The sequence below is a fragment of the Pseudophryne corroboree genome, chromosome 4 (genome assembly GCF_028390025.1).
Source record: "Pseudophryne corroboree isolate aPseCor3 chromosome 4, aPseCor3.hap2, whole genome shotgun sequence".
Taxonomy (NCBI): Eukaryota; Metazoa; Chordata; class Amphibia; order Anura; family Myobatrachidae; genus Pseudophryne; species Pseudophryne corroboree.
The window spans coordinates 6,768,715-7,053,718 of NC_086447.1; the positions used below are offsets into that span (position 1 = coordinate 6,768,715).

General features: G+C 48.4%; 1 protein-coding gene across 2 annotated transcripts; it reads right to left on the reverse strand.

Moving 5' to 3' along the window:
• Window positions 1-60,269: 60,269 nt before the first annotated feature.
• GCKR (glucokinase regulator) lies at window positions 60,270-186,201 on the reverse strand. 2 transcript variants are annotated; one of them, XM_063914927.1, is made up of 20 exons: window positions 185,664-186,201; window positions 183,336-183,496; window positions 183,018-183,173; window positions 181,167-181,235; window positions 180,694-180,762; window positions 173,097-173,170; window positions 172,944-173,010; window positions 134,102-134,155; window positions 125,012-125,106; window positions 124,834-124,939; window positions 123,382-123,497; window positions 122,623-122,721; window positions 121,567-121,664; window positions 109,501-109,577; window positions 99,535-99,631; window positions 98,699-98,796; window positions 96,242-96,325; window positions 94,947-95,096; window positions 94,735-94,869; window positions 60,270-60,625 (listed from the first exon to the last, which is right to left on the reverse strand). In XM_063914927.1, the coding sequence occupies exons 2-20, from the start codon at window positions 183,393-183,395 to the stop codon at window positions 60,458-60,460; spliced, it is 1,872 nt and encodes a 623-aa protein (XP_063770997.1). In that variant the 5' UTR covers window positions 183,396-183,496; window positions 185,664-186,201; the 3' UTR covers window positions 60,270-60,457. The 2 variants fall into 2 exon arrangements, with proteins under 2 accessions (XP_063770997.1, XP_063770998.1); XM_063914928.1 differs by lacking the exon at window positions 185,664-186,201 and adding an exon at window positions 185,522-185,613.
• Between the last annotated feature and the right edge of the window lie 98,803 nt (window positions 186,202-285,004).

The following is a 285,004-nucleotide window of genomic DNA, read 5'->3' on the forward strand; positions in this document are numbered from 1 at the left end:
CATGGTCACACCTTCGGGTAATCCTTCTACACTTACATGTCCAGGGGTCTGATTAAACCTCCCAAGTTTAATTTCATTTCACTCCCTACAACTGAGGCTTCCTCCTGTCAGCCTAAACCCTCAGTTGTGACACATATCATACAACCTGATACGTGTACTAGTCAGATGAGAGAGTTAGGGATAGGATTTTTCACCTGGAAGGTTTGTAATATGGTGATGTCATATTCTGTCCCATATGTCCTCCCCGATTATGCATATTTCATATGTGGGAGGAGGGCGTATAAGTGGCTTGCCCCAAACTCAGAGGGATTGTGTTACATTGGAAGAGTGTTACCGGAAGTAATGACCATTACCCATGATAGAATGAAAGACGTTCACCGCAATGCTCAAGCTCCTTACACTCACACCCATTACGAACACATTGTAAAGAGACACCTTATAGATAGAGAAATTGGGTATCTGCACCCTCACAATATATTGTTTATTGTATTTTTTGTGAGTGTATGTGGTTCATCACCATACATTCACTTGGCAAAACCCCTTATATTATATCACAAGTATTATTCAATATACTCAGGGGGTGCTGTCAACTACAGTGTATTGGAACAGGAATGTGAAAGGAAAAAACAGAAGGAAGTCCGTATTGTTGACGCACTGAGAAAATATGAATTTATAGATAGGACAGAGCATGGAGCCTCTGATTTGATCCACGAATCCACCGGGATTCAACTCCTACTCGCGCTAGATATCACCCGTACCGCCAGAGGAGTTATACATTTTAGGTATATTACCGCGCTAGCGAACCTGATAGACAATATAACCGAGATGTATGATGACACCTTTAGGTATACTGGGAGAGAATTGCAAGCTTACAAAACGGAACTGATCCAGCACAGGATGGTTCTCAATTACTTCACAGCAGAGACAGGCGGGTATTGTGTCACCCTAGCAACTCAGTATGGTGTGAAGTGTTGTACGTATATCACAAACAGCACTGAGGACCCAACCGAGGTCATAGATCAAAAGATGGACGATATCTTGCAATTGAAGTGGGAGTTCCGAAGGAGACACAACCTTACCCTTGCTTCTGTGGGTAATGAACTGACCGGCTGGGTATCATGGTTGAACCCACGCAATTGGTTCTCAGGTTTAGGAGAATGGGCTCAAAATGTTATCGTTGCTGTAGGGAAATTCCTCTTATGTATCCTAGGAGTTGTCATAATGATTGGTTTGATATTCAGATGTGTTCTAATTTTAATGAATTGCAAGCGAAGTACCAAATTGATGAGTTTGAGGAGCGAGGGCATTGTAACAACAACTAGTTTCATTTATGACCCGTCAAGCGAGACAATGTTGTGATAAGACGTGATTCCACGGTCCGTTTCTTTTACCCGTTTCTCCTTTGTTTTTCTCCAAGGTAAAAAAACAAAAACAAAACACAGACTCGGATGAAGATTTTGATGATCCATTATACAGACTAGAGATGAGCGCCGGAAATTTTTCGGGTTTTGTGTTTTGGTTTTGGGTTCGGTTCCGCGGCCGTGTTTTGGGTTCGACCGCGTTTTGGCAAAACCTCACCGAATTTTTTTGTCGGATTCGGGTGTGTTTTGGATTCGGGTGTTTTTTTCAAAAAACCCTAAAAAACAGCTTAAATCATAGAATTTGGGGGTCATTTTGATCCCAAAGTATTATTAACCTCAAAAACCATAATTTCCACTCATTTTCAGTCTATTCTGAATACCTCACACCTCACAATATTATTTTTAGTCCTAAAATTTGCACCGAGGTCGCTGTGTGAGTAAGATAAGCGACCCTAGTGGCCGACACAAACACCGGGCCCATCTAGGAGTGGCACTGCAGTGTCACGCAGGATGTCCCTTCCAAAAAACCCTCCCCAAACAGCACATGACGCAAAGAAAAAAAGAGGCGCAATGAGGTAGCTGTGTGAGTAAGATAAGCGACCCTAGTGGCCGACACAAACACCGGGCCCATCTAGGAGTGGCACTGCAGTGTCACGCAGGATGTCCCTTCCAAAAAACCCTCCCCAAACAGCACATGACGCAAAGAAAAAAAGAGGCGCAATGAGGTAGCTGACTGTGTGAGTAAGATAAGCGACCCTAGTGGCCGACACAAACACCGGGCCCATCTAGGAGTGGCACTGCAGTGTCACGCAGGATGGCCCTTCCAAAAAACACTCCCCAAACAGCACATGACGCAAAGAAAAAAAGAGGCGCAATGAGGTAGCTGACTGTGTGAGTAAGATAAGCGACCCTAGTGGCCGACACAAACACCGGGCCCATCTAGGAGTGGCACTGCAGTGTCACGCAGGATGGCCCTTCCAAAAAACCCTCCCCAAACAGCACATGACGCAAAGAAAAAAAGAGGCGCAATGAGGTAGCTGACTGTGCGAGTAAGATAAGCGACCCTAGTGGCCGACACAAACACCGGGCCCATCTAGGAGTGGCACTGCAGTGTCACGCAGGATGGCCCTTCCAAAAAACCCTCCCCAAACAGCACATGACGCAAAGAAAAATAAAAGAAAAAAGAGGTGCAAGATGGAATTGTCCTTGGGACCTCCCACCCACCCTTATGTTGTATAAACAGGACATGCACACTTTAACCAACCCATCATTTCAGTGACAGGGTCTGCCACACGACTGTGACTGATATGACGGGTTGGTTTGGACCCCCCCCCAAAAAAGAAGCAATTAATCTCTCCTTGCACAAACTGGCTCTACAGAGGCAAGATGTCCACCTCATCATCATCCTCCTATCACCGTGTACATCCCCCTCCTCACAGATTATCAATTCGTCCCCACTGGAATCCACCATCTCAGCTCCCTGTGTACTTTGTGGAGGCAATTGCTGCTGGTCAATGTCTCCGCGGAGGAATTGATTATAATTCATTTTAATGAACATCATCTTCTCCACATTTTCTGGATGTAACCTCGTACGCCGATTGCTGACAAGGTGAGCGGCGGCACTAAACACTCTTTCGGAGTACACACTTGTGGGAGGGCAACTTAGGTAGAATAAAGCCAGTTTGTGCAAGGGCCTCCAAATTGCCTCTTTTTCCTGCCAGTATAAGTACGGACTGTGTGACGTGCCTACTTGGATGCGGTCACTCATATAATCCTCCACCATTCTTTCAATGTTGAGAGAATCATATGCAGTGACAGTAGACGACATGTCCGTAATCGTTGTCAGGTCCTTCAGTCCGGACCAGATGTCAGCATCAGCAGTCGCTCCAGACTGCCCTGCATCACCGCCAGCGGGTGGGCTCGGAATTCTGAGCCTTTTCCTCGCACCCCCAGTTGCGGGAGAATGTGAAGGAGGAGATGTTGACAGGTCGCGTTCCGCTTGACTTGACAATTTTGTCACCAGCAGGTCTTTGCACCCCAGCAGACTTGTGTCTGCCGGAAAGAGAGATCCAAGGTAGGTTTTAAATCTAGGATCGAGCACGGTGGCCAAAATGTAGTGCTCTGATTTCAACAGATTGACCACCCGTGAATCCTTGTTAAGCGAATTAAGGGCTGCATCCACAAGTCCCACATGCCTAGCGGAATCGCTCCCTTTTAGCTCCTTCTTCAATGCCACCAGCTTCTTCTGCAAAAGCCTGATGAGGGGAATGACCTGACTCAGGCTGGCAGTGTCTGAACTGACTTCACGTGTGGCAAGTTCAAAGGGCATCAGAACCTTGCACAACGTTGAAATCATTCTCCACTGCACTTGAGACAGGTGCATTCCACCTCCTATATCGTGCTCAATTGTATAGGCTTGAATGGCCTTTTGCTGCTCCTCCAACCTCTGAAGCATATAGAGGGTTGAATTCCACCTCGTTACCACTTCTTGCTTCAGATGATGGCAGGGCAGGTTCAGTAGTTTTTGGTGGTGCTCCAGTCTTCTGTACGTGGTGCCTGTACGCCGAAAGTGTCCCGCAATTCTTCTGGCAACCGACAGCATCTCTTGCACGCCCCTGTCGTTTTTTAAAAAATTCTGCACCACCAAATTCAAGGTATGTGCAAAACATGGGACGTGCTGGAATTTGCCCATATTTAATGCACACACAATATTGCTGGCGTTGTCCGATGCCACAAATCCACAGGAGAGTCCAATTGGGGTAAGCCATTCTGCGATGATCTTCCTCAGTTGCCGTAAGAGGTTTTTAGCTGTGTGCGTATTCTGAAAAGCGGTGATACAAAGCGTAGCCTGCCTAGGAAAGAGTTGGCGTTTGCGAGATGCTGCTACTGGTGCCGCCGCTGCTGTTCTTGCGGCGGGAGTCCATACATCTACCCAGTGGGCTGTCACAGTCATATAGTCCTGACCCTGCCCTGCTCCACTTGTCCACATGTCCGTGGTTAAGTGGACATTGGGTACAACTGCATTTTTTAGGACACTGGTGAGTCTTTTTCTGACGTCCGTGTACATTCTCGGTATCGCCTGCCTAGAGAAGTGGAACCTAGATGGTATTTGGTAACGGGGGCACACTGCCTCAATAAATTGTCTAGTTCCCTGTGAACTAACGGCGGATACCGGACGCACGTCTAACACCAACATAGTTGTCAAGGCCTCAGTTATCCGCTTTGCAGCAGGATGACTGCTGTGATATTTCATCTTCCTCGCAAAGGACTGTTGGACAGTCAATTGCTTACTGGAAGTAGTACAAGTGGGCTTACGACTTCCCCTCTGGGATGACCATCGACTCCCAGCAGCAACAACAGCAGCGCCAGCAGCAGTAGGCGTTACACGCAAGGATGCATCGGAGGAATCCCAGGCAGGAGAGGACTCGTCAGAATTGCCAGTGACATGGCCTGCAGGACTATTGGCATTCCTGGGGAAGGAGGAAATTGACACTGAGGGAGTTGGTGGGGTGGTTTGCGTGAGCTTGGTTACAAGAGGAAGGGATTTACTGGTCAGTGGACTGCTTCCGCTGTCGCCCAAAGTTTTTGAACTTGTCACTGACTTATTATGAATGCGCTGCAGGTGACGTATAAGGGAGGATGTTCCGAGGTGGTTAACGTCCTTACCCCTACTTATTACAGCTTGACAAAGGGAACACACGGCTTGACAAATGTTGTCCGCATTTCTGGTGAAATACTTCCACACCGAAGAGCTGATTTTTTTGGTATTTTCACCAGGCATGTCAACGGCCATATTCCTCCCACGGACAACAGGTGTCTCCCCGGGTGCCTGACTTAAACAAACCACCTCACCATCAGAATCCTCCTGGTCAATTTCCTCCCCAGCGCCAGCAACACCCATATCCTCCTCATCCTGGTGTACTTCAACACTGACATCTTCAATCTGACTATCAGGAACTGGACTGCGGGTGCTCCTTCCAGCACTTGCAGGGGGCGTGCAAATGGTGGAAGGCGCATGCTCTTCACGTCCAGTGTTGGGAAGGTCAGGCATCGCAACCGACACAATTGGACTCTCCTTGTGGATTTGGGATTTCGAAGAACGCACAGTTCTTTGCGGTGCTTTTGCCAGCTTGAGTCTTTTCAGTTTTCTAGCGAGAGGCTGAGTGCTTCCATCCTCATGTGAAGCTGAACCACTAGCCATGAACATAGGCCAGGGCCTCAGCCGTTCCTTGCCACTCCGTGTGGTAAATGGCATATTGGCAAGTTTACGCTTCTCCTCCGACAATTTTATTTTAGGTTTTGGAGTCCTTTTTTTACTGATATTTGGTGTTTTGGATTTGACATGCTCTGTACTATGACATTGGGCATCGGCCTTGGCAGACGACGTTGCTGGCATTTCATCGTCTCGGCCATGACTAGTGGCAGCAGCTTCAGCACGAGGTGGAAGTGGATCTTGATCTTTCCCTAATTTTGGAACCTCAACATTTTTGTTCTCCATATTTTAATAGGCACAACTAAAAGGCACCTCAGGTAAACAATGGAGATGGATGGATACTAGTATACAATTATGGATGGACTGCCGAGTGCCGACACAGAGGTAGCTACAGCCGTGGACTATTGTACTGTACTGTGTCTGCTGCTAATATAGACTGGATGATAATGAGATGTAGTATGTATGTATAAAGAAGAAAGAAAAAAAAAAACACGGGTAGGTGGTATACAATTATGGATGGACTGCCGAGTGCCGACACAGAGGTAGCTACAGCCGTGGACTACCGTACTGTACTGTGTCTGCTGCTAATATAGACTGGATGATAATGAGATGTAGTATGTATAAAGAAGAAAGAAAAAAAAACCACGGGTAGGTGGTATACAATTATGGACGGACTGCCGAGTGCCGACACAGAGGTAGCTACAGCCGTGGACTACCGTACTGTACTGTGTCTGCTGCTTATATAGACTGGATGATAATGAGATGTAGTATGTATAAAGAAGAAAGAAAAAAAAACCACGGGTAGGTGGTATACAATTATGGATGGACTGCCGAGTGCCGACACAGAGGTAGCTACAGCCGTGGACTACCGTACTGTACTGTGTCTGCTGCTAATATAGACTGGATGATAATGAGATGTAGTATGTATAAAGAAGAAAGAAAAAAAAACCACGGGTAGGTGGTATACAATTATGGATGGACTGCCGAGTGCCGACACAGAGGTAGCTACAGCCGTGGACTACCGTACTGTACTGTATTTGGAAATAAATGAGAGCGCAATTGCAATTAAAAATATAGTAAATACTTTAATACATGCACAACATATATTAGACAAAATTAAAAACAAAGTTATTCTAAAAGGTTATTCTAAAAAGTCAAATAAATTATTGGTGCTTGACACACCCCCAGAGGGTTCCACAACCTGTAACTGATCCGGTAATTGTCTGTAAATCAATCACTGTCTCAAATGTTGGTAGCTTTTTCTACTATGTTTGAATAAAGTTCCACAGAATGATGGTTTTTTAGAAGTAAATCTGATGCTCACCGCTGCTGGAGTTCAATAGCAATAAACTTCCCATTATCTGATGCAGCGGAGGGAGAAGGAGCATACACCTCTCTGGATCCAAATGCCGTATGAAGAGGGGAAGGAGTGGCTGTCAGCAGCGCCGCTCACAGTGTCCCTGTCAGCCCGTGCTCCGTACTCCACAATTAGGGGCGAGCTTGATGAGATGTTTCTCAGGATACACGTGGAAAGGAGCGCGGCTGTAGACTGGCAGTGGAACAGTGGAGACAGAGCCCGGCAGTGTTGTGGTCCTCACGGGGGTAGCCTTTACGCGTTTCTCCGCTGTCAACGTATAGCGGTTTCCTCAGAAGGTATAATTAGGTGTCAAGCTGATCCGATATTTATTGTGCAGTTGGCCAATCCACAGAGGCCATTTAACAACAAACAGGTGTACTTAATAGTCTAAAACAAGTGTTCAATATTAGTAGAGTTAATCTCTAACTCCACTTTTTAAAAATAATATCATAAAACATCAACAATATTTATTAATATATACACAGGCTTTCAATATTTTTATATATATAAAACGTTTTTTTACAAAAACAATTGATGTTTTGTTTGTTATAAGAAGGCATCACCGCAATTCATGTTCCAAGGAATAGATTTCAACTAATAGAAAACAACCAATATAAATACCAAAAAGGTCAGTGGCACAGCAGACTAATGCAGGAGTCACGTATGCCACTAGACCTGTTAAATGGCCTCTGTGGATTGGCAAACTGCACAATAAATATCGGATCAGCTTGACACCTAATTATACCTTCTGAGGAAACCGCTATACGTTGACAGCGGAGAAACGCGTAAAGGCTACCCCCGTGAGGACCACAACACTGCCGGGCTCTGTCTCCACTGTTCCACTGCCAGTCTACAGCCGCGCTCCTTTCCACGTGTACCCTGAGAAACATCTCATCAAGCTCGCCCCTAATTGTGGAGTACGGAGCACGGGCTGACAGGGACACTGTGAGCGGCGCTGCTGACAGCCACTCCTTCCTCTCTTCATACGGCATTTGGATCCAGAGAGGTGTATGCTCCTTCTCCCTCCGCTGCATCAGATAATGGGAAGTTTATTGCTATTGAACTCCAGCAGCGGTGAGCATCAGATTTACTTCTAAAAAACCATCATTCTGTGGAACTTTATTCAAACATAGTAGAAAAAGCTACCAACATTTGAGACAGTGATTGATTTACAGACAATTACCGGATCAGTTACAGGTTGTGGAACCCTCTGGGGGTGTGTCAAGCACCAATAATTTATTTGACTTTTTAGAATAACCTTTTAGAATAACTTTGTTTTTAATTTTGTCTAATATATGTTGTGCATGTATTAAAGTATTTACTATATTTTTAATTGCAATTGCGCTCTCATTTATTTCCAAATATTGTCTTTAATTAGGTGATAATCCAAATCACCTGTTGGGAGCAGCAACTACAATTATTTATTTACAAGTGTTCAATTAGACTTAAGGGAAACTTGCGCCTGATAAACAAGTGTTATTGTTTATTATTGTTTTTTATCACGTACTGTACTGTGTCTGCTGCTAATATAGACTGGATGATAATGAGATGTAGTATGTATAAAGAAGAAAGAAAAAAAAAACCACGGGTAGGTGGTATACAATTATGGATGGACTGCCGAGTGCCGACACAGAGGTAGCTACAGCCGTGAACTACCGTACTGTGTCTGCTGCGACTGGATGATAAATAATGATATAAAAAATATATATATATCACTACTGCAGCCGGACAGGTATATATTATATAATGACGGACCTGCTGGACACTGTCTGTCAGCAGAATGAGTTTTTTATTTTATAGAATAAAAAAACACCACACAAGTCACACGACGTGTGTTTAACTTTTACAGGCAGACATTCACAATACAATATAGTATACTATATACTGGTGGTCAGGTCACTGGTCAGTCACACTGGCAGTGGCACTCCTGCAGAAAAAAAGTGTGCACTGTTTAATTTTAATATGTACTCCTGGCTCCTGCTATAACCTAACTGCTCCCCAGTCTCCCCCACAATTAAGCTGTGTGAGCAGTCAGATATTATACATAGATGATGCAGCACACTGGGCTGAGCACAGATATGGTATGTGACTGAGTCACTGTGTATCGTTTTTTCAGGCAGAGAACGGATTATATTAAATAATATAAAACTGCACTGGTGGTCACTGGTCAGTCACTAGTATAACTAACTAATACTATCAGCAAAATTCTGCACTCTCTGTCTGAGTACTCCTCCTAAGCTCCAGTAAATGAAGTGTCACTGTCTCACTCTCACTCTCCTATCTATTTCTTCTCTAAATGGAGAGGACGCCAGCCACGTCCTCTCCCTATGAATCTCAATGCACGTGTAAAATGGCGGCGACGCGCGGCTCCTTATATAGAATCCGAGTCTCGCGATAGAATCCGAGCCTCGCGAGAATCCGACAGCGTCATGATGACGTTCGGGCGCGCTCGGGTTAACCGAGCAAGGCGGGAAGATCCGAGTCGCTCGGATCCGTGTAAAAAAAGCTGAAGTTCGGGCGGGTTCGGATTCCGAGGAACCGAACCCGCTCATCTCTAATACAGACCATTGATGAACTGTTCCACGACAACTGATGAACCCTTACAGACTGTAATTTTTATGGACACTTGAAGAGCTTTGCTTGCCACACAGCAAAGATACAGCAATCTGGACAAGACTTCAACAAGACATCAACAAGACTCCAACAGACGCCCAAGGACGACCATATATATATAATCATACGAATGCATTTATAACGCATGTTTCTTATCTTCATCTCTTCTATCTTCAGGTAGTGGCACACATAGTCGACAGGTGATATAGACACATATATTAGCACTCACATATTTTCCCCCTTCATGTATCATCAACTAATGTGCACCCCATTTGTTGGAACTAAAAGCCGAAAAGAGCTCGGTAGAGTTTGTTAGCCCACTTACAGACCCTTAATACGGGATAAGAAGGATTCAATGTATACTTCGCAATACCTCGAAGCTTATTTTTAGAACATGTACGGCACGATGATACATGACCCCTCAGACATGGATATCATACATACATGCTTTTTACTATCTCACTAGGTCATACATTTCCCACCTTCTCCTCTCCTCCCTACTCCCAATCATAATAAGGTATTTCATGGTAATATATATTTTTCTGCTTAATTGTTTAGATAGTGGCAGTTATTGTTGACTGCCAAAGGGTGGACTGTCAAAGTCGAAAAATATCATGATGCATATGCCTTGTACTAACCCCACATGCAGACGCGCGCTGCTCGTGCACCCACTCCCCCGTACGTGCACATACCCGCAAGTTGCGTAAGGGACGCAACAGCGTCTCGTGCGCATGAGATGTGTATTTACGGCGGAGTTTGTAAGCGTGTAGCGTGCGACTTGATCGTAGCATATTTAACTCATATAGTGTGTTTTGTAGTAAATATTCCCCTAGACAATGTCAGCAAGTATGTTTAGTTTAAACTGTTCCTGGACAGAGAAATTCCTCTTTGCATGATAGGAAGGGTCAGATAAAGGTAGAACGGTGGTGTCTAGTATCCAGCTGTAGAGTATTTTAATAGTAACATTTCGGTGTTGGTTAGGAAGAGATTGCTCGCTCCTGCGTATAGTTATGTACAAAAGTAGTTTATAGACATTTACTGTATTTGCTGTTCATTATCCATGCGGCGGGAATCCTGAGGATACCTCCCACCAGAGCTGTTGGAGAAAGGCACAGCCCACCTGTTCGAACCCACCTATGACCTTTTGTTATAATGCAGAGACACATTCCTGTGTCCAATGAACCATGAGATTATAGGGACCATTGTATTGTTACTGTATGTTGTGTATATAAAGACCACCATTGCCTGTCCAGTCACTCACTCTCTCTGCAAGGTTTTCACATTGAAGGCTGAGGGCTGGATCCAGGACGCGCTTGCGAATCATTCCCACGTGTGTAAGTTCTCTGTAGCCATTTTGTTATCCTCTGTGTTTGCCATTTGTTCTCATTGTGTACTCATTCTGTTTGCTTGTGTTTGCGATCGTTCGCTATTGTTCATATTATTCCTCGTTATTCTGTTTAGATTTTGATATTAGTTTTGTAGTGTATAAGCTGTACTGTTTTCCCCTTTTTACTCTAAATGAATCACCCACGAAGGTGTTAGAGCCTGAGTGGTTTTTAAATCCAAACCAGGTCTTGTGTTTTCACTAGTTACTGTAAAGGGTTTTCTTAGCGTCTCAATCGCTCAAACAGCTTTCATATTATCAAGGTTAATAAGCGTTACATCATTGTAGTATTACATTGCTAAGGTTTTGAGTATAAGCATACCCTTACTGTGTGTTGTTAACAAGGTTTACTGTGTGTCATTCTGTGAGCGTCTGCGCCGCTCGTGTCTCACTCGAACGGCGCAGCGTCCGCTACGCCAATAGCGTAGCAGTACAGTACTCGGTACGCCTATAGCGTGTTCGATACTAAGCGTGAGTCTGTGAGCGTACCCTTACGGTACTCTGCGCGCCAATAGCGTACTTAGTCCGTAAATAGTATATAGCTTATGTTTAAAGTTAATATTTGACATTATCACATCTCTCAGCTCCCATGTCTCTCTCCAGTCCCATATCTTAGCTCCCATGCCACTCTCCTGTCCCATCTCTCAGCTCCCATGCCTCTCTCCCGTCCCATCTCTCAGCTCCCATGCCTCTCTCCTGTCCCATCTCTCAGCTCCCATGTCTCTCTCCAGTCCCATCTCTCAGCTCCTATGTCTCTCTCCCGTCCCATCTCTCAGCTCCCATGTCTCTCTCCCCCGTCCCATCTCTCAGCTCCCATGTCTCTCTCCAGTCCCATATCTCAGCTCCCATGCCTCTCTCCTGTCCCATCTCTCAGCTCCTATGCCTCTCTCCCGTCCCATCTCTCAGCTCCCATGCCTCTCTCCAGTCCCATCTCTCAGCTCCCATGTCTCTCTCCCGTCCCATCTCTCAGCTCCCATGTCTCTCTCCCGTCCCATCTCTCAGCTCCCATGCCTCTCTCCCATCCCATCTCTCAGCTCCCATGCCTCTCTCCAGTCCCATCTCACAGCTCCCATGCCTCTCTCCCCCGTCCAATCTCTCAGCTCCCATGCCTCTCTCCCGTCCCATCTCTCAGCTCCCATGCCTTTATCCCCCGTCCCATCCCTCAGCTCCCATGTCTCTCTCCCGTCCCATCTCTCAGCTCCCATGTCTCTCTCCCATCCCATCTCTCAGATCCAATGCCTCTCTCCTGTTCCATCTCTCAGCTCCCATGTCTCTCCCGTCCCATCTCTCAGCTGCCATGTCTCTCTCCAGTCCCATCTCTCAGCTCCCATGCCTCTCTCCTGTCCCATCTCTCAGCTCCCATGTCTCTCTCCTGTCCCATGTCTTTCCCATCCCATCTCTCAGCTCCCATGCCTCTCTCCTGTCCCATCTCTCAGCTCCCATGTGTCTCTACCATCCCATCTCTCAGCTCCCATGTGTCTCTCCCATCCCATCTCTCAGCTCCCATGCCTCTCTCCCATCCCATCTCTCAGCTCCCATGTCTCTCTTCCATCCCATCTCTCAGCTCCCATGCCTCTCTCCTGTCCCATCTCACAGCTCCCACGTATCTCTCCCATCCCATCTCTCAGGCCCCATGCCTCTCTCCCATCCCATCTCTCAGCTCCCATGTCTCTCTCCCGTCCCATTTCTCAGCTCCCATGTCTCTCTCCCATCCCATTTCTCAGCTCCCATGCCTCTCTCCCCCGTCCAATCTCTCAGCTCCCATGTCTCTCTCCCCCGTCCCATCTCTCAGCTCCCATGCCTCTCTCCCGTCCCATCTCTCAGCTCCCATGTCTCTCTCCCGTCCTTTCTCTCAGCTCCCATGCCTCTCTCCCGTCCCATCTCTCTGCTCCCATGCCTCTCTCCCCATCCCATCTCTCAGCTCCCATGCCTCTCTACCATCCCATCTCTCAGTCCCCATGTCTCTCTCCCGTCCCATCTCTCAGCTCCCATGTCCCTCTCCCGTCCCATCTCTCAGCTGCCATGCCTCTCTCCAGTCCCATCTCTCAGCTCCCATGCCTCTCTCCTGTCCCATCTCTCAGCTGCCATGCCTCTCTCCCATCCCATCTCTCAGCTTCCATGCCTCTCTCCCGTCTCATCTCTCAGCTCCCATGTCTCTCTCCCCCGTCCCATCTCTCAGCTTCCATGTCTCTATCCCCCGTCCCATCTCTCAGCTCCCATGTCTTTCTCCCGTCCCATCTCTCAGCTCCCATGTCTCTCTCCCCGTCCCATCTCTCAGCTCCCATGCCTATCTCCCGTCCCATCTCTCAGCTCCCATGTCTCTCTCCCGTCCCATATCTCAGCTCCCATGCCTCTCTCCCGTCCCATCTCTCAGCTCCCATGTCTCTCTCCAGTCCCATCTCTCAGCTGCCATGCCTCTCTCCAGTCCCATCTCTCAGCTCCCATGCCTCTCTCCTGTCCCATCTCTCAGCTGCCATGCCTCTCTCCCGTCCCATCTCTCAGCTTCCATGCCTCTCTCCCGTCTCATCTCTCAGCTCCCATGTCTCTCTCCCCCGTCCCATCTCTCAGCTTCCATGTCTCCCTCCCCCGTCCCATCTCTCAGCTCCCATGTATTTCTCCCGTCCCATCTCTCAGCTCCCATGTCTCTCTCCCCGTCACATCTCTCAGTTCCCATGCCTCTCTCCCGTCCCATCTCTCAGCTCCCATGCCTCTCTCCCGTCCCATCTCTCAGCTCCCATGCCTCTCCCCCGTCCCATCTCTCAGCTCCCATGACTCTTTCTCCAGTCCCATCTCTCAGCTCCCATGTCTCTCTCCAGTCCCATATCTCAGCTCCCATGCCTCTCCCCGTCCCATCTCTCAGCTCCCATAACTCTCTCCCCCGTCACATCTCTCAGCTCCCATGTCTCTCTCCAGTCCCATCTCTCAGCTCCCATGTCTCTCTCCCCGTCACATCTATCAGTTCCCATGCCTCTCTCCCATCCCATCTCTCAGCTCCCATGCCTCTCTCCCGTCCCATCTCTCAGCTCCCATGCCTCTCCCCCGTCCCATCTCTCAGCTCCCATGACTCTCTCCCCCGTCCCATCTCTCAACTCCCATGTCTCTCTCCAGTCCCATATCTCAGCTCCCATGCCTCTCCCCCGTCCCATCTCTCAGCTCCCATGACTCTCTCCCCCGTCACATCTCTCAGCTCCCATGTCTCTCTCCAGTCCCATCTCTCAGCTCCCATGCCTCTCTCCCATCCCATCTCTCAGCTCCCATGCCGCCCTCCCATCCCATCTCTCAGCTCCAATGTCTCTCTCCCCCGTCCCATCTCTCAGCTCCCATGCCTCTCTCCAGTCCCATCTCTCAGCTCCCATGTCCCTCTCCCGTCCCATCTCTCAGCTCCCATGTCTCTCTACCCCGTCCCATCTCTCAGCTCCCATGTCTCTCTCCCGTCCCATATCTCAGCTCCCATGCCTCTCTCCCGTCCAGTCTCTCAGCTCCCATGTCTCTCTCCAGTCCCATCTCTCAGCTGCCATGCCTCTCTCCAGTCCCATCTCTCAGCTCCCATGCCTCTCTCCCGTCTCATCTCTCAGCTCCCATGTCTCTCTCCCCCGTCCCATCTCTCAGCTCCCATGTCTCTCTCCAGTCCCATCTCTCAGCTGCCATGCCTCTCTTCTGTCCCATCTCTCAGCTCCCATGCCTCTCTCCTGTCTCATCTCTCAGCTCCCATGTCTCTCTCCCCCGTCCCATCTCTCAGCTTCCATGTCTCTCTCCCCCGTCCCATCTCTCAGCTCCCATGTCTTTCTCCCGTCCCATCTCTCCGCTCCCATGTCTCTCTCCCCCGTCCCATCTCTCAGTTCCCATGCCTCTCTCCCGTCCCATCTCTCAGCTCCCATGCCTCTCTCCAGTCCCATATCTCAGCTCCCATGCCTCTCCCCCGTCCCATCTCTCAGCTCCCATGACTCTCTCCCCCGTCCCATCTCTCAGCTCCCATGTCTCTCTCCAGTCCCATCTCTCAGCTCCCATGACTCTCTCCCGTCCCATCTCTCAGCTCCCATGTCTCTCTCCCATCCCATCTCTCAGCTCCCATGCCGCCCTCCCGTCCCATCTCTCAGCTCCCATGTCTCTCTCCCCCGTCCCATCTCTCAGCTCCCATGCCTCTCTCCCGTCCCATCTCTCAGCTCCCATGCCGCCCTCCCGTCCCATCTCTCAGCTCCCATGTCTCTCTCCCCCGTCCCATCTCTCTGCTCCCATGCCTCTCTCCCGTCCCATCTCTCAGCTCCCATGTCTCTCTCCAGTCCCATATCTCAGCTCCCATGCCTCTCTCCTGTCCCATCTCCCAGCTCCCATGTCTCTCTCCAGTCCCATCTCTCAGCTCCCATGTCTCTCTCCCGTCCCATCTCTCAGCTCCCATGTCTCTCTCCCCCGTCCCATCTCTCACCTCCCATGTCTCTCTCCCATCCCATCTCTCAGCTCCCATGCCTCTCTCCCGTCCCATCTCTCAGCTCCCATGCCTCTATCCCCCGTCCCATCTCTCAGCTCCCATGTCTCTCTCCTGTCCCATCTCTCAGCTCCCATGTCTCTCCCATCCCATCTCTCAGCTCCCATGTCTCTCTCCCATCCCATCTCTCAGCTCCCATGTCTCTCTCCTGTCCCATCTCTCAGCTCCCATGTCTCTCCCGTCCCATCTCTCAGCTCCCATGTCTCTGTCCCATCCCATCTCTCAGTTCCCATGCCTCTCTCCCATCCCATCTCTCAGCTCCCATGTCTCTCTCCCATCCCATCTCTCAGCTCCCATGCCTCTCTCCTGTCCCATCTCACAGCTCCCACGTCTCTCTCCCATCCCATCTCTCAGCCCCCATGCCTCTCTCCCGTCCCATCTCTCAGCTCCCATGTCTCTCTCCCGTCCCATCTCTCAGCTCCCATGCCTCTCTCCCCCGTCCAATCTCTCAGCTCCCATGTCTCTCTCCCCTTCCCATCTCTCAGCTCCCATGCCTCTCTCCCGTCCCATCTCTCAGCTCCCATGTCTCTCTCCCGTCCCATCTTTCAGCTCCCATGCCTCTCTCCCATCCCATCTCTCAGCTCCCATGCCTCTCTCCCCATCACATCTCTCAGCTCCCATGCCTCTCTACCATCCCATCTCTCAGCCCCCATGTCTCTCTCCAGTCCCATCTCTCAGCTCCCATGTCCCTCTCCCGTCCCATCTCTCAGCTCCCATGCCTCTCTCCCGTCCCATCTCTCAGCTCCCATGTCTCTTTCCCGTCCCATATCTCAGCTCCCATGCCTCTCTTCCGTCCCATCTCTCAGCTCCCATATCTCTCTCCAGTCCCATCTCTCAGCTGCCATGCCTCTCTCCAGTCCCATCTCTCAGCTCCCATGCCTCTTTCCTGTCCCATCTCTCAGCTGCCATGCCTCTCTCCCGTCCCATCTCTCAGCTCCCATGCCTCTCTCCTGTCCCATCTCTCAGCTCCCATGTCTCTCTCCCCCGTCCCATCTCTCAGCTTCCATGTCTCTCTCTTCCGTCCCATCTCTCAGCTCCCATGTCTTTCTCCCATCCCATCTCTCAGCTCCTATGTCTCTCTCCCCCGTCCCATCTCTCAGTTCCCATGCCTCTCTCCCGTCCCATCTCTCAGCTCCCATGCCTCTCTCCCGTCCCATCTCTCAGCTCCCATGCCTCTCCCCCATCCCATCTCTCAGCTCCCATGACTCTCTCCCCTGTCCCATCTCTCAGCTCCCTTGACTCTCTCCCCAGTCCCATCTCTCAGCTCCCATGACTCTCTCCCGTCCCATCTCTCAGCTCCCATGCCTCTCTCCCATCCCATCTCTCAGCTCCCATACCGCCCTCCCGTCCCATCTCTTAGCTCCCATGTCTCTCTCCCCCGTCCCATCTCTCAGCTCCCATGCCTTTCTCCTGTCCCATCTCTCAGCTCCCATGTCTCTCTCCCAATCCCATCTCTCAGCTCCCATGCCTCTCTCCCGTCCCATCTCTCAGCTCCCATGCCTCTCTCCCCATCTCATCTCTCAGCTCCCATGCCTCTCTCCCCATCCCATCTCTCAGCTCCCATGTCTCTCTCCAGTCCCATCTCTCAGCTCCCATGCCTCTCTCCCGTCCCATCTCTCAGCTCTCATGCCTCTCTCCCCATCCCATCTCTCAGCTCCCATGCCTCTCTCCCCATCCCATCTCTCAGCTCCCATGCCTCTCTCCAGTCCCATCTCTCAGCTCCCATGTCTCTCTCCAGTCCCATCTCTCAGCTCCCATGCCTCTCTCCCGTCCCATCTCTCAGCTCCCATGTCTCTCTCCAGTCCCATCTCTCAGCTGCCATGCCTCTCTCCAGTCCCATCTCTCAGCTCCCATGCCTCTCTCCTGTCCCATCTCTCAGCTGCCATGCTTCTCTCCCGTCCCATCTCTCAGCTTCCATGCCTCTCTCCCGTCTCATCTCTCAGCTCCCATGTCTCTCTCCCCCGTCCCATCTCTCAGCTTCCATGTCTCTCTCCCCCGTCCCATCTCTCAGCTCCCATGTCTTTCTCCCGTCCCATCTCTCAGCTCCCATGTCTCTCCCCCGTCCCATCTCTCAGTTCCCATGCCTCTCTCCCGTCCCATCTCTCAGCTCCCATGCCTCTCTCCCCCGTCAAATCTCTCAGCTCCCATGCCTCTCTCCCGTCCCATCTCTCAGCTCCCATGCCTCTATCCCCCGTCCCATCTCTCAGCTCCCATGTCTCTCTCCTGTCCCATCTCTCAGCTCCCATGTCTCTCCCATCCCATCTCTCAGCTCCCATGTCTCTCTCCCATCCCATCTCTCAGCTCCCATGTCTCTCTCCTGTCCCATCTCTCAGCTCCCATGTCTCTCCCGTCCCATCTCTCAGCTCCCATGTCTCTGTCCCATCCCATCTCTCAGTTCCCATGCCTCTCTCCCATCCCATCTCTCAGCTCCCATGTCTCTCTCCCATCCCATCTCTCAGCTCCCATGCCTCTCTCCTGTCCCATCTCACAGCTCCCACGTCTCTCTCCCATCCCATCTCTCAGCCCCCATGCCTCTCTCCCGTCCCATCTCTCAGCTCCCATGTCTCTCTCCCGTCCCATCTCTCAGCTCCCATGCCTCTCTCCCCCGTCCAATCTCTCAGCTCCCATGTCTCTCTCCCCCGTCCCATCTCTCAGCTCCCATGCCTCTCTCCCGTCCCATCTCTCAGCTCCCATGTCTCTCTCCCGTCCCATCTTTCAGCTCCCATGCCTCTCTCCCATCCCATCTCTCAGCTCCCATGCCTCTCTCCCCATCACATCTCTCAGCTCCCATGCCTCTCTACCATCCCATCTCTCAGCCCCCATGTCTCTCTCCAGTCCCATCTCTCAGCTCCCATGTCCCTCTCCCGTCCCATCTCTCAGCTCCCATGCCTCTCTCCCGTCCCATCTCTCAGCTCCCATGTCTCTCTCCCGTCCCATATCTCAGCTCCCATGCCTCTCTCCCGTCCCATCTCTCAGCTCCCATATCTCTCTCCAGTCCCATCTCTCAGCTGCCATGCCTCTCTCCAGTCCCATCTCTCAGCTCCCATGCCTCTTTCCTGTCCCATCTCTCAGCTGCCATGCCTCTCTCCCGTCCCATCTCTCAGCTCCCATGCCTCTCTCCTGTCCCATCTCTCAGCTCCGATGTCTCTCTCCCCCGTCCCATCTCTCAGCTTCCATGTCTCTCTCTTCCGTCCCATCTCTCAGCTCCCATGTCTTTCTCCCATCCCATCTCTCAGCTCCTATGTCTCTCTCCCCCGTCCCTTCTCTCAGTTCCCATGCCTCTCTCCCGTCCCATCTCTCAGCTCCCATGCCTCTCTCCCGTCCCATCTCTCAGCTCCCATGCCTCTCCCCCATCCCATCTCTCAGCTCCCCTGACTCTCTCCCCTGTCCCATCTCTCAGCTCCCATGACTCTCTCCCCAGTCCCATCTCTCAGCTCCCATGACTCTCTCCCGTCCCATCTCTCAGCTCCCATGCCTCTCTCCCATCCCATCTCTCAGCTCCCATACCGCCCTCCCGTCCCATCTCTTAGCTCCCATGTCTCTCTCCCCCGTCCCATCTCTCAGCTCCCATGCCTTTCTCCTGTCCCATCTCTCAGCTCCCATGTCTCTCTCCCAATCCCATCTCTCAGCTCCCATGCCTCTCTCCCGTCCCATCTCTCAGCTCCCATGCCTCTCTCCCCATCTCATCTCTCAGCTCCCATGCCTCTCTCCCCATCCCATCTCTCAGCTCCCATGTCTCTCTCCAGTCCCATCTCTCAGCTCCCATGCCTCTCTCCCGTCCCATCTCTCAGCTCTCATGCCTCTCTCCCCATCCCATCTCTCAGCTCCCATGCCTCTCTCCCCATCCCATCTCTCAGCTCCCATGCCTCTCTCCAGTCCCATCTCTCAGCTCCCATGTCTCTCTCCAGTCCCATCTCTCAGCTCCCATGCCTCTCTCCCGTCCCATCTCTCAGCTCCCATGTCTCTCTCCAGTCCCATCTCTCAGCTGCCATGCCTCTCTCCAGTCCCATCTCTCAGCTCCCATGCCTCTCTCCTGTCCCATCTCTCAGCTGCCATGCTTCTCTCACGTCCCATCTCTCAGCTTCCATGCCTCTCTCCCGTCTCATCTCTCAGCTCCCATGTCTCTCTCCCCCGTCCCATCTCTCAGCTTCCATGTCTCTCTCCCCCGTCCCATCTCTCAGCTCCCATGTCTTTCTCCCGTCCCATCTCTCAGCTCCCATGTCTCTCCCCCCGTCCCATCTCTCAGTTCCCATGCCTCTCTCCCGTCCCATCTCTCAGCTCCCATGCCTCTCTCCCGTCCCATCTCTCAGCTCCCATGCCTCTCCCCCGTCCCATCTCTCAGCTCCCTTGACTCTCTCCCCCGTCCCATCTCTCAGCTCCCATGTCTCTCTCCAGTCCCATATCTCAGCTCCCATGCCTCTCCCCCGTCCCATTTCTCAGCTCCCATGACTCTCTCCCCCGTCCCATCTCTCAGCTCCCATGTCTCTCTCCAGTCCCATCTCTTAGCTCCCATGACTCTCTCCCATCCCATCTCTCAGCTCCCATGCCTCTCTCCCATCCCATCTCTCAGCTCCCATGCCGCCCTCCCATCCCATCTCTCAGCTCCCATGTCTCTCTCCCCCGTCCCATCTCTCAGCTCCCATGCCTCTCTCCCGTCCCATCTCTCAGCTCCCATGTGCCTCTCCCGTCCCATCTCTCAGCTCCCATGTCTCTCTCCCCCGTCCCATCTCTCAGCTCCCATGTCTCTCTCCCGTCCCATCACTCAGCTCCCATGTCTCTCTCCAGTCCCATCTCTCAGCTGCCATGCCTCTCTCCAGTCCCATCTCTCAGCTCCCATGCCTCTCTCCCGTCTCATCTCTCAGCTCCCATGTCTCTCTCCCCCGTCCCATCTCTCAGCTCCCATGTCTCTCTCCAGTCCCATCTCTCAGCTGTCATGCCTCTCTCCCATCCCATCTCTCAGCTCCCATGCCTCTCTCCCGTCTCATCTCTCAGCTCCCATGTCTCTCTCCCCCGTCCCATCTCTCAGCTTCCATGTCTCTCTCCCCTGTCCCATCTCTCATCTCCCATGTCTTTCTCCCGTCCCATCTCTCCGCTCCCATGTCTCTCTCCCCCGTCCCATCTCTCAGTTCCCATGCCTCTCTCCCATCCCATCTCTCAGCTCCTATGCCTCTCCCCCGTCCCATCTCTCAGCTCCCATGACTCTCTCCCCCATCCCATCTCTCAGCTCCCATGTCTATCTCCAGTCCCATATCTCAGCTCCCATGCCTCTCCCCCGTCCCATCTCTCAGCTCCCATGACTCTCTCCCCCGTCCCTTCTCTCAGCTCCCATGTCTCTCTCCAGTCCCATCTCTCAGCTCCCATGACTCTCTCCCGTCCCATCTCTCAGCTCCCATGCCTCTCTCCCATACCATCTCTCAGCTCCCATGCCGCCCTCCCGTCCCATCTCTCAGCTCCTATGTCTTTCTCCCCCGTCCCATCTCTCAGCTCCCATGCCTCTCTCCCGTCCCATCTCTCAGCTCCCATGCCGCCCTCCCGTCCCATCTCTCAGCTCCCATGTCTCTCTCCCCCGTCCCATCTCTCAGCTCCCATGCCGCCCTCCCATCCCATCTCTCAGCTCCCATGTCTCTCTCCCCCGTCCCATCTCTCAGCTCCCATGCCTCTCTCCCGTCCCATCTCTCAGCTCCCATGTCCCTCTCCCGTCCCATCTCTCAGCTCCCATGTCTCTCTCCCCCGTCCCATCTCTCAGCTCCCATGTCTCTCTCTCCGTCCCATCTCTCAGCTCCCATGTCTCTCTCCAGTCCCATCTCACAGCTGTCATGCCTCTCTCCCATCCCATCTCTCAGCTCCCATGCCTCTCTCCCATCTCATCTCTCAGCTCCCATGTCTCTCTCCCCCTTCCCATCTCTCAGCTTCCATGTCTCTCTCCCCTGTCCCATCTCTCAGCTCCCATGTCTTTCTCCCGTCCCATCTCTCCGCTCCCATGTCTCTCTCCCCCGTCCCATCTCTCAGTTCCCATGCCTCTCTCCCGTCCCATCTCTCAGCTCCTATGCCTCTCCCCCGTCCCATCTCTCAGCTCCCATGACTCTCTCCCCCGTCCCATCTCTCAGCTCCCATGTCTATCTCCAGTCCCATATCTCAGCTCCCATGCCTCTCCCCCGTCCCATCTCTCAGCTCCCATGACTCTCTCCCCCGTCCCATCTCTCAGCTCCCATGTCTCTCTCCAGTCCCATCTCTCAGCTCCCATGACTCTCTCCCGTCCCATCTCTCAGCTCCCATGCCTCTCTCCCATCCCATCTCTCAGCTCCCATGCCGCCCTCCCGTCCCATCTCTCAGCTCCCATGTCTTTCTCCCCCGTCCCATCTCTCAGCTCCCATGCCTCTCTCCCGTCCCATCTCTCAGCTCCCATGCCGCCCTCCCGTCCCATCTCTCAGCTCCCATGTCTCTCTCCCCCGTCCCATCTCTCAGCTCCCATGCCTCTCTCCCGTCCCATCTCTCAGCTCCCATGTCTCTCTCCAGTCCCATATCTCAGCTCCATGCCTCTCTCCCATCCCATCTCCCAGCTCCCATGACTCTCTCCAGTCCCATCTCTTAGCTCCCATGTCTCTCTCCCGTCCCATCTCTCAGCTCCCATGTCTCTCTCCCCCGTCCCATCTCTCACCTCCCATGTCTCTCTCCCATCCCATCTCTCAGCTCACATGTCTCTCTCCCGTCCCATCTGTCAGCTCCCATGCCTCTCTCCCGTCCCATCTCTCAGCTCCCATGCCTCTCTCCCATCCCATCTCTCAGCTCCCATGCCTCTCTCCCGTCCCATCTCTCAGCTCCCATGCCTCTATCCCCCGTCCCATCTCTCAGCTCCCATGTCTCTCTCCCGTCCCATCTCTCAGCTCCCATGTCTCTCTCCCATCCCATCTCTCAGCTCCCATGTATCTCTCCTGTCCCATCTCTCAGCTCCCATGTCTCTCCAGTCCCATCTCTCAGCTCCCATGTATATCTCCCATCCCATCTCTCAGCTCCCATGTCTCTCTCCTGTCCCATCTTTCAGCTCCCATGTCTCTCCCGTCCCATCTCTCAGCTCCCATGTCTCTGTCCCATCCCATCTCTCAGCTCCCATGCCTCTCTCCCATCCCATCTCTCAGCTCCCATGTCTCTCTCCCATCCGATCTCTCAGCTCCCATGCCTCTCTCCTGTCCCATCTCACAGTTCCCACGTCTCTCTCCCATCCCATCTCTCAGCCCCCATGCCTCTCTCCCGTCCCATCTCTCAGCTCCCATGTCTCTCTCCCGTCCCATCTCTCAGCTTCTATGCCTCTCTCCCCCGTCCAATCTCTCAGCTCCCATGTCTCTCTCCCCCGTCCCATCTCTCAGCTCCCATGCCTCTCTCCAGTCCCATCTCTCAGCTCCCATGTCTCTCTCCCGTCCCATCTTTTAGCTCCCATGCCTCTCTCCCGTCCCATCTCTCAGCTCCCATGCCTCTCTCCCGTCCCATCTCTCAGCTTTCATATCTCTCTCCAGTCCCATCTCTCAGCTCCCATGCCTCTCTCCTGTCCCATCTCTCAGCTGCCATGCCTCTCTCCCGTCCCATCTCTCAGCTCCCATGCCTCTCTCCTGTCCCATCTCTCAGCTCCCATGTCTCTCTCCACCGTCCCATCTCTCAGCTTCCATGTCTCTCTCCCCCGTCCCATCTCTCAGCTCCCATGTCTTTCTCCCATCCCATCTCTCAGCTCCCATGTCTCTCTCCCCCGTCCCATCTCTCAGTTCCCATGCCTCTCTCCCGTCCCATCTCTCAGCTCCCATGCCTCTCTCCCGTCCCATCTCTCAGCTCCCATGCCTCTCCCCCATCCCATCTCTCAGCTCCCATGACTCTCTCCCCCGTCCCATCTCTCAGCTCCCATGACTCTCTCCCCCGTCCCATCTCTCAGCTCCCATGACTCTCTCCCATCCCATCTCTCAGCTCCCATGCCTCTCTCCCGTCCCATCTCTTAGCTCCCATGTCTCTCTCCCCCGTCCCATCTCTCAGCTCCCATGCCTCTCTCCTGTCCCATCTCTCAGCTCCCATGTCTCTCTCCCAATCCCATCTCTCAGCTCCCATGCCTCTCTCCCGTGCCATCTCTCAGCTCCCATGCCTCTCTCCCCGTCTCATCTCTCAGCTCCCATGCCTCTCTCCCCATCCCATCTCTCAGCTCCCATGTCTCTCTCCAGTCCCATCTCTCAGCTCCCATGCCTTTCTCCCGTCCCATCTCTCAGCTCCCATGCATCTCTCCCCATCCCATCTCTCAGCTCCCATGCCTCTCTCCCCATCCCATCTCTCAGCTCCCATGCCTCTCTCCCCCGTCCCATCTCTCAGCTCCCATGTCTTTCTCCCGTCCCATCTCTCAGCTCCCATGTCTCTTTCCCCCGTCCCATCTCTCAGCTCCCATGATTCTCTCCCGTCCCATCTCTCAGCTCCCATTCCATCTCTCAGCTCTCATGCCTCTCCCCCGTCCCATCTCTCAGCTCCCATGCCTCTCTCCCCATTCCCATCTCTCAGCTCCCATCTCTCTCTCCCCGTCCCTTCTCTCAGCTCCCATGACTCTCTCCCCCGTCCCATGTCTCAGCTTCCATGACTCTCTCCCGTCCCATCTCTCAGCTCCCATGACTTTCTCCCGTCCCATCTCTCAGCTCCCATGTCTCTCTCCCGTCCCATATCTCAGCTCCCATGTCTCTATTCAGTCCCATCTCTCAGCTGCCATGCCTCTCTCCAGTCCCATCTCTCAGCTCCCATGCCTCTCTCCTGTCCCATCTCTCAGCTGCCATGCCTCTCTCCCGTCCCATCTCTCAGCTTCCATGCCTCTCTCCCGTCTCATCTCTCAGCTCCCATGTCTCTCCCCCCCGTCCCATCTCTCAGCTTCCATGTCTCTCTCCCCCGTCCCATCTCTCAGCTCCCATGTCTTTCTCCCGTCCCATCTCTCAGCTCCCATGTCTCTCTCAACGTCACATCTCTCAGTTCCCATGCCTCTCTCCCGTCCCATCTCTCAGCTCCCATGCCTCTCTCCCGTCCCATCTCTCAGCTCCCATGCCTCTCCCCCGTCCCATCTCTCAGCTCCCATGACTCTCTCCCCCGTCCCAACTCTCAGCTCCCATGTCTCTCTCCAGTCCCATATCTCAGCTCCCATGCCTCTCCCCCGTCCCATCTCTCAGCTCCCATGACTCTCTCCCCCGTCCCATCTCTCAGCTCCCATGTCTCTCTCCAGTCCCATCTCTCAGCTCCCATGACTCTCTCCCGTCCCATCTCTCAGCTCCCATGCCTCTCTCCCATCCCATCTCTCAGCTCCCATGCCGCCCTCTCATCCCATCTCTCAGCTCCCATGTCTCTCTCCCCCGTCCCATCTCTCAGCTCCCATGCCTCTCTCCCGTCCCATCTCTCAGCTCCCATGTCCCTCTCCCGTCCCATCTCTCAGCTCCCATGTCTCTCTACCCCGTCCCATCTCTCAGCTCCCATGTCTCTCTCCCGTACCATATCTCAGCTCCCATGCCTCTCTCCCGTCCCATCTCTCAGCTCCCATGTCTCTCTCCAGTCCCATCTCTCAGCTGCCATGCCTCTCTCCAGTCCCATCTCTCAGCTCCCATGCCTCTCTCCCGTCTCATCTCTCAGCTCCCATGTCTCTCTCCCCCGTCCCATCTCTCAGCTCCCATGTCTCTCTCCAGTCCCATCTCTCAGCTGCCATGCCTCTCTCCCGTCCCATCTCTCAGCTCCCATGCCTCTCTCCCGTCTCATCTCTCAGCTCCCATGTCTCTCTCCTCCGTCCCATCTCTCAGCTTCCATGTCTCTCTCCCCCGTCCCATCTCTCAGCTCCCATGTCTTTCTCCCGTCCCATCTCTCCGCTCCCATGTCTCTCTCCCCCGTCCCATCTCTCAGTTCCCATGCCTCTCTCCCGTCCCATTTCTCAGCTCCCATGCCTCTCTCCCGTCCCATCTCTCAGCTCCTATGCCTCTCCCCCGTCCCATCTCTCAGCTCCCATGACTCTCTCCCCCGTCCCATCTCTCAGCTCCCATGTCTATCTCCAGTCCCATATCTCAGCTCCCATGCCTCTCCCCCGTCCCATCTCTCAGCTCCCATGACTCTCTCCCCCGTCCCATCTCTCAGCTCCCATGTCTCTCTCCAGTCCCATCTCTCAGCTCCCATGACTCTCTCCCGTCCCATCTCTCAGCTCCAATCCCATCTCTCAGCTCCCATGCCGCCCTCCCGTCCCATCTCTCAGCTCCCATGTCTCTCTCCCCCGTCCCATCTCTCAGCTCCCATGCCTCTCTCCCGTCCCATCTCTCAGCTCCCATGCCGCCCTCCCGTCCCATCTCTCAGCTCCCATGTCTCTCTCCCCCGTCCCATCTCTCAGCTCCCATGCCTCTCTCCCGTCCCATCTCTCAGCTCCCATGTCTCTCTCCAGTCCCATATCTCAGCTCCCATGCCTCTCTCCTGTCCCATCTCCCAGCTCCCATGTCTCTCTCCAGTCCCATCTCTCAGCTCCCATGTCTCTCTCCCGTCCCATCTCTCAGCTCCCATGTCTCTCTCCCCCGTCCCATCTCTCACCTCCCATGTCTCTCTCCCATCCCATCTCTCAGCTCCCATGTCTCTCTCCCGTCCCATCTGTCAGCTCCCATGCCTCTCTCCCGTCCCATCTCTCAGCTCCCATGTCCCTCTCCCGTCCCATCTCTCAGCTCCCATGTCTCTCTACCCCGTCCCATCTCTCAGCTCCCATGTCTCTCTCCCGTACCATATCTCAGCTCCCATGCCTCTCTCCCGTCCCATCTCTCAGCTCCCATGTCTCTCTCCAGTCCCATCTCTCAGCTGCCATGCCTCTCTCCCGTCCCATCTCTCAGCTCCCATGCCTCTCTCCCGTCTCATCTCTCAGCTCCCATGTCTCTCTCCTCCGTCCCATCTCTCAGCTTCCATGTCTCTCTCCCCCGTCCCATCTCTCAGCTCCCATGTCTTTCTCCCGTCCCATCTCTCCGCTCCCATGTCTCTCTCCCCCGTCCCATCTCTCAGTTCCCATGCCTCTCTCCCGTCCCATCTCTCAGCTCCCATGCCTCTCTCCCGTCCCATCTCTCAGCTCCTATGCCTCTCCCCCGTCCCATCTCTCAGCTCCCATGACTCTCTCCCCCGTCCCATCTCTCAGCTCCCATGTCTATCTCCAGTCCCATATCTCAGCTCCCATGCCTCTCCCCCGTCCCATCTCTCAGCTCCCATGACTCTCTCCCCCGTCCCATCTCTCAGCTCCCATGTCTCTCTCCAGTCCCATCTCTCAGCTCCCATGCCTCTCTCCCGTCCCATCTCTCAGCTCCCATGTCTCTCTCCAGTCCCATATCTCAGCTCCCATGCCTCTCTCCTGTCCCATCTCCCAGCTCCCATGTCTCTCTCCAGTCCCATCTCTCAGCTCCCATGTCTCTCTCCCGTCCCATCTCTCAGCTCCCATGTCTCTCTCCCCCGTCCCATCTCTCACCTCCCATGTCTCTCTCCCATCCCATCTCTCAGCTCCCATGTCTCTCTCCCGTCCCATCTGTCAGCTCCCATGCCTCTCTCCCGTCCCATCTCTCAGCTCCCATGTCTCTCCCATCCCATCTCTCAGCTCCCATGTCTCTCTCCCATCCCATCTCTCAGCTCCCATGTCTCTCTTCTGTCCCATCTCTCAGCTCCCATGTCTCTCCCGTCCCATCTCTCAGCTCCCATGTCTCTGTCCCATCCCATCTCTCAGCTCCCATGCCTCTCTCCCATCCCATCTCTCAGCTCCCATGTCTCTCCAGTCCCATCTCTCAGCTCCCATGTCTCTGTCCCATCCCATCTCTCAGCTCCCATGCCTCTCTCCCATCCCATCTCTCAGCTCCCATGTCTCTCTCCCATCCCATCTCTCAGCTCCCATGCCTCTTTCCTGTCCCATCTCACAGTTCCCACGTCTCTCTCCCATCCCATCTCTCAGCCCCCATGCCTCTCTCCCGTCCCATCTCTCAGCTCCCATGTCTCTCTCCCGTCCCATCTCTCAGCTTCCATGCCTCTCTCCCCCGTCCAATCTCTCAGCTCCCATGTCTCTCTCCCCCGTCCCATCTCTCAGCTCCCATGCCTCTCTCCCGTCCCATCTCTCAGCTCCCATGTCTCTCTCCCGTCCCATCTTTTAGCTCCCATGCCTCTCTCCCGTCCCATCTCTCAGCTCCCATGCCTCTCTCCCGTCCCATCTCTCAGCTTTCATATCTCTCTCCAGTCCCATCTCTCAGCTCCCATGCCTCTCTCCTGTCCCATCTCTCAGCTGCCATGCCTCTCTCCCGTCCCATCTCTCAGCTCCCATGCCTCTCTCCTGTCCCATCTCTCAGCTCCCATGTCTCTCTCCACCGTCCCATCTCTCAGCTTCCATGTCTCTCTCCCCCGTCCCATCTCTCAGCTCCCATGTCTTTCTCCCATCCCATCTCTCAGCTCCCATGTCTCTCTCCCCCGTCCCATCTCTCAGTTCCCATGCCTCTCTCCCGTCCCATCTCTCAGCTCCCATGCCTCTCTCCCGTCCCATCTCTCAGCTCCCATGCCTCTCCCCCATCCCATCTCTCAGCTCCCATGACTCTCTCCCCCGTCCCATCTCTCAGCTCCCATGACTCTCTCCCCCGTCCCATCTCTCAGCTCCCATGACTCTCTCCCATCCCATCTCTCAGCTCCCATGCCTCTCTCCCGTCCCATCTCTTAGCTCCCATGTCTCTCTCCCCCGTCCCATCTCTCAGCTCCCATGCCTCTCTCCTGTCCCATCTCTCAGCTCCCATGTCTCTCTCCCAATCCCATCTCTCAGCTCCCATGCCTCTCTCCCGTGCCATCTCTCAGCTCCCATGCCTCTCTCCCCGTCTCATCTCTCAGCTCCCATGCCTCTCTCCCCATCCCATCTCTCAGCTCCCATGTCTCTCTCCAGTCCCATCTCTCAGCTCCCATGCCTTTCTCCCGTCCCATCTCTCAGCTCCCATGCATCTCTCCCCATCCCATCTCTCAGCTCCCATGCCTCTCTCCCCATCCCATCTCTCAGCTCCCATGCCTCTCTCCCCCGTCCCATCTCTCAGCTCCCATGTCTTTCTCACGTCCCATCTCTCAGCTCCCATGTCTCTTTCCCCCGTCCCATCTCTCAGCTCCCATGATTCTCTCCCGTCCCATCTCTCAGCTCCCATTCCATCTCTCAGCTCTCATGCCTCTCCCCCGTCCCATCTCTCAGCTCCCATGCCTCTCTCCCCATTCCCATCTCTCAGCTCCCATGTCTCTCTCCCCGTCCCTTCTCTCAGCTCCCATGACTCTCTCCCCCGTCCCATGTCTCAGCTTCCATGACTCTCTCCCGTCCCATCTCTCAGCTCCCATGACTTTCTCCCGTCCCATCTCTCAGCTCCCATGTCTCTCTCCCGTCCCATATCTCAGCTCCCATGTCTCTATTCAGTCCCATCTTTCAGCTGCCATGCCTCTCTCCAGTCCCATCTCTCAGCTCCCATGCCTCTCTCCTGTCCCATCTCTCAGCTGCCATGCCTCTCTCCCGTCCCATCTCTCAGCTTCCATGCCTCTCTCCCGTCTCATCTCTCAGCTCCCATGTCTCTCCCCCCGTCCCATCTCTCAGCTTCCATGTCTCTCTCCCCCGTCCCATCTCTCAGCTCCCATGTCTTTCTCCCGTCCCATCTCTCAGCTCCCATGTCTCTCTCCCCGTCACATCTCTCAGTTCCCATGCCTCTCTCCCGTCCCATCTCTCAGCTCCCATGCCTCTCTCCCGTCCCATCTCTCAGCTCCCATGCCTCTCCCCCATCCCATCTCTCAGCTCCCATGACTCTCTCCCCCGTCCCAACTCTCAGCTCCCATATCTCTCTCCAGTCCCATATCTCAGCTCCCATGCCTCTCCCCCGTCCCATCTCTCAGCTCCCATGACTCTCTCCCCCGTCCCATCTCTCAGCTCCCATGTCTCTCTCCAGTCCCATCTCTCAGCTCCCATGACTCTCTCCCGTCCCATCTCTCAGCTCCCATGCCTCTCTCCCATCCCATCTCTCAGCTCCCATGCCGCCCTCCCATCCCATCTCTCAGCTCCCATGTCTCTCTCCCCCGTCCCATCTCTCAGCTCCCATGCCTCTCTCCCGTCCCATCTCTCAGCTCCCATGTCCCTCTCCCGTCCCATCTCTCAGCTCCCATGTCTCTCTACCCCGTCCCATCTCTCAGCTCCCATGTCTCTCTCCCGTACCATATCTCAGCTCCCATGCCTCTCTCCCGTCCCATCTCTCAGCTCCCATGTCTCTCTCCAGTCCCATCTCTCAGCTGCCATGCCTCTCTCCAGTCCCATCTCTCAGCTCCCATGCCTCTCTCCCGTCTCATCTCTCAGCTCCCATGTCTCTCTCCCCCGTCCCATCTCTCAGCTCCCATGTCTCTCTCCAGTCCCATCTCTCAGCTGCCATGCCTCTCTCCCGTCCCATCTCTCAGCTCCCATGCCTCTCTCCCGTCTCATCTCTCAGCTCCCATGTCTCTCTCCTCCGTCCCATCTCTCAGCTTCCATGTCTCTCTCCCCCGTCCCATCTCTCAGCTCCCATGTCTTTCTCCCGTCCCATCTCTCCGCTCCCATGTCTCTCTCCCCCGTCCCATCTCTCAGTTCCCATGCCTCTCTCCCGTCCCATCTCTCAGCTCCCATGCCTCTCTCCCGTCCCATCTCTCAGCTCCTATGCCTCTCCCCCGTCCCATCTCTCAGCTCCCATGACTCTCTCCCCCGTCCCATCTCTCAGCTCCCATGTCTATCTCCAGTCCCATATCTCAGCTCCCATGCCTCTCCCCCGTCCCATCTCTCAGCTCCCATGACTCTCTCCCCCGTCCCATCTCTCAGCTCCCATGTCTCTCTCCAGTCCCATCTCTCAGCTCCCATGACTCTCTCCCGTCCCATCTCTCAGCTCCAATCCCATCTCTCAGCTCCCATGCCGCCCTCCCGTCCCATCTCTCAGCTCCCATGTCTCTCTCCCCCGTCCCATCTCTCAGCTCCCATGCCTCTCTCCCGTCCCATCTCTCAGCTCCCATGCCGCCCTCCCGTCCCATCTCTCAGCTCCCATGTCTCTCTCCCCCGTCCCATCTCTCAGCTCCCATGCCTCTCTCCCGTCCCATCTCTCAGCTCCCATGTCTCTCTCCAGTCCCATATCTCAGCTCCCATGCCTCTCTCCTGTCCCATCTCCCAGCTCCCATGTCTCTCTCCAGTCCCATCTCTCAGCTCCCATGTCTCTCTCCCGTCCCATCTCTCAGCTCCCATGTCTCTCTCCCCCGTCCCATCTCTCACCTCCCATGTCTCTCTCCCATCCCATCTCTCAGCTCCCATGTCTCTCTCCCGTCCCATCTGTCAGCTCCCATGCCTCTCTCCCGTCCCATCTCTCAGCTCCCATGTCCCTCTCCCGTCCCATCTCTCAGCTCCCATGTCTCTCTACCCCGTCCCATCTCTCAGCTCCCATGTCTCTCTCCCGTACCATATCTCAGCTCCCATGCCTCTCTCCCGTCCCATCTCTCAGCTCCCATGTCTCTCTCCAGTCCCATCTCTCAGCTGCCATGCCTCTCTCCCGTCCCATCTCTCAGCTCCCATGCCTCTCTCCCGTCTCATCTCTCAGCTCCCATGTCTCTCTCCTCCGTCCCATCTCTCAGCTTCCATGTCTCTCTCCCCCGTCCCATCTCTCAGCTCCCATGTCTTTCTCCCGTCCCATCTCTCCGCTCCCATGTCTCTCTCCCCCGTCCCATCTCTCAGTTCCCATGCCTCTCTCCCGTCCCATCTCTCAGCTCCCATGCCTCTCTCCCGTCCCATCTCTCAGCTCCTATGCCTCTCCCCCGTCCCATCTCTCAGCTCCCATGACTCTCTCCCCCGTCCCATCTCTCAGTTCCCATGTCTATCTCCAGCTCCATATCTCAGCTCCCATGCCTCTCCCCCGTCCCATCTCTCAGCTCCCATGACTCTCTCCCCCGTCCCATCTCTCAGCTCCCATGTCTCTCTCCAGTCCCATCTCTCAGCTCCCATGCCTCTCTCCCGTCCCATCTCTCAGCTCCCATGTCTCTCTCCAGTCCCATATCTCAGCTCCCATGCCTCTCTCCTGTCCCATCTCCCAGCTCCCATGTCTCTCTCCAGTCCCATCTCTCAGCTCCCATGTCTCTCTCCCGTCCCATCTCTCACCTCCCATGTCTCTCTCCCATCCCATCTCTCAGCTCCCATGTCTCTCTCCCGTCCCATCTGTCAGCTCCCATGCCTCTCTCCCGTCCCATCTCTCAGCTCCCATGTCTCTCCCATCCCATCTCTCAGCTCCCATGTCTCTCTCCCATCCCATCTCTCAGCTCCCATGTCTCTCTCCTGTCCCATCTCTCAGCTCCCATGTCTCTCCCGTCCCATCTCTCAGCTCCCATGTCTCTGTCCCATCCCATCTCTCAGCTCCCATGCCTCTCTCCCATCCCATCTCTCAGCTCCCATGTCTCTCCCGTCCCATCTCTCAGCTCCCATGTCTCTGTCCCATCCCATCTCTCAGCTCCCATGCCTCTCTCCCATCCCATCTCTCAGCTCCCATGTCTCTCTCCCATCCCATCTCTCAGCTCCCATGCCTCTTTCCTGTCCCATCTCACAGTTCCCACATCTCTCTCCCATCCCATCTCTCAGCCCCCATGCCTCTCTCCCGTCCCATCTCTCAGCTCCCATGTCTCTCTCCCGTCCCATCTCTCAGCTTCCATGCCTCTCTCCCCCGTCCAATCTCTCAGCTCCCATGTCTCTCTCCCCCGTCCCATCTCTCAGCTCCCATGCCTCTCTCCCGTCCCATCTCTCAGCTCCCATGTCTCTCTCCCGTCCCATCTTTTAGCTCCCATGCCTCTCTCCCGTCCCATCTCTCAGCTCCCATGCCTCTCTCCCGTCCCATCTCTCAGCTTTCATATCTCTCTCCAGTCCCATCTCTCAGCTCCCATGCCTCTCTCCTGTCCCATCTCTCAGCTGCCATGCCTCTCTCCCGTCCCATCTCTCAGCTCCCATGCCTCTCTCCTGTCCCATCTCTCAGCTCCCATGTCTCTCTCCACCGTCCCATCTCTCAGCTTCCATGTCTCTCTCCCCCGTCCCATCTCTCAGCTCCCATGTCTTTCTCCCATCCCATCTCTCAGCTCCCATGTCTCTCTCCCCCGTCCCTTCTCTCAGTTCCCATGCCTCTCTCCCGTCCCATCTCTCAGCTCCCGTCCCATCTCTCAGCTCCCATGCCTCTCCCCCATCCCATCTCTCAGCTCCCATGACTCTCTCCCCCGTCCCATCTCTCAGCTCCCATGACTCTCTCCCCCGTCCCATCTCTCAGCTCCCATGACTCTCTCCCATCCCATCTCTCAGCTCCCATGCCTCTCTCCCGTCCCATCTCTTAGCTCCCATGTCTCTCTCCCCCGTCCCATCTCTCAGCTCCCATGCCTCTCTCCTGTCCCATCTCTCAGCTCCCATGTCTCTCTCCCAATCCCATCTCTCAGCTCCCATGCCTCTCTCCCGTGCCATCTCTCAGCTCCCATGCCTCTCTCCCCGTCTCATCTCTCAGCTCCCATGCCTCTCTCCCCATCCCATCTCTCAGCTCCCATGTCTCTCTCCAGTCCCATCTCTCAGCTCCCATGCCTTTCTCCCGTCCCATCTCTCAGCTCCCATGCATCTCTCCCCATCCCATCTCTCAGCTCCCATGCCTCTCTCCCCATCCCATCTCTCAGCTCCCATGCCTCTCTCCCCCGTCCCATCTCTCAGCTCCCATGTCTTTCTCACGTCCCATCTCTCAGCTCCCATGTCTCTTTCCCCCGTCCCATCTCTCAGCTCCCATGATTCTCTCCCGTCCCATCTCTCAGCTCCCATTCCATCTCTCAGCTCTCATGCCTCTCCCCCATCCCATCTCTCAGCTCCCATGCCTCTCTCCCCATTCCCATCTCTCAGCTCCCATGTCTCTCTCCCCGTCCCTTCTCTCAGCTCCCATGACTCTCTCCCCCGTCCCATGTCTCAGCTTCCATGACTCTCTCCCGTCCCATCTCTCAGCTCCCATGACTTTCTCCCGTCCCATCTCTCAGCTCCCATGTCTCTATTCAGTCCCATCTCTCAGCTGCCATGCCTCTCTCCAGTCCCATCTCTCAGCTCCCATGCCTCTCTCCTGTCCCATCTCTCAGCTGCCATGCCTCTCTCCCGTCCCATCTCTCAGCTTCCATGCCTCTCTCCCGTCTCATCTCTCAGCTCCCATGTCTCTCCCCCCGTCCCATCTCTCAGCTTCCATGTCTCTCTCCCCCGTCCCATCTCTCAGCTCCCATGTCTTTCTCCCGTCCCATCTCTCAGCTCCCATGTCTCTCTCCCCGTCACATCTCTCAGTTCCCATGCCTCTCTCCCGTCCCATCTCTCAGCTCCCATGCCTCTCTCCCGTCCCATCTCTCAGCTCCCATGCCTCTCCCCCGTCCCATCTCTCAGCTCCCATGACTCTCTCCCCCGTCCCAACTCTCAGCTCCCATGTCTCTCTCCAGTCCCATATCTCAGCTCCCATGCCTCTCCCCCGTCCCATCTCTCAGCTCCCATGACTCTCTCCCCCGTCCCATCTCTCAGCTCCCATGTCTCTCTCCAGTCCCATCTCTCAGCTCCCATGACTCTCTCCCGTCCCATCTCTCAGCTCCCATGCCTCTCTCCCATCCCATCTCTCAGCTCCCATGCCGCCCTCCCATCCCATCTCTCAGCTCCCATGTCTCTCTCCCCCGTCCCATCTCTCAGCTCCCATGCCTCTCTCCCGTCCCATCTCTCAGCTCCCATGTCCCTCTCCCGTCCCATCTCTCAGCTCCCATGTCTCTCTACCCCGTCCCATCTCTCAGCTCCCATGTCTCTCTCCCGTACCATATCTCAGCTCCCATGCCTCTCTCCCGTCCCATCTCTCAGCTCCCATGTCTCTCTCCAGTCCCATCTCTCAGCTGCCATGCCTCTCTCCAGTCCCATCTCTCAGCTCCCATGCCTCTCTCCCGTCTCATCTCTCAGCTCCCATGTCTCTCTCCCCCGTCCCATCTCTCAGCTCCCATGTCTCTCTCCAGTCCCATCTCTCAGCTGCCATGCCTCTCTCCCGTCCCATCTCTCAGCTCCCATGCCTCTCTCCCGTCTCATCTCTCAGCTCCCATGTCTCTCTCCTCCGTCCCATCTCTCAGCTTCCATGTCTCTCTCCCCCGTCCCATCTCTCAGCTCCCATGTCTTTCTCCCGTCCCATCTCTCCGCTCCCATGTCTCTCTCCCCCGTCCCATCTCTCAGTTCCCATGCCTCTCTCCCGTCCCATCTCTCAGCTCCCATGCCTCTCTCCCGTCCCATCTCTCAGCTCCTATGCCTCTCCCCCGTCCCATCTCTCAGCTCCCATGACTCTCTCCCCCGTCCCATCTCTCAGCTCCCATGTCTATCTCCAGTCCCATATCTCAGCTCCCATGCCTCTCCCCCTTCCCATCTCTCAGCTCCCATGACTCTCTCCCCCGTCCCATCTCTCAGCTCCCATGTCTCTCTCCAGTCCCATCTCTCAGCTCCCATGACTCTCTCCCGTCCCATCTCTCAGCTCCAATCCCATCTCTCAGCTCCCATGCCGCCCTCCCGTCCCATCTCTCAGCTCCCATGTCTCTCTCCCCCGTCCCATCTCTCAGCTCCCATGCCTCTCTCACGTCCCATCTCTCAGCTCCCATGCCGCCCTCCCGTCCCATCTCTCAGCTCCCATGTCTCTCTCCCCCGTCCCATCTCTCAGCTCCCATGCCTCTCTCCCGTCCCATCTCTCAGCTCCCATGTCTCTCTCCAGTCCCATATCTCAGCTCCCATGCCTCTCTCCTGTCCCATCTCCCAGCTCCTATGTCTTTCTCCAGTCCCATCTCTCAGCTCCCATGTCTCTCTCCCGTCCCATCTCTCAGCTCCCATGTCTCTCTCCCCCGTCCCATCTCTCACCTCCCATGTCTCTCTCCCATCCCATCTCTCAGCTCCCATGTCTCTCTCCCGTCCCATCTGTCAGCTCCCATGCCTCTCTCCCGTCCCATCTCTCAGCTCCCATGTCCCTCTCCCGTCCCATCTCTCAGCTCCCATGTCTCTCTACCCCGTCCCATCTCTCAGCTCCCATGTCTCTCTCCCGTACCATATCTCAGCTCCCATGCCTCTCTCCCGTCCCATCTCTCAGCTCCCATGTCTCTCTCCAGTCCCATCTCTCAGCTGCCATGCCTCTCTCCCGTCCCATCTCTCAGCTCCCATGCCTCTCTCCCGTCTTATCTCTCAGCTCCCATGTCTCTCTCCTCCGTCCCATCTCTCAGCTTCCATGTCTCTCTCCCCCGTCCCATCTCTCAGCTCCCATGTCTTTCTCCCGTCCCATCTCTCCGCTCCCATGTCTCTCTCCCCCGTCCCATCTCTCAGTTCCCATGCCTCTCTCCCGTCCCATCTCTCAGCTCCCATGCCTCTCTCCCGTCCCATCTCTCAGCTCCTATGCCTCTCCCCCGTCCCATCTCTCAGCTCCCATGACTCTCTCCCCCGTCCCATCTCTCAGCTCCCATGTCTATCTCCAGTCCCATATCTCAGCTCCCATGCCTCTCCCCCGTCCCATCTCTCAGCTCCCATGACTCTCTCCCCCGTCCCATCTCTCAGCTCCCATGTCTCTCTCCAGTCCCATCTCTCAGCTCCCATGACTCTCTCCCGTCCCATCTCTCAGCTCCCATCCCATCTCTCAGCTCCCATGCCGCCCTCCCGTCCCATCTCTCAGCTCCCATGTCTCTCTCCCCCGTCCCATCTCTCAGCTCCCATGCCTCTCTCCCGTCCCATTTCTCAGCTCCCATGCCGCCCTCCCGTCCCATCTCTCAGCTCCCATGTCTCTCTCCCCCGTCCCATCTCTCAGCTCCCATGCCTCTCTCCCGTCCCATCTCTCAGCTCCCATGTCTCTCTCCAGTCCCATATCTCAGCTCCCATGCCTCTCTCCTGTCCCATCTCCCAGCTCCCATGTCTCTCTCCAGTCCCATCTCTCAGCTCCCATGTCTCTCTCCCGTCCCATCTCTCAGCTCCCATGTCTCTCTCCCCCGTCCCATCTCTCACCTCCCATGTCTCTCTCCCATCCCATCTCTCAGCTCCCATGTCTCTCTCCCGTCCCATCTGTCAGCTCCCATGCCTCTCTCCCGTCCCATCTCTCAGCTCCCATGTCTCTCCCATCCCATCTCTCAGCTCCCATGTCTCTCTCCCATCCCATCTCTCAGCTCCCATGTCTCTCTCCTGTCCCATCTCTCAGCTCCCATGTCTCTCCCGTCCCATCTCTCAGCTCCCATGTCTCTGTCCCATCCCATCTCTCAGCTCCCATGCCTCTCTCCCATCCCATCTCTCAGCTCCCATGTCTCTCCCGTCCCATCTCTCAGCTCCCATGTCTCTGTCCCATCCCATCTCTCAGCTCCCATGCCTCTCTCCCATCCCATCTCTCAGCTCCCATGTCTCTCTCCCATCCCATCTCTCAGCTCCCATGCCTCTTTCCTGTCCCATCTCACAGCTCCCACGTCTCTCTCCCATCCCATCTCTCAGCCCCCATGCCTCTCTCCCGTCCCATCTCTCAGCTCCCATGTCTCTCTCCCGTCCCATCTCTCAGCTCCCATGCCTCTCTCCCCCGTCCAATCTCTCAGCTCCCATGTCTTGACAATGCTAAATTCCCTTGTCGTATAAACAACCCTTTATGAAGTCTAAGAACACTGTACGCTGTTTACTTAAGAAGTACCGTAATGGTACGCTAGTTGCGTAACGATCGCTCAGCCGTAGGCGAGACGCTCAAGCGTCACGTTCGCTCACGGCCCAGTGATCACAGGACAACACGTTATTGGTTATGACTAGAGTAATGATTCGCTATGGCGTAGCATACGCTCGAGACCACGAGGAGGTCACCAGCGGCGCAGACGCTCACAATGCTATACCTTTATGTCTAAACCTTATACCAATGAGATACACAGAATACCTTAATGTGAATACAGGGTGTAAGTGCAACCTTGTGTAACCTGACTAACTACAAAGCTGCTTGAGCGTCACCGACGCTCAAGTGAACACTTAACACTATAGAAAATACACAGATACTGGTTTAGGGTCCAAAGCCTATTAACTGTATTATATCTAACATACTCGTAAAAGGGGATAACAGTACAAATGATACACTACAATATAACAGAGACTTCCTAACCAAAATACAATACTATCTAATACAATGTAATACTAGTCTAGGGGAGATGTGAGAGAAAAGAGAATGGAGAGAGAGAGAGAGAAGTGGAGAGAGATGAGAGAAATTGGCTCACAGTAAGACAATGATTACGGAGAGAAACTTACGCACAAGGGTAAACGATCGCATGCGCCTGGACATCCAGCACCCGATTTTCAGCAATGAGAACCGTTGAAGAGTGAGCTGGATGTGGTCGGCCTGCCTATTTATGCCCCACACACAATGCAATCCTACAGTCCCTACAATCCCATTGTCCATTGGACGTCGGAATTCGGCCCTGCATCATAACAAAAGGTCATAGGTTGATTCATACAGGTGGGCTGTGACGATTTCAAACAGCTCAGGTGGGTGGGGAACTAGGTTTCCCGCCGCATACCTGAGTATGAGTAAATAGTAGAAATGGACATAAACTTCTTATGTCCATAACTATTCGCACGAGCGATTAATACGCTCTAAACCAACACCGGAATATTGCTAATTAAATACTCTTCCGATGGGTACCAAACACTGCTGTATGACTCTTGTTAGACCCTTCGTATAACACAAAGAGGGATTCCTCAGCTCAGGGACATTCTATATTAACCAAACTTTCAGAATCTATCAAAGGGACCATGATCTACAAACTACATTAATTATGAAAATATGTAACGAATGAGTCGCACGCTACGACTACATAAACTCTACCGTAAATACGCATACCGTGCGCCCGCGGGTGCACGCTATTGCGGGTATGCGCCTTCACGGGAGAGCGTACGCACGCGCAGCACGGACCAGTGTGCGGTGCAAATATGGCAACGTGCATAGGGATATTTTTCTGACTTTGACAGTCCACCCTTTGGCAGTCAATAATAACTGCCACCTTCTAAAACATTTCAAAAGGAGAAAAATGTAAGTCAGGGGTTAATTGATTTCCATGGTGGGGTAAGGAAGAAGAGAGGAGTAGGTGTGAAAAGGGTATGACCTAGTGAGAAAGTAGAAGCATGTGTGTATGAGTCCATGTTTGGAGGGTCATGTATCATCGTGCCGTACGTGTTGTAAATCAAGCTTCGAGGTATTGCGAAGTATACATTTGAATTCCTTCTTATCCTGTGGTACAGGTCTGTGGATGGGCTGTCAAACTTTACCGAGCTCTTTTCGGATTTTGAACAAAATGGGGAGCACATTTTAGTTGATGGTACATGAATGGGGGAGGTATGTGGTTGCTGATATCTGTGCCTGTATTCCCTATCGTCTATGTGTGTCATTACCTGAGGGTTGTAGAGATGAAGATAAAGAACACTTATGGAATATGCAATGATATTCTATGTCAGGGAAATGTACATCTGTCGTCGAAGTTGTGTTCGGTATCTGTTGAGAGTCGTCTTCTTTGCGCTGTATTGCTCCTTGGGCATGAGCAAATAGCTTTGTCAGAGCCATCGGATTTACAAAAAAATGTTGGGCTAGCGTGAGTTTAAAAATACTAGGGAAACTGGGGATCCATGGCAAAGTTCATCAAGTGTCCATATCATAGGTTGTCAAAACTTCATCTTTGGTGCTTGTCTGTTGTCTGTATAGCGTCTCGTCAACTTCCTCGTCCAAGGGGTCTTTGTATCTTGGAGAAAAGCAGAAAAACAGGTGAAAGAAACGGACCGTATAATCGCATTTTCATCACATCCTGGTTTCTATCATTGGGGTATATTTACTAAGATTCGTAATTTCCGAAAATAGGTCAAAGTTCAATCACGAATGACATCGGCAGTGTAAAACTGCAACTTTTTGAATTGATTACGACTAATTTACTAAGCTGTCGTATTCGTATTTTTCTTTGCTTCCGATGTCGATGTCATTCGTGTTTTTTTACCTAATTTGACGGCAGTGATTAGCAAAACACTGCCGTTTTTTTTTACAATCAATCTCGGCCGGATCTGTGTGATCCGTGCTGGGGTTCGTATTTTTTTTTTTTTTAAATTAAACAAAGTAAAATCCTACAAAAAATTGCGTGGGGTCCCCCCTCCTAAGCATAACCAGCCTCGGGCTCTTTGAGCCGATCCTGGTTGCAGAAATATGGGGAAAAAAATGACAGGGGTTCCCCCATATTTAAGCAACCAGCATCGGGCTCTGCGCCTGGTCCTGGTCCCAAAAATACGGGGGACAAAAAGAGTAGGGGTCCCCCGTATTTTTAAAACCAGCACCGGGCTCCACTAGCTGGACAGATAATGCCACAGCCGGGGGTCACTTTTATATAGCGCCCTGCGGCCGTGGCATCAAAAATCCAACTAGTCACCCCTGGCCGGGGTACCCTGGGGGAGTGGGGACCCCTTCAATCAAGGGGTCCCCCCCCCCAGCCACCCAAGGGCCAGGGGTGAAGCCCGAGGCTGTCCCCCCCCATCCAATGGGCTGCGGATGGGAGGGCTGATAGCCTTTGTTGTAAAATAAAAGATATTGTTTTTAGTAGCAGTACTACAAGTCCCAGCAAGCCTCCCCCGCATGCTTGTACTTGGAGAACCACAAGTACCAGCATGCGGTGGAAAAACGGGCCCGCTGGTACCTGTAGTACTACCACTAAAAAAATACCCAAAAAAACACAAGACACACACACCGTGAAAGTATAATTTTATTACATACATACACACATACATACATACTTACCTTATGTTCCCACGCAGGTCGGTCCTCTTCTCCAGTAGAATCCAAGGGGTACCTGTTGAAGAAATTCTACTCACCAGATCCAGTGGTCCAGGCTCCTCGGCAAATCCAGGGATAATCCACGTACTTGAATAAAACAAAAAAACGGTTGCCCGACCACGAACTGAAAGGTGACCCATGTTTGCACATGGGTCACCTTTCCACGAATGCCAGAAACCCACTTTGCCTTCTGGCTAAGTGGGTTTCTTCAGCCAATCAGGGAGTGCCACGTTGTAGCACTCTCCTGATCAGCTGTGTGCTGCTGTCCTCACTGACAGGCAGCACGCGGCAGTGTTACAATGTAGCGCCTATGCGCTACATTGTAACCAATGATGGGAACTTTCTGCTCAGCGGTTGACCTAAAGTGACGTCACCGCTGAGCAGAAAGTTCCCATCATTGGTTACAATGTAGCGCATAGGCGCTACATTGTAACACTGCCGTGTGCTGCCTGTCAGTGAGGACAGCAGCACACAGCTGATCAGGAGAGTGCTACAACGTGGCACTCCCTGATTGGCTGAAGAAACCCACTTAGCCAGAAGGCAAAGTGGGTTTCTGGCATTCGTGGAAAGGTGACCCATGTGCAAACATGGGTCACCTTTCAGTTCGTGGTCGGGCAACCGTTTTTTTGTTTTATTCAAGTACGTGGATTATCCCTGGATTTGCCGAGGAGCCTGGACCACTGGATCTGGTGAGTAGAATTTCTTCAACAGGTACCCCTTGGATTCTACTGGAGAAGAGGACCGACCTGCGTGGGAACATAAGGTAAGTATGTATGTATGTGTGTATGTATGTAATAAAATTATACTTTCACGGTGTGTGTGTCTTGTGTTTTTTTGGGTATTTTTTTAGTGGTAGTACTACAGGTACCAGCGGGCCCGTTTTTCCGCCGCATGCTGGTACTTGTGGTTCTCCAAGTACAAGCATGCGGGGGAGGCTTGCTGGGACTTGTAGTACTGCTACTAAAAACAATATCTTTTATTTTACAACAAAGGCTATCAGCCCTCCCATCCGCAGCCCATTGGATGGGGGGGGACAGCCTCGGGCTTCACCCCTGGCCCTTGGGTGGCTGGGGGGGGGACCCCTTGATTGAAGGGGTCCCCACTCCCCCAGGGTACCCCGGCCAGGGGTGACTAGTTGGATTTTTGATGCCACGGCCGCAGGGCGCTGTATAAAAGTGACCCCCGGCTGTGGCATTATCTGTCCAGCTAGTGGAGCCCGGTGCTGGTTTTAAAAATACGGGGGACCCCTACTCTTTTTGTCCCCCGTATTTTTGGGACCAGGACCAGGCGCAGAGCCCGATGCTGGTTGCTTAAATATGGGGGAACCCCTGTCATTTTTTCCCCCATATTTCTGCAACCAGGATCGGCTCAAAGAGCTCGAGGCTGGTTATGCTTAGGAGGGGGGACCCAACGCAATTTTTTTTGGCAAAAAAAAGCACTTTCCAACCCCTTCCCACTGATATACATGCACGGATCTCATGGATCCCTGCATGCATCTCAAATCACGAATAAAAAAAGCAGGTCTGTTTTTTTTTAGGACTTTTTTACGAATTGTAATTTTTCACGGCAGTGTTTTGGGTTTTTTTGCTTTGCACTTCTTAGTAAATGACCGAGATTCATACTTAAACAGGCGTAATTTGACCGATGGTGTATTCATTCGTAATTTTTTACCTGAACTAGAAAAAAATTACGAATGCCCTCATCACTGCCGTGATTAGTGTTTAGTAAATGACCGAGATTGACCGAGATGACACTTTGATGAAAAAACGGCATCTCGGTCAAAATCGGGAGCTTAGTAAATATACCCCATTGGGTCATAAATCAAATCCAGGTTAATTACAGTTTCCTCACTCCTCAAGCTCATCACTTTTGTACTTTGTTTGCACCTCATTAAAGCCTGCCCGCATCTAAATATCAATCCAATCGATATAACGACACCCAAGATACATAGTAGAAACTTTCCAACATCCATTATGACTCCTTGAGCCCAGTCTCCCAAACCGGAGAACCAATTTCGCGGGTTCAACCATGACACCCAACCAGTCAGCTCATTACCTACAGCAGCAAGAGTGAGATTGTGTTTTCGGCGAAATTCCCACTTCAATTGGAGAATGTCGTCCATCTTTTGGTCTATGACCTCTACCGGATCCTCGGTGCTATTTGTGATATACGTGCAACACTTTATGCCATACTGTGTTGCCAATGTAACACAATATCCGCCTGTTACTGCTGTAAGATAATTAAGAACCATCCTATGCTGAACTAGTTCCGTTTTGTAAGCTTGAAGTTCTCTTCCAGTGTATCTAAACGTGTCATCATACATTTCAGTGATATTATCTAACAAATTGGCGAGTGCGGAAATGTATCTATAATTCATCACTCCCCGAGCGGTACGAGTGAAATCTAACGCTACCAGAACCTGAATCCCGGTGGATTCATGGATAAGATCAGAGGCCGGATGCTCTAACCTTTCTGACAGTTGTCTTTTAACTCGGTGCTCGTAATGAGTGTGAGTATAAGGAGCTTGGGCACCACGGTGTATGTCCTTCATTTTGTCATGTGTAACAGTCATCACTTCAGGCAATACCTTTCCAATATAACACAATCCTTCAGAGTTTGGGGCAAGCCACTTGTACGCCTTTCTCCCGCATATGAAATATGCGTCATCGGGGAGAACATATGGGACGGAGAAGGACATGACCATGTTACAGACCTTCCAGGTGAAATCTCCTGACCCTAATTCTTCCATCTGTTTAAGGCACGTATCAGTTTGTACGATATGTGCACAGTATCCTGGTGATACCTCTCCAACTCTAGTAATCCTATTTCCTAAGGTATATCGATACCGGAAAGATTTTCCTCTACTGGCTATGTGGCGTACAAGCTCTGTATCTGTAGGCATTCTATCTGCTCTGTGTGAGAAGGTCATGGTAAGGTTGCTCCATGACACTTCCCAATTTCCCGGCTTACGGGGATTGGAGATATTAAAACATAAGAGGGACCTATCCACATGGTATTGGTGGAGCTTCAAACTAGGAGGGCTGGAGATGTTAAATCTCCGGTCCACCGGTCTCCCACCACTTAGCTCAAGTACCTCCCCTAACGTTAAAGGAAATGGTACTAGCCCTGATTTGCTATGACCCTGAGGTACTTGAGAGCATACCCAACAATCTGTTTGGTTTAACACGTTACCCACTAAGGAGTGATAGTCACTCAATGGATGCCGGTCCATATGGATATTAAAACTGGATTGGCATTTCTTTATGCATCCATCTTCAACCAGATTATCACAGAGCCTACAGATACAATTTTCTTCAGCTAACAATCCATCACAATTTCTTCTATCGGATCGTTTTCTGATACTCGCCTTTGCTTGTTGGTTTGGTTGATCTTGGAAAACTACGCCTCCATCATCATAATCGGAACCCATTCCAGAACCTCTCTCGACCTCTATGGTACTCTCGCCGGAACAGACTGCTCTGGTCAACATCATGGTTAACATCAAAATCCGGATCACAGTCTCTTGGGGCAAGTCCATCTTTGAGGAGGAAATGGAGAAGAATGAGAAGGGGGAAAAAGAAATTTTAAGGGAGAGGGGATGGGAAGTGGAGAAAAACAATAAAAGGGAGAGGGGAGTCGACAGCTGCTTTCGATCTTCAAGGCTCAGGTGCCGCCTCAGTCCTCCTGGAACAGACACTCCAGTGATACAACTTCTACCGTCTGTTCCTTATCACGGGACTTCTCTGGATCAGCAACCTTTTTGCAGTGGGATGAATGGACCCAAGTCTCTCTCTCAGCAACCTTCAATGCTGTGGTGCTAGTCAATAAGACCTGGTATGGTCCTTCCCATCTATCAATAAGACAACCTGAGCGTAGAAAATTTCGTATCATTACATAATCCCCAGGTTCAATGTCATGACAATTACTATCTGGTAAATCAGGAATCACCAACTTCAGATTATCATTTTGATTCCTCAACTGTTTACTCATGTTAATCAAGTACTTTACAGTTACTTCATTGTTACATTTCAAATCATCCTGAGGGTTAATCATGACATGCGGTTGTCGACCAAACAGAATTTCAAAAGGGGACAGATTAAGAGGGGACCTGGGAGTGGTTCTGATGCTATACAAAACAATGGGTAAAGCTTCTGGCCACGTCAATCCTGTCTCTGCCATTACTTTACTCAATTTATTTTTAATAGTGCTGTTCACTCTTTCGACCTTCGCGCTCGCCTGTGGACGGTACGGAGTGTGCAGCTTGCTATCAATTCCCATCAACTTACACATTCCTTGAAAGACATCACCTGTAAAATGGGTACCCCTATCACTTTCAATGATTCTAGGGATACCATATCTACATACAAATTCCTGCACAATTTTCTTAGCTGTAAACATAGCGGTATTTGTAGCTGCTGGAAAAGCTTCGACCCAATTCGAGAAAACATCTATACAGACAAGTACATATTTCAAATTTCGACATGGGGGTAATTGAATGAAGTCGATTTGTATTACCTGGAAAGGGCCGCCGGCAGGTGGGATATGGGATGGTTCTGTAGGTATTGCCTTTCCAATATTCTTTCTCAGACAGGTAAGGCATGACATTGCTCTTTTACTCGCATGAGAGGAGAATCCTGGGGCGCACCAGTATGCTCTTACCAATTTTCACATCCCCTCCTTGCCTAGATGAGTCAGCCCATGAGCTGCTTCAGCCAGACATGGAAGGTATGCCCTGGGGGCCACTGGTTTACCATGTCCATCCGTCCAGAGCCCTGAGGACTCCTGGCCATATCCCTTTGCCTTCCAGACTGCTCTTTCCTGTGTGGAACACAAATTCTGCATCTCACACAACTTCTGTGTGTTGATGGTATTAAATACCATCAGTTCTGTGGTGTCTGTCTGTATGGGAGTAGCAGCTGCAAGCTTTGCGGCTTCGTCTGCTCGGCTGTTACCAAGGGATACTGGGTCTTGGCTATATGTATGTGCTTTACATTTGATAACAGCCACTCTGTTGGGTTCCTGTATCGCTGTTAGAAGCCTTTTTATATATGCTGCATGCGCTATCGGTGTACCAGCCGCCGTCATGAAATTTCTGAGGCGCCATAAGGCTCCGAAATCATGTACTACCCCGAAGGCGTATCTAGAATCGGTGTAGATATTGGCTGACTTACCCTTAGCCAATTCACATGCTCTGGTTAGGGCGACCAGTTCTGCAACCTGGGCTGAGTGAGGTGGGCCTAGCGGTTCCGCTTCTATGGTGTCTTGGTCATCTACGACTGCGTATCCAGTACACAAGTCTCCCGAGTCTGACTGTCTATGACAACTACCGTCAGTGTAGAACGTGAGTTCTGCATCTTCCAGTGGATTGTCACTGATGTCAGGCCTTGCGGTAAAATTTTGGGTCAAATATTCCATACAATCATGTGTATCTTCCTTTGCATTAAATCCTCCTTCCCCATCACTCTCACCTTCCACCCTTTGTGTCTGACCAGGCACACCTGGTAGAAATGTTGCAGGATTTAATGCGCTGCATCTCCTTATGGTGATGTTTACTGGGGCCATTAATGCCAATTCCCATCTTGTAAACCTTGCTGATGAGACGTGTCTGGTTTGGGCAGAATTCAATAAGGCAGATACCGCATGCGGTGTATGGATTGTGAGGTTGTGGCCTAGCACGACATCTTCGCTTTTCGTCACTAGCAATGCTATCGCCGCAACGCTACGCAAGCATGTGGGGAGGGATCGCGCTACCGTGTCTAGCTGGGCGCTGTAGTATGCGACTGGCCTGCTGGCGTCACCGTGTTTTTGGGTTAGTACACCTGCTGCGCACCCAGCACTTTCTGTTCCGTATAGTTCAAAGGGTTTCCCATAGTCTGGCATACCTAGTGCTGGTGCCTGCGTTAGACACTGTTTGAGTCTCTCAAATGCTGTTTCAGATTCGTCTGTATGCGAAATCCGATCAGGTTTGTTTGAGGAGACCATTTCCTGCAAAGGTAGCGCCAATATGGAAAACCCTGGGATCCAATTACGGCAATACCCACACATTCCTAAAAACGTCCTGATCTGTTGCTGGGTTTGTGGCAGTGTCATGTCTCTAATGGCTTGGATTCTATCAGCGGTCAGGTGTCTCAGTCCTTGTGTTAGACAGTGTCCCAAATATTTTACCTTAGTCTGGCATAATTGTAACTTGTCTTTGGAAACCTTGTGACCTGTGTCTGAAAGATGAAACAGGAGCTGTTTCGTATCCTTCAGGGAAGCTTCCAGTGAATCTGAACACAGTAATAAATCGTCCACATACTGTATCAATACTGATCCACTGTCTGGTTGGAAAGACTGTAAACAATCATGCAAAGCCTGAGAAAATATACTTGGACTATCTATGAAACCTTGGGGTAACCGAGTCCACGTGTATTGGACTCCTCTGTATGTGAATGCAAACAAATATTGGCTGTCAGGGTGCAGAGGTACCGAAAAGAAAGCGGAGCAGAGGTCAATAACAGTGAAAAATTTGGCAGTGGGAGGAATTTGCATTAGGATGACAGCTGGATTAGGCACTACGGGGAACTGACTCTCAACTATTTTGTTAATCCCCCTTAGATCCTGCACTAGCCTGTAACCCCTCCCCCCACTCTTTTTAACAGGGAAGATGGGACTATTTGCTGTGCTGGACGTTCTTACTAGAATGCCCTGTTGTAGCAAGCGCTCTATTACGGGAAAAACTCCTAACTCCACCTCTGGCTTCAGAGGATACTGTGGGATTTTTGGAGCTATCCTACCATCTTTTACTTGTACAATTACTGGAGCTACGTTTGCCATTAATCCAGTGTCCTGTCCATCTTTTGTCCAAAGTGACTCTGGTATCTGAGATGTCATCTCTTCTACTTGGGATGGATTCCTATTTGTCATAATGGAATGTGACATTAATTTTGATGGGGAGTCTAACATGTCTCGTACCTCCTGAGCGTGATTCTCAGGTATGTCCAAGAATACACCTTCAGGAGTACAATAAATGACGCAACCCATTTTACATAGTAAGTCTCTACCCAGGAGATTAGTTGGTGCCGATGCAGCCAGCAAAAAGGAATGCTTGGTATGCAAAGGCCCTATTGTAATCTCGGCTGGTTTGCTAACAGGGTAGTGCTGGACTACTCCTGTTACTCCCATGGCTGGAATTGTCCTACCAGTGGTTCTCATGCCCACTGTCGAATTTATCACTGACTTGGCCGCCCCTGTGTCTACAAGAAAGTTTAAAGTTTTACCAGCTACATTGATTGCAATCTCTGGTTCGCTTCCAAGACTAGCAATCAACTTAACTGGGTGCAGATTACAGGTATGGCCACACCCCTATTGGGTATGTTGACCTCCCTGAATCCCGCTGGCAGCGACTACTTGTGAGGGGGTTAGCTGGGAACTACCAGAGGCATGCCAATCTCTGTTCGGGGGATATCTTTTTGTTTCCCCTGTATGTGGCTCGAAACTCCGCCTCTGTGGACCCTGCTCCCAATGTCGTGTGTCGTGTCGTTGTCTAGGGGGTTGAAAAGATCTTTGTACACTCTTTGTTCTACATTCTCGTGCATAGTGTCCCGGTCTGTTACAAGAAAAACATGTTATTACACTTGCCTTACCCACAGGATTCGGTGGTACATACGCAGGCTGCCTTGTGGTCAGCGCCTGTATACTTACGGACATCAACTTATCACTTTGCGACTCCCTGTGCCTAGTGATGTTTCTGTCGTGATCAATAGCAGCCTCTCTCAATGTGGACACTGACAGACCTCGCCAACATGGTTGTGTGGTCTGTACCCTAGCTTTTAATGTTTCTTTCAAACCATCCATTAGTACAGATACTGCTACTTCTCGATGGTTTGGGTTGGTCTTAATGTCTTCTATACCAGTGTACTTTGCCATTTCTAATAGTGCCCGGTGAAAATATTCTGTTGCCGTTTCGGACTCCTTTTGCTTAATGGAGAATATCTTGTTCCATTTAACAACGGCTGGGAAATACTCCTTTAGCTGTAAATTTATCCTTTTTACATTATCCTTGTTGTACACGTCTGTAAGCGGTACATCTTTATCCAATGCGCAGTCAACTAAGAATTGAGTTGCGTCGACATTGGAAGGTAAACAAGCTCTTAGCAGTATCTGCCAATCCTTGTTGTTGGGTTCTACAGTGTTGCCTAGATCCCTGATGTATTTTTGGCTAGCAACTAAGTCCTTCCTGGGGTCAGGAAATTCGGACACTATTGTTCTTAATTCCATTCGGGAAAATGGAGTGTACATGGCAATGTTCCTTATGGGAGTGGCTCCAGACACATCTGTTTTTCCATTGGGAACTGCTATTACCCTTACAGGAGCAATTCTAACAGCCTCATTCTGCGTAGATTCTACAACTTGTGGTACAATTGTTTCAGTGTAGTGCATGGTGCCGTACTTACCCGTTGACACGACCTCACCTATCCCTCCGCTAGGGGCTTTCACTAATCTCGTGGGTGTCGCCGTGCCTACTGTGGTCTCTGCTATGGTGGCCGCAAGAGAGAGAGCTGAAATTGTTGCCGAATCTTCTTCTTGATCACACTCCTGAGGAAGGTTCAAAACAGGGTACAACTTGCACGGGTTAATAATTGCATGAGTTACTTGGTTAACATCATTTACATTTACAGGGTTACTAAGTGTTTGTGTTTTACAACCCAGTGCGTTTCTCTCCGCAATCAACTTCTCTCCTGCAATGTATGGTGGAGGAGGAGCTGTGGCTATCAGCTTCCTGACTGCCCCAGATCCTGCCGCCAGAGCCAAACCTCTCTGTATCTCACCTTCCTGGTGCCATAACTGTAAATAATCATGATGTTGAATTCGTCTCTTTGTTGATTTTACGAGACATATCCTCCTCCTTAAATTTTGTAACACGTCTGGACTGAAGCTACCTATTCTTGGGAATTTGTCCCTGTCTTGTACAGTCATTCTCTCCCATTCATCACATAAAACCTCTGTGTGACTTCCGTATTTTTCACACATGATGTATCTTGCCGACCCGACTGGTCGGTTCTCTGAATCAACCCGAACCGAGGTTGATCGCCCCCTACCTGAACAACTGGCCCCCATAATCTGCAGGTGTTGCTTATTCCTCCTTGGATCTTTATATCAAGGTTTTCAGCGAACCCTTACAGCAAACCAAATTATTCACAATAGGCCGGCGGTGGCGGTTTACCGAGTACCCCACTCACTCGCCCACCTCGACCAATACGACCTGATCACACCGACGTGGTGCTGGCGTACTCGATACAGGGCCCTACCAAAAGAACCTTCGGTTTACTGGAACATATGAGGGTTACCCGCAGGACACTTACTCTTTCCAGTAAAGGTGGGGTTGTTAGATAGTTCCTGAGTGACCAGCGAACTTCCCTTTAAAAATAAAAAATTACACAAATCACGTCAGAATGTACAAATAGCGTTTGTGACCACTTTACTCTAATGGTATTAGGTCAGATTACTAACTACTGCACACAATTACGTGCGGTCCAATCGTTCAGTACATAAGCACTACCTGTTATGTACTGAGAGATTTAATGGAATCGATGTTTCCGGCCGCGATTCCTTCAGCAAGAGCTTATGGCCTATATGGGTTCTGCACCAACACCCCAGGCGTTGTGCCTCTTGTACCTTTATAGCGGACCTCTTTGTCTATTTTACCTGTTACCTTATGACCTCCTGGTCTGTTACCGTCTGTTAATGACCTCCTGGTCTGTTACCTTATGACCTCCTGGTCTGTTGCCTTATGGTCCGCTATACTCTAATGCTCAAATATTATTTAACCAGGGATGCCTCCCTAGCCACCGTATATGTCACTTACACGTGTGTCCCTTGACGAGTACCCGACTTTCCTTTTGGTTCAACCTCTAAGTTATATAAACTTATGTGATAAAAACACACTCACTCAACACATGTACACTTTGTTTCTATATCTATTTCTGCGCAGAAATTGTCTTCAGTCCAACAGTGTTACCAATTAGGAGCAGGATCTGTTAAACTAAATTTCAGATTTTTTTCAAAAAAAAAATAGATTTGCGTTATTTACCGCTGTGCGTTATTTACCGCTGTGCGTTACTTATCGCCTTTGCGCTAATTATCGCTTTGCGCTAATTCAACTTTTCGTGACTTGAGCTACGTGGGCGTAACCAGACGCTACGTTGCGTAATGTACGCTGCGTGCGTCTGCCGTTTGGATTGCGTACGCAAGTCTTTTGTTAGGGACACGTGTACGCAAAACAAAGATCCACCGTAACACAATTTCTACCTTTATCAATGTAGATGATCCCTGATCATCTACCGCACACCACACTGACTGCCTTATCTCCCAGACAAGCCGTGTGTTGGTCTATACTTTAACTATTACCTCTACTATGAAATAACAGCAAATCTCTTTTAGCACTTTCTATCAACTATAAAACTTGGCAAACAGGAATAGTGATATACGAAATTGAAAAAGAAATGCAGATATATGTATGTGTGCGTGTATACGCAAGACAGAAGAGAAACAGTTTTAAAAGACACAAGCGTTTTGTTCTTACTTCCGGTTCCCGGATTCCTTCAGCACTCTTTATCTAAGCGAAGCAGACGCTTATCCCGTCAGCACTGCGAGACAACCTCCCACCCTTTGCTGGGGGGATAATGTCTGCTGATCTACCTAGTGCAGATATGAGAAGGATAGGACGAGTCCCCAATTGACAATGCTAAATTCCCTTGTCGTATAAACAACCCTTTATGAAGTCTAAGAACACTGTACGCTGTTTACTTAAGAAGTACCGTAATGGTACGCTAGTTGCGTAACGATCGCTCAGCCGTAGGCGAGACGCTCAAGCGTCACGTTCGCTCACGGCCCAGTGATCACAGGACAACACGTTATTGGTTATGACTAGAGTAATGATTCGCTATGGCGTAGCATACGCTCGAGACCACGAGGAGGTCACCAGCGGCGCAGACGCTCACAATGCTATACCTTTATGTCTAAACCTTATACCAATGAGATACACAGAATACCTTAATGTGAATACAGGGTGTAAGTGCAACCTTGTGTAACCTGACTAACTACAAAGCTGCTTGAGCGTCACCGACGCTCAAGTGAACACTTAACACTATAGAAAATACACAGATACTGGTTTAGGGTCCAAAGCCTATTAACTGTATTATATCTAACATACTCGTAAAAGGGGATAACAGTACAAATGATACACTACAATATAACAGAGACTTCCTAACCAAAATACAATACTATCTAATACAATGTAATACTAGTCTAGGGGAGATGTGAGAGAAAAGAGAATGGAGAGAGAGAGAGAGAAGTGGAGAGAGATGAGAGAAATTGGCTCACAGTAAGACAATGATTACGGAGAGAAACTTACGCACAAGGGTAAACGATCGCATGCGCCTGGACATCCAGCACCCGATTTTCAGCAATGAGAACCGTTGAAGAGTGAGCTGGATGTGGTCGGCCTGCCTATTTATGCCCCACACACAATGCAATCCTACAGTCCCTACAATCCCATTGTCCATTGGACGTCGGAATTCGGCCCTGCATCATAACAAAAGGTCATAGGTTGATTCATACAGGTGGGCTGTGACGATTTCAAACAGCTCAGGTGGGTGGGGAACTAGGTTTCCCGCCGCATACCTGAGTATGAGTAAATAGTAGAAATGGACATAAACTTCTTATGTCCATAACTATTCGCACGAGCGATTAATACGCTCTAAACCAACACCGGAATATTGCTAATTAAATACTCTTCCGATGGGTACCAAACACTGCTGTATGACTCTTGTTAGACCCTTCGTATAACACAAAGAGGGATTCCTCAGCTCAGGGACATTCTATATTAACCAAACTTTCAGAATCTATCAAAGGGACCATGATCTACAAACTACATTAATTATGAAAATATGTAACGAATGAGTCGCACGCTACGACTACATAAACTCTACCGTAAATACGCATACCGTGCGCCCGCGGGTGCACGCTATTGCGGGTATGCGCCTTCACGGGAGAGCGTACGCACTCGCAGCACGGACCAGTGTGCGGTGCAAATATGGCAACGTGCATAGGGATATTTTTCTGACTTTGACAGTCTCTCTCCCCCGTCCCATCTCTCAGCTCCCATGCCTCTCTCCCGTCCCATCTCTCAGCTCCCTTGTCTCTCTCCCGTCCCATCTTTCAGCTCCCATGCCTCTCTCCCATCCCATCTCTCAGCTCCCATTCCTCTCTCCCCATCACATCTCTCAGCTCCCATGCCTCTCTACCATCCCATCTCTCAGCCCCCATGTCTCTCTCCAGTCCCATCTCTCAGCTCCCATGTCCCTCTCCCGTCCCATCTCTCAGCTCCCATGCCTCTCTCCCGTCCCGTCTCTCAGCTCCCATGTCTCTCTCCCGTCCCATATCTCAGCTCCCATGCCTCTCTCCCGTCCCATCTCTCAGCTCCCATATCTCTCTCCAGTCCCATCTCTCAGCTGCCATGCCTCTCTCCAGTCCCATCTCTCAGCTCCCATGCCTCTTTCCTGTCCCATCTCTCAGCTGCCATGCCTCTCTCCCGTCCCATCTCTCAGCTCCCATGCCTCTCTCCTGTCCCATCTCTCAGCTCCCATGTCTCTCTCCCCCGTCCCATCTCTCAGCTTCCATGTCTCTCTCCCCCGTCCCATCTCTCAGCTCCCATGTCTTTCTCCCATCCCATCTCTCAGCTCCTATGTCTCTCTCCCCCGTCCCATCTCTCAGTTCCCATGCCTCTCTCCCGTCCCATCTCTCAGCTCCCATGCCTCTCTCCCGTCCCATCTCTCAGCTCCCATGCCTCTCCCCCATCCCATCTCTCAGCTCCCATGACTCTCTCCCCCATCCCATCTCTCAGCTCCCATGACTCTCTCCCCAGTCCCATCTCTCAGCTCCCATGACTCTCTCCCGTCCCATCTCTCAGCTCCCATGCCTCTCTCCCATCCCATCTCTCAGCTCCCATACCGCCCTCCCGTCCCATCTCTTAGCTCCCATGTCTCTCTCCCCGTCCCATCTCTCAGCTCCCATGCCTTTCTCCTGTCCCATCTCTCAGCTCCCATGTCTCTCTCCCAATCCCATCTCTCAGCTACCATGCCTCTCTCCCGTCCCATCTCTCAGCTCCCATGCCTCTCTCCCCATCTCATCTCTCAGCTCCCATGCCTCTCTCCCCATCCCATCTCTCAGCTCCCATGTCTCTCTCCAGTCCCATCTCTCAGCTCCCATGCCGCTCTCCCGTCCCATCTCTCAGCTCCAATGCCTCTCTCCCCATCCCATCTCTCAGCACCCATGCCTCTCTCCCCATCCCATCTCTCAGCTCCCATGCCTCTCTCCAGTCCCATCTCTCAGCTCCCATGTCTCTCTCCAGTACCATCTCTCAGCTCCCATGCCTCTCTCCCGTCCCATCTCTCAGCTCCCATGTCTCTCTCCAGTCCCATCTCTCAGCTGCCATGCCTCTCTCCAGTCCCATCTCTCAGCTCCCATGCCTCTCTCCTGTCCCATCTCTCAGCTCCCATGTCTCTCTCCCGTCCCATATCTCAGCTCCCATGCCTCTCTCCCGTCCCATCTCTCAGCTCCCATGTCTCTCTCCAGTCCCATCTCTCAGCTGCCATGCCTCTCTCCAGTCCCATCTCTCAGCTCCCATGCCTCTCTCCTGTCCCATCTCTCAGCTGCCATGCCTCTCTCCCGTCCCATCTCTCAGCTTCCAAATCTCTCTCCCGTCTCATCTCTCAGCTCCCATGTCTCTCTCCCCCGTCCCATCTCTCAGCTTCCATGTCTCTCTCCCCCGTCCCATCTCTCAGCTCCCATGTCTTTCTCCCGTCCCATCTATCAGCTCCCATGTCTCTCCCCCCGTCCCATCTCTCAGTTCCCATGCCTCTCTCCCGTCCCATCTCTCAGCTCCCATGCCTCTCTCCCGTCCCATCTCTCAGCTCCAATGCCTCTCCCCCGTCCCATCTCTCAGCTCCCTTGACTCTCTCCCCCGTCCCATCTCTCAGCTCCCATGTCTCCAGTCCCATATCTCAGCTCCCATGCCTCTCCCCCGTCCCATCTCTCAGCTCCCATGACTCTCTCCCCGTCCCATCTCTCAGCTCCCATGTCTCTCTCCAGTCCCATCTCTCAGCTCCCATGACTCTCTCCCATCCCATCTCTCAGCTCCCATGCCTCTCTCCAGTCCCATCTCTCAGCTGTCATGCCTCTCTCCCATCCCATCTCTCAGCTCCCATGCCTCTCTCCAGTCCCATCTCTCAGCTGTCATGCCTCTCTCCCATCCCATCTCTCAGCTCCCATGCCTCTCTCCCGTCTCATCTCTCAGCTCCCATGTCTCTCTCCCCCGTCCCATCTCTCAGCTTCCATGTCTCTCTCCCCTGTCCCATCTCTCAGCTCCCATGTCTTTCTCCCGTCCCATCTCTCCGCTCCCATGTCTCTCTCCCCCGTCCCATCTCTCAGTTCCCATGCCTCTCTCCCGTCCCATCTCTCAGCTCCCATGCCTCTCTCCCGTCCCATCTCTCAGCTCCTATGCCTCTCCCCCGTCCCATCTCTCAGCTCCCATGACTCTCTCCCCCGTCCCATCTCTCAGCTCCCATGTCTATCTCCAGTCCCATATCTCAGCTCCCATGCCTCTCCCCCGTCCCATCTCTCAGCTCCCATGACTCTCTCCCCCGTCCCATCTCTCAGCTCCCATGTCTCTCTCCAGTCCCATCTCTCAGCTCCCATGACTCTCCCGTCCCATCTCTCAGCTCCCATGCCTCTCTCCCATCCCATCTCTCAGCTCCCATGCCGCCCTCCCGTCCCATCTCTCAGCTCCCATGTCTTTCTCCCCAGTCCCATCTCTCAGCTCCCATGCCTCTCTCCCGTCCCATCTCTCAGCTCCCATGCCGCCCTCCCGTCCCATCTCTCAGCTCCCATGTCTCTCTCCCCCGTCCCATCTCTCAGCTCCCATGCCTCTCTCCCGTCCCATCTCTCAGCTCCCATGTCTCTCTCCAGTACCATATCTCAGCTCCCATGCCTCTCTCCCATCCCATCTCCCAGCTCCCATGTCTCTCTCCAGTCCCATCTCTTAGCTCCCATGTCTCTCTCCCGTCCCATCTCTCAGCTCCCATGTCTCTCTCCCCCGTCCCATCTCTCACCTCCCATGTCTCTCTCCCATCCCATCTCTCAGCTCACATGTATCTCTCCCGTCCCATCTGTCAGCTCCCATGCCTCTCTCCCGTCCCATCTCTCAGCTCCCATGCCTCTCTCCCATTTCATCTCTCAGCTCTCATGCCTCTCTCCCGTCCCATCTCTCAGCTCCCATGCCTCTATCCCCCGTCCCATCTCTCAGCTCCCATGTCTCTCTCCCGTCCCATCTCTCAGCTCCCATGTCTCTCTCCCATCCCATCTCTCAGCTCCCATGTCTCTCTCCTGTCCCATCTCTCAGCTCCCATGTCTCTCCCGTCCCATCTCTCAGCTCCCATGTCTATCTCCCATCCCATCTCTCAGCTCCCATGTCTCTCTCCTGTCCCATCTCTCAGCTCCCATGTCTCTCCCATCCCATCTCTCAGCTCCCATGTCTCTCTCCCATCCCATCTCTCAGCTCCCATGCCTCTCTCCCATCCCATCTCTCAGCTCCCATGTCTCTCTCCCATCCCATCTCTCAGCTCCCATGCCTCTCTCCTGTCCCATCTCACAGTTCCCACGTCTCTCTCCCATCCCATCTCTCAGCCCCCATGCCTCTCTCCCGTCCCATCTCTCAGCTCCCATGTCTCTCTACCGTCCCATCTCTCAGCTCCCATGCCTCTCTCCCCCGTCCAATCTCTCAGCTCCCATGTCTCTCTCCCCCGTCCCATCTCTCAGCTCCCATGCCTCTCTCCCGTCCCATCTCTCAGCTCCCATGTCTCTCTCCCGTCCCATCTTTCAGCTCCCATGCCTCTCTCCCGTCCCATCTCTCAGCTCCCATGCCTCTCTCCCGTCCCATCTCTCAGCTCCCATATCTCTCTCCAGTCCCATCTCTCAGCTGCAATGCCTCTCTCCAGTCCCATCTCTCAGCTCCCATGCCTCTCTCCTGTCCCATCTCTCAGCTGCCATGCCTCTCTCCCGTCCCATCTCTCAGCTCCCATGCCTCTCTCCTGTCCCATCTCTCAGCTCCCATGTCTCTCTCCACCGTCCCATCTCTCAGCTTCCATGTCTCTCTCCCCCGTCCCATCTCTCAGCTCCCATGTCTTTCTCCCATCCCATCTCTCAGCTCCTATGTCTCTCTCCCCCGTCCCATCTCTCAGTTCCCATGCCTCTCTCCCGTCCCATCTCTCAGCTCCCTTGCATCTCTCCCGTCCCATCTCTCAGCTCCCATGCCTCTCCCCCATCCCATCTCTCAGCTCCCATGCCTCTCCCCCATCCCATCTCTCAGCTCCCATGACTCTCTCCCCCATCCCATCTCTCAGCTCCTATGTCTCTCTCCCCCGTCCCATCTCTCAGTTCCCATGCCTCTCTCCCGTCCCATCTCTCAGCTCCCTTGCATCTCTCCCGTCCCATCTCTCAGCTCCCATGCCTCTCCCCCATCCCATCTCTCAGCTCCCATGACTCTCTCCCCCGTCCCATCTCTCAGCTCCCATGACTCTCTCCCCCGTCCCATCTCTCAGCTCCCATGACTCTCTCCCGTCCCATCTCTCAGCTCCCATGCCTCTCTCCCGTCCCATCTCTTAGCTCCCATGTCTCTCTCCCCCGTCCCATCTCTCAGCTCCCATGCCTCTCTCCTGTCCCATCTCTCAGCTCCCATGTCTCTCTCCCAATCCCATCTCTCAGCTCCCATGCCTCTCTCCCGTCCCATCTCTCAGCTCCCATGCCTCTCTCCCCGTCTCATCTCTCAGCTCCCATGCCTCTCTCCCCATCCCATCTCTCAGCTCCCATGCCTCTCTCCCCCGTCCCATCTCTCAGCTCCCATGTCTTTCTCCCGTCCCATCTCTCAGCTCCCATGTCTCTTTCCCCCGTCCCATCTCTCAGCTCCCATGATTCTCTCCCGTCCCATCTCTCAGCTCCCATTCCATCTCTCAGCTCTCATGCCTCTCCCCCGTCCCATCTCTCAGCTCCCATGCCTCTCTCCCACGTCCCATCTCTCAGCTCCCATGTCTTTCTCCCGTCCCATCTTTCAGCTCCCATGCCTCTCTCCCGTCCCATCTCTCAGCTCCCATGCCTCTCCCCCGTCCCATCTCTCAGCTCCCATGTCTCTCTCCCCGTCCGATCTCTCAGCTCCCATGACTCTCTCCCCCGTCCCATCTCTCAGCTTCCATGACTCTCTCCCGTCCCATCTCTCAGCTCCCATGACTCTCTCCCGTCCCATCTCTCAGCTCCCATGCCGCCCTCCCATCCCATCTCTTAGCTCCCATGTCTCTCTCCCGTCCCATCTCTCAGCTCCCATGACTCTCTCTCGTCCCATCTCTCAGCTCCTATGACTCTCTCTCGTCCCATCTCTCAGCTCCAATGCCTCTCTCCCATCCCATCTCTCAGCTCCCATGCCTCTCCCATCCCATCTCTCAGCTCCCATGACTCTCTCCCCCTGTCCCATCTCTCAGCTCCCATGACTCTCTACCCCGTCCCATCTCTCAGCTCCCATGACTCTCTACCCCTGTCCCATCTCTCAGCTCCCATGACTCTCTACCGTCCCATCTCTCAGCTCCCATGCCTCTCTCCCGTCCCATCTCTCAGCTCCCATGCCTCTCTCCCGTCCCATCTCTCAGCTTCCATGTCTCTCTCCCATCCCATCTCTCAGCTCCCATGACTCTCTCCCACCCCATCTCTCAGCTCCCATGACTCTCTCCCGTCCCATCTCTCAGCCCCCATGCCTCTCTCCCCCGTCCCATCTCTCAGCTTCCATGTCTCTCCCATCTCATCTCTCAGCTCCCATGACTCTCTCCCGTCCCATCTCTCTGCTCCCATGCCTCTCTCCCATCCCATCTCTCAGCTTCCATGTCTCTGTCCCGTCCCATCTCTCAGCTCCCATGACTCTCTCCCATCCCATCTCTCAGCTCCCATGCCTCTCTCCCGTCCCATCTCTCAGCTTCCATGTCTCTCTCCAATCTCATCTCTCAGCTCCCATGATTCTCTCCCGTCCCATCTCTCAGCTCCCATGCCTCTCTCCCGTCCCATCTCTCAGCTCCCATGACTCTCTCCTGTCCCATCTTTCAGCTCCCATGACTCTCTCCCGTCCCCTGTCCCATCTCTCAGCTCCCATGCCTCTCTCCCCCCTGTCCCATCTCTCAGCTCCCATGCCTCTCTCCCCCCTGTCCCATCTCTCAGCTCCCATGCCTCTCTCCCATCCCATTTCTCAGCTCCCATGCCTCTCTCCCGTCCCATCTCTCAGCTCCTATGCCTCTCTCCCCCGTCCCATGCCTCTCTCCCCCCTGTCCCATCTCTCAGCTCCCATGTCTCTCTCACATCCCATCTCTCAGCTCCCATGACTTTCTATCGTCCCATCTCTCAGCTCCCATGCCTCTCTCCCATCCCATCTCTCAGCTCCGACGCCTTTCCCCCCCATCCCATCTCTCAGCCCCCATGCCGCTCTCCCGTCCCATCTCTCAGCCTCCATAACTCTCTCCCGTCCCATCTCTCAGCTCCCATGCCTCTCTCCTGTCCCATCTCTCAGCTCCCATTTCTCTCCAAGCTACTTGAGAGACGTGCCTACTCTTGCCTCACACACTTTATCTCACACAGCTTACTGGACCCACTTCAGTCAGGCTTTCACTCCAACACTCCACAGAGACAGCACTGACTAAAGTAGTGAATGATCTGGTCACTGCTAGATATAAAGACCATTACTCACTACTTATTCTCCTTGATCTATCTGCTGCCTGTGACACTGTGACCACTCTCTTCTCATACAAACTCTACAATCCCTAGGTCTTCAGGACACAGTCCTCTCTTGGCTCCTATACTAACTATCTAATCGCACCTTTAGTGTTTGTGTTTCTGAATCCACCTCCTCTTTGCTACCTCTCTCAGCTGGAGTACCGCAAGGCTCAGTCTTAGATCCTCTGCTTTTCTCTATCTATACCACATCTCTTGGGAAACTAATCAGCTCTTTTGGATTTCAGTATCATCTGTATGTGGATGATACTCAAATCTACCTATCCTCCCCTGACTTGTCCCTATCTGTACTGGGCCGTGTCACTGATGCCTTTCTGCCATTTCATCTTGGATGACATCTCATCACCTCATACTTAATATTTCCAAAACAGAATGAATTATATTTCCACCGGCCAATAGTAGTTACCTACCTGATATCTCTATCACTGTTGATAACTCAGCAATCATCCCTACCCCACAAGCTCGCTGCCTAGGTGTCATCCCCGACCCTGATCTGTCCTTTATCCCCACATTCATTCTGTCTCACAGTCATGTTACATACATCTAAGAAACATATCCAAAATATGACCATATCTTACACAAGACACAGCAAACACTCTAATCCACGCTCTCATTATCTCCCGCACTCATTATTGTAATAGTCTCCTGACCGGTCTTCCCAAACATAGGCTCTCACCACTACAATCCATTCTGACTGCAGCTGCGAGGCTAATCTTCCTCTCTAGACGTTCTTCGTCTGCTGATCCACTCTGTCAGCCTCTCCATTGGTTACCGGTGTTCTACCGCATTCAATATAAAATACTTTTACTGACACACGAGGCCATTACCCAAACTACACCAACATACATCTCTTCTCTCATCTCATAATATCTCCCAACCTGACCTCTCCGCTCTGCACAAGACCTGCGTCTCTCATCCACACTCATTACTCACTCCCATGCAGGATTACAGGACTTTCTTCAGGCTACGCCCACTCTGTGGAATGCCCTCCCACACACAATAAGACTCTCCTCTAGTCTCCAAACCTTCAACCGTTCCCTGAAAACTCACCTCTTCAGGCAGCTTCTCACATTTCAGACCCATCCACATAACTTTCATAAACCTTCCTATCCAATTACATTCCCATTGTACAGTCCGCACATATCCTCCACATATATTGTCTTTATTCACTTTCACATGCAATAGATAGCATCTGTCATTGTTAGGGATTCCCGGGATACGTTTGCTTCCTGTGCTTTTCCAGCAAACAAACTCTATATTATCGGTAAACGTTTTAAACAAAAAAAATAAAGAAGGAGAATACAATAATCAGGAAGCGGATCCCCAGCCGCCTATCGGCTGCGTCCTGCTGTCTCTGCGCTCTCAGCCCCCCTTTTCCTTCCCGGTACACTGAGGGATGCCTCGATGGCTGCCCTGATGGTGGTGGAGGAGTCTAAGCGGGTCCTGGATTCCTGCACCGAGCAGTTCCTCAGCAAACTCACAATGGCCACAGGAAGGACCTGTGTGGGAGAGGAAGGATTAGTAACGCTGGGTCATGTGTGTCAAAGTCGGAAAATATTGCAGAACACACATCACGTACAAACTACACACACATGCTCACTGCGCGTGCACTTGTTCTGCCGTGCGTGCACATATCCGCAATTTGCGTATGGTCGCTCCCGCGGTACTGCGCATCGGCGCGTGGTATGGGTATTTACGGCAGAGTTTGTGAACGCATGGAGAGCCATCAGAACACATTACATATTTAATCCGAATAGTGCACAATGTACACATAGCCGCCCTGCACCACATCAGAAAGTAATAGCTGTTTAAAATGGTTACAGAACAAAGGGATTCACCTTTACAGGATAAGAGGGGACAGACTAAGGTTATAAGGTGGTGTCTGGTATCCAGCTGTAGGGTATTTTAAGGGTAACATTCCGGTGTTGGTTGGAGGAAGATCGCATGTTCCTGCGGATAGTTATGTGCAGAAGCAGAATATAGATATAAACTGTATTTACTGTATATTATGTATGCGGCGGGAATCCAGAGGAGACCACCCACAAGAGCAGTTGAGAAAGACATCGTCCACCTTTTCAAATCGACCTATGACCTCTCCTGTACTGTAAAAGTGCATTCCTGTGTCCAATGGACAAAGGGATTACAGTATCCATTGTATTGCTTTTGGAAGAATTGTATAAATTAAGCCTGCTGCAGCCTGGCCTGGCCGAAGACTCACAAAGTTATCTATCAGATGACCGGGGACCGGCCGGGTTGCGCAAGCGATTCCAATCACGTATGTACATTGACTGTAGCCCTTATTCTGTTATATTGTCTTGTATTGTAGTGCATGATTTGTATTGTAAACCCCCTTTCAGCAATAATCCACTGTGGTGTCGGAACCCAGCGGTAAAATCACAGTTGGTGTCGTGTCCTCATTGCCCTGCTAAGGTTTAAAGTGTTTTATCATTGCATTACATTACTGCTAAGGTTTAAAGTGTTTTATCATTGCATTGCATTACTGCTAAGGTTTAAAGTGTTTTATCATTGCATTGCATTACTGTAAAGGGTTAAATTGTTTTATCATTGCATTACATTACTGCTAAGGTTTAAAGTGTTTTATCATTGCATTACATAACTGCTAAGGTTTAAAGTGTTTTATCATTGCATTACATAACTGCTAAGGTTTAAAGTGTTTTATCATTGCATTACATTACTGCTAAGGTTTAAAGTGTTTTATCATTGCATTACATAACTGCTAAGGTTTAAAGTGTTTTATCATTGCATTGCATTACTGCTAAGGTTTAAAGTGTTTTATCATTGCATTGCATTACTGTAAAGGGTTAAAGTGTTTTATCATTGCATTACATTACTGCTAAGGTTTAAAGTGTTTTATCATTGCATTACATAACTGCTAAGGTTTAAAGTGTTTTATCATTGCATTACATTACTGCTAAGGTTTAAAGTGTTTTATCATTACATTGCATTACTGTAAAGGGTTAAAGTGTATCGCTGGGTGTGCGCGCGCTGTGTGTACATTGTACCCCCAGCGCAGCGTTTGTACACTAAGTCCGTACAGTGATACGGGACTCCGTACGCAAACAGTGTATAAAGTACGTAGCGTGTGTACCAAGTTTAGCGGCCGCAGCGGCTTCATGGTTAAGTGTATTCCAAGTGTGTGTAAGGTATAGTTTTTTGTTCCTGTAAGATAACCGGCATTAACAATTGGGGGCCGTCCGGTCTGCCACATTCTTACTGCCTAACAGGTCACAGCAACCTTAATCTATCAGCATAAGGGCATAAGGGTGGACAGGTATCCTACGTATCCTTTTCTTGGTCGGTGGATGAACTGAAAACCCTACTTAATTGCTGATTAGATGGTGTCTGCTCTGTATGGTTTGTAGAGATGCTGGTAGAACTCGTAAGATAAACAGGAAAAAAAGCTATTTAAAATCTGTGAAAGTTTTTTTTGGCGCCAAAACCGTACACAGCCCCTATACTCTTTGCAACCCTCTCACATTGTTGCAAAACAAAGTTCAAATAAGTCGTTTTGTGTTTGATTCAGATTGGATTGTTTATCTGTTAAGTAGGTTTAAAAAAAATAATTGCTGCATAGCCTTGGTATAGTTTTTTTTTTTTAACTCAGGCCTAAAATAACTTCAGGTGCTTGTATAATGTTTGATTTCTTTGTGACTAAGGAAGCCGCATGGTCTGTCCTCCATTTTGGACTAACCACATGGCCTGTCCACCATTTTGTGTAACCCTCATGGATGTGGAAGGGGGAGGAGCAGCGGCCATTTTGGGAAGGTCATTTTTCTAAATAGCTGATTTTCACTGCACAGAATAATCAGCTTTCCTTGGTCACATGAAACACGATTTATGAGTTACCAATGCATTTATTTAACCCATGCCATAGTCAATTACAAATAGTTTCAATGGGGCCTAGTGAAAGTTAATAGTGAGATGAATACTTGATGTAAGAACTACACACAGATAAAAACAAAGTTTTTTTTTTCCTTCTACCTCTAGGATTCAGTTAACTCTGCTTGCTAGTTTAGGATAGCCATTGAAATGCAAATTAACCTGTGTAACTGCTTTTTCTTAGCAGTGGAAAAAAAACCCACTTTTACAGACAGACAAAAGCACATAGCTTTGATATGCAAATTAGAAGCACTGAATGGGTTAATGAGTCTCATAGGAGACCAGTGAATGGTACATATATAATATTATTATAATTATGTGTATATTTATATCAGTGTATGTTCTGCAAGATATCTATCCAATCTGAATCATACCATTTGAGTTATTGATTATTGCTAGATTCATTTAGAACTATGTGAAAACCGGAGATATTTGGTGCTATATAGTTAAAAATAAAATAAATATTTAAGGAAGTAAGTGTAAGACACACACGCAGCCTGGCCTAGTTGTAAAGGCTTATACAGAAGAAACTGTGTGTTGTGTTAAGTGAGCGTTTATAGTTAATATTGCTCACATTGATAGAATTGTGTGATTTGTGCTATTGTGGACGTATGGTTTTTGTACATGTGTCTCGGACAAAGTACAAGACTGCGTACGCAGCGTAAGAGACACGCACGATCGCGTGTTTACGCAAATTGTGTAAGAAGTACGCTCGCTAAGTACAAATTACACGATAGTTTGTTTAGTTTAAAGGTGGGACAGTAGCCACGCTACAATAGCACCAAACTACCCGGTTTCTAAAGAAATTTAGTATAAAAACAAAATTTAGTATAAATAATTTTTTTTTTAAATTGTCTCTGGGGGTAAAGCTGCCAACTTGATTGAATCCTAATTTTCTGTACAGAAAAGAAAAATAACGTGTATTTGAGTGAGCGAATGCAGGACTGAGTGGATACTGAACCCAATAACTAGGTGGTCTAGGTGGACGAAGCTAGGTGTCTAGGTGGACGAAGCTAGGTGGTCTAGGTGGACACACTGGGTTAGTAGAGGCCCGGTGGCATAAGGTTCGCAACCCTGCGTTAAAAAAAAACTAGGTGGTCTTGGTGGACTGAGTGGTATCCCATACAACTCTAGGTGGTCTGCTAGGTGGTCTACAGCAATCGTAGGGCATATAGATAGCTAGTATCTATAGGCTGTGCTATTGCATCACATGTCCGTTTGTTCTGCACAGAGCAACGTGATATTATCGTGTCATATGCGCTGTGAAAGAGCATACGCAGACGTGATTGTATAGACAAAGGGGTTTTTCTTTGATGACTTCAGGAAATCTCCCTGGTGGGCTTCACTGGAAAGGGTGAAAGATAGTTATCTAATTTCTCTGTTTTTCACCCTACAAACAACTCCTGTTGAAAGATACCGAAAAGGAAATTTTCACTGCCTCTCTCAGGAAAATATTCCAAACAGAACTTCCACCGAAAGAAATTACGGTGTTGTAAGGTCTGATAGGAGCCCTAAGTTGGGTACATTGCCTTCGCTATCAACAGTGTATGGTAGTACTGACCAGCTTGGGCGCGAGCGAGTGGAAGGCGCTCAGGTATACTTCCACCGTCTACTTATATTGAGTATTTTGGTGTTTGTGGGAATTTTTTTGAAGATGTTGGAAGAGACCCACAAATATGGGAGCCAGTTGCTCAAGTAAGAGATGTTTAGACAGGGTTCAGGCAGAATTGTGGCCAAAAGGCTCAGCAAGGTTTATCATGTGTGAAAAATATGGTTCACACACCGAAGTCTTATGCAATGAGTTGATATGTATGACTAACAATGATAGGGAACCATTCCCTAGGGTGGGCAGCTTTGAACCAGAGGTACTGCACAATGTAAGCAGTAAAATATGTCTTCTTAAATCCAAGAAACAAAGGATTAAACATAATGATTGTTTAAAATTATGGCAACAGGAGGGGGATATGCAAAGAGAACAAATTCGCAAAACAGGTTCAAAACCTAGCGGGAATGGGAACACAAACACACCATTGTCGACACAGGTCGAAGGGGAAGAGATGGCTACAGTCAATGGTATATCCGTAAATGATAGTAGTATGCAAAAACAATGTATTAACCCTAATTTTTGCAAGATGTATCCTGTTTTGAAGTCTTTTCAAGGTTATAGGTCACAAGAAGATGAAGGATCCAGCCAAATTCCAGCTCTCCTCCAAGCAGTCACTTTGCAGGAAACTCAGGTGGGGCCTGTCCAACCAGGTAGAGCAGTAACAGTATTCCCCAATGAAAGAACTGGGGAGGTCACAGCTACCGGTAAGTGTGAGACAGTTCATTGCACAGAGACAACAACACCTCACAGTAAACAGATAAGGAACGGAACGGTAGGATTACACCCTGTCTTGGAAATAGTAACTCCCAATGGGGGAACCGATAGTCAGGGAGTAATCCTCATCAGGAATAATGCAATATATTCTCCGTGGCCCAGAGATGAGCTGCGATCAATCATTTCAGAATTCCCTGACCCTCGGAAGCATTTAGCCAGATGTCAGAAATTTATCAGAGATCTGGGTAATGCGTATGAACCGACAAACAAACATTGGCGGATATTTTTGAAAGCGTGCTTACCCGCTAATATTGACACCCAAAAATGTATCACTGATTGTAGGCTAGAGTTGGATAGTCTTATGACTGACAGAAACAACCAGGAAAATATAGAACGAATGAATAGGCAGCTAGAGTTGTGTTTCCCCAATGAGTGGAGAAGAATTTTCTCCATAAAACAGAGGGAAAATGAAATGACATCTGAATATTTCCATCAGGCCCTGCAAATAATGGATAGATACATGGGGGTATCAGATACAGGGAACGATGCGAATTATAGGGAAGTGGCTGTCTCTGTGCTAATGGACGGACTCAATAAGACAGTAAGGGACAGGGTACAAACATCTTTGCCTAATTGGAAAGGGGTCACAGTAGCTTGTCTTAGAGAGTGCGCAATTGAACACCATAAGAATATTGCTAGGCGTAGAGAACTGCAAGAGGAGAGGCTGAGGATTGAAAGAATACAGGCTCTTACACCAAAGTCTCATCAACCTAAACCCCAAAACACGGATAGTAAGAAAGGACCTAGGATATGCTACACTTGTAGGAAGGAAGGGCATTTTGCCAGAGATTGTAGGTATAGTAGAACACATAGCCAATATAGACCCCTAGACAGAGAAAACAAGCCACGTTATTAAACACATAGACGGGATCAAGGGACATATAGAAAGGAATCACGAGCCATATAGAGAACACAGATTCGGTTACTGGGAAGAACAGAATAAATGCAACTTTACCCTTTTGACAGAACTTGCTGGGGTTAGGAGGAGGCCTCTAAACTTCTGCTTCTCTCTCTAGCAGAAGTGACCTCTAAGTAACTTAACAGAGGTTTTGTTAGAGATGGTATACATATAGAGTGCTCCCACCCAGGAAGCACAAAGTATGTTAGATACCCACGAAGACTAATGTTGCATTTCACTGTTCTAGATGCATGTCCATCACAGGTAGAGGAAATTATCTCAAAGATACCGGGTTCCCTATGAACTTAGAATGGACAAGAGACTGGATTGATGGCTGGGATAGTCCCAGTAGTGATATAACACACATAGAATTTTTTTTAGGGGAACAGACCGATTAGGGAATCATTCCCCGTAGTGCCCAATCCAGATGTCAAACTTTGTAAAATCTTCTTTGCCTCTACAAACTTATCTGTTACTATACTCTGTGATTTGTCTTCAAAGTTTCCTCTTCATCCTTTTACGTTCACCGACAGGATTACAGTTCAAACGTCACATGCCTACTCGGTCTTTTCAGAGTTCTGCCCAAACCCAATATATCTCACCAGCATAGGGACACCAGTATCAGTGTGCCTGGTCATGCACAAAGGATGGAGAATGGGAATACTGGTGAAGGGAGACTGTGCATAGATACCGATATACATGATGGTGTGACAGCCTGATGGTGAACGCAAATCTGACAAATTTTCTTTTTATTATTTCCCCTCGCTTTTCACTTTCCACAGATGGTTTAAATGCAAGATTTATGTTTCCTACAGAAAGGTGGCTGACCCGGAGAGAACCCGTGACAAAGAGCAGAGTGTAGAGAACATCGTATCACTGGAGTGTCTGTTCCGGGAAAGGTTGAGAGGCAGGACTGTTGAGACGGCACCTGAGCGCGGAGAACAACAAGACCAGAGGCGGTTGTCGCCCCAGTTTTTTTATTTTTCTCCATCTCCCACTACCCTCCTTCTCTTTCTCTCCCTTCTTGTTTCCCTTCTCTTCCCTTAACAAGATGGACTTACCCCAAGAGACTGCGTTCCGGGTTTTCCTGTTAATCCTGTTGTTGACCAGGACAGTCTGTTTCGGTGAGGGTCCCAGAGAGGTCGAGAAAGGATCTGGAATGGGTTCTGATGGCGAGGATGGATTTGTAGAATCTCAAGAGCAACACATCACTCGAGCAAAGGCGGGTATCAGAAAGCGCTCTGGTAGTCAGGGAGCTCGGAGGCACTGTGAAGGGTTATTGTCTGAGGAAAATTGCATTTGTAGGAATTGTGAGAACATAGTCGAGGATGGGTGCATCCAGAGATGTCAGTCCAACCTTAATATCGACATGGACCGTCATCCGTTGAGTGATTACCACTCACTAGTGGGTAAGGTCTTAAACCAGACAGAATACTGGGTGTGCTCACAGGTACCTCAAGGTCAGAGCAAGTCAGGATTAGTACCGTACCCTTTAGCAATAGATGAGGTACTCGAATTACGGGGTGGGAGACCAATGGACAAGAAATTCAATATTTCTAGGCCCCCTAGCTTGAAGCTCCACCAGTATCATGTAGATAGATCCTTATTATGTTTCAATATTTCCAATTACAGAAAACCGGGAAATTGGGAAGTGACGTGGAATAACCAGACAATGACCTTTTCGCACAGAGCTGATAGGATAGCCATAGACTCTGAACTTGTACGCCAAATAGCCAACAGTGGGAGGTATTTCCGGTATAGGTATACTCGAGGAAGCAAGACCATGTGGGTTGGAAAAGTATCACCAGGGTACTGTGCTCATATCATCCAGCCCGATACTTGTACTGAGCAGATGGGAGAACTAGGGATTGGGTTTTTCACTTGGAAAGTTTGTAATATGGTAATGTCATATTCTGTCCCCTATGTTCTCCCCGATGATGCCTATTTCATATGTTGGAGGAAGGCGTACAAGTGGCTTGCCCCGAGCTCAGAGGGATTGTGTTATATTGGAAGAGTGTTGCCAGAGGTCATGACCATAACCCATGATAAGATGAAAGATGTTCACCGCAGTGCTCAGGCTCCTTACACTCATACTCACTATGAACACATCGTCAAGAGACACCTCATAGAGAGGACAGAGCACGTAGCCTCTGATTTGATCCACGAATCCACCGGGATTCAATTCCTTCTCGCATTAGACATCACCCGTACTGCCAGAGGAATTATAAATTATAGGTATATCCATGCGCTAGCGAACTTGATAGATAATATCACTGAGATGTATGATGACACCTTCAGGTATATGGGAAGGGAGTTAAAGCCTTACAAGAAGGAACTGATTCAGCACAGGATGGTCCTAAATTATATCACAGCCGTGACGGGTGGGTACTGTGTTACTCTGGCAACTCAATATGGTGTGAAGTGCTGTACATATATCACGAACAGCACTGACGACCCCACAGAGATCATCGATCAAAAGATGGACAATATCTTGCAGTTGAAGTGGGAGTTCAGGAGGAAACACAGCCTTACCTTGGCGACTGTGAGTAATGAACTGACCGGCTGGGTCTCATGGTTGAACCCACGAAATTGGTTCTCAGGTTTAGGAGAGTGGGCTCAAAATGTTATTATGAGTGTAGGGAAGTTTCTCCTTTGTATCCTGGGAGTCATCATAATTATTGGTTTGATATTTAGGTGTGTTCGAATTCTAACGCGGCGCAAGCACGGCACAAATTTGATGAGTTTACGGAGCGAGGGCATTGTTATAGCAGCAGATTTAATTTACGACCCATCCATAGAGACAGTGTTATGATAAGGATTGCAAATGAATTCCATGGCCTGTTTCTTTCACCCGTTTTTCTTTTGTCTCCCCCTCTGCCCAGATCCACCCATCCGGAAAAGACATCAGCCCTACCCAAGAATGATTATGAAAATGTTATGTGAATGTATTTTAGATATGTGTCTTATCTTCATCTGTACAACCTTCAGTTAATGGCACACATAGTCGACAGGTGATATCCACATATACTAGCACTCACATATGTTCCCCCTCCATGTATCATCAACTAAATGTGCACCCCATTTGTTGGAACAAGAAGCCGAAAAGAGCTCGGTAGTTTTTGTTGGCCCACTTACAGACCCTTAATACGGAATGAGAAGGATTTAATGTATACTTCGCAATACCTCGAAGCTTATTTAGAACATATACGGCACGATGATACATGCCCCTCAGACATGGAATCATACATACATGCTTTTTACTATCCCACTAGGTCATACATTTCCTACCTACCACTCTCTCCCGACCATCCAAAACTTCTGTAGATATTGTGTAGATATTTTTCTGTTTAGTGATTAGATAGTGGCAGTTATTGGTGACTGCCAAAGGGTGGACTGTCAAAGTCGGAAAATATTGCAGAACACACATCACGTACAAACTACACACACATGCCCACTGCGCGTGCACTTGTTCTGCCGTGCGTGCACATATCCGCAATTTGCGTATGGTCGCTCCCGCGGTCCTGCGCATCGGCGCGTGGTATGGGTATTTACGGCAGAGTTTGTGAACGCATGGAGATCCATCAAAACACATTACATATTTAATCCAAATAGTGCACAATGTACACATAGCCGCCCTGCACATCAGAAAGTAATAGCTGTTTAAAATAGTTACAGAACAAAGGGATTCACCTTTACAGGATAAGAGGGGACAGAACAAGGTTATAAGGTGGTGTCTGGTATCCAGCTGTAGGGTAATTTAAGGGTAACATTCCGGTGTTGGTTGGAGGAAGATCGCATGTTCCTGCGGATAGTTATGTGCAGAAGCAGAATATAGATATAAACTGTATTTACTGTATATTATGTATGCGGCGGGAATCCAGAGGAGACCACCCACAAGAGCAGCTGAGAAAGACATCGCCTACCTTTTCAAATCGACCTATGACCTCTCCTGTACTGTAAAAGTGCATTCCTGTGTCCAATGGACAAAGGGATTACAGTATCCATTGTATTGCTTTTGGAAGAAGTGTATAAATAAAGCCTGCTGCAGCCTGGCCTGGCACAAGACTCACAAAGTTATCTATCAGATGACCGTGGACCGGCCGGGTTGCGCAAGCGATTCCAATCACGTATGTACATTGACTGTAGCCATTATTCTGTTATATTGTCTTGTATTGTAGTGCATGATTTGTATTGTAAACCCCCTTTCAGCAATAATCCACTGTGGTGTCGGAACCCAGCGGTAAAATCACAATTGGTGTCGTGTCATCATTGCCCTGCTAAGGTTTAAAGTGTTTTATCATTGCATTACATTACTGCTAAGGTTTAAAGTGTTTTATCATTGCATTACATTACTGCTAAGGTTTAAAGTGTTTTATCATTACATTGCATTACTGTAAAGAGTTAAAGTGTATCGCTGGGTATGCGCGCGCTGTGTGTACATTGTACCCCCAGCGCGGCGTTTGTACGCTAAGTCCGTACAGTGATACGGGACTCCGTACGCAAACAGTGTATAAAGTACGTAGCGTGTGTACCAAGTTTAGCGGCCGCAGCGGCTCCATGGTAAAGTGTATTCCAAGTGTGTGTAAGGTATAGCTTTTTGTTCCTGTAAGATAACCGGCATTATCATGTGTGTGTCATGTTCTACCTGAGAGAGCTTCCTGTGTGTCTGTATCAGTGTTGTACCCTGCTACAACCCATGATACCACTCGTACCTCCCTGCCAATGGTATTCCTGAGGATGGGAGTACAGTGTCTCACCCACAATAGGCCACATCACCTTAGACCTGGGTCCCAACATACCACCTCAGAGAATGACTAAGCAGCAATATCAGCACAACAAGTTGACATAAAGAAAAGAGGTGGTCCTGAATACTGATTTACAGGAGTTCCTGTAGGGATAGTCATTTAGCATTGTGTAAATTTCTATGTTAGTATCTGTCTATGAATCTTCCTATGTGTACAGTACCTGGCCTCACATCTCCTACTCAGGGGCATAGGGAGGACGGTTCCGGTAGAGCTCGAGCTTCAGGCACTCAAGACAGTACAGGGCGCCACAGCTTGACTCCGCCGGAACCTCCGCCTGGCCGCAAGCAGCTCATAGCCGCAGCTGTCAGTCACTGACAGCTGGAAGCCCGAGCTGTATCACATCTCTCCCTCCCCTCCGCTCCCCTCTGGTCCGTGACTCGCATGTAACGTTACGCATCACACGCACTGACGGGCAGAGACTCGGCCAGCAGCAGTCGGGAAGCAGGTGAGTATTTTCTTTTTTCTTTTTTTTTTCTTTTGTGTTTCGGCGCTACCAGGGGACACAGCTACAGGGGGCAAAATTACTCTGGGCACATCTACAAGGGCCACACCTACTGGAGGCACAACTTATCCAGGCACACCTACAGGGGGCACATCTATTGGGGGCAAATCTATTGGGGGCACAACTACTGGGTTCAAATCTACAGGGGCACAAACCAGGGTGCACAATTACTCTGGGCACAGCTACAGGAGGCACACCTACTGGGGGCACAGCTACTCCAGGCACAGCTGCTGGGGGCACATCTAGTGGGGGCAAATCTACAGGGGGCACAACTACTGTGGGCAAATCTACAGGGGGCACAACTACTGGGTCCATAACTACAGGGGGCATAACTGTGGCCACGCCCCTTCCCTATGAAGCCACACTCCTATTTTTTTGACGCGTGCCTTCGGCGCGCTCGATATTTAGCCTGTGGGTGTGTGTGGGAGGGGGGTGTCAAAGGAAAACTTTCGCCCTGGATGCCATAAGGTCTAAACCGGCCCTGGTGGCCACGCCCCCAATTCAGTACAGGGGAGGGGGCGCCAAAACATACCTTACTCCAGGCACAATAACACCTTGCTACACTTCTGCTCCTACTGGAGCCCTGTGTGTACTGTACCTGAACTACATCTCCAACTGGAGCCCTGTGTGTACAGTTCCTGGCCTCACATCTCCACCTGGAGCCCTGTGTGTACAGTTCCTGGCCTCACATCTCCTACTGGAGCCCCGTGTGTACAGTACCTGCCTCACATCTCCACCTGGAGCCCTGTGTGTACAGTTCCTGGCCTCACATCTCCAACTGGAGCCCCGTGTGTACAGTTCCTGCCTCACATCTCCAACTGGAGCCCCGTGTGTACAGTACCTGAACTACATCTCCAACTGGAACCCTGTGTGTACAGTACCTGGCCTCACATCTCCTACTGGAGCCCTGTGTGTACAGTACCTGACCTACATCTCCAACTGGAGCCCTGTGTGTACAGTACCTGGCCTACATCTCCAACTGGAGCCCTGTGTGTACAGTACCTGAACTACATCTCCAACTGGAGCCCCATGTGTACAGTTCCTGCCTCACATCTCCAACTGGAGCCCCGTGTGTACAGTACCTGACCTACATCTCCAACTGGAACCCTGTGTGTACAGTACCTGACCTCACATCTCCAACTGGAGCCCTGTGTGTACAGTACCTGGCCTACATCTCCAACTGGAGCCCTGTGTGTACAGTACCTGAACTACATCTCCAACTGGAGCCCCATGTGTACAGTTCCTGCCTCACATCTCCAACTGGAGCCCCGTGTGTACAGTACCTGACCTACATCTCCAACTGGAACCCTGTGTGTACAGTACCTGGCCTCACATCTCCAACTGGAGCCCTGTGTGTACAGTACCTGGCCTACATCTCCAACTGGAGCCCTGTGTGTACAGTACCTGACCTACATCTCCAACTGGAGCCCCGTGTGTACAGTACCTGACCTCACACCTCCAACTGGAGCCCTGTGTGTACAGTACCCAGGGCCGGCGCCACCATTAGGCAGCTTTAGGCAGCTGCCTATGGGCGCTGGCCACTAGAGGGCGGCGCTGCTCGGCAGCACACTGCGGATGAATGATTTATTTATTATTCTTTTAGCTGTGCTGTCTGTTCCTCCTCTTCCTTAATCAACAAGTAGCAGGGATGCCGCGGCCGCCCAACAGTCAGCCGGCACTGACAGCATGAGTGGCAGTGTGCTTGTTGGTGATAAGCTGGCTCTCGCTATGTATAGTACTTGCTATGTATAGCACAACAATCCACCCCGGGTTGCCCCCCTGCCGCCTGCGATAACACCTGACATATTTCTGGCCGCACCACAACAGCACCCTTGTGTAGTCAGCCTTTTTATCCCCGACCACGATTTTATCTCACATATTACAATCCCGCGTGCGCGAATACACCCCTCACCCAGCGGTTGCATCCCCCCACTATATTTCATGTTCGCCGCCGCCGCCGCCCCCCCCCCCCCCCCCCCCCCGCGCCGCAGATCTGATCCGCCGTACACTCAGTGCTTACGGCTCCCGCTGGCCATAAGATTGGCTGCTACTGCCGAGCAACTGACCATCCTGTCCAATAGTAACAAGCTGCCTCCAGCCGCGGCTTTCTGATTGGCTGGGGCGCAAGATGCAGGGAGGAGGTGGGATCCCTGTTATTGCCTTGAGGTAGTGTATTCAGAGGAGAGTGATCTAGAAAGTAAAGTTTAGGATCTCTCCTGTTGTGTGCATGTCTCATCACAGCCTGTGTTTGCCATCAGCAAAAGTAAGTAAGACAGGCTGTAATATTATTATTTTTTCTGTAACCAATTAAATTTGGAGTTTATGCTCTGGGTTTTTATAGTCATATAATTCATGTATATATGCATATGTGTATTTATAAAATATATATACAAATTTGCAAAGGTAATGGTGGCATTCGCAGGTCTTGCAGCGTAAAACTTTGATTACAGAAGTCAGGCGACTTCAAGACTAGCTTGAAGTCGCCTGATTGCTGTAATCAAAGTTTTACGCTGCAAGACCCGCGAGTGCCACCATTACCTTTGCAAATTTGTGTGCACAACCCACTGGAAGGCACCGGGGCAATTATTTTCACAAAGTAAGGAGTGCTGGTCATTGCTGGTTTCTATAGGACACACACCCTGAAGACGGGCCCCGAAACGTTGATAATAAATAGCACAGCTTTCTTCACCTACTCTACAGTATCCTGAGTGCCGCCTTCTGTGGATTTCTGTGTATGTACAGGCTGCCTAGGCCTGTCAGGAAGGCACCAGAGCACATTTTTGTGATGCAATTTGCATAGGAGTGTTGGACCCATACTGCGTATATATATATATATATATATATATATATATATATATATATTAGAGATGAGCGGGTTCGGTTCCTCGGAATCCGAACCCCCCCGAACTTCACGCTTTTTACACGGGTCCGAGGCAGACTCGGATCTTCCCGCCTTGCTCGGCTAACCCGAGCGCGCCCGAACGTCATCATCCCGCTGTCGGATTCTCGCGAGGCTCGTATTCTATCGCGAGACTCGGATTCTATATAAGGAGACGCGCGTCGCCGCCATTTTCACACGTGCATTGAGATTGATAGGGAGAGGACGTGGCTGGCGTCCTCTCCGTTCAGATAGAGAGTGAGACACTTGATTTACTGGAGCATTAGGAGTACTCAGAGAGTGCAGAGTTTTGCTGATAGTTATACTAGTGACCACCAGTTTTATTTATTATTTAATATAATCCGTTCTCTGCCTGAAAAAAAACGATACACAGTCACATACCATATCTGTGCTCAGCCTCAGTGTGCTGCATGATAATATCATCTATGTATATCTGACTGTGCTGAGTAGTGCTCACTGCTCACACAGCTTAATTGTGGGGGAGACTGGGGAGCAGTTATAGCAGGAGTACATATTTAACAGTGCACACTTTTGCTGCCAGAGTGCCAGTGTGACTGACCAGCAGTGACCACCAGTATATTGTCTGCCTGAAAAAGTTAAACACTCGTGTGGTGTTTTTTTTTTTCATTCTATAAACGCATTCTGCTGACAGTGTCCAGCAGGTCCGTCATTCATTATATTTCTATCTTCTTCATACTAGTAGTTTAGGAGTCTGCAGTGCTGACAGTGTCCAGCAGGTCCGTCATTATACAATATATACCTGTCCTGCAGTAGTGATATATATATATTTTTTATATCATTATCATCCAGTCTATACTAGCAGATGCGCAGTACGGTAGTCCACGGCTGTAGCTACCTCTGTGTCGGCAGTCGCTCGTCCATAATTGTATACCTACCTGTGGTGGTTTTTTTTTTTCTATCTTCTTGATACTAGTAGTTGAGGAGTCTGCAGTGCTGACAGTGTCCAGCAGGTCTGTCATTATACAATATATACCTGTCCTGCAGTAGTGATATATATATATTTTTTATATCATTATCATCCAGTCTATACTAGCAGACGCGCAGTACGGTAGTCCACGGCTGTAGCTACCTCTGTGTCGGCAGTCGCTCGTCCATAATTGTATACCTACCTGTGGTGTGTTTTTTTTTTCTATCTTCTTGATACTAGTAGTTTAGGAGTCTGCAGTGCTGACAGTGTCCAGCAGGTCCGTCATTATACAATATATACCTGTCCTGCAGTAGTGATATATATATATTTTTTATATAATTATCATCCAGTCTATACTAGCAGACGCGCAGTACGGTAGTCCACGGCTGTAGCTATCTCTGTGTCGGCAGTCGCTCGTCCATAATTGTATACCTACCTGTGGTGGTTTTTTTTTTTTCTATCTTCTTCATACTAGTAGTTTAGGAGTCTGCAGTGCTGACAGTGTCCAACAGGTCCGTCATTATACAATATATACCTGTCCTGCAGTAGTGATATATATATATTTTTTATATCATTATCATCCAGTCTATACTAGCAGACGCGCAGTACGGTAGTCCACGGCTGTAGCTACCTCTGTGTCGGCAGTCGCTCGTCCATAATTGTATACCTACCTGTGGTGGTTTTTTTTTTTTCTATCTTCTTCATACTAGTAGTTTAGGAGTCTGCAGTGCTGACAGTGTCCAGCAGGTCCGTCATTATACAATATATACCTGTCCTGCAGTAGTGATATATATATATTTTTTATATCATTATCATCCAGTCTATACTAGCAGACGCAGTACAGTAGTCCACGGCTGTAGCTACCTCTGTGTCGGCAGTCGCTCGTCATCCATAAGTATACTAGTATCCATCCATCTCCATTGTTTACCTGAGGTGCCTTTTAGTTGTGCCTATTAAAATATGGAGGACAAAAATGTTGAGGTTCCAAAAATAGGGAAAGATCAAGATCCACTTCCACCTCGTGCTGAAGCTGCTGCCACTAGTCATGGCCGAGACGATTAAATGCCATCAACGTCGTCTGCCAAGGGCGATGCCCAATGTCATAGTACAGAGCATGTAAAATCCAAAACACAAAATATCAGTAAAAAAAGGACTCAAAAATCTAAAATAAAATCGTCGGAGGAGAAGTGTAAACTTGCCAATATGCCATTTACCACACGGAGTGGCAAGGAACGGCTGAGGCCCTAGCCTATGTTCATGGCTAGTGGTTCAGCTTCACATGAGGATGGAAGCACTCAGCCTCTCGCTAGAAAAATGAAAAGACTTAAGCTGGCAAAAGCACAGCAAAGAACTGTGCGTTCTTCGAAATCCCAAATCCACAAGGAGAGTCCAATTGTGTCGGTTGCGATGCCTGACCTTCCCAACACTGGACGTGAAGAGCATGCGCCTTCCACCATTTGCACGCCCCCTGCAAGTGCTGGAAGGAGCACCCGCAGTCCAGTTCCTGATAGTCAGATTGAAGATGTCAGTGTTGAAGTACACCAGGATGAGGAGGATATGGGTGTTGCTGGCGCTGGGGAGGAAATTGACCAGGAGGATTCTGATGGTGAGGTGGTTTGTTTAAGTCAGGCACCCGGGGAGACACCTGTTGTCCGTGGGAGGAATATGGATATTGACTTGCCTGGTGAAAATACCAAAAAAATCAGCTCTTCGGTGTGGAAGTATTTCAACAGAAATGCGGACAACATTTGTCAAGCCGTGTGTTGCCTTTGTCAAGCTGTAATAAGTAGGGGTAAGGACGTTAACCACCTCGGAACATCCTCCCTTATACGTCACCTGCAGCGCATTCATCATAAGTCAGTGACAAGTTCAAAAACTTTGGGCAACAGCGGAAGCAGTCCACTGACCAGTAAATCCCTTCCTCTTGTAACCAAGCTCATGCAAACCACCCCACCAACTCCCTCAGTGTCAATTTCCTCCTTCCCCAGGAATGCCAATAGTCCTGCAGGCCATGTCACTGGCAATTCTGACGATTCCTCTCCTGCCTGGGATTCCTCCGATGCATCCTTGCATGTAACGCCTACTGCTGCTGGCGCTGCTGTTGTTGCTGCTGGGAGTCGATGGTCATCCCAGAGGGGAAGTCGTAAGACCACTTTTACTACTTCCACCAAGCAATTGACTGTCCAACAGTCCTTTGCGAGGAAGATGAAATATCACAGCAGTCATCCTGCTGCAAAGCGGATAACTGAGGCCTTGGCATCCTGGGTGGTTGACTAACGTGGTTCCGGTATCCATCATTACTGCAGAGGCAACTAGAGACTTGTTGGAGGTACTGTGTCCCCGGTACCAAATACCATCTAGGTTCCATTTCTCTAGGCAGGCGATACCGAAAATGTACACAGACCTCAGAAAAAGACTCACCAGTGTCCTAAAAAATGCAGTTGTACCCAATGTCCACTTAACCACGGACATGTGGACAAGTGGAGCAGGGCAGACTCAGGACTATATGACTGTGACAGCCCTCTGGGTAGATGTATGGACTCCCGCCGCAAGAACAGCAGCGGCGGCACCAGTAGCAGCATCTCGCAAACGCCAACTCTTTCCTAGGCAGGCTACGCTTTGTATCACCGCTTTCCAGAATACGCACACAGCTAAAAACCTCTTACGGCAACTGAGGAAGATCATCGCAGAATGGCTTACCCCAATTGCACTCTCCTGTGGATTTGTGGCATCGGACAACGCCAGCAATATTGTGTGTGCATTAAATATGGGCAAATTCCAGCACGTCCCATGTTTTGCACATACCTTGAATTTGGTGGTGCAGAATTATTTAAAAAACGAGAGGGGCGTGCAAGAGATGTTGTCGGTGGCCAGAAGAATTGCGGGACACTTTCGGCGTACAGGCACCACGTACAGAAGACTGGAGCAACACCAAAAACGCCTGAACCTGCCCTGCCATCATCTGAAGCAAGAAGTGGTAACGAGGTGGAATTCAACCCTCTATATGCTTCAGAGGTTGGAGGAGCAGCAAAAGGCCATTCAAGCCTATACAACTGAGCACGATATAGGAGGTGGAATGCACCTGTCTCAAGCGCAGTGGAAAATTATTTCAACGTTGTGCAAGGTTCTGCAACCTTTTGAACTTGCCACACGTGAAGTCAGTTCAGACACTGCCAGCCTGAGTCAGGTCATTCCCCTCATCAGGCTTTTGCAGAAGAAGCTGGAGACATTGAAGGAGGAGCTAACACAGAGTGATTCCGCTAGGCATGTGGGACTTGTGGATGGATCCCTTAATTCGCTTAACAAGGATTCACGGGTGGTCAATCTGTTGAAATCAGAGCACTACATTTTGGCCACCGTGCTCGATCCTAGATTTAAAACCTACCTTGGATCTCTCTTTCCGGCAGACACAAGTCTGCAGGGGTTCAAAGAACTGCTGGTGAGAAAATTGTCAAGTCAAGCGGAACGCGACCTGTCAACATCTCCTCCTTCACATTCTCCCGCAACTGGGGGTGCGAGGAAAAGGCTCAGAATTCCGAGCCCACCCGCTGGCGGTGATGCAGGGCAGTCTGGAGCGACTGCTGATGCTGACATCTGGTCCGGACTGAAGGACCTGCCAACGATTACGGACATGTCGTCTACTGTCACTGCATATGATTCTCTCCCCATTGAAAGAATGGTGGAGGATTATATGAGTGACCGCATCCAAGTAGGCACGTCAGACAGTCCGTACGTATACTGGCAGGAAAAAGAGGCAATTTGGAGGCCCTTGCACAAACTGGCTTTATTCTACCTAAGTTGCCCTCCCACAAGTGTGTACTCCGAAAGAGTGTTTAGTTCCGCCGCTCACCTTGTCAGCAATCGGCGTACGAGGTTACTTCCAGAAAATGTGGAGAAGATGATGTTCATTAAAATGAATTATAATCAATTCCTCCATGGAGACATTCACCAACAGCAATTGCCTCCACAAAGTACACAGGGAGCTGTGATGGTGGATTCCAGTGGGGACGAATTGATAATCTGTGAGGAGGGGGATGTACACGGTGATGAATCGGAGGATGATGATGATGTGGACATCTTGCCTCTGTAGAGCCAGTTTGTGCAAGGAGAGATTAATTGCTTCTTTTTTGGTGGGGGTCCAAACCAACCCGTCATTTCAGTCACAGTCGTGTGGCAGACCCTGTCACTGAAATGATGGGTTGGTTAAAGTGTGCATGTCCTGTTTATACAACATAAGGGTGGGTGGGAGTGCCCAAGGACAATTCCATCTTGCACCTCTTTTTTCTTTCATTTTTCTTTGCGTCATGTGCTGTTTGGGGGAGTGTTTTTTGGAAGGGCCAGCCTGCCTGACACTGCAGTGCCACTCCTAGATGGGCCAGGTGTTTGTGTCGGCCACTTGGGTCGCTGAGCTTAGTCACACAGCTACCTCATTGTGCCTCTTTTTTTCTTTGCGTCATGTGCTGTTTGGGGAGTATTTTTTGGAAGGGCCATCCTGCCTGACACTGCAGTGCCACTCCTAGATGGGCCAGGTGTTTGTGTCGGCCACTTGGGTCGCTGAGCTTAGTCACACAGCTCCCTCATTGCGCCTCTTTTTTTTCTTCTTTGCGTCATGTGCTGTTTGGGGAGTGTTTTTTGGAAGGGCCATCCTGCGTGACACTGCAGTGCCACTCCTAGATGGGCCCGGTGTTTGTGTCGGCCACTTGGGTCGCTGAACTTAGTCACACAGCTACGTCATTGCGCCTCTTTTTTTCTTTGCGTCATGTGCTGTTTGGGGAGTATTTTTTGGAAGGGCCATCCTGCCTGACACTGCAGTGCCACTCCTAGATGGGCCAGGTGTTTGTGTCGGCCATTTGGGTCGCTGAGCTTAGTCACACAGCTCCCTTATTGCGCCTCTTTTTTTTCTTCTTTGCGTCATGTGCTGTTTGGGGAGTGTTTTTTGGAAGGGCCATCCTGCGTGACACTGCAGTGCCACTCCTAGATGGGCCAGGTGTTTGTGTCGGCCACTAGGGTCGCTTAGCTTACTCACACAGCTACCTCATTGCGCCTCTTTTTTTTCTTCTTTGCGTCATGTGCTGTTTGGGGAGTATTTTTTGGAAGGGCCATCCTGCCTGACACTGCAGTGACACTCCTAGATGAGCCCGGTGTTTGTGTCGGCCACTAGGGTCGCTTATCTTACTCACACAGCTACCTCATTGCGCCTCTTTTTTTCTTTGCGTCATGTGCTGTTTGGGGAGGGTTTTTTGGAAGGGACATCCTGCGTGACACTGCAGTGACACTCCTAGATGGGCCCGGTGTTTGTGTCGGCCACTAGGGTCGCTTATCTTACTCACACAGCTACCTCATTGCGCCTCTTTTTTTCTTTGCATCATGTGCTGTTTGGGGAGGGTTTTTTGGAAGGGACATCCTGCGTGACACTGCAGTGACACTCCTAGATGGGCCCGGTGTTTGTGTCGGCCACTAGGGTCGCTTATCTTACTCACACAGCTACCTCATTGCGCCTCTTTTTTTCTTTGCGTCATGTGCTGTTTGGGGAGGGTTTTTTGGAAGGGACATCCTGCGTGACACTGCAGTGACACTCCTAGATGGGCCCGGTGTTTGTGTCGGCCACTAGGGTCGCTTATCTTACTCACACAGCTACCTCATTGCGCCTCTTTTTTTCTTTGCGTCATGTGCTGTTTGGGGAGGGTTTTTTGGAAGGGACATCCTGCGTGACACTGCAGTGACACTCCTAGATGGGCCCGGTGTTTGTGTCGGCCACTAGGGTCGCTTAGCTTAGTCATCCAGCGACCTAGGTGCAAATTTTAGGACTAAAAATAGTATTGTGAGGTGTGAGGTATTCAGAATAGACTGAAAATGAGTGTAAATTATGGTTTTTGAGGTTAATAATACTTTGGGATCAAAATGACCCCCAAATTCTATGATTTAAGCTGTATTTTAGTGTTTTTTGAAAAAAACACCCGAATCCAAAACACACCCGAATCCGACAAAAAAAATTCGGTGAGGTTTTGCCAAAACGCGGTCGAACCCAAAACACGGCCGCGGAACCGAACCCAAAACCAAAACACAAAACCCGAAAAATTTCCGGCGCTCATCTCTAGTATTTAGGGCAGTAGCGCAGGCTCCACACCTATACGGCTCCAGACAATCAGGGGCACAATTGTGTACAGTGCAGCAGTTACCCTGTAATGATAATAAGAGTAATATCGATGACGGGGGGCCACCCTCCCCCGCAGTTACCCTGTAATGATAATAAGAGTAATATCGGTGACGGGGGGGCCGCCCTCCCCTGCAGTTACCCTGTAATGATAATAAGAGTAATATCGGTGACGGGGAGCCGCCCTCCCCTGCAGTTACCCTGTAATGATAATAAGAGTAATATCGGTGACGGGGGGCCGCCCTCCCCCGCAGTTACCCTGTAATGATAATAAGAGTAATATCGGTGACGGGGGGGCCGCCCTCCCCTGCAGTTACCCTGTAATGATAATAAGAGTAATATCGGTGACGGGGGGGCCGCCCTCCCCTGCAGTTACCCTGTAATGATAATAAGAGTAATATCGGTGACGGGGGGGCCGCCCTCCCCTGCAGTTACCCTGTAATGATAATAAGAGTAATATCGGTCACGGGGGGGCCGCCCTCCCCTGCAGTTACCCTGTAATAATAATAAGAGTAATATCGGTGACGGGGGAGCGCCCTCCCCTGCAGTTACCCTGTAATGATAATAAGAGTAATATCGGTGACGGGGGGGCCGCCCTCCCCTGCAGTTACCCTGTAATGATAATAAGAGTAATATCGGTGACGGGGGAGCGCCCTCCCCTGCAGTTACCCTGTAATGATAATAAGAGTAATATCGGTGACGGGGGGGCCGCCCTCCCCCGCAGTTACCCTATAATGATAATAAGAGTGATATCGGTGACGGGGGGGCCGCCCTCCCCCCTGCAGTTACCCTGTAATGATAATAAGAGTAATATCGGTGACGGGGGGGCCGCCCTCCCCTGCAGTTACCCTGTAATGATAATAAGAGTAATATCGGTGACGGGGGGCCGCCCTTCCCTGCAGTTACCCTGTAATGATAATAAGAGTAATATCGGTGACGGGGGGCCGCCCTTCCCCGCAGTTACCCTGTAATGATAATAAGAGTAATATCGGTGACGGGGGGGCCGCCCTTCCCCGCAGTTACCCTGTAATGATAATAAGAGTAATATCGGTGACGGGGGGCCGCCCTCCCCTGCAGTTACCCTGTAATGATAATAAGAGTAATATCGGTGACGGGGGGGCCGCCCTCCCCTGCAGTTACCCTGTAATGATAATAAGAGTAATATAGGTGATGGGGGGCCGCCCTTCCCCGCAGTTACCCTGTAATGATAATAAGAGTAATATCGGTGACGGGGGGGCCGCCCTCCCCTGCAGTTACCCTGTAATGATAATAAGAGTAATATCGGTGACGGGGGGGCCGCCCTCCCCTGCAGTTACCCTGTAATGATAATAAGAGTAATATCGGTGACGGGGGGGCCGCCCTCCCCTGCAGTTACCCTGTAATGATAATAAGAGTAATATCGGTGACGGGGGGGCCGCCCTCCCCTGCAGTTACCCTGTAATGATAATAAGAGTAATATCGGTGACGGGGGGGCCGCCCTCCCCTGCAGTTACCCTGTAATGATAATAAGAGTAATATCGGTGACGGGGGGGCCGCCCTCCCCGCAGTTACCCTGTAATGATAATAAGAGTATGATACTGGTCTGAGGAATTCCTGGTGTGGATCAGCAAGTCCTGGAGTCGCTCTTATGCTCCCTGCGGTCGGCGACCGTCTCATGGTATAATGCCTGTTATTGCAGGGGTCAGAGTTCGGCGTCTCTCATGAAGACTTTGTGAGGAGCGTCCTGCCATCGCTCTCAGAGACGGACACCGTCCTCTTCATGTTTACCCTGGATGGTGAGTGACCGTCTGACGTTCCATCACATGACCTGACACAGCAGCCAATCACACTTAGGCGGTCACATCTTGTAGGTGGTTGCTGGGCGTTGTCGCCAGAGATAGGACATTTTATCGCTTTGACTGATACACTAATGGCGGTGTCATCAGTGTGATGTAACTGAGGGTTTTCTAGCCCTGCGGTAAGTGGCCACACAAAGTACTTTCTCATCTATATGCTCCTCACTGAGGGTTATATATCCTCCTGCTACCCGGTGGCAAGGAACCCCTCTGTCGGCCCAGTTCCCACTATGAAGCTCCTACTAAGCACTTACCTGTGTAACTGGGGGAACTACAGTCACAGGTTGCGGTCAGGTGTCTGAAAATGGCGTCTTAGTAGCTCTGTAATTGCCCCATAGTAAGTATGTATGTCATGTAACGCGCCTTTATGCTCAGAGTAGCAGCGGGTAGGTGCACCAACTACACTAGGGCCAGGGAGCACCAAGCACTGACCATGGGATTACATCTGTACTCGTATGATGTAATAACCCACCGTAGGGATCAGTTCTGTAGTCATGTGATGTCATGTCACACTATAGGGATCAGGGATGTAGTCATGTGACCACACACTATAGGGATCAGGGCTGTAGTCATGTGACCACACACTATAGGGATCAGGGCTGTAGTCATGTGACCACACACTATAGGGATCAGGGCTGTAGTCATGTGACCACACACTATAGGGATCAGCAAAGTCTGTATTACATATAACTTGGTGCCTCCTTCCATTCTCAGATGACCTCGGTGAGGTGGAGAAGCTGATGGAACTAGTGAAAGAGAAGACCACTAACATCCATGCCATCTCCCACGCCACAGCGGGACAATACCTGCCGGTGAGACGCCTCTTACTGTGGGTCAGAGTGTTTGATGCCACTTGTTGATGATTGCCACTTAGGTCAGAGGTCATAGAGGGTGACTTAGTTGGTCTAGGTTACATGAATATTTATATATAGTATACGTGTACCCTATGGCAGCACATAGAGCACTAAGGTCTACGTACTGCCCATCCCTCCGCCTGAGACTAGACCACCCCATTACTGAGAAGGACATTGTGTGATGACGTCACAGGGGTGAGATACGGATATATATGTCACCTGTCCTGTATAATCCTCCTCCTGAGACTAGGCTGCCCCATTACTGAGAAGGACATTGTGTGATGACATCACAGGGGTGAGATACGGATATATATGTCACCTGTCCTGTATAACCCTCCGCCTGAAACTAGGCTGCCCCATTACTGAGAAGGACATTGTGTGATGACGTCACAGGGGCGAGATAATGATATTTATGTCACCTGTCCTGTATAATCCTCCGCCTAAAACTAGGCCATTATTGAGAAGGACATTGTGTGATGACGTCACAGGGGTGAGATACGGATATATATGTCACCTGTCCTGTATAACCCTCCGCCTGAAACTAGGCCATTATTGAGAAGGACATTGTGTGATGACGTCACAGGGGTGAGATACGGATATATATGTCACCTGTCCTGTATAACCCTCCGCCTGAAACTAGGCCATTATTGAGAAAGACATTGTGTGATGACGTCACAGGGGTGATGTACGGATATATATGTCACCTGTCCTGTATAACCCTCCGCCTGAGACTAGGCTGCCCCATTACTGAGAAGGACATTGTGTGATGACGTCACAGGGGTGAGATACGGATATATATGTCACCTGTCCTGTATAATCCTCCTCCTGAGACTGGGCCACCCCATTACTGAGAAGGACATTGTGTGATGACGTCACAGGGGTGAGATATGGATGATGACGTCACAGGGGTGAGATATGGATATATATGTCACCTGTCCTGTATAATCCTCCTCCTGAGACTTGGCCACCCCATTACTGAGAAGGACATTGTGTGATGACGTCACAGGGGTGAGATACGGATATATATGTCACCTGTCCTGTATAATCCTCCGCCTGAGACTGGACCACCCCATTACTGAGAAGGACATTGTGTGATGACGTCACAGGGGTGAGATAATGATATATATGTCACCTGTCCTGAGAAAAAGACTCACCAGTGTCCTAAAAAATGCAGTTGTACCCAATGTCCACTTAACCACGGACATGTGGACAAGTGGAGCAGGGCAGACTCAGGACTATATGACTGTGACAGCCCTCTGGGTAGATGTATGGACTCCCGCCGCAAGAACAGCAGCGGCGGCACCAGTAGCAGCATCTCGCAAACGCCAACTCTTTCCTAGGCAGGCTACGCTTTGTATCACCGCTTTCCAGAATACGCACACAGCTAAAAACCTCTTACGGCAACTGAGGAAGATCATCGCAGAATGGCTTACCCCAATTGCACTCTCCTGTGGATTTGTGGCATCGGACAACGCCAGCAATATTGTGTGTGCATTAAATATGGGCAAATTCCAGCACGTCCCATGTTTTGCACATACCTTGAATTTGGTGGTGCAGAATTATTTAAAAAACGAGAGGGGCGTGCAAGAGATGTTGTCGGTGGCCAGAAGAATTGCGGGACACTTTCGGCGTACAGGCACCACGTACAGAAGACTGGAGCAACACCAAAAACGCCTGAACCTGCCCTGCCATCATCTGAAGCAAGAAGTGGTAACGAGGTGGAATTCAACCCTCTATATGCTTCAGAGGTTGGAGGAGCAGCAAAAGGCCATTCAAGCCTATACAACTGAGCACGATATAGGAGGTGGAATGCACCTGTCTCAAGCGCAGTGGAAAATTATTTCAACGTTGTGCAAGGTTCTGCAACCTTTTGAACTTGCCACACGTGAAGTCAGTTCAGACACTGCCAGCCTGAGTCAGGTCATTCCCCTCATCAGGCTTTTGCAGAAGAAGCTGGAGACATTGAAGGAGGAGCTAACACAGAGTGATTCCGCTAGGCATGTGGGACTTGTGGATGGATCCCTTAATTCGCTTAACAAGGATTCACGGGTGGTCAATCTGTTGAAATCAGAGCACTACATTTTGGCCACCGTGCTCGATCCTAGATTTAAAACCTACCTTGGATCTCTCTTTCCGGCAGACACAAGTCTGCAGGGGTTCAAAGAACTGCTGGTGAGAAAATTGTCAAGTCAAGCGGAACGCGACCTGTCAACATCTCCTCCTTCACATTCTCCCGCAACTGGGGGTGCGAGGAAAAGGCTCAGAATTCCGAGCCCACCCGCTGGCGGTGATGCAGGGCAGTCTGGAGCGACTGCTGATGCTGACATCTGGTCCGGACTGAAGGACCTGCCAACGATTACGGACATGTCGTCTACTGTCACTGCATATGATTCTCTCCCCATTGAAAGAATGGTGGAGGATTATATGAGTGACCGCATCCAAGTAGGCACGTCAGACAGTCCGTACGTATACTGGCAGGAAAAAGAGGCAATTTGGAGGCCCTTGCACAAACTGGCTTTATTCTACCTAAGTTGCCCTCCCACAAGTGTGTACTCCGAAAGAGTGTTTAGTTCCGCCGCTCACCTTGTCAGCAATCGGCGTACGAGGTTACTTCCAGAAAATGTGGAGAAGATGATGTTCATTAAAATGAATTATAATCAATTCCTCCATGGAGACATTCACCAACAGCAATTGCCTCCACAAAGTACACAGGGAGCTGTGATGGTGGATTCCAGTGGGGACGAATTGATAATCTGTGAGGAGGGGGATGTACACGGTGATGAATCGGAGGATGATGATGATGTGGACATCTTGCCTCTGTAGAGCCAGTTTGTGCAAGGAGAGATTAATTGCTTCTTTTTTGGTGGGGGTCCAAACCAACCCGTCATTTCAGTCACAGTCGTGTGGCAGACCCTGTCACTGAAATGATGGGTTGGTTAAAGTGTGCATGTCCTGTTTATACAACATAAGGGTGGGTGGGAGTGCCCAAGGACAATTCCATCTTGCACCTCTTTTTTCTTTCATTTTTCTTTGCGTCATGTGCTGTTTGGGGGAGTGTTTTTTGGAAGGGCCAGCCTGCCTGACACTGCAGTGCCACTCCTAGATGGGCCAGGTGTTTGTGTCGGCCACTTGGGTCGCTGAGCTTAGTCACACAGCTACCTCATTGTGCCTCTTTTTTTCTTTGCGTCATGTGCTGTTTGGGGAGTATTTTTTGGAAGGGCCATCCTGCCTGACACTGCAGTGCCACTCCTAGATGGGCCAGGTGTTTGTGTCGGCCACTTGGGTCGCTGAGCTTAGTCACACAGCTCCCTCATTGCGCCTCTTTTTTTTCTTCTTTGCGTCATGTGCTGTTTGGGGAGTGTTTTTTGGAAGGGCCATCCTGCGTGACACTGCAGTGCCACTCCTAGATGGGCCCGGTGTTTGTGTCGGCCACTTGGGTCGCTGAACTTAGTCACACAGCTACGTCATTGCGCCTCTTTTTTTCTTTGCGTCATGTGCTGTTTGGGGAGTATTTTTTGGAAGGGCCATCCTGCCTGACACTGCAGTGCCACTCCTAGATGGGCCAGGTGTTTGTGTCGGCCATTTGGGTCGCTGAGCTTAGTCACACAGCTCCCTTATTGCGCCTCTTTTTTTTCTTCTTTGCGTCATGTGCTGTTTGGGGAGTGTTTTTTGGAAGGGCCATCCTGCGTGACACTGCAGTGCCACTCCTAGATGGGCCAGGTGTTTGTGTCGGCCACTAGGGTCGCTTAGCTTACTCACACAGCTACCTCATTGCGCCTCTTTTTTTTCTTCTTTGCGTCATGTGCTGTTTGGGGAGTATTTTTTGGAAGGGCCATCCTGCCTGACACTGCAGTGACACTCCTAGATGAGCCAGGTGTTTGTGTCGGCCACTTGGGTCGCTGAGCTTAGTCACACAGCTACCTCATTGCGCCTCTTTTTTTCTTTGCGTCATGTGCTGTTTGGGGAGTGTTTTTTGGAAGGGCCATCCTGCGTGACACTGCAGTGCCACTCCTAGATGGGCCAGGTGTTTGTGTCGGCCACTTGGGTCGCTGAGCTTAGTCATCCAGCGACCTCGGTGCAAATTTTATGACTAAAAATAATATTGTGAGGTGTGAGGTGTTCAGAATAGACTGAAAATGAGTGGAAATTATGGTTATTGAGGTTAATAATACTTTGGTATCAAAATGACCCCCAAATTCTATGATTTAGGCTGTTTTTTAGGGTTTTTTGAAAAAAACACCTGAATCCAAAACACACCCGAATCCGACAAAAAAAATTCGGTGAGGTTTTGCCAAAACGCGTTCGAACCCAAAACACGGCCGCGGAACCGAACCCAAAACCAAAACACAAAATCCGAAAAATTTCCGGTGCACATCTCTAATATATATATGAGCAGTATAATCATCTCCAACTCCTGCACCTGTGTGTATATACCCACTGCCCTGCTTGTTCCCCTCCTTCGGCAGGACCAGTGATGGCGCTGCGCTACTGCACTGGGGTATGAGACGTCATAACATCTCATCCCACAAGAAGGAGACGGGGTGCGAGACTTGAGAGACTGGAGTTGGATTCTGAATCTGCCTGACCGTGTTGGGACCCGCAAGCCAGCTCAGAGATCAGAATAGGGGGAGAAAATCATTCAATATTTGTTATAGTGTGGGGGTGAGAGCTTCATTTAATATACTGCATAAAGGGTGGGGGTGAGAGAGAAATATTTAAAGGATGTGGGGGATCATTAAGTCTGCACATCACATCAGGGCCGATTCAATTGTTTTTCCTTATGGCTTTCACTGGGGGGGAGAGGGGGGGGGGGCTGGGGTGGCATAACGGAGCAATTTAATTGTTGCTCCATTTAGGCGCACTGTAGCCGCGGTTCTGACATTTTTTTCTCGCTGCCTCCTGAGGTGCGAGAAAAAATTTATGTCAAGACAGCACTTTGGACGCCCAAAGCAGGGAGTTTAGATGCGTTTAGGTGTCTAAACCCGGTCTATTTGGCGCAACATGTGCGAAGTGCATGGGTGTCCAAACACAACTGAATAGTGACAACTGTTTGGACGTCTAAAGAGTCCCATTTAAATGGGATTTTTAGATGCCCAAAACAATTGACTCGGCCTCTAAGAGTCTGCACACGGGCCCTCATTCGGAATTGTTCGCTCGTTCTTTTTCTTCGCATCGGTGCAATAAGTCGCAAACTGCGCATGCGCAATGTTCGCAGTGCGTCTGCACCAAGTAAATTAGCAAAAAAGTTTGGTATTTTACTCACGGCGTAACGAAGAATTTTCATCGTTCTGGTGATCGTAGTGTGATTGACAGGAAGTGGGTGTTTCTGGGCGGAAACTGACCGTTTTATGGGTGTGTGTGAAAAAACGCTGCCGTTTCTGGAAAAAATGCGGGAGTGGCTGGAGAAACGTGGGAGTGTCTGGGCGAACGCTGGGTGTGTTTGTGACGTCAAACCAGGAACGAAACTGACTGAACTGATCGCAGTGACAGAGTAAGTCTCAAGCTACTCGGAAACTACAAAGAAATTTCTAATCGCTATTCTATTCGCAATTCTGCTAATCTTTCGTTCGCAATTCTGCAAAGCTAAGATTCACTCCCAGTAGGCGGCGGCTTAGCGTGTGCAATGCTGCTAAAAGCAGCTAGCGAGCGAACAACTCGGAATGAGGGCCACTAACTTTTGTGAGATGAATTATTGCAAGAGAGATAAGTGTTTATGAGGCCCAAGTAGTAGTAACCAGTGGCCAACTAATCTATGTCATCATCATGTTATATATTTAGGATCACTAATGACATATAGGGCATTACCTCTCCTGTCACAATCCAGGGATGTTTTATAGATTGCCCCTCACTCTGAGAATTATGTCCATTTTTATATATTCAGTATTGTGGGGCAGTCACTAAAATGCGGTCTTTATTGTATGTCGGTCACAGTAATGCTCTCTGTATTGTCTGGTGTTTACTTATCTGCTCTTCGGATTGTCTGGCGTCACTACAATGCTCGTCGTATGGTCTGGCAGCCATTAAAAATGGTCTTTGTATTGTCTGTCAGTAACTAAAATGCTCTGCGTATTGTTTGATGGTCACCAAAATGCTCTCTGTATTGTCTGGCGGTCATTAAAATGCTCTTAGTATTATATGGTGGTCCTGCAGACAGTGTTATTGTTATTACTTTTTATAGTGTTTTTATTTTTAGATTTATTTTGTTCGTAAATCTAAAAATGAATATAAAATTTAAAGAAGTCAATTATGTATGTAAGTGGCGGGACAGAGGGTATTGGGGGGAGTAGGGGCGGTATTGTGTAGCTTTGCCTAGGGTGTCTTGAAACCTTGCACCGGCCCTGACAGTACCTGGCCTCACATCTCTTACTGGAGCCCTGTGTGTACAGTACCTGGCCTCACATCTCCTACTGGAGCCCCGTGTGTACAGTACCTGACCTCACATCTCCAACTGGGGCCCTGTGTGTACAGTACCTGGCCTCACATCTCCTACTGGAGCCCCGTGTGTACAGTACCTGGCCTCACATCTCCAACTGGGGCCCCGTGTGTACAGTACCTGGCCTCACATCTCCAACTGGGGCCCCGTGTGTACAGTACCTGGCCTCACATCTCCTACTGGAGCCCCGTGTGTACAGTACCTGACCTCACATCTCCAACTGGGGCCCTGTGTGTACAGTACCTGGCCTCACATCTCCTACTGGAGCCCCGTGTGTACAGTACCTGGCCTCACATCTCCAACTGGGGCCCCGTGTGTACAGTACCTGGCCTCACATCTCCAACTGGAGCCCCGTGTGTACAGTACCTGACCTCACATCTCCAACTGGAGCCCCGTGTGTACAGTACCTGGCCTCACATCTCCAACTGGGGCCCTGTGTGTACAGTACCTGAACTACATCTCCAGCTGGAGCCCCGTGTGTACAGTACCTGGCCTCACATCTCCTACTGGGGCCCTGTGTGTACAGTACCTGGCCTCACATCTCCAACTGGGGCCCTGTGTGTACAGTACCTGGCCTCACATCTCCAACTGGGGCCCCGTGTGTACAGTACCTGGCCTCACATCTCCAACTGGAGCCCCGTGTGTACAGTACCTGGCCTCACATCTCCAACTGGGGCCCTGTGTGTACAGTACCTGAACTACATCTCCAACTGGAGCCCCGTGTGTACAGTACCTGGCCTCACATCTCCAACTGGAGCCCTGTGTGTACAGTACCTGGCCTCACATCTCCTACTGGGGCCCTGTGTGTACAGTACCTGGCCTCACATCTCCAACTGGGGCCCTGTGTGTACAGTACCTGGCCTCACATCTCCAACTGGGGCCCCGTGTGTACAGTACCTGGCCTCACATCTCCAACTGGGGCCCTGTGTGTACAGTACCTGAACTACATCTCCAACTGGAGCCCCATGTGTACCGTACCTGACCTCACATCTCCAACTGGAGCCCTGTGTGTACAGTACCTGGCCTCACATCTCCTACTGGAGCCCCGTGTGTACAGTACCTGACCTCACACCTCCAACTGGAGCCCTGTGTGTACAGTACCTGGCCTCACATCTCCTAATGGAGCCCCATGTGTACAGTACCTGGCCTCACATCTCCTACTGGAGCCCCGTGTGTACAGTACCTGGCCTCACATCTCCTACTGGAGCCCCGTGTGTACAGTACCTGGCCTCACATCTCCAACTGGAGCCCCATGTGTACAGTACCTGACCTCACATCTCCAACTGGAGCCCCGTGTGTACAGTACCCGGCCTCACATCTCCTACTGGAGCCCTGTGTGTACAGTACCTGGCCTCACGTCTCCAACTGGGGCCCTGTGTGTACAGTACCTGGCCTCACATCTCCAACTGGAGCCCCGTGTGTACAGTACCTGACCTCACATCTCCAACTGGAGCCCCGTGTGTACAGTACCTGACCTCACATCTCCAACTGGAGCCCCGTGTGTACAGTACCTGACCTCACATCTCCAACTGGAGCCCCGTGTGTACAGTACCTGACCTCAAAACTCCAGCTGGAGCCCTGGCAGACAAGGGCAGCTCTGGGAGGCTTGAATACTCTTTTGGGAGGCCAGAATCACCTCCGGCCATTCCAGGGAGTAGGCAGGTCTGCCACAACACAATGATTTTGATGCTGGGCCTAGGGGACCTTCATGCACCCCTACTCCTGTGTCACTCACTGCTCACAAGTGGGTTCCTCCAGTGATTGAGTGATAGTTTCCTGCTGACTGTCTCTACAATCGTAGGTGTATAATGGAGGCTGTGAGTAGTGGAGCCAGACATACTGACAGTAGGGTCATATGTGTCATCAGCCGCATTTCCGAAAATTCTCTACTCTGGCAAATTGCTAGAAGTGAGGCCAATTCAATTGTTTGTGGGCACCCACCGGGGCTATTCAATTATTGCCCCCTTTGGGCGTGGATGCCCTGTATGCACACCAATTAGTACCTCGTTTACCTGCGCAAAGTGGATAAAACCATTTAAAGTACATGGTAACAGCACTCAAACTCCTGTTTGCGCATATTTTAGCTCACACCTCAGGAGGCTGTGAAATGTGTCTCCCCCAACTGCATGCACGCCTGAACGGAGAAACAATTGAATTGCTCCATTGGGCGCCATCTAGTGGCAGCTGAGGAGACCAACAATTGAATCGGCCCCAGTGAGTGTACTATATAGGTATATGTATACGCTTGCGCAATCGTCAATGGGGACAGATGGAAAGGTATCCTCCAGACACAGGACTTGAGACATAGCTGTAGCCATGAATATGATAAGAAGGTGGATGCTAAAGCCAAGTGGGCTAAGGGACCTCTGATGTCACAATCATGTGACTCGCGACGGCAAGCGGAGGAGCAAGGTTGGTGGGGTAGCAGTTTCACTATCCATGTAAACATATATTCCCGTTAGTTACCTGATGGTGAGTGTAGCAGCCCTGTAAGGGTACATTTTGGGTCCCATCTTCTGATCTTGCCCCCCCCCACCCCCCCTGTTGTGCCAGGTCATGTGGTTGTGATGTCAGAGGTCCTTTAGCCTGGATGAATTTGGTCTCTACCACGATAAAAAGCCAGATGGAGATCGCGGAATATCATTGCTGGAGGCGGACTGGAAGGGTAGCGGCGGCCATCTTGGTAGTGGAAGGCGGAATGGATAAAGTTACCACTGTTCACGTCTATTGATCAGGATTGACCAGAAGCTCCATCTTGGCCATCACAAAGGAGGAAATTAATGGGGACATCCCTTAACGGCCAGGGATCGGCATTACGAAACTTTTATTTAATTGAACATTTGGAAATCGTTAGTGGGGACATTAATGAGATGTCATTGTCGTTGGCTCACGTCATAAGTGGGGTAAGGCACCACACATGGACTCCTCCTACACCTTGACAAAGATACTTCAAGGATCAAAAGGCCTATATGAGGGAGTCCACTGGTTACCTGGAGGTGACACTATTGGAGGGGGGTAATGGACTACAAGTCCACCTCTCTTATGAGTCCCTCCATTTCATATGGACTAACAATGCTGCTTCATATGTCCTTGGTATAAAATAAGGTTTTTCTTTGCTGTACATATCTCCTCTGCCATGGGTTACCAGAGGAAAGAAAGTGGGAGAGGTTCTCTGCACCAGGAGGACAATGACCCACCTGATGTGCCTGGTTACTATATACATCTATCACACAAAGATCTCACTGCGTTCCCTCCATATCTCCATCGCTGGATGAGAGGAAGAAGGAGGATACATTGGAAAGAAAAGACCTACGGGAGGTGTTGCTAAGGGCAACTTCAAGCTTCTGTGTTTGCTACAGAAACTGTTTTTAAATTGATGTTTTTGAGGAAATCGGGTGTGAGCACTTTTCTTGTGCAATTACCGGCTGCTGAAGTGGGCGCACGGAGATTATACCACTGTTTCTTAGTTTCTTTGCTTTTGTCTTGTTTTAAGTGGTTTCTGTTGCTGAATTTAACGGGGCAATAATATTAAAAACCTTGGGCTGGATGTTATAAAGTCCGAGTTGGCCGCAGATGCGGGTTCCTGGCTGAACTTGGACATTTTTATTAAAGCGCCAATCCTGTACAAGGCTTAAGTATACTTTGTAGATGATTGCCGCTGTGAAAAAACATCCGAGTTTGGCCGGGAACCCGCACCTGCCGCTGCTTCAGACTTCAGTACATCCGGCCCCTGGACCATAATGCAATGAAATTGAAAAGGACTGTATTATGTGCATAAAATATAATGTTACTGTCAGGGTGTGAAGAAATATCAGCTCTGCTTTACATATATTGATATTTTGTTCCTTATACGTATGAACGTGTATATAGAATTGTGGCTTTTTCAGCTGCAAGTTGCATTATGTGTGCACTATGGTGTGTATGTGAGGGGTTGGGGCGGGGAGTATTGGGGGGCAGCAGGGGCAGTATTGTGTAGCTTTGCCTGGGGAACCTAGAAACCGTGCCCCCGCCCGCACTTACTTTGTCCTTACAGGAAGCCACCTGCACGTGCTTTGAAACCTCTGCGTTCTTTGTCTGCTCCGTCAGGACCGGTTCCCCATGAATGGATTGGAGGAGCACTTCTGTGCACCGGGCCGGGGGGTGCCCTGTCAGCCGCTGTGTGACAGGGATACATACGTGTTAGTGGGATGAGAGACAACACACGTGTGCGTGCCGCCACCCCGCAGCCTCACCTGCAGCACAGACACCGCTCTCTGGAAGTGCTTGGAATTGCTGACTCTGAAGTCCACCATAAAATTGCGGTAAATCTGCCCCTTGAGGACATAGGAGCCGCTGGTCACTGTGTTCAGGATCCACTTGCAGCTCAGCTCCCTCTGGAACTTCTGCCAGGGGGTAATATACGCGTTAGATACCCGGAGTGGTGGAATATTCTATAACAGGGACATTAATAGACACACTGGGGGGTATTCAATTGTTTGAAAAGTCAGTTGGGTGTCTATTTTTTTCCTATATAATAGACAGGAAAAAACAGACACCGAACCAACTTTTCAAACAATTGAATTCCCCCCATTGTCTCTCCATCACAAAGTTCACATATCACAGCCGGACAGTACAACACTCCTACCTCTATACTAGTATTTCCTGGTATCCCCCTATCGCATGGCAGTATGCGGTCACCCATCGTCCGGGGAGCGTTAGTGAGAGCAGGACCCTCCCATGTACTGGCAGGAACATGCTCAGTGCTCTCCTGAGAAGCTTCAGGTGCCCTCACGAGAGGGGGCGCAATGTCTGCTGTTTCTAGTGATTGCAACGTGACTTAGGCGTTGTAGCACTTACTGTAATAATGTTACATAATAAACTGCTTGCTACACCCACTCATTGTGTACAGCCAAGGAACATGTCTCTTCTCTAGGCGGCCTGTAAGCCTCCTCCCTACTATCCACAGAAACGCCAATAACCTTCCAGTCCTCCGCCGCCTGCATGACATCATTCCGAGCAGATGTTGCATCATGTACCACGGTATTACCACTAATGGATGCCCTGTACTTACGTTGTATCTGTGTTTATCCTGGCCCAGCACAGCACACAGCATGAGATCAGGTGGCACAGTGGGCACAGGTGCCACATTTGATCATTGCCGTTTTGCACAGGATAAACCACGTTGCTATTTAGAGGGAGCGGGTGCATGTACAGTATATTTTATATTCAGTCCTCTCACCAAGCCTAGGACTGCACCAACCCAGCACTGGGCAGCCCGGAGGCTGTCTATGACTAGGACAGGAGAATCCCACGTGTTGGGCCTCATGTCTTCTGGGCTGCCATAGGTCTGGTTACTGCTCGTGTTTCCGCGCGCTCGCCGTCACCCTCCTTGTCTGGTACCTGCTGCTGCCACTTGCTACCTATGGGGCTGCTACAAGAAGCCGTCTTCATCCGCTGTGTCTCTACATGGACTGGATCCCCGGGGACCAGCGACAGCTCCGTTATAATGCAGTGACACCACTAGCAAAGGACAGACAAAGAAATGCACCTGGATGAAGGCTCCCTCGTACTCCAGGAATAGGATTGGCCAGGTGATGCCCATGATGTTTGGGATGAGGTTTTTGGTTGAGTTCTACAAGAAAGAAAACTGGATTTAAATAATGAATGTACAGTACAGACAAGGTCCTTCTCAGTAATGGGGTGGCCTAGTCTCAGGAGGAGGATTATACAGGACAGGTGACATATATATCCATACATCACCCCTGTGATGTCATCACACAATGTCCTTCTCAGTAATGGGGTGGCCTAGTCTCAGGAGGAGGATTATACAGGACAGGTGACATAAATATCATTATCTCACCCCTGTGACGTCATCACTCAATGTCCTTCTCAGTAATGGGGTGGCCTAGTCTCAGGAGGAGGATTATACAGGACAGGTGACATAAATATCATTATCTCACCCATGTGACGTCATCACACAATGTCCTTCTCAGTAATGGGGTGGCCTAGTCTCAGGAGGAGGATTATACAGGACAGGTGACATATATATCCGTATCTCACCCCTGTGACTTCATCACACAATGTCCTTCTCAGTAATGGCCTAGTTTCAGGCGGAGGATTATACAGGACAAGTGACATATATATCCGTACATCACCCCTGTGATGTCATCACACAATGTCCTTCTCAGTAATGGGGTGGCCTAGTCTCAGGAGGAGGATTATACAGGACAGGTGACAGAAATATCATTATCTCACCCCTGTGACGTCATCACACAAGGTCCTTCTCAGTAATGGGGCAGCCTAGTCTCAGGAGGAGGATTATACAGGACAGGTGACATAAATATCATTATTTCACCCCTGTGACGTCATCACACAATGTCCTTCTCAGTAATGGAGTGGCCTAGTCTCAGGCGGAGGATTATACAGGACAGGTGACATAAATATCATTATCTCACCCCTGTGACGTCATCACACAATGTCCTTCTCAGTAATGGGTCATCCTAGTCTCAGGCGGAGGATTATACAGGACAGGTGACATAAATATCCGTGCATCACCCCTGTGACGTCATCACACAATGTCTTTCTCAGTAATGGGTCATCCTAGTCTCAGGCGGAGGATTATACAGGACAGGTGACATAAATATCATTATATCACCCCGGTGACGTCATCACACAATGTCCTTCTCAGTAATGGGGTGGCCCAGTCTCAGGAGGAGGATTATACAGGACAGGTGACATAAATATCATTATATCACCCCTGTGACGTCATCACACAATGTCCTTCTCAGTAATGGGGCATCCTAGTCTCAGGAGGAGGATTATACAGGACAGGTGACATATATATCATTATCTCACCCCTGTGACGTCATCACACAATGTCCTTCTCAGTAATGGGGTGGTCCAGTCTCAGGCGGAGGATTATACAGGACAGGTGACATATATATCCGTATCTCACCCCTGTGACGTCATCACACAATGTCCTTCTCAGTAATGGGGTGGCCAAGTCTCAGGAGGAGGATTATACAGGACAGGTGACATATATATCCATATCTCACCCCTGTGACGTCATCATCCATATCTCACCCCTGTGACGTCATCACACAATGTCCTTCTCAGTAATGGGGTGGCCCAGTCTCAGGAGGAGGATTATACAGGACAGGTGACATATATATCCGTATCTCACCCCTGTGACGTCATCACACAATGTCCTTCTCAGTAATGGGGCAGCCTAGTCTCAGGCGGAGGGTTATACAGGACAGGTGACATATATATCCGTACATCACCCCTGTGACGTCATCACACAATGTCTTTCTCAATAATGGCCTAGTTTCAGGCGGAGGGTTATACAGGACAGGTGACATATATATCCGTATCTCACCCCTGTGACGTCATCACACAATGTCCTTCTCAATAATGGCCTAGTTTCAGGCGGAGGGTTATACAGGACAGGTGACATATATATCCGTATCTCACCCCTGTGACGTCATCACACAATGTCCTTCTCAATAATGGCCTAGTTTTAGGCGGAGGATTATACAGGACAGGTGACATAAATATCATTATCTCGCCCCTGTGACGTCATCACACAATGTCCTTCTCAGTAATGGGGCAGCCTAGTTTCAGGCGGAGGGTTATACAGGACAGGTGACATATATATCCGTATCTCACCCCTGTGATGTCATCACACAATGTCCTTCTCAGTAATGGGGCAGCCTAGTCTCAGGAGGAGGATTATACAGGACAGGTGACATATATATCCGTATCTCACCCCTGTGACGTCATCACACAATGTCCTTCTCAGTAATGGGGTGGTCTAGTCTCAGGCGGAGGGATGGGCAGTACGTAGACCTTAGTGCTCTATGTGCTGCCATAGGGTACACGTATACTATATATAAATATTCATGTAACCTAGACCAACTAAGTCACCCTCTATGACCTCTGACCTAAGTGGCAATCATCAACAAGTGGCATCAAACACTCTGACCCACAGTAAGAGGCGTCTCACCGGCAGGTATTGTCCCGCTGTGGCGTGGGAGATGGCATGGATGTTAGTGGTCTTCTCTTTCACTAGTTCCATCAGCTTCTCCACCTCACCGAGGTCATCTGAGAATGGAAGGAGGCACCAAGTTATATGTAATACAGACTTTGCTGATCCCTATAGTGTGTGGTCACATGACTACAGCCCTGATCCCTATAGTGTGTGGTCACATGACTACAGCCCTGATCCCTATAGTGTGTGGTCACATGACTACATCCCTGATCCCTATAGTGTGACATGACATCACATGACTACAGAACTGATCCCTACGGTGGGTTATTACATCATACGAGTACAGATGTAATCCCATGGTCAGTGCTTGGTGCTCCCTGGCCCTAGTGTAGTTGGTGCACCTACCCGCTGCTACTCTGAGCATAAAGGCGCGTTACATGACATACATACTTACTATGGGGCAATTACAGAGCTACTAAGACGCCATTTTCAGACACCTGACCGCAACCTGTGACTGTAGTTCCCCCAGTTACACAGGTAAGTGCTTAGTAGGAGCTTCATAGTGGGAACTGGGCCGACAGAGAAGTTCCTTGCCACCGGGTAGCAGGAGGATATATAACCCTCAGTGAGGAGCATATAGATGAGAAAGTACTTTGTGTGGCCACTTACCGCAGGGCTAGAAAACCCTCAGTTACATCACACTGATGACACCGCCATTAGTGTATCAGTCAAAGCGATAAAATGTCCTATCTCTGGCGACAACGCCCAGCAACCACCTACAAGATGTGACCGCCTAAGTGTGATTGGCTGCTGTGTCAGGTCATGTGATGGAACGTCAGACGGTCACTCACCATCCAGGGTAAACATGAAGAGGACGGTGTCCGTCTCTGAGAGCGATGGCAGGACGCTCCTCACAAAGTCTTCATGAGAGACGCCGAACTCTGACCCCTGCAATAACAGGCATTATACCATGAGACGGTCGCCGACCGCAGGGAGCATAAGAGCGACTCCAGGACTTGCTGATCCACACCAGGAATTCCTCAGACCAGTATCATACTCTTATTATCATTACAGGGTAACTGCGGGGAGGGCGCCCCCCCCGTCACCGATATTACTCTTATTATCATTACAGGGTAACTGCAGGGGAGGGCGGCCCCCCCGTCACCGATATTACTCTTATTATCATTACAGGGTAACTGCAGGGGAGGGCGGCCCCCCCGTCACCGATATTACTCTTATTATCATTACAGGGTAACTGCAGGGGAGGGCGGCCCCCCCGTCACCGATATTACTCTTATTATCATTACAGGGTAACTGCAGGGGAGGGCGGCCCCCCCGTCACCGATATTACTCTTATTATCATTACAGGGTAACTGCAGGGGAGGGCGGCCCCCCCGTCACCGATATTACTCTTATTATCATTACAGGGTAACTGCGGGGAAGGGCGGCCCCCCATCACCTATATTACTCTTATTATCATTACAGGGTAACTGCAGGGGAGGGCGGCCCCCCCGTCACCGATATTACTCTTATTATCATTACAGGGTAACTGCAGGGGAGGGCGGCCCCCCGTCACCGATATTACTCTTATTATCATTACAGGGTAACTGCGGGGAAGGGCGGCCCCCCCGTCACCGATATTACTCTTATTATCATTACAGGGTAACTGCGGGGAAGGGCGGCCCCCCGTCACCGATATTACTCTTATTATCATTACAGGGTAACTGCAGGGAAGGGCGGCCCCCCGTCACCGATATTACTCTTATTATCATTACAGGGTAACTGCAGGGGAGGGCGGCCCCCCCGTCACCGATATTACTCTTATTATCATTACAGGGTAACTGCAGGGGGGAGGGCGGCCCCCCCGTCACCGATATCACTCTTATTATCATTATAGGGTAACTGCGGGGGAGGGCGGCCCCCCCGTCACCGATATTACTCTTATTATCATTACAGGGTAACTGCAGGGGAGGGCGCTCCCCCGTCACCGATATTACTCTTATTATCATTACAGGGTAACTGCAGGGGAGGGCGGCCCCCCCGTCACCGATATTACTCTTATTATCATTACAGGGTAACTGCAGGGGAGGGCGCTCCCCCGTCACCGATATTACTCTTATTATCATTACAGGGTAACTGCAGGGGAGGGCGGCCCCCCCGTGACCGATATTACTCTTATTATCATTACAGGGTAACTGCAGGGGAGGGCGGCCCCCCCGTCACCGATATTACTCTTATTATCATTACAGGGTAACTGCAGGGGAGGGCGGCCCCCCCGTCACCGATATTACTCTTATTATCATTACAGGGTAACTGCAGGGGAGGGCGGCCCCCCCGTCACCGATATTACTCTTATTATCATTACAGGGTAACTGCGGGGGAGGGCGGCCCCCCGTCACCGATATTACTCTTATTATCATTACAGGGTAACTGCAGGGGAGGGCGGCTCCCCGTCACCGATATTACTCTTATTATCATTACAGGGTAACTGCAGGGGAGGGCGGCCCCCCCGTCACCGATATTACTCTTATTATCATTACAGGGTAACTGCGGGGGAGGGTGGCCCCCCGTCATCGATATTACTCTTATTATCATTACAGGGTAACTGCAGGGGAGGGCGGCTCCCCGTCACCGATATTACTCTTATTATCATTACAGGGTAACTGCAGGGGAGGGCGGCCCCCCCGTCACCGATATTACTCTTATTATCATTACAGGGTAACTGCGGGGGAGGGTGGCCCCCCGTCATCGATATTACTCTTATTATCATTACAGGGTAACTGCTGCACTGTACACAATTGTGCCCCTGATTGTCTGGAGCCGTATAGGTGTGGAGCCTGCGCTACTGCCCTAAATACTAGAGATGAGCGCCGGAAATTTTTCGGGTTTTGTGTTTTGGTTTTGGGTTCGGTTCCGCGGCCGTGTTTTGGGTTCGACCGCGTTTTGGCAAAACCTCACCGAATTTTTTTTGTCGGATTCGGGTGTGTTTTGGATTCGGGTGTTTTTTTCAAAAAACACTAAAATACAGCTTAAATCATAGAATTTGGGGGTCATTTTGATCCCAAAGTATTATTAACCTCAAAAACCATAATTTACACTCATTTTCAGTCTATTCTGAATACCTCACACCTCACAATATTATTTTTAGTCCTAAAATTTGCACCTAGGTCGCTGGATGACTAAGCTAAGCGACCCTAGTGGCCGACACAAACACCGGGCCCATCTAGGAGTGTCACTGCAGTGTCACGCAGGATGTCCCTTCCAAAAAACCCTCCCCAAACAGCACATGACGCAAAGAAAAAAAGAGGCGCAATGAGGTAGCTGTGTGAGTAAGATAAGCGACCCTAGTGGCCGACACAAACACCGGGCCCATCTAGGAGTGTCACTGCAGTGTCACGCAGGATGTCCCTTCCAAAAAACCCTCCCCAAACAGCACATGACGCAAAGAAAAAAAGAGGCGCAATGAGGTAGCTGTGTGAGTAAGATAAGCGACCCTAGTGGCCGACACAAACACCGGGCCCATCTAGGAGTGTCACTGCAGTGTCACGCAGGATGTCCCTTCCAAAAAACCCTCCCCAAACAGCACATGACGCAAAGAAAAAAAGAGGCGCAATGAGGTAGCTGTGTGAGTAAGATAAGCGACCCTAGTGGCCGACACAAACACCGGGCCCATCTAGGAGTGTCACTGCAGTGTCACGCAGGATGTCCCTTCCAAAAAACCCTCCCCAAACAGCACATGACGCAAAGAAAAAAAGAGGCGCAATGAGGTAGCTGTGTGAGTAAGATAAGCGACCCTAGTGGCCGACACAAACACCGGGCCCATCTAGGAGTGTCACTGCAGTGTCACGCAGGATGTCCCTTCCAAAAAACCCTCCCCAAACAGCACATGACGCAAAGAAAAAAAGAGGCGCAATGAGGTAGCTGTGTGAGTAAGATAAGCGACCCTAGTGGCCGACACAAACACCGGGCCCATCTAGGAGTGTCACTGTAGTGTCACGCAGGATGTCCCTTCCAAAAAACCCTCCCCAAACAGCACATGACGCAAAGAAAAAAAGAGGCGCAATGAGGTAGCTGTGTGAGTAAGATAAGCGACCCTAGTGGCCGACACAAACACCGGGCCCATCTAGGAGTGTCACTGCAGTGTCACGCAGGATGTCCCTTCCAAAAAACCCTCCCCAAACAGCACATGACGCAAAGAAAAAAAGAGGCGCAATGAGGTAGCTGTGTGAGTAAGATAAGCGACCCTAGTGGCCGACACAAACACCGGGCCCATCTAGGAGTGGCACTGCAGTGTCACGCAGGATGTCCCTTCCAAAAAACCCTCCCCAAACAGCACATGACGCAAAGAAAAATTAAAGAAAAAAGAGGTGCAAGATGGAATTGTCCTTGGGCCCTCCCACCCACCCTTATGTTGTATAAACAGGACATGCACACTTTAACCAACCCATCATTTCAATGACAGGGTCTGCCACACGACTGTGACTGAAATGACGGGTTGGTTTGGACCCCCACCAAAAAAGAAGCAATTAATCTCTCCTTGCACAAACTGGCTCTACAGAGGCAAGATGTCCACCTCATCATCATCCTCCGATATATCACCGTGTACATCCCCCTCCTCACAGATTATCAATTCGTCCCCACTGGAATCCACCATCTCAGCTCCCTGTGTACTTTGTGGAGGCAATTGCTGCTGGTCAATGTCTCCACGGAGGAATTGATTATAATTCATTTTAATGAACATCATCTTCTCCACATTTTCTGGATGTAACCTCGTACGCCGATTGCTGACAAGGTGAGCGGCGGCACTAAACACTCTTTCGGAGTACACACTTGTGGGAGGGCAACTTAGGTAGAATAAAGCCAGTTTGTGCAAGGGCCTCCGAATTGCCTCTTTTTCCTGCCAGTATAAGTACGGACTGTGTGACGTGCCTACTTGGATGCGGTCACTCATATAATCCTCCACCATTCTTTCAATGGTGAGAGAATCATATGCAGTGACAGTAGACGACATGTCCGTAATCGTTGTCAGGTCCTTCAGTCCGGACCAGATGTCAGCATCAGCAGTCGCTCCAGACTGCCCTGCATCACCGCCAGCGGGTGGGCTCGGAATTCTGAGCCTTTTCCTCGCACCCCCAGTTGCGGGAGAATGTGAAGGAGGAGATGTTGACAGGTCGCGTTCCGCTTGACTTGACAATTTTCTCACCAGCATGTCTTTCAACCCCAGCAGACTTGTGTCTGCCGGAAAGAGAGATCCAAGGTAGGCTTTAAATCTAGGATCGAGCACGGTGGCCAAAATGTAGTGCTCTGATTTCAACAGATTGACCACCCGTGAATCCTTGTTAAGCGAATTAAGGGCTCCATCCACAAGCCCCACATGCCTAGCGGAATCGCTCCGTGTTAGCTCCTCCTTCAATGTCTCCAGCTTCTTCTGCAAAAGCCTGATGAGGGGAATGACCTGACTCAGGCTGGCAGTGTCTGAACTGACTTCACGTGTGGCAAGTTCAAAGGGCATCAGAACCTTGCACAACGTTGAAATCATTCTCCACTGCGCTTGAGACAGGTGCATTCAACCTCCTATATCGTGCTCAATTGTATAGGCTTGAATGGCCTTTTGCTGCTCCTCCAACCTCTGAAGCATATAGAGGGTTGAATTCCACCTCGTTACCACTTCTTGCTTCAGATGATGGCAGGGCAGGTTCAGTAGTTTTTGGTGGTGCTCCAGTCTTCTGTACGTGGTGCCTGTACGCCGAAAGTGTCCCGCAATTCTTCTGGCCACCGACAGCATCTCTTGCACGCCCCTGTCGTTTTTTAAAAAATTCTGCACCACCAAATTCAAGGTATGTGCAAAACATGGGACGTGCTGGAATTTGCCCATATTTAATGCACACACAATATTGCTGGCGTTGTCCGATGCCACAAATCCACAGGAGAGTCCAATTGGGGTAAGCCATTCCGCGATGATCTTCCTCAGTTGCCGTAAGAGGTTTTCAGCTGTGTGCGTATTCTGGAAAGCGGTGATACAAAGCGTAGCCTGCCTAGGAAAGAGTTGGCGTTTGCGAGATGCTGCTACTGGTGCCGCCGCTGCTGTTCTTGCGGCGGGAGTCCATACATCTACCCAGTGGGCTGTCACAGTCATATAGTCCTGACCCTGCCCTGCTCCACTTGTCCACATGTCCGTGGTTAAGTGGACATTGGGTACAGCTGCATTTTTTAGGACACTGGTGAGTCTTTTTCTGAGGTCTGTGTACATTTTCGGTATCGCCTGCCTAGAGAAGTGGAACCTAGATGGTATTTGGTAACGGGGGCACACTACCTCAAGAAATTGTGTAGTTCCCTGTGAACTAACGGCGGATACCGGACGCACGTCTAACACCAACATAGTTGTCAAGGCCTCAGTTATCCGCTTTGCAGCAGGATGACTGCTGTGATATTTCATCTTCCTCGCAAAGGACTGTTGGACAGTCAATTGCTTACTGGAAGTAGTACAAGTGGTCTTCCGACTTCCCCTCTGGGATGACCATCGACTCCCAGCAGCAACAACAGCAGCGCCAGCAGCAGTAGGCGTTACACGCAAGGATGCATCGGAGGAATCCCAGGCAGGAGAGGAATCGTCAGAATTGCCAGTGACATGGCCTGCAGGACTATTGGCATTCCTGGGGAAGGAGGAAATTGACACTGAGGGAGTTGGTGGGGTGGTTTGCGTGAGCTTGGTTACAAGAGGAAGGGATTTACTGGTCAGTGGACTGCTTCCGCTGTCACCCAAAGTTTTTGAACTTGTCACTGACTTATTATGAATGCGCTGCAGGTGACGTATAAGGGAGGATGTTCCGAGGTGGTTAACATCCTTACCCCTACTTATTACAGCTTGACAAAGGCAACACACGGCTTGACACCTGTTGTCCGCTTTTCTGTTGAAATACCTCCACACTGAAGAGCTGATTTTTTTGGTATTTTCACCAGGCATGTCAACGGCCATATTCCTCCCACGGACAACAGGTGTCTCCCCGGGTGCCTGACTTAAACAAACCACCTCACCATCAGAATCCTCCTTGTCAATTTCCTCCCCAGCGCCAGCAACACCCATATCCTCCTCATCCTGGTGTACTTCAACACTGACATCTTCAATCTGACTATCAGGAACTGGACTGCGGGTGCTCCTTCCAGCACTTGCAGGGGGCGTGCAAATGGTGGAAGGCGCATGCTCTTCACGTCCAGTGTTGGGAAGGTCAGGCATCGCAACCGACACAATTGGACTCTCCTTGTGGATTTGGGATTTCGAAGAACGCACAGTTCTTTGCTGTGCTTTTGCCAGCTTGAGTCTTTTCAGTTTTCTAGCGAGAGGCTGAGTGCTTCCATCCTCATGTGATGCTGAACCACTAGCCATGAACATAGGCCAGGGCCTCAGCCGTTCCTTGCCACTCCGTGTGGTAAATGGCATATTGGCAAGTTTACGCTTCTCCTCCGACAATTTTATTTTAGGTTTTGGAGTCCTTTTTTTACTGATATTTGGTGTTTTGGATTTGACATGCTCTGTACTATGACATTGGGCATCGGCCTTGGCAGACGACGTTGCTGGCATTTCATCGTCTCGGCCATGACTAGTGGCAGCAGCTTCAGCACGAGGTGGAAGTGGATCTTGATCTTTCCCTAATTTTGGAACCTCAACATTTTTGTTCTCCATATTTGAATAGGCACAACTAAAAGGCACCTCAGGTAAACAATGGAGATGGATGGATACTAGTATACTTATGGATGGACTGCCGAGTGCCGACACAGAGGTAGCTACAGCCGTGGACTACCGTACTGTGTCTGCTGCTAATATAGACTGGATGATAATGAGATGAAATCAATATATATATATGTATGTATATATAATATCACTAGTACTGCAGCCGGACAGGTAGATAATATATTTATTAGGTAATGATGACTGATGACGGACCTGCTGGACACTGTCAGCTCAGCAGCACCGCAGACTGCTACAGTAAGCTACTATACTCTATAGTAGTATGTACAAAGAAGAAAAAAAAAAAACCACGGGTAGGTGGTATACAATTATGGATGGACTGCCGAGTGCCGACACAGAGGTAGCTACAGCCGTGGACCAACGTACTGTGTCTGCTGCTAATATAGACTGGATGATTGATAATGAGATGAAATCAATATATATATGTATGTATATATAATATCACTAGTACTGCAGCCGGACAGGTAGATAATATATTTATTAGGTAATGATGACTGATGACGGACCTGCTGGACACTGTCAGCTCAGCAGCACCGCAGACTGCTACAGTAAGCTACTATACTATAGTAGTATGTACAAAGAAGAAAAAAAAAAAAAAAAACACGGGTAGGTGGTATACAATTATGGATGGACTGCCGAGTGCCGACACAGAGGTAGCTACAGCCGTGGACTAACGTACTGTGTCTGCTGCTAATATAGACTGGATGATTGATAATGAGATGAAATCAATATATATATGTATGTATATATAATATCACTAGTACTGCAGCCGGACAGGTAGATAATATATTTATTAGGTAATGATGACTGATGACGGACCTGCTGGACACTGTCAGCTCAGCAGCACCGCAGACTGCTACAGTAAGCTACTATACTCTATAGTAGTATGTACAAAGAAGAAAGAAAAAAACAAAACCACGGGTAGGTGGTATACAATTATGGATGGACTGCCGAGTGCCGACACAGAGGTAGCTACAGCCGTGGACTAACGTACTGTGTCTGCTGCTAATATAGACTGGATGATTGATAATGAGATGAAATCAATATATATATGTATGTATATATAATATCACTAGTACTGCAGCCGGACAGGTAGATAATATATTTATTAGGTAATGATGACTGATGACGGACCTGCTGGACACTGTCAGCTCAGCAGCACCGCAGACTGCTACAGTAAGCTACTATACTCTATAGTAGTATGTACAAAGAAGAAAGAAAAAAAAAAACCACGGGTAGGTGGTATACAATTATGGATGGACTGCCGAGTGCCAACACAGAGGTAGCTACAGCCGTGGACTAACGTACTGTGTCTGCTGCTAATATAGAGTCTAGACTGGATGATAAATTATTGATAATGAGATGAAATCAATATAATATCACTAGTACTGCAGCCGGACAGGTACTATATATATTTATTATGTAATGACTGATGACGGACCTGCTGGACACTGTCAGGTCAGCACAGCACCGCAGACTGCTACAGTAAGCTACTATAGTAGTATGTATAAAGAAGAATGAAAAAAAAAAACCACGGGTAGGTGGTATACAATATTATATATATATATATATATATATATATTATATACAATTATATATATATATATATATATATATATATATTAAACTGGTGGTGATTGATTATTAAACTGGTGGTCAGGTCACGTTGCAACTTGCAACTAGTACTCCGAGTCCTAAGCAGACAATCACAAAATATATTATTATACTGGTGGTCAGTGTGGTCACAACAATGGCAGTGTGGCACTGACTCTGGCAGCAAAAGTGTGCACTGTACGTTATATGTACTCCTGAGTCCTGCTCTCAGACTCTAACTGCTCCCCACTGTCAGTGTCTCCCCCACAAGTCAGATAATACACTTACAGTCACACTATCTAATCTATAAATATCACTTCAGCAAGTAGTATAGTAGTATACAGTATAGTAGTACTCCTCCTAATAATGCTCCCCAAAATACTGTGTCTCTCTCTTCTCTAAACGGAGAGGACGCCAGCCACGTCCTCTCCCTATGACTCTCAATGCACGTGTGAAAATGGCGGCGACGCGCGGCTCCTTATATAGAATCCGAGTCTCGCGATAGAATCCGAGCCTCGCGAGAATCCGACAGCGTGATGATGACGTTCGGGCGCGCTCGGGTTAGCAGAGCAAGGCGGGAAGATTCGAGCCTGCTCGGACCCGTGTAAAAAACCTGAAGTTCGGGCGGGTTCGGATTCAGAGGAACCGAACCCGCTCATCTCTACTAAATACCCTAGTTATAATCTGTCACTGCCAGGCGGAACCAGCTGAGCGGACGCATTGTGCGTCTTCCCAAACATTGGGGTCATTTCGAGTTGATCGCTAGCTGCCGTTGTTCGCAGCGATCAGGCTAAAAATCTGCATTTCTGCGCATGCACCGCAATGTGCACGCGCGACGTACGGGTACAAAGGCCATTGTGGTTTTGCACAGGTTCTAGCGACGTTTGTATTCGCACTGGCGGCCGCAAGAAGATTGACAGGAAGGGGGCATTTCTGGGTGGCAACTGATCATTCTCAGGGAGTGTTCGGAAAAACGCAGGCGTGCCAGTGAAAATGCAGGCGTAGCTCGGCGAACGCAGAGTGGATGTGTGACGTCAAAAGCCGTCCCTCCAACGTTAGAATCAACACACACAAAGAGTAAGTCCAGGGCTGGTCTTGTTTTTCACAAAATGTGTTTGCAGGCGCTCTGCTGCACAGGCGTTCGCACTTCTGCAAAGCGAAAATACACTCCCCGGCGGGAGGCGACAATGCGTTTGCACGGCTGCTAAAAACTGCTAGCGAGCGATCAACTCGGAATGACTCCCATAGTACAATCTAAACATGTTAATAAGCAGCAGCCCGATTGCTTAACATGCTCTTATATCTCGGATTTCCTATTAGATTGTAAGCTCATGTCAGCAAATCCATTGGTAATGTTTTATTCCTGTAGTGCAAGAATATTTGCTGGTTTTATCCACCACAGGTCAGCGCTGTGACACGTACTGCTATAATAATGTACATAACACCACGGCTAGACTGCTGCGCAGTAATTACTTACCAGATAAGACAAATCCCCATCCTTGTTCTCTATAGTGCTATAGCCTCCATTAATAAATCCCCGGACATCCCTCCAGTCTGGGGAGAGATAAAGAGGGTTAGTTATTCCCAGAACTGTGAGAGACCCACATAATACAGAGAGAGAAGGAAGAGGAAATGATGGCCACCAGTGTCACTGACCTACGTGACACCCACATAACACAGAGAGAGAAGTAAGAGGAAATGATGGCCACCAGTGTCACTGACCTACGTGATACACACATAACACAGAGAGAGAAGGAAGAGGAAATGATGGTCACCAGTGTCACTGACCTACGTGATACCCACATAACACAGAGAGAGAAGGAAGAGGAAATGATGGACACCAGTGTCACTGACCTACGTGATACCCACATAACACAGAGAGAGAAGGAAGAGGAAATGATGGCCACCAGTGTCACTGACCTACGTGACACCCACATAACACAGAGAGAGAAGGAAGAGGAAATGATGGCCACCAGTGTCACTGACCTACGTGACACCCACATAACACAGAGAGAGAAGGAAGAGGAAATGATGGCCACCAGTGTCACTGACCTACGTGACACCCACATAACACAGAGAGAGAAGGAAGAGGAAATGATGGCCACCAGTGTCACTGACCTACGTGACACCCACATAACACAGAGAGAGAAGGAAGAGGAAATGATGGCCCCCAGTGTCACTGACCTACGTGAGACCCACATAACACAGAGAGAGAAGTAAGAGGAAATGATGGCCACCAGTGTCACTGACCTACGTGAGACCCACATAACACAGAGAGAGAAGGAAGAGGAAATGATGGCCACCAGTGTCACTGACCTACGTGATACCCACATAACACAGAGAGAGAAGGAAGAGGAAATGATGGCCACCAGTGTCACTGACCTACGTGAGACCCACATAACACAGAGAGAGAAGGAAGAGGAAATGATGGCCACCAGTGTCACTGACATACGTGAGACCCACATAACACAGAGAGGGAAGGAAGAGGAAATTATGGCCACCAGTGTCACTGACCTACGTGAGACCCACTTTACACAGAGAGAGAAGGAAAGAGTAAATGATGGCCACCAGTGTCACTGACCTACGTGAGACCCACATAACACAGAGAGAGAAGGAAGAGGAAATTATGGCCACCAGTGTCACTGACCTACGTGAGACCCACATAACACAGAGAGAGAAGGAAAGAGTAAATGATGGCCACCAGTGTCACTGACCTACGTGACACAAACATAACACAGAGAGAGAAGGAAGAGGAAATGATGGCCACCAGTGTCACTGACCTACGTGAGACCCACATAACACAGAGAAAGAAGGAAAGAGGAAATGATGGGCTCCAGTGTCACTGACCTACGTGAGACCCACATAACACAGAGAGAGAAGGAAGAGAAAATGATGGCCACCAGTGTCACTGACCTACGTGATACCCACATAACACAGAGAGAGAAGGAAAGAGGAAATGATGGCCACCAGTGTCACTGACCTACGTGATACCCACATAATACAGAGAGAGAAGGAAGAGGAAATGATGGCCACCAGTGTCACTGACCTACGTGATACCCACATAACACAGAGAGAGAAGTAAGAGGAAATGATGGCCACCAGTGTCACTGACCTACGTGACACCCACATAACACAGAGAGAGAAGGAAGAGGAAATGATAGTCACCAGTGTCACTGACCTACGTGAGACCCACATACTGTAACACAGAGAGAAGTAAGAGGAAATGATGGCCACCAATGTCACTGACCTACGTGATACCCACATAACACAGAGAGGGAAGGAAGAGGAAATGATGGCCACCAGTGTCACTGACCTACGTGAGACCCACAAAACACAGAGAGAGAAGTAAATAGGAAATGATGGCCACCAGTGTCACTGACCTACGTGAGACCCACATAACACAGAGAGAGAAGGAAGAGGAAATGATGGCCACCAGTGTCACTGACCTACGTGATACCCACATAATACAGAGAGAGAAGGAAGAGGAAATGATGGCCACCAGTGTCACTGACCTACGTGATACCCACATAACACCGAGAGAGAAGGAAGAGGAAATGATGGCCACCAGTGTCACTGACCTACGTGATACCCACATAACACAGAGAGAGAAGGAAGAGGAAATGATAGTCACCAGTGTCACTGACCTACGTGATACCTACATAACACAGAGAGAGAAGGAAAGAGGAAATGATGGCCACCAGTGTCACTGACCTACGTGACACCCACATAACACAGAGAGAGAAGGAAGAGGAAATGATAGTCACCAGTGTCACTGACCTACGTGAGACCCACATACTGTAACACAGAGAGAGAAGTAAGAGGAAATGATAGTCACCAGTGTCACTAACCTACGTGATACCCACATAACACAGAGAGAGAAGGAAGAGGAAATGATAGTCACCAGTGACACTGACCTACGTGAGACCCACATACTGTAACACAGAGAGAGAAGTAAGAGGAAATGATAGTCACCAGTGTCACTGACCTACGTGATACCCACATAACACAGAGAGAGAAGGAAGAGGAAATGATGGCCACCAGTGTCACTGACCTACGTGACACCCACATAACACACAGAGAGAAGGAAGAGGAAATGATGGCCACCAGTGTCACTGACCTACGTGATACCCACATAACACAGAGAGAGAAGGAAATAGGAAATGATGGGCTCCAGTGTCACTGACCTACGTGAGACCCACATAACACAGAGAGAGAAGGAAGAGGAAATGATAGTCACCAGTGTCACTGACCTACGTGATACCCACATAACACCGAGAGAGAAGGAAGAGGAAATGATGGCCACCAGTGTCACTGACCTACGTGATACCCACATAACACAGAGAGAGAAGGAAGAGGAAATGATAGTCACCAGTGTCACTGACCTACGTGATACCTACATAACACAGAGAGAGAAGGAAAGAGGAAATGATGGCCACCAGTGTCACTGACCTACGTGACACCCACATAACACAGAGAGAGAAGGAAGAGGAAATGATAGTCACCAGTGTCACTGACCTACGTGAGACCCACATACTGTAACACAGAGAGAGAAGTAAGAGGAAATGATAGTCACCAGTGTCACTGACCTACGTGATACCCACATAACACAGAGAGAGAAGGAAGAGGAAATGATAGTCACCAGTGTCACTGACCTACGTGAGACCCACATACTGTAACACAGAGAGAGAAGTAAGAGGAAATGATAGTCACCAGTGTCACTGACCTACGTGATACCCACATAACACAGAGAGAGAAGGAAGAGGAAATGATGGCCACCAGTGTCACTGACCTACGTGACACCCACATAACACACAGAGAGAAGGAAGAGGAAATGATGGCCACCAGTGTCACTGACCTACGTGATACCCACATAACACAGAGAGAGAAGGAAATAGGAAATGATGGGCTCCAGTGTCACTGACCTACGTGAGACCCACATAACACAGAGAGAGAAGGAAGAGGAAATGATAGTCACCAGTGTCACTGACCTACGTGATACCTACATAACACAGAGAGAGAAGGAAGAGGAAATGATGGCCACCAGTGTCACTGACCTACGTGAGACCCACATAACACAGAGAGAGAAGGAAGAGGAAATGATAGTCACCAGTGTCACTGACCTACGTGATACCCACATAACACCGAGAGAGAAGGAAGAGGAAATGATGGCCACCAGTGTCACTGACCTACGTGATACCCACATAACACAGAGAGAGAAGGAAGAGGAAATGATAGTCACCAGTGTCACTGACCTACGTGATACCTACATAACACAGAGAGAGAAGGAAAGAGGAAATGATGGCCACCAGTGTCACTGACCTACGTGACACCCACATAACACAGAGAGAGAAGGAAGAGGAAATGATAGTCACCAGTGTCACTGACCTACGTGAGACCCACATACTGTAACACAGAGAGAGAAGTAAGAGGAAATGATAGTCACCAGTGTCACTGACCTACGTGATACCCACATAACACAGAGAGAGAAGGAAGAGGAAATGATAGTCACCAGTGTCACTGACCTACGTGAGACCCACATACTGTAACACAGAGAGAGAAGTAAGAGGAAATGATAGTCACCAGTGTCACTGACCTACGTGATACCCACATAACACAGAGAGAGAAGGAAGAGGAAATGATGGCCACCAGTGTCACTGACCTACGTGACACCCACATAACACACAGAGAGAAGGAAGAGGAAATGATGGCCACCAGTGTCACTGACCTACGTGATACCCACATAACACAGAGAGAGAAGGAAATAGGAAATGATGGGCTCCAGTGTCACTGACCTACGTGAGACCCACATAACACAGAGAGAGAAGGAAGAGGAAATGATAGTCACCAGTGTCACTGACCTACGTGATACCTACATAACACAGAGAGAGAAGGAAGAGGAAATGATGGCCACCAGTGTCACTGACCTACGTGACACCCACATAACACAGAGAGAGAAGGAAGAGGAAATGATGGCCACCAGTGTCACTGTCCTACGTGAGACCCACATAACACAGAGAGAGAAGGAAGAGGAAATGATGGCCACCAGTGTCACTGACCTACATGAGACCCACATAACACAGAGAGAGAAGTAAGAGGAAATGATGGCCACCAGTGTCACTGACCTACGTGATACCCACATAACACAGAGAGAGAAGGAAGAGGAAATGATAGTCACCAGTGTCACTGACCTACGTGATACCTACATAACACAGAGAGAGAAGGAAAGAGGAAATGATGGCCACCAGTGTCACTGACCTACGTGACACCCACATAACACAGAGAGAGAAGGAAGAGGAAATGATAGTCACCAGTGTCACTGACCTACGTGAGACCCACATACTGTAACACAGAGAGAGAAGTAAGAGGAAATGATAGTCACCAGTGTCACTAACCTACGTGATACCCACATAACACAGAGAGAGAAGGAAGAGGAAATGATAGTCACCAGTGTCACTGACCTACGTGAGACCCACATACTGTAACACAGAGAGAGAAGTAAGAGGAAATGATAGTCACCAGTGTCACTGACCTACGTGATACCCACATAACACAGAGAGAGAAGGAAGAGGAAATGATGGCCACCAGTGTCACTGACCTACGTGACACCCACATAACACACAGAGAGAAGGAAGAGGAAATGATGGCCACCAGTGTCACTGACCTACGTGATACCCACATAACACAGAGAGAGAAGGAAATAGGAAATGATGGGCTCCAGTGTCACTGACCTACGTGAGACCCACATAACACAGAGAGAGAAGGAAGAGGAAATGATAGTCACCAGTGTCACTGACCTACGTGATACCCACATAACACCGAGAGAGAAGGAAGAGGAAATGATGGCCACCAGTGTCACTGACCTACGTGATACCCACATAACACAGAGAGAGAAGGAAGAGGAAATGATAGTCACCAGTGTCACTGACCTACGTGATACCTACATAACACAGAGAGAGAAGGAAAGAGGAAATGATGGCCACCAGTGTCACTGACCTACGTGACACCCACATAACACAGAGAGAGAAGGAAGAGGAAATGATAGTCACCAGTGTCACTGACCTACGTGAGACCCACATACTGTAACACAGAGAGAGAAGTAAGAGGAAATGATAGTCACCAGTGTCACTGACCTACGTGATACCCACATAACACAGAGAGAGAAGGAAGAGGAAATGATAGTCACCAGTGTCACTGACCTACGTGAGACCCACATACTGTAACACAGAGAGAGAAGTAAGAGGAAATGATAGTCACCAGTGTCACTGACCTACGTGATACCCACATAACACAGAGAGAGAAGGAAGAGGAAATGATGGCCACCAGTGTCACTGACCTACGTGACACCCACATAACACACAGAGAGAAGGAAGAGGAAATGATGGCCACCAGTGTCACTGACCTACGTGATACCCACATAACACAGAGAGAGAAGGAAATAGGAAATGATGGGCTCCAGTGTCACTGACCTACGTGAGACCCACATAACACAGAGAGAGAAGGAAGAGGAAATGATAGTCACCAGTGTCACTGACCTACGTGATACCTACATAACACAGAGAGAGAAGGAAGAGGAAATGATGGCCACCAGTGTCACTGACCTACGTGAGACCCACATAACACAGAGAGAGAAGGAAGAGGAAATGATAGTCACCAGTGTCACTGACCTACGTGATACCCACATAACACCGAGAGAGAAGGAAGAGGAAATGATGGCCACCAGTGTCACTGACCTACGTGATACCCACATAACACAGAGAGAGAAGGAAGAGGAAATGATAGTCACCAGTGTCACTGACCTACGTGATACCTACATAACACAGAGAGAGAAGGAAAGAGGAAATGATGGCCACCAGTGTCACTGACCTACGTGACACCCACATAACACAGAGAGAGAAGGAAGAGGAAATGATAGTCACCAGTGTCACTGACCTACGTGAGACCCACATACTGTAACACAGAGAGAGAAGTAAGAGGAAATGATAGTCACCAGTGTCACTGACCTACGTGATACCCACATAACACAGAGAGAGAAGGAAGAGGAAATGATAGTCACCAGTGTCACTGACCTACGTGAGACCCACATACTGTAACACAGAGAGAGAAGTAAGAGGAAATGATAGTCACCAGTGTCACTGACCTACGTGATACCCACATAACACAGAGAGAGAAGGAAGAGGAAATGATGGCCACCAGTGTCACTGACCTACGTGACACCCACATAACACACAGAGAGAAGGAAGAGGAAATGATGGCCACCAGTGTCACTGACCTATGTGATACCCACATAACACAGAGAGAGAAGGAAATAGGAAATGATGGGCTCCAGTGTCACTGACCTACGTGAGACCCACATAACACAGAGAGAGAAGGAAGAGGAAATGATAGTCACCAGTGTCACTGACCTACGTGATACCTACATAACACAGAGAGAGAAGGAAGAGGAAATGATGGCCACCAGTGTCACTGACCTACGTGACACCCACATAACACAGAGAGAGAAGGAAGAGGAAATGATAGTCACCGGTGTCACTGACCTACGTGAGACCCACATAACACAGAGAGAGAAGGAAGAGGAAATGATGGCCACCAGTGTCACTGACCTACGTGAGACCCACATAACACAGAGAGAGAAGGAAGAGGAAATGATAGTCACCAGTGTCACTGACCTACGTGATACCCACATAACACAGAGAGAGAAGGAAGAGGAAATGATAGTCACCAGTGTCACTGACCTACGTGAGACCCACATAACACAGAGAGAGAAGGAAATAGGAAATGATGGCCACCAGTGTCACTGACCTACATGAGATCCACATAACACAGAGAGAGAAGTAAGAGGAAATGATGGCCACCAGTGTCACTGACCTACGTGATACCCACATAACACACATATTTTACATATCATGTGCAGACTATTGACTTCCATCACTGTGACTCTACCACACGGTGACCCTACCATACAGTGACCCCACCATACAGTGACCCTAGTGTAGGGAACAATCATCATCAGTAGTGGGAGGAGTAGTAGTAGCAGTGAGGAGCCCCCGTATTCAGCAGCAATAGACAGTGGGGGAAGCAGCATAGATAAAACAGAGACACGGTAGAAAAATATATGCAGACATGAACACAAGTAGTTGGGCCGAGCCGTTCGGTGGGTTGGCAGTACTGTTTTCTGGTATGGTAACTGTGCACAAGATTATAAAACTACAGGCAGGTAGGTGTATGAGGGGACTACAGGCAGGTAGGTGTATGAGGGGATATGACCTAAAGCTGATTAACATCTATGGGCCTCAGTCACGTTGGGATAGGAAATGTCCGTTCCCTTTTATGGCCCAGCAGATTGTCTTTGAATGTGATTTCAATACCATCATTAGGCCAAAAGACTGGGGAGGTTCAAGGAAACCCTGGGTTTTGACTCTGATTTTTTACTTAATATGATTAGGCAGGCGGGTCTGGTGGATGTGCATGTTCACCATCCACCAGACATCACGGGTTACAATTATATTAGTGGTAGTTGTAGGTCTAGGATAGATAGTTTTTTTGTGAATGAGTCCTTGAAAACTTTGCCTCCAGAGGTAATGCTGATAGAGTCCTCAGATCACTGTTTTCTCTCGGTCACTTTGAATGCTTCAGAAATCCCGCACGAAGGGCAGGGCCTATGGCATTTGAGTTCGGAGCTCCTAAAGGAAGAAATAATTAGATAATCCTTCAAGGACTTCTCTCAATCACAGAAGTCACTTTTGGAGGCGGGTTGGAGTAGATCTGAGTGGTGGGAGATAGTGAAAACGAGAACTCTGAAGATTTTCCGTAGCCATGAAAAACTTGAGAAGACAGAATACCTACCATAACCTGAGAAGGAAATTACATTTCTTGGTCTCTGAGCATGGAGATAATGGGGAAATCTGATGGAAGAGTATCAGTATAACCGGCTGGCTTCCATGGTTTTGGAAAGGGACTTTGGGACATACTGTACCACTCAGCTGGTACCTACCAGAGCAGTAGGAATTCTGTTGAGACAAAGGAGGTTAGAGGTCTGCATGATAGACAGGGTGTCCTTCATGAAGATCAGAGGGGCATTTTGCATGTCATCCAATCTTACTATCCCAGCTTATTATCTCCATTACTAAAATTCCTGCTAGCTAAAAATACACTCAAATATATTCCTATGAGTAGCAAAAAAGGGAAAAAAAATCATAAACCGATGTGGCTTAACAAAAAGATTAAGGAACTTATGGGCAAGAAAAGGCGAGCATTTAAAAAATACAAATCTGACGGGGAAGCAGAGTCATTTCAGCACTATAAGGAATGTAACAAAAATTGCAAAAAGGAAATAAGAGCGGCTAAAGTAGAAACTGAAAAACTAGTAGCAAAGGAAAGCAAAGCGAATCCCAAAAAATTCTTTAAATACATTAATAGCAAGAGATTAAAAAAGGAGAGTATAGGCCCTTTGAAAGACAAGTTGGGAGTCTTAAGCAAAAATGATAATGATATAGCGGACACACTAAATGAGTTTTTTCAACAGTATTCACTAGGGAGGACCCAATTCAGGGACTGACACACAATCTCAATAATGACAATATCACACTGATAGGTACTTATTTAAGCGAGGAAGTAGTCTGTGACCGATTAAAACATTTAAAGATTAATAAATCACCAGGGCCCGATGGTATTCATCCAAGGGTTCTAATGGAGCTTCACTCTGAACTGGCAAAACCGCTATCTTTGATCTTTGAGGATTCAGTTATATCAGGTATGGTTCCCAAAGACCGGCGTATAGCGGAAGTAGTGCCTATATTCAAAAAGGGAAGTAAAGCTGAACCAGGTAATTATAGACCAGTTAGTCTTACATCTATAGTGGGGAAAGTATTGGAAGGTATTCTAAGAGATAGTATTCAGAAGTTCCTTGAAACCAATAAGGTCATTAAAAGGAATCAACATGGGTTTATAAAGGACAGATCCTGTCAAACCAACTTACTTGGCTTTTATGAAACAGTAAGCGCAAACCTAGATCAGGGTAAAGACGTGGATGTAATCTTTTTAGACTTTGCCAAAGCGTTCGATACTGTACCACACATGAGACTTATATACAAGCTACAAGAATCAGGGCTAGGAAGCACAATATGCACTTGGGTCAAAAACTGGTTAGATAATAGGAAGCAGCGCGTTGTGGTTAATGGATCTTTTTCAACTTGGACTGAAGTGCTAAGTGGTGTGCCGCAAGGCTCAGTATTAGGACCGCTATTGTTCAATATTTTCATTAACGACCTAACAGAAGGTCTAGAGAGCATGGGTGTCAATTTTTGCAGATGATACCAAATTGTGTAAAGCTATAAATACAGAGGAGGATGCCGAGTCTCTTCAGAACGACTTAGTTAAATTAGAAGCATGGGCAGCCAAATGGAGAATGCGCTTCAACACAGACAAGTGTAAGGTAATGCACTGTGGTAACAAGAACAAAAATTACACCTACCTACTAAATGGGGTAAAATTAGGGGATTCTGTACTGGAAAAGGACTTAGGTGTCCTCATAGATAGCAAGCTAAGCAGTAGTACCCAAAGTAGGACTGCAGCAAAGAAGGCTAATAAGATATTAGCATGCATAAAACGGGGAATTGATGCTAGGGACGAGAGTATTATACTCCCGTTATATAAATCACTTGTGAGGCCACACCTCGAATACTGTGTACAATTCTGGGCACCGTACTACAAAAAGGGTATCCTGGAGCTTGAAAAGGTACAGAGGAGGGCGACCAAACTAATTAAGGGCATGGAGACGATGGAATACAAGGAAAAACTTGAAAGACTAGGCATGTTTACATTGTAAAAGCGGAGACTAAGAGGGGATATGATCAACATCTACAAATATATAAGGGGACAATACACAGAGCTTGCGCGGGACCTGTTTTTGGTTAGATCAACACAGAGGACTCGTGGACACTCGCTCAGGTTAGAGGAGAGGAGATTCCGCACAATACGGCGTAAAGGCTTTTTCACGGTAAGGACAATACATGTTTGGAATTCCCTGCCCGAGGGAGTTGTAATGGCGGAATCTGTCAACACCTTTAAGAATGGGTTAGATAAATTCCTAATGGATAAGGATGTCCAGGGGTATGGTGCATAGTCATGCATTATAGTTACTATAAATAGGGATAAAATGCAACGGCTGACAGCAGCATCAGTCAGAAATTTTAGTCAAATCATCAGCATAGGAGACCACAAATAGGTTGAACTCGATGGACAATTGTCTTTTTTCAACCTCAGATACTATGTTACTATGTTACTATGTATTATCGGAGCAGCCACTCATCAGAGAAAGGATGGAGAGATTTCTGAGGGAGACACCTGGACTTTGTGACCTGGATGCCTCTTCTGAAACCTTGGGTAGTGATGTGATTGCAGAGGAAGTCAGGAAGGCCATTGATGGGCTGACTTTAAAAAAAATCTCCAGGCCCAGATAGTTTAACATCTGAGTTTTTTCAGACCTCTTGATTCCTCGCCTTGTAAAAGTTTTTAATGTGTGCCTGGATGAGGTAGTTGTCCCTCCTTCTATCAGGTTATCTGCTCTCATACTGCTATGTAAGGTTAAGGCTCGGTCTCGTATTGAGGACTGGTGCCCCATTGCTCTTTTCAATACTGGCAGAAAGGTTTTGGTAAAAGTGTTCAACAGGTTGTTGGAATTATCAGGACAACTGCTTTCCCCATCTCAGTATTGTGCGGTGAAGGGCTGTAGCACTTTTAGTGCTGTCCTTGGCGTCCGGGAGGCCATAGAGCGGTGTCGGGCTGAGAAATGGGTAAAGTACTTACTGGCATTGGATCAGTCTAAGTTTATGACCAGGTGAATCTTGAATACCTGTGGGCCTAGCTGGAAAGGACTGGTCTTCCAGGGATGGTGGTGGATTGGCCTTGTGTTATTTACAGCCAGACTGAGAGCTTCCCACTTGTGAACGATTGGGTAGGTTCTACCTTTTCGGTTAATTCTGGTGTCCATCGGGGCTGCCCCCTGAACCCTATTCTATATGTATTCGCAAACTATCCCCTCATTTGGCGGATATAGAGAACGGTAGTGTAGAGGGTGTGCAGCTGGTCCTAGAGTTTCCATTTAGGGTAGTGGCCTACACAAATTACATCACGGTAGTCCTGGCAGAGGCACGTGGCATAGCTAACCTCATCTGTAAATACTCTGAGGCTCCATCTCAAGGGTACAGTAAATCTGGATAAGTGTGAAGCTTTCTGGATGGGAAGAGAAGGTGAGGAGTTTGACCTTCTGGACAGCATCCCTTGGGCCAGTCCACAAATAAACATTTTAGGTACCAGATGTGAATTGGGGTAAGAAGCTGGCAGTTGGGGGATGGGGAATATGCGGTTATCCCGCTGGAACATGCTCACCTATCATGAATTAGAGCAATGTGTTTAGCCCATCAAAGGTTGCACAATTTTCAATGAATTTTTGATCTTTAGATGTGAATCGATGACGTCAGTTTGGGAAAGAGGGTGACAGAGCCGGACAGGGCTGGGACGCTGGGGTAATAAACAACGACATTACCTGCATGAAATGAGGAAACGCATTCCACGGCATCCATTATACCAATTATTCCCAACGTTCCCCAGCCCAGGATGTACAGATGTCCCTTCTTCTGTAGGCTGCAGACAGGGAGGAGACAACCAGCGTTAGTGTCACAGCTGGACCCATCACTCGGTGCGGTAATGTTACTGCGCGGTGCTCGCCCCTCGCACGCACTGTCTCTGCTATGTTACTGTGTGCCAACGTCTATGGCAGAAGCTGCCAACTGGCTAACCTGCAAACTAAGCCCAGGTATGAGGTCATTGCGCACTGTTACCAGCGTGCGTCTTATCTCTGCGTTCTCCCCTGTAACGTGGCATATATTGCAGATTTCCACTCAGCGGAAGCACTCGCCATCACACCGCCTCTCTTCTCAGACTAGGGCCCTCGTTCCGAGTTGATCGCTCGCTAGCTACTTTTAGCAGCCGTGAAAACGCATAGTCGCCGCCCACGGGGGAGTGTATTTTCACTTTGCAAGTGTGTGAACGCCTGTGCAGCCGAGCAGCCCTGTAGTTACTTATCCTGTGCAATGAATCCAGCGACGAAGGTCCCGGAATTGATGTCAGACACCCGCCCTGCAAACGCCTGGACACGCCTGCGTTTTCCCAAACACTCCCAGAAAACGGTCAGTTGACACCCACAAACGCCGTCTTCCGGTCAATCTCCTTGCGATCGGCTGTGCGAATGGAATTGTCGCTAGAACCATTGCACATCAATCATGCTCTTTGTACCCGTACGAAGCATGTGCGCATTGCTGTGTTTACGCATGCACAGTTTTGCCATTTTTTTACCTGATCGCTGCGCTGCGCTGCGAAAATCAGCAGCGAGCGATCAACCCGGTATGACCCCCAATATACAGTGTTATATACGTATGATCGGAGGGATATGGTTACTTCTACAGATTTCCCCAAATAACTTCTTGTTTCACAAAACCTTGTAGAAGTGTTTGGCTTCCACGCCAGCCTCATGTGTGAGTGGCTGCTGCCACCTAGTGGCCAGTGCTGGGAAACACATGTCCCATAATTACTGCAGACAGACCTTGTTCCTGCTTGCTTGAGGAGCGCCGCTATCTTCTTGCTGTGCGAGTATGTCACCTTGTGAGCCCGCTCGTAGGTCCTGAGGATTTCCAGGAGGCATCTACAAATAACCAGAAGGAGGCGTGAGGTATGGGGCTGTCTCTTTGTACACGGTGACTGTTAAACAATAGATTTGCAAAAAATCTCCCAAAGGGTGCAAGAATGGTCAGCATAAGGTAAATGAGTATATTCATCATTATTCATAACATAGTAAGCATGCCGTATGTCATATCAATGTAATATGACATACGAGTGTTATTATCAGGGCGTGGGGGCGCTAACGGCTTCTGCTGATTGGCTGGCCCTAGCCCTTGGTCACAGGGATATACATATGATATGAGGTACAAGTGACACATTCTATGCAGGGGCGTCACTAGGGACAGAGACACCTGGTGCGGTGGAAATTCCCTGTTTGCGCCAAAAACGTGCACCACCGGAAAGGGGGAGTGGCCTTGCGGGAAGGGAGCATGGCCTGGCAGGCCAATCCCATTTCATCATGCTGGGCTGCCCTGGGAGACATGTCTGGCTGCACTCCGGCTCATACACTGTGACAGGAGCAGGCATTTTGGGGTCACCCCTCGGAGTGACTATTGATGAATCCCGGCGCCACCAATGTCTAGCTGTGTGAGGGACAGACGAGGCGAGGAGATGGCGGTGGCTCTGTAATCAGTGGTGGCCGCTCCCAGACACTAGGTCACAATGAGACAATGCTGGTACTCACTTCTCTGTCACCTCTACATTGGAGCTGGCCTTGTGCGCCACTAAGAACAGCGTCTCCAGCAGGATTTTCGTGGCGCTACCGCCTTTCATACGGGAGGAGCCACAGACACCTTCAGGCTGAGTAGGAGAAGAGGGAGAGAGACATTCAGAGCTGGCTTCATGTTACAGAGGAGGCACAGCATGCTGAGGCATAGGGGATGAGGTACGGCGTGCTGAGGTACAGGGGATGAGGAACAGCATGCTGAGGTATAGGGGATGAGGTACGGCGTGCTGAGGTACAGGGGACGAGGAACAGCATGCTGAGGTATAGGGGATGAGGTACAGCGTGCTGAGGTACAGGGGCTGAGGTATAGGGGATGAGGTACGGCGTGCTGAGGTACAGGGGCTGAGGTAAAGCGTGCTGAGGTATAGGGGATGAGGTACGGCGTGCTGAGGTACAGGGGATGAGGAACAGCATGCTGAGGTATAGGGGATGAGGTACAGCGTGCTGAGGTACAGGGGCTGAGGTACAGCGTGCTGAGGTACAGGGGGCTCAGGTACAGGGGATGAGGTACAGCGTGCTGAGGTACAGGGGATGAGGTACAGCGTGCTGAGGTACAGGGTATGAGGCACAGCGTGCTGAGGTACAGGGGATGAGGGAGAGCGTGATGAGGTACAGTGTGCTGAGGTATAGGGGCTGAGGTACAGGGGATGAGGTACAGTGTGCTGAGGTACAGGGGATGAGGTACAGCGTGCTGAGGTACAGGGGATGAGGTACAGCGTGCTGAGGTACAGGGTATGAGGCACAGCATGCTGAGGTATAGGGGTTGAGGGAGAGCGTGATGAGGTACAGCGTGCTGAGGTATAGGGGCTGAGGTACAGGGGGTACAGTGTGCTGAGGTACAGGGGATGAGGTACAGGGGGTACAGTGTGCTGAGGTACAGGGGATGAGGTACAGCATGCTGTATGTAAGTGTTCCTGATGTGGCCCACGCTACTCCTGCACTTTGGTATACATACACCACGGCACATGTATGTAAGTGTTCCTGATGTGTGCGTCACGTAAGCCTGGCCCACGCTACTCCTGCACTTTGGTATACATACGCCCCGGCACATGCGTGTAAGTGTTCCTGATGTGTGCGTGACGTAATCCGGGCGCACACGCTACTCCCGCACTTTGGTATACATACGCCTCGCCACATGTATGTAAGTGTTCCTGATGTGTGCGTGACGTAAGCCTGGCCCACGCTACTCCCGCACTTTGGTATACATACGCCTCGGCACATGGGTGTAAATACGCTGCTGTATTCTGCATGCGCCAACCAGCATGAGGCCTGTTATGTCTGCGGCCGCGGCAGTGGCGCAGGAGGATGCGGGGACTCATGGAGTGCAGGAGGACAGGCTGAGAAGGTGACGCAGGGAAGGCAGGTAGGTGAGGACGGCGATCATCCCTCCTGGGAGCTTTATAGACTTACGCCAACAGCCGGATTCAGCACAAAGGCTCTCTGGGTGTCATGGAGGTTCTGCATCCGCTCAGCTACTTGTCGGAATGTAGAGTGCCAGCCGTCTATCCGCTCATTCCTAGGAGGTAACAGCATGAGTGAGCCCCACATTGCTGCTATGGAGACACCACGGCTTCATCTCTTCACTCACCTGGCCATAGTGACCGGATTATATCCCACCAGGACCGGCAGGAACACATCCAGGTTCTTCATACAGAAGTCCAGCTGACCAGCAATGTAGGGAGCCTGAGGGGACATGGACAGGTCACAGACATAGGTGACAGCAGTGACGTGTGGTGGGGTGAGGCCGAGCCTGTCCTGTCATACTATCATACTGTATATGCCTATATAAAGCAACTAAAAATACACAGATTATATTATAAATATCTTCTATTATTCTAATCATTTTTTTTATTGTGAAAGCCCTGGAGTAAAAAGTCTATGGCAGGTGAGGCAGTGCCCCCCTCCCCCACCCCCGCCTACCTTATCCGTACATCTCTGATCATAACTCACCGAATTTCCAGCAGTATATACCGCTGCACCTGTGTATAATGCTCACATGTATATACCGCTGCACCTGTGTATAGTGCCCACATGTATATACCGCTGCACCTGTGTATAATGCCCACATGTTTATACCGCTGCACCTGTGTATAATGCCCACATGTATATACCGCTGCACCTGTGTATAATGCCCACATGTATATACCGCTGCACCTGTGTATAATGCCCACATGTATATACAGCTGCACCTGTGTATAATGCCCACATGTATATACCGCTGCACCTGTGTATAATGCCCACATGTATATACCGCTGCACCTGTGTATAATGCTCCTATGTATATACCGCTGCACCTGAGTATAATGCTCCCATGTATATACCGCTGCACCTGTGTATAATGCTCACATGTATATACCGCTGCACCTGTGTATAGTGCCCACATGTATATACCGCTGCACCTGTGTATAATGCCCACATGTTTATACCGCTGCACCTGTGTATAATGCTCACATGTATATACCGCTGCACCTGTGTATAATGCCCACATGTATATACCGCTGCACCTGTGTATAATGCCCACATGTATATACAGCTGCACCTGTGTATAATGCCCACATGTATATACCGCTGCACCTGTGTATAATGCCCACATGTATATACCGCTGCACCTGTGTATAATGCTCCTATGTATATACCGCTGCACCTGAGTATAATGCTCCCATGTATATACCGCTGCACCTGTGTATAATGCTCACATGTATATACCGCTGCACCTGTGTATAATGCCCACATGTATATACCGCAGCACCTGTGTATAATGCCCCATGTATATACCGCTGCAGCTGTGTATAATGCCCCCATGTATATACTACTGCAGCTGTGTATAATGCCCCCATGTATATACTGCTGCACCTGTGTATAATGCTCCCATGTATATACCGCTGCACCTGTGTATAATGCTCACATGTATATACCGCTGCACCTGTATATAATGCCCACATGTTTATACCGCTGCACCTGTGTATAATGCCCCCATGTATATACCGCTGCACCTGTGTATAATGCTCACATGTATATACTGCTGCACCTGTGTATAATGCCCACATGTATATACCGCTGCACCTGTGTATAATGCTCCCATGTATATACTGCTGCACCTGTGCCCTTGGGCTCATACATTGTATGTAAATCTGGCTCTGGTACTAGCCAGTGCCTTCCCAGCCATTTACCTCACCGCACAACCCTAGTTGGCAGATCACAAACATATCCTGACACAAACAGGTGCCAGGTCACTCACAGAAGTGTTACCTGCTTAACCAGTGGTGAGTTTTAGCTGCAGATTCACCTGTGAGTAAACAGGAGTAGCATTCCCACTGCACTGACACTGAGGTGTCCTACCTGCATTACAGCCACTGGAGTTACCTTTATTACACCATCAGTTTATACATAGGACTGACTGGAAGTAAATATTTCTGTGCAGTTTGGATGCTATTTGCACTATGAATTACAATATGACTCTGATATATGGGTGTGATCCCATTCCTCTTTCCACATCACCTACTAAGGTTATTATTCAACATGTGTCACATTCTGTTATGTTTATAGGAGGTTAATATTCATCCTGGTTTTGTAATGATGATTATATTATATATACACATTGGTTTTAATACATTCCCAGGAGTGTTATTTATATTTTATGATGATATTATGTTGTTTAATACCCATTTATATGTGTAAATAATTGTAACAATACTATCTCGTTATTTTATTGACATTATAGCTGATGTGTGCACTACCTTTTTGATGGTGCTGGGTACAGGCACCATAATGGGTACAAGCATGGTGCTGGGTACAGGCACCGCAATGGGTACAAGCATGGTGCTGGGTACAGGCACCGCAATGGGTACAAGCATGGTGCTGGATACAGGCACCGCAATGGGTACAAGCATGGTGCTGGGTACAGGCACCGCAATGGGTACAAGCATGGTGCTGGGTACAGGCACCGCAATTGGTACAAGCATGGTGCTGGGTACAGGCACCATAATGGGTACAAGCATGGTGCTGGGTACAGGCACCGCAATGGGTACAAGCATGGTGCTGGGTACATGCACTGTAATGGGTACAAGCATGGTGCAGGGTACAGGCACCGCAATGGGTACAAGCATGGTGCTGGGTACAGACACTGTAATGGGTACAAGCATGGTGCTGGGTACAGGCACCGTAATGGGTACAAGCATGGTGCTGGGTACAGGCACTGTAATGGGTACAGGCATGGTGCTGGGTACAGGCACTGTAATGGGTACAAGCATGATGCTGGGTACAGGCACTGTAATGGGTACAAGCATGGTGCTGGGTGCAGGCACTGTAATGGGTGCAGGCATGGTGCTGGGTGCAGGCACTGTAATGGGTGCAGGCATGGTGCTGGGTGCAGGCACTGTAATGGGTGCAGGCATGGTGCTGGGTGCAGGCATGGTGCTGGGTACAGGCACTGTAATGGGTGAAGGCATGGTGCTGAGTGGAGGCATATTGCTGACAGAGGCATGGTACTGGATGGAGGCATGGTGCTTGGTGGAGGCATGGTGCTGGGTGGAGGCATGGTGCTGGGTGGAGGCATGGTGCTGGGTGGAGGAATGTTACTGGGTGGAGGCCTGGTGATTGGTGGAGGAATGTTGCTAGGTGGAGGCATGGTGCTATTAGAGGCATGGTGCTGGTTGAGGTTGTACAATGTAAGAGATGTATGCAAAAATACACTCCCCCATAGGCAGAGATTAGTTGATCGCACCAGCAGCAAAAAGTTGCTTGGTGCGATCAACTTGGAATGAGGGCCAATGTAAGAGAACTGACGCAACGTTCCAGTACAATGTAAGAGAACTGACACAACATTCCTGTACAATGGAAGAAAACTGACGCAACGTTCCTGTAAAATGTAAGAGAGCGGACACAACGTTACTGTACAATGTAAGAGAACTGACACAATGTCCCTGTACAATGCAAGAGAACTGACACAATGTTCCTGTACAATGTATGACAACTGATACAATGTTTCTGTACAATGTAAGAGAACTGACACAATGTTCCTGTACAATGCAAGAGAACTGACACAAGGTTCCTGTACAATGTATGATAACTTAGACAATGTTTCTGTACAATGTAAGAGAACTGACACAATGTTCCTGTACAATGTATGACAACTGACACAATGTTTCTGTACAATGTAAGAGAACTGACACAATGTTCCTGTACAATGTAAGAGAACTGACACAATGTTCCTGTACAATGTAAGAGAACTGACACACCTTTTCCGGTACAACATAAGAGAACTAGAGATGTGCACCGGAAATTTTTCAGGTTTTGTGTTTTGGTTTTGGATTCGGTTCCGCGGCCGTGTTTTGGCAAAACCTCCCTTAAACTTTTTTGTCGGATTCGGGTGTTTTTTTTCAAAACCCCCCAAAAACAGCTTAAGTCATAGAATTTGGGGGTCATTTTGATCCCATAGTATTATTAACCTCAATAACCATAATTTCCACTCATTTCCAGTCTATTCTGAACACCTCACACCTCACAATATTATTTTTAGTCCTAAAATTTGCACTGAGGTCGCTGGACGACCAAGCTAAGCGACCCAAGTGGCCGGCACAAACACCTGGCCCATCTAGGAGTGGCACTGCAGTGTCAGACAGGATGGCACTTATAAAAATTGGCCCCAAACATCACATGATGCAAAGATTTTAAAAAAAAAAAGGAGGTGCAAGATGGAATTGTCCTTGGGCCCTCCCACTCACCCTTATGTTGTATAAACAGGACATGCACACTTTAACAAACCCATCATTTCAGCCACAGGGTCTGCCACACGACTGTCGCTGAAATGATTGGTTGGTTTGGGCCCCCACCAAAAAAAGAAGTAATCAATCTCTCCTTGCTCAAACTGGCTCTACAGAGGCAAGATGTCCACCTCCTCCTCATCCCTCGATTCCTCACCCCTTTCACTGTGTACATCCTCCTCCTCACAGAGTATTAATTCATCCCCACTTGAATCCACCATCTCAGGTCCCTGTGTTCTTTCTGGAGGCAATTGCTGGTGAATGTCTCCACGGAGGAATTGATTATAATTCAATTTAATGAACATTATCTTCTCCACATTTTCTGGAAGTAACCTCGTACGCCGATTGCTGACAAGGTTACCGGCTGCACTAAACACTCTTTCGGAGTACACACTGGAAGGGGGTCAACTTAGGTAGAATAAAGCCAGTTTGTGCAAGGGCCTCCAAATTGCCTCTTTTTCCTGCCAGTATACGTACGGACTGTCTGACGTGCCTACTTGGATGCGGTCACTCATATAATCCTCCACCATTCTTTCAATGGTGACATAATCATATGCAGTGACAGTAGACGACATGTCAGTAATTGTTGGCAGTTCCTTCAGTCCGGACCAGATGTCTGCACTCGCTCCAGACTGCCCTGCATCACCGCCAGCGGGTGGTTTTAGAAATTTGATCCTTTTCCTGGCAGCTCCAGTGGCGGTAGAAAATGAAGGAGGAGCTGTTGGCGGGTCACATTCCGCTTGACTTGACAAGTGTCTCACCAGCAGGTCTTTGAACCTCTGCAGACCTGTGTCTGCCAGAAAGAGAGATACAACGTAGGCTTTAAACCTAGGATCGAGCACGGTGGCCAAAATGTAGTGCTCTGATTTCAACAGATTGACCACCCGTGACTCCTGGTTAAGCGAATGAAGGGCTCCATCCACAAGTCCCACATGCCTAGCGGAATCGCTCCATTTTAGCTCCTCCTTCAATCTCTCTAGCTGCTTCTGCAAAAGCCTGATGAGGGGAATGACCTGACTCAGGCTGGCAGTGTCTGAACTGACTTCACGTGTGGCAAGTTCAAAGGGTTGAAGAACCTTGCACAACGTTGAAATCATTCTCCACTGCGCTTTAGTCAGGTGCATTCCCCCTCCTTTACCTATATCGTAGGCAGATGTATAGGCTTGAATGGCCTTTACTGCTCCTCCATCCTCTGAAGCATATAGAGGGTTGAATTCCACCTCGTTACCACCTCTTGCTTCAGCTGATGGCGGGGCAGGTTCAGGAGTGTTTGATGGTGCTCCAGTCTTCGGCACGCGGTGGTTGAATGCCCACAATTCTTCGGGCCACCAACAGCATCTCTTGCACGCCCCTGTCGTTTTTAAAAAAATTCGGCACCACCAAATTCAATGTACGTGCAAAACATGGGACGTGCTGGAATTTGCCCACATGTAATGCACGCACAATATTGGTGGCGTTGTCCGATGTCACAAATCCCCAGGAGAGTCCAATTGGGGTAAGCCATTCTGCGATGATCTTCCTCAGTTGCCGTAAGAGGTTGTCAGCTGTGTGCGTATTCTGGAAAGCGGTGATACAAAGCGTAGCCTGCCTAGGAACGAGTTGGCGTTTGCAAGATGCTGCTACTGGTGCCGCCGCTGTCGTTGCTGCGGGAGGCAATACATCTACCCAGTGGGCTGTCACAGTCATATAGTCCTGAGTCTGCCCTGCTCCACTTGTCCACATGTCCGTGGTTAAGTGGACATTGGGTACAACTGCATTTTTTTAGGACACTGGTGAGTCTTTTTCTGATGTCTGTGTACATTCTCTGTATCGCCTGCCTAGAGAAATGGAACCTAGATGATATTTGGTACCGGGGACTCACAACCTCAAGCAATTCTCTAATTCCCTGTGAATTAACGCTGGATACCGGACACACGTTTAACACCACCGAAGCTGCCAAGACCTGAGTTATCCGCTTTGCAACAGGATGACTGCTGTGATATTTCATCTTCCTCGCAAAGGACTGTTGGACAGTCAATTGCTTACTGGAAGTAGTACAAGTGGTCTTCCGACTTCCCCTCTGGGATGATGATCGACTCCCAGCAGCAACAACAGCAGCGCCAGCAGCAGTAGATGTTACACTCAAGGATCCATCGGAGGAATCCCAGGCAGGAGAGGACTCGTCAGAATTGCCAGTGACATGGTCTGCAGGACTATTGGCTTTCCTGTCTAAGGAGGAAATTGACATTGAGGGAGTTGGTGGGGTGGTTTGCAGGAGCTTGGGTACAAGAGGAAGAAGGGATTTAGTTGTCAGTGGACTGCTTCCGCTGTCACCCAAAGTTTTTGAACTTGTCAATGACTTCTGATGAATGCGCTCCAGGTGACGTATAAGGGAGGATGTTCCTAGGTGGTTAACGTCCTTACCCCTGCTTATTACAGCTTGACAAAGGCAACACACGGCTTGACACCAGTTGTCCGCATTTCTGTTGAAATAATTCCACACCGAAGAGGTGATTTTTTTTTGTATTTTGACCAGGCATGTCAATGGCCTTATTCATCCCACAGACAACAGGTGTCTCCCCGGGTGCCTGACTTAAACAAACCACCTCACCATCAGATTCCTCCTTGTCAATTTCCTCCTCAGCGCCAACACCCATATCCTCATCCTGGTGTACTTCAACAGTGATATCTTCAATTTGACTATCAGGAACTGGACTGCGGGTGCTCCTACCAGCACTTGCAGGGGGCGTGCAAATGGTGGAAGGAGCCACCTCTTCCCGTCCAGTGTTGGGAAGGTCAGGCATCGCAACCGACACAATTGGACTCTCCTTGGGGATTTGTGATTTAGAAGAACGCACAGTTCTTTGCTGTGCTTTTGCCAGCTTAAGTCTTTTCATTTTTCTAGCGAGAGGATGAGTGCTTCCATCCTCATGTGAAGCTGAACCACTAGCCATGAACATAGGCCAGGGCCCCAGCCGTTCCTTGCCACTCCGTGTCGTAAATGGCATATTGGCAAGTTTACGCTTCTGCTCAGGCGATTTTAATTTAGATTTTTGGGTCATTTTACTGAACTTTTGCTTTTTGGATTTTACACACTCTCTACTATGACATTGGGCATTGGCCTTGGCAGACGACGTTGATGGCATTTCATCGTATTTGCCACGACTAGTAGCAGCAGCTTCAGCACTAGGTGGAAGTGGATCTTGATCTTTCCCTATTTTACCCTCCACATTTTTGTTCTCCATTTTTTAATGTGTGGAATTATATGCCAGTAATATTATTATATCAATAGCAATGGCCTACTGTACTGTACTACTATATATACTGCTCACAACAATGCAGCACAGATATGGATACTTGAAGTGACACAGAGCTGCAAGATACAGCAATGGCCTACTGTACTGTACTACTATACTGGTGTTCACCAAAATGCTGCACTGTACTACTATATACTGCTCACAACAATGCAGCACAGATATGGATAGTTGAAGTGACACGGAGCTGCAAGATACAGCAATGGCCTACTGTACTGTACTACTATATATACTGGTGGTCACCAAAATGCTGCACTGTACTACTATATACTACTCACAACAATGCAGCACAGATATGGATACTTGAAGTGACACGGAGCTGCAAGATACAGCAATGGCCTACTGCACTGTACAAGTGTATACTGTTGGTCACCAAAATGCTGCACTGTTCTACTATATACTGCTCACAACAATACAGCACAGATATGGAATGGATACTTGCAGTGACACGGAGCTGCAAGATACAGCAATGGCCTACTGTACTGTACTATACTGGTGGTCACCAAAATGCTGCACTGTACTACTATATAGTATATACTGGTCACACAACAATGCAGCAGATATTGAGCACTGATCAGGATACTGTCTAGAACTGAGTCTGACACAGAGCTGCAAGATACAGCAATGGCCTACTGTACGGTACTACTATTATATACTGGTGGTCCCCACAATGCAGCACACTGAGCACAGATATTTGCAGCACACTGAGCACAGATATGGAGCTTTTCAGGCAGAGAACGTAGCCACGTCCTCTCCGTTCAATCTCCAACGCACGAGTGAAAATGGCGGCGACGCGCGGCTCTTTATATGGAAGACGAATCTCGCGAGAATCCGACAGCGGGATGATGACGTTCGTCCTCGTTCGGGTTAACCGAGCAAGGCGGTAAGATCCGAGGCTGCCTCGGAACCGTGTAAAATAGGTGAAGTTTGGGGGGGTTCGGATCTTGACGAACCGAACCCGCTCATCTCTAAAGAGAACTGACGCACCGTTCCTGTACAATGTATGACAACTGACACAATGTTCCTGTACAACGTAAGAGAACTGACACAACGTTCCAGTACAACGTAAGAGAACTGACACAATGGGGGTCATTCCGAGTTGTTCATTCTGTATTTTTTTCTCGCAACGGAGCGAATAGTCGCTAATGCGCATGCGCAATGTCCGCAGTGCGACTGCGCCAAGTAAATTTGCTATGCAGTTAGGTATTTTACTCACGGCATTACAAGGTTTTTTCTTCGTTCTGGTGATCGTAATGTGATTGACAGGAAGTGGGTGTTTCTGGGCGGAACCTGGCCGTTTTATGGGAGTGTGTGAAAAAACGCTACAGTTTCTGTGAAAAACGCGGGAGTGGCTGGAGAAACGGGGGAGTGTCTGGGTGAACGCTGGGTGTGTTTGTGACGTCAAACCAGGAACGAAACTGACTGAACTGATCGCAGATGCCGAGTAAGTGTCGAGCTACTCAGAAACTGCTAAGAAGTGTCTATTCGCTATTTTGATACACTCCCAGTAGGCGGCGGCTTAGCGTGTGCAAAGCTGCTAAAAGCAGCTTGCGAGCAAACAACTCGGAATGACCACCAATGTTCCTGTACAGTGTGGTAGGTTAGCGGACTGGTAATACTCACAGATAAGCTGCAGGATATCCCGATAAAGACGACCTTCTTCTTCCCTTCACAGACCTGGAGAACAGTAGGATCCATCATTAGTGTAAATGAAGCAGTGGATAATCTGTTAACATAAGAACTGAGCTAAGACCCCAAATAAATACTGGCGAGGACATGACAGAATACATAAAATATATGGGTGTCAGAGAACTTCCTGATGAAGCCTGCAGAATTAGTGGAAGTTGTGTCCTGAGGGTCCACTCTCTGCTTGCCGGGTGTTTTATGGACTTTGCAATGACAGGGACTATAGCACAACGGAGACCTGTCTTCTAGCTGAATAATGATGTTTTTTATTTGGGAGCGCTACTCCCCGATGATGCAGAGAATCTTCACCATAAACGCTACAGGTCTAATTCTCCTCTGCAAACTAGGGGAATATCATCTCTCAGTTATAATGAGCCGCCAAGTGTCCATCATGAGCCGCCAAGTGTCCATCGCCCTTAGTGCTGAACATGGAGAATTACAGCATAAGCAATTTAATATAAATGAATGAATAAAGTGTTAATACCGCAGGATATTATGTATCACAGTAAGGCTGGATAATGGTTCACATGGACCTGGAGCTGAACAAGGGTCTAGTGCAGTGGATCCCAAACCTCGTGTTGTGGTACCCTTGGCTGCCTCAAGGCCAGCTCTTGCCACGGGCAATCAGGCTTTTTGCCCGGGGCGCCGCCACCCTGAGGGCACCGCTGCCGCCGCAAGAGACGCAACTCCTATCCCTGCTCTCCCCAGCTGCGGCCGGCCCCACTGACAGTCGTAATTGACCTCTGCTGACTGTGCGTGCCCAACCACAGCCGCGCCCTCCGTCCTCACACTGCCGCCACCCTGGTGGATTTTACACAACACTGTATATGGAAGTTTGAGAGTGTGTGTGTGTTTGTGTATATGTGTTTGTTGGTGTATGTATATACCGTATGAATGTGATATATATATATATATATATATATATATATATTCTGAATCTATATCGTACAGTACACATACATGCACATATACATACAGTACATACACACCCACTCACGGAAACCCCCTCGCCAAATCCTGCATATTCCCCTGACCTATCACACCCAGAACACCTGTGCAGGTTCCTTATAGAATAACACCTTTTCCTGTCATTTGGAATGTTACCCCCATATTGGTCTTTCTTCTTTTTGGGGCCCTTCTGTGCTGGGCCCTTTGCTGTATTGGAGTCACCTAGGAGCCAGTTTGGGAGGGTTTACCATGTACCGGCAGTAAGCACAGATCCGCCTGTATAAGACGTCACTTATTTCCGTCCCCGTCCTTACTGCACTCCGCAGGTGGCAGCATGCGCTGGGGCAGAGGATTGCATTGTGGCGGGGAGGAGCGCAGGGGAGGTGAAGCATGCGCTGGGTCAGAGGATTGCATTGTGGCGGGGAGGAGCGCAGGGGAGGGAACGTATGCGCTGGGGCAGAGGATTGCATTGTGGCGGGGAGGAGCGCAGGGGAGGGGACGCATGCGCTTGGGCAGAGGATTGCATTGTGGCGGGGAGGAGCGCAGGGGAGGGGAAGCATGCGCTGGGGCAGAGGATTGCATTGTGACGGGGAGGAGCGCAGGGGAGGGGACGCATGCGCTGGGGCAGAGGATCGCATTGTGACGGGGAGGAGCGCAGGGGAGGGGACGCATGCGCTGGGACAGAGGATTGCATTGTGGCGGGGAGGAGCGCAGGGGAGGGGACGCATGCGCTTGGGCAGAGGATTGCATTGTGGCGGGGATGAGCGCAGGGGAGGGGAGGCATGCGCTGGGGCAGAGGATTGCATTGTGGCGGGGAGGAGCGCAGGGGAGGGGACGCATGCGCTGGGGTAGAGGATCGCATTGTGGCGGGGAGGAGCGCAGGGGAGGGGACGCATGCGCTGGGGCAGAGGATCGCATTGTGGCGGGGAGGAGCGCAGGGGAGGGGACGCATGCGCTAGGGCAGAGGATTGCATTGTGGCGGGGAGGAGCGCAGGGGAGGGGAAGCATGCGCTGGGGCAGAGGATTGCATTGTGGCGGGGAGGAGCGCAGGGGAGGGGACGCATGCGCTTGGGCAGAGGATTGCATTGTGGCGGGGATGAGCGCAGGGGAGGGGAGGCATGCGCTGGGGCAGAGGATTGCATTGTGGCGGGGAGGAGCGCAGGGGAGGGGACGCATACGTTGGGGCAGATGATTGCATTGTGGCGGGGAGGAGCGCAGGGGAGGGGACGCATGCGCTGGGGCAGAGGATTGCATTGTGGCGGGGAGGAGCGCAGGGGAGGGGACGCATGCGCTGGGGCAGAGGATCGCATTGTGGCGGGGAGGAGCGCAGGGGAGGGGACGCATGCGCTGGGGTAGAGGATCGCATTGTGACGGGGAGGAGCGCAGGGGAGGGGACGCATGCGCTGGGGCAGATGATTGCATTGTGACAGGGAGGAGCGCAGGGGAAGGGAAGCATGCGCTGGGGCAGAGGATTGCATTATGATGGGGAGGAGCACAAGGGAGGGGAAGCATGCGCTGGGGCAGAGGATTGCATTGTGACGGGGAGGAGCGCAGGGGAGGGGACGCATGCGCTGGGGTAGAGGATCGCATTGTGGCGGGGAGGAGCGCAGGGGAGGGGACGCATGCGCTGGGGCAGAGGATCGCATTGTGGCGGGGAGGAGCGCAGGGGAGGGGACGCATGCGCTAGGGTAGAGGATCGCATTGTGACGGGGAGGAGCGCAGGGGAGGGGAAGCATGCACTGGGGCAGAGGATTGCATTGTGGCGGGGAGGAGCGCAGGGGAGGGGAAGCATGCGCTGGGGCAGAGGATTGCATTGTGGCGGGGAGGAGCGCAGGGGAGGGGACGCATGCGCTTGGGCAGAGGATTGCATTGTGGCGGGGATGAGCGCAGGGGAGGGGAGGCATGCGCTGGGGCAGAGGATTGCATTGTGGCGGGGAGGAGCGCAGGGGAGGGGACGCATACGCTGGGGCAGAGGATTGCATTGTGGCGGGGAGGAGCGCAGGGGAGGGGACGCATGCACTGGGGCAGAGGATTGCATTGTGATGGGGAGGAGCGCAGGGGAGGGGAAGCATGCGCTGGGGCAGAGGATTGCATTGTGACGGGGAGGAGCGCAGGGGACGCATGCGCTGGGGCAGAGGATTGCATTGTGACAGGGAGGAGCGCAGGGGAGGGGAGGCATGCGCTGGGGCAGAGGATTGCATTGTGATGGGGAGGAGCGCAGGGGAGGGGGCGCATGCGCTGGGGCAGAGGATTGCATTGTGACGGGGAGGAGCGCAGGGGAGGGGACGCATGCGCTGGGGCAGAGGATTGCATTGTGACAGGGAGGAGCGCAGGGGAGGGGAGGCATGCGCTGGGGCAGAGGATTGCATTGTGATGGGGAGGAGCGCAGGGGAGGGGAGGCATGCGCTGGGGCAGAGGATTGCATTGTGTTGGGGAGGAGCGCAGGGGAGGGGAAGCATGCGCGGGGGCAGAGGATTGCATTGTGATGGGGAGGAGCGCAGGAGAGGGGAGGCATGCGCTGGGGCAGAGGATTGCATTGTGATGGGGAGGAGCGCAGGAGAGGGGAGGCATGCGCTGGGGCAGAGGATTGCATTGTGATGGGGAGGGGCGCAGGGGAGTGGAAGCATGCGCTGGGGCAGAGGATTGCATTGTGACAGGGAGGAGCGCAAGGGAGGGGAGGCATGCGCTGGGGCAGAGGATTGCATTGTGATGGGGAGGAGCGCAGGGGAGGGGACGCATGCGCTGGGGCAGAGGATTGCATTGTGACGGGGAGGAGCGCAGGGGAGGGGACGCATGCGCTGGGGCAGAGGATTGCATTGTGACAGGGAGGAGCGCAGGGGAGGGGAGGCATGCGCTGGGGCAGAGGATTGCATTGTGATGGGGAGGAGCGCAGGAGAGGGTAGGCATGCGCTGGGGCAGAGGATTGCATTGTGATGGGGAGGAGCGCAGGGGAGGGGAGGCATGCGCTGGGGCAGAGGATTGCATTGTGATGGAGAGGAGCGCAGGGGAGGGGAAGCATGCGCTGGGTCAGAGGATTGCATTGTGATGGGGAGGAGCGCAGGGGAGGGGACGCATGCGCTGGGGCAGAGGATTGCATTGTGACGGGGAGGAGCGCAGGGGAGGGGACGCATGCGCTATGGTAGAGGATTGCATTGTGATGGAGAGGAGCGCAGGGGAGGGGAAGCATGCGCTGGGGCAGAGGATTGCATTGTGATGGGGAGAAGCGCAGGGGAGGGGAGGCATGCGCTGGGGCAGAGGATTGCATTGTGATGGAGAGGAGCGCAGGGGAGGGGAAGCATGCGCTGGGTCAGAGGATTGCATTGTGATGGGGAGGAGCGCAGGGGAGGGGAGGCATGCGCTGGGGCAGAGGATTGCATTGTGATGGGGAGGAGCGCAGGGGAGGGGAGGCATGCGCTGGGGCAGAGGATTGCATTGTGATGGGGAGGAGCGCAGGGGAGGGGAGGCATGCGCTGGGGCAGAGGATTGCATTGTGATGGGGAGGAGCGCAGGGGAGGGGAGGCATGCGCTGGGGCAGAGGATTGCATTGTGATGGGGAGGAGCGCAGGGGAGGGGAGGCATGCGCTGGGGCAGAGGATTGCATTGTGACGGGGAGGAGCGCAGGGGAGGGGAGGCATGCGCTGGGGTAGAGGATTGCATTGTGATGGAGAGGAGCGCAGGGGAGGGGAGGCGGTAACTACACTTATCATACAGTATAAGCCAGGAATGTAAGTGCTCTTACTGTGTGTCCTATGTACAGTATGTGTATGCCTTGGTGTACAGCGCTATGTAACATGTCAGTGCTCTGTGTGTCCTATGTACAGTATGTGTATGTCCTTGGTGTACAGTGCTATGTAACATGTCAGTGCTCTGTGTGTCCTATGTACAGTATGTGTATGTCCTTGGTGTACAGCGCTATGTAACATGTCAGTGCTCTGTGTGTCCTATGTGCAGTATATGCATGCCCTTGGTGTACAGCGCTATGTAACATGTCAGTGCTCTGTGTGTCCTATGTACAGTATGTGTATGCCCTTGGTGTACAGCGCTATGTAACATGTCAGTGCTCTTACTGTGTGTCCTATGTACAGTATGTGTATGCCCTTGGTGTACAGCGCTATGTAACATGTCAGTGCTCTTACTGTGTGTCCTATGTACAGTATGTGTATGTCTTGGTGTACAGCGCTATGTAACATGTCAGTGCTCTGTGTGTCCTATGTACAGTATGTGTATGCCCTTGGTGTACAGCGCTATGTAACATGTAAGTGCTCTTACTATGTGTCCTATGTACAGTATGTGTATGCCCTTGGTGTACAGCGCTATGTAACATGTCAGTGCTCTGTGTGTCCTATGTACAGTATGTGTATGTCCTTGGTGTACAGCGCTATGTAACATGTCAGTGCTCTGTGTGTCCTATGTACAGTATGTGTATGCCCTTGGTGTACAGCGCTATGTAACATGTCAGTGCTCTGTGTGTCCTATGTACAGTATGTGTACGCCCTTGGTGTACAGCGCTATGTAACATGTCAGTGCTCTGTGTGTCCTATGTACAGTATGTGTATGCCCTTGGTGTACAGCGCTATGTAACATGTCAGTGCTCTTACTGTGTGTCCTATGTACAGTATGTGTATGCACTTGGTGTACAGCGCTATGTAACATGTCAGTGCTCTGTGTGTCCTATGTACAGTATGTGTATGCCTTGGTGTACAGTGCTATGTAACATGTCTGTGCTCTGTGTGTCCTATGTACAGTATGTGTATGCCTTGGTGTATAGCGCTATGTAACATGTCAGTGCACTGTGTGTCCTATGTACAGTATGTGTATGCCCTTGGTGTACAGCACTGTGTAACATGTCAGTGCTCTGTGTGTCCTATGTACAGTATGTGTATGTCTTGGTGTACAGCGCTATGTAACATGTCAGTGCTCTTACTGTGTGTCCTATGTACAGTATGTGTACGCCCTTGGTGTATAGTGCTATGTAACATGTCAGTGCTCTGTGTGTCCTATGTACAGTATGTGTATGCCCTTGGTGTACAGCGCTATGTAACATGGCAGTGCTCTTACTGTGTGTCCTATGTACAGTATGTGTATGCCCTTGGTGTACAGCGCTATGTAACATGTCATTGCTCTTTGTGTCCTATGTACAGTATGTGTATGCCCTTGGTGTACAGCGCTATGTAACATGTCAGTGCTCTGTGTGTCCTATGTACAGTATGTGTATGCCCTTGGTGTACAGCGCTATGTAACATGTCAGTGCTCTGTGTGTCCTATGTACAGTATGTGTATGCCTTGGTGTACAGCGCTATGTAACATGTCAGTGCTCTGTGTGTCCTATGTACAGTATGTGTATGCCCTTGGTGTACAGCGCTATGTAACACGTCAGTGCTCTGTGTGTCCTATGTACAGTATGTGTATGTCCTTGGTGTACAGCGCTATGTAACACGTCAGTGCTCTGTGTGTCCTATGTACAGTATGTGTATGCCTTGGTGTACAGCGCTATGTAACACGTCAGTGCTCTGTGTGTCCTATGTACAGTATGTGTAAGTCCTTGGTGTACAGCGCTATGTAACATGTCAGTGTTCTTACTGTGTGTCCTATGTACAGTATGTGTATGCCCTTGGTGTACAGCACTGTGTAACATGCCAGTGCTCTGTGTGTCCTATGTACAGTATGTGTATGCCCTTGGTGTACAGCGCTATGTAACATGTCAGTGATCTATGTGTCCTATGTACAGTATGTGTTTGTCTTGGTGTACAGCGCTGTGTAACACGTCTGTGCTCTGTGTGTCCTATGTACAGTATGTGTATGTCCTTGGTGTACAGCGCTATGTAACATGTCAGTGCTCTGTGTGTCCTATGTACAGTATGTGTATGCCTTGGTGTACAGCGCTATGTAACATGTCAGTGCTCTGTGTGTCCTATGTACAGTATGTGTATGCCTTGGTGTACAGCGCTATGTAACATGTCAGTGCTCTGTGTGTCCTATGTACAGTATGTGTATGCCCTTGGTGTACAGCGCTATGTAACACGTCAGTGCTCTTACTGTGTGTCCTATGTACAGTATGTGTATGCCCTTGGTGTACAGTGCTATGTAACATGTCTGTGCTCTGTGTGTCCTATGTACAGTATGTGTATGCCCTTGGTGTACAGCGCTATGTAACATGTCAGTGCTCTTACTGTGTGTCCTATGTACAGTATGTGTATGCCCTTGGTGTACAGCGCTATGTAACATGTCAGTGCTCTGTGTGTCCTATGTACAGTATTTTGTATGCCCTTGGTGTACAGCGCTATGTTACATGTCAGTGCTCTGTGTATCCTATGTACAGTATGTGTATGCCCTTGGTGCACAGCGCTATGTAACATGTCAGTGCTCTGTGTGTCCTATGTACAGTATGTGTATGCCCTTGGTGTACAGTGCTATGTAACATGTCAGTGCTCTGTGTGTCCTATGTACAGTATGTGTATGTCCTTGGTGTACAGCGCTATGTAACATGTCAGTGCTCTGTGTGTCCTATGTACAGTATGTGTATGTCCTTGGTGTACAGCTCTATGTAACATGTCAGTGTTCTTACTGTGTGTCCTATGTACAGTATGTGTATGCCCTTGGTGTACAGCACTGTGTAACATGTCAGTGCTCTGTGTGTCCTATGTACAGTATGTGTATGCCCTTGGTGTACAGCACTGTGTAACATGTCAGTGCTCTTACTGTGTGTCCTATGTACAGTATGTGTATGTCTTGGTGTACAGCGCTGTGTAACATGTCAGTGCTCTGTGTGTCCTATGTACAGTATGTGTACGCCCTTGGTGTACAGCGCTATGTAACATGTCAGTGCTCTGTGTGTCCTATGTACAGTATGTGTATGTCCTTAGTGTACAGCGCTATGTAACATGTCAGTGCTCTGTGTGTCCTATGTACAGTATGTGTATGCCCTTGGTGTACAGCGCTATGTAACATGTCAGTGCTCTTACTGTGTGTCCTATGTACAGTATGTGTATGCCTTGGTGTACAGCGCTATGTAACTTGTCAGTGCTCTGTGTGTCCTATGTACAGTATGTGTAAGTCCTTGGTGTACAGTGCTATGTAACATGTCAGTGCTCTGTGTGTCCTATGTACAGTATGTGTATGTCCTTGGTGTACAGCGCTATGTAACATGTCAGTGCTCTGTGTGTCCTATGTACAGTATGTGTATGTCCTTGGTGTACAGTGCTATGTAACATGTCAGTGCTCTGTGTGTCCTATGTACAGTATGTGTATGTCCTTGTTGTACAGTGCTATGTAACATGTCAGTGCTCTGTGTGTCCTATGTACAGTATGTGTATGTCCTTGGTGTACAGCGCTATGTAACATGTCAGTGCTCTGTGTGTCCTATGTACAGTATGTGTATGTCCTTGGTGTACAGCGCTATGTAACATGTCAGTGTTCTTACTGTGTGTCCTATGTACAGTATGTGTATGCCTTGGTGTACAGCACTGTGTAACATGTCAGTGCTCTGTGTGTCCCATGTACATTATGTGTATGCCCTTGGTGTACAGCACTGTGTAACATGTCAGTGCTCTTACTGTGTGTCCTATGTACAGTATGTGTATGTCCTTGGTGTACAGCGCTATGTAACATGTCAGTGCTCTGTGTGTCCTATGTACAGTATGTGTATGTCCTTGGTGTACAGCGCTATGTAACATGTCAGTGCTCTGTGTGTCCTATGTACAGTATGTGTATGTCCTTGGTGTACAGCGCTATGTAACATGTCAGTGCTCTGTGTGTCCTATGTACAGTATGTGTATGTCCTTGGTGTACAGCGCTATGTAACATGTCAGTGCTCTGTGTGTCCTATGTACAGTATGTGTATGTCCTTGGTGTACAGTGCTATGTAACATGTCAGTGCTCTGTGTGTCCTATGTACAGTATGTGTATGCCCTTGGTGTACAGCACTGTGTAACATGTCAGTGCTCTTACTGTGTGTCCTATGTACAGTATGTGTATGTCTTGGTGTACAGCGCTGTGTAACATGTCAGTGCTCTGTGTGTCCTATGTACAGTATGTGTACGCCCTTGGTGTACAGCGCTATGTAACATGTCAGTGCTCTGTGTGTCCTATGTACAGTATGTGTATGTCCTTAGTGTACAGCGCTGTGTAACATGTCAGTGCTCTGTGTGTCCTATGTACAGTATGTGTATGCCCTTGGTGTACAGCGCTATGTAACATGTCAGTGCTCTTACTGTGTGTCCTATGTACAGTATGTGTATGCCTTGGTGTACAGCACTATGTAACATGTCAGTGCTCTGTGTGTCCTATGTACAGTATGTGTATGTCCTTAGTGTACAGCGCTGTGTAACATGTCAGTGCTCTGTGTGTCCTATGTACAGTATGTGTATGCCCTTGGTGTACAGCGCTATGTAACATGTCAGTGCTCTTACTGTGTGTCCTATGTACAGTATGTGTATGCCTTGGTGTACAGCGCTATGTAACATGTCAGTGCTCTGTGTGTCCTATGTACAGTATGTGTATGTCCTTGGTGTACAGTGCTATGTAACATGTCAGTGCTCTGTGTGTCCTATGTACAGTATGTGTATGTCCTTGGTGTACAGCGCTATGTAACATGTCAGTGCTCTGTGTGTCCTATGTACAGTATGTGTATGTCCTTGGTGTACAGCGCTATGTAATATGTCAGTGCTCTGTGTGTCCTATGTACAGTATGTGTATGTCCTTGGTGTACAGTGCTATGTAACATGTCAGTGCTCTGTGTGTCCTATGTACAGTATGTGTATGTCCTTGGTGTACAGTGCTATGTAACATGTCAGTGCTCTGTGTGTCCTATGTACAGTATGTGTATGTCCTTGGTGTACAGTGCTATGTAACATGTCAGTGCTCTGTGTGTCCTATGTACAGTATGTGTATGTCCTTGGTGTACAGCGCTATGTAACATGTCAGTGCTCTGTGTGTCCTATGTACAGTATGTGTATGTCCTTGGTGTACAGCGCTATGTAACATGTCAGTGTTCTTACTGTGTGTCCTATGTACAGTATGTGTATGCCCTTGGTGTACAGCACTGTGTAACATGTCAGTGCTCTGTGTGTCCTATGTACAGTATGTGTATGCCCTTGGTGTACAGCACTGTGTAACATGTCAGTGCTCTTACTGTGTGTCCTATGTACAGTATGTGTATGTCCTTGGTGTACAGCGCTATGTAACATGTCAGTGCTCTGTGTGTCCTATGTACAGTATGTGTATGTCCTTGGTGTACACCGCTATGTAACATGTCAGTGTTCTTACTGTGTGTCCTATGTACAGTATGTGTATGCCCTTGGTGTACAGCACTGTGTAACATGTCAGTGCTCTGTGTGTCCTATGTACAGTATGTGTATGCCCTTGGTGTACAGCACTGTGTAACATGTCAGTGCTCTTACTGTGTGTCCTATGTACAGTATGTGTATGTCTTGGTGTACAGCGCTGTGTAACATGTCAGTGCTCTGTGTGTCCTATGTACAGTATGTGTATGTCCTTGGTGTACAGTGCTATGTAACATGTCAGTGCTCTGTGTGTCCTATGTACAGTATGCGTATGTCCTTGGTGTACAGCGCTATGTAACATGTCAGTGCTCTGTGTGTCCTATGTACAGTATGTGTATGTCCTTGTTGTACAGCGCTATGTAACATGTCAGTGCTCTGTGTGTCCTATGTACAGTATGTGTATGTCCTTGGTGTACAGTGCTATGTAACATGTCAGTGCTCTGTGTGTACTATGTACAGTATGTGTATGTCCTTGGTGTACAGTGCTATGTAACATGTCAGTGCTCTGTGTGTCCTATGTACAGTATGTGTATGTCCTTGGTGTACAGCGCTATGTAACATGTCAGTGCTCTGTGTGTCCTATGTACAGTATGTGTATGTCCTTGGTGTACAGCACTGTGTAACATGTCAGTGCTCTTACTGTGTGTCCTATGTACAGTATGTGTATGTCCTTGGTGTACAGCGCTATGTAACATGTCAGTGCTCTGTGTGTCCTATGTACAGTATGTGTATGTCCTTGTTGTACAGTGCTATGTAACATGTCAGTGCTCTGTGTGTCCTATGTACAGTATGTGTATGTCCTTGGTGTACAGCGCTATGTAACATGTCAGTGCTCTGTGTGTCCTATGTACAGTATGTGTATGCCCTTGGTGTACAGCACTGTGTAACATGTCAGTGCTCTGTGTGTCCTATGTACAGTATGTGTATGCCTTGGTGTACAGCGCTATGTAACACGTCAGTGCTATTACTGTGTGTCCTATGTACAGTATGTGTATGCCCTTGGTGTACAGTGCTATGTAACATGTCTGTGCTCTGTGTGTCCTGTGTACAGTATGTGTATGCCTTGGTGTACAGCGCTATGTAACATGTCAGTGCTCTTACTGTGTGTCCTATGTACAGTATGTGTATGCCCTTGGTGTACAGCGCTATGTAACATGTCAGTGCTCTGTGTGTCCTATGTACAGTATGTGTACGCCCTTGGTGTACAGCGCTATGTAACATGTCAGTGCTCTGTGTGTCCTATGTACAGTATGTGTATGCCCTTGGTGTACAGCACTGTGTAACATGTCAGTGCTCTGTGTGTCCTATGTACAGTATGTGTATGTCTTGGTGTACAGCGCTGTGTAACATGTCAGAGCTCTGTGTGTCCTATGTACAGTATGTGTATGTCTTGGTGTACAGAGCTGTGTAACATGTCAGTGCTCTTACTGTGTGTCCTAAGTACAGTATGTGTATGCCCTTGGTGTACAGCGCTATGTAACATGTCAGTGCTCTTACTGTGTGTCCTATGTACAGTATGTGTATGTCTTGGTGTACAGTGCTATGTAATATGTCAGTGCTCTGTGTGTCCTATGTACAGTATGTGTATGTCTTGGTGTACATTGCTGTGTAACATGTCAGTGCTCTGTGTGTCCTATGTACAGTATGTGTATGCCTTGGTGTAAAGCGCTATGTAACATGTCAGTGCTCTTACTGTGTGTCCTATGTACAGTATGTGTATGCCCTTGGTGTACAGCACTATGTAACATGTCAGTGCTCTGTGTGTCCTATGTACAGTATGTGTATGCCCTTGGTGTACAGCGCTATGTAACATGTCAGTGCTCTGTGTGTCCTATGTACAGTATGTGTATGTCTTTGGTGTACAGCGCTATGTAACATGTCAGTGCTCTGTGTGTCCTATGTACAGTATGTGTATGCCCTTGGTGTACAGCGCTATGTAACATGTCAGTGCTCTGTGTGTCCTATGTACAGTATGTGTAAGTCCTTGGTGTACAGCGCTATGTAACATGTCAGTGTTCTTACTGTGTGTCCTATGTACAGTATGTGTTTGCCCTTGGTGTACAGCACTGTGTAACATGTCAGTGCTCTGTGTGTCCTATGTACAGTATGTGTATGCCCTTGGTGTACAGCGCTATGTAACATGTCAGTGCTCTGTGTGTCCTATGTACAGTATGTGTTTGTCTTGGTGTACAGCGCTGTGTAACATGTCAGTGCTCTGTGTGTCCTATGTACAGTATGTGTTTGTCTTGGTGTACAGCGCTATGTAACATGTCAGTGCTCTGTGTGTCCTATGTACAGTATGTGTATGCCTTGGTGTACAGCGCTATGTAACATGTCAGTGCTCTGTGTGTCCTATGTACAGTATGTGTATGCCCTTGGTGTACAGCGCTATGTAACACGTCAGTGCTCTTACTGTGTGTCCTATGTACAGTATGTGTATGCCCTTGGTGTACAGTGCTATGTAACATGTCAGTGCTCTTACTGTGTGTCCTATGTACAGTATGTGTATGCCCTTGGTGTACAGCGCTATGTAACATGTCAGTGCTCTGTGTGTCCTATGTACAGTATGTGTATGCCCTTGGTGTACAGCGCTATGTAACATGTCAGTGCTCTGTGTGTCCTATGTACAGTATGTGTATGCCTTGGCGTACAGCGCTATGTAACATGTCAGTGCTCTTACTGTGTGTCCTATGTACAGTATGTGTATGCCCTTGGTGTACAGCGCTATGTAACATGTCAGTGCTCTGTGTGTCCTATGTACAGTATGTGTACGCCCTTGGTGTACAGCGCTATGTAACATGTCAGTGCTCTGTGTGTCCTATGTACAGTATGTGTACGCCCTTGGTGTACAGCGCTATGTAACATGTCAGTGCTCTGTGTGTCCCTATGTACAGTATGTGTATGTCCTTGGTGTATAGCGCTATGTAACATGTCAGTGCTCTGTGTGTCCTATGTACAGTATGTGTATGCCCTTGGTGTACAGCGCTATGTAACATGTCAGTGCTCCTACTGTGTGTCCTATGTACAGTATGTGTATGCCCTTGGTGTACAGCGCTATGTAACATGTCTGTGCTCTGTGTGTCCTATGTACAGTATGTGTACGCCCTTGGTGTACAGCGCTATGTAACATGTCAGTGCTCTGTGTGTCCTATGTACAGTATGTGTATGCCCTTGGTGTACAGCGCTATGTAACACGTCAGTGCTCTTACTGTGTGTCCTATGTACAGTATGTGTATGCCCTTGGTGTACAGTGCTATGTAACATGTCTGTGCTCTGTGTGTCCTATGTACAGTATGTGTATGCCTTGGTGTACAGCGCTATGTAACATGTCAGTGCTCTTACTGTGTGTCCTATGTACAGTATGTGTATGCCCTTGGTGTACAGCGCTATGTAACATGTCAGTGCTCTGTGTGTCGTGTACGCCCTTGGTGTACAGCGCTATGTAACACGTCAGTGCTCTGTATGTCCTATGTACAGTATGTGTACGCTCTGGTGTACAGCGCTATGTAACATGTCAGTGCTCTGTGTGTCCTATGTACAGTATGTGTATGCCCTTGGTGTACAGCACTGTGTAACATGTCAGTGCTCTGTGTGTCCTATGTACAGTATGTGTATGCCTTGGTGTACAGCACTGTGTAACATGTCAGAGCTCTGTGTGTCCTATGTACAGTGTGTGTATGTCTTGGTGTACAGAGCTGTGTAACATGTCAGTGCTCTTACTGTGTGTCCTAAGTACAGTATGTGTATGCCCTTGGTGTACGGAAGCGCTATGTAACATGTCAGTGCTCTTACTGTGTGTCCTATGTACAGTATGTGTATGTCTTGGTGTACAGTGCTATGTAATATGTCAGTGCTCTGGTGTGTCCTATGTACAGTATGTGTATGTCCTTGGTGTACAGCGCTGTGTAACATGTCAGTGCTCTGGGTGTCCTATGTACAGTATGTGTAATGCCTTGGTGTACAGCGCTATGTAACATGTCAGTACTCTTACTGTGTGTCCTATTGTACAGTATGTGTATGCCCTTGGGTGTACAGCACTATGAAACATCGTCAGTGCTCTGTGTGTCCTATGTACAGTATGTGTATGTCTTTTGGTGTACAGCGTCCTATGTAACATGTCAGTGCTCTGTGTGTCCCTATGTACAGTATGTGTATGCCCTTGGTGTACAGCGCTATGTAACATGTCAGTGCTCTGTGTGTCCTATGTACAGTATGTGTAAGTCCTTGGTGTACAGCGCTATGTAACATGTCAGTGTTCTTACTGTGTGTCCTATGTACAGTATGTGTTTGCCCTTGGTGTACAGCACTGTGTAACATGTCAGTGCTCTGTGTGTCCTATGTACAGTATGTGTATGCCCTGTGGTGTACAGCGCTATGTAACATGTCAGTGCTCTGTGTGTCCTATGTACAGTATGTGTTTGTCATGGTGTACAGCGCTGTGTAACACGTCTGTGCACTGTGTGTCCTATGTACAGTATGTGTATGTCCTTGGTGTACAGCGCTATGTAACATGTCAGTGCTCTGTGTGTCCTATGTACAGTATGTGTATGCCTTGGTGTACAGCGCTATGTAACATGTCAGTGCTCTGTGTGTCCTATGTACAGTATGTGTATGCATTGGTGTACAGCGCTATGTAACATGTCAGTGCTCTGTGTGTCCTATGTACAGTATGTGTATGCCCTTGGTGTACAGCGCTATGTAACACGTCAGTGCTCTTACTGTGTGTCCTATGTACAGTATGTGTATGCCCTTGGTGTACAGTGCTTTGTAACATGTCTGTGCTCTGTGTGTCCTATGTACAGTATGTGTATGCCTTGGTGTACAGCGCTATGTAACATGTCAGTGCTCTTACTGTGTGTCCTATGTACAGTATGTGTATGCCCTTGGTGTACAGCGCTATGTAACATGTCAGTGCTCTGTGTGTCCTATGTACAGTATGTGTACGCCCTTGGTGTACAGCGCTATGTAACATGTCAATGCTCTGTGTGTCCTATGTACAGTATGTGTATGTCCTTGGTGTACAGCGCTATGTAACATGTCAGTGCTCTGTGTGTCCTATGTACAGTATGTGTATGTCCTTGGTGTACAGCGCTATGTAACATGTCAGTGCTCTGTGTGTCCTATGTACAGTATGTGTATGCCCTTGGTGCACAGCGCTATGTAACATGTCAGTGCTCTATGTGTCCTATGTACAGTATGTGTGTGTATGTCTTGGTGTACAGCGCTATGTAACATGTCAGTGCTCTGTGTGTCCTATGTACAGTATGTGTATGCCTTGGCGTACAGCGCTATGTAACATGTCAGTGCTCTTACTGTGTGTCCTATGTACAGTATGTGTATGCCCTTGGTGTACAGCGCTATGTAACATGTCAGTGCTCTGTGTGTCCTATGTACAGTATGTGTACGCCCTTGGTGTACAGCGCTATGTAACATGTCAGTGCTCTGTGTGTCCTATGTACAGTATGTGTACGCCCTTGGTGTACAGCGCTATGTAACATGTCAGTGCTCTGTGTGTCCTATGTACAGTATGTGTATGTCCTTGGTGTATAGCGCTATGTAACATGTCAGTGCTCTGTGTGTCCTATGTACAGTATGTGTATGCCCTTGGTGTACAGCGCTATGTAACATGTCAGTGCTCCTACTGTGTGTCCTATGTACAGTATGTGTATGCCCTTGGTGTACAGCGCTATGTAACATGTCTGTGCTCTGTGTGTCCTATGTACAGTATGTGTATGCCCTTGGTGTACAGCGCTATGTAACACGTCAGTGCTCTTACTGTGTGTCCTATGTACAGTATGTGTATGCCCTTGGTGTACAGTGCTATGTAACATGTCTGTGCTCTGTGTGTCCTATGTACAGTATGTGTATGCCTTGGTGTACAGCGCTATGTAACATGTCAGTGCTCTTACTGTGTGTCCTATGTACAGTATGTGTATGCCCTTGGTGTACAGCGCTATGTAACATGTCAGTGCTCTGTGTGTCCTATGTACAGTATGTGTACGCCCTTGGTGTACAGCGCTATGTAACACGTCAGTGCTCTGTATGTCCTATGTACAGTATGTGTACGCTCTTGGTGTACAGCGCTATGTAACATGTCAGTGCTCTGTGTGTCCTATGTACAGTATGTGTATGCCCTTGGTGTACAGCACTGTGTAACATGTCAGTGCTCTGTGTGTCCTATGTACAGTATGTGTATGCCTTGGTGTACAGCACTGTGTAACATGTCAGAGCTCTGTGTGTCCTATGTACAGTGTGTGTATGTCTTGGTGTACAGAGCTGTGTAACATGTCAGTGCTCTTACTGTGTGTCCTAAGTACAGTATGTGTATGCCCTTGGTGTACAGCGCTATGTAACATGTCAGTGCTCTTACTGTGTGTCCTATGTACAGTATGTGTATGTCTTGGTGTACAGTGCTATGTAATATGTCAGTGCTCTGTGTGTCCTATGTACAGTATGTGTATGTCCTGGTGTACAGCGCTGTGTAACATGTCAGTGCTCTGGGTGTCCTATGTACAGTATGTGTATGCCTTGGTGTACAGCGCTATGTAACATGTCAGTACTCTTACTGTGTGTCCTATGTACAGTATGTGTATGCCCTTGGTGTACAGCACTATGAAACATGTCAGTGCTCTGTGTGTCCTATGTACAGTATGTGTATGTCTTTGGTGTACAGCGCTATGTAACATGTCAGTGCTCTGTGTGTCCTATGTACAGTATGTGTATGCCCTTGGTGTACAGCGCTATGTAACATGTCAGTGCTCTGTGTGTCCTATGTACAGTATGTGTAAGTCCTTGGTGTACAGCGCTATGTAACATGTCAGTGTTCTTACTGTGTGTCCTATGTACAGTATGTGTTTGCCCTTGGTGTACAGCACTGTGTAACATGTCAGTGCTCTGTGTGTCCTATGTACAGTATGTGTATGCCCTTGGTGTACAGCGCTATGTAACATGTCAGTGCTCTGTGTGTCCTATGTACAGTATGTGTTTGTCATGGTGTACAGCGCTGTGTAACACGTCTGTGCACTGTGTGTCCTATGTACAGTATGTGTATGTCCTTGGTGTACAGCGCTATGTAACATGTCAGTGCTCTGTGTGTCCTATGTACAGTATGTGTATGCCTTGGTGTACAGCGCTATGTAACATGTCAGTGCTCTGTGTGTCCTATGTACAGTATGTGTATGCATTGGTGTACAGCGCTATGTAACATGTCAGTGCTCTGTGTGTCCTATGTACAGTATGTGTATGCCCTTGGTGTACAGCGCTATGTAACACGTCAGTGCTCTTACTGTGTGTCCTATGTACAGTATGTGTATGCCCTTGGTGTACAGTGCTTTGTAACATGTCTGTGCTCTGTGTGTCCTATGTACAGTATGTGTATGCCTTGGTGTACAGCGCTATGTAACATGTCAGTGCTCTTACTGTGTGTCCTATGTACAGTATGTGTATGCCCTTGGTGTACAGTGCTATGTAACATGTCAGTGCTCTGTGTGTCCTATGTACAGTATGTGTACGCCCTTGGTGTACAGCGCTATGTAACATGTCAATGCTCTGTGTGTCCTATGTACAGTATGTGTATGTCCTTGGTGTACAGCGCTATGTAACATGTCAGTGCTCTGTGTGTCCTATGTACAGTATGTGTATGTCCTTGGTGTACAGCGCTATGTAACATGTCAGTGCTCTGTGTGTCCTATGTACAGTATGTGTATGCCCTTGGTGCACAGCGCTATGTAACATGTCAGTGCTCTATGTGTCCTATGTACAGTATGTGTGTGTATGTCTTGGTGTACAGCGCTATGTAACATGTCACTCTGTGTGTCCTATGTACAGTATGTGTATGTCTTGGTGTACAGCGCTATGTAACATGTCAGTGCTCTGTGTGTCCTATGTACAGTATGTGTATGCCTTGGTGTACAGCGCTATGTAACATGTCAGTGCTCTTACTGTGTGTCCTATGTACAGTATGTGTATGCCCTTGGTGTACAGCGCTATGTAACATGTCAGTGCTCTGTGTGTCCTATGTACAGTATGTGTATGTCCTTGGTGTACAGCGCTATGTAACATGTCAGTGCTCTGTGTGTCCTATGTACAGTATGTGTATGTCCTTGGTGTACAGTGCTATGTAACATGTCAGTGCTCTGTGTGTCCTATGTACAGTATGTGTATGTCCTTGGTGTACAGTGCTATGTAACATGTCAGTGCTCTGTGTGTCCTATGTACAGTATGTGTATGTACTTGGTGTACAGCGCTATGTAACATGTCAGTGCTCTGTGTGTCCTATGTACAGTATGTGTATGTCCTTGGTGTACAGCGCTATGTAACATGTCAGTGTTCTTACTGTGTGTCCTATGTACAGTATGTGTATGCCCTTGGTGTACAGCACTGTGTAACATGTCAGTGCTCTGTGTGTCCTATGTACAGTGTGTGTATGCCCTTGGTGTACAGCACTGTGTAACATGTCAGTGCTCTTACTGTGTGTCCTATGTACAGTATGTGTATGTCTTGGTGTACAGCGCTGTGTAACATGTCAGTGCTCTGTGTGTCCTATGTACAGTATGTGTACGCCCTTGGTGTACAGCGCTATGTAACATGTCAGTGCTCTGTGTGTCCTATGTACAGTATGTGTATGTCCTTAGTGTACAGCGCTATGTAACATGTCAGTGCTCTGTGTGTCCTATGTACAGTATGTGTATGTCTTGGTGTACAGCGCTGTGTAACATGTCAGTGATCTGTGTGTCCTATGTACAGTATGTGTACGCCCTTGGTGTACAGCGCTATGTAACATGTCAGTGCTCTGTGTGTCCTATGTACAGTGCTATGTAACATGTCAGTGCTCTGTGTGTCCTATGTACAGTATGTGTATGTCCTTGGTGTACAGCGCTATGTAACATGTCAGTGCTCTGTGTGTCCTATGTACAGTATGTGTATGTCCTTGGTGTACAGTGCTATGTAACATGTCAGTGCTCTGTGTGTACTATGTACAGTATGTGTATGTCCTTGGTGTACAGTGCTATGTAACATGTCAGTGCTCTGTGTGTCCTATGTACAGTATGTGTATGTCCTTGGTGTACAGCGCTATGTAACATGTCAGTGCTCTGTGTTTCCTATGTACAGTATGTGTATGTCCTTGGTGTACAGCGCTATGTAACATGTCAGTGTTCTTACTGTGTGTCCTATGTACAGTATGTGTATGCCCTTGGTGTACAGCACTGTGTAACATGTCAGTGCTCTGTGTGTCCTATGTACAGTATGTGTATGCCCTTGGTGTACAGCACTGTGTAACACGTCAGTGCTATTACTGTGTGTCCTATGTACAGTATGTGTATGCCCTTGGTGTACAGTGCTATGTAACATGTCTGTGCTCTGTGTGTCCTGTGTACAGTATGTGTATGCCTTGGTGTACAGCGCTATGTAACATGTCAGTGCTCTTACTGTGTGTCCTATGTACAGTATGTGTATGCCCTTGGTGTACAGCGCTATGTAACATGTCAGTGCTCTGTGTGTCCTATGTACAGTATGTGTACGCCCTTGGTGTACAGCGCTATGTAACATGTCAGTGCTCTGTGTGTCCTATGTACAGTATGTGTATGCCCTTGGTGTACAGCACTGTGTAACATGTCAGTGCTCTGTGTGTCCTATGTACAGTATGTGTATGTCTTGGTGTACAGCGCTGTGTAACATGTCAGAGCTCTGTGTGTCCTATGTACAGTATGTGTATGTCTTGGTGTACAGAGCTGTGTAACATGTCAGTGCTCTTACTGTGTGTCCTAAGTACAGTATGTGTATGCCCTTGGTGTACAGCGCTATGTAACATGTCAGTGCTCTTACTGTGTGTCCTATGTACAGTATGTGTATGTCTTGGTGTACAGTGCTATGTAATATGTCAGTGCTCTGTGTGTCCTATGTACAGTATGTGTATGTCTTGGTGTACATTGCTGTGTAACATGTCAGTGCTCTGTGTGTCCTATGTACAGTATGTGTATGCCTTGGTGTAAAGCGCTATGTAACATGTCAGTGCTCTTACTGTGTGTCCTATGTACAGTATGTGTATGCCCTTGGTGTACAGCACTATGTAACATGTCAGTGCTCTGTGTGTCCTATGTACAGTATGTGTATGCCCTTGGTGTACAGCGCTATGTAACATGTCAGTGCTCTGTGTGTCCTATGTACAGTATGTGTATGTCTTTGGTGTACAGCGCTATGTAACATGTCAGTGCTCTGTGTGTCCTATGTACAGTATGTGTATGCCCTTGGTGTACAGCGCTATGTAACATGTCAGTGCTCTGTGTGTCCTATGTACAGTATGTGTAAGTCCTTGGTGTACAGCGCAATGTAACATGTCAGTGTTCTTACTGTGTGTCCTATGTACAGTATGTGTTTGCCCTTGGTGTACAGCACTGTGTAACATGTCAGTGCTCTGTGTGTCCTATGTACAGTATGTGTATGCCCTTGGTGTACAGCGCTATGTAACATGTCAGTGCTCTGTGTGTCCTATGTACAGTATGTGTTTGTCTTGGTGTACAGCGCTGTGTAACACGTCTGTGCTCTGTGTGTCCTATGTACAGTATGTGTATGCCCTTGGTGTACAGCGCTATGTAACATGTCAGTGCTCTGTGTGTCCTATGTACAGTATGTGTATGCCTTGGTGTACAGCGCTATGTAACATGTCAGTGCTCTGTGTGTCCTATGTACAGTATGTGTATGCCTTGGTGTACAGCGCTATGTAACATGTCAGTGCTCTGTGTGTCCTATGTACAGTATGTGTATGCCCTTGGTGTACAGCGCTATGTAACACGTCAGTGCTCTTACTGTGTGTCCTATGTACAGTATGTGTATGCCCTTGGTGTACAGCGCTATGTAACATGTCAGTGCTCTGTGTGTCCTATGTACAGTATGTGTATGCCCTTGGTGTACAGCGCTATGTAACATGTCAGTGCTCTGTGTGTCCTATGTACAGTATGTGTTTGTCATGGTGTACAGCGCTGTGTAACACGTCTGTGCACTGTGTGTCCTATGTACAGTATGTGTATGTCCTTGGTGTACAGCGCTATGTAACATGTCAGTGCTCTGTGTGTCCTATGTACAGTATGTGTATGCCTTGGTGTACAGCGCTATGTAACATGTCAGTGCTCTGTGTGTCCTATGTACAGTATGTGTATGCATTGGTGTACAGCGCTATGTAACATGTCAGTGCTCTGTGTGTCCTATGTACAGTATGTGTATGCCCTTGGTGTACAGCGCTATGTAACACGTCAGTGCTCTTACTGTGTGTCCTATGTACAGTATGTGTATGCCCTTGGTGTACAGTGCTTTGTAACATGTCTGTGCTCTGTGTGTCCTATGTACAGTATGTGTATGCCTTGGTGTACAGCGCTATGTAACATGTCAGTGCTCTTACTGTGTGTCCTATGTACAGTATGTGTATGCCCTTGGTGTACAGCGCTATGTAACATGTCAGTGCTCTGTGTGTCCTATGTACAGTATGTGTACGCCCTTGGTGTACAGCGCTATGTAACATGTCAATGCTCTGTGTGTCCTATGTACAGTATGTGTATGTCCTTGGTGTACAGCGCTATGTAACATGTCAGTGCTCTGTGTGTCCTATGTACAGTATGTGTATGTCCTTGGTGTACAGCGCTATGTAACATGTCAGTGCTCTGTGTGTCCTATGTACAGTATGTGTATGCCCTTGGTGCACAGCGCTATGTAACATGTCAGTGCTCTATGTGTCCTATGTACAGTATGTGTGTGTATGTCTTGGTGTACAGCGCTATGTAACATGTCAGTGCTCTGTGTGTCCTATGTACAGTATGTGTATGTCTTGGTGTACAGCGCTATGTAACATGTCAGTGCTCTGTGTGTCCTATGTACAGTATGTGTATGCCTTGGTGTACAGCGCTATGTAACATGTCAGTGCTCTTACTGTGTGTCCTATGTACAGTATGTGTATGCCCTTGGTGTACAGCGCTATGTAACATGTCAGTGCTCTGTGTGTCCTATGTACAGTATGTGTATGTCCTTGGTGTACAGCGCTATGTAACATGTCAGTGCTCTGTGTGTCCTATGTACAGTATGTGTATGTCCTTGGTGTACAGTGCTATGTAACATGTCAGTGCTCTGTGTGTCCTATGTACAGTATGTGTATGTCCTTGGTGTACAGTGCTATGTAACATGTCAGTGCTCTGTGTGTCCTATGTACAGTATGTGTATGTACTTGGTGTACAGCGCTATGTAACATGTCAGTGCTCTGTGTGTCCTATGTACAGTATGTGTATGTCCTTGGTGTACAGCGCTATGTAACATGTCAGTGTTCTTACTGTGTGTCCTATGTACAGTATGTGTATGCCCTTGGTGTACAGCACTGTGTAACATGTCAGTGCTCTGTGTGTCCTATGTACAGTGTGTGTATGCCCTTGGTGTACAGCACTGTGTAACATGTCAGTGCTCTTACTGTGTGTCCTATGTACAGTATGTGTATGTCTTGGTGTACAGCGCTGTGTAACATGTCAGTGCTCTGTGTGTCCTATGTACAGTATGTGTACGCCCTTGGTGTACAGCGCTATGTAACATGTCAGTGCTCTGTGTGTCCTATGTACAGTATGTGTATGTCCTTAGTGTACAGCGCTATGTAACATGTCAGTGCTCTGTGTGTCCTATGTACAGTATGTGTATGTCTTGGTGTACAGCGCTGTGTAACATGTCAGTGATCTGTGTGTCCTATGTACAGTATGTGTACGCCCTTGGTGTACAGCGCTATGTAACATGTCAGTGCTCTGTGTGTCCTATGTACAGTGCTATGTAACATGTCAGTGCTCTGTGTGTCCTATGTACAGTATGTGTATGTCCTTGGTGTACAGCGCTATGTAACATGTCAGTGCTCTGTGTGTCCTATGTACAGTATGTGTATGTCCTTGGTGTACAGTGCTATGTAACATGTCAGTGCTCTGTGTGTACTATGTACAGTATGTGTATGTCCTTGGTGTACAGTGCTATGTAACATGTCAGTGCTCTGTGTGTCCTATGTACAGTATGTGTATGTCCTTGGTGTACAGCGCTATGTAACATGTCAGTGCTCTGTGTTTCCTATGTACAGTATGTGTATGTCCTTGGTGTACAGCGCTATGTAACATGTCAGTGTTCTTACTGTGTGTCCTATGTACAGTATGTGTATGCCCTTGGTGTACAGCACTGTGTAACATGTCAGTGCTCTGTGTGTCCTATGTACAGTATGTGTATGCCCTTGGTGTACAGCACTGTGTAACACGTCAGTGCTATTACTGTGTGTCCTATGTACAGTATGTGTATGCCCTTGGTGTACAGTGCTATGTAACATGTCTGTGCTCTGTGTGTCCTGTGTACAGTATGTGTATGCCTTGGTGTACAGCGCTATGTAACATGTCAGTGCTCTTACTGTGTGTCCTATGTACAGTATGTGTATGCCCTTGGTGTACAGCGCTATGTAACATGTCAGTGCTCTGTGTGTCCTATGTACAGTATGTGTACGCCCTTGGTGTACAGCGCTATGTAACATGTCAGTGCTCTGTGTGTCCTATGTACAGTATGTGTATGCCCTTGGTGTACAGCACTGTGTAACATGTCAGTGCTCTGTGTGTCCTATGTACAGTATGTGTATGTCTTGGTGTACAGCGCTGTGTAACATGTCAGAGCTCTGTGTGTCCTATGTACAGTATGTGTATGTCTTGGTGTACAGAGCTGTGTAACATGTCAGTGCTCTTACTGTGTGTCCTAAGTACAGTATGTGTATGCCCTTGGTGTACAGCGCTATGTAACATGTCAGTGCTCTTACTGTGTGTCCTATGTACAGTATGTGTATGTCTTGGTGTACAGTGCTATGTAATATGTCAGTGCTCTGTGTGTCCTATGTACAGTATGTGTATGTCTTGGTGTACATTGCTGTGTAACATGTCAGTGCTCTGTGTGTCCTATGTACAGTATGTGTATGCCTTGGTGTAAAGCGCTATGTAACATGTCAGTGCTCTTACTGTGTGTCCTATGTACAGTATGTGTATGCCCTTGGTGTACAGCACTATGTAACATGTCAGTGCTCTGTGTGTCCTATGTACAGTATGTGTATGCCCTTGGTGTACAGCGCTATGTAACATGTCAGTGCTCTGTGTGTCCTATGTACAGTATGTGTATGTCTTTGGTGTACAGCGCTATGTAACATGTCAGTGCTCTGTGTGTCCTATGTACAGTATGTGTATGCCCTTGGTGTACAGCGCTATGTAACATGTCAGTGCTCTGTGTGTCCTATGTACAGTATGTGTAAGTCCTTGGTGTACAGCGCAATGTAACATGTCAGTGTTCTTACTGTGTGTCCTATGTACAGTATGTGTTTGCCCTTGGTGTACAGCACTGTGTAACATGTCAGTGCTCTGTGTGTCCTATGTACAGTATGTGTATGCCCTTGGTGTACAGCGCTATGTAACATGTCAGTGCTCTGTGTGTCCTATGTACAGTATGTGTTTGTCTTGGTGTACAGCGCTGTGTAACACGTCTGTGCTCTGTGTGTCCTATGTACAGTATGTGTATGCCCTTGGTGTACAGCGCTATGTAACATGTCAGTGCTCTGTGTGTCCTATGTACAGTATGTGTATGCCTTGGTGTACAGCGCTATGTAACATGTCAGTGCTCTGTGTGTCCTATGTACAGTATGTGTATGCCTTGGTGTACAGCGCTATGTAACATGTCAGTGCTCTGTGTGTCCTATGTACAGTATGTGTATGCCCTTGGTGTACAGCGCTATGTAACACGTCAGTGCTCTTACTGTGTGTCCTATGTACAGTATGTGTATGCCCTTGGTGTACAGTGCTATGTAACATGTCAGTGCTCTTACTGTGTGTCCTATGTACAGTATGTGTATGCCCTTGGTGTACAGCGCTATGTAACATGTCAGTGCTCTGTGTGTCCTATGTACAGTATGTGTATGCCCTTGGTGTACAGCGCTATGTAACATGTCAGTGCTCTGTGTGTCCTATGTACAGTATGTGTATGCCTTGGCGTACAGCGCTATGTAACATGTCAGTGCTCTTACTGTGTGTCCTATGTACAGTATGTGTATGCCCTTGGTGTACAGCGCTATGTAACATGTCAGTGCTCTGTGTGTCCTATGTACAGTATGTGTACGCCCTTGGTGTACAGCGCTATGTAACATGTCAGTGCTCTGTGTGTCCTATGTACAGTATGTGTATGTCCTTGGTGTATAGCGCTATGTAACATGTCAGTGCTCTGTGTGTCCTATGTACAGTATGTGTATGCCCTTGGTGTACAGCGCTATGTAACATGTCAGTGCTCCTACTGTGTGTCCTATGTACAGTATGTGTATGCCCTTGGTGTACAGCGCTATGTAACATGTCTGTGCTCTGTGTGTCCTATGTACAGTATGTGTACGCCCTTGGTGTACAGCGCTATGTAACATGTCAGTGCTCTGTGTGTCCTATGTACAGTATGTGTATGCCCTTGGTGTACAGCGCTATGTAACACGTCAGTGCTCTTACTGTGTGTCCTATGTACAGTATGTGTATGCCCTTGGTGTACAGTGCTATGTAACATGTCTGTGCTCTGTGTGTCCTATGTACAGTATGTGTATGCCTTGGTGTACAGCGCTATGTAACATGTCAGTGCTCTTACTGTGTGTCCTATGTACAGTATGTGTATGCCCTTGGTGTACAGCGCTATGTAACATGTCAGTGCTCTGTGTGTCCTATGTACAGTATGTGTACGCCCTTGGTGTACAGCGCTATGTAACACGTCAGTGCTCTGTATGTCCTATGTACAGTATGTGTACGCTCTTGGTGTGCAGCGCTATGTAACATGTCAGTGCTCTGTGTGTCCTATGTACAGTATGTGTATGCCCTTGGTGTACAGCACTGTGTAACATGTCAGTGCTCTGTGTGTCCTATGTACAGTATGTGTATGCCTTGGTGTACAGCACTGTGTAACATGTCAGAGCTCTGTGTGTCCTATGTACAGTGTGTGTATGTCTTGGTGTACAGAGCTGTGTAACATGTCAGTGCTCTTACTGTGTGTCCTAAGTACAGTATGTGTATGCCCTTGGTGTACAGCGCTATGTAACATGTCAGTGCTCTTACTGTGTGTCCTATGTACAGTATGTGTATGTCTTGGTGTACAGTGCTATGTAATATGTCAGTGCTCTGTGTGTCCTATGTACAGTATGTGTATGTCCTGGTGTACAGCGCTGTGTAACATGTCAGTGCTCTGGGTGTCCTATGTACAGTATGTGTATGCCTTGGTGTACAGCGCTATGTAACATGTCAGTACTCTTACTGTGTGTCCTATGTACAGTATGTGTATGCCCTTGGTGTACAGCACTATGAAACATGTCAGTGCTCTGTGTGTCCTATGTACAGTATGTGTATGTCTTTGGTGTACAGCGCTATGTAACATGTCAGTGCTCTGTGTGTCCTATGTACAGTATGTGTATGCCCTTGGTGTACAGCGCTATGTAACATGTCAGTGCTCTGTGTGTCCTATGTACAGTATGTGTAAGTCCTTGGTGTACAGCGCTATGTAACATGTCAGTGTTCTTACTGTGTGTCCTATGTACAGTATGTGTTTGCCCTTGGTGTACAGCACTGTGTAACATGTCAGTGCTCTGTGTGTCCTATGTACAGTATGTGTATGCCCTTGGTGTACAGCGCTATGTAACATGTCAGTGCTCTGTGTGTCCTATGTACAGTATGTGTTTGTCATGGTGTACAGCGCTGTGTAACACGTCTGTGCACTGTGTGTCCTATGTACAGTATGTGTATGTCCTTGGTGTACAGCGCTATGTAACATGTCAGTGCTCTGTGTGTCCTATGTACAGTATGTGTATGCCTTGGTGTACAGCGCTATGTAACATGTCAGTGCTCTGTGTGTCCTATGTACAGTATGTGTATGCCTTGGTGTACAGCGCTATGTAACATGTCAGTGCTCTGTGTGTCCTATGTACAGTATGTGTATGCCCTTGGTGTACAGCGCTATGTAACACGTCAGTGCTCTTACTGTGTGTCCTATGTACAGTATGTGTATGCCCTTGGTGTACAGTGCTTTGTAACATGTCTGTGCTCTGTGTGTCCTATGTACAGTATGTGTATGCCTTGGTGTACAGCGCTATGTAACATGTCAGTGCTCTTACTGTGTGTCCTATGTACAGTATGTGTATGCCCTTGGTGTACAGCGCTATGTAACATGTCAGTGCTCTGTGTGTCCTATGTACAGTATGTGTACGCCCTTGGTGTACAGCGCTATGTAACATGTCAATGCTCTGTGTGTCCTATGTACAGTGTGTGTATGTCCTTGGTGTACAGCGCTATGTAACATGTCAGTGCTCTGTGTGTCCTATGTACAGTATGTGTATGTCCTTGGTGTACAGCGCTATGTAACATGTCAGTGCTCTGTGTGTCCTATGTACAGTATGTGTATGCCCTTGGTGCACAGCGCTATGTAACATGTCAGTGCTCTATGTGTCCTATGTACAGTATGTGTGTGTATGTCTTGGTGTACAGCGCTATGTAACATGTCAGTGCTCTGTGTGTCCTATGTACAGTATGTGTATGTCTTGGTGTACAGCGCTATGTAACATGTCAGTGCTCTGTGTGTCCTATGTACAGTATGTGTATGCCTTGGTGTACAGCGCTATGTAACATGTCAGTGCTCTTACTGTGTGTCCTATGTACAGTATGTGTATGCCCTTGGTGTACAGCGCTATGTAACATGTCAGTGCTCTGTGTGTCCTATGTACAGTATGTGTATGTCCTTGGTGTACAGCGCTATGTAACATGTCAGTGCTCTGTGTGTCCTATGTACAGTATGTGTATGTCCTTGGTGTACAGTGCTATGTAACATGTCAGTGCTCTGTGTGTCCTATGTACAGTATGTGTATGTCCTTGGTGTACAGTGCTATGTAACATGTCAGTGCTCTGTGTGTCCTATGTACAGTATGTGTATGTACTTGGTGTACAGCGCTATGTAACATGTCAGTGCTCTGTGTGTCCTATGTACAGTATGTGTATGTCCTTGGTGTACAGCGCTATGTAACATGTCAGTGTTCTTACTGTGTGTCCTATGTACAGTATGTGTATGCCCTTGGTGTACAGCACTGTGTAACATGTCAGTGCTCTGTGTGTCCTATGTACAGTATGTGTATGCCCTTGGTGTACAGCACTGTGTAACATGTCAGTGCTCTTACTGTGTGTCCTATGTACAGTATGTGTATGTCTTGGTGTACAGCGCTGTGTAACATGTCAGTGCTCTGTGTGTCCTATGTACAGTATGTGTACGCCCTTGGTGTACAGCGCTATGTAACATGTCAGTGCTCTGTGTGTCCTATGTACAGTATGTGTATGTCCTTAGTGTACAGCGCTATGTAACATGTCAGTGCTCTGTGTGTCCTATGTACAGTATGTGTATGTCTTGGTGTACAGCGCTGTGTAACATGTCAGTGATCTGTGTGTCCTATGTACAGTATGTGTACGCCCTTGGTGTACAGCGCTATGTAACATGTCAGTGCTCTGTGTGTCCTATGTACAGTGCTATGTAACATGTCAGTGCTCTGTGTGTCCTATGTACAGTATGTGTATGTCCTTGGTGTACAGCGCTATGTAACATGTCAGTGCTCTGTGTGTCCTATGTACAGTATGTGTATGTCCTTGGTGTACAGTGCTATGTAACATGTCAGTGCTCTGTGTGTACTATGTACAGTATGTGTATGTCCTTGGTGTACAGTGCTATGTAACATGTCAGTGCTCTGTGTGTCCTATGTACAGTATGTGTATGTCCTTGGTGTACAGCGCTATGTAACATGTCAGTGCTCTGTGTTTCCTATGTACAGTATGTGTATGTCCTTGGTGTACAGCGCTATGTAACATGTCAGTGTTCTTACTGTGTGTCCTATGTACAGTATGTGTATGCCCTTGGTGTACAGCACTGTGTAACATGTCAGTGCTCTGTGTGTCCTATGTACAGTATGTGTATGCCCTTGGTGTACAGCACTGTGTAACACGTCAGTGCTATTACTGTGTGTCCTATGTACAGTATGTGTATGCCCTTGGTGTACAGTGCTATGTAACATGTCTGTGCTCTGTGTGTCCTGTGTACAGTATGTGTATGCCTTGGTGTACAGCGCTATGTAACATGTCAGTGCTCTTACTGTGTGTCCTATGTACAGTATGTGTATGCCCTTGGTGTACAGCGCTATGTAACATGTCAGTGCTCTGTGTGTCCTATGTACAGTATGTGTACGCCCTTGGTGTACAGCGCTATGTAACATGTCAGTGCTCTGTGTGTCCTATGTACAGTATGTGTATGCCCTTGGTGTACAGCACTGTGTAACATGTCAGTGCTCTGTGTGTCCTATGTACAGTATGTGTATGTCTTGGTGTACAGCGCTGTGTAACATGTCAGAGCTCTGTGTGTCCTATGTACAGTATGTGTATGTCTTGGTGTACAGAGCTGTGTAACATGTCAGTGCTCTTACTGTGTGTCCTAAGTACAGTATGTGTATGCCCTTGGTGTACAGCGCTATGTAACATGTCAGTGCTCTTACTGTGTGTCCTATGTACAGTATGTGTATGTCTTGGTGTACAGTGCTATGTAATATGTCAGTGCTCTGTGTGTCCTATGTACAGTATGTGTATGTCTTGGTGTACATTGCTGTGTAACATGTCAGTGCTCTGTGTGTCCTATGTACAGTATGTGTATGCCTTGGTGTAAAGCGCTATGTAACATGTCAGTGCTCTTACTGTGTGTCCTATGTACAGTATGTGTATGCCCTTGGTGTACAGCACTATGTAACATGTCAGTGCTCTGTGTGTCCTATGTACAGTATGTGTATGCCCTTGGTGTACAGCGCTATGTAACATGTCAGTGCTCTGTGTGTCCTATGTACAGTATATGTATGTCTTTGGTGTACAGCGCTATGTAACATGTCAGTGCTCTGTGTGTCCTATGTACAGTATGTGTATGCCCTTGGTGTACAGCGCTATGTAACATGTCAGTGCTCTGTGTGTCCTATGTACAGTATGTGTAAGTCCTTGGTGTACAGCGCAATGTAACATGTCAGTGTTCTTACTGTGTGTCCTATGTACAGTATGTGTTTGCCCTTGGTGTACAGCACTGTGTAACATGTCAGTGCTCTGTGTGTCCTATGTACAGTATGTGTATGCCCTTGGTGTACAGCGCTATGTAACATGTCAGTGCTCTGTGTGTCCTATGTACAGTATGTGTTTGTCTTGGTGTACAGCGCTGTGTAACACGTCTGTGCTCTGTGTGTCCTATGTACAGTATGTGTATGCCCTTGGTGTACAGCGCTATGTAACATGTCAGTGCTCTGTGTGTCCTATGTACAGTATGTGTATGCCTTGGTGTACAGCGCTATGTAACATGTCAGTGCTCTGTGTGTCCTATGTACAGTATGTGTATGCCTTGGTGTACAGCGCTATGTAACATGTCAGTGCTCTGTGTGTCCTATGTACAGTATGTGTATGCCCTTGGTGTACAGCGCTATGTAACACGTCAGTGCTCTTACTGTGTGTCCTATGTACAGTATGTGTATGCCCTTGGTGTACAGTGCTATGTAACATGTCAGTGCTCTTACTGTGCGTCCTATGTACAGTATGTGTATGCCCTTGGTGTACAGCGCTATGTAACATGTCAGTGCTCTGTGTGTCCTATGTACAGTATGTGTATGCCCTTGGTGTACAGCGCTATGTAACATGTCAGTGCTCTGTGTGTCCTATGTACAGTATGTGTATGCCTTGGCGTACAGCGCTATGTAACATGTCAGTGCTCTTACTGTGTGTCCTATGTACAGTATGTGTATGCCCTTGGTGTACAGCGCTATGTAACATGTCAGTGCTCTGTGTGTCCTATGTACAGTATGTGTACGCCCTTGGTGTACAGCGCTATGTAACATGTCAGTGCTCTGTGTGTCCTATGTACAGTATGTGTACGCCCTTGGTGTACAGCGCTATGTAACATGTCAGTGCTCTGTGTGTCCTATGTACAGTATGTGTATGTCCTTGGTGTATAGCGCTATGTAACATGTCAGTGCTCCTACTGTGTGTCCTATGTACAGTATGTGTATGCCCTTGGTGTACAGCGCTATGTAACATGTCTGTGCTCTGTGTGTCCTATGTACAGTATGTGTACGCCCTTGGTGTACAGCGCTATGTAACATGTCAGTGCTCTGTGTGTCCTATGTACAGTATGTGTATGCCCTTGGTGTACAGCGCTATGTAACACGTCAGTGCTCTTACTGTGTGTCCTATGTACAGTATGTGTATGCCCTTGGTGTACAGTGCTATGTAACATGTCTGTGCTCTGTGTGTCCTATGTACAGTATGTGTATGCCTTGGTGTACAGCACTGTGTAACATGTCAGAGCTCTGTGTGTCCTATGTACAGTGTGTGTATGTCTTGGTGTACAGAGCTGTGTAACATGTCAGTGCTCTTACTGTGTGTCCTAAGTACAGTATGTGTATGCCCTTGGTGTACAGCGCTATGTAACATGTCAGTGCTCTTACTGTGTGTCCTATGTACAGTATGTGTATGTCTTGGTGTACAGTGCTATGTAATATGTCAGTGCTCTGTGTGTCCTATGTACAGTATGTGTATGTCCTGGTGTACAGCGCTGTGTAACATGTCAGTGCTCTGGGTGTCCTATGTACAGTATGTGTATGCCTTGGTGTACAGCGCTATGTAACATGTCAGTACTCTTACTGTGTGTCCTATGTACAGTATGTGTATGCCCTTGGTGTACAGCACTATGAAACATGTCAGTGCTCTGTGTGTCCTATGTACAGTATGTGTATGTCTTTGGTGTACAGCGCTATGTAACATGTCCGTGCTCTGTGTGTCCTATGTACAGTATGTGTATGCCCTTGGTGTACAGCGCTATGTAACATGTCAGTGCTCTGTGTGTCCTATGTACAGTATGTGTAAGTCCTTGGTGTACAGCGCTATGTAACATGTCAGTGTTCTTACTGTGTGTCCTATGTACAGTATGTGTTTGCCCTTGGTGTACAGCACTGTGTAACATGTCAGTGCTCTGTGTGTCCTATGTACAGTATGTGTATGCCCTTGGTGTACAGCGCTATGTAACATGTCAGTGCTCTGTGTGTCCTATGTACAGTATGTGTTTGTCATGGTGTACAGCGCTGTGTAACACGTCTGTGCACTGTGTGTCCTATGTACAGTATGTGTATGTCCTTGGTGTACAGCGCTATGTAACATGTCAGTGCTCTGTGTGTCCTATGTACAGTATGTGTATGCCTTGGTGTACAGCGCTATGTAACATGTCAGTGCTCTGTGTGTCCTATGTACAGTATGTGTATGCCTTGGTGTACAGCGCTATGTAACATGTCAGTGCTCTGTGTGTCCTATGTACAGTATGTGTATGCCCTTGGTGTACAGCGCTATGTAACACGTCAGTGCTCTTACTGTGTGTCCTATGTACAGTATGTGTATGCCCTTGGTGTACAGTGCTTTGTAACATGTCTGTGCTCTGTGTGTCCTATGTACAGTATGTGTATGCCTTGGTGTACAGCGCTATGTAACATGTCAGTGCTCTTACTGTGTGTCCTATGTACAGTATGTGTATGCCCTTGGTGTACAGCGCTATGTAACATGTCAGTGCTCTGTGTGTCCTATGTACAGTATGTGTACGCCCTTGGTGTACAGCGCTATGTAACATGTCAATGCTCTGTGTGTCCTATGTACAGTATGTGTATGTCCTTGGTGTACAGCGCTATGTAACATGTCAGTGCTCTGTGTGTCCTATGTACAGTATGTGTATGTCCTTGGTGTACAGCGCTATGTAACATGTCAGTGCTCTGTGTGTCCTATGTACAGTATGTGTATGCCCTTGGTGCACAGCGCTATGTAACATGTCAGTGCTCTATGTGTCCTATGTACAGTATGTGTGTGTATGTCTTGGTGTACAGCGCTATGTAACATGTCAGTGCTCTGTGTGTCCTATGTACAGTATGTGTATGTCTTGGTGTACAGCGCTATGTAACATGTCAGTGCTCTGTGTGTCCTATGTACAGTATGTGTATGCCTTGGTGTACAGCGCTATGTAACATGTCAGTGCTCTTACTGTGTGTCCTATGTACAGTATGTGTATGCCCTTGGTGTACAGCGCTATGTAACATGTCAGTGCTCTGTGTGTCCTATGTACAGTATGTGTATGTCCTTGGTGTACAGCGCTATGTAACATGTCAGTGCTCTGTGTGTCCTATGTACAGTATGTGTATGTCCTTGGTGTACAGTGCTATGTAACATGTCAGTGCTCTGTGTGTCCTATGTACAGTATGTGTATGTCCTTGGTGTACAGTGCTATGTAACATGTCAGTGCTCTGTGTGTCTTATGTACAGTATGTGTATGTCATTGGTGTACAGCGCTATGTAACATGTCAGTGCTCTGTGTGTCCTATGTACAGTATGTGTATGTCCTTGGTGTACAGCGCTATGTAACATGTCAGTGTTCTTACTGTGTGTCCTATGTACAGTATGTGTATGTCCTTGGTGTACAGCACTGTGTAACATGTCAGTGCTCTGTGTGTCCTATGTACAGTATGTGTATGCCCTTGGTGTACAACACTGTGTAACATGTCAGTGCTCTTACTGTGTGTCCTATGTACAGTATGTGTATGTCCTTGGTGTACAGCGCTATGTAACATGTCAGTGCTCTGTGTGTCCTATGTACAGTATGTGTATGTCCTTGGTGTACAGTGCTATGTAACATGTCAGTGCTCTGTGTTTCCTATGTACAGTATGTGTATGTCCTTGGTGTACAGCGCTATGTAACATGTCAGTGTTCTTACTGTGTGTCCTATGTACAGTATGTGTATGCCCTTGGTGTACAGCACTGTGTAACATGTCAGTGCTCTGTGTGTCCTATGTACAGTATGTGTATGCCCTTGGTGTACAGCACTGTGTAACATGTCAGTGCTCTTACTGTGTGTCCTATGTACAGTATGTGTATGTCCTTGGTGTACAGCGCTATGTAACATGTCAGTGCTCTGTGTGTCCTATGTACAGTATGTGTATGTACTTGGTGTACAGCGCTATGTAACATGTCAGTGCTCTGTGTGTCCTATGTACAGTATGTGTATGTCCTTGGTGTACAGCGCTATGTAACATGTCAGTGTTCTTACTGTGTGTCCTATGTACAGTATGTGTATGCCCTTGGTGTACAGCACTGTGTAACATGTCAGTGCTCTGTGTGTCCTATGTACAGTATGTGTATGCCCTTGGTGTACAGCACTGTGTAACATGTCAGTGCTCTTACTGTGTGTCCTATGTACAGTATGTGTATGTCTTGGTGTACAGCGCTGTGTAACATGTCAGTGCTCTGTGTGTCCTATGTACAGTATGTGTACGCCCTTGGTGTACAGCGCTATGTAACATGTCAGTGCTCTGTGTGTCCTATGTACAGTATGTGTATGTCCTTAGTGTACAGCGCTATGTAACATGTCAGTGCTCTGTGTGTCCTATGTACAGTATGTGTATGTCTTGGTGTACAGCGCTGTGTAACATGTCAGTGATCTGTGTGTCCTATGTACAGTATGTGTACGCCCTTGGTGTACAGCGCTATGTAACATGTCAGTGCTCTGTGTGTCCTATGTACAGTGCTATGTAACATGTCAGTGCTCTGTGTGTCCTATGTACAGTATGTGTATGTCCTTGGTGTACAGCGCTATGTAACATGTCAGTGCTCTGTGTGTCCTATGTACAGTATGTGTATGTCCTTGGTGTACAGTGCTATGTAACATGTCAGTGCTCTGTGTGTACTATGTACAGTATGTGTATGTCCTTGGTGTACAGTGCTATGTAACATGTCAGTGCTCTGTGTGTCCTATGTACAGTATGTGTATGTCCTTGGTGTACAGCGCTATGTAACATGTCAGTGCTCTGTGTTTCCTATGTACAGTATGTGTATGTCCTTGGTGTACAGCGCTATGTAACATGTCAGTGTTCTTACTGTGTGTCCTATGTACAGTATGTGTATGCCCTTGGTGTACAGCACTGTGTAACATGTCAGTGCTCTGTGTGTCCTATGTACAGTATGTGTATGCCCTTGGTGTACAGCACTGTGTAACATGTCAGTGCTCTTACTGTGTGTCCTATGTACAGTATGTGTATGTCCTTGGTGTACAGCGCTATGTAACATGTCAGTGCTCTGTGTGTCCTATGTACAGTATGTGTATGTCCTTGGTGTACAGTGCTATGTAACATGTCAGTGCTCTGTGTGTCCTATGTACAGTATGTGTATGTCCTTGGTGTACAGCGCTATGTAACATGTCAGTGCTCTGTGTGTCCTATGTACAGTATGTGTATGTCCTTGGTGTACAGCGCTATGTAACATGTCAGTGTTCTTACTGTGTGTCCTATGTACAGTATGTGTATGCCCTTGGTGTACAGCACTGTGTAACATGTCAGTGCTCTGTGTGTCCTATGTACAGTATGTGTATGCCCTTGGTGTACAGCACTGTGTAACATGTCAGTGCTCTTACTGTGTGTCCTATGTACAGTATGTGTATGCCCTTGGTGTACAGCACTGTGTAACATGTCAGTGCTCTGTGTGTCCTATGTACAGTATGTGTATGCCCTTGGTGTACAGCACTGTGTAACATGTCAGTGCTCTTACTGTGTGTCCTATGTACAGTATGTGTATGTCTTGGTGTACAGCGCTGTGTAACATGTCAGTGCTCTGTGTGTCCTATGTACAGTATGTGTACGCCCTTGGTGTACAGCGCTATGTAACATGTCAGTGCTCTGTGTGTCCTATGTACAGTATGTGTATGTCCTTAGTGTACAGCGCTATGTAACATGTCAGTGCTCTGTGTGTCCTATGTACAGTATGTGTATGCCTTGGTGTACAGCGCTATGTAACATGTCAGTGCTCTTACTGTGTGTCCTATGTACAGTATGTGTATGCCCTTGGTGTACAGCACTATGTAACATGTCAGTGCTCTTACTGTGTGTCCTATGTACAGTATGTGTATGTCTTGGTGTACAGCACTGTGTAACATGTCAGTGCTCTGTGTGTCCTATGTACAGTATGTGTATGCCTTGGTGTACAGCGCTATGTAACATGTCAGTGCTCTTACTGTGTGTCCTATGTACAGTATGTGTATGCCCTTGGTGTACAGCACTATGTAACATGTCAGTGCTCTGTGTGTCCTATGTACAGTATGTGTATGTCTTTGGTGTACAGCGCTATGTAACATGTCAGTGCTCTGTGTGTCTTATGTACAGTATGTGTATGTCCTTAGTGTACAGCGCTATGTAACATGTCAGTGCTCTGTGTGTCCTATGTACAGTATGTGTATGCCTTGGTGTACAGCGCTATGTAACATGTCAGTGCTCTTACTGTGTGTCCTATGTACAGTATGTGTATGCCCTTGGTGTACAGCACTATGTAACATGTCAGTGCTCTTACTGTGTGTCCTATGTACAGTATGTGTATGTCTTGGTGTACAGCACTGTGTAACATGTCAGTGCTCTGTGTGTCCTATGTACAGTATGTGTATGCCTTGGTGTACAGCGCTATGTAACATGTCAGTGCTCTTACTGTGTGTCCTATGTACAGTATGTGTATGCCCTTGGTGTACAGCACTATGTAACATGTCAGTGCTCTGTGTGTCCTATGTACAGTATGTGTATGTCTTTGGTGTACAGCGCTATGTAACATGTCAGTGCTCTGTGTGTCCTATGTACAGTATGTGTATGTCTTGGTGTACAGCGCTGTGTAACATGTCAGTGCTCTGTGTGTCCTATGTACAGTATGTGTATGCCTTGGTGTACAGCGCTATGTAACATGTCAGTGCTCTTACTGTGTGTCCTATGTACAGTATGTGTATGCCCTTGGTGTACAGCGCTATGTAACATGTCAGTGCTCTGTGTGTCCTATGTACAGTATGTGTATGCCCTTGGTGTACAGCACTATGTAACATGTCAGTGCTCTGTGTGTCCTATGTACAGTATGTGTATGCCCTTGGTGTACAGCACTATGTAACATGTCAGTGCTCTGTGTGTCCTATGTACAGTATGTGTATGCCCTTGGTGTACAGCACTATGTAACATGTCAGTGCTCTGTGTGTCCTATGTACAGTATGTGTATGCCCTTGGTGTACAGCACTATGTAACATGTCAGTGCTCTGTGTGTCCTATGTACAGTATGTGTATGCCTTGGTGTACAGCACTGTGTAACATGTCAGAGCTCTGTGTGTCCTATGTACAGTATGTGTATGTCTTGGTCTACAGAGTTGTGTAACATGTCAGTGCTCTTACTGTGTGTCCTATGTACAGTATGTGTATGCCCTTGGTGTACAGCACTATGTAACATGTCAGTGCTCTGTGTGTCCTATGTACAGTATGTGTATGTCTTTGGTGTACAGCGCTATGTAACATGTCAGTGCTCTGTGTGTCCTATGTACAGTATGTGTATGTCTTGGTGTACAGCGCTGTGTAACATGTCAGTGCTCTGTGTGTCCTATGTACAGTATGTGTATGCCCTTGGTGTACAGCACTGTGTAACATGTCAGTGCTCTTACTGTGTGTCCTATGTACAGTATGTGTATGCCCTTGGTGTACAGCGCTATGTAACATGTCAGTGCTCTGTGTGTCCTATGTACAGTATGTGTATGCCCTTGGTGTACAGCACTATGTAACATGTCAGTGCTCTGTGTGTCCTATGTACAGTATGTGTATGCCCTTGGTGTACAGCACTATGTAACATGTCAGTGCTCTGTGTGTCCTATGTACAGTATGTGTATGCCCTTGGTGTACAGCACTATGTAACATGTCAGTGCTCTGTGTGTCCTATGTACAGTATGTGTATGCCTTGGTGTACAGCACTGTGTAACATGTCAGAGCTCTGTGTGTCCTATGTACAGTATGTGTATGCCTTGGTGTACAGCACTGTGTAACATGTCAGAGCTCTGTGTGTCCTATGTACAGTATGTGTATGTCTTGGTCTACAGAGTTGTGTAACATGTCAGTGCTCTTACTGTGTGTCCTATGTACAGTATGTGTATGCCCTTGGTGTACAGCGCTATGTAACATGTCAGTGCTCTTACTGTGTGTCCTATGTACAGTATGTGTATGTCTTGGTGTACAGTGCTATGTAATATGTCAGTGCTCTGTGTGTCCTATGTACAGTATGTGTATGTCTTGGTGTACAGCGCTGTGTAACATGTCAGTGCTCTGTGTGTCCTATGTACAGTATGTGTATGCCTTGGTGTACAGCGCTATGTAACATGTCAGTGCTCTTACTGTGTGTCCTATGTACAGTATGTGTATGCCCTTGGTGTACAGCACTATGTAACATGTCAGTGCTCTGTGTGTCCTATGTACAGTATGTGTATGTCTTTGGTGTACAGCGCTATGTAACATGTCAGTGCTCTGTGTGTCCTATGTACAGTATGTGTATGTCATGGTGTACAGCGCCATGTATCACATATAAGGAGTAATAACAGAATGTATAGAGGGCTGCACAGGTGATGAGAGAGTTATGTCACCTACTTTCTCCAGCTCCTGTGCTCCAAGGTTCGGGTTGTCCTCAGGTGCATCCGCTGCTGTCACAACACATCTGCAGCCAGAACAAACAGCCACCGTTACCCCATCATAAGGTCACACACAGGGGGATAGGTAACATTAGTAATGAGTGGAACTGACCTGTCCCCTCCAGCAATGATGTATGTGTAGCATGGGGTCTTGTGAAGCCCTCTCAGCAGCCGATTAAAGGAACTCTGCAGAGGAATTGAATCATGGCAAAACATTACACGTCAATGGATGTGAAACCGGTTTTTGGATGAGATAGCAAAGCAATTATAAATGAGATTGTACAGCGCAATGAAACAAGTCGTTAATCATACAAAATGGAGCAGCCTGACAGATGGAAAGTTGTGGGAACTGAGAGAGGACAATGCTGGGGAAGTGGTGGGAGCTGAGAGAAGACAGGGCTGGGGAAGTGGTGGGAACTGAGAGAGGACAGTGCTGGGGAAGTGGTGGGAACTGAGAGAGGACAGTGCTGGGGAAGTGGTGGGAACTGAGAGAGGACAATGCTGGAGAAGTGGTGGGAGCTGAGAGAAGACAGGGCTGGGGAAGTGGTGGTAACTGAGAGAGGACAGTGCTGGGGAAGTGGCGGGAACTGAGATAGGACAGTGCTGGGGAATTGGAGGGAACTGAGAGAGGACAGTGCTGGGGAAGTGGCGTGAACTGAGATAGGACAGTGCTGGGGAATTGGAGGGAACTGAGATAGGACAGTGCTGGGGAAGTGGTGGTAACAGAGAGGACTGAGCTGTGGAAGTGGTGGTAACAGAGGACTGAGCTGTGGAAGTGGTGGTAACTGAGAGAGGACTGAGCTGTGGAAGTGGTAGGAACTGAGAGAGGACAGTGCTGGGGAAGTGGCGGGAACTGAGAGAGGACAGTGCTGGGGAATTGGAGGGAACTGACATAGGACAGTGCTGTGGAAGTGGTGGTAACTGAGAGAGGACAGTGCTGGGAAGTGGTGGGAACTGAGAGAGGACAGTGCTGGGTAAGTGGCGGGAACTGAGAGAGGACAGTGCTGGGGAAGTGGCGGGAACTGAGAGAGGACAGTGCTGGGGAAGTGGCGGGAACTGAGAGAGGACAGTGCTGGGGAAGTGGCGGGAACTGACATAGGACAGTGCTGGGGAAGTGGCGGGAACTGAGAGAGGACAGGGCTGGGGAAGTGGTGGGAACTGAGAGAAGACAGGGCTGGGGAAGTGGTGGGAACTGAGAGAGGACAGTGCTGGGGAAGTGATGAGAACTGAGAGAGGACAGGGCTGGGGAAGTGGTGGGAACTGAGAGAAGACAGGGCTGGGGAAGTGGTGGGAACTGAGAGAGGACAGTGCTGGGGAAGTGGTGGGAACTGAGAGAGGACAGTGCTGGGGAAGTGGAAGGAACTGAGAGAAGACAGGGCTGGGGAATTGGTGGGAACTGAGAGAAGACAGGGCTGGGGAATTGGCGGGAACTGAGACAGGACAGTGCTGGGGAAGTGGCGGGAACTGAGATAGGACAGTGCTGGGGAAGTGGTGGTAACTGAGAGAGGACTGAGCTGTGGAAGTGGTGGGAACTGAGAGAGGACTGAGCTGTGGAAGTGGTGGGAACTGAGAGAGGACAGGGCTGGGGAAGTGGCGGGAACTGAGAGAGGACAGTGCTGGAGAAGTGGCGGGAACAGAGAGAGGACAGTACTGGGGAAGTGGTGGGAACTGAGAGAGGACAGGGCTGGGGAAGTGGTGGGAACTGAGAGAGGACAGGGCTGGGAAAGTGGTGGGAACTGAGAGATGACAGGGCTGGGGAAGTGGTGGGAACTGAGAGAGGACAGTGCTGGGGAAGTGGCGGGAACTGACATAGGACAGTGCTGGGGAAGTGGCGGAAACAGAGATAAGACAGTGCTGGGGAAGTGGTGGTAACCAAGAGAGGACAGTGCTGGGGAAGTGGTGGGAACTGAGAGAGGACAGGGCTGGGGAAGTGGTGGGAGCTGAGAGAGGACAGTGCTGGGGAAGTGGCGGGAACTGAGAGAGGACAGTTCTGGGGAATTGGTGGGAACTGAGAGAGGACAGGGCTGGGGAAGTGGTGGGAACTGAGAGAGGACAGTGCTGGGGAAGTGGTGGGAACTGAGAGAGGACAGTGCTGGGTAAGTGGTGGGAACTGAGAGAGGACAGTGCTGGGGAAGTGGTGGGAACTGACATAGGACAGTGCTGGGGAAGTGGTTGGAACTGAGAGAGGACAGGGCTGGGGAAGTGGCGGGAACTGAGATAGGACATTCTAAACATTCTAAAAGGTGCATTTTAGAAATGTAAAGTATACATCGTGTTAGCGCCTGATTTAGTAGGTTTACTATATCTTACACTCCATTTGTTACTGAGAGAGGACTGAGCTGTGGAAGTGGTAGGAACTGAGAGAGGACAGTGCTGGGGAAGTGGCGGAAACTGAGAGAGGACAGTGCTGGGGAAGTGGCGGGAACTGAGATAGGACAGTGCTGGGGAATTGGAGGGAACTGAGAGAGGACAGTGCTGGGGAAGTGGCGGGAACTGAGATAGGACAGTGCTGGGGAATTGGAGGGAACTGAGATAGGACAGTGCTGGGGAAGTGGTGGTAACAGAGAGGACTGAGCTGTGGAAGTGGTGGTAACAGAGAGGACTGAGCTGTGGAAGTGGTGGTAACTGAGAGAGGACTGAGCTGTGGAAGTGGTAGGAACTGAGAGAGGACAGTGCTGGGGAAGTGGCGGGAACTGAGAGAGGACAGTGCTGGGGAATTGGAGGGAACTGAGAGAGGACAGTGCTGGGAAGTGGTGGTAACTGAGAGAGGACAGTGCTGGGAAGTGGTGGGAACTGAGAGAGGACAGTGCTGGGTAAGTGGCGGGAACTGAGAGAGGACAGTGCTGGGGAAGTGGCGGGAACTGAGAGAGGACAGTGCTGGGGAAGTGGCGGGAACTGAGAGAGGACAGTGCTGGGGAAGTGGCGGGAACTGACATAGGACAGTGCTGGGGAAGTGGCGGGAATTGAGAGAGGACAGGGCTGGGGAAGTGGTGGGAACTGAGAGAAGACAGGGCTGGGGAAGTGGTGGGAACTGAGAGAGGTCAGTGCTGGGGAAGTGATGAGAACTGAGAGAGGACAGGGCTGGGGAAGTGGTGGGAACTGAGAGAAGACAGGGCTGGGGAAGTGGTGGGAACTGAGAGAGGACAGTGCTGGGGAAGTGGTGGGAACTGAGAGAGGACAGTGCTGGGGAAGTGGAAGGAACTGAGAGAAGACAGGGCTGGGGAATTGGTGGGAACTGAGAGAAGACAGGGCTGGGGAATTGGCGGGAACTGAGACAGGACAGTGCTGGGGAAGTGGCGGGAACTGAGATAGGACAGTGCTGGGGAAGTGGTGGTAACTGAGAGAGGACTGAGCTGTGGAAGTGGTGGGAACTGAGAGAGGACTGAGCTGTGGAAGTGGTGGGAACAGAGAGAGGACAGGGCTGGGGAAGTGGCGGGAACTGAGAGAGGACAGTGCTGGAGAAGTGGCGGGAACTGAGAGAGGACAGTACTGGGGAAGTGGTGGGAACTGAGAGAGGACAGGGCTGGGGAAGTGGCGGGAACTGACATAGGACAGTGCTGGGGAAGTGGCGGGAACTGAGAGAGGACAGGGCTGGGGAAGTGGTGGGAACTGACATAGGACAGTGCTGGGGAAGTGGTGGGAACTGACATAGGACAGTGCTGGGGAAGTGGCGGAAACTGAGATAGGACAGTGCTGGGGAAGTGGTGGTAACCAAGAGAGGACAGTGCTGGGGAAGTGGTGGGAACTGAGAGAGGACAGGGCTGGGGAAGTGGTGGGAGCTGAGAGAGGACAGTGCTGGGGAAGTGGCGGGAACTGAGAGAGGACAGTTCTGGGGAATTGGTGGGAACTGAGAGAGGACAGGGCTGGGGAAGTGGTGGGAACTGAGAGAGGACAGTGCTGGGGAAGTGGTGGGAACTGAGAGAGGACAGTGCTGGGTAAGTGGTGGGAACTGAGAGAGGACAGTGCTGGGGAAGTGGTGGGAACTGACATAGGACAGTGCTGGGGAAGTGGTGGGAACTGAGAGAGGACAGGGCTGGGGAAGTGGCGGGAACTGAGATAGGACATTCTAAACATTCTAAAAGGTGCATTTTAGAAATGTAAAGTATACATTGTGTTAGCGCCTGATTTAGTAGGTTTACTATATCTTACACTCCATTTGTTACTGAGAGAGGACTGAGCTGTGGAAGTGGTAGGAACTGAGAGAGGACAGTGCTGGGGAAGTGGCGGAAACTGAGAGAGGACAGTGCTGGGGAAGTGGTGGGAACTGAGAGAGGACAGGGCTGGGGAAGTGGTGGGAACTGAAAGAGGACGGTGCTGGGGAAGTGGCTGGAACTGAGAGAGGACAGTGCTGGGGAATTGGTGGGAACTGAGAGAGGACAGGGCTGGGGAAGTGGTGGGAACTGAGAGAAAACAGTACTGGGGAAGTGGTGGGAACTGAGAGAGGACAGTGCTGGGGAAGTGGTGGGAACTGACATAGGACAGTGCTGGGGAAGTGGCGGGAACTGAGAGAGGACAGGGCTGGGGAAGTGGTGGGAACTGAGAGAAAACAGTACTGGGGAAGTGGTGGGAACTGAGAGAGGACAGTGCTGGGGAAGTGGTGGGAACTGACATAGGACAGTGCTGGGGAAGTGGCGGGAACTGAGAGAGGACAGTGCTGGGGAAGTGGCGGGAACTGGGGGAGGACAGTGCTGTGGAATTGGTGGGAACTGAGAGAGGACAGGGCTGGGGAAGAGGTGGGAACTGAGAGAGGACAGTACTGGGGAAGTGGTGGGAACTGGGAGAGGACAGTGCTGGGGAAGTGGTGGGAACTGAGAGAGGACAGGGCTGTGGAAGTGGCGGGAACTGAGAGAGGACAGAGCTGGGGAAGTGGCGGGAAACTGAGATAGGACAGTGCTGGGGAAGTGGTGGGAACTGACATAGGACAGTGCTGGGGAAGTGGTGGGAACTGAGAGAGGACAGGGCTGGGGAATTGGCGGGAACTGAGAGAGGACAGTGCTGGGAAAGTGGTGGGAACTGACATAGGACAGTGCTGGGGAAGTGGCGGGAACTGAGATAGGACAATGCTGGGGAATTGGCGGGAACTGAGAGAGGACAGGGCTGGGGAAGTGGTGGGAACTGAGAGAGGACAGGGCTGGAGTAGTGATGGCAACTGAGATAGGACAGTGCTGGGGGAGTGGTGGGAACTGAGATAGGACAGTGTTAGGGAAGTGGTGGGAACTGAGAGAGGACAGTGCTGGGGAAGTGGTGGGAACTGAGAGAGGACAGTGCTGGGGAAGTGGCGGGAACTGAGAGAGGACAGTGCTGGGGAAGTGGCGGGAACTGAGAGAGGACAGTGCTGGGGAAGTGGCGGGAACTGAGAGAGGACAGTGCTGAGGAAGTGGCAGGAACTGAGAGAGGACAGTGCTGGAAAAGTGGTAGGAACTGAGATAGGACAGTGTTAACTGAGAGAAGAAAGTGGTTTGGAAGTTGTGGAAGATGAGATGGTAAAGAATTGAGGACAAGGTTGAACCTTGTCACGGCTGTTATTTGTAGAACCGGACGAGGTCTCATTACTGGTTGGCTGGAGAACAGAGAACAGAACTGTGCAGGCTTAATATCTGGTCTGCTCAGGCGTGGCAGGTTTGGCTAGAGTCTATGGCTGGTCACAGGTGTCAGTACAACTATGGGGTTACTGGAACACTGGGTATACTAGTGCAATGGTTAGTTGGATGACACCTATGGTAGAGGATAATTTGTGGAAGCTGGGATTGATCCAGCAATACAGGATACCTGGAAGCTGGCATTGAACCAGCAGTACAGGATAGCTGGTTAGCCGGAAGCTGGGATTGAACCAGCAGTACAAGATAGCTGGAAGCTGGGATTGAACCAGCAGTGCAGGATAGCTGGAAGCTGGGATTGAACCTGCAGTACAAGATAGCTGGAAGCTGGGATTGAACCCGCAGTACAGGATAGCTGGAAGCTGGGATTGAACCAGCAGTGCAGGACAGCTGGAAGCTGGGATTGAACCAGCAGTACAGGATAGCTGGAGTGCTGGAAGCTGAGATTGAACCAGCAGTACAGGATAGCTGGAAGCTGGCATTGAACCAGCACCAGCAGTACAAGATAGGTGGAAGCTGGCATTGAACCAGCAGTGCAGGATAGCTGGAAGCTGGGATTGAACCAGCAGTACAGGATAGCTGGAAGCTGGGAATGAATCAGCAGTACAGGATAGCTGGAAGCTGGGAATGAACCAGCAGTGCAGGATAGCTGGAAGCTGGAATTGAACCAGCAGTGCCGGATAGCTGGAAGCTGGAATTGAACCAGAAGTACAGGATAGCTGTTTATCTGGAAGCTGGGATTGAACCAGAAGTACAGGATAGCTGGTTAGTTGGAAGCTGGGATTGAACCAGCAGTACAGGATAGCTGGTGATGCAGGCTTGAAGATATACTGGAGATTGTATTGTCCAGCTGTGCAGGTTTGCAGATATACTGGAGATAGGATAACCAGCAGTGCAGGTTTGCAGATATCCTGGAGATGAGATAACCAGCGGTGCAGGTTTGCAGATATCCTGGAGATAGGAGTCAGGAAGTGCTGAAGTTGGTAATGCACTGTCACTTTAAGCAGGATATTGCAGGAGCTCTCTACAGGCTTGAAGACAACAAAACACTGACAGCTTCCCAGTGCTTAGAGCTGGAATATATACCCCTTGCTCTCTGGTGATAGGCTGAAAGGAACACATGATGGGGAAAAGCTACCTGATTGGACTTTACAAAGACAGCTGACCAGGAAGTATCATGGCAGTACTCCAGGGTAGGCTACGAAGTGGATTGAGGCCTAGCAGGCCGAGAAAGAACTGAAGCCTAAACATCTTGGAGTGGATGCTGGCATCATTCTATAAGATCAGAACACAGTACTGCACACAGGAGTTTGTATGATTCTCAGGCACACAACTAGTTATTAGCTGGTCTGAGGTCACTGATGCAATCTGGAGACTACAGAGGTGTACAATCAGTCTGGGAAGTGCTGCAGCAGCAGTAACACAGTCTTACACAGAAGGCAAAGGAGCTTGGAAGCTGAAATCTGTAGTAAGGCTGAAGAAACCCTGCAGTACAGGAGGTAAGGCATGAGGAATCACTTGGTACATTAATGAAAATAAATTGGGATTGTGACAAACCTGACTGAGGATAGTGCCAGAATAGTGGTGGTTTCTGACAAAGGACAGTGCTGTGAAAAGTGTCAGAATTGAATTGGGAGAGTGTTGAAGACCTCAGAGCACAGCGCACTCTATTGTTGACGTGTCAGCGCTCATTATTGTGTTTATGGGCAGGAAAAGTGCAGATAGGGAACATTGCAGGTTCTGGATGCGCTGTTGATACATTTTTCACATGCATGGATGTGAACATTGCTGGACACTATTAATTAGACCTCCTGATCATCGTTTATGGAGAAAGCAGAACCTACTGTAGGTTTTTAGGTGGAGTCCAGGCTTAACGTCACTGCCTGTACCATGCGAGACAGAGCGACTTCTGTAGGTCCCACAAAATCATCAATAGGAAGAGAAGGTATATGGTATATTGGTTATTTGAAGTGGGAACCCTTTAATAACATGGAAAGGACTGTAGGACAGATAATGAAGAAACCGGCCACCAAGCCTTTCCTGGTGTGGACATGAGGGGGGACCCCAGGCTTCCTGGTCTGATGAAGATGACTTACTTGGAGAAGAACTCACCGCAAGCAGCAGCGCCAGTCGTCCAGATGTTCCACAACCGCTCAACACAATCAGGCCATGGTCTGGATCCTGTGGGGCATACATCTCAGTATGTTATAATACCTGCATAGGCCTATGGGGTCTATTTACTAAGCCTTGGATGGAGATGAAGTACCAGTCAACCAGCTCCTAACTGTCATTCTTCAAACCCAACCTGTGACATGGCAGTTAGGAGCTGATTGGCTGGTACTTTATCTCCAACCACAATGGGGGAGATTCAAATGTTTGAAAAGTCAGTTGGGTGTCTGTCCTATCTAATAGACAGGAAAAAACGGACACCCAACCGACTTTTCACACATTTGAATCTCCCCCATTGTTCTGTATCTCATTGTTACAAAAGAGATCAGTAAGTAACGTCTTCTACTGAATCCTGTAGCTGAGCATTAATAGTAACAGAACCAGTCACCTGTGTTATATATAATGTGTATGCTTACCTCTATTATTTCCTGCGCCCTCTTAGCAATGTTCGCTACTGTATTCAGTATGGAGTCGCTGTACAGTCTCTGCGGAAGAAAGGTTCATGTAAGTGTAATTCCAGCCTGAGATGTTCCTCCTGCACCGTATATCTCATGTGGGTTCTCAGTGTTACTCTGGCAGTATACGTTCAGCCTCGGTATATACACAGTACAAAGCGATCTATAATACCTGCTGTAATATTACCTGAGTATCTCTGTGGAACCCTCTCCCTCTCTCAGGAACTCTCACCTTATATCTCATGTGGGTTCTCAGTGTTACTCTGGCAGTATACGTTCAGCCTCGGTATATACACAGTACAATGCGATCTATAATACCTGTAATATTACCTGAGTATCTCTGTGGAACCCTCTCCCTCCCTCAGGAACTCTCACCTTATATCTCATGTGGGTTCTCAGTGTTACTCTGGCAGTATACAATCAGCCTCGGTATATACACAGTACAATTCGATCTATAATACCTGTAATATTACCTGAGTATCTCTGTGAAACCCTCTCCCTCCCTCAGGAACTCTCACCTTATATCTCATGTGGGTTCTCAGTGTTACTCTGGCAGTATACAATCAGCCTCGGTGTATACACAGTACAATGCGATCTGTAATACCTGTAATATTACCTGAGTATCTCTGTGGAACCCTCTCCCTCTCTCAGGAACTCTCACCTTATATCTCATGTGGGTTCTCAGTGTTACTCTGGCAGTATACAATCAGCCTCGGTGTATACACACTACAATGCGATCTATAATACCTGTAATATTACCTGAGTATCTCTGTGGAACCCTCTCCCTCCCTCAGGAACTCTCACCTTATATCTCATGTGGGTTCTCAGTGTTACTCTGTCAGTATACGTTCAGCCTCGGTATATACACAGTACAATGCGATCTATAATACCTGTAATATTACCTGAGTATCTCTGTGGAACCCTCTCCCTCCCTCAGGAACTCTCACCTTATATCTCATGTGGGTTCTCAGTGTTACTCTGTCAGTATACGTTCAGCCTCGGTATATACACAGTACAATGCGATCTATAATACCTGTAATATTACCTGAGTATCTCTGTGGAACCCTCTCCCTCCCTCAGGAACTCTCACCTTATATCTCATGTGGGTTCTCAGTGTTACTCTGGCAGTATACGTTCAGCCTCGGTATATACACAGTACAATGCGATCTATAATACCTGCTGTAATATTACCTGAGTATCTCTGCGGAACCCTCTCCCTCCCTCAGGAACTCTCACCTTATATCTCATGTGGGTTCTCAGTGTTACTCTGGCAGTATACAATCAGCCTCGGTGTATACACAGTACAATGCAATCTATAATACCTGTAATATTACCTGAGTATCTCTGCGGAACCCTCTCCCTCCCTCAGGAACTCTCACCTTATATCTCATGTGGGTTCTCAGTGTTACTCTGGCAGTATACGTTCAGCCTCGGTATATACACAGTACAATGCGATCTATAATACCTGTAATATTACCTGAGTATCTCTGCGGAACCCTCTCCCTCCCTCAGGAACTCTCACCTTATATCTCATGTGGGTTCTCAGTGTTACTCTGGCAGTATACGTTCAGCCTCGGTATATACACAGTACAATGCGATCTATAATACCTGTAATATTACCTGAGTATCTCTGCGGAACCCTCTCCCTCCCTCAGGAACTCTCACCTTATATCTCATGTGGGTTCTCAGTGTTACTCTGGCAGTATACGTTCAGCCTCGGTATATACACAGTACAATGCGATCTATAATACCTGTAATATTACCTGAGTATCTCTGCGGAACCCTCTCCCTCCCTCCCTCAGGAACTCTCACCTTATAATTGGCGATGGTGGCATCTTCCTCCTGAAATATCTCAGCATCGCAGTCCCTCAGGAGCTGGACGATCTGACTGGGGTCAGCTTTGTCTAGCTCTCTGGTCATAGGACTGGACTTCTCACTGATTGGCAGAGTCTCCTCATAGCCGGCCAGCTGGGAAGAAAGAGGCACATGAGGCATATGAGGCATGGCTCTATACCCACTGTATGGGCAGCTGTGTGGAGCGGGCATCTGGATACGGTTGATGCTGCTTTTATACCCAGGCTAATGATGCCACATAATGGATGCTGGTCATAAATGAGGTTCCATAGTTACCTCCCACTTGCCGGGCTCTGGGGTCTCAATAACGTGTCTATACTTGCGGCTTCCTCTCATGGTTGCAGGACAGAGCTCTGTGAGAAGATGCAGACACCACGGCTGGTCAGTAGGATGTGCAGAAACTCCTCCTCCCGCGCCAGCTGCAGCCGCCTCCCGTCCTGTAACACGTAACACGTAAGCATATACCTTATTCCTATAGGAATCTACGCATGTGGCTAACGTGTAGTAACTGTGAGCGCGATTTAGAGGTGTGCGCAAATCCCAACGCAACTATGATTCCGTACTCTGCGCTTCTGCGAATATTTGCAGATGTCACAGCCGCCGGGACTTGTAATGAGACCCCCACTGGCGCAGTCTCAACTCCGCCATTTGCGTACAGAGAAGCACCATTGGTTACACGGAATGTCAGTACGCCGCTGTATCAATTGTAACTGCGTACAACCCCAAATGGTCACGTTGTGCCGACATTGACGAGCCACCCCCCTTGTCACCGCCCACAGATGGTCCAGCATGTGAGAAGTCCGCCCAGCACAGAACAAGCCGCCCACCGACGCGTTGCGATTCTGCAAATGCAGAGCAGGTCGGGGGATGGTAGGCACGTGCAGATATATGGTTGTGTGTGTGTGTGTGTGTGTGTGTGTGTGTGTGTGTGTGTATGTGCGAATGTTTCATTACAGCTGTGCATGTACTGTCTGTATTGTAATATTTGTTTTACTGGTGGGACTACAGGTACCAGCGAGCCATTTAATGCCTCGCATGCTGGTACTTATGGTTCTCCAAGCACCAGCATGTGCGCGCTCGTGGGGAGTGTAGTTTGCTGGGACCTGTAGTTCCACCAGGAACGCACAATATTTATTCTTATTTTTACACACATTTGTTGGACTATTATCTCTGCACCCTCAGCCCAGTAATGTCAGGAATAGCCACGGGCTTCAACCCTGCCCCCTGGGTGCCCTACAGGGGTGTATGTGGCATACTGGAATGTTAGCAGATATTGGAAAGTTCCAAAAGCCATTTAATTCTTATCAGTGAGTGGGAGAGTTTATGGCCCCAAAACCAGTTCTGGCAGACAATGCCACATGTAGGGGGTTAGGACATGAAGTGTAGGGGGGGTTTTTAGGACAAGGAAAAGACACAGGCTAGAATTCAGAGTGAGCTGAGGACAGGGATGGAGGGCACAGGCTAGTGTCCAGGAGAAACGCAGTCTGGGGACTGTGGAACAAGCGTGGTACTCCACAGTCCCTGGCATTATGGAGAGAAGAGCAGCATGTGGGTGTTGCTATGAAGAGAGGGAGAGCCCATATCTGCAGTGTAACAGGAGAGCCAGCAGCTTCAGTGAGAGATGGAGAGTGCAGTGTGAGAGCCACAGTATGCAGAGTACAGTGGAAGGAACCATGAACAAAGGTATCCACCCTCAGGGATATCCAAGAAGCAGGACGGGAGGTGTGAGTCTTCGGGAGAGGACTATCTGGGTGAGTGGTAGGAAACCATGTTTGGCGGAAGGCCCCCAGTAACGTGTCCATGAGAGATCCCGTTTAGATAGAGCCCCTAGCGAATGGGGGAGAGCACACTGAAATGAATCTCAGTTTGCGGACTCCGCACTACTGATTCCCAGAGACTGTGCTGGTATGTACTGTACTGTAATGCTGCCACATCACTGTAAATGCTGTTATTGCCAGTGAAGCAAATGAAAGGAGATGTAACCTGATGTAACCCATATGAATATTATGCTAAAGAGAGAAGAACAAGAAATCAAATGTTATTGTTGTGATAACCCTGTCTGAACTGTGAATAAACTGCTTGCTGTTTGTGATGAGACGGCCTGGCGTGCAATACTTTTAAAATCACTGATGGACCTGGCGCTGCCCGGCTATCACAGGTGGGGCCCTTTATTTTCCCCTGGGAACACCGGCCAGGGCAAACTACCTGGGGAGGTGGTCATGCTATGGCCGCATGGACCAGTATAAATGTGTCCCCGGCTGTAGCATTACCGGCTCTCTACTCCCAGACGCAGTCACATAGCGTCCTGACTGTCTCTCACCAATGTCTCAGTGCAGTGTCACCGCTCTCTACTCCAAGCTGCAGTCACATAGCATCCTGACCGTCTCTCACCAATGTCTCAGTGCAGTGTCCCCACTCTCTACTCCCAAACGCAGTCACATAGCCTCCTGACCGTCTCTCACCAGTGTCTCAGTGCAGTGTCACCGCTCTCTACTCCCAGACGCAGTCACATAGCCTCCTGACTGTCTCTCACCAGTGTCTCAGTGCAGTGTCCCCGCTCTCTACTCCCAGACGCAGTCACATAGCCTCCTGACTGTCTCTCACCAGTGTTTCAGTGCAGTGTCCCGGCTTTCTCCAGTGTCTTGGTGCAGTGTCCCGGCTTACTCTGGTGTCTCGGCGCAGTATCCTGGCTTTCTCCCGTGTCTCAGTGTAGTTTCCCAGCTCTCTCCAGTGTGTCAGTGCAGTGTCCCGGCTCTCTCCAGTGTCTCAGCGCAGTGTCCCGGCTTACTTCAGTGTCTCGGTGTAATTTCCCGGCTGTCTCCAGTGTCTTGGTGCAGTGTCCCGGCTTTCTCCAGTGTCTCGGTGCAGTGTTCCTGCTCTCTCCAGTGTCTCAGAGTGCAGTGCACCGTCTTTCTCCAGTGTCTTGGTGCAGTGTCCCGGCTCTCTCCAGTGTCTCGGTCTCTGCAGTGTCTTGGTGCAGTGTCCCGGCTCTCTCCAGTGTCTCGGTGCAGTGTTCCCGCTCTCTCCGGTGTCTCTGTGCAGTGTCCCGGCTCTCTCCAGTGTCTCTGTGCAGTGTCCCCGGTCTCTCCAGTGTCTCGGTGCAGTGTGTCGGGTCCCGCAGCTCCTGATCCTGGAAAGACTTGTTTTCTCATTGTTATCAGATTAGTTCTTTTTAATGATTAAACATTCTGGTTAATCTTCGCATGTCCTCTGTGTCTGCATAATAACCGTCCTGCACAGCACGTCCCTCCCCCATAGGACACCCTGCACCTCTGTCACTTCCCTGCAGGGCAAAGGCTTCTCCCCGCAGCACAATAACACGTCTCTCCCGCTTATCGCGGCTCGGATTTTTGGCTTGATACATACAGTAGTTTGTTAGAGTGCGTTCCGTGGGCCTCATTCACACCCGATCACTGCTGTGCATTTCCTCTCAGCAGGTGGTCGAGTCTGTGCTGCGCATGCATCTTAGCCCTGCGGTCGGTGGGCAGGAGGGGTGGGCCAGCGGCATTTGGCTGCCGTTTAAGGGGCACGGTCTGGGCAACGCAGGCGTGTCTGGACCGTGTGGGGGGCGGGCCGCGGTGGCTGCTTGACGTCACACGCATCCGCTGCGGCCCTCACAGCGACGAGTAATTCCTGCCAGTGCGCAGGAGATGCGGTGGGCGGGAGTTACTCTTACAGTACAAAAGCATCGCCACTGCGCAATGCTTTTACACTTCTGCAACGGGGCAGGACCTGATATGCGGGGCGGACTAGCCCAGTGCTGAGTGTCCCCCGCATGTCTGTGTGCCTGATTGCAGCTGTGCTAAATTTATCTCATCTACAGTACGATCAGCTCTGAATCCCCCCTTTTGGGCCTTATTCAGTACGGCACGCTAACCCGTCACGATCGCACTATGCCAATCAGTGTCCCAGTGCGCAAGGATTGCCCCCTGCACGTGATTGGGTCGGCTAAGCTATGATTTACAGGCAGTGGCGTTCTTGGGTGGCGACATGGCGTTGGAAACGGGTGGGTCTGGGACGTTTTTCGGAAAGGCTGCATGACATCACACGTGGCTTCTGTGACGGGGAAAATGCCAGCGGCCCATCTCCCTTCTCAGCCAAGCTGTGTAGACACGGGGCTTCCCTTATTCATAGTGATGTGCACCGGACATTTTTCGGGTTTTGTGTTTTGGTTTTGGATTCGGTTCCGCAGCCGTGTTTTGGATTCGGACGCGTTTTGGCAAAACCTCACCAAAATTTTTTTGTCGGATTCGGGTGTGTTTTGGATTCAGGTGTTTTTTTCAAAAAACCCTAAAAAACTGCTTAAATCATAGAATTTGGGGGTCATTTTGATCCCATAGTATTATTAACCTCAATAACCATAATTTCCACTCATTTCCAGTCTATTCTGAACACCTCACACCTCACAATATTATTTTTAGTCCTAAAATTTGCACCGAGGTCGCTGTATGGCTAAGCTAAGCGACACAAGTGGCCGACACAAACACCTGGCCCATCTAGGAGTGGCACTGCAGTGTCAGGCAGGATGGCCCTTCAAAAAAATACTCCCCAAACAGCACATGATGCAAAGAAAAAAAGAGGCGCACCAAGGTCGCTGTGTGACTAAGCTAAGCGACACAAGTGGCCGACACAAACACCTGGCCCATCTAGGAGTGGCACTGCAGTGTCAGGCAGGATGGCACTTCAAAAAAATTGTCCCCAAACAGCACATGATGCAAAGAAAAAAAGAGACGCACCAAGGTCGCTGTGTGACTAAGCTAAGCGACACAAGTGGCCGACACAAACACCTGGCCCATCTAGGAGTGGCATTGCAGTGTAAGACAGGATGGCACTTCAAAAAAAATAGTCCCCAAACAGCACATGATGCAAAGAAAAAAAGAGGCGCACCAAGGTCGCTGTGTGACTAAGCTAGTATACTTGACGACACAGAGCTAGGTAGAGCAGTGGCCTTCCGTACCGTACTGCTATATATACTGGTGGTGCCTGTGTCAGCAAACTGCAAAACTAAAATGCACCACAGGTATAGAATGTAGATGGATAGTATACTTGACGACACAGAGGTAGGTACAGCAGTGGCCTACTGTACCGTACTGCTATATATTATATACTGGTGGTCACTGGTCAGCAAAACTCTGCACTGTACTCCTCCTATATAATATTATACTGGTGGTCCCCAGTCCCCACTGGTGGTCGCTGGATGGCTAAGCTAAGCGACACAAGTGGCCGACATAAACACCTGGCCCATCTAGGAGTGGCATTGCAGTGTCAGGCAGGATGGCACTTCAAAAAAATAGTCCCCAAACAGCACATGATGCAAAGAAAAAAAAAGAGGCGCACCAAGGTCGCTGTGTGACTAAGCTAAGCAACACAAGTGGCCGACACAAACACCTGGCCCATCTAGGAGTGGCACTGCAGTGTCAGGCAGGATGGCCCTTCAAAAAAATTGTCCCCAAACAGCACATGATGCAAAGAAAAAAAGAGGCGCACCAAGGTCGCTGTGTGACTAAGCTAGTATACTTGACTACACAGAGGTAGGTAGAGCAGTGGCCTTCCGTACCGTACTGCTATATATACTGGTGGTCACTGTGTCAGCAAACAGCAAAACTAAAATGCACCACAGGTATAGAATGTAGATGGATAGTATACTTGACGACACAGAGGTAGGTACAGCAGTGGCCTACTGTACCGTAATGCTATATATTATATACTGGTGGTCACTGGTCAGCAAAACTCTGCACTGTACTCCTCCTATATAATATTATACTGGTGGTCCCCAGTCCCCACTGGTGGTCGCTGGATGGCTAAGCTTAGCGACACAAGTGGCCGACACAAACACCTGGCCCATCTAGGAGTGGCACTGCAGTGTCAGGCAGGATGGCACTTCAAAAAAATAGTCCCCAAACAGCACATGATGCAAAGAAAAAGAGGCGCACCAAGGTCGCTGTGTGACTAAGCTAAGCGACACAAGTGGCCGACACAAACACCTGGCCCATCTAGGAGTGGCACTGCAGTGTCAGGCAGGATGGCCCTTCAAAAAAATTGTCCCCAAACAGCACATGATGCAAAGAAAAAAAGAGGTGCACCAAGGTCGCTGTGTGACTAAGCTAGTATACTTGACGACACAGAGGTAGGTAGAGCAGTGGCCTTCCGTACCGTACTGCTATATATACTGGTGGTCACTGTGTCAGCAAACTGCAAAACTAAAATGCACCACAGGTATAGAATGTAGATGGATAGTATACTTAATGACGACACAGAGGTAGGTACAGCAGTGGCCTACTGTACCGTAATGCTATATATTATATACTGGTGGTCACTGGTCAGCAAAACTCTGCACTGTACTCCTCCTATATAATATTATACTGGTGGTCCCCAGTCCCCACTGGTGGTCGCTGGATGGCTAAGCTTAGCGACACAAGTGGCCGACACAAACACCTGGCCCATCTAGGAGTGGCATTGCAGTGTCAGGCAGGATGGCACTTCAAAAAAATAGTCCCCAAACAGCACATGATGCAAAGAAAAAAAGAGGCGCACCAAGGTCGCTGTGTGACTAAGCTAGTATACTTGACGACACAGAGGTAGGTACAGTAGTGGCCTTCCGTACCGTACTGCTATATATACTGGTGGTCACTGTGTCAGCAAACTGCACAACTGAAATGCACCACAGGTATATTATTATTTATTTATTTATTTATTTATTACCAGTTATTTATATAGCGCACACATATTCCGCAGCGCTTTACAGAGAATATTTGCTCATTCACATCAGTCCCTGTCCCAGTAGAGCTTACAATCTATACTCACTATCACATGTACACACATTCACGCTAGGGTTAATTTTGTTGGGAGCCAATTAACCTACCTGTATATTTTTGGATTGTGGGAGGAAACCGGAGTAGCCGGAGGAAACCCACGCAAGTACGGGGAGAATATACAAACTCCACACAGTTAGGGCCATGGTGGGAATCAAACCCATGACCTCAGTGCTGTATAGAATGTAGATGGATAGTATACTTAATGACGACACAGAGGTAGGTACAGCAGTGGCCTTCCATATCGTACTGCTATATATACTGGTGGTCACTGTGTCAGCAAACTGCAAAACTAAAATGCACCACAGATATAGAATGTAGTGATGAGCACCGGAAATTTTTCGGGTTTTGTGTTTTGGTTTTGGGTTCGGTTCCGCGGCCGTGTTTTGGGTTCGAACGCGTTTTGGCAAAACCTCACCGAATTTTTTTTGTCGGATTCGGGTGTGTTTTGGATTCGGGTGTTTTTTTAAAAAAACCCTAAAAAAACAGCTTAAATCATAGAATTTGGGGGTCATTTTGATCCCAAAGTATTATTAACCTCAATAACCATAATTTCCACTCATTTTCAGTCTATTCTGAACACTTCACACCTCACAATATTATTTTTAGTCCTAAAATTTGCACCGAGGTCGCTGGATGACTAAGCTCAGCGACCCTAGTGGCCGACACAAACACCTGGTCCATCTAGGAGTGGCACTGCAGTGTCAGGCAGGATGGCCCTTCAAAAAACTACTCCCCAAACAGCACATGACGCAAAGAAGAAGAAAAAGATGCGCAATGAGGTAGCTGTGTGACTAAGATAAGCGAACCTAGTGGCCGACACAAACACCTGGCCCATCTAGGAGTGGCACTGCAGTGTCACGCAGGATGGCCCTTCCAAAAAACACCCCCCAAACAGCACATGACGCAAAGAAAAAAAGAGGCGCAATGAGGTAGCTGTGTGACTAAGATAAGCGACCCAAGTGGCCGACACAAACACCTGGCCCATCTAGGAGTGTCACTGCAGTGTCACGCAGGATGGCCCTTCCAAAAAACACCCCTCAAACAATTTTATTTTAGGTTTTGGAGTCCTTTTTTTACTGATATTTGGTGTTTTGGTTTTGACATGCTCTGTACTATGCCATTGGGCATCGGCCTTGGCAGACGACGTTGCTGGCATTTCATCGTCTCGGCCATGACTAGTGGCAGCAGCTTCAGCACGAGGTGGAAGTGGATCTTGATCTTTCCCTAATTTTGGAACCTCAACATTTTTGTTCTCCATATTTTAATTAGAGATGAGCGCCGGAAATTTTTCGGGTTTTGTGTTTTGGTTTTGGGTTCGGTTCCGCGGCCGTGTTTTGGGTTCGACCGCGTTTTGGCAAAACCTCACCGAATTTTTTTTGTCGGATTCGGGTGTGTTTTGGATTCGGGTGTTTTTTTAAAAAAACCCTAAAAAACAGCTTAAATCATAGAATTTGGGGGTAATTTTGATCCCAAAGTATTATTAACCTCAAAAAACATAATTTACACTCATTTTCAGCCTATTCTGAACACATCACACCTCACAATATTATTTTTAGTCCTAAAATTTGCACCGAGGTCGCTGTGTGAGTAAGATAAGCGACCCTAGTGGCCGACACAAACACCGGGCCCATCTAGGAGTGGCACTGCAGTGTCACGCAGGATGTCCCTTCCAAAAAACCCTCCCCAAACAGCACATGACGCAAAGAAAAAAAGAGGCGCAATGAGGTAGCTGACTGTGTGAGTAAGATTAGCGACCCTAGTGGCCGACACAAACACCGGGCACATCTAGGAGTGGCACTGCAGTGTCACGCAGGATGTCCCTTCCAAAAAACCCTCCCCAAACAGCACATGACGCAAAGAAAAAAAGAGGCGCAATGAGGTAGCTGTGTGAGTAAGATTAGCGACCCTAGTGGCCGACACAAACACCGGGCCCATCTAGGAGTGGCACTGCAGTGTCACGCAGGATGTCCCTTCCAAAAAACCCTCCCCAATCAGCACATGATGCAAAGAAAAAGAAAAGAAAAAAGAGGTGCAAGATGGAATTATCCTTGGGCCCTCCCACCCACCCTTATGTTGTATAAACAAAACAGGACATGCACACTTTAACCAACCCATCATTTCAGTGACAGGGTCTGCCACACGACTGTGACTGATATGACGGGTTGGTTTGGACCCCCCCCAAAAAAGAAGCAATTAATCTCTCCTTGCACAAACTGGCTCTACAGAGGCAAGATGTCCACCTCATCTTCACCCTCCGATATATCACCGTGTACATCCCCCTCCTCACAGATTATCAATTCGTCCCCACTGGAATCCACCATCTCAGCTCCCTGTGTACTTTGTGGAGGCAATTGCTGCTGGTCAATGTCTCCGCGGAGGAATTGATTATAATTCATTTTAATGAACATCATCTTCTCCACATTTTCTGGATGTAACCTCGTACGCCGATTGCTGACAAGGTGAGCGGCGGCACTAAACACTCTTTCGGAGTACACACTTGTGGGAGGGCAACTTAGGTAGAATAAAGCCAGTTTGTGCAAGGGCCTCCAAATTGCCTCTTTTTCCTGCCAGTATAAGTACGGACTGTGTGACGTGCCTACTTGGATGCGGTCACTCATATAATCCTCCACCATTCTATCAATGTTGAGAGAATCATATGCAGTGACAGTAGACGACATGTCCGTAATCGTTGTCAGGTCCTTCAGTCCGGACCAGATGTCAGCATCAGCAGTCGCTCCAGACTGCCCTGCATCACCGCCAGCGGGTGGGCTCGGAATTCTGAGCCTTTTCCTCGCACCCCCAGTTGCGGGAGAATGTGAAGGAGGAGATGTTGACAGGTCGCGTTCCGCTTGACTTGACAATTTTGTCACCAGCAGGTCTTTCAACCCCAGCAGACCTGTGTCTGCCGGAAAGAGAGATCCAAGGTAGGCTTTAAATCTAGGATCGAGCACGGTGGCCAAAATGTAGTGCTCTGATTTCAACAGATTGACCACCCGTGAATCCTTGTTAAGCGAATTAAGGGCTGCATCCACAAGTCCCACATGCCTAGCGGAATCGCTCCGTGTTAGCTCCTTCTTCAATGCCTCCAGCTTCTTCTGCAAAAGCCTGATGAGGGGAATGACCTGACTCAGGCTGGCAGTGTCTGAACTGACTTCACGTGTGGCAAGTTCAAAGGGCATCAGAACCTTGCACAACGTTGAAATCATTCTCCACTGCACTTGAGACAGGTGCATTCCATCTCCTATATCGTGCTCAATTGTATAGGCTTGAATGGCCTTTTGCTGCTCCTCCAACCTCTGAAGCATATAGAGGGTTGAATTCCACCTCGTTACCACTTCTTGCTTCAGATGATGGCAGGGCAGGTTCAGTAGTTTTTGGTGGTGCTCCAGTCTTCTGTACGTGGTGCCTGTACGCCGAAAGTGTCCCGCAATTTTTCTGGCCACCGACAGCATCTCTTGCACGCCCCTGTCGTTTTTTAAAAAATTCTGCACCACCAAATTCAAGGTATGTGCAAAACATGGGACGTGCTGGAATTTGCCCATATTTAATGCACACACAATATTGCTGGCGTTGTCCGATGCCACAAATCCACAGGAGAGTCCAATTGGGGTAAGCCATTCCGCGATGATCTTCCTCAGTTGCCGTAAGAGGTTTTCAGCTGTGTGCGTATTCTGGAAAGCGGTGATACAAAGCGTAGCCTGCCTAGGAAAGAGTTGGCGTTTGCGAGATGCTGCTACTGGTGCCGCCGCTGCTGTTCTTGCGGCGGGAGTCCATACATCTACCCAGTGGGCTGTCACAGTCATATAGTCCTGACCCTGCCCTGCTCCACTTGTCCACATGTCCGTGGTTAAGTGGACATTGGGTACAACTGCATTTTTTAGGACACTGGTGAGTCTTTTTCTGACGTCCGTGTACATTCTCGGTATCGCCTGCCTAGAGAAGTGGAACCTAGATGGTATTTGGTAACGGGGGCACACTGCCTCAATAAATTGTCTAGTTCCCTGTGAACTAACGGCGGATACCGGACGCACGTCTAACACCAACATAGTTGTCAAGGACTCAGTTATCCGCTTTGCAGTAGGATGACTGCTGTGATATTTCATCTTCCTCGCAAAGGACTGTTGAACAGTCAATTGCTTACTGGAAGTAGTACAAGTGGGCTTACGACTTCCCCTCTGGGATGACCATCGACTCCCAGCGGCAACAACAGCAGCGCCAGCAGCAGTAGGCGTTACACGCAAGGATGCATCGGAGGAATCCCAGGCAGGAGAGGACTCGTCAGACTTGCCAGTGACATGGCCTGCAGGACTATTGGCATTCCTGGGGAAGGAGGAAATTGACACTGAGGGAGTTGGTGGGGTGGTTTGCGTGAGCTTGGTTACAAGAGGAAGGGATTTACTGGTCAGTGGACTGCTTCCGCTGTCACCCAAAGTTTTTGAACTTGTCACTGACTTATTATGAATGCGCTGCAGGTGACGTATAAGGGAGGATGTTCCGAGGTGGTTAACGTCCTTACCCCTACTTATTACAGCTTGACAAAGGGAACACACGGCTTGACACCTGTTGTCCGCATTTCTGGTGAAATACCTCCACACCGAAGAGCTGATTTTTTTGGTATTTTCACCTGGCATGTCAACGGCCATATTCCTCCCACGGACAACAGGTGTCTCCCCGGGTGCCTGACTTAAACAAACCACCTCACCATCAGAATCCTCCTGGTCAATTTCCTCCCCAGCGCCAGCAACACCCATATCCTCCTCATCCTGGTGTACTTCAACACTGACATCTTCAATCTGACTATCAGGAACTGGACTGCGGGTGCTCCTTCCAGCACTTGCAGGGGGCATGCAAATAGTGGAAGGCGCATGCTCTTCACGTCCAGTGTTGGGAAGGTCAGGCATCGCAACCGACACAATTGGACTCTCCTTGTGGATTTGGGATTTCAAAGAACGCACAGTTCTTTGCGGTGCTTTTGCCAGCTTGAGTCTTTTCAGTTTTCTAGCGAGAGGCTGAGTGCTTCCATCCTCATGTGAAGCTGAACCACTAGCCATGAACATAGGCCAGGGCCTCAGCCGTTCCTTGCCACTCCGTGTGGTAAATGGCATATTGGCAAGTTTACGCTTCTCCTCCGACAATTTTATTTTAGGTTTTGGAGTCCTTTTTTTTCTGATATTTGGTGTTTTGGATTTGACATGCTCTGTACTATGACATTGGGCATCGGCCTTGGCAGACGACGTTGCTGGCATTTCATCGTCTCGGCCATGACTAGTGGCAGCAGCTTCAGCACGAGGTGGAAGTGGATCTTGATCTTTCCCTAATTTTGGAACCTCAACTTTTTTGTTCTCCATATTTTATAGGCAGAACTAAAAGGCACCTCAGGTAAACAATGGAGATGGATGGATTGGATACTAGTATACAATTATGGACGGACTGCCACGGTTAGGTGGTATAAAAAAACCACGGTTAGGTGGTATATATTATAATAATAATACAATTATGGATGGACGGACTGCCTGCCGACTGCCGACACAGAGGTAGCCACAGCCGTGAACTACCGCACTGTACACTGGTTGATAAAGAGATAGTAGTATACTCGTAACAACTAGTATGACACTATGACGACGGTATAAAGAATGAAAAAAAAACCACGGTTAGGTGGTATATATTATAATAATAATACAATTATGGATGGACGGACTGCCTGCCGACTGCCGACACAGAGGTAGCCACAGCCGTGAACTACCGCACTGTACACTGGTTGATAAAGAGATAGTAGTATACTCGTAACAACTAGTATGACACTATGACGACGGTATAAAGAATGAAAAAAAAAACCACGGTTAGGTGGTATATATTATAATAATAATACAATTATGGATGGACGGACTGCCTGCCGACTGCCGACACAGAGGTAGCCACAGCCGTGAACTACCGCACTGTACACTGGTTGATAAAGAGATAGTAGTATACTCGTAACAACTAGTATGACACTATGACGACGGTATAAAGAATGAAAAAAAAACCACGGTTAGGTGGTATATATTATAATAATAATACAATTATGGATGGACGGACTGCCTGCCGACTGCCGACACAGAGGTAGCCACAGCCGTGAACTACCGCACTGTACACTGGTTGATAAAGAGATAGTAGTATACTCGTAACAACTAGTATGACACTATGACGACGGTATAAAGAATGAAAAAAAAACCACGGTTAGGTGGTATATATTATAATAATAATACAATTATGGATGGACGGACTGCCTGCCGACTGCCGACACAGAGGTAGCCACAGCCGTGAACTACCGCACTGTACACTGGTTGATAAAGAGATAGTAGTATACTCGTAACAACTAGTATGACACTATGACGACGGTATAAAGAATGCAAAAAAAAACCACAGTTAGGTGGTATATATTATAATAATAATACAATTATGGATGGACGGACTGCCTGCCGACTGCCGACACAGAGGTAGCCACAGCCGTGAACTACCGCACTGTACACTGGTTGATAAAGAGATAGTAGTATACTCGTAACAACTAGTATGACACTATGACGGTATAAAGAATGAAAAAAAAACCACGGTTAGGTGGTATATATTATAATAATAATACAATTATGGATGGACGGACTGCCTGCCGACTGCCGACACAGAGGTAGCCACAGCCGTGAACTACCGCACTGTACACTGGTTGATAAAGAGATAGTAGTATACTCGTAACAATTAGGATGACACTATGACGGTATAAAGAATGAAAAAAAAACCACGGTTAGGTGGTAGGTATATAATAATAAATAATACAATTCTGGTCGGACGGACTGCCTGCCGTGTGCCGACACAGAGGTAGCCACAGCCGTGAACTACCGCACTGTACACTGGTTGATAAAGAGATAGTAGTATACTCGTAACAATTAGGATGACACTATGACGGTATAAAGAATGAAAAAAAAAACACGGTTAGGTGGTAGGTATATAATAATAAATAATACAATTCTGGTCGGACGGACTGCCTGCCGTGTGCCGACACAGAGGTAGCCACAGCCGTGAACTACCGCACTGTACACTGGTTGATAAAGAGATAGTAGTATACTCGTAACAATTAGGATGACACTATGACGGTATAAAGAATGAAAAAAAAACCACGGTTAGGTGGTAGGTATATAATAATAAATAATACAATTCTGGTCGGACGGACTGCCTGCCGTGTGCCGACACAGAGGTAGCCACAGCCGTGAACTACCGCACTGTACACTGGTTGATAAAGAGATAGTAGTATACTCGTAACAATTAGGATGACACTATGACGGTATAAAGAATGAAAAAAAAACCACGGTTAGGTGGTAGGTATATAATAATAAATAATACAATTCTGGTCGGACGGACTGCCTGCCGTGTGCCGACACAGAGGTAGCCACAGCCGTGAACTACCGCACTGTACACTGGTTGATAAAGAGATAGTAGTATACTCGTAACAATTAGGATGACACTATGACGGTATAAAGAATGAAAAAAAAACCACGGTTAGGTGGTAGGTATATAATAATAAATAATACAATTCTGGTCGGACGGACTGCCTGCCGTGTGCCGACACAGAGGTAGCCACAGCCGTGAACTACCGCACTGTACACTGGTTGATAAAGAGATAGTAGTATACTCGTAACAATTAGGATGACACTATGACGGTATAAAGAATGAAAAAAAAAACACGGTTAGGTGGTAGGTATATAATAATAAATAATACAATTCTGGTCGGACGGACTGCCTGCCGTGTGCCGACACAGAGGTAGCCACAGCCGTGAACTACCGCACTGTACACTGGTTGATAAAGAGATAGTAGTATACTCGTAACAATTAGGATGACACTATGACGGTATAAAGAATGAAAAAAAAACCACGGTTAGGTGGTAGGTATATAATAATAAATAATACAATTCTGGTCGGACGGACTGCCTGCCGTGTGCCGACACAGAGGTAGCCACAGCCGTGAACTACCGCACTGTACACTGGTTGATAAAGAGATAGTAGTATACTCGTAACAATTAGGATGACACTATGACGGTATAAAGAATGAAAAAAAAAACCACGGTTAGGTGGTAGGTATATAATAATAAATAATACAATTCTGGTCGGACGGACTGCCTGCCGTGTGCCGACACAGAGGTAGCCACAGCCGTGAACTACCGCACTGTACTGTGTCTGCTGCTAATATAGACTGGTTGATATTTAAAGAGATATTAGTAGTATACAACAATACTATACTGGTGGTCAGTAGAGATGAGCGGGTTCGGTTTCTTTGAATCCGAACCCGCACGAACTTCACTTTTTTTTCCACGGGTCCGAGCGACTCGGATCTTCCCGCCTTGCTCGGTTAACCCGAGCGCGCCCCGAACGTCATCATGACGCTGTCGGATTCTCGCGAGGCTCGGATTCTATCGCGAGACTCGGATTCTATATAAGGAGCCGCGCGTCGCCGCCATTTTCACTCGTGCATTGAGATTGATAGGGAGAGGACGTGTCTGGCGTCCTCTCCATTAGAATAGAGATAGATTAGATAGAGAGAGAGAGATTGTGCAGAGTCGCAGACAGAGTTAGTTTACCACAGTCAGTGACCAGTGCAGTTGCTAGTTAACTTTTATTTAATATAATATATCCGTTCACTTCTCTCTGCTATATCCGTTCTCTGCCTGAAAAAAAAAAACGATACACAGCACAGTCAGTCACACAGTGTGACTCAGTCTGTGTGCACTCAGCTCAGCCCAGTGTGCTGCACAGTCATCAATGTATAAATTAAAAGCTTATAATTAATTGTGGGGGAGACTGGGGAGCACTGCAGGTTGTTAGCAGGAGCCAGGAGTACAATTATATTAATTAACAGTGCACACTTTTGCTGCAGGAGTGGTGACCAGTGCCTGACCACCAGTATAGTATTGTTGTATACTACTAATATCTCTTTAAATATCAACCAGTCTATATTAGCAGCAGACACAGTACAGTGCGGTAGTTCACGGCTGTGGCTACCTCTGTGTCGGCACACGGCAGGCAGTCCGTCCGACCAGAATTGTATTATTTATTATTACATACCTACCACCTAACCGTGGTTTTTTTTTCATTCTTTATACCGTCATAGTGTCATCCTAATTGTTACGAGTATACTACTATCTCTTTATCAACCAGTGTACAGTGCGGTAGTTCACGGCTGTGGCTACCTCTGTGTCGGCACACGGCAGGCAGTCCGTCCGACCAGAATTGTATTATTTATTATTATATACCTACCACCTAACCGTGGTTTTTTTTTTCATTCTTTATACCGTCATAGTGTCATCCTAATTGTTACGAGTATACTACTATCTCTTTATCAACCAGTGTACAGTGCGGTAGTTCACGGCTGTGGCTACCTCTGTGTCGGCACACGGCAGGCAGTCCGTCCGACCAGAATTGTATTATTTATTATTATATACCTACCACCTAACCGTGGTTTTTTTTTCATTCTTTATACCGTCATAGTGTCATCCTAATTGTTACGAGTATACTACTATCTCTTTATCAACCAGTGTACAGTGCGGTAGTTCACGGCTGTGGCTACCTCTGTGTCGGCACACGGCAGGCAGTCCGTCCGACCAGAATTGTATTATTTATTATTATATACCTACCACCTAACCGTGGTTTTTTTTTTCATTCTTTATACCGTCATAGTGTCATCCTAATTGTTACGAGTATACTACTATCTCTTTATCAACCAGTGTACAGTGCGGTAGTTCACGGCTGTGGCTACCTCTGTGTCGGCACACGGCAGGCAGTCCGTCCGACCAGAATTGTATTATTTATTATTATATACCTACCACCTAACCGTGGTTTTTTTTTCATTCTTTATACCGTCATAGTGTCATCCTAATTGTTACGAGTATACTACTATCTCTTTATCAACCAGTGTACAGTGCGGTAGTTCACGGCTGTGGCTACCTCTGTGTCGGCAGTCGGCAGGCAGTCCGTCCATCCATAATTGTATTATTATTATAATATATACCACCTAACCGTGGTTTTTTTTTCATTCTTTATACCGTCATAGTGTCATACTAGTTGTTACGAGTATACTACTATCTCTTTATCAACCAGTGTACAGTGCGGTAGTTCACGGCTGTGGCTACCTCTGTGGCGGCAGTCGGCAGGCAGTCCGTCCATCCATAATTGTATTATTATTATAATATATACCACCTAACTGTGGTTTTTTTTGCATTCTTTATACCGTCGTCATAGTGTCATACTAGTTGTTACGAGTATACTACTATCTCTTTATCAACCAGTGTACAGTGCGGTAGTTCACGGCTGTGGCTACCTCTGTGTCGGCAGTCGGCAGGCAGTCCGTCCATCCATAATTGTATTATTATTATAATATATACCACCTAACCGTGGTTTTTTTTTCATTCTTTATACCGTCGTCATAGTGTCATACTAGTTGTTACGAGTATACTACTATCTCTTTATCAACCAGTGTACAGTGCGGTAGTTCACGGCTGTGGCTACCTCTGTGTCGGCAGTCGGCAGGCAGTCCGTCCATCCATAATTGTATTATTATTATAAATATATACCACCTAACCGTGGTTTTTTTTTCATTCTTTATACCGTCGTCATAGTGTCATACTAGTTGTTACGAGTATACTACTATCTCTTTATCAACCAGTGTACAGTGCGGTAGTTCACGGCTGTGGCTACCTCTGTGTCGGCAGTCGGCAGGCAGTCCGTCCATCCATAATTGTATTATTATTATAATATATACCACCTAACCGTGGTTTTTTTTTCATTCTTTATACCGTCGTCATAGTGTCATACTAGTTGTTACGAGTATACTACTATCTCTTTATCAACCAGTGTACAGTGCGGTAGTTCACGGCTGTGGCTACCTCTGTGTCGGCAGTCGGCAGGCAGTCCGTCCATCCATAATTGTATTATTATTATAATATATACCACCTAACCGTGGTTTTTTTTTCATTCTTTATACCGTCGTCATAGTGTCATACTAGTTGTTACGAGTATACTACTATCTCTTTATCAACCAGTGTACAGTGCGGTAGTTCACGGCTGTGGCTACCTCTGTGTCGGCAGTCGGCAGGCAGTCCGTCCATCCATAATTGTATTATTATTATAATATATACCACCTAACCGTGGTTTTTTTATACCACCTAACCGTGGCAGTCCGTCCATAATTGTATACTAGTATCCAATCCATCCATCTCCATTGTTTACCTGAGGTGCCTTTTAGTTCTGCCTATAAAATATGGAGAACAAAAAAGTTGAGGTTCCAAAATTAGGGAAAGATCAAGATCCACTTCCACCTCGTGCTGAAGCTGCTGCCACTAGTCATGGCCGAGACGATGAAATGCCAGCAACGTCGTCTGCCAAGGCCGATGCCCAATGTCATAGTACAGAGCATGTCAAATCCAAAACACCAAATATCAGAAAAAAAAGGACTCCAAAACCTAAAATAAAATTGTCGGAGGAGAAGCGTAAACTTGCCAATATGCCATTTACCACACGGAGTGGCAAGGAACGGCTGAGGCCCTGGCCTATGTTCATGGCTAGTGGTTCAGCTTCACATGAGGATGGAAGCACTCAGCCTCTCGCTAGAAAACTGAAAAGACTCAAGCTGGCAAAAGCACCGCAAAGAACTGTGCGTTCTTTGAAATCCCAAATCCACAAGGAGAGTCCAATTGTGTCGTTTGCGATGCCTGACCTTCCCAACACTGGACGTGAAGAGCATGCGCCTTCCACTATTTGCATGCCCCCTGCAAGTGCTGGAAGGAGCACCCGCAGTCCAGTTCCTGATAGTCAGATTGAAGATGTCAGTGTTGAAGTACACCAGGATGAGGAGGATATGGGTGTTGCTGGCGCTGGGGAGGAAATTGACCAGGAGGATTCTGATGGTGAGGTGGTTTGTTTAAGTCAGGCACCCGGGGAGACACCTGTTGTCCGTGGGAGGAATATGGCCGTTGACATGCCAGGTGAAAATACCAAAAAAATCAGCTCTTCGGTGTGGAGGTATTTCACCAGAAATGCGGACAACAGGTGTCAAGCCGTGTGTTCCCTTTGTCAAGCTGTAATAAGTAGGGGTAAGGACGTTAACCACCTCGGAACATCCTCCCTTATACGTCACCTGCAGCGCATTCATAATAAGTCAGTGACAAGTTCAAAAACTTTGGGTGACAGCGGAAGCAGTCCACTGACCAGTAAATCCCTTCCTCTTGTAACCAAGCTCACGCAAACCACCCCACCAACTCCCTCAGTGTCAATTTCCTCCTTCCCCAGGAATGCCAATAGTCCTGCAGGCCATGTCACTGGCAAGTCTGACGAGTCCTCTCCTGCCTGGGATTCCTCCGATGCATCCTTGCGTGTAACGCCTACTGCTGCTGGCGCTGCTGTTGTTGCCGCTGGGAGTCGATGGTCATCCCAGAGGGGAAGTCGTAAGCCCACTTGTACTACTTCCAGTAAGCAATTGACTGTTCAACAGTCCTTTGCGAGGAAGATGAAATATCACAGCAGTCATCCTACTGCAAAGCGGATAACTGAGTCCTTGACAACTATGTTGGTGTTAGACGTGCGTCCGGTATCCGCCGTTAGTTCACAGGGAACTAGACAATTTATTGAGGCAGTGTGCCCCCGTTACCAAATACCATCTAGGTTCCACTTCTCTAGGCAGGCGATACCGAGAATGTACACGGACGTCAGAAAAAGACTCACCAGTGTCCTAAAAAATGCAGTTGTACCCAATGTCCACTTAACCACGGACATGTGGACAAGTGGAGCAGGGCAGGGTCAGGACTATATGACTGTGACAGCCCACTGGGTAGATGTATGGACTCCCGCCGCAAGAACAGCAGCGGCGGCACCAGTAGCAGCATCTCGCAAACGCCAACTCTTTCCTAGGCAGGCTACGCTTTGTATCACCGCTTTCCAGAATACGCACACAGCTGAAAACCTCTTACGGCAACTGAGGAAGATCATCGCGGAATGGCTTACCCCAATTGGACTCTCCTGTGGATTTGTGGCATCGGACAACGCCAGCAATATTGTGTGTGCATTAAATATGGGCAAATTCCAGCACGTCCCATGTTTTGCACATACCTTGAATTTGGTGGTGCAGAATTTTTTAAAAAACGACAGGGGCGTGCAAGAGATGCTGTCGGTGGCCAGAAAAATTGCGGGACACTTTCGGCGTACAGGCACCACGTACAGAAGACTGGAGCACCACCAAAAACTACTGAACCTGCCCTGCCATCATCTGAAGCAAGAAGTGGTAACGAGGTGGAATTCAACCCTCTATATGCTTCAGAGGTTGGAGGAGCAGCAAAAGGCCATTCAAGCCTATACAATTGAGCACGATATAGGAGATGGAATGCACCTGTCTCAAGTGCAGTGGAGAATGATTTCAACGTTGTGCAAGGTTCTGATGCCCTTTGAACTTGCCACACGTGAAGTCAGTTCAGACACTGCCAGCCTGAGTCAGGTCATTCCCCTCATCAGGCTTTTGCAGAAGAAGCTGGAGGCATTGAAGAAGGAGCTAACACGGAGCGATTCCGCTAGGCATGTGGGACTTGTGGATGCAGCCCTTAATTCGCTTAACAAGGATTCACGGGTGGTCAATCTGTTGAAATCAGAGCACTACATTTTGGCCACCGTGCTCGATCCTAGATTTAAAGCCTACCTTGGATCTCTCTTTCCGGCAGACACAGGTCTGCTGGGGTTGAAAGACCTGCTGGTGACAAAATTGTCAAGTCAAGCGGAACGCGACCTGTCAACATCTCCTCCTTCACATTCTCCCGCAACTGGGGGTGCGAGGAAAAGGCTCAGAATTCCGAGCCCACCCGCTGGCGGTGATGCAGGGCAGTCTGGAGCGACTGCTGATGCTGACATCTGGTCCGGACTGAAGGACCTGACAACGATTACGGACATGTCATCTACTGTCACTGCATATGATTCTCTCAACATTGATAGAATGGTGGAGGATTATATGAGTGACCGCATCCAAGTAGGCACGTCACACAGTCCGTACTTATACTGGCAGGAAAAAGAGGCAATTTGGAGGCCCTTGCACAAACTGGCTTTATTCTACCTAAGTTGCCCTCCCACAAGTGTGTACTCCGAAAGAGTGTTTAGTGCCGCCGCTCACCTTGTCAGCAATCGGCGTACGAGGTTACATCCAGAAAATGTGGAGAAGATGATGTTCATTAAAATGAATTATAATCAATTCCTCCGCGGAGACATTGACCAGCAGCAATTGCCTCCACAAAGTACACAGGGAGCTGAGATGGTGGATTCCAGTGGGGACGAATTGATAATCTGTGAGGAGGGGGATGTACACGGTGATATATCGGAGGGTGAAGATGAGGTGGACATCTTGCCTCTGTAGAGCCAGTTTGTGCAAGGAGAGATTAATTGCTTCTTTTTTGGGGGGGGTCCAAACCAACCCGTCATATCAGTCACAGTCGTGTGGCAGACCCTGTCACTGAAATGATGGGTTGGTTAAAGTGTGCATGTCCTGTTTTGTTTATACAACATAAGGGTGGGTGGGAGGGCCCAAGGATAATTCCATCTTGCACCTCTTTTTTCTTTTCTTTTTCTTTGCATCATGTGCTGATTGGGGAGGGTTTTTTGGAAGGGACATCCTGCGTGACACTGCAGTGCCACTCCTAGATGTGCCCGGTGTTTGTGTCGGCCACTAGGGTCGCTAATCTTACTCACACAGCTACCTCATTGCGCCTCTTTTTTTCTTTGCGTCATGTGCTGTTTGGGGAGGGTTTTTTGGAAGGGACATCCTGCGTGACACTGCAGTGCCACTCCTAGATGTGCCCGGTGTTTGTGTCGGCCACTAGGGTCGCTAATCTTACTCACACAGTCAGCTACCTCATTGCGCCTCTTTTTTTCTTTGCGTCATGTGCTGTTTGGGGAGGGTTTTTTGGAAGGGCCATCCTGCGTGACACTGCAGTGCCACTCCTAGATGGGCCCGGTGTTTGTGTCGGCCACTAGGGTCGCTTATCTTACTCACACAGCGACCTCGGTGCAAATTTTAGGACTAAAAATAATATTGTGAGGTGTGATGTGTTCAGAATAGGCTGAAAATGAGTGTAAATTATGTTTTTTGAGGTTAATAATACTTTGGGATCAAAATTACCCCCAAATTCTATGATTTAAGCTGTTTTTTAGGGTTTTTTTAAAAAAACACCCGAATCCAAAACACACCCGAATCCGACAAAAAAAATTCGGTGAGGTTTTGCCAAAACGCGGTCGAACCCAAAACACGGCCGCGGAACCGAACCCAAAACCAAAACACAAAACCCGAAAAATTTCCGGCGCTCATCTCTAGTGGTCAGGCACTGGTCACCACTCCTGCAGCAAAAGTGTGCACTGTTAATTAATATAATTGTACTCCTGGCTCCTGCTAACAACCTGCAGTGCTCCCCAGTCTCCCCCACAATTAATTATAAGCTTTTAATTTATACATTGATGACTGTGCAGCACACTGGGCTGAGCTGAGTGCACACAGACTGAGTCACACTGTGTGACTGACTGTGCTGTGTATCGTTTTTTTTTTCAGGCAGAGAACGGATATAGCAGAGAGAAGTGAACGGATATATTATATTAAATAAAAGTTAACTAGCAACTGCACTGGTCACTGACTGTGGTAAACTAACTCTGTCTGCGACTCTGCACAATCTCTCTCTATCTAATCTATCTATCTCTATTCTAATGGAGAGGACGCCAGACACGTCCTCTCCCTATCAATCTCAATGCACGAGTGAAAATGGCGGCGACGCGCGGCTCCTTATATAGAATCCGAGTCTCGCGATAGAATCCGAGCCTCGCGAGAATCCGACAGCGTCATGATGACGTTCGGGCGCGCTCGGGTTAACCGAGCAAGGCGGGAAGATCCGAGTCGCTCGGACCCGTGGAAAAAAAAGTGAAGTTCGTGCGGGTTCGGATTCAAAGAAACCGAACCCGCTCATCTCTAATTTTAATAGGCACAACTAAAAGGCACCTCAGGTAAACAATGGAGATGGATGGATTGGATACTAGTATACAATTATGGACGGGCTGCCGAGTGCCGACACAGAGGTAGCCACAGCCGTGAACTACCGCACTGTACTGTGTCTGCTGCTAATATATAGACTGGTTGATAAAGAGATAGTATACTCGTAACTAGTATGTATGTATAAAGAAAGAAAAAAAAACCACGGTTAGGTGGTATATACAATTATGGACGGGCTGCCGAGTGCCGACACAGAGGTAGCCACAGCCGTGAACTACCGCACTGTACTGTGTCTGCTGCTAATATATAGACTGGTTGATAAAGAGATAGTATACTCGTAACTAGTATGTATGTATAAAGAAAGAAAAAAAACCACGGTTAGGTGGTATATACAATTATGGACGGGCTGCCGAGTGCCGACACAGAGGTAGCCACAGCCGTGAACTACCGCACTGTACTGTGTCTGCTGCTAATATATAGACTGGTTGATAAAGAGATAGTATACTCGTAACTAGTATGTATGTATAAAGAAAGAAAAAAAAAACACGGTTAGGTGGTATATACAATTATGGACGGGCTGCCGAGTGCCGACACAGAGGTAGCCACAGCCGTGAACTACCGCACTGTACTGTGTCTGCTGCTAATATATAGACTGGTTGATAAAGAGATAGTATACTCGTAACTAGTATGTATGTATAAAGAAAGAAAAAAAAACCACGGTTAGGTGGTATATACAATTATGGACGGGCTGCCGAGTGCCGACACAGAGGTAGCCACAGCCGTGAACTACCGCACTGTACTGTGTCTGCTGCTAATATATAGACTGGTTGATAAAGAGATAGTATACTCGTAACTAGTATGTATGTATAAAGAAAGAAAAAAAAACCACGGTTAGGTCACTGGTATATACAATTATGGACGGGCTGCCGAGTGCCGACACAGAGGTAGCCACAGCCGTGAACTACCGCACTGTACTGTGTCTGCTGCTAATATAGACTGGTTGATAAAGAGATAGTATACTACTAATATTATATACTGGTGGTCAGGTCACTGGTCACTAGTCACACTGGCAGTGGCACTCCTGCAGCAAAAGTGTGCACTGTTTAATTTTAATATAATATTATGTACTCCTGGCTCCTGCTATAACCTATAACTGGCACTGCAGTAGTGCTCCCCAGTCTCCCCCACAATTATAAGCTGTGTGAGCTGAGCAGTCAGACAGATATATAATATATATAGATGATGCAGCACACTGGCCTGAGCCTGAGCAGTGCACACAGATATGGTATGTGACTGAGTCACTGTGTGCTGTGTATCGCTTTTTTCAGGCAGAGAACGGATTATAAATAAAAGTGGTGGTCACTGGTCACTATCAGCAAAACTCTGCACTGTACACTACTGAGTACTCCTAATGCTCCCCAAAATTAGTAAATCAAGTGTCTCTCTAATCTATTCTAATTCTAAACGGAGAGGACGCCAGCCACGTCCTCTCCCTATCAATCTCAATGCACGTGTGAAAATGGCGGCGACGCGCGGCTCCTTATATAGAATCCGAGTCTCGCGATAGAATCCGAGCCTCGCGAGAATCCGACAGCGTCATGATGACGTTCGGGCGCGCTCGGGTTAACCGAGCAAGGCGGGAAGATCCGAGTCGCTCGGACCCGTGAAAAAAAACATGAAGTTCTGGCGGGTTCGGATTCAGAGAAACCGAACCCGCTCATCTCTACTAAATTGGTTGCAGAATCTGCAATTTTAGCATGCTGTGGGCCGCCCTGTGATGCGATTACAATTCAATTGCATCACAAAAACCTAGATGGCATGGCTAGGGGGGCCAATCCCAGGATCAGGAGCGGCGGGATCCCATGATTTAGGCTCAAAAACGGCCGGGATTCAATCCCGGGATTAGAAGCTCCAACCCGGGGATTGAGGGATCAGCGTTGAGCGTCCACAGGATGCTCAGACGCTGCCCGTCTCCCTCCTTCCGTCTCCCCCTGCGCAGTGTGACCTGTGACTGTGAGGTCACGCTGCGCTGTCAGCAACCGCAGATCCGGAAAGTACGGCGGACTTCATCCGCTGCCTCCTCCCGGCTCCCCTGCACTCACCCGCCGGCTCCCCTGCACTCACCCGCCGCCTCCTCCTCACCCGCTACCTCGCTGTGCAGGTTTGTTCCTTTTATTTTTTTATGTCTGCAGGGCGGGTGCGGAGGGGCGGGGCGACGGCTGGACACAGTCTAAAGCCAATCCCGGGATTGGCCTCCCTAGGCATTGCTGTGTATACAGCGCTACTCTAGTTTCTCATCGCAGGAAACGCAGGTGATACTCCAAACACGGCTATCACACGCCACCGTTTCCTGCAAAACTCCGCTGCAATGCTGCACCTGACCACGCTCCACCTGTTAATCCCCATGTGATAGTCGCAATCTCAGCTGACGAAGTAACGATACCAGAATCCTGACACAGATGAGAATGCCGGCGATGGCATTCCGACAGCCGACATATCGATCGACTGAATGCCGGGCCGTGGACAGAGTGGAAGTTTAGGCTGCGGTAATGGAGGGTTAGTATTAGAGATGAGCGGGTTCGGTTCTCCGAGAACCGAACCCCCCCCCCCCCCCCCCGAACTCCACGTGTCAAACACGGGTCCGGGGCAGGCTCGGTTGTTCCTGCCTGACTCAGAAAACCCGAACGAGGCAAAACGTCATCATCCCGCTGTCGGATTCTCGCGAGATTCGGATTCCATATAAAGAGCTGCGCGTCGCCGCCATTTTCACTCATGCATTGTAGAGGGTACAGAGAGGACGTGGCTACGTTCTCTCAGTATCAGTGCTCAGTATCAGTGCTCAGCATCAGTGCTCAGTATCAGTGCTCAGTATCAGTGCTCAGTATCAGTTCTCAGTGTCAGTTCTCAGTATCAGTGCTCAGTATCAGTGCTCAGTATCAGTTCTCAGTATCAGTATCAGTGCTCAGTATCAGTACTCAGTGTCAATGCTCAGTATCAGTGCTCAGTATCAGTGCTCAGTATCACTGCTTATTGCTGCTCAGTAATACTAGTACAGTGTCTTGTGCTGCATCGTGCTGCTCAGTGTCAGTTCTCCGCTCAGGGGGGGTGATTCCGAGTTGTTCGCTCGCTAGCTGCTTTTAGCAGCATTGCACACGCTAGGCCGCCTCCCTCTGGGAGTGTATCTTAGCTTAGCAGAATTGCGAATAGAAAATTCTTAGCAGTTTCTGAGTAGCTCCAGACCTACTCACAGATTGCGATCAGCTCAGTCCGTTTAGTTCCTGGTTTGACGTCACAAACGCGCCCTGCGTTCGGCCAGCCACTCCCCCATTTCTCCAGCCACTCCTGCGTTTTATCCTGGCACGCCTGCGTTTTTCCGCACACTCCCAGAAAACGCCCAGTTTCCGCCCAGAAACACCCACTTCCTGTCAATCAGACTCCGATCACTTCAACGATGAAAAATCTTAGTTCGGACGTGAGTAAATCTACTAAGTTTTGTGCTAAAATACTAACCGCATGCGCATTTTTGCCTTAATCGCTCCGTAATGAAAATCAACAACGAGTGAACAACTCGGAATGACCCCCAGTATCATCAGTGCTCAGTATCACTGCTCAGTGTCTTCTGGTGCTCAGTAATACTACATTACTAATACTAGTACTGTGTCTTGTGCTAATTGTGCTGCTCAGTGTCAGTTCTCCGTAGTATCATCAGTGCTCAGTATCATCAGTGCTCAGTATCAGTGCTCAGTATAATCAGTGCTCAGTATCAGTGCTCAGTATAATCAGTGCTCAGTATCAGTGCTCAGTATCATCAGTGCTCAGTATCATCAGTGCTCAGTATCAGTGCTCAGTATAATCAGTGTTCAGTATCAGTGCTCAGTATCATCAGTGCTCAGTATCATCAGTGCTCAGTATCAGTGCTCAGTATAATCAGTGCTCAGTATCAGTGCTCAGTATCATCAGTGCTCAGTATCATCAGTGCTCAGTATCATCAGTGCTCAGTATCAGTGCTCAGTATAATCAGTGTTCAGTATCAGTGCTCAGTATAATCAGTGCTCAGTATCATCAGTGCTCAGTATCAGTGCTCAGTATCATCAGTGCTCAGTATCAGTGCTCAGTATCATCAGTGCTCAGTATCATCAGTGCTCAGTATAATCAGTGCTCAGTATCATCAGTGCTCAGTATCAGTGCTCAGTATCATCAGTGCTCAGTATCATCAGTGCTCAGTATCATCAGTGCTCAGTATCAGTGCTCAGTATCAGTGCTCAGTATTATCAGTGCTCAGTATCAGTGCTCAGTATCATCAGTGCTCAGTATCAGTGCTCAGTGTCTTGTGGTGCTCAGTAATACTACATTACTAATACTAGTCCAGTGTCTTGTGCTGCATCTTGCTGCTGTAGGGTGCTGTGGTAGTGTCCTGTCACTGTGCGTAGGTCATCATCATTCCAGTCACAGTGGTATCTGGTATCTATCTAGTGGTATCTAATTCCAGACATTACTGCCGTCTAATTCCAGATATATTACTGCCATATAATTCTACACATTAAAATATGGAGAACAAAAATGTGGAGGGTAAAATAGGGAAAGATCAAGATCCACTTCCACCTCGTGCTGAAGCTGCTGCCACTAGTCATTGCCGAGACGATGAAATGCCATCAACGTCGTCTGCCAAGGCCGATGCCCAATAGTAGAGAGCATGTAAAATCCAAAAAGCAAAAGTTCAGTAAAATGACCCAAAAATCTAAATTAAAATCGTCTGAGGAGAAGCGTAAACTTGCCAATATGCCATTTACGACACGGAGTGGCAAGGAACGGCTGAGGCCCTGGCCTATGCTCATGGCTAGTGGTTCAGCTTCACATGAGGATGGAAGCACTCATCCTCCTGCTAGAAAAATGAAGAGTTAAGCTGGCAAAAGCACAGCAAAGAACTGTGCGTTCTTATAAATCACAAATCCCCAAGAAGAGTCCAATTGTGTCGGTTGCGATGCCTGACCTTCCTAACACTGGACGGGAAGAGGTGGCGCCTTCCACCATTTGCACGCCCCCTGCAAGTGCTGGAAGGAGCACCCACAGTCCAGTTCCTGATAGTCAAATTGAAGATGTCACTGTTGAAGTACACCAGGATGAGGATATGGGTGTTGCTGGCGCTGAGGAAGAAGTTGACGAGGAGGATTCTGATGGTGATGTGGTTTGTGATGAGATTGAAGGAGGAGCTAAAACGGCGCGATTCCGCTAGGCATGTGGGACTTGTGGATGGAGCCCTTCATTCGCATAACCAGGATTCACGGGTGGTCAATCTGTTGAAATCAGAGCACTACATTTTGGCCACCGTGCTCGCTCGTAGGTTCAAAGCCTACGTTATATCTCTCAGTCTGCAGAAGTGCAAAGACCTGCTGGTGAGACATTTGTCAAGTCAAGCGGAACATGACCCGCCAACAGCTCCTCCTTCATTTTCTACCGCCACTGGAGCTGCCAGAAAAAGGATAAAATTTCCCAAATCACCCGCTGGCGGTGATGCAGGGCAGTCTGGAGCGAGTGCTGACATCTGGTCCGGACTGAAGGACCTGCAAACGATTACTGACATGTCATCTACTGTCACTGCATATGATTCTGTCACCATTGAAAGAATGTTGGAGGATTATATGAGTGGCCGCATCCAAGTAGGCACGTCAGACAGTCCGTACGTATACTGGCAGGAAAAAGAGGCAATTTGGAGGCCCTTGCACAAACTGGCTTTATTTTACCTAAGTTGCCCCCCTCCAGTGTGTACTCTGAAAGAATGTTTAGTGCAGCCGGTCACCTTGTCAGCAATCGACGTACGAGGTTACTTCCAGAAAATGTGGAGAAGATGATGTTCATCAAAATTAATTATAAATTCCTCCGTGGAGACATTCACCAGCAATTGCCTCCAGAAAGTACACAGGGACCTGAGATGGTGGATTCCAGTGGGGACGAATTAATACTCTGTGAGGATGGGGATGTACACAGTGAAAGGGGTGATGAATCGGAGGATGATGATGAGGTGGACATCTTGCCTCTGTAGAGCCAGTTTGTGCAAGGAGAGATTAATTGCTTCTTTTTTGGTGGGGGTCCAAACCAACCAGTCATTTCAGTCACAGTCGTGTGGCAGACCCTGTCACTGAAATGATGGGTTTGTTAAAGTGTGCATGTCCTGTTTATACAACATAAGGGTGGGTGGGAGGGCCCAAGGACAATTCCATCTTGCACCTCTTTTTTCTTTCATTTTTCTTTGCATCATGTGCTGTTTGGGGACTATTTTTGGGAGTGCCATCCTGTCTGACACTGCAGTGCCACTCCTAGATGGGCCAGGTGTTTGTGTCGGCCACTTGGGTCGCTTAGCTTAGTCACACAGCTACCTCATTGCGCCTCTTTTTTTCTTTGCATCATGTGCTGTTTGGGGACTATTTTTTGGAAGGGCCATCCTGTCTGACACTGCAGTGCCACTCCTAGATGGGCCAGGTGTTTTTGCCGCCCACTTGGGTCGCTTAGCTTAGTCTTCCAGCGAATTCGGTGCAAATTTTAGGACTAAAAATAATATTGTGAGGTGTGAGGTGTTCAGAATAAACTGGAAATGAGTGGAAATTATGGTTATTGAGGTTAATAATACTATAGGATCAAAATTACCCCCAAATTCTATGATTTTAGCTGTTTTTGAGGGGTTTTAAAAAAAAGCACCCGAATCCAAAACACACCCGAATCTGACAAAAATCCAAAAGGGTGGTTTTGCCAAAATGTGTCCGAATCCAAAACACGACCGCGGACCCGAATCCAAAACCAAAACACAAAACACAAAAAATGCCCGCTGCACATCTCTGGTTAGTATACGTACCAGACCTCTGTCAGAATTCTAACCATCAGGGTGCCGCGCTCGGTATTCAGACCGCCGGCATTCCGAACCAGTCAAGTCAGCCGCAACCCATTCACATAATTTTCAAATGCACATATTAATATCAGCAAGGGACACGTAAATGGCTGAGGAGGCACTGGCTAGTACCAGAGCCAGACTTACACACAGTATATGAGCCAAAGGGTACATGTGGGCATTATACACAGGTGCAGCGGTTTATACAGGTGGGCATTATACACAGGAGCAGCGGTATATACATGTGGGCATTATACAGAGGTGCAGCGGTATATACATGTGGGCATTATACACAGGTGTAGCGGTATATACATGTGGGGATTATACATAGATGCAGCAGTATATACATGTGGACATTATACACAGGTGCAGCGGTATATACATGTGGGGATTATACATAGATGCAGCAGTATATACATGTGGACATTATACACAGGTGCAGCAGTATATATACATGCGAGAATTATACACAGGTGCAGCGGTATATACATGTGGACATTATACACAGGTGCAGCTTTATATACATGTGGGCATTATACACAGGTGCAGCAGTATATACATGTGGGCATTATACACAGGTGCAGCAGTATATACATGTGGGCATTATACACAGGTGCCGTGCAGCGGAGATGAGCGGGTTCGGTTTCTTTGAATCCGAACCCGCACGAACTTCACTTTTTTTTCCACGGGTCCGAGCGACTCGGATCTTCCCGCCTTGCTCGGTTAACCCGAGCGCGCCCGAACGTCATCATGACGCTGTCGGATTCTCGCGAGGCTCGGATTCTATCGCGAGACTCGGATTCTATATAAGGAGCCGCGCGTCGCCGCCATTTTCACTCGTGCATTGAGATTGATAGGGAGAGGACGTGTCTGGCGTCCTCTCCATTAGAATAGAGATAGATAGATTAGATAGAGAGAGATTGTGCAGAGTCGCAGACAGAGTTAGTTTACCACAGTCAGTGACCAGTGCAGTTGCTAGTTAACTTTTATTTAATATAATATATCCGTTCACTTCTCTCTGCTATATCCGTTCTCTGCCTGAAAAAAAAAACGATACACAGCACAGTCAGTCACACAGTGTGACTCAGTCTGTGTGCACTCAGCTCAGCCCAGTGTGCTGCACAGTCATCAATGTATAAATTAAAAGCTTATAATTAATTGTGGGGGAGACTGGGGAGCACTGCAGGTTGTTAGCAGGAGCCAGGAGTACAATTATATTAATTAACAGTGCACACTTTTGCTGCAGGAGTGGTGACCAGTGCCTGACCACCAGTATAGTATTGTTGTATACTACTAATATCTCTTTAAATATCAACCAGTCTATATTAGCAGCAGACACAGTACAGTGCGGTAGTTCACGGCTGTGGCTACCTCTGTGTCGGCACACGGCAGGCAGTCCGTCCGACCAGAATTGTATTATTTATTATTATATACCTACCACCTAACCGTGGTTTTTTTTTCATTCTTTATACCGTCATAGTGTCATCCTAATTGTTACGAGTATACTACTATCTCTTTATCAACCAGTGTACAGTGCGGTAGTTCACGGCTGTGGCTATCTCTGTGTCGGCACACGGCAGGCAGTCCGTCCGACCAGAATTGTATTATTTATTATTATATACCTACCACCTAACCGTGGTTTTTTTTTCATTCTTTATACCGTCATAGTGTCATCCTAATTGTTACGAGTATACTACTATCTCTTTATCAACCAGTGTACAGTGCGGTAGTTCACGGCTGTGGCTACCTCTGTGTCGGCACACGGCAGGCAGTCCGTCCGACCAGAATTGTATTATTTATTATTATATACCTACCACCTAACCGTGGTTTTTTTTTCATTCTTTATACCGTCATAGTGTCATCCTAATTGTTACGAGTATACTACTATCTCTTTATCAACCAGTGTACAGTGCGGTAGTTCACGGCTGTGGCTACCTCTGTGTCGGCACACGGCAGGCAGTCCGTCCGACCAGAATTGTATTATTTATTATTATATACCTACCACCTAACCGTGGTTTTTTTTTCATTCTTTATACCGTCATAGTGTCATCCTAATTGTTACGAGTATACTACTATCTCTTTATCAACCAGTGTACAGTGCGGTAGTTCACGGCTGTGGCTACCTCTGTGTCGGCAGTCGGCAGGCAGTCCGTCCATCCATAATTGTATTATTATTATAATATATACCACCTAACCGTGGTTTTTTTTTCATTCTTTATACCGTCATAGTGTCATACTAGTTGTTACGAGTATACTACTATCTCTTTATCAACCAGTGTACAGTGCGGTAGTTCACGGCTGTGGCTACCTCTGTGTCGGCAGTCGGCAGGCAGTCCGTCCATCCATAATTGTATTATTATTATAATATATACCACCTAACTGTGGTTTTTTTTGCATTCTTTATACCGTCGTCATAGTGTCATACTAGTTGTTACGAGTATACTACTATCTCTTTATCAACCAGTGTACAGTGCGGTAGTTCACGGCTGTGGCTACCTCTGTGTCGGCAGTCGGCAGGCAGTCCGTCCATCCATAATTGTATTATTATTATAATATATACCACCTAACCGTGGTTTTTTTTTCATTCTTTATACCGTCGTCATAGTGTCATACTAGTTGTTACGAGTATACTACTATCTCTTTATCAACCAGTGTACAGTGCGGTAGTTCACGGCTGTGGCTACCTCTGTGTCGGCAGTCGGCAGGCAGTCCGTCCATCCATAATTGTATTATTATTATAATATATACCACCTAACCGTGGTTTTTTTTTCATTCTTTATACCGTCGTCATAGTGTCATACTAGTTGTTACGAGTATACTACTATCTCTTTATCAACCAGTGTACAGTGCGGTAGTTCACGGCTGTGGCTACCTCTGTGTCGGCAGTCGGCAGGCAGTCCGTCCATCCATAATTGTATTATTATTATAATATATACCACCTAACCGTGGTTTTTTTTTTCATTCTTTATACCGTCGTCATAGTGTCATACTAGTTGTTACGAGTATACTACTATCTCTTTATCAACCAGTGTACAGTGCGGTAGTTCACGGCTGTGGCTACCTCTGTGTCGGCAGTCGGCAGGCAGTCCGTCCATCCATAATTGTATTATTATTATAATATATACCACCTAACCGTGGTTTTTTTATACCACCTAACCGTGGCAGTCCGTCCATAATTGTATACTAGTATCCAATCCATCCATCTCCATTGTTTACCTGAGGTGCCTTTTAGTTCTGCCTATAAAATATGGAGAACAAAAAAGTTGAGGTTCCAAAATTAGGGAAAGATCAAGATCCACTTCCACCTCGTGCTGAAGCTGCTGCCACTAGTCATGGCCGAGACGATGAAATGCCAGCAACGTCGTCTGCCAAGGCCGATGCCCAATGTCATAGTACAGAGCATGTCAAATCCAAAACACCAAATATCAGAAAAAAAAGGACTCCAAAACCTAAAATAAAATTGTCGGAGGAGAAGCGTAAACTTGCCAATATGCCATTTACCACACGGAGTGGCAAGGAACGGCTGAGGCCCTGGCCTATGTTCATGGCTAGTGGTTCAGCTTCACATGAGGATGGAAGCACTCAGCCTCTCGCTAGAAAACTGAAAAGACTCAAGCTGGCAAAAGCACCGCAAAGAACTGTGCGTTCTTTGAAATCCCAAATCCACAAGGAGAGTCCAATTGTGTCGGTTGCGATGCCTGACCTTCCCAACACTGGACGTGAAGAGCATGCGCCTTCCACTATTTGCATGCCCCCTGCAAGTGCTGGAAGGAGCACCCGCAGTCCAGTTCCTGATAGTCAGATTGAAGATGTCAGTGTTGAAGTACACCAGGATGAGGAGGATATGGGTGTTGCTGGCGCTGGGGAGGAAATTGACCAGGAGGATTCTGATGGTGAGGTGGTTTGTTTAAGTCAGGCACCCGGGGAGACACCTGTTGTCCGTGGGAGGAATATGGCCGTTGACATGCCAGGTGAAAATACCAAAAAAATCAGCTCTTCGGTGTGGAGGTATTTCACCAGAAATGCGGACAACAGGTGTCAAGCCGTGTGTTCCCTTTGTCAAGCTGTAATAAGTAGGGGTAAGGACGTTAACCACCTCGGAACATCCTCCCTTATACGTCACCTGCAGCGCATTCATAATAAGTCAGTGACAAGTTCAAAAACTTTGGGTGACAGCGGAAGCAGTCCACTGACCAGTAAATCCCTTCCTCTTGTAACCAAGCTCACGCAAACCACCCCACCAACTCCCTCAGTGTCAATTTCCTCCTTCCCCAGGAATGCCAATAGTCCTGCAGGCCATGTCACTGGCAAGTCTGACGAGTCCTTTCCTGCCTGGGATTCCTCCGATGCATCCTTGCGTGTAACGCCTACTGCTGCTGGCGCTGCTGTTGTTGCCGCTGGGAGTCGATGGTCATCCCAGAGGGGAAGTCGTAAGCCCACTTGTACTACTTCCAGTAAGCAATTGACTGTTCAACAGTCCTTTGCGAGGAAGATGAAATATCACAGCAGTCATCCTACTGCAAAGCGGATAACTGAGTCCTTGACAACTATGTTGGTGTTAGACGTGCGTCCGGTATCCGCCGTTAGTTCACAGGGAACTAGACAATTTATTGAGGCAGTGTGCCCCCGTTACCAAATACCATCTAGGTTCCACTTCTCTAGGCAGGCGATACCGAGAATGTACACGGACGTCAGAAAAAGACTCACCAGTGTCCTAAAAAATGCAGTTGTACCCAATGTCCACTTAACCACGGACATGTGGACAAGTGGAGCAGGGCAGGGTCAGGACTATATGACTGTGACAGCCCACTGGGTAGATGTATGGACTCCCGCCGCAAGAACAGCAGCGGCGGCACCAGTAGCAGCATCTCGCAAACGCCAACTCTTTCCTAGGCAGGCTACGCTTTGTATCACCGCTTTCCAGAATACGCACACAGCTGAAAACCTCTTACGGCAACTGAGGAAGATCATCGCGGAATGGCTTACCCCAATTGGACTCTCCTGTGGATTTGTGGCATCGGACAACGCCAGCAATATTGTGTGTGCATTAAATATGGGCAAATTCCAGCACGTCCCATGTTTTGCACATACCTTGAATTTGGTGGTGCAGAATTTTTTAAAAAACGACAGGGGCGTGCAAGAGATGCTGTCGGTGGCCAGAAAAATTGCGGGACACTTTCGGCGTACAGGCACCACGTACAGAAGACTGGAGCACCACCAAAAACTACTGAACCTGCCCTGCCATCATCTGAAGCAAGAAGTGGTAACGAGGTGGAATTCAACCCTCTATATGCTTCAGAGGTTGGAGGAGCAGCAAAAGGCCATTCAAGCCTATACAATTGAGCACGATATAGGAGATGGAATGCACCTGTCTCAAGTGCAGTGGAGAATGATTTCAACGTTGTGCAAGGTTCTGATGCCCTTTGAACTTGCCACACGTGAAGTCAGTTCAGACACTGCCAGCCTGAGTCAGGTCATTCCCCTCATCAGGCTTTTGCAGAAGAAGCTGGAGGCATTGAAGAAGGAGCTAACACGGAGCGATTCCGCTAGGCATGTGGGACTTGTGGATGCAGCCCTTAATTCGCTTAACAAGGATTCACGGGTGGTCAATCTGTTGAAATCAGAGCACTACATTTTGGCCACCGTGCTCGATCCTAGATTTAAAGCCTACCTTGGATCTCTCTTTCCGGCAGACACAGGTCTGCTGGGGTTGAAAGACCTGCTGGTGACAAAATTGTCAAGTCAAGCGGAACGCGACCTGTCAACATCTCCTCCTTCACATTCTCCCGCAACTGGGGGTGCGAGGAAAAGGCTCAGAATTCCGAGCCCACCCGCTGGCGGTGATGCAGGGCAGTCTGGAGCGACTGCTGATGCTGACATCTGGTCCGGACTGAAGGACCTGACAACGATTACGGACATGTCGTCTACTGTCACTGCATATGATTCTCTCAACATTGATAGAATGGTGGAGGATTATATGAGTGACCGCATCCAAGTAGGCACGTCACACAGTCCGTACTTATACTGGCAGGAAAAAGAGGCAATTTGGAGGCCCTTGCACAAACTGGCTTTATTCTACCTAAGTTGCCCTCCCACAAGTGTGTACTCCGAAAGAGTGTTTAGTGCCGCCGCTCACCTTGTCAGCAATCGGCGTACGAGGTTACATCCAGAAAATGTGGAGAAGATGATGTTCATTAAAATGAATTATAATCAATTCCTCCGCGGAGACATTGACCAGCAGCAATTGCCTCCACAAAGTACACAGGGAGCTGAGATGGTGGATTCCAGTGGGGACGAATTGATAATCTGTGAGGAGGGGGATGTACACGGTGATATATCGGAGGGTGAAGATGAGGTGGACATCTTGCCTCTGTAGAGCCAGTTTGTGCAAGGAGAGATTAATTGCTTCTTTTTTGGGGGGGGTCCAAACCAACCCGTCATATCAGTCACAGTCGTGTGGCAGACCCTGTCACTGAAATGATGGGTTGGTTAAAGTGTGCATGTCCTGTCGGCCACTAGGGTCGCTAATCTTACTCACACAGCTACCTCATTGCGCCTCTTTTTTTCTTTGCGTCATGTGCTGTTTGGGGAGGGTTTTTTGGAAGGGACATCCTGCGTGACACTGCAGTGCCACTCCTAGATGTGCCCGGTGTTTGTGTCGGCCACTAGGGTCGCTAATCTTACTCACACAGTCAGCTACCTCATTGCGCCTCTTTTTTTCTTTGCGTCATGTGCTGTTTGGGGAGGGTTTTTTGGAAGGGCCATCCTGCGTGACACTGCAGTGCCACTCCTAGATGGGCCCGGTGTTTGTGTCGGCCACTAGGGTCGCTTATCTTACTCACACAGCGACCTCGGTGCAAATTTTAGGACTAAAAATAATATTGTGAGGTGTGATGTGTTCAGAATAGGCTGAAAATGAGTGTAAATTATGTTTTTTGAGGTTAATAATACTTTGGGATCAAAATTACCCCCAAATTCTATGATTTAAGCTGTTTTTTAGGGTTTTTTTAAAAAAACACCCGAATCCAAAACACACCCGAATCCGACAAAAAAAATTCGGTGAGGTTTTGCCAAAACGCGGTCGAACCCAAAACACGGCCGCGGAACCGAACCCAAAACCAAAACACAAAACCCGAAAAATTTCCGGCGCTCATCTCTACGTGGGCATTATACACAGGTGCAGCAGTATATACATGTGGGCATTATACACAGGTGCAGCAGTACATACATATGGGCATTATACACAGGTGCAGCGGTATATACATGCGAGAATTATACACAGGTGCAGCAGTATATACATGTGGGCATTATACACAGGTGCAGCGGTATATACATGTGGACATTATACACAGGTGCAGCAGTATATACATGTGGGCATTATACACAGGTGCAGCAGTATATACATGTGGGCATTATACACAGGTGCAGCAGTATATACATGTGGGCATTATACACAGGTGCAGCAGTATATACATGTGGGCATTATACGCAGGTGTAGCAGTATATAAAAAGAAGATATTTCTAGTATATTCTTTGTATTTTTCATATACTTTACACAGTCAGAACCCTGTCATATACCTTAGTATGACAGGAAAGGCTCTGCCTCACCCCACCACACGCCCCTGATATCACACATTCAGTGCATGTTGTACACATAGGCTGTCTGAGATATTTTTAGAACTGCAGATTAGGGTTTTCCAGAATACTGAACTCACCCAAATTTTGTGGATCCAAATCGAACCTGGTTTGGTTCTTCCCGCGGTTCAGAATTCAGATCTCAATTCCAAAAATTCTTGGTTTAGGATTGCAAAAATTACTATGTACTAATCGATCTATTTAAAAAAGAACGTTCCTCTGCCCTCTAGTGTTGAGATGTCAGAATGACATGGGCCCTATACCGAGTACAGAGCTTGTTTACTGTTATGTGGGGACAATGACCTCTTCTCTCTGCGTCACAGATTGTCCACCTGACATTAGTGCTCTGACCCTAGGTGGGGTGGGGTCAGCTCTTATCTAATATATTCCTATCCTATTCTCCTGTATGGAATCCTAAGCAGTGCCGTTGCACGGGGCACCTACCGCAGAACTTTTTGTTTCTCCCTACTTCCCCTTCTCCCTCTTCACGAGTACTCCGCTCGGGGAGGGCAGAGTTTCGCGGAATGACGCGGTTGTGTCGTGACATCACTACGCAACCGACTCATTCCACAAAACTCCGCCCCCGCCCCGAGCGGAGTAATTGGGAAGAGGGAGGAGGGGGAGTAGCAGCAGCAGCAGACTAGTGCTTGCAGGCTTGTGCCCACCATCAAGACTTCTGTTTACCATAGTTATCTTCCCTCCCTCATTCCGCAGGAGACTCCCTGAAATGGTAGCAATCTCCCTGACTCCCTGAATAGACCAGCAATCTCCCTGATTGCACCTTACCCCCGTTATGTAGCTGTTACATTCTTGAGCTAAAAAAAGAAATCAGAGATAAATACATTCAAATAAGCTCATCAGCGCACAGGGCACCATAGCAACAATTTGAAGGGGCCCCGTCCCAATGCTTTTAGAGAGACACATCTCTGCAGCACTTGTTAATGTTATGCCCTATAATAGTGCCTAGTTCATTTTCTGAACCATAGTAGAGCCTTATTTACTGTTATGCCCCACAGTAGTGCCCTAGTTTCTTTTATGAATCGCAGTAGTGCTTAAATTCACCCCATGTCACATTTCAGAGCTGCCAGTACACATTATGCCACACAGTACCCCCAATTCACATTTTGATATATAGTGCTCCCCGTTCATATTGTGCCTCATTACAGTGTCATATTATATAATATTACAATGCCCTCCAGTTCAGTTGATACCACACTACAATAAGCAGGTCCAGGGGCATACCTAGATATATTGCAGGCACCAAGGAAAAAGTTTGAAAGGACCCCTACGTACCACCCAATGGTGGAAAATGTATATAACACATGTAACTGTGACAGGGAAGGTGGCCCCTCTCAGCTCCAGACCACATGGCAGCTGCACTCCCTGCACCTATGGTAGCTGCATCCTGTATATAACACATGTAACTGTGACAGGGAAGGTGGTCACTCTCAGCTCTGGCCCCATAGCAGCTGCACTCCCTGCACCTATGGTAGCTGCACCCCTGTATATAACACATGTAACTGTGACAGGGAAGGTGGCCCCTCTCAGCTCTGGGCCCATAGCAGCTGCACTCCCTGCACCTATGGTAGCTACACCCTGTATATAACACATGTACCTGTGACAGGGAAGGTGGCTCCTCTCAGCTCTGTCCCCATAGCAGCTGCACTCCCTGCACCTATGGCAGCTACACCCTGTGTATAACACATGTAACTGTGACAGGGAAGGTGGCTCCTCTCAGCTCTGGCCCCATAGCAGCTGCACTCCCTGCACCTATGGTAGCTACACTCCTGTATATAACACATGTAACTGTGACAGGGAAGGTGGCCCCTCTCAGCTCTGGGCACCTGTAATCCAGACAGGGCTGTGGGCGGAGACTCTGCAGAAGTGAGCTGTGTGTGCAAGGAGCAGGTTGTGAGGAGGTGAGCTCCAGCTGCAGAGAGTTTTACATAAGGAGTTTCCCTGCTGGCTTCCCCAGGTGGGATGGATCTCCCCAGGGGAGAAAGCTCCCTGAATATGGACTGTGTCCATAGCACTGAAAGTGCTACAACAGTACACCCTGGAGCCATAGTAATAGGCAGCCAGCCAGTTGCAGAAGTGGCCAGTTGTTCCATTAATGCGTGCTCCCCCAAACTGCAGGAAGGTGCTCCTCTGAGAGAAGATGTAACTCAGGGTAGAGTGGCAGCAGCTGTTGCCAGCCTGACTGTTAGTGAAGCGGGGTGGGGTGGGGGGGTTCTCGGCCTTTGGACGCTGGGAAGAATGTGCCGGCATCCCCGGGAGATACAGAGGATGAGGAGGAGATGGAGGAGATGGAGACGTATGAAAATTGCACTATTAAAGAACTGCAGCGAGAAAGCCTGTCTCTGAACAATAAAATAGCAAGTAAAAAGAAGAAAAGAAACTCATGCTATAAATGGGAGAGGCCAATTTTGAAAGAAGAGCTACTTGTGCTAACATCTGCCCTTGAAAGGGTTAAAGCTCAACTGGCAGTGAATCAGATGCAGGAGAAAAGCAAAGCAAAAAGAGACTTGCATGTTGTTTTCTGTGAGTCTGTGATTAAAGATAATCAAAAATGGAGGTTTATCAATCGGACAGACAAAGTTCTGTTGCGGAGGTACCGGTGGCTGCGGAGATTGGGGCTGGGGAGGCGTCTCCCCAAGATTCAGCAGTGATGCAGGCAAGAAAGGGTGCACAGGATACTGAGGTGGCAGGTGCAGCAGTAATTGCTGCTGAACTTGCTGGGCCGATGCCCATGCTGTATGACCCTTCTACTGCTGGTGCAGTAGCTGAAAGTGAAGGTCTAGAAGTGGAGCATTCTGACTTCCAGCTAAGGATGGATATTATTGGTGCGGAAATCTTGTTGGTGGCAAGGGCGGAAAAGAGCACTGAGGCAGGCACCTCTGGGGCGACTTTGGGTGCAGGTAGGTGTTCGGCACCAAATGGCAAACCAGGGGTTAATGCCAAAGAAGTGAAGTCTCTTTCTTCCACAGGTACAGAACAGCAGCACCAGCGAACAGCACAAGGAATGCCAATTTTGCATAAGAATAAACTGTCATTTGGTGAACAACAGATCAATGAGACTGTATATGGACAAATGCTGGTTCCGGAAAGAGCTCAAGTGGCAGCTCAGTTATTGCATAAGGAGCAAGTAAGATTGAATAAGGGGTCTGGGGAAGGTAATGCAATGTCTGTGCCATTGGATGATGTCAAGCAGCCAGTCCCAGGTACTATTTCCTATGCTAACATGGTTAATGCTAAGCCAGGTATAAACTCTAATATTTTCCAAACAAATGTGGGATCAGGTCAGGTGGGGAAGAGGAGAAATTTCATTCAATTTAAATGGCTGGGAAAAGGTGAATCACCTTCCAAAGAAGTTTTCCTGCAAATGATCTTTAGATTGGGGTTCCATGCAACTGACCGATACGCCTGTATCCATCCAGTAAAAACTGCAGATTTCGATCTGAGTTTTATTTCCTATCAGGGGCTTCAAGCTTTTAGGATAAAATGGCAGGCGTATAGGTCATCTAAGCCATATGTTGCATATAAGGCAGTGCTGGTTACAAAACAGGATAAGGTGAAGGTGAATATTTTGGTGAGGAATGAATCCATTCCTGTGCAAGATATAAAATACTGACTAACAAGGTTTTGTGATGTGGAATCAGATTTGATAAAGGTTGGCTTTACCATGGGAGTGTGGGGAGGAGCGTGGGCTGCAATGGTCAAATTAAGGAATACAGACAGGGGATTTGCACATATTCCTTCTGCCTATATTGGTAGAGAACATATACATTGTTTTTACCAGGGGCAACCAAGAACATGTTTCCATTGTGGGGACTTCTGCCACTTAAGTAGTGATTGTACTGTGACTAAATGTACCTTATGTGGTAAACTGGGACATACTTCGAAGGAATGTAATAATGTTACGTGTAATCTGTGCGGGGAAAAGGGTCGCCCCTACAGCAGATGCCCCTGGGCAGAACACAATATGGAGGAGGATGTGCCAACTGGGGGAAAGAAAGACGGTCAGAAGCAGGCATTTCAGTGGGAAGCAGGTAAGTAAGCAGCAGGTCAGGAGGAAAATCAGAAAACTGTGAATAAGGAGGTGACATCTGTTATGGTAGTGGAAAATCCTACAATAGTGAATAAAAATGATTCCTTTCAAGAAGTAAAGAAAAGTAGTAAGAAAAAGAGAAAGGGGGAGGAAGCACAAGTGAGTTTAAGTAACCGGTTTGACGCTTTTACTTCAGATGAGGAGAATGAAGGGGAAATTGTTAGAAATGGGGGAGAGCCCATTTTAGTTCCCAAGGTGAAATGACGCAAAGCAAGGAAAGTGGTAGTAAGCCCTAAGGTAGGGGTGGTGCAGGGCAAAAAGAGTAAGGAAAAGAAAAAGAATATTGGAAAGAGAAAGGCAGTGGAAACAGAATCTTATGTGGAAATCCAGGACATCTGGAATAGGACCCAATTGGCACAGAGCTGGTTAAAAAAGTGTGGAAAGTATGGGGGAAGGAAGTGACCTAAGTAATGTGGAATTAAGTGGTGCTGGGAAACATTTAGAATCATCTGGTTCAGTAATACATCCAAGTATTCCACTGAAAGATAAGGTTCTGGTTGATCAGTGCCTGGAAATTAAGTCTGCTTGTGAACCACCAGACCCAGGACCCCCTCCTAGTGAGGACTCTTGGAAAATGGTGGTTAAGAAGGGTAGAGTCACTTCCAAGAAAGTGACTAGTCAGAATGCTGGATCTTCTAGGAGGGTCTCAACAAGGTTTGTAAAGGAAAAGTGAGCAGGGTCCTGCTTCTATAACCAAAAGAAACATGGATCCCCAACCCATACGGTGTGCCACCATTAATGTGGCTTCCGTAGTTTCTGAGCGAGCTCGTTATATGGCCTTTGATTTTTTCAATACAGTTGAGATTGATGTTTTGTTTTTGCAAGAGACCAGAATTAGTAGGTTGGACATCCTCCACAAGGCAAAAAGGGAGTGGAGGCGTGGGCCTTCCGAGCTGTACAGTGGGGTGGCAGTGCTTTTTACTGGCATGGTAACCATGCACAGGGTTATAGAACCACAGGCAGGTAGATGTATGATTTTAGATGTCAACTTGAGGGGACATGACCTGAGGCTCATTAATATCTATGGGCCACAGTCAAAGTGGGACAGGAAATGTCTCTTCAGGGAGATAAAACCGTTCCTTTTTACGGCTCAGCAGATTGTCTTTGGTGGTGATTTTAACACCATTATTAGGCCAAAAGACAGGGGAGGTTCAAAGACAGCCCTGGGCTATGACTCTAATTTTTTAGTTAGTATGATTAGACAGGCAGGTTTGGTGGATGTGCACGGTCGCCACTCTCCAGACCTCTTAGGTTACACTTTCTTTAGTGGTAGTGGTAGTCATAGATCTAGGATAGATAGGTTTTTTGTTAAAGAGACCTCAAAAACTTTGCCTCCAGAGGTACAGCCAGTAGAGTTCTCTGATCACGTTTTTCTCTATGTCATTTTGAATGCTTCAGAAGCTGCTCAGAAGGGGCGGGGTCTATGGCGACTGAATTCTGCTAAAGGAGGAAAAGATTAGACAATCCCTTAGAGACTTCCTTCAATCTCAGGAAACACTTCTGGAGGATGGATGGAGTAGATCTGAGTGGTGGGAAGAAATTAAAAAGAGAATTCGGAGATTCTTCAAGAGGTTGGTAGCAAAAAAGAACTTGATAAAGCAAAATATCTACCAGAGTTTGAGAAGGAAATTAGATTTCTTGATTTCTGAGTGTGGAGATAGTGGGGACATCTCCAGAGTGAAGGCTCAGATGAAGGAATATCAGTATAACCGGCTGGATTCTTTGATTTTGGAAAGGGATTTTGGCAAATACCACTCGCCTGGTCCTTACCAGAATTGTGGAAGATCAGTTGAGATGAAGGAGGTGAGGGGTCTTTATGACAAACAGGGTGTTCTTCGTGAGGATAAGGAAGGCATCTTGTGAGTCATTAGATCTTATTACTCCGATCTTTTGTCTGAGCAGCCACTTATCAGAGAAAGGATGGAAACATTTCTGAGGGAGACGCCTGGACTTTCTAATCCAGATGCCTCGATTGAAACCTTGGGTAGGAATGTGACGGCAGAGGAAGTTAAGATGGCAATTGATAAGTTAAATTGTAAGAAATCCCCAGGCCCAGATTGTTTAACATCTGAGTTTTATAAAGTATTTGCAGACCTCTTAATTCCTCGCCTAGTAGAAGTATATAATGAGTGTCTGGGTGAGGGAACCCTCCCTCCTTCTATGAGGATATCTGCCCTCATATTACTGTCCAAGGGTAAAGATCCATCTCGTATTGAGAACCGACGCCCCATTGCCCTTCTCAATACAGATAGGAAGATTTTGGCAAAGGTACTTTAACAGGTTGTCAGAATTTTTAGAACAACTGCTTTCCCCATCTCAGCATTGTACAGTGAAGGGCCGAAGCACATTTAGTGCTGTCCTTGGTGTCCGGGAAGCCATAGAGCGGTGCCGTGCTGAGAAATGGGGAAAATACTTGCTGGCATTGGATCAGTCTAAGGCTTTTGCCCGAGTAAATCATGAGTACCTATGGGCCCTACTTGAAAGGTATGGTTTTTACTGTCAGAGTGGTGAATTGGCTGAGAACAATATACAGTCAGGCCGAGAGCTTCCCGCTTGTTAATGGTTGGGTGGGTCCTACTTTTGAGGTGAGCTCTGGAGTCCGTCAGGGTTGTCCCCTGAGCCCCCTCCTGTATGTATTCGCGATTGACCCCTTCATAAGAAGGGTAGAGAACGGTACGGTGGGAGGGGTGCAGCTGAGCCCAGAGTTCCCATTTAAGGTGGTGGCTTACGAAGATGATGTCACAGTGGTTCTGTCATCAGTGGCAGAGGCACATGACGTTGAAGAGCTCATCTGTGAATACTCTGTAGCCTCGTGCTCTAGTGTAAACCAAGAGAAGTGTGAAGCTTTCTGGATGGGGGAAGGAGGGAAATAATTCTCCCTTCCGGACAGCCTCCCCCGGGCCAGTCCTCAGATAAAGATTCTAGGTATTTGTTTTGACGATGGTGATTATGCTACTGTAAATTGGGTGAGGTGTCTGATACACATTGCCCCAGAGTGCCAGATACACATTGCCCCACAGTGCCAGATACACATTAACTCACAGTGCCAGATACACATTACCCCACAGTGCCGGATACACATTACCCCACAGTGCCGGATACACATTATCCCACAGTGCCGGATACACATTACCCCACAGTGCCGGATACACATTATTCCACAGTGCCGGATACACATTGCCCCACAGTGCCAGATACACATTGCCCCACAGTGCCAGATACACATTGCCCCACAGTGCCAGATACACATTACCCCACAGTGCCAGATACACATTAACTCACAGTGCCGGATACACATTACCCCACAGTGCCAGATACACATTACCCCACAGTGCCAGATACACATTACCCCACAGTGCCAGATACACATTGCCTCACAGTGCCAGATACACATTGCCCCAGAGTGCCAGATACACATTGCCCCACAGTGCCAGATACACATTAACTCACAGTGCCAGATACACATTACCCCACAGTGCCGGATACACATTACCCCACAGTGCTGGATACACATTATCCCACAGTGCCGGATACACATTACCCCACAGTGCCGGATACACATTATTCCACAGTGCCGGATACACATTGCCCCACAGTGCCAGATACACATTGCCCCACAGTGCCAGATACACATTGCCCCACAGTGCCAGATACACATTACCCCACAGTGCCAGATACACATTAACTCACAGTGCCGGATACACATTACCCCACAGTGCCGGATACACATTACCCCACAGTGCCAGATACACATTACCCCACAGTGCCAGATACACATTACCCCACAGTGCCAGATACACATTACCCCACAGTGCCAGATACACATTACCCCACAGTGCCAGATACACATTGCCCCACAGTGCCAGATACACATTGCCTCACAGTGCCAGATACACATTGCCCCACAGTGCCAGATACACAATGCCCCACAGTGCCAGATACACATTGCCCCACAGTGCCAGATACACATTGCCCCACAGTGCCGGATACACATTACCCCACAGTGCCAGATACACATTACCCCACAGTGCCGGATACACATTACCCCACAGTGCCGGATACACATTACCCCACAGTGCCGGATACACATTACCCCACAGTGCCAGATACGCATTGCCCCACAGTGCCAGATACGCATTGCCCTACAGTGCCAGATACACAATGCCCCACAGTGCCAGATACACATTGCCTCACAGTGCCAGATACACATTGCCCCACAGTGCCGGATACACAATGCCCCACAGTGCCAGATACACATTGCCCCACAGTGCCAGATACACATTGCCCCACAGTGCCAGATACACATTGCCCCACAGTGCCGGATACACATTACCCCACAGTGCCGGATACACATTACCCCACAGTGCCAGATACACATTGCCTCAGTCTGTTACTGCTATGTGAGGGGAGGAGAGCGCAGCGCAGCGCCTCTCCTGCCCCTCATTGCTTGTGAAGTCCGGTCTCCGGTGGTGGGTGACTCAAATGAGGCGCCGTTCATTAGCCAATCAGAGTTCACGGACCAATCAGGAGCCGCGGCTGCCGGTCCACGAGCTCTGATTGACTAACAAACCGGTGCCTTATTGAGATTCAGCCCGCCGCTGCTGCCGCCAGAGACCGGTCACATCACAGAGTATTGAGGGGCAGGAGAGGCGCTGCGCTCTCCTCCCCTCACATAGCAGCGGGGGCTGCAGGTATGGTGGACGGCCCGGCGATACGTCGTACCAGCTGTGAATTTCTTACCGGTATGCCGTAGCACTTGCAGCCGTGGCGCAGTGCTTCAATGACTGTGTGTGCACTGGAGGGAGTGATCATCCCATACCCTCAGAAAGGGAGGTGCCAAAGTGGGGTGATTTGTGAACAGCTCAGCTCGTGCATCCGGCGGGAGTCATCCGGGTAACCCAACATAGGATATGAAAAGGGACCCTCGGACCGTTCAGCCTGCGCTGAGGGAAAGGATCAAGGAGGGAGAGGCTGCGCTGTATCTCCCGCCGTCGTGAGTGAGTCTGCCCTTACCCTGTTAATGTGACCTGGCTCGTGGAGTCAGATCCACACCTCCAAATAAGGTGAAAGGCAGAGCTCAACAGTGACACTTTCATCAAAGGAGGCGAGCCCGGCACAGCATCTCACCTCACATTCTAGGGACAGCGCCACATAAGGCTGTATATATATATATATATATATATATATATATACACCCAGACTGATGATTGAGTGCACCCTTTATGTGTGAAACTTAGGCTACGGCCACACATAGCGGCCAAGCGGGCACATGTGCGGCAGTCCCGCCACCAACAGATCCAACCGCAGCCAACAAAGGGGTGTGGCTTTATTGAAATGGGTGTGGCTTCGCTGAATGGGGCGTGGTGTTGCAGGAAAAGACTACCTTATACTCTAGTTTTGCAACCTGCACGCCCAGACATTGGCGACCACAGGAAAAAAATAATAATTCTGATTCATGCGCCTTACATTATTTGTCATTATTCCTCCTTATAGTAATGCCTCTTGTGGCACCCTTCAATGCTGCCACGAACTACCCTTCCCCTGCTGAATGCATTCCTGATTGGGCACTATTCAATTTACAGCAGGGATAGGGCTACCTGTGCCCTGAGTGCTGTGTCTGACACAGGGACACTGACCAATAAGCAACAGGCGTATTGATCCCAGGGACAGATAGAGAGACGGCTTGTGCAGTGGCAGCAGTCTTCAGGGACTGTTGGCAGTTGGGCGGCGGCCATTTTAGGCGGATGGGGGGAGAGTGGGACAGCACCTTGGAGTAGAAGGGGCTGAGGTTTACCTAACCTGATTTGGTGGGGTCCCCGGAGGAGGCTCCTAATCTGACAGCCACAAAGAGAGAGTCTAAAGGGCCCTACAGACTGGGCGACCCGCCGCCGAGCTGCCCGACCACCGATACGGTAGACGGGCGACCCAGTGGCGGGGGGGGGGGGGGGGTGACGGGGGCAGTGAAGTTTCTCCACTCCCCCCGTCACCTGGCTCCATAGCAATGCATACTAATATGGACAATCTCGTCCATATTGGCCTGCATGCATAAGCGACGGGGCACCAACGATTAACGAGCGCAGGGCCGCACATCGTTCATCGCTGGTGACTCCACACTGCACGATATGAACGAGTTCTTGTACATTCATATCATGCAGTATCATCTGCCAGTGTGTAGGGCCCTTCAGGGGCGGCCTTGTAAAGATTGACAGCAGCGGGCGGAGCATAGACACAAGCGCCGGCCCCCTGTTTAGTCTGCAATAGGGAAAGCAAGTCTGGGGCTGCAGCAATATAGTGAAGGACAGCACCTGTCAGGACCGCCTAAAGGAAGGAAATGTCCAGCATTATACAAACATGGGCTGACAGGAGAGGTATACTGAGCCAGCAGAACACCTCACGTCAGAAAGCCTGACATTTAGATACAGCTATCCCCTTTGATGTGCTCTGTGAGTACAATATATACTGTATGTAACGTACCCATTGCTGATAGTGGTAGGGCATGTGTCCCTCTTTATCCACTGACACTGACTCAGGAAGTCTCAGCAGCCCTAAACCATTAGAGGGATAGTGTGCCCAGTTGTCACATTCATAATGGGGAAACAGACAGTGTTGCAGTGGCGTGCGGTGAGGTCAGTGGCTGGTGAAGCACTACAGCCATAATGTCCGCCGAGTTCCGCCGATAATCAATACCGACGCCGAGCCAATGCTCACTACTGCCCCTGAGCCGATGTCTACTACTGTCACCTTCCCTGATGCCCGCTACCCCCGCCACTAACGGCCGACACCCCTGCCAATGGATTACAAAATCACCCACCATCAAATGCCCTGGCCCCCACCACTAATTTGCATACAGTACCAGTCCGATGCCACCGCCGCCAATGCTCGCAGCCTGCCTGCTCATCAAACTTGTGATGAGCAGGTGGCTAATATATTGTCAATTTTTACAAAATAAAATATAAACTAGTTTTTGGGACTGGAGAGGGAGTGGAAGGAGGTCATGAATGCAATTTTGTTGTACAGGGCTTCCACGGAGTCTGGCAGAGTAGGCCGGAGATGGGCAGTGAAAATGAGGTGGACGACTGTTTTGATGCCCTAGGCAATATGCTTGCTGGTGATCCCCCCCCCCCCCCAGAGATAGTGGGTGACTGGGACAGGGTGACATGGAGATAGTGGGTGATGGAGGTAGTGGATGACATGGTCAGGGTGACGGGGAGATAGAGGGTGACAGGGAGATAGAGGGTGACATGGTGAGGGTGACAGGGAGACATTGGGTGACAGGGAGATAGCGGGTGACATGGTTAGGGTGACAGGGAGATAGTGGGTGATGGAGGTAGTGGGTGACAGGGAGATAGAGGTTGACAGGGAGATAGAGGGTGACATGGTGAGGGTGACAGGGAGATAGAGGGTGACATGGTTAGGGTGACAGGGAGATAGAGGGTGACATGGTTAGGGTGACAGGGAGATAGAGGGTGACATGGTTAGGGTGACAGGGAGACATTGAGTGACAGGAAGATAGCGGGTGACATGGTTAGGGTGACAGGGAGATAGTGGGTAATGGAGGTAGTGGGTGACAGGGAGATAGAGGGTGACATGGTGAGGGTGACAGGGATATAGCGGGTGACATGGTTAGGGTTGCAGGGAGATAGTGGATGATGGAGGTAGTGGGTGACATGGTCATGGTGACAGGGAGATAGAGGGTGACAGGGAGATAGAGGGTGACATGGTGAGGGTGACAGGGAGATAGTGGGTAACATGGTTAGGGTGACAGGGAGATAGAGGGTGACAGGGAGACATTGGGTGACAGGAAGATAGCGGGTGACAGGGAGATAGTGGGTGATGGAGGTAGTGGGTGACAGGGAGATAGAGGGTGACAGGGAGATAGAGGGTGACGTGGTGAGGGTGACAGGGAGATAGTGGGTGACATGGTTAGGGTTGCAGGGAGATAGTGGGTGACATGGTCATGGTGACAGGGAGATAGAGGGTGACAGGGAGATAGTGGGTGATGGAGGTAGTGGGTGACAGGGAGATAGAGGGTGACAGGGAGATAGAGGGTGACGTGGTGAGGGTGACAGGGAGATAGTGGGTGACATGGTTAGGGTTGCAGGGAGATAGTGGGTAACATGGTCATGGTGACAGGGAGATAGAGGGTGACAGGGAGATAGAGGGTGACATGGTTAGGGTGACAGGGAGATAGAGGGTGACAGGGAGACATTGAGTGACAGGAAGATAGCGGGTGACAGGGAGATAGTGGGTGATGGAGGTAGTGTCAGAATCCGTTTGGATTTCCCATCTTGAGAACATATTAGCAGGGACTGATGTTCACGGTACAATAGCAAGTTTATTAAAGCAGTGTACAACTGTAAACAATAAATATAAACCAGGAATAACTAGAAAACGCAATATAAAAAGGGAGAACTGAGGGGACATGGGATGCCAGGAGACTGTGAATACACAGGATGCCAGGAGACTGTGAGTACATGAAAACGGTGTAGACTGTGGAAATACTAGAGACACTGTGGACTGTGAAGGCACTTTGCAATAGGATTGTTCAGTAGCAGGTATTGCACCATAGCAGGATGCACTTGAATAGGGAATGCAGGGTTGCAGGTTTGCACTGTGGTAGAGTATGTAACATACCAGGATAACACGATTGCACTGTAGCAGGATCACAGGATAGCACTGTGGTAAAGTATGCACTGTAGCAGGATAACAGGATTGCACTGTAGCTGGATCACATGATAGCACTGTGGTAGAGTGTGCAACATACCAGGATAACAGGATTGCACTGCAGCAGGATCACAGGATAGCACCGTGGTAGAGTATGCACTGTAGCAGGATAACAGGATTGTATTGTAGCAGGATCACAGGATAGCACTGTGGTAGAGTATGCACTGTAGCAGGTTAACAGGATTGCACTGTAGCTGGATCACAGGATAGCACTGTGGTAGAGTATGCACTGTAGCAGGATAACAGGATTGAACTGTAGCTGGATCACAGGATAGCACTGTGGTAGAGTATGCACTGTAGCAGGATAACAGGATTGCACTGTAGCTGGATCACAGGTTAGCACTGTGGTAGAGTATGCACTGTAGCAGGATAACAGGATTGCACTGTAGCTGGATCACAGGATAGCACTGTGGTAGAGTATGCACTGTAGCAGGATAACAGGATTGCACTGTAGCTGGATCACAGGATAGCACTGTGGTAGAACCTGGCAGTTCTATGGATAATTTAGCAGTAGAGACCAGCATAACCAGGACCAGGAACTGAGACAACCTTGACACGATGAACTGGCAACAGGGAGCCTGTGTGGCTGGCTTAAGTAGTGAGTTCAGGTGCTGCTCACAGCTGTGGTAACAGCTAATAATCAAGCTGCAGATACAGAGCAGAGAGTGCTGAGCACCAGAGCAGAGAGCGCCACCGCAGGCATGGAGGAGAAACTGCATGGATCGTGACAGGTAGTGGGTGACAGGGAGATAGAGGGTGACAGGGAGATAGAGGGTGACAGGGAGACATTGAGTGACAGGAAGATAGCGGGTGACATGGTTAGGGTGACAAGGAGATAGTGGGTCATGGAGGTAGTGGGTGACATGGTCAGGGTGACAGGGAGATAGTGGGTGACATAGTGGGTGATGGTGGTAGTGGGTGACATGGTCAGGGTGACAGGGAGATAGAGGGTGACAGGGAGATAGTGGGTGACAGGAAGATAGCGGGTGACATTATTAGGGTGACAGGGAGATAGTGGATGACATAGTGGGTCATGGAGGTAGTGGGTGACATGGTCAGGGTGACAGGGAGATAGTGGGTGACATAGTGGGTGATGGAGGTAGTGGGTGACAGGGTACACTACAGCCAGGCTCATCTCATCACAGGGGGGCATCCCAGCAGCACAGATAGCCTACCACCCCACAAGTCACAGGGGATGCCTCACACTACTCAGGCAGATTCTCTCCCCCCCCCGCAGTCACAGGGGATGCCTCACACTACTCAGGCAGATTCTCCCCCCCCCCCCCGCAGTCACAGGGGATGCCTCACACTACTCAGGCAGACCCTCCCCCCCGCAGTCACAGGGGATGCCTCACACTACTCAGGCAGATTCTCTCCCCCCCCCCTGCAGTCACAGGGGATGCCTCACACTACTCAGGCAGATTCTCTCCCCCCCCCCCCCCCCGCAGTCACAGGGGATGCCTCACACTACTCAGGCAGACTCTCCCCCCCCCCCCCGCAGTCACAGGGGATGCCTCACACTACTCTGGGAGATTCTCCCCCCTCCCGCCCCCCCCCAGCAGTCACAGGGGATGCCTCACACAACTCAGGCAGATTCCCCCGACCCCCCCCCCCCCCCCCGCAGTCACAGATGAGGACTCCATCTCAGCGGCACAGGCAGCCTCCTCTCCTTCCCCCTCCCATCGCAGGGGAATCAGGAGAAGCATTCCAGCGGCACAGGCACAGCCAGTCTCCTCCCCGTCCCCTTCCCCGCTCACCTCTCACCTTTCTGAAGGTCCGCATATCGGCATGGTGGCCGGGCCGTCTCTGGGACTGGATGCGCTGTGGCTGCACGCAGGGAGATTTCTAAGCGGCTACTTGTCTGGCTGGCGGCGCCCTCCTCTAACCACGGTGCACGGGCCGGGGACGGGCTGCGGAATTGACTGGAGGGCTGGTGGGCGGGCGGGCGGGGACGGCTCTTCCATATGGTAAGAAAAAAAAAACCCAAAATGACAGGGCGGACACCTGCCTTGGTGTCTCCCCCAAAGCTGCCACTGCCCAATCACATCTTTCTTAGTGACAGGGGCGTGCTTTACTATGGGATGAAAGCACGCCCCTGTCAGAGCGGCACTAGTACTAGTGCCGCTTTCATTGATTTTGGTAATGGGCTTTTACTGCCCGATGTTAGGCCCCGCCCCCCGCTTCCGCTGCTTTACTACTGACTATCTCTGTAACAAAATAGTAGGATTGTGGATACAGTGATAGGGAAAGGTATACCTCCACACTTCATCTATCCCGGGCAACGTTAATGAACAAATAAAAGTGCACTAGACACTAAAACAAACAGCCAGCTATACTATTTAGTGGCTATAGCACCCAAATTATAGAGTAAATCTTAAGTGACTGCTTGGGTGACCTGCGTGTCACACAGCCGCTGCGGCCAGCAGGAGCGACGAGCAACTCCCGGCCAGACGCAGTAGCTGCGCTGGCCGGGAGTTACTCCTCAAATACAAAGGCTTCACCTCTGTGCGATGCTTTTGTATTTGTGCGGGGGGAAGGCCGGCACTGACATGCGGGGCGGACTAGCCCTGTGCTGGGCGCCCCCCCCCCCCCCCCCCCCCGCATGTCTGAGTTAATGATCGTAGCTGTGCTAAACTTAGCACAGCTACGATCAACTCAGAATGACCCCCTTACTTTGAGTATAATATAAGTACTGTCATTTCTGTGAATTACTCCACAGTTCTTACAGTGAGAAAAGCCTTACAGAAGCGGTCAGCTTAATAAAAATCCTGTTGGACAACTGTGTAATTAATTACTGTGTGTACAGTATCTTGAACTGTATTGTAGATTGGCAGTGTAACCTGCCTCCCATCGACATCCCAGTCGTCAAAGGATCTGGAAAGGAAACTGGAACCTAGATACAGTACTTACGTTAGAGATACTTGCTGCGCTGAGCGTTACATTTATGCCACACACCGCAATGCCCGTTATACATTATACCACACGCTGCAATGTCCCTGAGACACTATACCACATACAATGCCCGTGATACAGTATACCACACACTGTGATACATTATACCACACATTGCAATGCCCCTGAGACACTATACCACATACAATGCCCGTGATACATTATACCACACATTGCAATGCCCCTGAGACACTATACCACATACAATGCCCGTGATACAGTAATCAGGGCCGGTTCGAGGGCCCTCTGCACCCCGGGCAGGAAATGGGGGTGTGGCTTAATACAGGGGGCGTGGTCAGCTATGCCCCCTGTATAGTAGTAGCGCCGCTTAAATGCTGAGCGGCGCGCTATGACGTCATCGCGCACCGCACAGCAAAAGGTCCTCTCCACGAAGGGAAACTAGACGATACGCGTCTAGTTCCCTTCACAGGGGACACAGCTCACAGCCGGGGGACACAGCAGGCAGCGGAGGGCACAGCAGTGGCGGATCTTGCCATGGTGCGGCGCCCTCCGGATGGCGCCAGCGCCCTCCGGAAGGCGGCGCCCCGGGCAAAAGTCCTGATTTTCCGTGGCAAGATCCGCTACTGACCGCAATGCCCGTTATACATTATACCACACACTGCAATGTCCCTGAGACACTATACCACATACAATGCCCGTGATACAGTATACCACACACTGTCATGCCTGTGACACATTATGTCACACACCGCAATGTCCGTTATACATTATACCACGCACTGCAATGTCCGTGATAAATTATGCCACACACCAAAATGCCTGTGATATAGTATACCACACACCGTAATGTCTGTGACACATACCACAATGCCCATTATAGCCTATGCCACACATCGCAATGCCAGTTATGCATTATACCACATACCACAATGCCCGTGATATAGTATGCCACACACCGTAATGCCTGTGACACATTATGACACACACCGCAATGTCCGTGATACATTATGCCACACACCGCAATGCCCATTACACATTAAGCCCTACAGTAAGGCTTCTAGTTACTTTTAAATTACCTGCTCGTTGCCAGGGGTTTCATGCTCTTGGTTCCATGCACGATGACAGGGGATTTCTTGCGCTGGGTGTCATGCTCGTTGCCAGGGGGTAATGCTTGTTGCCAGGGATTTCATGCACTGGGTGTCAGTCTTGTTAGTTGTTGCTAGGGAGTAATGCTGCCCAAACCGCCCCCCACTGTTTAGTGAGCTGCGGGCAATGATGCCCGATTCCCCCTTCCCACTGCCGTTGAAGGTAGTGAGCCGTGGACACCGCTGCCTGACCCCCCCCTTCCTGCTGCCACCGCCGCGCCAGGGTAACAGGGCTGCAGGGTGCCGCGACCAGCGCTGGGCGCTCCCGTGGGTCCGAGCACTTCCTGGATGCTAGCGGTCAAGGGTTTCTATCTAAAGCGCAGTCAGTTAAATTTATATTGATTGCTACCGTATTTATCATATATTGTATGAAAAGTTTAGTTATGTATATGGTATGCCACTGGTTCTTTAATAATTGAGCTAACCATTTACGCCTAAAGAATTCTAGCGTAACAGAGAGAGAAGCTCCAGAGACACAATGGGGTATATTTACTAACATTCGTAATTTTCGGAAAAAGGTCAAAGTTCAATCACGAATGACATCGAAAGTGTAAAACTGCAACTTTTTGAATTTATTACGCCTAATTTACTAAGCTGTCGTATTCGGATTTTTCATTTGTTCCGATGTCGATGTCATTCGGGTTTTTTTCCCGTTTTTTACGGCAGTGATTAGCAAAACACTGCCGACTTTATCACAATGAATCTCGGCCGGATCTGTGTGATCCGTGCTGGGGTTCATTTTTTTTTTTTTTTAAATAAACACTGTAAAACGGAGAAAAAAAATTGCGTGGGGTCCCCCCTCCTAAGCATAACCAGCCTCGGGCTCTTTGAGCCGACCCTGGTTGCAGAAATATGGGGGGGAAAATGACAGGGGTTCCCCCATATTTAAGCAACCAGCATCGGGCTCTGCGCCTGGTCCTGGTTCCAAAAATACGGGGGACAAAAAGAGTAGGGGTCCCCCGTATTTCTAAAACCAGCACCGGGCTCCACTAGCTGGACAGATAATGCCACAGCCGGGGGTCACTTTTATATAGTGCCCTGCGGCCGTGGCATCAAAAATCCAACTAGTCACCCCTGGCCGGGGTACCCTGGGGGAGTGGGGACCCCTTCAATCAAGGGGTCCCCCCCCCCAGCCACCCAAGGGCCAGGGGTGAAGCCCGAGGCTGTCCCCCCCATCCAATTGGCTGCGGATGGGGGGCTGATAGCCTTTTGTGAAAATGAAAAGATATTGTTTTTAGTAGCAGTACTACAAGGCCCAGCAAGCCTCCCCCGCATGCTGGTACTTGGAGAACCACAAGTACCAGCATGCGACGGAAAAACAGGCCCGCTGGTACCTGTAGTACTACTACTAAAAAAATACCCAAAAAAAGACAATACACACACACCTTGAAAGTAAAGTTTTATTACATGCATCCACACAAACATACATACATACTTACCTTATGTTCACACGAGGGTCGGTCCTCTTCTCCAGTAGAATCCATGGGTACCTGTTGAATAAATTCTACTCACCAGATCCAGGGTCCCAGGGTCCTCGGGACAACCATTTGTAATCCACGTACTTGAATAAAATAAAAAAACGGAGAGCCGAGCCACGCACTGAAAGGGGACCCATGTTTGCACATGGGCCCCCTTTCCCCGAATGCCAGAAACCCACTCTGACTGATGTCTAAGTGGGTTTCTTCAGCCAATCAGGGAGCGCTACGTTGTAGCACCCTCCTGATCGGCTGTGTGCTCCTGTACTGTCTGACAGGCTGCACACGGCAGTGTTACAATGTAGCGCCTATGCGCTCCATTGTAACCAATGGTGGGAACTTTCTGCTCAGCGGTGAGGTCACTTTCGGTCAACCGCAGGGCAGAAAGTTCCCACCATTGGTTACAATGGAGCGCATAGGCGCTACATTGTAACACTGCCGTGTGCCGCCTGTCAGACAGTACAGGAGCACACAGCCGATCAGGAGGGTGCTACAACGTGGCGCTCCCTGATTGGCTGAAGAAACCCACTTAGACATCAGTCAGAGTGGGTTTCTGGCATTCGGGGAAAGGGGGCCCATGTGAAAACATGGGTCCCCTTTCAGTGCGTGGCTCGGCTCTCCGTTTTTTTATTTTATTCAAGTACGTGGATTACAAATGAATGCTACGAGGAGCCTGGGACCCTGGATCTGGTGAGTAGAATTTATTCAACAGGTACCCATGGATTCTACTGGAGAAGAGGACAGACCCTCGTGTGAACATAAGGTAAGTATGTATGTATGTTTGTGTGGATGCATGTAATAAAACTTTACTTTCAAGGTGTGTGTGTATTGTCTTTTTTTGGGTATTTTTTTAGTAGTAGTACTACAGGTACCAGCGGGCCCGTTTTTCCGTCGCATGCTGGTACTTGTGGTTCTCCAAGTACCAGCATGCGGGGGAGGCTTGCTGGGCCTTGTAGTACTGCTACTAAAAACAATATCTTTTCATTTTCACAAAAGGCTATCAGCCCCCCATCCGCAGCCAATTGGATGGGGGGGACAGCCTCGGGCTTCACCCCTGGCCCTTGGGTGGCTGGGGGGGGGACCCCTTGATTGAAGGGGTCCCCACTCCCCCAGGGTACCCCGGCCAGGGGTGACTAGTTGGATTTTTGATGCCACGGCCGCAAGGCACTATATAAAAGTGACCCCCGGCTGTGGCATTATCTGTCCAGCTAGTGGAGCCCAGTGCTGGTTTTAAAAATACGGGGGACCCCTACTCTTTTTGTCCCCCGTATTTTTGGAACCAGGACCAGGCGCAGAGCCCGATGCTGGTTGCTTAAATATGGGGGAACCCCTGTCAATTTCCCCCCCCATATTTCTGCAACCAGGATCGGCTCAAAGAGCCCGAGGCTGGTTATGCTTAGGAGGGGGGACCCCACGCAATGTTTTTAAAGAAAATAACCACTTTCCCACCCCTTCCCACTGATATACATGCACGGATCTCATGGATCCCTGCATGCCTATACAATCACGGATTAAAAAAGCAGGTCTGTTTTTTTTTAGCACTTTTTTACGAGTTGTAATTTTTCACGGCAGTGTTTTTTTGTTTTTGTTTTGCACTTCTTAGTAAATTACCGAGATTCATACTTAAACAGCCGCGTTTTGACCGATGGTGTATTCATTCGTATTTTTTTTTGATGGACTACCAAAAAATTACGAATGCCCTCATCACTGCCGTGATTATTGCTTAGTAAATTACCGAGATGACACTTTGATGAAAAAACGGCATCTCGGTCAAAATCGGGACCTTAGTAAATATACCCCAATGTTCCTGTGCAATAAAAATAAATGTATTGTTTTGATGTACACCTTACACAAGAATGGTTTGTGTTGCTTAATGGTTTACTGTTATTGTGAAATCACTTTAGTGAGCCCATCGGAAAGGGACGTCGCTTAATAAATTCATTGTGCAATAGAAACTGCAAATACTGTTTTGTGGTGAGATTCTTCCTCGCCTCTCTGCGAAGCTCGGAGTCCGAACAAATCTGAGGAGTAATACAAGTGCCAAGGTATTATTCCAATAAACAAAGACTTACCTGTGAATATACTGTAGGATCATACTTACCTTCATATCACACTGACCTGCGTGTGACACACTACTAGGGAAGAGGGAGGAGTGGGAGCAGCAGCAGCAGCATAGTAGTACTGGCAGGCGCAAGTATACACTACTAGCAACGAGCATTACCCTAGGCAATGAGCATTGATCCAAGAGCATAAAACCCCTAGCAATAAGCATTCCCCTTGGCAATGAGCGTGACACCCAGTGCATGAGACCCCTGGCAATGAGCGTGACACCCAGTGCATGAGACCCCTGGCAATGAGCGTGACACCCAGTGCATGAGACCCCTGGCAATGAGCACAACACCCAGTGCATGAGGCCCCTGGCAATGAGTATGACACCCAGCACATAAAACCCCTGGCAATGAGTATGACACCCAGCACATGAAACCTCTGGCAATGAGCGTGACACCCAGCACATGAAACCCCTGGCAATGAGTATGACACCCAGCACATGAAACCTCTGGCATTGAGCGTGACACCCAGCACATGAAACCCCTGGCAATGAGTGTGACACCCAGCACATGAAACCCCTGGCAATGAGCATGACACCCAGCACATAAAAACCCCTGGCAATGAGCGTGATACCCAGCACATGAAACCCCTGGCAATGAGTATGACACGTAGCACATGAAACCCCTGGCAATGAACATGACACCCAGCACATGAAACCCCTGCCAATGAGCATGACACCCAGCACATGAAACCCCTGGCAATGAGTGTGACACCCAGCACATGAAACCCCTGGCAATGAGCGTGAAACCCAGCACATGAAACCCCTATCAATGAGCGTGATACCCAGCACATGAAGCCCCTGGCAGTGAGTATGACATGCAGCACATGAAACCCCTGGCAATGAACGTGACACCCAGCACATATAACCCCTGGCAATGAGTGTGACACCCAGCACATGAAACCCCTGGCAATGAGCATGACATCCAGCACATGAAACACCTGGCAATGAGCATGACATCCAGCACATGAAACCCCTGGCAATGAACATGACACCCAGAACATGAAACCCCTGGCAATGAGTGTGACACCCAGCACATGAAACCCCTGGCAATGAGCGTGAAACCCAGCACATGAAACCCCTGGCAATGAGCGTGAAACCCAGCACATGAAACTCCTGCCAATGAGCGTGACACCCAGCACATGAAACCCCTGGCAATGAGCATGACATCCAGCACATGAAACACCTGGCAATGAGCGTGACATCCAGCACATGAAACCCCTGGCAATGAGCGTGACACCCAGCACATGAAACCCCTGGCAATGAGCATGACATCCAGCACATGAAACACCTGGCAATGAGCATGACATCCAGCACATGAAACCCCTGGCAATGAGCATGACACCCAGCACATGAAACCCCTGGCAATGAGCGTGACACCCAGCACATGAAACCCCTGGCAATGAGCATGACATCCAGCACATGAAACACCTGGCAATGAGCGTGACACCCAGTGCATGAAACCCCTGGCAATGAGCATGACATCCAGCACATGAAACACCTGGCAATGAGCACGACACCCAGCACATGAAACCCCTTGCAATGAGCGTGACACCCAGCACATGAGACCCCTGGTAATGAGCGTGACACCCAGCACATGAAATCCCTGGCAATGAGCATGACATCCAGCACATGAAACCCCTGGCAATGAGCGTGACACCCAGTGCATGAAACCCCTGGAAATGAGCGTGACACCCAGCACATGAAACACCTGGCAATGAGCATGACACCCAGCACATGAAACCCCTGGCAATGAGCATGACACCCAGCACATGAAACCCCTGGCAATGAGCATGACATCCAGCACATGAAACACCTGGCAATGAGCATGACATCCAGCACATGAAACCCCTGGCAATGAGCATGACACCCAGCACATGAAACCCCTGGCAATGAGCGTGACACCCAGCACATGAAACCCCTGGCAATGAGCATGACATCCAGCACATAAAACACCTTTCAATGAGCATGACATCCAGCACATGAAACCCCTGGCAATGAGCATGACACCCAGCACATGAAACCCCTGGCAATGAGCGTGACACCCAGCACATAAAACCCCTGGCAATGAGCATGACACCCAGCACATGAAACCCCTGGCAATGAGCGTGACACCCAGTACATGAAACCCCTGCCAATGAGCATGACATCCAGCACATGAAACCCCTGGCAATGAACATGACACCCAGAACATGAAACCCCTGGCAATGAGTGTGACACCCAGCACATGAAACCCCTGGCAATGAGCATGACATCCAGCACATGAAACACCTGGCAATGAGCATGACATCCAGCACATGAAACCCCTGGCAATGAACATGACACCCAGAACATGAAACCCCTGGCAATGAGTGTGACACCCAGCACATGAAACCCCTGGCAATGAGCGTGAAACCCAGCACATGAAACCCCTGGCAATGAGCGTGAAACCCAGCACATGAAACTCCTGCCAATGAGCGTGACACCCAGCACATGAAACCCCTGGCAATGAGCATGACATCCAGCACATGAAACACCTGGCAATGAGCGTGACATCCAGCACATGAAACCCCTGGCAATGAGCATGACACCCAGCACATGAAACCCCTGGCAATGAGCATGACATCCAGCACATGAAACACCTGGCAATGAGCATGACATCCAGCACATGAAACCCCTGGCAATGAGCATGACACCCAGCACATGAAACCCCTGGCAATGAGCGTGACACCCAGCACATGAAACCCCTGGCAATGAGCATGACATTCAGCACATGAAACACCTGGCAATGAGCGTGACACCCAGTGCATGAAACCCCTGGCAATGAGCATGACATCCAGCACATGAAACACCTGGCAATGAGCACGACACCCAGCACATGAAACCCCTTGCAATGAGCGTGACACCCAGCACATGAGACCCCTGGCAATGAGCGTGACACCCAGCACATGAAATCCCTGGCAATGAGCATGACATCCAGCACATGAAACCCCTGGCAACGAGCGTGACACCCAGTGCATGAAACCCCTGGAAATGAGCGTGACACCCAGCACATGAAACACCTGGCAATGAGCATGACACCCAGCACATGAAACCCCTGGCAATGAGCATGACACCCAGCACATGAAACCCCTGGCAATGAGCATGACATCCAGCACATGAAACACCTGGCAATGAGCATGACATCCAGCACATGAAACCCCTGGCAATGAGCATGACACCCAGCACATGAAACCCCTGGCAATGAGCGTGACACCCAGCACATGAAACCCCTGGCAATGAGCATGACATCCAGCACATAAAACACCTTTCAATGAGCATGACATCCAGCACATGAAACCCCTGGCAATGAGCATGACACCCAGCACATGAAACCCCTGGCAATGAGCGTGACACCCAGCACATAAAACCCCTGGCAATGAGCATGACACCCAGCACATGAAACCCCTGGCAATGAGCGTGACACCCAGTACATGAAACCCCTGGCAATGAGCATGACATCCAGCACATGAAACACCTGGCAATGAGCATGACACCCAGTGCATGAAACCCCAGGCAATGAGCATGACATCCAGCACATGAAACACCTGGCAATGAGCGTGACACCCAGCACATGAAACCCCTGGCAATGAGCGTGACACCCAGTGCATGAAACCCCTGGCAATGAGCATGACATCCAGCACATGAAACACCTGGCAATGAGCATGACATCCAGCACATGAAACACCTGCAATGAGCGTGACACCCAGTGCATGAAACCCCTGGCAATGAGCATGACATCCAGCACATGAAACACCTGGCAATGAGCATGACATCCAGCACATGAAACACCTGGCAATGAGCACGACACCCAGCACATGAAACCCCTTGCAATGAGCGTGACACCCAGCACATGAGACCCCTGGCAATGAGCGTGACACCCAGCACATGAAATACCTGGCAATGAGCGTGACACCCAGCACATGAAGCCCCTGGCAATGAGCGTGACATCCAGCACATGAAACCCCTGGCAACGAGCGTGACACCAAGTGCATGAAACCCCTGGCAATGAGCGTGACACCCAGCACATGAAACACCTGGCAATGAGCATGACACCCAGCACATGAAACCCCTGGCAATAAGCGTGACACCCAGAGCATGAAACCCCTGGCAACGAGCATGACACCCAGCACATGAAACCCCTGGCAATGAGCGTGACACCCAGAGCATGAAACCCCTGGCAACGAGCATGACACCCAGGACATGAAACCCCTGGCAATGAGCATGACATCCAGCACATGAAACCCCTGGCAGTGAGTGTGACACCCAGCATATGAAGCCCCTGGCAATGAGTATGACATCCAGCACATGAAACACCTGGCAACGAGCATGACATCCAGCACATGAAACACCTGGCAACAAGCAGGTAATTTTAAAGTAATTAGAAGCTTTACTGTAGAGCACAATGTATCACGGGCATTGCGGTGTGTGGGGTTTAATATTGTGCAGGGGGCATTACTGTGTGGGGCTTAATATGGTGGATTGTTGTTGTTTTTTTTACAGTGGGGGCCGAGGTCTGTTGGTGCAGGGTCAAAAACTGGGGTGTGAGGTCATCTTTTCCCACAAGGCCTCGCCTATTTTAGTGAGACCATGCCCATTTTAGCTAGGCCACACACCCTTGGGCACTTTAAGACTTTTTCAGAGTGTGAACTGGCTCCTCCCTCTATGCCCCTCCTCCAGACCTCAGTTTAGAAAATGTGCCCAGGCAGACTGGATGCACTCTAGGGGAGCTCTACTGAGTTTCACAGAAAAGACTAAGGGTGTGTACACACGGTGAGATTCGGACTTATCCGATTCTCACTGTGCGACGGGGGGCCGGGTCGGCACTTAGCCAGTATCGCAAGCACATAATGAGTGTGCTTGCGATCCTGGTTCTGTGCGATTTTGGCTAAGTGTCAATCCTGACTATCTCTTCTATAGAGATAGTCAGGATTGACTTGCCTGCACAGCCTATTTTTTTGGCCGATACCGACCGCGCGGGGCCGCGCATCTGCATCGGATCGGGATCGCAAGGTGACTGTCACCTTGCGATCTGCACTATCTTTTCTTCCGATTCTGACTATATAGTCAGAATCGGAAGAAAAGATCTTACCGTGTGTACACGGCCTTATTTTAGTTTTTTTATTTTCAGGGAGAACTGCTGGCAACAGTCTCCCTGCTTCATGGGACTGAGGGGGCAGAAGTAGGAACCAACTTCCTGAATAGTTTCATAGCTCTGCTTCTGGCTGACAGGACACCATTAGCTACTGAAGGGAACTGAACACTAGCTGCGGCTATGTGCTCACTCCCACAGCGCGCCGTCACCCCCCTTACAGAGCCAGAAGTCAGAAGATTGGTGAGTATTATTACCGGAGATCTGCAAGAGGGACCTCCGGTCATCGTGACGGCTTAAGGTACCGCGCAGCGGGCAGGAACGCTACGCGAGCATGCTTTCCATAACACAGTGCACAGCAGGGTGCAGGGGGGGGGGGGGGGGCTGGGCAGCATGAAACCTACTCTTACTGCCAAAAGGTAGCATATGATGCTGTGGCACAGTCCTGCACCCCCGCCAGTATAAATAATTTGTGGTGATTTCTGAGGGGAAACGCGCCATTACAGGGGGCGGAGCTTCTTCCTCAGCAGCCAGCACACTGCTCAGCGCCATTTTCTCCAAGCAGCTGCAGGGGACGAAACGCTGGTCCTCCTCTCCACTTCTGACTCAAGTATCAGGGTGCAAAAAGGGGGGGGGGGGGGGGGTAGAGTGTAAATTTGGTGTTCAATCATATTATTTGGCATTATAAAGCGCAAAAGGTCTCTGTGTACAGATTACATGACACAGGGATTTTTTTCATTGGCGCCGAGTTGTGAGCAGGCAATTCCATTTCTGTGTCCTTCTGACAGATTTTACTGTGGGTCTGTCCCCTATATGTCCCGGAATGTCTGTGGTGTGGTTGTGCACGTGTGTGACATGTCTGAGGCAGGGAGCTCTTCTCCTGAGGGAGCCATTTTAGGGACACAGAGTTGTAATGTGGTGGCACTGCCGGCACACCACGAGCCTGAATGGGTGAAAGAATTACGTGATAGTGTGAATCATATCAGTAAGAGATTGGATAAGTCTGAGTCTCATGCAGAAAACTGGAGAAAATCAGTGGAAGATGTGATTTTTCATAGTTCTGCCTTTTCATCCACAGGGGACCCCTCTGGTTCACAAAAAAGGTCATTTGCACAAGTAGTACAAACTGATACCGACACGGACTCTGATTCCTGTGTCGACACCAGTGATTCCAGGGGAACTGATCCAAAATTGGCAAAAAACATTCAATACATGATTGTTGCTATAAGGGAGGTGTTAGAAGTTACGGAGGCCCCTCCTTTACCACAGGAGAAGACTTACTTTAATAAAGAAAAGAAAATTAATGTAACTTTCCCTCCATCTTATGAGCTGAACAGTCTCTTTGAGGGAGTCTGGACTAACCCTGAAAAGAAATTTCAGATTCCAAAACGAATTCAGGTAGCTTATCCTTTCCCTGCAGAGGACAGGAAAGGTGGGAGTCACCCCCCCCCCCCCCCCCCCCATTCTAGACAGTGCTCTGTCACGGTTAACAAAAAAGGTGATTCTCCCTGCGCCTGGGACGGCTTCACTAAAGGAGCTGGCAGACCGCAAGTTAGAGACTACGTTGAAATCTATCTATGTGGCCAATGGAAATCAACCTCTGCTTCTGCCAAATCTTCAGCATGACGCTGGGGCTCCCTTGCGGGAGTCCGCTCAGGTGGGGGCACGTTTGAAGCTCTTCAGTCAGATTTGGGTTCAATCTGGCCTGGATCCATGGGTTTTATAAATTGTGTCCCACGGGTACAAACTGGAGTTTCAAGAAATTCCCCCATGCCGATTTTTCAAATCGGCCTTACCAGCTTCTATCCCGGACAGGGAAGTGGTATCAGCAGCAATACAAAAATTGTGTCAGGATCAAGTGATTGTCCTGGTTCCCTTGTTACAACAAGGAGAAGGGTTTTACTCAAGCCTTTGGTAGTTCCGAAGCCGGACGGCTCGGTCAGACCGATTCTAAATCTGAAAACACTGAATCTCTACCTGCAAAGGTTCAAGTTCAAGATGGAATCTCTGAGGGCAGTGATTTCCAGTCTGGAGGAGGGGGAATTCATGGTGTCGGTAGACATAACGGATGCTTACTTACATGTTCCCATTTATCCTCTTCATCAATCTTATCTGAGATTTGCGGTGTAGGATTGTCATTACCAATTTCAGACATTGCCGTTCGGACTCTCCACGGCATCGAGGGTGTTCACCAAGGTGATGGCGGAGATGATGGTTCTCCTTCGACAGCAAGGAGTCAATATAATTCCTTATCTGGACGATCTCCTGATAAAAGCGGGGTCCAGGGAAAGGTTGGTGCAGAACATTGCACTCTCCCTGACAGTACTTCAACAACACGGTTGGATCATAAATTTTCCAAAGTCACGGGCCAATATTTACTAAAAAATCGAGTTTGTCCGATTTGTGTTTTTTTTTCTAAGTCCCAACACGGGATTTCACTAAGCACCAATCTCGGCAGTGTTTGGACTATTCGTAATGGTTTGAATGACAAAGGTCAGAAATACGAATGAATAGACCATCGGTCAAACGCGGCTGTTATTTCCTACAACATAGGCATTCACTATTCATTCGTATTTGGGTGTTAGTCTCTGAGTGCTCAAGTGCGGGTGTATTTTTTTGCGAATCGTTAAAAAAAAGCAGCAAAAAAATAGACCTGCTTTTTCCAGGCGAGTTTGGATAACCATGCACGGATCAGTGAGATCTGTGCATGGTTATCTATGGGAAAGGGTCTGTTTAGTGTAAAAACAGAAAAAAAAAATTGCGTGGGGTCCCCCCTCCTAAGCATAACCAGCCTCGGGCTCTTTGAGCCGGTCCTGGTTGAAAAAATATGGGGGGAAAATTGACCGGGGTTCCCCCATATTTGATCAACCAGCACCGGGCTCTGCGCCTGGTCCTGGTGCCAAAAATACAGGGGACAAAATGCGTCAGAGAGATAATGCCACAGAGGGGGGACACTTTTATATAGGTCCCTGCGGCCCTGGCATTAAATCACTAACTAGTCACCCCTGGCCGGGGTACCCTGGAGGAGTGGGTACCCCTTAAATGAAGGGGTCCCCCCCTCCAGCCACTCAAGGGCCAAGGGTGAAGCCCAAGGCTGCCCCCCCCCCCATCCATGGGCTGCTGATATCCAAGTGTAAAATAAAAGAATATTGTTTTTTGCACAAGAACTACAAGTCCCTGCAAGCCTCCCCCGCAAGCTGGTACTTGGAGAACCACAAATACCAGCATGCGGGGGTTAAACGGGCCCGCTGTTACCTATAGTTCTTCTGCAAAAAAAATACCCAAATAAAAACAGGACACACACACCTTGAAAGTACAAATTTATTACATTCATTCCGACACACACATACTTACCTATGTTCAGATGCCGACTCAGCCCACGTCAGCAGTTGACCGCGAGTAACCTCAACCGCTGACCGCTAAGTTCCCATCATTGGATACAATGGTGCGCCTATGCGCTACATTGTATCTTCACTGCACAGCCTCACTGACACTACAGGAGGTCACAGCCAATCAGGAGGGTGCCACGACGTGGCGCTCCCTGATTGGCTGAAGGGACCCTCTTTGACAGGAGTCAGGGGGGGTCCCAGCAGACGGGGAAAGGGGTCCCATGTGTAAACATGGGACCCCTTTCAGTGAGTGGATCGGGTATGCGGTTTGTTTTTTTGCCAAGTACGTGGATTATAAACAAAGGACACGACACACTGGATTTAGGTGAGTATAATTTTATTTTCAGGTACCCTGGAATCGACGTCGAGACGTGGGCCGAGTCGGCATCTGAACATAGGTAAGTATGTGTGTGTCGGAATGAATGTAATAAAGTTGTACTTTCAAGGTGTGTGTCCTGTTTTTATTTGGGTATTTTTTTGCAGAAGAACTATAGGTACCAGCGGGCCCATTTAACCCCCGCATGCTGGTACTTGTGGTTCTCCAAGTACCAGCTTGCGGGGGAGGCTTGCAGGGACTTGTAGTTCTTGTGCTTAAAACAATATTCTTTTATTTTACACTTGGCTATCAGCCCCCCATCCGCAGCCCATGGATGGGGGGGACAGCCTCGGGCTACACCCCTGGTCCTTGGGTGGCTTGGGGGGGGACCCCTTGATTTAAGGGGTCCCCACTCCTCCAGGGTACCCCGGCCAGGGGTGACTAGTTACTGATTTAATGCCAGGGCCGCAGGGACCTATATAAAAGTGTCCCCCGGCTGTGGCATTATCTCTCTGACTAGTGGAGCCCGGTGCTGGTTAAAAAAATACGGGGGACCCCTACGCTTTTTGTCCCCTGTATTTTTTACACCAGGACCAGGCGCAGAGCCCGGTGCTGGTTGATCAAATATGGGGGAACCCCCATATTTTTTCAACCAGGACCGGCTCAAAGAGCCCGAGGCTGGTTATGCTTAGGAGGGGGGACCCCACGCAATTCTTTTCTGATTTAAAAACAATTAAAACACCTTTTTAAGGTACACAATGAAGCCCTGCATGGATCTCACAGATCCGGCCGGGATTCCTTGTGTTTTGTCAGGCAGTGTTTTACTCATCACTCCCGTAAAACACTGCCTGACATTACGAATCACATCGACATCGGAAAAAACGAATGTGCAAAACTCGGCAGCTTAGTGAATGATCGTATCAGGATTCAAAAAGTTGCAGTAAAATGCACCCAATACCATTCGAGTTCAAACACCCTTAAAAACGGCAAAAACACGAATATTAGTAAATAAACCCCACAGTTGGATCCGACGACAAGATTGTCCTTTCTGGGGATGATACTGGACACAGAAGTACAGAGGGTATTTCTTCCAGTGGAAAAGGCTCTGGAAATCTAGAGAATGGTCAAACAAATTCTGAAACCAACAAGGGTGTCGATTCATCAATGCATTCGGTTGTTGAGGAAGATGGTAGCGGCCTACGAGGCCATACAGTTTGGACAATTCCATGCCAGAGTATTCCAGTGGGACCTATTGGACAAGTGGTCCGGATCCCATCTACACATGCATCAGAGGATAATCCTGTCATCCAAAGCCAGAATTTCGCTCCTGTGGTGGCTACACAGTTCTCACCTCCTAGAGGGACGCAGGTTCGGGGTTCAGGACTGGGTCCTAGTGACCACAGATGCAAGTCTCCGAGGCTGGGGAGCAGTCACACAGGGTGAAAGCTTCCAAGGAAGATGGTCAAGTCAAGAGACTTGTCTTCACATAAACGTTCTGGAGTTGAGAGCCATTTACAACGGCCTTCTAAAAGCGGTGCATCTTCAAGATCAACCCGTACAGATCCAGTCGGACAATGTAACAGCAGTCGCTTACATAAATAAAGAAAAGAATGAAAAACAGAGCTGCTATGGCAGAGGTGTCAAAGATCCTCCTCTGGGCAGAAAGACATGCAAGAGCTCTGTCGGCAATTTTCATTCCGGGAGTGGACAACTGGGAAGCAGACTTCCTCAGCAGACACAATCTCCATCCAGGAGAATGGGGCCTCCACCTAGAAGTCTTCGCAGAGGTGACAGGTCTTTGGGGAGTTCCTCACGTAGACATGATGGCATCTCGTCTCAACAAGAAGCTTCAGAGATATTGTTCCAGGTCGAGAGACCCTCAAGCAATAGCAGTGGATGCACTAGTGACCCAGTGGGTGTTTCGGTCAGTATATGTCTTCCCTCCGCTTCCACTCATTCCGAAAGTTCTCAAACTCATAAGAAGAACAGGCATTCGAGCGATCCTCATTGTCTCAGACTGGCCAAGGAGTGCTTGGTATCCAGATCTTCAGGAGTTGCTCATAGAAGATCCTCGGCCTCTTCCTCTTCGCGATGACCTGCTGCAGCAGGGGCCGTGCGTGTATCAAGACTTACCGCGGCTACGTTTGATGGCATGGCTGTTGAGCGCCGGATCCTAGCCCGAAAGGGTATTCCCAAAGAATTTATCCCCACTCTTATTCAGGCCAGGAAAGGAGTAACGTCTAAACATTACTACCGTATTTGGAGAAAATATGTGTCTTGGTGTGAAACCAAGAAGGCTCCAACGGAAGAGTTTCAGTTAGGACGTTTTCTCCATTTTCTCCATGCGGGTGTGGATGCTGGCCTACGATTGGGTTCAATCAAGGTCCAGATTTCGGCCTTGTCCGCTTTCTTTCAGAAACAATTGGTCTCCCTTCCAGAAGTTCAGACATTCGTGAAAGGGGTTCTGCACATCCAACCTCCATTTGTGCCTCCTGCGGCACCGTGGGATGTTAACATGGTGTTGCAGTTCCTTCAATCAGATTGGTTTGAACCTCTCCAGGAGGTAGAGTTGAAGTTTCTCACTTGGAAAGTGGTCATGCTGTTGGCCTTGGCATCCGCAAGGCGGGTGTCTGAGTTAGGGGCCTTGTCTCACAAGAGCCCTTACTTGATCTTCCATGAAGATAGGGCTGAGTTGAGAACTCGTCAGCAATTTCTTCCAAAGGTGGTTTCTTCTTTCCATATAAACCAACCTATTGTGGTGCCAGTGGCTACTGACACCTTCCCTGGTTCGAAGTCTCTGGGTGTGGTCAGAGCTTTGAGAATTTATGTCGCAAGAACAGCTAGGAAATGGAAAACAGAGGCACTGTTTGTCCTGTATGCTCCCAACAAGATTGGGTGTCATGCTTCTAAGCAGATGATTGCGCGCTGGATCAGAGGTACGATTCAGCACGCTCATTCCACATGCAGGATTGCCGATGCTGAATTCGGTGAATGCCCATTCTACTAGAAAGGTGGGCGCATCCTGGGCGTCTGCCCGGGGGTCTCGGCATTACAACTTTGCCGAGCAGCTACTTGGTCAGGGACAAACACGTTTGCTAAGTTTTACAAGTTTGACACCTTGGCCATTGATGACCTGAAATTTGGTCAATCGGTGCTGCAGGGTCATCCGCACTCTCCCGCCCGTACTGGAGCTTTGGTATAACCCCATGGTACTGAAGTGGACCCCAGCATCTTCTAGGACGTATGAGAAAACAGGATTTTAATACCTACTGGTAAATCCTTTTCTCCTAGTCCGTAGAGGATGCTGGGCACCCAGCCCAGTGCGTACTTTTGCCTGCAGTTGTTAATTTGTTAAAATTGTTTCAGCATGTTTGCTGTAATGGTCATGCTCATTGGCATGTGTTTTTGGTGAATGCCATGTTGTGCGGCATGGTTGAGGTGTGAGCTGGTATGAATCTCACCATTAACTTAAAAGTAAATCCTTTTCTCGAATTGTCCATCTCCCTGGGCACAGTTCCTATACTGAGGTCTGGAGGAGGGGCATTGAGGGAGGAGCCAGTTCACACTCTGAAAAAGTCTTAAAGTGCCCATGGCTCCTGCGGAACCGTCTATACCCCATGGTACTGAAGTGGACCCAAGCATCCTCTACGGACTAGGAGAAAAGGATTTACCGGTAGGTATTAAAATCCTGTCTATGCCGGGGGGGGGGGGGGGGGGGGGTTTAATGCTCGCACTGGGAGTCAATAGCCCTGATCCTAAGGCTATAATGTCCCAAATGATCTCTCATGGCAGAAATATAATAAACTCTGTATCTTTCACCTGTGACTGGAGGCGGTTCTGTATGTCTGGGACAATGACTATGAATGTATGGTCTATTCTGACCTCCAGGGGGCACTCTACAAACATAATCACTTATAATAGAAAGACAATGCTTTTTGCCGATTGGATGAAGCCATTTCTCGTGTAGACGCTAGGCGGAAGAGGACATGTCTGTATATATATTTGTGTGTGTGGTGGTGTGGGTGTGTGTCTGTCTGTCTGTGTGGTGTGTGTGTGTGTGTGTGTGTGTGTGTGTGTGTGTGTGTGTGTGTGTGTGTGTGTGTATATGTGTGTGTGAGAAAAGCACTGGTAAAGTAAAGTTATAAATGGGAGATATTTTTGTCCCAGGTTTCTTACCTATATGATTTAAATCCTCAGGGAAAAAAATATATATATATATTAGAGATGAGCGCCTGAAATTTTTCGGGTTTTGTGTTTTGGTTTTGGGTTCGGTTCCGCGGCCGTGTTTTGGGTTCGAACGCGTTTTGGCAAAACCTCACCGAATTATTTTTGTCGGATTCGGGTGTGTTTTGGATTCGGGTGTTTTTTTCCAAAAACACTAAAAAACAGCTTAAATCATAGAATTTGGGGGTCATTTTGATCCCAAAGTATTATTAACCTCAAAAACCATAATTTACACTCATTTTCAGTCTATTCTGAATACCTCACACCTCACAATATTATTTTTAGTCCTAAAATTTGCACCGAGGTCGCTGTGTGAGTAAGATAAGCGACCCTAGTGGCCGACACAAACACCGGGCCCATCTAGGAGTGGCACTGCAGTGTCACGCAGGATGTCCCTTCCAAAAAACCCTCCCCAAACAGCACATGACGCAAAGAAAAAAAGAGGCGCAATGAGGTAGCTGTGTGAGTAAGATTAGCGACCCTAGTGGCCGACACAAACACCGGGCCCATCTAGGAGTGGCACTGCAGTGTCACGCAGGATGGCCCTTCCAAAAAACCCTCCCCAAACAGCACATGACGCAAAGAAAAAAAGAGGCGCAATGAGGTAGCTGTGTGAGTAAGATTAGCGACCCTAGTGGCCGACACAAACACCGGGCCCATCTAGGAGTGGCACTGCAGTGTCACGCAGGATGGCCCTTCCAAAAAACCCTCCCCAAACAGCACATGACGCAAAGAAAAAAAGAGGCGCAATGAGGTAGCTGACTGTGTGAGTAAGATTAGCGACCCTAGTGGCCGACACAAACACCGGGCCCATCTAGGAGTGGCACTGCAGTGTCACGCAGGATGTCCCTTCCAAAAAACCCTCCCCAAACAGCACATGACGCAAAGAAAAAAAGAGGCGCAATGAGGTAGCTGTGTGAGTAAGATTAGCGACCCTAGTGGCCGACACAAACACCGGGCCCATCTAGGAGTGGCACTGCAGTGTCACGCAGGATGTCCCTTCCAAAAAACCCTCCCCAATCAGCACATGATGCAAAGAAAAAGAAAAGAAAAAAGAGGTGCAAGATGGAATTATCCTTGGGCCCTCCCACCCACCCTTATGTTGTATAAACAAAACAGGACATGCACACTTTAACCAACCCATCATTTCAGTGACAGGGTCTGCCACACGACTGTGACTGATATGACGGGTTGGTTTGGACCCCCCCCAAAAAAGAAGCAATTAATCTCTCCTTGCACAAACTGGCTCTACAGAGGCAAGATGTCCACCTCATCTTCACCCTCCGATATATCACCGTGTACATCCCCCTCCTCACAGATTATCAATTCGTCCCCACTGGAATCCACCATCTCAGCTCCCTGTGTACTTTGTGGAGGCAATTGCTGCTGGTCAATGTCTCCGCGGAGGAATTGATTATAATTCATTTTAATGAACATCATCTTCTCCACATTTTCTGGATGTAACCTCGTACGCCGATTGCTGACAAGGTGAGCGGCGGCACTAAACACTCTTTCGGAGTACACACTTGTGGGAGGGCAACTTAGGTAGAATAAAGCCAGTTTGTGCAAGGGCCTCCAAATTGCCTCTTTTTCCTGCCAGTATAAGTACGGACTGTGTGACGTGCCTACTTGGATGCGGTCACTCATATAATCCTCCACCATTCTATCAATGTTGAGAGAATCATATGCAGTGACAGTAGACGACATGTCCGTAATCGTTGTCAGGTCCTTCAGTCCGGACCAGATGTCAGCATCAGCAGTCGCTCCAGACTGCCCTGCATCACCGCCAGCGGGTGGGCTCGGAATTCTGAGCCTTTTCCTCGCACCCCCAGTTGCGGGAGAATGTGAAGGAGGAGATGTTGACAGGTCGCGTTCCGCTTGACTTGACAATTTTGTCACCAGCAGGTCTTTCAACCCCAGCAGACCTGTGTCTGCCGGAAAGAGAGATCCAAGGTAGGCTTTAAATCTAGGATCGAGCACGGTGGCCAAAATGTAGTGCTCTGATTTCAACAGATTGACCACCCGTGAATCCTTGTTAAGCGAATTAAGGGCTGCATCCACAAGTCCCACATGCCTAGCGGAATCGCTCCGTGTTAGCTCCTTCTTCAACGCCTCCAGCTTCTTCTGCAAAAGCCTGATGAGGGGAATGACCTGACTCAGGCTGGCAGTGTCTGAACTGACTTCACGTGTGGCAAGTTCAAAGGGCATCAGAACCTTGCACAACGTTGAAATCATTCTCCACTGCACTTGAGACAGGTGCATTCCATCTCCTATATCGTGCTCAATTGTATAGGCTTGAATGGCCTTTTGCTGCTCCTCCAACCTCTGAAGCATATAGAGGGTTGAATTCCACCTCGTTACCACTTCTTGCTTCAGATGATGGCAGGGCAGGTTCAGTAGTTTTTGGTGGTGCTCCAGTCTTCTGTACGTGGTGCCTGTACGCCGAAAGTGTCCCGCAATTTTTCTGGCCACCGACAGCATCTCTTGCACGCCCCTGTCGTTTTTTAAAAAATTCTGCACCACCAAATTCAAGGTATGTGCAAAACATGGGACGTGCTGGAATTTGCCCATATTTAATGCACACACAATATTGCTGGCGTTGTCCGATGCCACAAATCCACAGGAGAGTCCAATTGGGGTAAACCATTCCGCGATGATCTTCCTCAGTTGCCGTAAGAGGTTTTCAGCTGTGTGCGTATTCTGGAAAGCGGTGATACAAAGCGTAGCCTGCCTAGGAAAGAGTTGGCGTTTGCGAGATGCTGCTACTGGTGCCGCCGCTGCTGTTCTTGCGGCGGGAGTCCATACATCTACCCAGTGGGCTGTCACAGTCATATAGTCCTGACCCTGCCCTGCTCCACTTGTCCACATGTCCGTGGTTAAGTGGACATTGGGTACAACTGCATTTTTTAGGACACTGGTGAGTCTTTTTCTGACGTCCGTGTACATTCTCGGTATCGCCTGCCTAGAGAAGTGGAACCTAGATGGTATTTGGTAACGGGGGCACACTGCCTCAATAAATTGTCTAGTTCCCTGTGAACTAACGGCGGATACCGGACGCACGTCTAACACCAACATAGTTGTCAAGGACTCAGTTATCCGCTTTGCAGTAGGATGACTGCTGTGATATTTCATCTTCCTCGCAAAGGACTGTTGAACAGTCAATTGCTTACTGGAAGTAGTACAAGTGGGCTTACGACTTCCCCTCTGGGATGACCATCGACTCCCAGCGGCAACAACAGCAGCGCCAGCAGCAGTAGGCGTTACACGCAAGGATGCATCGGAGGAATCCCAGGCAGGAGAGGACTCGTCAGACTTGCCAGTGACATGGCCTGCAGGACTATTGGCATTCCTGGGGAAGGAGGAAATTGACACTGAGGGAGTTGGTGGGGTGGTTTGCGTGAGCTTGGTTACAAGAGGAAGGGATTTACTGGTCAGTGGACTGCTTCCGCTGTCACCCAAAGTTTTTGAACTTGTCACTGACTTATTATGAATGCGCTGCAGGTGACGTATAAGGGAGGATGTTCCGAGGTGGTTAACGTCCTTACCCCTACTTATTACAGCTTGACAAAGGGAACACACGGCTTGACACCTGTTGTCCGCATTTCTGGTGAAATACCTCCACACCGAAGAGCTGATTTTTTTGGTATTTTCACCTGGCATGTCAACGGCCATATTCCTCCCACGGACAACAGGTGTCTCCCCGGGTGCCTGACTTAAACAAACCACCTCACCATCAGAATCCTTCTGGTCAATTTCCTCCCCAGCGCCAGCAACACCCATATCCTCCTCATCCTGGTGTACTTCAACACTGACATCTTCAATCTGACTATCAGGAACTGGACTGCGGGTGCTCCTTCCAGCACTTGCAGGGGGCATGCAAATAGTGGAAGGCGCATGCTCTTCACGTCCAGTGTTGGGAAGGTCAGGCATCGCAACCGACACAATTGGACTCTCCTTGTGGATTTGGGATTTCAAAGAACGCACAGTTCTTTGCGGTGCTTTTGCCAGCTTGAGTCTTTTCAGTTTTCTAGCGAGAGGCTGAGTGCTTCCATCCTCATGTGAAGCTGAACCACTAGCCATGAACATAGGCCAGGGCCTCAGCCGTTCCTTGCCACTCCGTGTGGTAAATGGCATATTGGCAAGTTTACGCTTCTCCTCCGACAATTTTATTTTAGGTTTTGGAGTCCTTTTTTTTCTGATATTTGGTGTTTTGGATTTGACATGCTCTGTACTATGACATTGGGCATCGGCCTTGGCAGACGACGTTGCTGGCATTTCATCGTCTCGGCCATGACTAGTGGCAGCAGCTTCAGCACGAGGTGGAAGTGGATCTTGATCTTTCCCTAATTTTGGAACCTCAACTTTTTTGTTCTCCATATTTTATAGGCAGAACTAAAAGGCACCTCAGGTAAACAATGGAGATGGATGGATTGGATACTAGTATACAATTATGGACGGACTGCCACGGTTAGGTGGTATAAAAAAACCACGGTTAGGTGGTATATATTGTAATACAATTATGGATGGACGGACTGCCTGCCGAGTGCCGACACAGAGGTAGCCACAGCCGTGAACTACCGCACTGTACACTGGTTGATAAAGAGATAGTAGTATACTCGTAACAACTAGTATGACTGACTATGACGGTATAAAGAATGAAAAAAAAACCACGGTTAGGTGGTATATATTGTAATACAATTATGGATGGACGGACTGCCTGCCGAGTTCCGACACAGAGGTAGCCACAGCCGTGAACTACCGCACTGTACACTGGTTGATAAAGAGATAGTAGTATACTCGTAACAACTAGTATGACTGACTATGACGGTATAAAGAATGAAAAAAAAACCACGGTTAGGTGGTATATATTATAATACAATTATGGATGGACGGACTTCCTGCCGACTGCCGACACAGAGGTAGCCACAGCCGTGAACTACCGCACTGTACACTGGTTGATAAAGAGATAGTAGTATACTCGTAACAACTAGTATGACACTATGACGGTATAAAGAATGAAAAAAAAAACCACGGTTAGGTGGTATATATTATAATACAATTATGGATGGACGGACTGCCTGCCGACTGCCGACACAGAGGTAGCCACAGCCGTGAACTACCGCACTGTACACTGGTTGATAAAGAGATAGTAGTATACTCGTAACAACTAGTATGACACTATGACGGTATAAAGAATGAAAAAAAAACCACGGTTAGGTGGTATATATTATAATACAATTATGGATGGACGGACTGCCTGCCGAGTGCCGACACAGAGGTAGCCACAGCCGTGAACTACCGCACTGTACACTGGTTGATAAAGAGATAGTAGTATACTCGTAACAACTAGTATGACTGACTATGACGGTATAAAGAATGAAAAAAAAACCACGGTTAGGTGGTATATATTATAATACAATTATGGATGGACGGACTGCCTGCCGACTGCCGACACAGAGGTAGCCACAGCCGTGAACTACCGCACTGTACACTGGTTGATAAAGAGATAGTAGTATACTCGTAACAACTAGTATGACACTATGACGGTATAAAGAATGAAAAAAAAACCACGGTTAGGTGGTATATATTATAATACAATTATGGATGGACGGACTGCCTGCCGACTGCCGACACAGAGGTAGCCACAGCCATGAACTACCGCACTGTACACTGGTTGATAAAGAGATAGTAGTATACTCGTAACAACTAGTATGACACTATGACGGTATAAAGAATGAAAAAAAAACCACGGTTAGGTGGTATATATTATAATAATACAATTATGGATGGACGGACTGCCTGCCGACTGCCGACACAGAGGTAGCCACAGCCGTGAACTACCGCACTGTACACTGGTTGATAAAGAGATAGTAGTATACTCGTAACAACTAGTATGACTATGACGACGGTATAAAGAAAGAAAAAAAAATACCACGGTTAGGTGGTATATAATTATACAATTATGGATGGACGGACTGCCTGCCGAGTGCCGACTGCCGACACAGAGGTAGCCACAGCCGTGAACTACCGCACTGTACTGTGTCTGCTGCTAATATAGACTGGTTGATAAAGAGATAGTATACAACAATATACTACTATACTGGTGGTCAGGCACTGGTCACCACTAGTCACACTGGCAGTGGCACTCCTGCAGCAAAAGTGTGCACTGTTTAATTTTAAATTAATATAATATTATGTACTCCTGGCTCCTGCTATAACAACCTGCAGTGCTCCCCAGTCTCCCCCACAATTATTATAAGCTTTTATACATTGATGTGCAGCACACTGGGCTGAGCTGAGTGCACACAGACTGAGTCACACTGTGTGACTGCTGTGTATCGTTTTTTTCAGGCAGAGAACGGATATAGCAGAGAACGGATATATTAAATAAAAGTTAACTTAACAACAACTGCACTGGTCACTGTGGTAAACTCTGTCTGCACAATCTCTCTCTCTCTCTTCTAATCTATTCTAATGGAGAGGACGCCAGCCACGTCCTCTCCCTATCAATCTCAATGCACGTGTGAAAATGGCGGCGACGCGCGGCTCCTTATATAGAATCCGAGTCTCGCGAGAATCCGACAGCGTCATGATGACGTTCGGGCGCGCTCGGGTTAACCGAGCAAGGCGGGAAGATCCGAGTCGCTCGGACCCGTGAAAAAAAAAGTGAAGTTCGTGCGGGTTCGGATTCAAAGAAACCGAACCCGCTCATCTCTAATATATATACATACATATATATTGGTAATATGGCAGCAGGCATGGATTCTGCATGGGGCAGGGGGGAGAAGGCAGCTGTGGCGCCCCGAGGGGCTGCTGCAGAGTGGAACCAGTCCAGGTGGGACTGTGCGTGGACAAGTGTGTAAGTAGCCCAGGTGAGTTAGTGAAAGCCAGTTAGACTGTGGAGGCAGCCAATGAGCCCAGTGTGACAGGTAGCCGGTGAAAGCCAGGAGGCCAGTATCTAATCCTGCTGGAGGCAGACAAGACCACAATCTCTGTGACCGTTCTTATGTTGCTGAGAAGACAGGCCAGTGGGCCTTTAGCATGAGAAGGCCAGGAGGACGTGTCTATACCTAAAAGAGGCTGGGAGGACTTTGGGAAGGCCAGGCGTTGCCTTACCTGTGAGGCTAATAATGTTACAAACTGCCCTCGCTGCTGCAAAATACCCCCACTACCCACCAGTGTGACCCGTATTTACTAATCCCTCTCCTGCTGACAGTAGATATCCTCTAAGCGAGCAGAGATCGGCCATGTTTGTGTGCGTAAGTGAAGCGACTCTGAGTGCTCCCCCTGCAGGCGGCTACTGAGCATGTGCAACAAATTGAAATTCCTTATCTTTAAAATGGGGCATATATTACTAGATATTAAATAAAACTGTAATTTTCTCAAAAACCTTAACCCCAAAAGGCCCTAAAGTGAGACAAGATCTATCTAACAAAACAAACCCCAAGACTTATCCCGAAAATACAGCAAAACATGTAATAAATGCTGCATGTGGCCAAACAGCAGGAAAACAACGCTGACACTGACATCTTTACATTATTCCAAATTACTCTTATTTTGCCCTGAAATTTGGCATATAGCCCGAACCAACAGTTCTGTATGTCCATACCAAATTTCATATATATATATATATATATATATATATATATATACACACACACACACACGCGCACACACACACACACACACACACACACACACACACACACACACACACACACACACACACACACACAATCCACGGTGCCAGTGGTATTGTGACCACACCATTTAAATAAAAAAACTTGTATAAATTCAGCACTCACCTATGTTAGTTCCAAAACACTGCAGTAATTTGTTAAGCTGACCAGTGCCTTCATGGCCATTCCCTATTGGTCAGCCCCTTCACGGCCATTCCCTATTGGTCAGCCCCTTCACGGCCATTCCCTATTGGTCAGCCCCTTCACGGCCATTCCCTATTGGTCAGCCCCTTCACGGCCATTCCCTATTGGTCAGCCCCTTCACGGCCATTCCCCATTGGTCAGCCCCTTCACGGCCATTCCCTATTGGTCAGCCCCTTCACAGCTATTCCCTATTGGTAAGTCCCTTCATGGCCATTCCCTATTTGTCAGCCCCTTCACGGCTATTCCCTATTGGTCAGCCCCTTCACGGTCATTCCCTATTGGTCAGTCCCTACACTGACTTACAACAATCTGAGCATTGCTCTCAGGCATCTTTTGGATGTTAGATACACAGTATGCTTCTATCATGGGTTTAGGCCCTGTCACACTCTATTACAGAGACAGGAACCAAACCCAGACACATCAGTTACTGACACCTTATCCAGGGCGGGCGTATGAGTGCTGTGGATTAAGGGGGTTATTCAGAGATGGCAGCAGATCTGCGTCCATCTCCTCCAGCGCAGGGCAAGGTAGCCCAGCGTGTGTGGCACTGCCTCACGATGCGTCCACAATTTAATTGCGGACGCATCAATTAGAGGTTGACCAGGCGGTCCGCAGCCATTTTTTATCGGAGCGGCTGCATGTGATGTCACGCAGCCGCCCCAGAAAACGCTTGCGATACATTTCGACCACAATGCCCCCGCTACGCCGCCCCCCTGAACACCTGCCGCTGTCAGTCAACTTATGGCCACATTCCTCCAGAATGTGGCCAGTACACGTGCGCAATCCAGGTGGACACGGCCGCTGCTTACAGACGCGTGGCTGCGTCTATCTCTGAATTACCCCCAAAAACCTATTGTCTATGTAATATTTTTGTGGTCAACCTTTTTTACTTACACCCCTATTTTCCATATGTAAGTCACATGTTAACAACCCAGCAGCACTACCTCCCAAACTACAGCTCCTCTCCTGGCTTCTCCCAGCGAATAGAACAGTAGTATATATGTGTGTGTATACTGTAGTGTATGTCAGTGGTATATATGTGTGTGTATACTGTAGTATATGTCAGTAATATATATGTGTGTATATACCGTAGTGTATGTCAGTAGTATATATGTGTGTGTAATGTATACAGTAGTGTATGTCAGTAGTATATATGTGTGTATATACCGTAGTGTATGTCAGTGGTATATATGTGTGTGTATACTGTAGTGTATGTCAGGGGTATATATGGTGTGTGTATACTGTAGTGTATGTCAGTGGTATATATGTGTATGTATACTATAGTGTATGTCAGTAATGTATATGTGTGTGTATACTGTAGTGTATGTCAGTGGTATATATGTGTGTATACTGTAGTGTATGTCAGTGGTATATATGTGTGTGTGTATACTGTAGTGTATGTCAGTAGTATATATGTGTGTGTATACTGTAGTGTATGTCAGTGGTATATATGTGTGTATACTGTAGTGTATGTCAGTGGTATATATGTGTGTGTATACTATAGTGTATGTCAGTAATGTATATGTGTATGTATACTGTAGTGTATGTCAGTGGTATATATGTGTGTGTATAATACTGTAGTGTATGTCAGTAGTATATATGTGTGTGTATACTGTAGTGTATGTCAGTGGTATATATGTGTGTATACTGTAGTGTATGTCAGTGGTATATATGTGTGTGTATACTATAGTGTATGTCAGTAATGTATATGTGTATGCATACTGTAGTGTATGTCAGTGGTATATATGTGTGTGTATACTGTAGTGTATGTCAGTAGTATATATGTGTGTGTATACTGTAGTGTATGTCAGTGATATATATGTGTGTATACTGTAGTGTATGTCAGTGGTATATATATATGTGTGTATACTATAGTGTATGTCAGTAGTATATATGTGTGTATACTGTAGTGTATGTCAGTGGTATATATGTGTGTGTATACTGTAGTGTATGTCAGTAGTATATATGTGTGTGTGTATACTGTAGTGTATGTCAGTGGTATATATGTGTGTGTATACTGTAGTGTATGTCAGTGGTATACATGTGTGTGTATACTATAGTGTATGTCAGTAGTATATATGTGTGTGTATACTGTAGTGTATGTCAGTGGTATATATGTGTGTGTATACTGAAGTGTATATCAGTGGTATATATGTGTGTGTATACTGTAGTGTATGTCAGTGGTATATATGTGTGTGTATACTGTAGTGTATGTCAGTGGTATATATGTGTGTGTATACTGTAGTGTATGTCAGTGGTATATATGTGTGTGTATACTGTAGTGTATGTCAGTGGTATACATGTGTGTGTATACTGTAGTGTATGTCAGTGGTATATATGTGTGTGTATACTGAAGTGTATATCAGTGGTATATATGTGTGTGTATACTGTAGTGTATGTCAGTGGTATATATGTGTGTGTATACTGTAGTGTATGTCAGTGGTATATATGTGTGTATACTGTAGTGTATGTCAGTGGTATACATGTGTGTGTATACTATAGTGTATGTCAGTAGTATATATGTGTGTGTATACTGTAGTGTATGTCAGTGGTATATATGTGTGTGTATACTGAAGTGTATATCAGTGGTATATATGTGTGTGTATACTGTAGTGTATGTCAGTGGTATATATGTGTGTGTATACTGTAGTGTATGTCAGTGGTATATATGTGTGTATACTGTAGTGTATGTCAGTGGTATTTATGTGTGTGTATACTATAGTGTATGTCAGTAATGTATATGTGTATGTATACTGTAGTGTATGTCAGTGGTATATATGTGTGTGTATAATACTGTAGTGTATGTCAGTAGTATATATGTGTGTGTATACTGTAGTGTATATCAGTGGTATATATGTGTGTGTATACTGTAGTGTATGTCAGTGGTATATATGTGTGTGTATACTGTAGTGTATGTCAGTAGTAAATATGTGTGTGTATACTGTAGTGTATGTCAGTGATATATATGTGTGTATACTGTAGTGTATGTCAGTGGTATACATGTGTGTGTATACTATAGTGTATGTCAGTAGTAGAGATGAGCGGGTTCGGTTTCTCTGAATCCGAACCCGCCAGAACTTCATGTTTTTTTTCACGGGTCCGAGCGACTCGGATCTTCCCGCCTTGCTCGGTTAACCCGAGCGCGCCCGAACGTCATCATGACGCTGTCGGATTCTCGCGAGGCTCGGATTCTATCGCGAGACTCGGATTCTATATAAGGAGCCGCGCGTCGCCGCCATTTTCACACGTGCATTGAGATTGATAGGGAGAGGACGTGGCTGGCGTCCTCTCCGTTTAGAATAGATTAGAGAGACACTTGATTTACTAATTTTGGGGAGCATTAGGAGTACTCAGTACAGTGCAGAGTTTTGCTGATAGTGACCAGTGACCACCAGTTTTATTTATAATCCGTTCTCTGCCTGAAAAAAGCGATACACAGCACACAGTGACTCAGTCACATACCATATCTGTGTGCACTGCTCAGGCTCAGGCCAGTGTGCTGCATCATCTATATATATTATATATCTGTCTGACTGCTCAGCTCACACAGCTTATAATTGTGGGGGAGACTGGGGAGCACTGCAGTGCCAGTTATAGGTTATAGCAGGAGCCAGGAGTACATAATATTATATTAAAATTAAACAGTGCACACTTTTGCTGCAGGAGTGCCACTGCCAGTGTGACTAGTGACCAGTGACCTGACCACCAGTATATATAATATTAGTAGTATACTATCTCTTTATCAACCAGTCTATATTAGCAGCAGACACAGTACAGTGCGGTAGTTCACGGCTGTGGCTACCTCTGTGTCGGCACTCGGCAGCCCGTCCATAATTGTATATACCACCTAACCGTGGTTTTTTTTTCTTTCTTTATACATACATACTAGTTACGAGTATACTATCTCTTTATCAACCAGTCTATATTAGCAGCAGACACAGTACAGTGCGGTAGTTCACGGCTGTGGCTACCTCTGTGTCGGCACTCGGCAGCCCGTCCATAATTGTATATACCACCTAACCGTGGTTTTTTTTACTTTCTTTATACATACATACTAGTTACGAGTATACTATCTCTTTATCAACCAGTCTATATATTAGCAGCAGACACAGTACAGTGCGGTAGTTCACGGCTGTGGCTACCTCTGTGTCGGCACTCGGCAGCCCGTCCATAATTGTATATACCACCTAACCGTGGTTTTTTTTTCTTCCTTTATACATACATACTAGTTACGAGTATACTATCTCTTTATCAACCAGTCTATATATTAGCAGCAGACACAGTACAGTGCGGTAGTTCACGGCTGTGGCTACCTCTGTGTCGGCACTCGGCAGCCCGTCCATAATTGTATATACCACCTAACCGTGGTTTTTTTTTCTTTCTTTATACATACATACTAGTTACGAGTATACTATCTCTTTATCAACCAGTCTATATTAGCAGCAGACACAGTACACTGCGGTAGTTCACGGCTGTGGCTACCTCTGTGTCGGCACTCGGCAGCCCGTCCATAATTGTATATACCACCTAACCATGGTTTTTTTTTCTTTCTTTATACATACATACTAGTTACGAGTATACTATCTCTTTATCAACCAGTCTATATATTAGCAGCAGACACAGTACAGTGCGGTAGTTCACGGCTGTGGCTACCTCTGTGTCGGCACTCGGCAGCCCGTCCATAATTGTATATACCACCTAACCGTGGTTTTTTTTTCTTTCTTTATACATACATACTAGTTACGAGTATACTATCTCTTTATCAACCAGTCTATATATTAGCAGCAGACACAGTACAGTGCGGTAGTTCACGGCTGTGGCTACCTCTGTGTCGGCACTCGGCAGCCCGTCCATAATTGTATATACCACCTAACCGTGGGTTTTTTTTCTTTCTTTATACATACATACTAGTTACGAGTATACTATCTCTTTATCAACCAGTCTATATATTAGCAGCAGACACAGTACAGTGCGGTAGTTCACGGCTGTGGCTACCTCTGTGTCGGCACTCGGCAGCCCGTCCATAATTGTATATACCACCTAACCGTGGTTTTTTTTCCTTTCTTTATACATACATACTAGTTACAAGTATACTATCTCTTTATCAACCAGTCTATATATTAGCAGCAGACACAGTACAGTGCGGTAGTTCACGGCTGTGGCTACCTCTGTGTCGGCACTCGGCAGCCCGTCCATAATTGTATATACCACCTAACCGTGGTTTTTTTTTCTTTCTTTATACATACATACTAGTTACGAGTATACTATCTCTTTATCAACCAGTCTATATATTAGCAGCAGACACAGTACAGTGCGGTAGTTCACGGCTGTGGCTACCTCTGTGTCGGCACTCGGCAGCCCGTCCATAATTGTATATACCACCTAACCGTGGTTTTTTTTTCTTTCTTTATACATACATACTAGTTACGAGTAGAGATGAGCGGGTTCGGTTTCTCTGAATCCGAACCCGCCAGAACTTCATGTTTTTTTTCACGGGTCCGAGCGACTCGGATCTTCCCGCCTTGCTCGGTTAACCCGAGCGCGCCCGAACGTCATCATGACGCTGTCGGATTCTCGCGAGGCTCGGATTCTATCGCGAGACTCGGATTCTATATAAGGAGCCGCGCGTCGCCGCCATTTTCACACGTGCATTGAGATTGATAGGGAGAGGACGTGGCTGGCGTCCTCTCCGTTTAGAATTAGAATAGATTAGAGAGACACTTGATTTACTAATTTTGGGGAGCATTAGGAGTACTCAGTAGTGTACAGTGCAGAGTTTTGCTGATAGTGACCAGTGACCACCACTTTTATTTATAATCCGTTCTCTGCCTGAAAAAAGCGATACACAGCACACAGTGACTCAGTCACATACCATATCTGTGTGCACTGCTCAGGCTCAGGCCAGTGTGCTGCATCATCTATTATCTATCTATATATAATATTATATATATCTGTCTGACTGCTCAGCTCACACAGCTTATAATTGTGGGGGAGACTGGGGAGCACTACTGCAGTGCCAGTTATAGGTTATAGCAGGAGCCAGGAGTACATAATATATTATATAGTGAGTGACCACCAGACACACAGTGCAGTTTATTTAATATATCCGTTCTCTGCCTGAAAAAAGCGATACACACAGTGACTAAGTCAGTCACATACCATATCTGTGTGCACTGCTCAGGCTCAGGCCAGTGTGCTGCATCATCTATATATATTATATATCTGTCTGACTGCTCAGCTCACACAGCTTATAATTGTGGGGGAGACTGGGGAGCACTACTGCAGTGCCAGTTATAGGTTATAGCAGGAGCCAGGAGTACATAATATTATATTAAAATTAAACAGTGCACACTTTTGCTGCAGGAGTGCCACTGCCAGTGTGACTAGTGACCAGTGACCTGACCACCAGTATATAATATTAGTAGTATACTATCTCTTTATCAACCAGTCTATATTAGCAGCAGACACAGTACAGTGCGGTAGTTCACGGCTGTGGCTACCTCTGTGTCGGCACTCGGCAGCCCGTCCATAATTGTATATACCACCTAACCGTGGTTTTTTTTTCTTTCTTTATACATACATACTAGTTACGAGTATACTATCTCTTTATCAACCAGTCTATATATTAGCAGCAGACACAGTACAGTGCGGTAGTTCACGGCTGTGGCTACCTCTGTGTCGGCACTCGGCAGCCCGTCCATAATTGTATATACCACCTAACCGTGGTTTTTTTTTCTTTCTTTATACATACATACTAGTTACGAGTATACTATCTCTTTATCAACCAGTCTATATATTAGCAGCAGACACAGTACAGTGCTGTAGTTCACGGCTGTGTCTACCTCTGTGTCGGCACTCGGCAGCCCGTCCATAATTGTATATACCACCTAACCGTGGTTTTTTTTTCTTTCTTTATACATACATACTAGTTACGAGTATACTATCTCTTTATCAACCAGTCTATATATTAGCAGCAGACACAGTACAGTGCGGTAGTTCACGGCTGTGGCTACCTCTGTGTCGGCACTCGGCAGCCCGTCCATAATTGTATATACCACCTAACCGTGGTTTTTTTTCCTTTCTTTATACATACATACTAGTTACGAGTATACTATCTCTTTATCAACCAGTCTATATATTAGCAGCAGACACAGTACAGTGCGGTAGTTCACGGCTGTGGCTACCTCTGTGTCGGCACTCGGCAGCCCGTCCATAATTGTATATACCACCTAACCGTGGTTTTTTTTTCTTTCTTTATACATACATACTAGTTACGAGTATACTATCTCTTTATCAACCAGTCTATATATTAGCAGCAGACACAGTACAGTGCGGTAGTTCACGGCTGTGGCTACCTCTGTGTCGGCACTCGGCAGCCCGTCCATAATTGTATATACCACCTAACCGTGGTTTTTTTTTCTTTCTTTATACATACATACTAGTTACGAGTAGAGATGAGCGGGTTCGGTTTCTCTGAATCCGAACCCGCCAGAACTTCATGTTTTTTTTCACGGGTCCGAGCGACTCGGATCTTCCCGCCTTGCTCGGTTAACCCGAGCGCGCCCGAACGTCATCATGACGCTGTCGGATTCTCGCGAGGCTCGGATTCTATCGCGAGACTCGGATTCTATATAAGGAGCCGCGCGTCGCCGCCATTTTCACACGTGCATTGAGATTGATAGGGAGAGGACGTGGCTGGCGTCCTCTCCGTTTAGAATTAGAATAGATTAGAGAGACACTTGATTTACTAATTTTGGGGAGCATTAGGAGTACTCAGTAGTGTACAGTGCAGAGTTTTGCTGATAGTGACCAGTGACCACCACTTTTATTTATAATCCGTTCTCTGCCTGAAAAAAGCGATACACAGCACACAGTGACTCAGTCACATACCATATCTGTGTGCACTGCTCAGGCTCAGGCCAGTGTGCTGCATCATCTATTATCTATCTATATATAATATTATATATATCTGTCTGACTGCTCAGCTCACACAGCTTATAATTGTGGGGGAGACTGGGGAGCACTACTGCAGTGCCAGTTATAGGTTATAGCAGGAGCCAGGAGTACATAATATATTATATAGTGAGTGACCACCAGACACACAGTGCAGTTTATTTAATATATCCGTTCTCTGCCTGAAAAAAGCGATACACACAGTGGTACTCAGTCAGTCACATACCATATCTGTGTGCACTGCTCAGGCTCAGGCCAGTGTGCTGCATCATCTATATATATTATATATCTGTCTGACTGCTCAGCTCACACAGCTTATAATTGTGGGGGAGACTGGGGAGCACTACTGCAGTGCCAGTTATAGGTTATAGCAGGAGCCAGGAGTACATAATATTATATTAAAATTAAACAGTGCACACTTTTGCTGCAGGAGTGCCACTGCCAGTGTGACTAGTGACCAGTGACCTGACCACCAGTATATAATATTAGTAGTATACTATCTCTTTATCAACCAGTCTATATTAGCAGCAGACACAGTACAGTGCGGTAGTTCACGGCTGTGGCTACCTCTGTGTCGGCACTCGGCAGCCCGTCCATAATTGTATATACCACCTAACCGTGGTTTTTTTTTCTTTCTTTATACATACATACTAGTTACGAGTATACTATCTCTTTATCAACCAGTCTATATATTAGCAGCAGACACAGTACAGTGCGGTAGTTCACGGCTGTGGCTACCTCTGTGTCGGCACTCGGCAGCCCGTCCATAATTGTATATACCACCTTACCGTGGTTTTTTTTTTCTTTCTTTATACATACATACTAGTTACGAGTATACTATCTCTTTATCAACCAGTCTATATATTAGCAGCAGACACAGTACAGTGCGGTAGTTCACGGCTGTGGCTACCTCTGTGTCGGCACTCGGCAGCCCGTCCATAATTGTATATACCACCTAACCGTGGTTTTTTTTTCTTTCTTTATACATACATACTAGTTACGAGTATACTATCTCTTTATCAACCAGTCTATATTAGCAGCAGACACAGTACAGTGCGGTAGTTCACGGCTGTGGCTACCTCTGTGTCGGCACTCGGCAGCCCGTCCATAATTGTATATACCACCTAACCGTGGTTTTTTTTTCTTTCTTTATACATACATACTAGTTACGAGTATACTATCTCTTTATCAACCAGTCTATATTAGCAGCAGACACAGTACAGTGCGGTAGTTCACGGCTGTGGCTACCTCTGTGTCGGCACTCGGCAGCCCGTCCATAATTGTATATACCACCTAACCGTGGTTTTTTTTTCTTTCTTTATACATACATACTAGTTACGAGTATACTATCTCTTTATCAACCAGTCTATATATTAGCAGCAGACACAGTACAGTGCGGTAGTTCACGGCTGTGGCTACCTCTGTGTCGGCACTCGGCAGCCCGTCCATAATTGTATATACCACCTAACCGTGGTTTTTTTTTCTTTCTTTATACATACATACTAGTTACGAGTATACTATCTCTTTATCAACCAGTCTATATATTAGCAGCAGACACAGTACAGTGCGGTAGTTCACGGCTGTGGCTACCTCTGTGTCGGCACTCGGCAGCCCGTCCATAATTGTATATACCACCTAACCGTGGTTTTTTTTTCTTTCTTTATACATACATACTAGTTACGAGTATACTATCTCTTTATCAACCAGTCTATATATTAGCAGCAGACACAGTACAGTGCGGTAGTTCACGGCTGTGGCTACCTCTGTGTCGGCACTCGGCAGCCCGTCCATAATTGTATATACCACCTAACCGTGGTTTTTTTTTCTTTCTTTATACATACATACTAGTTACGAGTATACTATCTCTTTATCAACCAGTCTATATATTAGCAGCAGACACAGTACAGTGCGGTAGTTCACGGCTGTGGCTACCTCTGTGTCGGCACTCGGCAGCCCGTCCATAATTGTATATACCACCAAACCGTGTTTTTTTTTTCTTTCTTTATACATACATACTAGTTACGAGTATACTATCTCTTTATCAACCAGTCTATATATTAGCAGCAGACACAGTACAGTGCGGTAGTTCACGGCTGTGGCTACCTCTGTGTCGGCACTCGGCAGCCCGTCCATAATTGTATACTAGTATCCAATCCATCCATCTCCATTGTTTACCTGAGGTGCCTTTTAGTTGTGCCTATTAAAATATGGAGAACAAAAATGTTGAGGTTCCAAAATTAGGGAAAGATCAAGATCCACTTCCACCTCGTGCTGAAGCTGCTGCCACTAGTCATGGCCGAGACGATGAAATGCCAGCAACGTCGTCTGCCAAGGCCGATGCCCAATGGCATAGTACAGAGCATGTCAAAACCAAAACACCAAATATCAGTAAAAAAAGGACTCCAAAACCTAAAATAAAATTGTCGGAGGAGAAGCGTAAACTTGCCAATATGCCATTTACCACACGGAGTGGCAAGGAACGGCTGAGGCCCTGGCCTATGTTCATGGCTAGTGGTTCAGCTTCATATGAGGATGGAAGCACTCAGCCTCTCGCTAGAAAACTGAAAAGACTCAAGCTGGCAAAAGCACCGCAAAGAACTGTGCGTTCTTTGAAATCCCAAATCCACAAGGAGAGTCCAATTGTGTCGGTTGCGATGCCTGACCTTCCCAACACTGGACGTGAAGAGCATGCGCCTTCCACCATTTGCACGCCCCCTGCAAGTGCTGGAAGGAGCACCCGCAGTCCAGTTCCTGATAGTCAGATTGAAGATGTCAGTGTTGAAGTACACCAGGATGAGGAGGATATGGGTGTTGCTGGCGCTGGGGAGGAAATTGACCAGGAGGATTCTGATGGTGAGGTGGTTTGTTTAAGTCAGGCACCCGGGGAGACACCTGTTGTCCGTGGGAGGAATATGGCCGTTGACATGCCAGGTGAAAATACCAAAAAAATCAGCTCTTCGGTGTGGAGGTATTTCACCAGAAATGCGGACAACAGGTGTCAAGCCGTGTGTTCCCTTTGTCAAGCTGTAATAAGTAGGGGTAAGGACGTTAACCACCTCGGAACATCCTCCCTTATACGTCACCTGCAGCGCATTCATAATAAGTCAGTGACAAGTTCAAAAACTTTGGGTGACAGCGGAAGCAGTCCACTGACCAGTAAATCCCTTCCTCTTGTAACCAAGCTCACGCAAACCACCCCACCAACTCCCTCAGTGTCAATTTCCTCCTTCCCCTGGAATGCCAATAGTCCTGCAGGCCATGTCACTGGCAAGTCTGACGAGTCCTCTCCTGCCTGGGATTCCTCCGATGCATCCTTGCGTGTAACGCCTACTGCTGCTGGCGCTGCTGTTGTTGCCGCTGGGAGTCGATGGTCATCCCAGAGGGGAAGTCGTAAGCCCACTTGTACTACTTCCAGTAAGCAATTGACTGTTCAACAGTCCTTTGCGAGGAAGATGAAATATCACAGCAGTCATCCTACTGCAAAGCGGATAACTGAGTCCTTGACAACTATGTTGGTGTTAGACGTGCGTCCGGTATCCGCCGTTAGTTCACAGGGAACTAGACAATTTATTGAGGCAGTGTGCCCCCGTTACCAAATACCATCTAGGTTCCACTTCTCTAGGCAGGCGATACCGAGAATGTACACGGACGTCAGAAAAAGACTCACCAGTCTCCTAAAAAATGCAGTTGTACCCAATGTCCACTTAACCACGGACATGTGGACAAGTGGAGCAGGGCAGGGTCAGGACTATATGACTGTGACAGCCCACTGGGTAGATGTATGGACTCCCGCCGCAAGAACAGCAGCGGCGGCACCAGTAGCAGCATCTCGCAAACGCCAACTCTTTCCTAGGCAGGCTACGCTTTGTATCACCGCTTTCCAGAATACGCACACAGCTGAAAACCTCTTACGGCAACTGAGGAAGATCATCGCGGAATGGCTTACCCCAATTGGACTCTCCTGTGGATTTGTGGCATCGGACAACGCCAGCAATATTGTGTGTGCATTAAATATGGGCAAATTCCAGCACGTCCCATGTTTTGCACATACCTTGAATTTGGTGGTGCAGAATTTTTTAAAAAACGACAGGGGCGTGCAAGAGATGCTGTCGGTGGCCAGAAAAATTGCGGGACACTTTCGGCGTACAGGCACCACGTACAGAAGACTGGAGCACCACCAAAAACTACTGAACCTGCCCTGCCATCATCTGAAGCAAGAAGTGGTAACGAGGTGGAATTCAACCCTCTATATGCTTCAGAGGTTGGAGGAGCAGCAAAAGGCCATTCAAGCCTATACAATTGAGCACGATATAGTAGGTGGAATGCACCTGTCTCAAGTGCAGTGGAGAATGATTTCAACGTTGTGCAAGGTTCTGATGCCCTTTGAACTTGCCACACGTGAAGTCAGTTCAGACACTGCCAGCCTGAGTCAGGTCATTCCCCTCATCAGGCTTTTGCAGAAGAAGCTGGAGGCATTGAAGAAGGAGCTAAAAGGGAGCGATTCCGCTAGGCATGTGGGACTTGTGGATGCAGCCCTTAATTCGCTTAACAAGGATTCACGGGTGGTCAATCTGTTGAAATCAGAGCACTACATTTTGGCCACCGTGCTCGATCCTAGATTTAAAGCCTACCTTGGATCTCTCTTTCCGGCAGACACAGGTCTGCTGGGGTTGAAAGACCTGCTGGTGACAAAATTGTCAAGTCAAGCGGAACGCGACCTGTCAACATCTCCTCCTTCACATTCTCCCGCAACTGGGGGTGCGAGGAAAAGGCTCAGAATTCCGAGCCCACCCGCTGGCGGTGATGCAGGGCAGTCTGGAGCGACTGCTGATGCTGACATCTGGTCCGGACTGAAGGACCTGACAACGATTACGGACATGTCGTCTACTGTCACTGCATATGATTCTCTCAACATTGATAGAATGGTGGAGGATTATATGAGTGACCGCATCCAAGTAGGCACGTCACACAGTCCGTACTTATACTGGCAGGAAAAAGAGGCAATTTGGAGGCCCTTGCACAAACTGGCTTTATTCTACCTAAGTTGCCCTCCCACAAGTGTGTACTCCGAAAGAGTGTTTAGTGCCGCCGCTCACCTTGTCAGCAATCGGCGTACGAGGTTACATCCAGAAAATGTGGAGAAGATGATGTTCATTAAAATGAATTATAATCAATTCCTCCGCGGAGACATTGACCAGCAGCAATTGCCTCCACAAAGTACACAGGGAGCTGAGATGGTGGATTCCAGTGGGGACGAATTGATAATCTGTGAGGAGGGGGATGTACACGGTGATATATCGGAGGGTGAAGATGAGGTGGACATCTTGCCTCTGTAGAGCCAGTTTGTGCAAGGAGAGATTAATTGCTTCTTTTTTGGGGGGGGTCCAAACCAACCCGTCATATCAGTCACAGTCGTGTGGCAGACCCTGTCACTGAAATGATGGGTTGGTTAAAGTGTGCATGTCCTGTTTTGTTTATACAACATAAGGGTGGGTGGGAGGGCCCAAGGACAATTCCATCTTGCACCTCTTTTTTCTTTTCTTTTTCTTTGCATCATGTGCTGATTGGGGAGGGTTTTTTTGGAAGGGACATCCTGCGTGACACTGCAGTGCCACTCCTAGATGGGCCCGGTGTTTGTGTCGGCCACTAGGGTCGCTAATCTTACTCACACAGTCAGCTACCTCATTGCGCCTCTTTTTTTCTTTGCGTCATGTGCTGTTTGGGGAGGGTTTTTTGGAAGGGACATCCTGCGTGACACTGCAGTGCCACTCCTAGATGGGCCCGGTGTTTGTGTCGGCCACTAGGGTCGCTAATCTTACTCACACAGCTACCTCATTGCGCCTCTTTTTTTCTTTGCGTCATGTGCTGTTTGGGGAGGGTTTTTTGGAAGGGACATCCTGCGTGACACTGCAGTGCCACTCCTAGATGGGCCCGGTGTTTGTGTCGGCCACTAGGGTCGCTAATCTTACTCACACAGCTACCTCATTGCGCCTCTTTTTTTCTTTGCGTCATGTGCTGTTTGGGGAGGGTTTTTTGGAAGGGACATCCTGCGTGACACTGCAGTGCCACTCCTAGATGGGCCCGGTGTTTGTGTCGGCCACTAGGGTCGCTTATCTTACTCACACAGCGACCTCGGTGCAAATTTTAGGACTAAAAATAATATTGTGAGGTGTGAGGTATTCAGAATAGACTGAAAATGAGTGTAAATTATGGTTTTTGAGGTTAATAATACTTTGGGATCAAAATGACCCCCAAATTCTATGATTTAAGCTGTTTTTTAGTGTTTTTTGAAAAAAACACCCGAATCCAAAACACACCCGAATCCGACAAAAAAAATTCGGTGAGGTTTTGCCAAAACGCGTTCGAACCCAAAACACGGCCGCGGAACCGAACCCAAAACCAAAACACAAAACCCGAAAAATTTCAGGCGCTCATCTCTAGTTACGAGTATACTATCTCTTTATCAACCAGTCTATATATTAGCAGCAGACACAGTACAGTGCGGTAGTTCACGGCTGTGGCTACCTCTGTGTCGGCACTCGGCAGCCCGTCCATAATTGTATATACCACCTAACCGTGGTTTTTTTTTCTTTCTTTATACATACATACTAGTTACGAGTATACTATCTCTTTATCAACCAGTCTATATTAGCAGCAGACACAGTACAGTGCGGTAGTTCACGGCTGTGGCTACCTCTGTGTCGGCACTCGGCAGCCCGTCCATAATTGTATACTAGTATCCAATCCATCCATCTCCATTGTTTACCTGAGGTGCCTTTTAGTTGTGCCTATTAAAATATGGAGAACAAAAATGTTGAGGTTCCAAAATTAGGGAAAGATCAAGATCCACTTCCACCTCGTGCTGAAGCTGCTGCCACTAGTCATGGCCGAGACGATGAAATGCCAGCAACGTCGTCTGCCAAGGCCGATGCCCAATGTCATAGTACAGAGCATGTCAAATCCAAAACACCAAATATCAGTAAAAAAAGGACTCCAAAACCTAAAATAAAATTGTCGGAGGAGAAGCGTAAACTTGCCAATATGCCATTTACCACACGGAGTGGCAAGGAACGGCTGAGGCCCTGGCCTATGTTCATGGCTAGTGGTTCAGCTTCACATGAGGATGGAAGCACTCAGCCTCTCGCTAGAAAAATGAAAAGACTCAAGCTGGCAAAAGCAGCACAGCAAAGAACTGTGCATTCTTCGAAATCCCAAATCCACAAGGAGAGTCCAATTGTGTCGGTTGCGATGCCTGACCTTCCCAACACTGGACGTGAAGAGCATGCGCCTTCCACCATTTGCACGCCCCCTGCAAGTGCTGGAAGGAGCACCCGCAGTCCAGTTCCTGATAGTCAGATTGAAGATGTCAGTGTTGAAGTACACCAGGATGAGGAGGATATGGGTGTTGCTGGCGCTGGGGAGGAAATTGACCAGGAGGATTCTGATGGTGAGGTGGTTTGTTTAAGTCAGGCACCCGGGGAGACACCTGTTGTCCGTGGGAGGAATATGGCCGTTGACATGCCAGGTGAAAATACCAAAAAAATCAGCTCTTCGGTGTGGAGGTATTTCACCAGAAATGCGGACAACAGGTGTCAAGCCGTGTGTTCCCTTTGTCAAGCTGTAATAAGTAGGGGTAAGGACGTTAACCACCTCGGAACATCCTCCCTTATACGTCACCTGCAGCGCATTCATAATAAGTCAGTGACAAGTTCAAAAACTTTGGGTGACAGCGGAAGCAGTCCACTGACCAGTAAATCCCTTCCTCTTGTAACCAAGCTCACGCAAACCACCCCACCAACTCCCTCAGTGCCAATTTCCTCCTTCCCCAGGAATGCCAATAGTCCTGCAGGCCATGTCACTGGCAATTCTGACGAGTCCTCTCCTGCCTGGGATTCCTCCGATGCATCCTTGCGTGTAACGCCTACTGCTGCTGGCGCTGCTGTTGTTGCCGCTGGGAGTCGATGGTCATCCCAGAGGGGAAGTCGTAAGCCCACTTGTACTACTTCCAGTAAGCAATTGACTGTTCAACAGTCCTTTGCGAGGAAGATGAAATATCACAGCAGTCATCCTACTGCAAAGCGGATAACTGAGGCCTTGGCATCCTGGGTGGTGAGAAACGTGGTTCCGGTATCCATCATTACTGCAGAGCCAACTAGAGACTTGTTGGAGGTACTGTGTCCCCGGTACCAAATACCATCTAGGTTCCATTTCTCTAGGCAGGCGATACCGAAAATGTACACAGACCTCAGAAAAAGAGTCACCAGTGTCCTAAAAAATGCAGCTGTACCCAATGTCCACTTAACCACGGACATGTGGACAAGTGGAGCAGGGCAGGGTCAGGACTATATGACTGTGACAGCCCACTGGGTAGATGTATGGACTCCCGCCGCAAGAACAGCAGCGGCGGCACCAGTAGCAGCATCTCGCAAACGCCAACTCTTTCCTAGGCAGGCTACGCTTTGTATCACCGCTTTCCAGAATACGCACACAGCTGAAAACCTCTTACGGCAACTGAGGAAGATCATCGCGGAATGGCTTACCCCAATTGGACTCTCCTGTGGATTTGTGGCATCGGACAACGCCAGCAATATTGTGTGTGCATTAAATCTGGGCCAATTCCAGCACGTCCCATGTTTTGCACATACCTTGAATTTGGTGGTGCAGAATTTTTTAAAAAACGACAGGGGCGTGCAAGAGATGCTGTCGGTGGCCAGAAGAATTGCGGGACACTTTCGGCGTACAGGCACCACGTACAGAAAACTGGAGCACCACCAAAAACTACTGAACCTGCCCTGCCATCATCTGAAGCAAGAAGTGGTAACGAGGTGGAATTCAACCCTCTATATGCTTCAGAGGTTGGAGGAGCAGCAAAAGGCCATTCAAGCCTATACAATTGAGCACGATATAGTAGGTGGAATGCACCTGTCTCAAGTGCAGTGGAGAATGATTTCAACGTTGTGCAAGGTTCTGATGCCCTTTGAACTTGCCACACGTGAAGTCAGTTCAGACACTGCCAGCCTGAGTCAGGTCATTCCCCTCATCAGGCTTTTGCAGAAGAAGCTGGAGGCATTGAAGAAGGAGCTAAAAGGGAGCGATTCCGCTAGGCATGTGGGACTTGTGGATGCAGCCCTTAATTCGCTTAACAAGGATTCACGGGTGGTCAATCTGTTGAAATCAGAGCACTACATTTTGGCCACCGTGCTCGATCCTAGATTTAAAGCCTACCTTGGATCTCTCTTTCCGGCAGACACAGGTCTGCTGGGGTTGAAAGACCTGCTGGTGACAAAATTGTCAAGTCAAGCGGAACGCGACCTGTCAACATCTCCTCCTTCACATTCTCCCGCAACTGGGGGTGCGAGGAAAAGGCTCAGAATTCCGAGCCCACCCGCTGGCGGTGATGCAGGGCAGTCTGGAGCGACTGCTGATGCTGACATCTGGTCCGGACTGAAGGACCTGACAACGATTACGGACATGTCGTCTACTGTCACTGCATATGATTCTCTCAACATTGATAGAATGGTGGAGGATTATATGAGTGACCGCATCCAAGTAGGCACGTCACACAGTCCGTACTTATACTGGCAGGAAAAAGAGGCAATTTGGAGGCCCTTGCACAAACTGGCTTTATTCTACCTAAGTTGCCCTCCCACAAGTGTGTACTCCGAAAGAGTGTTTAGTGCCGCCGCTCACCTTGTCAGCAATCGGCGTACGAGGTTACATCCAGAAAATGTGGAGAAGATGATGTTCATTAAAATGAATTATAATCAATTCCTCCGCGGAGACATTGACCAGCAGCAATTGCCTCCACAAAGTACACAGGGAGCTGAGATGGTGGATTCCAGTGGGGACGAATTGATAATCTGTGAGGAGGGGGATGTACACGGTGATATATCGGAGGGTGAAGATGAGGTGGACATCTTGCCTCTGTAGAGCCAGTTTGTGCAAGGAGAGATTAATTGCTTCTTTTTTGGGGGGGGTCCAAACCAACCCGTCATATCAGTCACAGTCGTGTGGCAGACCCTGTCACTGAAATGATGGGTTGGTTAAAGTGTGCATGTCCTGTTTTGTTTATACAACATAAGGGTGGGTGGGAGGGCCCAAGGACAATTCCATCTTGCACCTCTTTTTTCTTTTCTTTTTCTTTGCATCATGTGCTGATTGGGGAGGGTTTTTTGGAAGGGACATCCTGCGTGACACTGCAGTGCCACTCCTAGATGGGCCCGGTGTTTGTGTCGGCCACTAGGGTCGCTAATCTTACTCACACAGTCAGCTACCTCATTGCGCCTCTTTTTTTCTTTGCGTCATGTGCTGTTTGGGGAGGGTTTTTTGGAAGGGACATCCTGCGTGACACTGCAGTGCCACTCCTAGATGGGCCCGGTGTTTGTGTCGGCCACTAGGGTCGCTAATCTTACTCACACAGCTACCTCATTGCGCCTCTTTTTTTCTTTGCGTCATGTGCTGTTTGGGGAGGGTTTTTTGGAAGGGACATCCTGCGTGACACTGCAGTGCCACTCCTAGATGGGCCCGGTGTTTGTGTCGGCCACTAGGGTCGCTAATCTTACTCACACAGCTACCTCATTGCGCCTCTTTTTTTCTTTGCGTCATGTGCTGTTTGGGGAGGGTTTTTTGGAAGGGCCATCCTGCGTGACACTGCAGTGCCACTCCTAGATGGGCCCGGTGTTTGTGTCGGCCACTAGGGTCGCTAATCTTACTCACACAGCTACCTCATTGCGCCTCTTTTTTTCTTTGCGTCATGTGCTGTTTGGGGAGGGTTTTTTGGAAGGGACATCCTGCGTGACACTGCAGTGCCACTCCTAGATGGGCCCGGTGTTTGTGTCGGCCACTAGGGTCGCTTATCTTACTCACACAGCGACCTCGGTGCAAATTTTAGGACTAAAAATAATATTGTGAGGTGTGAGGTATTCAGAATAGACTGAAAATGAGTGTAAATTATGGTTTTTGAGGTTAATAATACTTTGGGCTCAAAATGACCCCCAAATTCTATGATTTAAGCTGTTTTTTAGTGTTTTTTGAAAAAAACACCCGAATCCAAAACACACCCGAATCCGACAAAAAAAATTCGGTGAGGTTTTGCCAAAACGCGTTCGAACCCAAAACACGGCCGCGGAACCGAACCCAAAACCAAAACACAAAACCCGAAAAATTTCAGGCGCTCATCTCTAGTATATATATGTGTGTGTGTGTGTGTGTGTGTGTGTATACTATAGTGTATGTCAGTAGTATATATGTGTGTGTATACTATAGTGTATGTCAGTAGTATATATGTGTGTGTATACTGTAGTGTATGTCAGTGGTATATATGTGTGTGTATACTGTAGTGTATGTCAGTGGTATATATGTGTGTGTGTATACTGTAGTGTATGTCAGTGGTATATATGTGTGTGTATACTGTAGTGTATGTCAGTGGTATATATGTGTGTGTATACTGTAGTGTATGTCAGTAGTATATATGTGTGTGTATACTGTAGTGTATGTCAGTGGTATATATGTGTGTGTATACTGAAGTGTATGTCAGTAGTATATATGTGTGTGTATACTGTAGTGTATGTCAGTGGCATATATGTGTGTGTATACTGTAGTGTATGTCAGTAGTATATATGTGTGTGTATACTGTAGTATATGTCAGTAATATATATGTGTGTGTATACTGTAGTGTATGTCAGTGGTATATATGTGTGTGTATACTGTAGTGTATGTCAGTAGTATATATGTGTGTGTATACTGTAGTGTATGTCAGTAGTATATATGTGTGTGTATACTGTAGTGTATGTCAGTGGTATATATGTGTGTGTATACTGTAGTGTATGTCAGTGGTATATATGTGTGTATACTGTTGTGTATGTCAGTGGTATTTATGCTATGTGTGTATACTGTAGTGTATGTCAGTGGTATATATGTGTGTGTATAGTGTAGTGTATGTCAGTAGTATATATATGTGTGTATATACTGTAGTATATGTCAGTAATATATATGTGTGTGTATACTGTAGTGTATGTCAGTGGTATATATGTGTGTGTATACTGTAGTGTATGTCAGTAGTATATATGTGTGTGTATACTGTAGTGTATGTCAGTGGTATATATGTGTGTGAATACTGTAGTGTATGTCAGTGGTATATATGTGTGTGTATACTGTAGTGTATGTCAGTAGTATACATGTGTGTGTATACTGTAGTGTATGTCAGTGGTGTATATGTGTGTATACTGTAGTGTATGTCAGTGGTATACATGGGTGTGTATACTATAGTGTATGTCAGTAGTATATATGTGTGTGTGTATACTGTAGTGTATGTCAGTGGTATATATGTGTGTGTATACTGAAGTGTATGTCAGTGGTATATATGTGTGTGTATACTGTAGTGTATGTCAGTGGTATATATGTGTGTGTGTATACTGTAGTGTATGTCAGTGGTATATATGTGTGTGTATAGTGTAGTGTATGTCAGTAGTATATATGTGTGTGTATATACTGTAGTATATGTCAGTAATATATATGTGTGTGTATACTGTAGTGTATGTCAGTGGTATATATGTGTGTGTATACTGTAGTGTATGTCAGTGGTATATATGTGTGTGTATACTGAAGTGTATGTCAGTGGTATATATGTGTGTGTATACTGTAGTGTATGTCAGTGGTATATATGTGTGTGTATACTGTAGTGTATGTCAGTGGTACATATGTGTGTATACTGTAGTGTATGTCAGTAGTATATGTGTGTGTGTATACTGTAGTGTATGTCAGTGGTATATATGTGTGTGTGTGTGTGTGTGTGTGTGTGTATACTATAGTGTATGTCAGTAGTATATATGTGTGTGTATACTATAGTGTATGTCAGTAGTATATATGTGTGTGTATACTGTAGTGTATGTCAGTGGTATATATGTGTGTGTATACTGTAGTGTACGTCAGTGGTATATATGTGTGTGTGTATACTGTAGTGTATGTCAGTGGTATATATGTGTGTGTATACTGTAGTGTATGTCAGTGGTATATATGTGTGTATACTGTAGTGTATGTCAGTAGTATATATGTGTGTATACTGTAGTGTATGTCAGTGGTATATATGTGTGTGTATACTGAAGTGTATGTCAGTAGTATATATGTGTGTGTATACTGTAGTGTATGTCAGTGGCATATATGTGTGTGTGTATACTGTAGTGTATGTCAGTAGTATATATGTGTGTGTATACTGTAGTATATGTCAGTAATATATATGTGTGTGTATACTGTAGTGTATGTCAGTGGTATATATGTGTGTGTATACTGTAGTGTATGTCAGTAGTATATATGTGTGTGTATACTGTAGTGTATGTCAGTAGTATATATGTGTGTGTATACTGTAGTGTATGTCAGTGGTATATATGTGTGTGTATACTGTAGTGTATGTCAGTGGTATATATGTGTGTATACTGTAGTGTATGTCAGTGGTATATATGCTATGTGTGTATACTGTAGTGTATGTCAGTGGTATATATGTGTGTGTATAGTGTAGTGTATGTCAGTAGTATATATGTGTGTGTATATACTGTAGTATATGTCAGTAATATATATGTGTGTGTATACTGTAGTGTATGTCAGTGGTATATATGTGTGTGTATACTGTAGTGTATGTCAGTAGTATATATGTGTGTGTATACTGTAGTGTATGTCAGTGGTGTATATATGTGTGTGTATACTGTAGTGTATGTCAGTGGTATATATGTGTGTGTATACTGTAGTGTATGTCAGTGGTATATATGTGTGTGTATACTATAGTGTATGTCAGTAATGTATATGTGTGTGTATACTGTAGTGTATGGCAGTGGTATATATGTGTGTATACTGTAGTGTATGTCAGTGGTATATATGTGTGTGTATACTGTAGTGTATGTCAGTGGTATATATGTGTGTGTATACTGTAGTGTATGTCAGTAGTATATATGTGTGTGTATACTGTAGTGTATGTCAGTGGTATATATGTGTGTATACTGTAGTGTATGTCAGTGGTATATATGTGTGTGTATACTATAGTGTATGTCAGTAATGTATATGTGTATGTATACTGTAGTGTATGTCAGTGGTATATATGTGTGTGTGTATAATACTGTAGTGTATGTCAGTAGTATATATGTGTGTGTATACTGTAGTGTATGTCAGTGGTATATATGTGTGTATACTGTAGTGTATGTCAGTGGTATATATGTGTGTGTATACTATAGTGTATGTCAGTAATGTATATGTGTATGTATACTGTAGTGTATGTCAGTGGTATATATGTGTGTGTGTATACTGTTGTGTATGTCAGTAGTATATATGTGTGTGTATACTGTAGTGTATGTCAGTGATATATATGTGTGTATACTGTAGTGTATGTCAGTGGTATATATGTGTGTATACTATAGTGTATGTCAGTGGTATATATGTGTGTATACTGTAGTGTATGTCAGTGGTATATATGTGTGTGTATACTGTAGTGTATGTTAGTAGTATATATGTGTGTGTGTATACTGTAGTGTATGTCAGTGGTATATATGTGTGTGTATACTGTAGTGTTTGTCAGTGGTATACATATGTGTGTGTATACTATAGTGTATGTCAGTAGTATATATGTGTGTGTATACTGTAGTGTATGTCAGTGGTATATATGTGTGTGTATACTGAAGTGTATGTCAGTGGTATATATGTGTGTATACTGTAGTGTATGTCAGTGGTATATATGTGTGTGTATACTGTAGTGTATGTCAGTGGTATATATGTGTGTGTATACTGTAGTTTATGTCAGTAGTATATATGTGTGTGTATACTGTAGTGTATGTCAGTGGTATATATGTGTGTGTATACTGTAGTGTATGTCAGTGGCATATATGTGTGTGTATACTGTAGTGTATGTCAGTGGTATATATGTGTGTATACTGTAGTGTATGTCAGTGGTATATATGTGTGTGTATACTATAGTGTATATCAGTAATGTATATGTGTATGCATACTGTAGTGTATGTCAGTGGTATATATGTGTGTGTATACTGTAGTGTATGTCAGTAGTATATATGTGTGTGTGTATACTGTAGTGTATGTCAGTGATATATATGTGTGTATACTGTAGTGTATGTCAGTGGTATATATGTGTGTGTATACTATAGTGTATGTCAGTAGTATATATGTGTGTATACTGTAGTGTATGTCAGTGGTATATATGTGTGTGTATACTGTAGTGTATGTCAGTAGTATATATGTGTGTGTATAC

Bases quoted from the DNA above. Each gene is read 5' to 3' on its own strand.
- GCKR (XM_063914927.1), bottom strand. From the start codon at position 183,395: ATGAGAGGAAGCCGCAAGTATAGACACGTTATTGAGACCCCAGAGCCC. The intron at 181,236-183,017 runs GTGAGAGTTCCT...TTTCTTCCGCAG, and splicing joins CCACCATCGCCAATTATAAG to AGACTGTACAGCGACTCCAT. The intron at 180,763-181,166 runs GTAAGCATACAC...TATGCCCCACAG, and splicing joins GGGCGCAGGAAATAATAGAG to GATCCAGACCATGGCCTGAT.